The 288,358-nt window shown below is 32.9% G+C and overlaps 4 protein-coding genes across 8 annotated transcripts in view; 2 read left to right on the top strand and 2 right to left on the bottom strand.

Annotated features, from left to right (window-relative positions):
- LOC143255759 (uncharacterized) overlaps window positions 1-14,425 on the top strand; it is a 29,146-nt gene extending 14,721 nt beyond the window's left edge. The window contains exon 2 of the mRNA XM_076511937.1: window positions 1,455-14,425. Coding sequence (XP_076368052.1) covers window positions 2,317-2,874 — 558 coding nt within the window. The 5' untranslated portion in view covers window positions 1,455-2,316 and the 3' untranslated portion in view covers window positions 2,875-14,425. The remainder of the gene's footprint in view (window positions 1-1,454) is intronic.
- Window positions 14,426-16,920: 2,495 nt separating this feature from the next.
- LOC143255758 (choline transporter-like protein 1) lies at window positions 16,921-92,513 on the bottom strand. Its single transcript, XM_076511936.1, has 19 exons — window positions 92,506-92,513; window positions 64,871-64,958; window positions 48,141-48,254; window positions 46,897-47,039; window positions 45,341-45,412; window positions 44,452-44,539; window positions 43,930-43,993; window positions 42,844-42,952; window positions 41,961-42,084; window positions 38,890-38,937; window positions 37,615-37,686; window positions 35,014-35,142; window positions 34,315-34,421; window positions 32,988-33,128; window positions 27,958-28,070; window positions 24,922-25,088; window positions 23,525-23,617; window positions 21,547-21,639; window positions 16,921-19,472 (listed from the first exon to the last, which is right to left on the bottom strand). Exons 7-19 carry the CDS (start codon window positions 43,946-43,948, stop codon window positions 19,407-19,409), a joined length of 1,281 nt encoding a protein of 426 aa, XP_076368051.1. The 5' UTR covers window positions 43,949-43,993; window positions 44,452-44,539; window positions 45,341-45,412; window positions 46,897-47,039; window positions 48,141-48,254; window positions 64,871-64,958; window positions 92,506-92,513; the 3' UTR covers window positions 16,921-19,406.
- Window positions 92,514-101,135: 8,622 nt separating this feature from the next.
- On the bottom strand, window positions 101,136-162,334 carry l(2)34Fd (nucleolar protein 10 lethal (2) 34Fd). 2 transcript variants are annotated; one of them, XM_076511934.1, is made up of 20 exons: window positions 162,196-162,334; window positions 160,389-160,434; window positions 146,485-146,583; window positions 146,133-146,248; window positions 141,117-141,253; window positions 139,558-139,623; window positions 138,755-138,815; window positions 131,533-131,618; window positions 130,173-130,251; window positions 127,784-127,933; window positions 126,386-126,452; window positions 120,688-120,740; window positions 118,974-119,052; window positions 118,187-118,314; window positions 117,262-117,360; window positions 110,734-110,808; window positions 108,105-108,293; window positions 103,358-103,596; window positions 102,112-102,217; window positions 101,136-101,368 (listed from the first exon to the last, which is right to left on the bottom strand). In XM_076511934.1, exons 1-20 carry the CDS (start codon window positions 162,259-162,261, stop codon window positions 101,231-101,233), a joined length of 2,079 nt encoding a protein of 692 aa, XP_076368049.1. In that variant the 5' UTR covers window positions 162,262-162,334; the 3' UTR covers window positions 101,136-101,230. The 2 variants fall into 2 exon arrangements, with proteins under 2 accessions (XP_076368049.1, XP_076368050.1); XM_076511935.1 differs by having other exon boundaries at window positions 160,393-160,434; window positions 162,196-162,295.
- A 6,362-nt stretch (window positions 162,335-168,696) lies between these two features.
- Window positions 168,697-259,727, top strand: LOC143255756 (protein FAM135A-like). 4 transcript variants are annotated; one of them, XM_076511929.1, is made up of 22 exons: window positions 168,697-169,091; window positions 172,028-172,181; window positions 173,966-174,045; window positions 186,558-186,697; window positions 188,487-188,557; window positions 193,072-193,245; window positions 196,510-196,542; window positions 196,747-196,849; window positions 203,834-203,987; window positions 206,066-206,115; window positions 218,717-218,794; window positions 224,683-224,912; window positions 230,203-230,381; window positions 231,454-233,488; window positions 238,048-238,107; window positions 240,027-240,136; window positions 240,698-240,789; window positions 242,526-242,623; window positions 243,542-243,693; window positions 247,415-247,525; window positions 248,558-248,674; window positions 257,781-259,727. In XM_076511929.1, the coding sequence occupies exons 2-22, from the start codon at window positions 172,105-172,107 to the stop codon at window positions 257,984-257,986; spliced, it is 4,350 nt and encodes a 1,449-aa protein (XP_076368044.1). In that variant the 5' UTR covers window positions 168,697-169,091; window positions 172,028-172,104; the 3' UTR covers window positions 257,987-259,727. The 4 variants fall into 4 exon arrangements, with proteins under 4 accessions (XP_076368044.1, XP_076368048.1, XP_076368046.1 ...); XM_076511933.1 differs by lacking the exon at window positions 196,510-196,542 and having other exon boundaries at window positions 168,698-169,091; XM_076511931.1 differs by lacking the exon at window positions 196,510-196,542 and having other exon boundaries at window positions 168,698-169,091; window positions 206,066-206,121.
- The last annotated feature ends 28,631 nt before the right edge of the window (window positions 259,728-288,358 follow it).

Genomic DNA, 288,358 nt, shown 5'->3' with positions numbered 1-288,358 from the left:
TCATTAAATTAACTCATTTTCAGGGATCTTTGCTATTAATGGAGTTCTTCCCAAGTATATGTCTTTGACACAGGTCTCAATATGAAGTTGTCCCTCTTTTGGTTACCTGTTCCATATCCACAGGGTTTGACAGTCAACGTCTTCAGCTAGGATTGGTTACACAAATACCTTAATATGTACCTTCACATACAGTTGTTCCATAGGGTGATTTCTCTGATCCAATTCTTGTCATGCTTTTTTGGGTTGCACCCTATTGGCTATCTTGGTTTCCAAAGTTACAACATCTACTTCTATCACCAACTGTCCCTCTTCCTCTTTTTCATTTTCATCAGTCTCTATCCCTTGCACTACATTCCAGTCTCTCCATCATGCATCTCCATGTCTGAATTTTGTCCAGTCTTTAACAAAAAGATCCAGTTTTACAGGTAGAGTAGCTTTCTTGTTAGCTACTTCCATGAAAGTGTACCAACACAAATGGAAATCTAGTTGTACAGAGTTACTAATCTTACCTAATGATTCAGTCACCTGTTTATATATTGTTGAAATCAATATAAATTTTGACATTTTTATAATTTTAAACTTGATACTAAATTGTACTTGATTTTATGTTAGTGATCATGATTTGTACCCAAGTGTTAAAATATAATTTGTTTCAACACTTAAAACTTCCTCACAAGTAAGTGGGTAGCTTATTTTTTTAAAAGAATTTTGAAATAGATTTTTTTTTCACATGGACAAAAATTTATGGAAGTGCAGAGAAGGTAAAACTGTGTTTGTATAGTATTTTGATTCCACATGGCTTAGTAATAGTCCATAACTAAAAATGAGGTTTCTCTAAGGAGGTTTTAAACAGAATGATGGGTTAATCATAATTTTTCTCTCTCTTATACCAAATTACTGTATTGAATGTTTATAAAGATTGGCAAATTATTTTGTTCAGAATGAACATAGTGAAAATTATTGGTCTATTAATCCTACCTAATTATGTAAGACTACTTACTACATTAGCAAAGATTTTTATTTAGCAATAAATTGGCCATATTGTGATTTTTGTAATAACAGTGTACTAGTTTTATAGCTAATGAAGTTAGTGTTGGAATGTTTTTTGTTACATAATATGACCTGTGTATGTGTTTGTAGATTGCAGTACATAGTACACTCTAAAGTTGCAGCCTTCACAAAACATTTGAGACATTTTTCACGTTTGTTTTGATTCACTATTTGTTGCACATTATAAAAAAAAAAGCTACTTGTTTTTCATAAAAATTGAATGTATGTGCACAGGTATGTGATTATTCACTTTACATAAACCAACATTGATAATTTGAAAAAATATAATTAACATGAAACTGAATAGGAAAACCATAATTTGTTTTGTGAAACATGTGTACAAACAAAATGCTAAGTTCTGTTTGAGTAGTTGTTTTATTTTTGTATTTTGTTTTCCTTTTCAGATATTTGAAAAAACAGTCACGGATTGGATAGCAGTATGGTTGAAAACCCTACTATTGTATATTGTTAATTACTCAACAAATAAGATACACTGCATGACCAAGATCATTATATCAATTATATTAATAGCAAGAAATGTATAAGTAAAATAATACTTATTCTAAAATTGTTATAAACTGTTTTGTTAAAAGACAACATCACGATAAGTTGCTTATATTCTGGTGATATCAGACTCTGTTAGAGAGCAAGGTATGCTTTAGAACACTGAAATTGCTTTTACTAAGTATCAAGTATTTGAATATCAAGAGTTATTTGAGAAATATGGTGAGCAAGTATATCAGAAAACCTTTATTTGCACTGAACATGACTGTAGAAAGAGCTCATCTTCAAGTTTTAAGATGAAATGATGCATGGTTACACATTTAAGAGACTGCCAGTTTAACTGAACGGTTTGTGAACATTACTTTCATCATAAAAGACAAAAGAAAGTACCATCTTTAAAGTCCCAATCCTGGTAGTTTTATATAAGCTTGTAAAGATTACAATAAGTAGTACACATCAGCTGTATCAGCCTGTGAACATCAAACTTCCTATGCAATGTGAGACTTAAAAACTTGTTTTGTGAGTTTTATTACAAGGAAGAAATCATGAATCACCACCTGAAAGGTCACTCAGGAACACGGACATTAAAAGGCACTAATGAAAGAAAATTTAAGTGTGAACAGTGTGAAAGGTCCTTTTTCACACGAAAAGATGTTAAGCGCCACATGGTTGTTCATACAGGCATCAGAAATTTTGTCTGTCATTTGTGTCCACAAAGATTTGGACGAAAAGACCATCTTATTAGACACATAAAAAAGAGCCATGGGGGGAAAATGCTCTTCCACTGTTGATTCAATAAAAGATGTGACAGTAAAAGTTGAACAAGGCTCAAGTACATCACAAGGAGGTTCTATGTCTACATCAGGTATATTGTGTGGTTCAAGTTCCATAAACTCCTGTTCTGTTGGTCCCACTGGAGATACCAATCTTTCTTCAGGGATTCCATCTCAAGAGCAAATATCTGTTGCTCAGGTAAAACAAGAACCATTTTATTCTGCACCTGTAGAAGGTACTTTCCTTACTAGTGGAATTAACCCCATCCATATACGTCAAGAAGAAGGTAATTGCAGTATACTACCATCATGCATCTCCTCAGTATGCTTCTCTCTCCCTACCTCTTGTAACTCAGGGATGCCTCATTTCCTCCCAAATAGCTGCTTTCTTACTACAGTACCAGGAACTTCAAATTTTTTTCCTACACATTCTTCAGAATCTGTATTACCTTTAATGACATCAACTACTATTCCAACCTTCTCGCCACCTGTGTCACTAGACATGGGTAATGCAGCACTACCTCATTTTAATCAAGCATTTCATTGATTGGTAATAATGAGTTTTTTGAATATATATAATTTTTTGATACGATGGAATGTTAGTGATTTTTATGCTCAATTCAAAAGCTGATTGGAGAAAACTGAAAGAGGGGATAAAGTTCAGGTTGTGTGTATTTTGTTTTTAATCAGTTTGTTTATTAGAATTTTGTTAACTCAGGACAGTATGCTGAATGTGTGTGTATTGCTGAAAACCTCTTATGTCGCTAACAGTTTGCAAATACATGGCACAAATTATTATTTGAGAAGTGTAATTCACTTAGCAGCTTATCTAGATTGAAACAATTTAGTAGGTTATATATACCCATTATCCAGAACAGTGTTTCTCAAACTTTTCAGCACAGAATCTCCTTATGCACATACTAAAATAAAACACATTCCCATACGTACTAACTTTAGGGAGCACTAAAAATATATAGGTGTTACTTTTCATACCCAAAGAATGAAATAATTTTGGAGAAGAGCAAAAACAAAACATTAAGCTCCCCCACTACAATATAAGCTTACCATTAGAAACAGTGGATAAGTAAACAAAGAAAAGAAGAAAATTAGTTAGCTTTTATAGAAATTGAAATAAAGTAACATTTAGTAAGCATCAGATAAATGTTTTCTTTCTTTCTTTCTTCATCTGTCAACAGGTACTACAGTTTATTGAGCATGAAGTTTCAAACTGAAAATCTTAGCATGTTGCTGTACCTGTTCATATTTGCTCTGTTTTCTGGGTGATGGTTTATTTATTTGTAAGGAACTTTAGAAGAAAAAAAATAGAAAACTACAGTATAGTAGTGAAGGAGAAGGCATGGCAATATGCATAATTGTAATGGTTAAATATGTATTTTTGAAGTCAAAAGTTTTGGAGCTACTAGAGGTCAAGAACACTGATCTTTGATAATGAGATAAGAATGATAACTTTTACTAACACAGCTGCCTTGATTTTAACATGGCATTACAGATTCTTCATTCTATTCCATGAAACTCTGCAAGGTGTACCCCGGAATTAGAAATATTGTTCTGCAGAAATCATGTTGTAATAATTGTGCTATTAATTTTTTCATTTGACCTTTATTTCCATTAATGTAACTATATCCTATTAGTTTGATAGCACTTCCAAAAATATTAGAAATAATGTAAATTGTTAAATTGACGTTTGTCTTGCATTTCTATTGTCTTATAAAAATAGTGTTCAGTGTTACTTAGGTTTATTATTTTGTTGTTTCATTGGTTTGGTGTAGTTTTAGTTACACCATAAAAGACACCAAGGAGTGTTATAAAAGCATTTGGTTACTACCAATATTACATAGTTTATTATAACTAATATGACAAGAAAATGCTTTGTTAACTGTAGTGTTTCACTGATTGTGATCTAATACTCGCCAACACTGAAATAATGGCATTGCCATATACAGTTTTGTATATATACACACACATTTTTTGCAAATTTGTATATAATTTTCCTACATCACAGTTTTGTGTCGTATCTCAAAGTGTGAATCTCTTAATATTTAGCAACATGTTTTTGAAGTGCCTTTATTTGGCTAAGCAGCTAGTAGTGTGTAACTACCTCAACGTTGCATTAGTGTTTTTATATTTTTACTTTTATATGATGTGATTTAGTGTAGGATGTGTTCTTATACTGCTTGTGTGAGTGAATTGTAGAGAACATTATAGCCCTTTGACAGATTTCCAGTCTATACTTTTATGATGATTTTTTCTTTGTACTGCTGTATATTATAATTGAACATTATATAAAATGGCATTTGTTTGTTTTTTTTTCAGCTAGAGATAATGCAGTTTATTTCTCATGCATATACTTTCAAACACTTGTGAAAATCTAATAGCAGAGAGTTGATAAACCAGTGAAGTGTACAACACTCATTAACTTACGTTGGTGTAATCTGTATTCTATGAAGAAATTTATGTCTCATAACATATTTAATATTCTATTTCAATACAATGTTTACTGATTCTACCAATTTTGTATACATTTAAAACATTTTTCACTTTTATTCACAAATTAACTGTGTGAAAGTAATGGATGGATGGAATGAATGAAATTTTGGTAAATCTGAACTTTGAATCACATTCACTTTTGTGTCTTTTGCACACAATTGCTGAGATATTTTGTAGTTACAGACAGTTAATGATTATGCTTCCATATTTGATAAAGTTTGAATAAATATCAGTACACATGGATCAACTTTGAAATTGAAATTACACCGGTGAGAAGTGTTTATCATTTTATAAATCTATAAAATTAATAGTAGTAGTAAACATTTACAGCTTCTCAAAAATATGAATATAAACTGTACATCTTAAAGGGCTATACTGTTCTTGTTTTTCTGCTATTTTTTATACCTCTTGATAAAATATCTACCTCTCTTAATATGTATTCTTGATAAATTCTCTTCCCAACCAGTTTTGTCAGATTGGCATAGAATTACATTTGTGTATGTATAAAGTATACATACACTTAGATATGTTTACATGTTAACGGGTATGTTACAAGTTAATGTTTGTAGTGTGATTCAACTAGCTTGAAACTTGGAGAAGGAAATGTACAATATTTTTGTCTTTTTTAATTAGTTTATGTTTCACACTACAGTTGTGCATATACTTTAATGTGTGTTTTTTTTATATGACCAAATTTATAAATTTTTATAGCCATACATTATTTTAGTTATGATGTGGCCTTGTGTAAAGTCAGCCGAATATACGTAAATGTTAGGATTTCTTTTCTGCATATTTCATTCAGTTTAAGTCTTATTAACTGTTTATGATTTAAATATCTGAATTTTAAGGAAGGGAGATTTATTTCCTTAATCCGGTGAATGTTGTGTATGTGTAAAGGACTTATTTTAAAATCATCCACCCAGAAGTGTACTTGCATCTAGTTACTATAAAATGTTAAAAGTAATATAAATTATTGTTATCAATATAGGCTCTTTGACTTCGTTATATAGTGGTTGACAAGAACTTGTGGGTATATTTTTCTAATAGCAGCAGTATAAGGTTTAAAGCTATGAGGTGGTGAGAATCCTAACAGACCTGGAATTCTGTTGGTTGAAAGAAAGTCGTGAAATATTAGATTTTTTATACATACAGTAGTTTCAGGACAGTTAAATATATGAATTATTTTAAACAAGTTAGAGAAAACTTCAGAGAAATATTTAGAAAAATACAAGGTAACATGCATGTTTCTGAAATTTATATATGATTGTTTTTGTATTGAAATATGTATTGATATCTGTGTACAAGTGTAATGTTTCCTATATCCAACAATTTGGAAGATGGAAGCTCAGGTGTTTATTCATTTTATGCACTGTACTAATTATGAAGTGTAATTTCTAATTAGTCCAAACAACTGAAGTGTTGTAAATGTACCCTTCAGATATTTTTCTTTTATACCATTGATCTGTTTGATTAGTAAGCTGTTTAATAAGAATTTTCAGTACCTTAAAATTTCTCGTTAATTATTTAGATAAATAAGTTAGTGACATCAATACTATATTTTTCTGTTTGATATAAATATAGATTAACTGTGGTGAATTAAATTTAACTCCATACATATGGTATATTAAGTATGATGACACTTTACAGTTACATAATTAACTGTATGGTATATTAAGTATGATGACACTTTACAGTTACATAATTACTCATATTTGATGTTTGTTCCTTTCAGTGATTACTAGACCTTAATTCATTTTCAAGGTAGTAGATTCAGGTAAAAGAATTATTTTTTTAATGTACAAGGCTCGTTGTTAAGTATTAAATTACAAAGTTGGATATTTTTTAAGTTTTAAAATAATATGAATAATATGCATGTTGATCTCATATTTTTCATGATAGTTGTGAAATATTGCATCTTTCAAAAGGTTTAATGTGATTGGTTTATTCATATAATTTAAGTCATTCTCTTATAGAGCAAAATATACAGTGAAACTTTAAAACTGTTGTTTCTGTTGTGTAAATGTATGTATGTAAGTCAAAATAGTTGATTCAAATATGTCAAAATTTAAATATGCATAAACTATCCTAATGGCTTTCTATGTTTCTTTACATGGACCTGTGTGAATATTTCAATTTTGAATCACAATGCAAAGACCACAACCAAATCTTAGTATGGATATTTAAAATGTATTTTTTGTTTGTATTTTTAGTCTTCATTCTTTCTTACAGAATTCAATAACAAATTTCAGTTCTTGCTTTAACAGTCATTATTTGTTATACAAATGAATGGCTGTAAGCCAAAGAGTGTTATAAAACAAGAACTTGTATACTACCTTATAATTGCCTTTTAAAGTGACTTAGCTGTATTTAAACAATCTGATTTCTTCAACATTATTCAAAAAAAAAAAACTTTTGTTTTCAGTCTGTTATCCAGTAAGCAAAAAGTTAACCTACATTTTAAGTACATATTAGAGGATTTTTTAGAATTGTTCTAGCTTTCCTAAAGAAGAATTACAGTCCAAAATAAATCAGTTAATTCATTTAAATTTTATAATGCTCACTATTTCTACATCTCTTAAGTATGTACATACAGACAAATCCAAGAATGAACAAAAGTAGACATTTAATCATGCATTAAAAGTTATGACTTGGAGATTTTTACTTTTCAGTTCCAAAGTATTGGAGTTTGTTTTTTTCATTTATTGTAGACTTTTATTGTTGTTTAATTTTTATAACAAAGCAAAAATATCCCGACCACTACTTTGTCATATTCAAGTCAGCCTGAAGATCTATGGTATAGGCATTGTTAACACAGGGTATTTGCTGATACAAGGTGGTTTATTTATTACACACTACCTTCATTCCAAAATTATTAATGATAGTATAAAATGCTTGTTTTAAAAGAAATTACCTGTAGAGAAAAATTAAAGTATAATATTTTTTCTAATGTACAGATAGACTGTAACAAAAATATTTGCATGACTCCTATTCAAAACTTAAACACTCAATACTTGTACTGTTATTCTTGAAGTCGGACAGTGTATGTGCATTTAATATGATCCTCTTTTAAATTACTGTATATGAAATATATTTTAAACCAATACTAGTATACTTGTCATATTTTATAGCTATTATTATAGAAATCTCAGATCTACTTTTCATGGGATATATTAGTGAATTATTGAAACATGTAATATAAAAATATTGATTTTTATATACTGTAGAATGAAATTGAAAATTTAATCAACAGGTTTTTTACTTTTATACACTACATATTTGATTTTTATTGGGTAAATTCCAATCTTTTTTAGTAAAAATGGAATATGTCCATTTGTATAATATTCTCTGAAGAAATGTTATCTTGTAAGCGTATATAGTACATAAACAAGTAAAAGAATTTATTTTTATTTTTCACGTATATATGATGTTTTCAAACTTAAATTTATTCACTTTAATGGAAAAAAATAATTCCTTTTTCAAAGTAAGCAATGGAAACGAGGTATAAAATGTACAGATTGCATAAAAAATGTATGTATAGCACCTTTATTTTATAGCATATATAAACAATTTATAGTCAGAGAAAACAATCAATGTTTGCCCATTTATTTACTTCAAGTGATCCTTCATCAGTTTTCTGGATTTTGAGAGAATGTTTTTGGTTTCACACTGAGTCCTTGATTAGGTCTACTTTTGTCTTTTTAGATAAGTTTTAGGCAGCATTACTTTGATTGACATTTGTATACACAACATACCATCTTAAAGAGAAGTCCAGTATATATGGTTATCAGTAGGGGATTTGTAACTGATTGTGAGGTAATATTGAATTTAAATAGTGGTAGTGCCATAGCAAAGTAACTCTGAAGTATTAATTCGTTATTGAATACTTTGTATTTTATACTTTTGTAGTTTATAATAATGCTTTATGTATTATGAAATGTTTTGAAAAACCAGAGTTCAAATCTAGAGTTTAAGGATTAGATATTATTACTTCAAATATTAAAAAAAAAAGCCAAAAAGTGCTGTCAGGCTATGGACAAAGAACCTAGGGTTTGATGCATGTCACCACTAAACATGCTCTGCACTTTGTTCAGAGCTGGACAAAGCCTTTGTGGTATCAGATGCTACTGGTTGCTGGCTGCCTTCAGTTGTTCAGCTATTCCTGAATTTTAGGAGTCTCTGACCTGGCAGTTCAGGTTGGAAATTCCAAAGTTTTTTATCATTGTGTTTTCTTGATCAGTGATTTATGTGTATCCAATAGAAGTAATGTATACTTCCAATCGTGGTTTTCACTTATACGTTCTATCCGATTCCTTAGCCTCTATTTTTATATACGTAGAAATGATATTTTGTTATTGTTATTTTTTCATGTTAGTGGTGTAAATGTTTGAAATTTTAAGTGCCAAGATTATTGAAGCACATTAATGACTGTATTTTGAAAAAGAGAAAACAAACATAATATTATAAGTTGTAGTGATAGTTAACTAATCTACCTCAGTTGCTTCATGTTATAATATTTTTTCTTTTGTAGCCATGTTATGAGCCTGTCCTCATTAATTCTGAGAGGTCTGCATGTAGACAGGGTGTGTTATTTTAAAATTTCTGTAAAATTTCATAATTGTAATTTTGCAGATGTAACTGGAAGTAAAAGAGTGGTATGGTTTTAAAAAAAACTTCCAAGGAATTTCAGTAAAATGTCTTAATATCTTTTGGCAGATCTAAAGAATTTCCAATGAATTCTACCCTGAACCATCTAGGGTAATGAAAGATTAACATTGCCAAAGTTTACTTCTTTTTTTTTTTCCAAGGCTTGAAATAAATTTTCATGTAAGTTACGGACATGATAAAGTGGTACAAGGTACTTGTTATTAATTGTTGTAAGCCCATATTGTACAAACACTTGTTAATCAAACCTTTACCATAGAGGTACTTGTTAAACAAATGTTTTTACAAAAATAAATCATATTAACAAATTAAACTTACTTTTTTATAAGGTAGTTAATTATTTTGAATTCTATTTTGTAAATTCTGCCTGTCTCACCCTCATACACTACATTTTCATATTTTTAAAACGTCTTTTCTTTGGAAATCATTAAGAAAAGAAAATACCAACCCAAAACGCTACTTGATTTTTGTGTGAACTTTAGATGAATGATAGAGTATAACAACCTTATATTGTGATAATTATATGTGTGATAAAGTTTCTTGGCTTACAGCAAATTACATGTAAAGTTATTGAAGATAAAGGTTCAAATTAATAAGGTAAACAAAGTTTAATGAATGATAAAAATAATTACATAAAGCAAAACTTGTAATATATTACATACCAATTCTTTTTTCTAGTTTTAATCTCATTTAAAAAATTGCTTAAGGCATTTCATCAAGAGCATAACATACAAATTTTCTAAAACCTTTAAGTTAATAAATGTGTAACTTTAAACTGTTTAAAGTTAAGACTATGCAAGTAGACATTAATTTACAGATTAGGTATTCAAATAGGGTATTTCTTTGCACTTTGTATTTCCTTGGTTTATAAGTTGTGTATTGAAATGTTCAGAGAAAGTAGTAATTTAACACCAGAACTCAACAATACTTGTGAAATTAATTTGTGCAAATAATGAAATACATATTTTTACTTGAGAACAATGTTTTTATGTATGAGATCATGTATTAACACTACAGTATTTGTGTAATTTAACACAACCAAATGTTGTGTTTGATGGATCCAGATGTTCTCCTCCTTTAAGTGATATTTTATATATCACTTGACTGTAAAATCATTACTTCAAGTGATCATGACATTCAAAAGTAACTGGAATGTATGACAACAGGCAATATTTACATCTCTTTACAAATCTCTTTGAAAGTGCAGTGTAAATATAAATGAACGAGTTAATGGCTAATGCTCAATTATAGTTTTATAGAATTTAAATGTTAAAATATAATACTTTTATGTTGGTAAAGTAATATCTTTGTAATGGTTATATATATTTGGTAAGCATTTTACTGGCTGGTGGATCACTATAATAGGTGGTTGGTGGTTTATTATAATAATGACATAATTTGTATCAAGGCTTACCCTTATGTAAAAGTGAGCAAATTTAAGCTGTGAGCAATGATTTTAAGTAGATATACTTGTTTGATACTATTTTTCACACAAGTCTGTAGACTTTTTCTAAAAGTGTATACTCAATAAAATTTTATTAACACTTAGATTTCTGTCAAAGAGTATAATAGGTTTTTGTACACTAATATGTGTAGTTTGTTGATCTTGGGATAAAATGGATAACTCAAACTGGGAACATAAATACGTTAGAAATTTTTAAGTGTTGCAGGTTTTTTTTGTGTTTAGTATTTCTCAGAAAATACTTTGACAAAAGTACAAAGGTGTTTTTCATATTTTAACTTTAATGCATAGGAAATATGTAGATACACACATGCATATTATTATGTATTGTGGTATTTTTTTGTTTTTTGTTTGCACCATTAACAATTTTTAAAAAAGCAATAGTGTTTACTGTTAAAGCTTAGAGTTTTAGGGCAGTTGCTAGTTTGGTAATTATTGTACTCTTTTTTTTTTTTTTTTATTCTTTTGTATCATTTAACCTGCTTAATGGATTTAGTGTCTTATTGTGAAGTGTTTGATTCTCTAGTTAAAATTTTCTTTTCTAGTAATCAAAAAAATATAATTATTTTCAAATGAAAATACGTCATCCTATTTTTGAAACATTCCAGAGTAGCGTACAAATACACTCTCCATGTTTGCCAACTGGGAATATTAAGGCTCATCTGCTAATGCGTCTCTGTTAAAATCAAGGAAAATTTGAACATTAAGCTCAATTTTGCCTTCAATGATTTCAAAGATGTCTTAAAATTACAACCATTGTAAATGTAGGAAAATTAGAATTGTTTCCATAAACTTTATTTAACATCACTGGGTTGGTTGATCAGTGCTACCACTTCATACTTTTTAAAAGGTATGATAATTTTTTTGGATGTTCTGTTTTATAATACATTTTGATATGTTTTTCTTACATTTTATACTTTCCCAAAGTATCTCAAAAGTGATTTTGTTATATGTGTTGAACCTACCACAGAAGTTAGATGTGTGGTAGTTAGGTTGTTTAAAAGTGCTTAATAATAAGTGCTAGCAAGTTAACCCTTTACTTCAGTTGGTACAACACTTGCCTGGTGTGCAAAAGGTCTTGAGTTTGAATTCAAACTATGAAAAATAAAATTGAAATTACCACAAGAAAAATTAGTGGTCATCCTGTGACTCTGAAATAAGGCTTGATGATGGACTTTGTGCGAGAGGAAGAATGTGGTAGGTTGAGTTTTAAAAACTGTCTTACTTGAAAGCTCAGTTGGCAGGGCACTTGTCTGGAGTTGTGAGTGATATTTGAGATTAAATCAGAGCCAAGAAGATATTAAAAAAAAGTTATAATTAAAACATGTTTTTAGTAATGAGTGTGTTGTAATGCCCAGGTAGAAATAGTTCAAGAGTTGTCTGTAGTGAGGCATCTGCTTGTCTTGGCATTTCATTTAATCTTTCAGCTGTAGAAAGATATAAGCAAAGAATGAGCCATATGTACACACCAAATGACAGTAGTAAAGTTTTTAGTATTTTGGTGATAACACTTACAGTAATTGAAAGTGTGATAACTTTCTGTTGCTGTTTTTATACCTTGTTTTAAATTTAAAAAGTGCAAAGTGGCAACACCTGCATTAAAAGAACTTTAACTAGTTTAAAAAAACCTACTGATCATGAAATAAAGACCTGTTTTTAAATCCCACGCTTGTGCAAAATTGTTGCTTCAAAATGTGACTACATTTAGCATTTGTATAGTCATTTTTAATAATGTTAACCCATTCACTGTGTTTGGTATATATAAATATATATATATATATATATATATATATATATATGGCTTCTAAATCTTTTCTTCTGCATACTGCATCAACCCATCAGAATCAATGTTATCTGGTAAATTCATATAATCTGAATTCTCCCCAGTTTTGGTGATGCTTGCTGCTGTTGCTGTCTGACATTTTCAGGGAAACTGATGCATAGAAGGTAGAAATAATTTTTTACTGTATAGCAACAAATAACAGGATGTAGATCAGCAGCATTGGTACAAAAATGATTAATCAATAATCTTTGCTTCTGTTACAGGTGAAAGAACAAATTTAAGGCTGCAGTATTGGTACTGATACAATAAGGATTATGATACATTGAATAGCACACAAAGCCAGTTTTTAAATGATAAACCTTGTAGTTATCATTTAATATACATATTAAAAACAGTTTTAACGTATAAATATTGGAATAATTGAATTACTAATAACTACTATACATCTGTAAAAACATTTTTGCAGAAATATGTTGAAATGTACTGTTAATAGCTGCCTACTTATCTTTGGTAGTGCTAATTAGTGACTTTTAGAAAACGTTTTTGTTGTTAACAGTAACCTCTGACAAGAAGCTTTTTTATCTTTAGTAGACAGTTAACTGTTAATATTTCATCACATAGTTATCAAATTATACTCTACAACTTACAATGAGTTTTTATTTTGTTTACTCATTCTGTTGAAAAACTAACCCAGTGTACAGTTTGTAATAATCATTCTTCATCAAGTGGTCTTCACTGCAAAAATAAGCTTCTTGTTAATTTGTGCTTGTATCAAAAAGTATACTCTAAAAAATGCAGGATTAATCCATCATTTATAATCCACATCATAGATCTCATTGTTATGTGTTCTTTCTAAGGAAATCCAGCAAGTTATTAAATCTCTGGGAGTTGTTTGTTCATTTGCACTGTTATATTCACCCTAGACGCATTATTTTCAGAAATCTAACTTGTCCTTTGGTACTAGTAACCCATCTCACATATGTTTTAAGGCATAAATGTAATAGCTTAAAAATGCTCTCATAGACTAAACAATGCATGACTCATTCCAGAAGTAAGGATTTAGTTTTGGAATGAGGATCACTGGCAGGTCTAACTATATTAAAAACATTTAAGATGATACTTAAGAACCTGTTTGCAGCCTACATTCCCTGCATACATGTACGAAGTGACAGTTTACAAGAAAATTTCAAACATCACTGAAAAGTATGCTAGATTATAACTGAAACCTGTTACCTCTGACTTAATAAATTGCTAGTAAGAGTGTACTATCTTAATAGTACTTTAAAATTGATGTGATTGAATTGAATGTAATACAAGTTATGCACCATTTCTTTGACAGAAATTGTAAAGAATTAGTAACAGTCTTATACTGGTGATTTGACACACTTTTAACCCTAAAATCCATCCTACTTCATCACATTCTATTATACTTATTTTTGAAGTTGTAGTTTTGTTACTATACAAACCTATTATTCCCTTTGACAGATATATGTGTTTATATATATATGTCTGCTATTCTTAACTGTGTTATTAAAAATGTTTTGTATAACGTTTAATTATTTGTTAATATCTAGAATGTGACATGCTGTTTTGCATTACTCGAAGAATTCAGTTACTAGACATGTATTAATATATTATACTAACGGTATCATGTAATGTGATGAAATAAATTCATTCTGAAGTTATAAAGTGGCTTGAATATTTCTTGTTCAAATGTACAGAAGAGTAGGCCAAAGCATAAGACAAACTTTATCAACTAAAATATTACACACACAAAAAATCATACAACAAAATTGTATTTCTGTTTTTACTCTGAACATTAACCTTGCACATTTCATTGGTAGATGCATGTAACTGTTCGTCAGGTTTCGACGAACGTTAAATAGAAAATACTAAATTATGTTTTAGGCAATGATCAACACTTTTCCTGTCTGTTTTGAGATAATCAGAATTCCACAGATTCCACGTAGTACGTATTACATTTAAGCCTAAAATCCCTCCTGTTTCATAACATTTAATTATGCATATACTGTAACCTGTAATATTGTTAGTATATATACACTTGGGCCTGGCATGGCCTAGCGCGTTAAGGCGTGCGCTTCGTAATCTGAGGGTCGCGGGTTCGCGCCCGAGTCGTGCCAAACATGCTCGCCCTCCCAGCCGTGGGGGCGTTATAATGTTACGGTCAATCCCAATATTCGTTGGTAAAAAAGTAGCCCAAGAGTTGGCGGTGGGTGGTGATGACTAGCTGCCTTCCCTCTGGTCTTACACTGCTAAATTAGGGACGGCTAGCACAGATAGCCCTCGAGTAGCTTTGTGCGAAATTCCAAAAAAACAACAACAACAATATATACACTTGTATGTGTGTATATATAAATTTGTTCATTTTGTATAACTGTATTGTTAAAACTACTTTTATTTGTATAACGCTTAACTGTTATACTAGTTCTTCAAAGCTTGTTATATTTCACAAAATCTTACAATCTACAGGGTGACCCGTAAATCCCTACCCATCCATATGTTGTTATAAACAACATTCTAATACTAATAATGAGTTGAAGGCAGCTGTTACCGTGGCATTTGGAACAACCACCTCTGCTATGTTGAGGAAAATGTCTCACAGAACATGGCGTCGCATAATATTATGCAGCGAGAATGAGGGACAGCACACAGATACATATATGCAAACCATTTTTTGTGTGTTCTTTTGAAAGGGTAGGCGGCAAATATTTTTTAAAGAAATAAATCGATACAAGACAAGATTTATACTGTTTTTGTAAACTAAATAAGAACATGTAAATATGTTGAATTGCATACACTGTACATGTGTAAAAGTTAGGTTTCAACATAGCCAAATGAGGAAAATAGGTGATAGTGTAATAAATTTAGCCTTAAATATGTGGTAAGCCAGTATACCACGTGTTTACTACGTTAAATATGTGGTAAGCCAGTATACCATGTGTTTACTAAACTTTGAAATATAGAAATTTTCATTTAACACGAAACGTCTGACATGAAAATGGCTAACTTTATCTTCCAATACATGGCCAGGCGCTCGACTCACAATCTGAGGGTCGCGGGTTCGAATCTTCTTCACACCGAACATGTTCGTCTTTTCATCCGTGGGGGCATTTTAATGTGACGGTCAATTCCACTATTTGTTGGGAAAAGAGTAGCCCAAGAGTTGGCGGTGGGTGGTGATGACTAGCTGCCTTCCCTCTAGTGTTACACTGCTAAATTTGGGAAGGTTAGCGCAGATAAACCTTGTCTAGCTTTGCGCGAAATTCAAACAAACAACGCTGATGGCATGTTAAAGAAAATTTCGTTCCATTTGTTTTTATTATTTTATGAAATTAAAGCAGCTTCACATAAGTTAGTTAATTGGATGCACACGACCGTTGTAATAAGGTTTGTGCTCCCTATGTCCTCGGTGGACTCAGCAGATAGCCCGATGTGGCTATCAAAAATCACACGTTACCACAAGTTTTAAATCGTACATTTTGAAAATTAATTTTTGACAAATTATTTCAATTTCCTTATCATCTAGGACTTCAAAAAACAAAACACGAAAAATGTAGCAAATTCAGAGTTTCTTTGTTTTAAATTTATTGATTACACTTATATTTTTCAGAATATCATACACTAGTAATCGTTCTCTAGGAATTTTATTTTTTTTTCTCAAATTTAAATCGATGGCATTCCTGTTATTTTGATCTGATAGACGCTTTCAGAGATGATATAATACAAATAAACCCAAAATACGTTGTTTTTCATAATTTGTAATGCATACTAGAGGAATTTAGACATTTTAACAATAAAGTTAAAAAAATATATATTTATTCTCAAGATAATAAGTGGCAGAAATTAAAAGTTTTTTGTCGTTATTACCTGGAAAATACTTTTTTTTTTCTAACTCCATTTCCAAAACATACCACAAAGCGCTAGAAACTTCCGATTTATGGAGAAGATAAGTTTCTGATGTACTAAGATGGGCAACTCATAAATGTTTCGAATATATTTTACTGACTGCTTATAGATATGTTGTCTTCATGTTATTTGTAAGATAATATATATTTTGATGATGTTCTTTTAATTAAAAGTTGTTTTCAATTGTATTTACACAAAAAACTCTTTCACGCTAAAATCGAAATAAAAAAGAAACCACATGTCAAATTGCATGAATGAAAAACAATACTTTATAATGTGTCTTTTAATGATTCACTTCTATTTTACAATAAAATACAAACTGCGTACGAATATTACTTTAAATACATTCACGATGATGCGAACAAAATGAGGAATTCCATCACTTCTGGTGAGTTCATACAAACAGCAAAGATAAAAAAAATTCAGAATAACCTAGTGGCAAAGTAGTAAAACAAAACACCTTAAATGCACAAGAGAAAACCTCGCAAGTACATTTTTTACAGTTATATAACAGCTACTCCATTTGCGAGTTTATAAATTTTCACTAAAAAATTAAAATACCTAAAATGTTATTTTATCTCGCACTTGCTTTTAGATATTCCGTTATTTTGGTATTATTAATATTCAGATGAGAAATCATAATCCGTATGTTTTGTGTGTGTGTTTCCACACACACACACACATATATATATATACATTGAATATTTATTTAATTAGGTTAAGGGTTTGGAAATTTAAAAAATCTGAATCCACTTTCAAAGAATACCACATTAAAAAGTAACATATTTACAGATTTGTCTTTCGCTTTTTAGAAAGAAACAAATCAGTAATATTAAATGTCGCTAGATGACATTGTTCAATCGGAGCATAAGAAACACTTGTCCAAAACACTTAACGTTCATAATGAAATATTTACATAAAATCAGGATTTAGTGATACATCGTAAATAAACATGGAACATATCCAATCTGGAGAAGTATTTGTTTACCGCGATCTAGCGTTCTTTAAAAAAAATCACTAAGCCAAAAATGATTTTAATAAAAAATCAATATTTAGGAAAAAATTATAAATGGAATGAATTTTCCCCAGTCATGAAATACTTGTAAGTAAACAGAAATACTGCATGACTGTCATTCTATTTAAAATTTTCTCATGTACTGCGTTTCCTATAAAAGTGACCCAATAAAGAAATTCCAATAAGTGACACCTATTGAATGAAGTTACAGGAGAACAAAGAAACATTAAAACAAGAAAACATCTCCAAATATTGGTGCCACTACAAAAGCAGGTAGTTAAGTCCTTTTAATCAAAAATTTACTTATACATATAACATTCTCTATTATATAACTGACATATATTACAACTATACAGCTTTGTTTTAATAGTAATGTACAGTTTTTAAGCTAATACGAGCAAAATGTTTTGTATTTTAAGTTATTTTTTGTCAACTCCATATGTTGCATGACAAAACTTAGTGAATTTACTAACTGTTTTTCAACCTAAATTACTTTTTAGGATACAAATAATCCTATAGAATCCTCTTTTTATAACATGTAATAGGTTATATTAATTACGAAAAGTGTTACTTATTTCTTCGTTTGATCTAGTCAAATAAATACTTTAGTACGTATTTAGGGAGTGGAAAACCTGATTTGGTGGCCCTAAACGAAAACCATTAATTTTTTTTATAACAGCATTAAATCATTTGTAATAGTAGAAGTAAGAACGTAGAAAAACATATATGCTTTATCTAAACAACATAACGGTGGGTGCTAGAAGCCAGAATATTGTTTAATTCCTTATATAGACATTAATTGCAACAAAGGTTTGATTTGATTTCACACAAAGCTACACGAGGGTTATCTGCGTTAGACGTTCCTAATTTAGCAGGAAAGGCAACTAGTTATCAACGCTCACCTCCAACTCTTGAGCTACTCTTTTACCACCGAATAGTGGGATTGACCGTCACATTATAAGACCCCTACGGCTGAAAGCAGGAGCATATTTGGTGTGATAGGGATTCGAACCCACGTCCCTCAGATTACTAGTCAAGCGCTCTAACCAACTAGCCATACCACGTCTGTTGCAGAAAATAAAATAACCCGACATCTTATCTTTAATTAGATTTAATGTTTTTTAAACTGTTTTGTTAACCTTTTAACAATTCCAAAGTAATTTAATTGTAGGAGCGTATGAAGGCCAATAATACCTTCTTTCTTAAAGTTAATGTTACCAGTTGGAAGCTAGAACTCCAAGTCACTTAGCAATGGAAAGAGAAGTTTATAGACTTCAAACTTGTTATGGGAATCCTTGTATTTTACTAACTTTTTCACTATTTCAAGCTTCAGTCTGGATAGTATAAATAGGAAAATCCAAGATCATCTCTCTCTTTTGTCAGAATTACTGAAGAACGCGAGGATATCTGTCATAGTTAAACGTAGAACACGAATGTAAAAGTGTTTGTAATTTACGTTAAGAAACCAATTAGGAATCACCAATGTCTATGTACAAAAAAGCAGTGTTTATCACTCATGCTTGATATTATAATCTTATAAATATTAGTTGGCCTATAAAACAACTCTTAATAAAATATTCAAGTTATAAAAGTTTTCTACAAACTGTCTATTTCTCCAAACATCGCAATATATTTGTCATCTGTTATCGTAAAACACAATAAATAAACTCTCTAAACACAAAGTAAATAGTTCCAGATCCAGCTGAGAACACTGACAACAGTTCATCCTCCTTGACTTCTTCGATTTTTTTCAGCTTCTAAAGCCCTTTTGCTATCCTCAACAAAAACCTAAGGAACATAGAATAATAAAATACAGGTATATTCCATTGCTTTCACTTCTTATGGCAGGAAGGGACATATTTAAATATGTAACTATCCAGAATGTATATATTCTACGTTTCATAAATCGAGGAAAATATAACACCACTCTAAACAAACAAAGGACTAACGTGATTTATACAATGAATTAAACTTTTCAACGAAAACAGAAAGGATAAATGGAGTATTTGTGGTAGTTTTTATAACTTTCTATATTCTTCTATTAGTAGCATGGAAGGGAATATTCTGATAAAGGAATGGAAAACGTTTTGAGTTTGGAATAGTACGTATGCTTTATATGTATTTGTAATGTTAACCGTTTTATTTCATTTTTAATATTTTGGCTGATAACTTTTCATAATTATTTATACAATTTCTAGAAAACTTTACTACTGAGTTACCAGGGATATTGTTAACTTGAGGGCTTTTCACGTTAGGATTCGGATTATATTCCTAAGATGGGCAGAGCACAGACAGCATACTGTTCAATTTTGCATTTAATGAAATAAAAGATTTTAAACAAATGGTCTTACTACGTAAAATGGATGAAACAAATGACAAGAAACATCAATGAAGATAGAAAAAAAAGATAAATCTTACTTGAGTCTGTAAATAAAATATATTTTACGTGACAAAATATTTCCTGAACATTGTTATAAGTTCATGCTGTATTGTTATTTTTGCATTAATGGTGAGTCAAAAGTCCTACTGTAGAGAAATAGGTGTGTACTGTAAAAATTTTGTAAGCATAGAGTGATGAAACACATGGGAAGCCATTTGCTACTTGACGTGATACCACGATATAAAGGTCAAATTAAGATAAATCAAATAACATCTTTGAAAACATCAGCGTGAGGTAAAATATGTCGATACAAAAGCTGTAGAGTGCAACGATATTAGTCAAAATTACTTATTTATTCAAATTTGTTCCCCTAAGTTCATTGTGTAACATAAAAAGATACATTCGCACATCCACAAAGTCAATTTGACTTACAAAAGATATATATATATATATATATTCTAATGTATAGATCCTCTGCAGAAATGCATACTTGTATACGATTTCCCATGTTCTATTAAACCTTTGTAAAGAGTTTCATAGGAATGTCTGCATATGCCACACGAATATTTTGTTCATCTGACAGATTTGTTGTAAACGTGGCATACACTCGTACTTTGATTTAACTTCACAAGAAAAAATCCAGTGTTATTAGCTTTGACGATCATGTAGTCCAAGTAGTAGGTCCCTTGCAGTCTATTGTCCTGAAAAAAATTTCATTTGACTAGTTTATGACAGGGTCATCAAAATTAGGTGATGCACCATCCAGTTCAAAACATATCCTCTAGTAAGGTGCTGATGGTAAATTATCAAACAAATTCAATCACAACAACTTGCAAAAATGGTTCCCTATTAATGTCTTGTTATAAAACGCTGGTAAGTTGATAGATGTTGGTTTACATAAATTTGCATGATTTCTCAAATTGAAGATATTTTGTTAAAACATGGTGAGTTATAAAGCTGTGCAAATATATGCGAAACTTATAAGGAAAACCAAGCTTCTGGGTTCATATCGTTGTATACAACAAAAGCTTTTTATGTCACATATCAGGCCGATAGTTTCAAAAACAGCATTTTGATTATCTCTCCATCCTTCTCGGTTTTCCACCATCGTCTGGGAGTTGACGAACTCCAGACCTGTCCACTCCTTGATGTCATCATGTGGTGTGCCTAAGGCAGTTGCAACCTTGTGGCACCCATCTTCTCTCCTGGTTGATTGACTACAGCCAAAATCCACCAAACAGTGTGGATGCAGGTATCAAATGACCTCAAATGTGCCTAAACACCCTATGTCAAAGGATTTGCCATATTTCACACCTACTTCACGACAATAAGAAAAACATGACTTTTAACGCAAGCAGTATACATCTTCTCGCTTATGAGTAAAATTGTCTTTTATCATAGTTTCCAATGTATTGTGCATCCTATTTAACTGTATAATTCTGTAACTTATCTCCACTAGAACGTTCAGTAAGTACAACTTACCATCAAACTTCGACTCATATAATAAGGTTTGTTTATTCCATCGTTCCTCTCGCAGTCCTCACAGAAACACAAGAACAGGGTGTCGATAGCCATCTTTAACAAAGGAGGAGAACCACATGGATCATATTTTTTTATGACTTGAACATAGATTTTCTTTAAATCACAATTATGATACACTCCCATACATAAACTATTACCCAGCATGTATTGTACAGGGTCACGTTTTATTTATCCTGAACACAACAACAGCAATAATCTGTCAAACAAACACACCTGCTTTGAAACAACTTTGATAAAACGCCTAGTAAGAGTAAATTCTTTTAATTAAAACTTAGCTGTAAAGTTTGCTGAGAAAGCATATCATTAGAAACTGAGTGAAAATAATTAACCTGGTAAACGTGCAGTTGGCATCGAGCTCCATAAATGTTTTTTCTATAAATGATTTTAATCTGTTTGTTTGTTTCTGAATTTCGCACAAAGCTACTCGAGGGCTATCTGTGCTAGCCGGCCCTAATTTAGCAGTGTGAGACTAGAGGGTACTAGTCATCACCACCCACCGCCAACTCTTGAACTACTCTTTTACCAACGAATAGTGGAATTGAACGTCATCACATTATAACGCCCCCACGGCTGAAAAGGCGAGCATGTTTGGCGCGACGGGGCTGCGAACCCGCGACCCTCAGATCACGAGTCGCATGCCTTAACGCGCTTGGCCATGCCGGGCCAATGATATTAATATCACGATATCAAACCAAAGAGATAAGCTTTTCTTTTCCATACACTCTGAAATTGTTTAAGACGATTTGGTTTGTTTGTTTTCCAGTTTCGCGTAAAGCTGCATAAGGTCTATTTGCGCTAACCATCCCTAATTTAGCAGTGTAAAACTGGAGGGAAGGCAGCTAGTCATCATGACCCACCGCCAACTCTTGGCCGACTCTTTTACCAACGAATAGTGGGATTGAGCGTCACATTATAACGACTCATAGCTGAGAGGGCGAACATGTTTGATGTGAAGGGGATTCGAACCCACAACCTTCGGATCACGAGTCGAGTGCCTTAACTACCTGACCATGCCGGGCCTCTTTAAGACGAACGATAGTCTTTGTAGAAATACAGTCCAATGACAAAAGCATTCCTGGAGTACAACAGTTATCCTACCAGTTTCATCTCAGTATCCAATAAATAAAAAAGAAGTGTTCCCAGTATTACTAATCTATTATAAAATCAGGTAATACGTGGAATAATGAAAGAGGTTTTGCCACAAGTTTAGGCCCGGCATGGCTAGGTGGTTAAGGCACTCGACTCGTAATCCGAGGGCCGCGGGTTCGAATCCCCGTCACACCAAACATGCTCGCCCTTTCAGCCGTGGGGGCATTTTAAAATGACGGTCAATCCTACTATTCTTTGGGAGAAAGAGTTGGTGGTGGACGGTTATGGCTAGGTGCCTTCCCTCTAGTCTTACACTTTTAAATTAGGGACGGCTCCCTCATGCAGGAGATAGCCCTCCTGTAGCTTTGCGCGAAATTCAAAACAAACCAAAATACAAATTTAACGTTAACATATTTTTTCGCGCATATAAAAAAACAACAATACCCTAATGCTAGTGAAACACCCCAATAAGAATTAAAACAAGAATAATTAATCCATAAAATACTACGTTCATATGGAAATACATAAATTGAAGAAATAGGTCAAATTATCAAAGAAAGACTAAAATAATTTAATCACATAACTAGTTTAATACATCCAGAAGCATCAGCACTGGCAAAAAAAAATTAGAAAACAAATCATATCAAAATGGAGAAACTTTGAAAATTTAAACTACGATAAACCAATTATTCCTCCACTACACAGTTTTAAACCAATAAACATCGCAACTTATGTAAACTGACAGTTGACATTCTCAACATTGATCAAATGTAACTGTGCATAACGTTCTATATAATACCTACTTTCATAAAATAATAAATGACATTACCTCATAAACACCTAAGAAACAATGAGAAACAAGAAAGGCAAAGACACACGCAACTGTTACAGGAACCCATGTGTAGTTCACTCCAGGTTTATCCTGAAATGTAAATGTTGAGAAATACGTTAAGCACACTATCTAAATCTTATATTTCTGAACTTTTCCACTAATACATGTATTTGCTTAAATGATTAGTTCGTTTCTAAGTTGAGTTATGAATACCATTATGCTATTTCTACTTAGAACCAATAGGTAAAATAACATCAATACTGTATTTAATAGGGTAGGCTTAATGCACTGTTACATAATTTACCTAATGACATGACTTTTGACTTAGCCGAGATGGTGCGAGTTGATGGAATTTTAAACTGCCGTCTTGGTTCATATTTAGTATTTTAAGCTAAAAGATACATTATGCCAGCAATGGGTAAAATGACCAGGTCTGAAACCCCAAGGTTCAGGAATAATTAACTCTACATTTGAGCTGCTGAATGCAGGGAGGGGAATCATCCAGTCGCACATGCCGCCTATGTGGTTATCGTTAACTGAATTTAACTTTCACAATTTTAATGATCCTCTCTCTCACGGTTTAAATTGAAGAATTGTTAAGCGATGTATATCGGCGTCAAACTTTGAACCTTCCATCCGCAAAGCCAACATGTTAACTACTAAACCACGTTTAGTCTCGAGCTGGTCGTGTAGATTTCACCACCTTATGATAACCACTATATTTCATAATAAATGTATAGAAATTAAATGCTGAATACCAAATCTAGCGGCCCGGCATGGCCAGGTGGGTTAAGGTGTTCGACTCGTAATCTGAGGGTGGCGGGTTCGAATCTTCGTCGCACCAAATATACTCGCCCTTTCAACCGTGGGAGCGTTATAACGGTCGGTCAATCCCATTATTCGTTGGTAAAAGAGTAGCCCAAGAGTTGGTGGTGGGTGGTGATGAATAGCTGCCTTCTCTCTAGTCTTACACTGCTAAATTAAGGACGGCTAGCGCAGATAACCCTCGTGTAGCTTTGCGCGAAATTAAAAAAACAAACAAACTAAATCTAGCTGGTGGATAATAAATTATCATAAGACTAAACATAAATAAATAAATAAATAAAAAGAACTGAACAACATCACATATGTATATATATAAACAAAATAATATTGATACTGTATGTAAGAAAAAATGCTCCAGAACCATGATCTTTAGTTATTCTAATAAGTCTAATTGGTATTACTATCATGGCCGAAGTCACTGTAGTTTAGATTTCTTACTATTAATTCTAACAAATATTGGACTAAAAACATACAGTAAAATGTTCGGAAAATAATTAAATCATGTATGTTTCTACCATTTCTATAATTTTTTTAATTATTTGTGAGGCTACTACGACGAAGTAAGTTACTTTTATAAGTTCTAGTCCAATAAAGGCGGTTGCCACAGTAACACCAGCTTTGCCAAGAAGCAGGACAAAATCCCCAACAGAATTTATGGCTGCCACCCGTAGTATGTTGTTCGACAGAAGGTGGAAAGCTTTCTGTGCTGCTTTACAGAATGGGTAGCCATATATTGCTAGAAGAAGACAGGTTGAGAGAAATCAAATCAAATAAACTATAACACCATTTCCGTAAATATATGGACGGAATGGAGATTAAACATGAAACATTTTTAGACTTAAACTTCTTTCTATAAACACAATTCTCATAATAGAATGGTTTTCATATCCGATAATTTCGATTATAATTGGTTAAATGCTGTGAGACTAAAATCATTACAGTTCACCAACTTAATCTAGTTCATACCAAAACAATTGTTGGTATAAATAGTCTTGACCGCTAGTATATCTATCGTATACCAACTAGTTTTATGAGAGCTTGCATTGGGCAAAAGTCAACGTCAGTAATAGATACAGGAAATATAATTTGGTTGATATATTATTGCATTAATTTTTGTTTTCACTCACAAGGCGTTATTGTATATAAAAAAAGTGTTTAAAATATATAGTAATTAAACTAAGATGAATAATCTTAGATAATTTTTTCCTCATTACTATGATGTTTTGTGTCATGGTCCTATTTATAGAGTTTTGCTTCACAGCATAATTTGCAATGCAAAAAGCTTTTGCGTAATACAGTGGGTTATTCCAAGTCATTTTTATATGTTCCCCAAATTCTGTGAAGCGTGCAATGGATAACTAGCTTCAGGGCCCCATTTAGCAAGTCTAAGACACAAACGTTTATGGAAAATACCAATAAACGATACGTCATGAATTCCATGGAAGATGTCAGTAAATGGTACGTCATGAATTCCCGTTAGTGCTCGTATCGTTCTGAAAAGCTGGATTATTATTTTTGGCCTGTATCTGGATTGTTTGTCTTTATGTAAACTTACTTTATTATTATTATTATACATTCTGTAAAAAGATTGCATTTTCTCTTTGTATTAGTAAATTATCTTAATAATATGCAGCGTTCACCTAGGCGTTTTCTCTCAAATATTCTAATGTTTAATACACCACTGTCACCACAACCAAATCTTGAAGAAACCTTCATTAATGCTGTGCATCATTTTTGAAATTTTTATATCACTAGCGGAATGATAACAAATTATGTGGACTTTTACAGGCACGTAATACAAATATTCTTTGTTCAGTGTGACAACATATTTTTGCTTATCACATGTCAGCTGACATTAACATAACTTTACACAGATGGTCTTATCCTCCGCTATGTCCTCTGAGAAGAGTGTGTGAATACGACTTGCATCGTTCTTGTAGACCGATGTCCGTGTAAACTATCTTGCTAGAGAGGTGTCTACTTAAACGGCAGTGAACTTCAATATTTTTGGACTACTTCTAGAAACAAGCTCTTTAACTTCATTCTTTACTTTCGGTGTGTGACTGGTAACCGGTTTTGTTTTAACTTGTTTTACCTCTGATGGAATCAGCCTTTCTTTGCTTTACCGGTACAGTTTAAAACTACAGATATTCCTTTATTCGCGACGTTAAATATTCTTGTTTTGCAAGCTTTTAGAACAGCGAAATAAGAAATTTTTGCAATGAAAGTTCTGTAATTTAACCTTTCTATATGGGGTCAGTCTTAAGTGCCCTCTGTGCTCGCAATTTACATTTTTTTTAATGAATTCTAATAACAGAATCAATATTTAACTTGTTAAAGCAGGGGCGACAGCTACAAGACAAGGGTGACCGGGTATGTAAATCGTTAACATAGATTGTTTATTATGTTTTCAACCATAAAGGTACACATTTGGTTGTCTGTGATGGGTATGAAAACCAAAATTTTTGGCAATAGGCTCTCTCATTTTAACTGTTGAACCACTGGATAGGGAGAACATGTATGTCGAAGTTCCCGCGTTTAGAAACAGCGTTGCCAGGATGAGGCCTAAAACTTCGAAGGCAACATGTTTTAACGTCTGTATTATATGTATCTATAATGCAGACGATAGAACATTATTTGCTATATAATGATAGTATTATCATTAAGTTGCAGTACAGAAACGGTCAATTCGAAATTTATGATTCTTCTTAAGGTCAAGTCTCTACGCGTAAAGGCACTTAGCTAAAAAAATTCACATTTTTCTAAATAAGCTCTAAAAGTGTTTTACTCTAATTGCTAGATCTACAACTCATTTACCATACAGTTAAACTCTACTCAACAAAATTAGCAAGATTTTATAACTGTATGACTTATTTTAACTAATACACAAAAGTACGCGACAATTTTCTCATGTGTATCTAAATACTTTAATACTGTTTTTGTTAAGTGAAATGATACGAGTTATACTAACATCTATGATTCTTCTGAAAGTTTAATGTGATTTTGGAGACAATGTTGCGTCACTAAAATGATGAAATAACTAATGTACGTGTTTTAGGATGATAAACCTATTATCCTTTTATGCTAGGTCAATTAGAGTAGAAATGTTAAAATTCTGTTACCATAAACATTAGCTATAATTATACCATTTCTATTTAAAAGATCCAACTCATTAGTTTTTGGTTTTAATTTTTTAAAGGAAATAATTTTGTACATTTTTAAACTTTTGATAGTATTAACTTCAAGAAATTTTGAATTTAAAATTCTCAATTTCACAAAATATTTAAAAATGTGCATTACAGTTTACAACACGAAATATTAACCATTTACAAAATTCTCTTAGACATTAAAATAAAAACACAAAGACTGTTTGTTTCAAGTTGAGGACTAAGCTCCAGAATGGGCCATCTGTGCTCTGCCCACCGTGGGTATCTAAACCATGATCCTAGTACTGTGAGCCTGCAGATATACTGCTGTGTCACTGACGGGCATAAACAGAGAAAAATTAACTGAAAGGGCATTAAAAAGTAGCAATTCAGAATGCTTAAAACATTTTCGCTTTAATTCATCAGTAAGGAAAAAGTAGAATAGAATAGAAAGCTTACCAATTTCAATAAAGGCATTTCGGTTCAAATATACCAAGAACTTTTCAAAGCACCATAGACAGCAACTGCAGCATTTAATGGCCGTGTTACACCAGGTTGGATGGTTCTTCATGCTACGAAATGACCGCAGAAACATAGTTTGTACTAACTGATCAGACATAATAATTTACACAGTATGCACTGAGAGAAAAGCAACTTAAACTTATATCGTAATCAGAATACTTGAAATGTATATTAAGTATGTTGTTAAAGATACAGAATGACTTTAGGCACAACGTGAACTTCAACAAAACAACGAATTCATTTAACTGAATTGTAACAACTCACGCACATATCGCTTCTAGTTCAATATATGTCTGTATCTCTGGGAGGATAGGCCTACTCAACAGATATGTATATGTTTGAAATCAACTCAGTAATAGCTGTTTCTTATAATTTTAATTCATCAATCCTCCCTGATCTCTTGATAGACTCAGCAGATAGCTCGATGTGGCTTTGCTATAAGAAAACACACACATGCTCTCTGATCTAAAAGTAATATTATAAATTATTAATTATATTCTTCGTTACCACGTAACCATATCAAGGCAGTGGAGTAAAGTGTAGAAGATACAGAAACTAAGGCATTGGACTAAAGCGTAGATGATATGGAATCCAAGGAAATAGAGTAAAGAGTAGAAAATATGGAAACCACAACAGTGGATTGAAGTGTGGAAGATGTAGAAACCAAGGCACTGCACTAAAATCTAGAAGATACGAAAACCAAGGCACTGTACTAAAATGTAGAAGATACGAAGATCAAGGCACTGTACTAAAATGTAGAAGATACGAAGATCAATGCAAAGAACTAAAGTGTTGAAAATATGAAAATCGATGAAATGGGCTAAAGTGAAGACATGTGGAAACTGTGGCAGTGGACTAAAGTGCAAAAGGTCTGGATATCAAGGAAGTGAACTAAAGTGTAGAATATAAGGAAACGAAGGTAGTGGAATAAAGTGCAGAAGATATAGAGACCAAGGTAGTATACTATATAAATGCTGTCAAAAATAACGAATACTTGTTTTAAATGTTTTAACTAGCCAAGATCGATATAGCTAATGATCACTTGGTAGTAGTAAGTAGAAACTAGGAATAGACGTTAAGAATCACTACTACAGAATTAGCATATAAAATTACTTTTATCTACCAACTATAAAATTACCATTGGAATATGCTAGTAAATGAGTTTAAATATAGTTATGTGATTACTTAAAATTACATTTTTATATTCCAATGTCCAATCTGGATGGTAATATTGCAACCAGATGCCAATACTTAAAGTAATTAAAGACACCCATTTATGTATCGGTGAAAGAGAGATAACCAGGGCATTTAAATGCATAAACTTGCAGCATGGCAGCTTAATAATTTCACTTTTGATGGCGTTTTGTTTGTTTGTTTTTGAATTTTGTGCAAGACTATGCGAGAATTATTTAAGCTAGCTATCCCTGTTTTAGCAGTGAAAGACTAGCGGGAAGGCAGCTAGTCATCACCACCCATCGCCAGCTCTTGGACTACTTCTTTACCAACGAATAGTTAGATTGATCGTAACATAATAACGCCCCCAAGGTTGAACGAGCGAGCATGTTTGGTGTGACGGGAATTCGAACCCATGAAACTCCAGATTACGAATCAAGCCTAATCAACTGGCCATGTCGTGTCATTAATGGCGTTTTGGTACTTTTCTATTATCATAGATTTTATTCCTTTTTACTTAACTTAAAAGTATCGATTTCAAATTATTTTATATTACTATTTATTTGGTAACATACTTCAATATTTGGTTTCAATCTCCTCAGTAGTTTCGGTATTCTTTTTTTAACCATATATTTTCTCGGCTTCAGTATCGGAAAAAAAAAAAATCCCCATATTCTGCAACTTCTATAATTAGAACTTTCCGCTCGTCTTAAACGTTGTTCTATTCACAGAGAAACTTCACTGCACAACATAAGGTACTTCAACGTTGTTGATATTGTTATTATCTTTTGAGTGCAAAGCTACACAATACGTTACCTGCTCTGTGCTACAACGGGAAATTGAACCCAGACTTTAGCGTTGTAAGTTTATAAACTTACCACTGCTCCATCAGGGAGGGGGGGGGGCTATTTTAAATGTCATAAATAAATGAGAGATTTTTAGTTATAAAAGTTTCAAAGTGCTGACATGTTTTTCTCTGTTCTGCTTCTCTTGCGGATATAAATTTCAATTGTCTTTGTACGAAATTAAATTTTATGAAATATATTACAGAATATTTCTATTTTACTAAACATTTTTCCTTGTGAGATAAAGTTGCTTTTATATTAATTAAAGCTGCTTTAATATTTGTTTAATTTGGAGTTAATATATTTACATTTATTTTAAAGATGAAGGCTTAGTTCAGTTTTCAATGTTTTCGAGCCTATCTGACAGCTATGGTTGTGCTTTTCTCAATAGCTTTTACTGTTCAGTAAAAACTGAGTTATAATCACTTTGTATGAATTCACAGTTTTTATACTCTGTGTTATTTGATAATCTATAACTTAGGTATTTTTTTCTATGTTAACAATATTACACTGCTTTGTTATTTTATTCTGAAATTTAATTTCAAAACAAACTACACATTTTGCTTTTTCCTTAGCATGGTTTATTGTTCTTAACTCAAGTTTATAAAATAAAATAGATATACTTACAATCAGAGAATGAAAACCTGTACTCAAAAAAGAAACAGTTAACATATATCATTTATTGAATGCAAAGCTGCAACATTTAAGTGTTTGATTTTATTGTAAAGGATAGAGAAACTTAAACTTCTAACACCATATTTTAGAAGTTAAATAATAAAACCTTTTGAATTACTCGTGAAGCATTATCCACAAATTTCATTACATGCAAACTAGACCAAGAAAAAATGTACCACTTCATCTTTGACACTTGCTTGTCAAGAAAAGTTACTATTGACCATTCGTTAGTGAATAACTTTCACGTACCAGAACGAATGACTTACAACTCAAATTTGTGATTATTCACTTTTAAAGATTGCTGAACCACTGTCTTTTTAATAAGATCATACATAAAAGAATTATCTGAAATTATAATCCTAATCTAAGGAGAAGTTTGTTTGTTTGTTTTTGAATTTCGCACAAAGCTACTCGAGGGCTATCTGCGCTAGCCGTCCATAATTTAGCAGTGTAAGACTAGAGGGAAGGCAGCTAGTCATCACCACCCACCGCCAACTCTTGGGCTACTCTTTTACCAACGAATAGTGGGATTAACCGTCACATTATAACGCCCCCCACGGCTGAAAGGGCGAGCATGTTTGGCGTGACGAGGTTTCGAACCCGCGACCATCAGATTACGAGTCGCACGCCTTAACACACTTGGCTATGCCGGGCTCTAAGGAGAAGTAAAACTTTATTAAGATCTCATTTTTCTTGTTAATACTTTGCAGATACACTGTTTTCAAAATAAGCTAATCACAGTTTTCTGTAATCTAGCTGTGACAAAGTACAAATACTTTTATGTAAAACAAGTGTCAGATGACCAGTGATTTGACATGGTATTCAAATGTCTACTATTTGATTCTATACTCATAAACGTTCAACTGGTACTAAAGATTTTTTAGTTAAGGAACTCATCAGAAAACGTTTGTTAATGACTTGACTGACCACATTAAACACTAAAGAAGTCATCCATCGACGTGATAGTTGAGAATGACTGAATGAATGAGATGCTGGCGTAACATGACTTCCCTCCTTTATCAGAGTTGTTTCAAGTTAACCATCGCTGGATGAAGATGAATCATGTGCTGAAAAACATGATGTGATTTCTGGTGTTTTTCACTGTTTGTGAATTGCGGAGTCCAAAAATTTGACAGTTGTTTACCAGTTCTGTTTAATACTCCCATATGTTAACAGGTTCGTAGATGTAATTAGCGAATAGTTTTGTAAACATAAGTAATATTAAAGTCACCACATACGATCCTAGAACACACGAGGGTAGGTAATAGGTCTTTAAACCTGAATAGATTTTTAATCTTGAAAGGTGATTTAACTATCATTCGTAGTTGAACTTGTAGATGCGTTTTTTAATTATTCTTGAAATTTGTGACTTCGATATAAAATTTTGTTCACCTTAAAAAGAATGATCAATGTTAATGGATATTTGTCTACAGTATATAGTTTCTTTAGGGGTGAGTTTACATGTTAGGGGTAATAAGAGTAATAAGTAAGGAATAGCCATTGCTTATTAAAACATTATTTAAGGTGTTTATTTTGGTATGAAGAGAGAAGCAGTTAGAACAGAAATTATTGAAATCGAGAACACCCTAATATTGCTTTTACTTGTGAAACCTAAAATAAACGGGATAAACTGCTCTTTCATGATATCCAGACAAACAAATTATTTACCACATCTGTTTATCGTAAGAAAACATCTACAGGTTTACATAGTCGTTTCAATATCTTTATACGTACCAGTTTTAAACAAAGCCTTATACCCAGTTTTATAAATGGAATACATGTGGAACTCTGTGAGTGAACTCAAATCATTTATGTTTGAAAACTCTCAGTATCAAAATACTTCACTGTTCTAAGCTAAGAAAGAAAGGAAAATGGAACTTTTCCAAAACCACATCAGTTGGGTCCCTTCTGTGCTTACTATCAGTTTCATTCTAATTCTTTCTGTGTACACTAGTGTAGTTCAAACTGTTCAAAGCACACTATATTTATTTCTCTTCTTTACAAATAAAATACAGACCACCAGACTCTCGTTTTGCTTATAAATAAACTCAGAATGACGTAAGTGGTATAAAAGTTTATATTAGTGGGAGATTTACTCTGATTTCTCTCAAGTTAGTTTTGACAAACACTAGCAGATCAGCTTGAAATATTCTTAGCACATAAAGTTCTTACGAATTATATAAAATAGGAAGAAAACAATAAGATCTATATATATATGCATATGTGTGTGTCTCTGTGTTATAACCTATGTATATCTGATACGAATGTACTTACTGCCGTTCCAAATACTTGAAGATAGCTCGGATCAGTTTAACCAGTGCAACAAAAAAAGATCCCAAAGCAACAGAACCCAAATGGTAACGAATTAAGTTGTACAGACTTGTAGCGATGGGTGTACTTAGTTTCTTTTTATCCCTAAAAAAAGAAATACATTACAGGTAAACACCAATGATTTCTTTGCTGTAAATAAAAAAACAAAATGAATTTGCATAGCAACTTGAAATAAATAAATCTCCACATCATGTATTTTTGTTTCATGAAGACATAGATGACATCATTTGGTGGCTTAGCGATGAGCTTGAGAAGCTATATGAGGTTCAATCCCTTCTTTTGAGCACAACACTGTGTGGCATTGTGTTTAATAACAAGTAAATAATCAACATAAAGATAACAATATCCGTTATACAGAGTTTCATGTTCAAAAGGAAAAAAAAGCCATGAACTTCAAGCAATTAGTTTTAAATAAATGAATAGTGTTGAATGGTTTGCTTCTACAAACAACGTGCAATAATAGTAAATATTATGAGAAATGAAACTCAGCTACCTTACTCTTTTTTTCGTGAAAATTTCTTAGAAGATACAGATCTTGTTTCTTTTTCTCAAGGACATTCATATATTAGATTGAATTATGAAAACCTTTATTTATTTGTTGAATTTATTTGAGGACTAATTTTGAAATGATGGGCTAAAGGCAATGTAAATAGTCAATACACCCACTGTAAACTGTTGGACTGCTCTTTACCATCAATTAATAGAATTGATCATTACATTATAACACCCCTACGATTGAAAGCGTGTTTGGCATCGTGATTCGATCCCACGTCCTGCAGAATGTCCTAAAATGCCAATCATACGTATGAAAGTCGTTCATTATATAAAGTTTTCAATTAGAGTACTTTTTCATTTTCTTAAGTTTCACAAAATTCACTCGAAACATTTATCCTGGAAGTTAAGAGTATCTGAAAGGGTAAATCAAGATAAATTATATGTTTAAGATATTACAGGGTAGAGAGCTTGCATATCGAATATTATTATAGATTTGAAATCTACCGTTTGAGTAAATTTTGATATTTTAATATCTCTTTTTACTTTATTAAAGTTTTGAAAACAATAATTTATTGATTACTAAACCTAACGAAGAAAAATATAAACATCATATTGAATTTTCGGTGATTAAGGGAGATTATTGACATTGAATAACATCGTTTTGGTGGAGTATTGTGATAAATAACTCTTGATTAAAAAAGGAACAAGTTATACTGTTATTCACTCTTTAATCTCATGTTTTCTCAAATCGACAAGAAAAGCTATTGAAACTGACCTGGTGAAAAACCACGTGGCAACGGCACCTGCTATGACAACGTGTTGGCAAGATATGACAAACTGGGTGAACCAAAACAGGGCCAAGAGATGGTACCATTTCATCAGCTTTGAAAAGAAAACAAAATATTAGTATTTTACAAAACTATGCATAATTATTTTGAATGTAAAATAAAAATATTTGCAGAAACTGATCACGGGATACATTTTTACTAACTTGTAGCTTACTTGGAAAACAGAAAAATTAAGGAAACATTAGTAACATATTGTAGCCCAATGAAGTTCCTAGTTTATATAGAGTTAAATAGATTTTATGAGAACTATGTACAAAGCTGACACTGTGACATGTCGTCGCAGGTACGAGCCGCCATGACACCGTAAGCGTAAAGTACAGCATGCATACGTTTGGCCCATGACAAATTTCCCATTGTGAATATTTTTACTCGTGTTACTTATTGACTTGGATTTAAAATCCAGATCATTCATAAAAAATTCGAAAAATACGAATTAATTTTGTTTCATATCATTTTTTAACTTTTCGAGAGATGAGATATTTAAACTATTTGTAAAGAAAATAACTCACATGAATTCTTAGTAAGTATAAACCTTTCTTAATGAAGGGAAGTGTAGGTGTAGTCAGGATGGATTAACGTGAGATATTTGTACAAATACCAATCAAAACTAGAATATTCGTACCTACCCTGAAGAAAGTAGTAAGATGGAATGTGACGTAATCAGTTTCGGGGTCGACTGCGACATCCTTCGCTGTATGAATGTATAGATAGCCCACAAACCAGCCTACAACTATTGCGGCTAAAGTAACGAAAGTCTGTAAAAAAGTTTCACAAATAACTGTAAGAAAGGAAAACCAAATTAACTTTATTTTTACTTTAATAGCAAAACCTTCAAATTCCGTTTTCTTCACTTGAGAGTGAAAGTTAAATCTCCTGAATTAATTATTTTTACCTTAAATATGTTAAGTGTAAGTTCATGTAAATCCGAACATGAAGCTAAACCTAACTATCACTGGTTAGACTTATTTGTGTGTAATAAGAGTTATGTTATCGAGAGTACGAAAACAAAAATACAATGTTTGTGTGTTTGTTTTGTACTTCGCGCAAAGCTACACGAGGGCTATCTGCGCTAGCCGTCCCTACTTTAGCAGCGTAAGACTAGAGAGAAGGTAGCTAGTCATCAACACCCACCGTCAACTCTTGGGCTAATTTTTTACCCACGAAGAGTGGAATTGACCGTAACATAACGACTTCACGGCTGAAAGGGCAAGTATATTTGGTGTGACGGGGATTAGAACCCGCGACCCTCGGATTACGAGTCAAGTGCCTTAATCACTTGGCCATGCCGGGCCAAAACTCAATTAATGCGCAAGTAAAGCACCTAGAGAAGTTCCCCGCTGGTACAACAGTAAGTGTACGAATTTACAACGCTAGAATCAGGGGTTCGATTCCCCTTGCTGGACTCAGCAGATAGCCTGATGTGGCTTTGCTATAAGAAAACACACACGCATACACACCTAGAGAAAACCTGGGAGAAAAACACGTTAATGTTCGAGCTCTGCTTCTTATCTTCTTTATTATATCCTTGGACTTTTAGGCCAAAACAGTAACCTCCAAAACGAATCGCTTTGGATGTTGTGTTTTAATAGATGGATAAATGTATATATTGTTTTTAAAGTCAAGGAGCACAAAAATAAACATGTTTATGAGTAATTTGGTGGTTGAATGAACCAAGGTTATATTTTTTATATTATCACTGAAAATAGACTATATTTTTCCTTTCCATAGTGAATATGACAGTAAAATCTATAGGATTTCGCATCTAACTGGTATTTTATTTTAGGTACTCATATATTCATAAATGTGTAATATTAAGTAGCTTAGTGTTTTAGTCTTTGACAAGTAATCTTACGTTAAACTCCTAAACACAGTTTAAAACATTTGTTTTAGCTATTTTTCGTTCATTCCTTTTTGATATATAACTTCACGATAATTAATTTTAATTCTATAGAAAACGGTATACAGCATCAAATTTCCATTAATACTCATCTTCACCCTCCTTAGATATAACATTTTCATAATTAATTTTAACACTCCATGAATCGTATCCTCTCAACTTTTCAAAACCTTACATTTCAAGTGGGTTTCTCGTCATTAAGAATTTCTAATAATTAATTTTAGCCCTCTAAAAACCGTACACATTCTCATTTTATGGTAATTCTCCTTTTCGTAGGTAAATAAATCACTCTCATGAAACTCTAATTAAGAAATTAACTTTTTTCTATAAAACATTTAAATTATGTTTGTTTGTTTGTTTTGAATTTCGCGCAAAGCTTCTCGAGGGCTATCTGCGCTAGCCGTCCCTAATTTAGCAGTGTAAGACTAGAGGGAAGGCAGCTAGTTATCACCACCCACCGCCACCTCTTGAGCTACTCTTTTACCAACGAATAGTGGGATTGACCTCACATTATAACGCCCCCACGGCTGGGAGGGCGAGCATGTTTGGTGCGACCGGGATTCGAACCCGCGACCCTCGGACTACGAGTCGAACACCTTAACACACTTGGCTATGCCGGGCCGTTTTAAACTATGAATGGACATCAAATCATCCTTTGAAATTCAGAGTATGTTCCGATCTAAATACTTTAATGCCTACACCTTTATGGTTAGTCTTCCAATGGCTCAGCGACAATTTTCGAGAGTTTATAACACTAAAAAATCGGGTTCCGATACCCGCGGTGGCCAAAGCTCAAATAACCCAATGTCTAACTCCGCGTCTAATAACAAACAAATTCTTTACATTTATGGATCGCTACAATCTATTTGTGAAGGTCGTGTGACTACATATATTGGCAGAATACAATGCACCAATTGAAAATACGAGAATCTCAACCAGAACCAGTCAGAACTGTTAAATATTTGTGAACGCTTTTCCTATCTAAACACATAGCAAAAGAAAAGTAATCATTCCGTATCTAATGACAGTCTGAAAAAAACAAACCTATTATCATGTAACTATAAAGTTCACATCCAAGAAAATTACTGATGTTGACTGGAGCGTTCAACATTATTTTATTTTTTAAAAAGCTATTAAAATATTTAAAGTACAGTTATACTTAAACAAAATGTGATTTCAATATATAGACTTTTCCTTAAACAGTGAATGAAATACTACATATGACGACTTTATAGGTAATAAAAACTTATGCGTACCTTTTTAAAAATGCCGCAAAATGTTTATATTAATTAACCTTCACGCATGAATTTTAACTCCGAATTTTACATACCACAACTGGTTGAAATAGTAATAACGGCATAGTTGCCAAGGCCTTCCCTGCTTCCTTAAACAAAGCTGACACCTGTGGGGGTTAAAAAAAAAGTCGGTCCTTTCTGTTATTTTTTAAACTGAAGAGAATATATCTTTTGGTGTTTGTTACTGTCAAGTGAGCGAAATATTTTAAAGTGATATCTATATCCCTTGGTGTTATTTAAGAAACTAGGTTACAACATGTTTTTTTCTAATATTTTTAAGTGACAACAATAATGTAACATATAAGTTTATTAAACTGCTTGTTGAGATATTACTGCTTATGATATAATATTGTACAAGTATTGAACTATGTTTTGGTCTCAACCCATTGTTCTGGGTTGAATAGGACCAAAGAATCATCACCCCTAAAAGACATTAAAAACATCTTGTCTTTCCTTTGATCAATTCCCTCCGTTTATAAAAAACATTTGATCGACATTTATAAGTTTAGTCCAGTCTACAAAATGCTTGTAATTTTATTTTCTGTTCATTTATTTGCTTTGTTTCGGCTATTTATTGGTAAAAATTACTGTAAGCTAGGTTTTGTCAGTTCCGCACACTGTTAGTTTTAGACATTAGATCACTCATGGCACGTTAAAAATATGCTTTGGTGACTATGTATAAATTCGTAAAATAAGAAGGTTAAAAATCATTTTAAGATTTATTTGTTACTTCCTGCTATAAAAGATAATTAGTCAAGGTTCTTGTGAGAACCTGAAAATTTTATTATAAATAAATGGCAGCACATGATGGAATGATCTTTGTCATCTTATACTCAATGTATCTCCAGATGAAATATACATACACAGTGTTGCGTTTACTCAGTGAGAGTTCAGAACCTTGACTAATTTCAACGTATCTTACGTTGACATATCTACTCATCTGTTCTTACTGTTCACGTACATTTTAATTTTGCATGCGTAATTTAATCAAATAAAAACATTGAATAGCAGCCTCCAATGGCACGGTGCTTTTGGCATCTTTGTCACATTGGTAATAAAACATTTGATATAAACACTTTTACAAGTAATGCCTCAGTTGAATCCTGTGATTTTGAAAGCAAACCATATGTGTCTTGAGATAATCACGTATTACAGTACAAATAACAACAATCACAGACATATTGAGTTAATCCCACGTGATTGGTAGACTTTACACCAATTGCTGCTAGTCTTTGAAAAAAATTAAAAAGTGATTTAAGTATATTGGGTCTATTCTCTAACATAATTAAGCATATCTCTATCATACTTACTAATTCTATTCTTTTTCTCATGATAATGATGATAAGAAGGAAGATGACCTGTAAAAGAAAGCCATTTATGTGATAACTCAATAAAATGATTATCTTATCATTAGTCCATTGTTAATGGTTAAAAGTTTCACACATGTAAGTACAGAAAAGATCGTTTGCTTGTATCAGTAGTTTGTATTTTATTTTAAAACATACTAAACTGATGTACAATAATGACAGTTTGTTTTCACATCACTTCCAGTTAAACAGATGCATCTTTCAGATCCACATCTTAGCTTATTGTCTTGGTTTCGTGTAGCTAAAATCGTTAATTAAATATTACCTTAATAGTGTTGGTTAGTTATTTCACTGCATTAAATGCGCACACGTTCTCCTCTATAAGAAATGGCTTTAAAATTTCCAAAATTTCCCAGTTTTAAGTCTCAGATAACACTGTGTAACAAAATTTTTACTTTTTATTGTTCCTGGGCAGAAAGTGTTATTTTCCAATTGCTTATGCCTAAAGCAAATGGAAAAGGACTATTTTTCTTTTCAAACTTTGCTTTTGCGACCTGAGTTATGAAATTTTCAAATTTACCAATTTTCCAGAACATTCCAGGTAGATTCAGTGATGAGGCCTCAATGACTTGATCAGAGATCTTGATCTAACAAAATCGAATGCCGATCTTTTGACATCTAGGCTCAAGGAGTGAGATTTGTTAGATGAAAGTGTGCAAGTCGCAAGTCAGAGGAAGCGTCACCGACATTTTTCAAGTTTCTTCACTCGTCAAGATAGGCGCCGCTTCTGCCACAATGTATCCGGCCTGTGGGAGGCAATTGTAATTGTCTGTAACCCGAACGAGTGGCGCCTCTTGATTGATACCTCATCCAGAAGCCTCAAAGCTATACTGCTCCATAACGGGAATAAGTATCTGTCTCTTCCACTGGCTCATTCGGTGCACCTCAAAAAGAAATACAATAGCGTCAAGACCTTGCTAGAAACCTTGAAGTATGAAGAGTATGGCTAGAAGGTTATCGGAGATTTCAAAATGGTGACATTCCTGATGGGTCTCCAAGGAGACTTTACCAAGTTTTTCCTGTTATTTTTGCCTTTGGGACAGCAGGGAGACCGCAGCGCACTACAACAGGAAACACTGGCCACAACGGACCGAGTTCTCTGTGGGGAGGCACAGTGAGTTACTAGTGGGTCTTATGAAACAATTTGTTACCCTTCTTGATAAGGAGTCTGCAGTCTTCAAGTACCTTCGATACTTCTTTCCTAAGCTGTGTGAGGCAAAGGTCAAAGCTGATGTCTTCATTGGGCCACAAATAAAGAAGATTCTGGAGTGCACAGAATTCCCCAAGAACCTCAGTGGGAAGGAAAACAAAGTTGGGGTAGCTTTGTCGCAGTAGTTCGGGGCTTCTTGGGTAATCACAAGGCCCAAAATTGTGTGGAACTGGTTGAGGCTCTGGTGAAAAATTACGGCAAAATAAACTGCAGGATGTCCCTGAAAATCCATATCCTTGACGCTCATCTTGATAAATTCAAGGAAAACATGGGAGCATACTCAGAGGAGCAAGGCGAGCGCTTCCACCAAGATACACTGAACTTTGAACGCCGCTACCAAACAGCGTATAACGGAAACATGATGGGAGACTATATTTGGGGGCTGATACGTGAAAGTAATTTACATTGCTGTCGCAAATCTCGAAAAACTACTCACTTCTAAACATTTTTGTGTTACTTTAGTACAAATACACGTAAATCTTGATTCTTGTGTGGTTTTATTCAAATCTTATATAAATAAGAATGTGCAAATTTCCCCGTTTTTACATAGAAAATAGGTTAATTTCTAAATTCCATTATCCAAGTCAAAAAAAATCAAAGTTTGACGAAAATAATGGCCATTTTCTGCACTTTTACAACATAAGCAATTACGAAATAACACATACTATCCAGGAACAAAATTTGTGTTACATAGTAATATTAATAAAATATTAAAACAGGTGTTATTTCTGTTTTCTATGATTTTTACTGTGTACCTTAACCAAACCTGTTAATTGGAGATTTGTTTGTCTATAAATGTGGTAGTAACGAGAATTGAAAACTATAATTTTGTTTTCTATGTACTGATTGGCAAATCATTTCTATTCCCACTCTTACAATTATGTTAACATTGAAATGTACACGTGATTTCTTGTCCTTCGGCAACAAGCTACATTTTAATGAAATATGGCATCTCGCTTCTTTGATGACATGCTGTTGTAGGAAACGTATCATCACATCAATGTCTCAAGAAGCGCCCCCCAGTGGCACAACAGTACGTGTGCGCACTCACACCGCTAGAAACCGGATTTCGATACCCGTGGGGGCAGAGCATAGATAGCCCTTTGTGTAGTCTTGTGTTTAATTCTAAACAAACAAACTGAAGATGCGACTTTGAGTATTGCATTACGACCAAGATGTTGCTTATAATATAGGTAAATAATTAACATTCATCGTGAAGGTTTATTGTATATTGTGTAGGATGGTTAATACATGAAAACTGTTGTATATATTGTAGGAAGACAATTAATACTTACGGTGAACGTTTACATACATATTATAGGACGGGTTATACTTGAAAACTGATGTTATGTTACACGAAAAAAATTAATGTTCAAGGTGAAGTTGTTTATATGCATTCTGTGGAGCGGCTCAGGCTTGAAAACTGTTGTATGTGTTGCAGGAAGATAAATAAATTGTTTAGGTTTTTCATATTATGTGACGTTGTTAATACTTGAAGACTATTGTATATATATTGCAGGAAGACAATTAACAGGAATGATGAAAAATCTCACCAATAATGCTGAGCATTTATAATTATTTACTATGAACAACCTTGTTGCAGATTTTTATTAATTGTGGTAAAGGTTCTTGAAGGAGTTGCTGAAACGTTATAAATACTTACGACTAAAATATTGCAGAACTTAGATGAATATTTATCCTGAATATTTCTGCAAATATCATAAATATTCCGTTATTATTTACACTGAACGTTTGTATCAGCCATTATCATCGTAACACTCACAGAACTTTGATTACTACTTACGGTAAAGATTGTTCCAAATATTGCTCCCACTAACCAGTGCGTCACTTCGGTCTCTCTGTTTGATTTTCTAGGATCGTTAGGAGCTAAATTCTCTACTTGTGTCTTTCGAATTCGCCACATGTACCTTCACAAAAAAAAAAAAAGAGAAGAAATTATCACTTGTTAGATAAAAAGAATTGAATGTAAACAGTTCGAGAGACCGTGTATTTCGAAAGTTTTTCTGTAAGTGAATTTACTTCTGTAAGGTTTCAATGAACGATACCATTTTTGGCTGTATGTAGTTTCGTCTCATTTACACACACGTGCACGTGTGGCTTGTGCTTATCAGAGGTTCACTGAAAAGCTTACACAGACAAATACACTCTTTGCCCCCCATCCCCCAATGGCTCAGCTATGAACTTTAGGTTCCATAGGAGTTCAATATCCGTGGTGGGAAGTCCCCCCAGTGGCACAGCAGCACCTCTGCAGACTTACAACGGTATAATCCAGGTTTCGATACCCGTGATGGGCTGAGCACAGATAGTTCATTGTGTTGCATTGTGTTTAACTTCAAACAAACAAAATAAACCGTGGTGGGAAAATCACGTATAGTCAGTCCATTGCATGGATTTGCGTTAAAAAAAAAAAAAAACACTCACAAGAAATTTACCAAACCTAAAATAGTACTAACTGTACGTTACAATTAAACCAAAACTTGCAAATCATACAACAAACAAACTTATACTCAAATCAAACATATCTAAATCAATACTTAAACAATAAACAACTAGCTTATCTAACTCTAGTTAAAAAAAAACAAATACCAAATACAAACGTGTAGAAGAAATAGCCCAAAATATGTCATACATACACGAGTATTTACTAGGCATACAATAACACTCACCAGACATATGCCGTACCAACAACACTTGCCAAGCTGAGAGATATCAGAACCAACCAGATAAGAATTCCAACAATGAAACGAAGAAGGATAACAACTACGCCTGCTAGTCCTGAAAATAAAACACAAAGTGTAAATAAACAAACATAAAGTGGCTAATAATTCTTTTTAGAGGATAAGGTAAAAGTGTGCTTCTATCAGTACCAATAAACAGAATTAATGTCACGTGCGCCGAACTATCACACGAGTTAATAAACAAAACAGAACATTCACCATACAAAAAATCCTTTTTAGTTTTTATATGAAATTATGGAGTATTTATCATGGAAGGTAATTTATAACTTTCTATAAACTTATTTTCTTCATACGAAAACATCTAAAGATAAACAACGGGATATATCTTATGGCCGATCCTCACACGGATTTAAAACATAAATTGTATATTGAATAACACAATGAAAGCACGAAATAACTTTCGCTACAATAGACTGTAGTGAATTACTATCGATATTTGTAGTTCAGAACGCCTTTAACAAATTACGCTTTCAAATTATTGAAAAAAGCGTGCTAAAGTTTACTTTCAAATATACACACACATAAAACATTTTTTTAAGATAAAAATTCCATTAACATCAATGCATAAAAAGTTATTTCATCTCAAACGCTCTTCACTATAATAAACTAGTTTTTAAATATAAAGAAGAAAACAGGGATTTGTATTATAACACATTTTTTGTTTCTTAAGCCAAGAAATAAATTATACTTAAATCATTTAAATGGAAATACACTCTCACATCACTTTATCCAATATTTTTATCATGATCATGACAACCAGGTAAACCTTTATATATATATATGAGTTAGATAATTCACAATAGGTACATAATATATTCAAAATATAATTAACACCAACAGAATTGAATCATTTATTTGTTATTTTCTTCATAAAATAACATAATTAAATACTCTTGTTTTATAATCAAATTGGAAATGTATTTTTTCTTCGTTGATTTTTAAAGCAAAAACATTTTTATTTCTAATAAATATAAAACATCTAATTTTTCTTTCTTTAATTTCTGTATAAAATACCTAAGGCGATGAGGCACATATACAGAACTTCTCTCCAACAGAGGGCAACATCTGTGCTCAGCTCCTGTCAATGATTTTCACATTGCATTATTTACCAAAAATAACATTTATATTGTTTTTACATAAATCATTTTCTATAAAAAAAAATTAAAACTAGGTGAAATCTCACTTCCGTCGAGATGGAAAAATGGATAACAGTTTTTTACGTAGATATACAAATGAAAACAAATACCAACAAGTTCACATATTGTAAGTCGGTTGTTACACAGACAAATGACGTAATTTTTTTCAGAACGCTAGGTTTTTAGCTTAGTCAGTAAACAATAAATGAGAATGCAATCTTTATATAACTTCTTCGTCAAGTACTTATAACATCGAAAAATAAGTGCTACATATGAAATGTCCGTACTGTTTATAAAACCATGTCTATACACGTCTCATTACGAAACAAAAATCTACGGTTATTGTCATTGGACGCATGCACTGATTCACCCTTTAAAATTGTAATTAAAATTTACGTACCTCAAAAAAGGTTCTGGTAATGTTGAGTGCTTGTTGAATCAAGGTCACGTGGGGTTGAATGAAAACACAATGTCTCAGTATTGTAGACCTACAATATAAGAAATACTTTGTAGGTTACAAACTGTTTAGGCAGAAGATTAATGATGCCTATATTGGAACGGACGACAAATTTCTGTTATAAAAAAACAAATGTTTCGAATGTTTTCCGTCTTTTGTCTTTAAGTTTATCTATAACAGGCAGTTGCCGTCCATTTCTGTGCACTAATCTATAATTTGGCGAGTTTATTGTTCAAATGTTCTGTATTTTGTTAGACCATTTAAGAATTTAAAACCATCGCAGAGTTCTAATAATAATATTTGTAATTAAACATTTTCTGTTAAGAACTGCTGTAAGAAACCCAAGTAATTCCACAGGAGAAATGTATATACTACAGGTTGGTGAATGTATAATTCAACGACGTTACTTGTCAAAATGAACATAGTTCAAAAGTTAAGCACTCTACTACAAAAACATGGTTTTCTTACAACAAATCTTCATCGGGCTACCTACCGTGTCCATCGACAGGTATCAAGCACATCTGTTCTCAGGGTTATACATAAAAGAGACTACATAAGTGGCATATACATAAAATTCTCGTAAATAAAACCAGTACGAAATAGTCAATAAGTCACAACTTTGATAAAACGCTAGTAGGCACAACCAGTATGAAATAATCGATAAATTATAATTCTGATAAAACCCTAATAAATGCAACCCATATAAGGTAGTTGATAAGTCACAGCTCTGACTATTGTATAGTCTTGAAAGTGTAGCTGTTTCCTATATATACATATTGGGATCCTGATGTTACTATAACACTTTTTTAGATACATTTAATCTCGAACTTACGTGTAATTTTTACCAGGACAACTTTTCACACATTCTCTCGGAGGGATTCGGTTAGGATTATAATAAAGGTACCTGTTTAAAGAAACACTTCGTTAAATGATTCACATCTATGAGTACAGTTTATTTTTAATAATAAAACTGATTAAGAAAGTGACTAAACGTTGATCTGCATTACGACTAACCAACAAATGGCATGTTACGGTTTTTTCTATATTATATTTTATCAGAGTAGTTGTAGTTAATAGACTTTACACGATCACCTAAGCCTAATAGTTAATTGGTTATTAAATTTTCTTGTTAGTAAATGCTAATTATTAACTAGTTTATGTCACACGTTTCGGGCGAGTAGATATAATCTATAGGGCGTTCGGAAAGTCACTATGTAGTTTTGTAATCATATGTCTATTCAGTCTATTTCAAGCCAGCAACTGATAGCGGTGTTTAGAAACAAGTTAAGAAGGATCCAAGCCTTTATTGATGACAACGGGGGTCACTTTCAACATTGTTTATAATTGTTATTCATATTTACCTCCTGTATTCTTCCAAGCCTTTATTGATGACAACGGGGGTCACTTTCAACATTGTTTATAATTGTTATTCATATTTACCTCCTGTATTCTATATTGAAACATATCTGTTAATAAATATATAAGTGCATAGTGACTTTCCGAACACCCTGTATTTAGTGATTTGTATGTAGTGATAAAGAAATAGTAACTAATTATAAATTAACTTAGATTAATCGTATAGGCTGTTGCCCATGACAACGATTAACAAACGATGTTTAAGCTGTTTTTAATGTATTTATTTTAATTAACCGTATGTGATTTCTAAACATTTGCTGGGAACAAATACGTACAAACTGGAATAAGGTAGTAACTACCAGTGATAACAGCTTTCCTTATCTGTTATTATTTTAAAAAATAAATTTACGTTCTATTTTACCTAAATCCTGAAGCAGATAAAGTTTGTAACTTGTTATGCAACAGTCCTCTAAGGTGTCGTTACTTAACCGTTCTGATGCAAGGAACAGGCTCGCTGCCTACCTAAACTTTCGCATACTATTAAAATATGACAAGTATGATGAAAACTCATGACAGTTTAGGCCCGGCATGGTCAGGTGGATAAGGCACTCGTAATCTGAGGGTCGAGAGTTCGAATCCCCGTCACACCAAACATCCTCTCCCTTTCAGCCGTGGGAGCGTTATACTTTACGGTCAATCCCACTATTCTTTCGTAAAAAAGCAGCCCAAGACTTGGCGGTGGGTGGTGATGGCGAGCTGCTTTCTCTCTAGTCACTGCTAAATTAGGACGGCTAGCGCAAATAGCCCTCGAGTAGCTTTGCGGGAAATTCCAAAAAACAAACAAAACAAGCCTTCCCTCTAGTTTTACACTGCTAAATTAGGGACGGCTAGTGCAGATAGCCCTCGTGTAGCTTTACGTCAAATTCGAACAAATAATCACTTATTATTCAGTCTTTCTCTGTCCTTCCTAATCCTAGTCCTATTTTCCTATTACCAGTATACATTGTTCCGTCTTCCAGTGAGCTGACTTACGGTTTATCAACAGTATTTTGACCCGACTGACGAGCGTCAGTTATTGCTACATTTTTTTTCCCGCACACGTTGCCATAGCTGTCACAACCAAACAGCAGTCGGTCCGGGTCTCCCTTTCCCACAGCAAGAACAAGCACGTATCCCTGCAACAGAAAATATTTGTTTATAACACTTAAGTTTTTCACATCCATTTATTGCGGTGCCATATAACTGCTTTGTTATTTTAATTACACATTATTCTCGCTTGTAATGTACACAAATTCGTCTTGTATGCGTGGCCAGTTGTTTAGTGTGTCATTCTAGTTTACAACTTCACAAGTAGGCACGTTTAGCTACAGATATATCTAATGTGAAATTCTGCGCAAAATCAGATATAAAATCTGTGTTTATTATAAAGAAATTTCAGCAACAAGATTATAAGAGCATCGTTCATTTTAACTGTTAATGTAAGGTTTAATATTTTCATTAGTTTTAAATGAAATATTTCCAGAAAATAAACTACATACTGAGAATAACCACCAGGGTATTTATCCTTTAGAGTCTCATGGTAACATGGGCTTTGTTGTTTAAACAAAAATTAAGCCTCTAACTAATGTTACAAAAACTTATCACTGTGTTATATAAAATTATTACAGAAAGAAATGTATGGAATAATTTTTGTTCAATTTCAAATCATTTAGAACTTTGATTTGGGTTTTATATTTGCGCGCGCGCACGTGCGAGTGCATTGAACATTTTAGGCACATTGTGGAAGCAGCTTAAACCTCGTAAAAGAGATTCTTAAGATAGTTTTTTGAACGAATTTGAAATGAATTAAAGTATTTAGATAAGGCAATAGATGTGGATATTGTCTGTTTATTTGTGTTACAATGGGATGAGCTAATAGTAAAAATTATATGAGCTTATGGAAAGTGAAATAATGCTCTGTTTAAACTTATGGTAATGGCTTCAAGCAAGAGCTAATGTGTAAAACACATTGACGTGATTATAAGTATTCAAAATACACAGTAGCTATATACAGCTACATGAATGGAATAAAAACACAAAATTATTCATGAAATCAATCAAATAAAAAAGGATACTTACATTTTTTACAGGTATCTAAACAAAGTAAAAAATAATAGAGAAGTATTATAAAGATCCATATGTAGCAAATACAGAAATAAAGATTTTTTTAAGTCTTCAAAAGGAAGCATGTTATAAAATGTACAAAGAATAAATGAGAAACAAACAAAAGGACTCACCAGGAAGCCACAAAACGTCGCAAACAGCAAAAGAAATATTACATCCCTACATTGTCGGTCTCTTATTGGTCCTTCAAATTTGTCTAAATCCTGAGGGGCTGTCTTTCCATTTACCTGAGAGAAAATAATTTTGATTGACGAGAATGCTAGCACTAGCACTCTACTGTGTTATTAATTTATGATCAACCATAAGAAAAGGTGTTCCTTTATATTGGTTTAATTTTAGTTTGAGTTGTTCTATAAGTAGAGCTTCTTTGATTTTGTGTTTGTTTGTGTTGGTTTCCTACTTAGTATATGTGTTTTTTTCTATGCTTATGTTTTGTTTATTTGATTTGCAGTGTTCAAAAACATGTGAAGGTGTTTGTGTTCTTTCAATTTTTGCGCTTATTTCTCCAATATGGAAGTCGTGGTAGTTGTTGCATTGGATTTTATAAATAATGTTTGTGCTGTGTTTGTCAGTGTAGTTTTTACATAGCATGAACTTTAGTTTTGTACCTGGTTTTTGAATAAGTATGTAACATCAGCCAGCTCCTTTTTCAAAGACTCTTTTAACTTTAAATCTATTCTTGGCCAACAAAACTATAAAGCCTTAATATCCAGTTTTGAGGCAATTTCCCCTTCACAGAAGTCCCAACTACCGAAGCCTGCAAAATAGCTTTATAACTTTATATCCAAGACCCCAACCCATTGATACATATCTCCAGCAACCAATTAACAACCCTTATAGAATTCATTACCTACATATAAAAGGCTTAAGTATAGGCAATCCCGTATCACCAGTTCTAGCCACTACTTTTATGACACAGACTGAATTTCAAGCAATCAATTCAGCCTTACACCCACCACTGTACTAGTACAGATATGTTGACGATACAATTGCTGAAATTACATCTACAAAACACACAGTTAGTTTTTGAACTACATTAACTCTATACACCCCAAGTCCAGCATGGCCAGATAGATTAAGGCGTTCGACTCGTAATCTGAGGGTCACGGGTTCGAATCCCGTCGCACCAAACATGCTCGCCCTTTCAGCCGTGGGGACGTTATAATGAGACGGTCAGTCCCACCATTCTTTGCTGAAAGAGTAGCCCAACAGTTGGCGGTGGGTGGTGATGACTAGCTACCTTTCCTCTAGCCTTACAGTGCTAAATTAGGGACGGCTAGCACAGATAGCCCTTGAGTAGCTTTGCGCGAAATTCAAAACAAACAAACAAACTATACACCCCAACATTAAGATCACCTGTGAACACGATAAAAACTGACCAAATAGCATTTCGTAACCTCAAGATCACAAGAACTGATACACAATTCAAACCTGGGACTCAGCACATGAGAAAAAAACACAAAAAACTCGACATGTTAAGAAACCAAATAAACACAACCACAAAACTATGCTCACCCGCTAAAATTAACAATGAAATCAACAAAATAAAACAACACTTCATCAACATCAATAAATTTCCTTCATAAACCGCTGAAAAAATTATACGCACACACCTAGACCAACAACAAACAAATAATAATAAATCCGAAGAAACTACAAACATTTACACTGCTGCATGCCATATATTCCCGATGTCAGCGAAAATTAACAAACAACTTATAACTAAGCACAACATTCCAGTAAACACCACATTTATTCAAAAACCAGGTACAAAACTAAAGTCCACACTATGTAAAAACTACACTGCCAAACACAACACCAACATTATTATAAAATACAATGCAACAATTGCGACGACTTCTACACTGGAAAAACAAGCAGAAAAATGGAAACACGATTTAAAGAACACAAAAAACACCTTTACACATTTTTGAACACTGCAAGTCAAGTAAACACGACATAACCATAGAAAATACCCAGATACTAAGTAGAGAAACCTACTTATACAACAACTCGAACCAAAATAAAGAAACACCTTTATATCTGTCCTAATTAATAACCTAACATACACTGCAACGCCTCCTACATTCCCGTACCCGTTTACACTCTCGTTCCCATGACTCGTACCCGGAAACAGTCAGTTGCGAACTCTCTTTCTTAATTTGAAGATGGCCTTGGAAAGTCGAAACGCTGTTCTCCACTTTATTTTAATAAAAGTTTTAATACCTATACCAGCTGTCTTAAGATACAGTCCTGAGTAGCGGCAATACTAAACCTAACCTCTGTGACCCCAGTAATTATTTGACAAAATGCTTCAGTATCCTTTCAGTAGAAAAAAAACAAAAACTTTGTTTCCCATCAGTGAAATGCCACGTGAAATGACGAAGTTAAAACGTTTCTTTGATCGCGAGCTGTCGGTAAGTTAGAACAGAACACGTAAACAAACAAGCTATCGTTGTTATGTTTGTTTGAATTTCGCGCAAAGATACTCGAGGGCTATCTGCGCTAGCCGTCCCTAATTTTGCAGTGTAAGACAAGAGGGAAGGCAGCTAGTCATCACCACCCACCGCCAAATCTTGGACTACTTTTTTACCAACGAATAGTGGGATTGATCGAAACATTATAACGCCCTCACGGCTGAAAAGGCGAGCATGTTTGGTGCGACCGGGATTCGAACCCGCGACCCTCGGATTACGAGTCAAACACCTTAACACATTTGGCCATGCCGGACCTTGTAGGAATAAAAGAGTGGCGAAAAAAAAAATGGTTATAAAGTGTGGATTCTTGGCTATACGTGCAGATTTTACTATGGAAGATTAATATAATAATATAATTTACAATTGCTATTTCAGTCAAATATCTAAACTTGGGGTATCAACCCCAGCATCCCGGTTCCGATGCCTCTGTAAAAACATTTCAAAATATTAACAATCAAAAAGCAAAGTTCAGATTTTGCCTTAATGCAACCTATATAATAACAACAACAGAAAAATTTATACGGGGTTTGTGTATCAGCTTATACATGTAAGTTGTCACCGAAATGTAAACATTGCTTTTGAACTCAAAGGTTCAGTTCGAAAGGTCAGGAGAGTACATTTGTGAAAACCGATAGTTATAATATGAAACCTGCAATGTTCTATGCATTAATTTAAATGTTTTGAAACAAGAAGATACCAAGACCCAGTGTAGGAGTATTAAGTACTATAGCAAATTGGCTGTTTGTGATTAACTCTTATGGATAGAGAAATATCGGATAGACAGAAAGAAAACTGTCCATTTGAAATAATGCCAAGTTGATCTTATCTGACTTCTAAAATATTTACTTTGATCGGCTTTTATTATCATTATTGAAAATCGAAATATCAGGGCAATAGTTTGCCTCTACCAGTTGGTAATTATTTGTGTGGATACCAAACAAAAAAGGTTTGTTTGAATTTAAACACAAAGCTACACAATGAGCTATCTGTGCTCTGCCCAAAACCTGTATCGTGATGGCGAATTTTTCTATTGAAAATTAGTGTCATACAGAAATTAATAAAATATAGAAAAACGGAAATGAGTATTTGCCAACATTAGACCGTCAGTCAGCAACAGGAATGTTTTTATCGAGGTTTAAATGCAAGAATGAAGTGGTTTAACTTTAAACTCAACCAGTTAAAGTTTTATTAACCGTTAATGTTTCATAACAGTTTATTGTTTGTTTATGATTTTCGCGTAAAGCTACACGAGAGCTATCTACGCTAGTCTTCCCTAATTTAGCAGTGTAAGGCTACAGAGAAGGGAGCTAGTCATCAACATCCACCGCCAACTCTTGGGCTACACTTGTACCAACGAATAGTGGGATTGACCATCACATTAGAACGCCCCCACGGCTGAAAGGGTGAGTCTGTTTAGTCCGATGGGGGATTCGAACCCGCAAACTTCAAATTACTAGTCGAACGCCTTAACCCACCTGGCCATGCAGGGCCGACAATTTATTCAATATGTTTTAGTTACAAATATAAGAACAAAAATTAAGAAACCTGGTTTATAACGTTGTAAACTTGCAAACATACAACTGTGCCAATGGGGGTACAGAAAAGGATTAGAAAAGAGAGTTGTATGAATAAAATAAACATGGATGTGTCACACGTATCAGGTCACTGACGTCATTCATCATCGTGTCATACTAAAAAAGATAAATGTGGTTCAACAACTAAACCTTCGTCATTTGAACTGTCATATCGTTGAGAACAATTGTACATTAATTTCAAAACCAGTAAAATATAGGGTCACGATATTTTACAAATATAGTTTGTCACACGACTAATGAATGTATGCTTGTTATGTTTATAAGTCTGTTAACCACTCACGATAAAGTTGGTATTTTTTGTAGATCTTCTAAATTTTTGTCTGAAGAAACAGTGAGAAATAATATACAATTCACTGATAAGAACAATAAATGTGATATGAGCTCGTGACAATAAATTTCTGTTGTATTAAAAGAAAATCTACCAAAATAAAGGAATTCTTAATCACTGTTTTTATTTACGTTATTACAGTACAACATTGGCATAACAAAAGAACTAACCTCTAAGTCTGTTAGTGCTCGATTTGACACTGAAGTGTTTTGTTGTTGTAATAAAGCCATACTAGGCTATTTAAGTTCTGCCAATGACAGTTAACGAAACTTACGTTTAAGCGTTATGAGCTCTTAAACTTGCTGCTGAACCTCTGAAGTGCATTTTCAGACAAATGAATTGAATTCAGAGATAATAGTTTTTCCGGCGTTAAAACATAGGTTAAACCATGTTTTATTAAGTTACCTGAAAGATTCTAAACATGTTTAAGATTTGGTGGACACAAAACGTGGTCCATTACATAACTGCTATAACAGACTTTATTTATTAAAGGTAACATTTGGCAGTTGTGGGTATTATTTAGCACATTTAAAATTTAGGTTTATTGATTGCTTAGAAACATGGACTAACTAAACCCAGACAACGGAAATAAGGACTGCACTGAATGGAGCATATGCTCTCTACAGGTGATCACTTTCCAAAGCACGAGACATTGAACAGAATGGCCAATTGCACAAGACCTTCTTTCTGGCAATTCCACGAACTTATGGTTCACACAGAAACTAAAAATATGGCGATGTTAGTCGTTAAAAATTATGACTGCATCCTACTAGGTTTAGATGAAGACCAAAGATAGGTCTTCATTTGCAAATACATTAACCAACGTGACCATGGTGACAAGAAAGAGAAGTTTAAGTTACAACAGTGAAGAATCGAATCTCCGGAATTTGGCATTGTAAATCCATAAACATGTCGCTGATCCATGAGCAAGATCCAAGGGAAGGTTATAATTAGAAGGCTTGCGCATCAAGCTGATTGTTGAGGTGAAAGAGAAACCTGGATCAATCTGTTGAATTCAAAGCTGATACACAAGAAGGGTTTAAAGCTAGTCAGAACATCTTGGCAGAAGCTATAGGTCTGGAAAACACGTGCAGTAGTACCCATCTCCCCAGTCTTGTTGATAAAATACTCAGAATAGACCTTTAGTGTAACATGTGTGATACGGGTCTATGCTGAATTGACTACCATAAGATGCATCATAAACCATGAAAGCTGACAATCAGACTGGAGAACTACTAATGTTGGTCTTCCTCAAGACTACCCACTCTTGTCAGTCCTCTTCAATATCTATACCTTAATTCCAGCCCATCTTGAGAGTCTAACCAGATGCCGTGTTTTAACCTTTGATGACGACATTTTGGTACACAACAGAAGCCCTACAAAAGCCAAAATCGAAAGCAAGAGACAACAATCCCTTAGAATGATAAAAAAAATGGTGTAATGACATAGGAATGATAATCTGTCCTGCTAAAGCTACAGTCACGTTCTGCACACCAAACAACACATATGGTGATGAGGGAAAAGCATCACCAACCTTTGTAGAAACTGCCGTACCTCTGAAATAAACAACTTAACTCCACCAGCCAAATTACCAACGTGATAACAGAAGCTACTAATCATATCAGTGTACTGAAAGTTTCATCAGGAAATAGAACTGAAGAACTCCGCCTGCTTACGTTGTACTATTCTTATCCATTCTATCTTGAATTGTGCCCTACCAACAATCAGTATGGATAACACTGAAAAGACACAATTATCTGTTTAAGATTGTTTTTTGCTTTTTCTGAATTTCGAGCAAAGCTACTCGAGGGCTATCTGCGCAAGCCGTTCCTAATTTAGCAGTGTAAGAATAGAAGGAAGGCAGCTAGTCATCACCACCCACCGCCAACTCTTGGGCTATTCTTTTAGCAACGAATAGTGGGATTGACCGTAACATTATAACGCCCACACGGCTGAAAGGACGAGCATGTTTGGTGCGACCGGGATTCGAACCCGCGACCCTCGGATTACGAGTCGAACGCCTTAACACGCTTGGCCATGCCGGGCCATTTAAGATTGTTCACTGGATGTAAACAACTGCATCAAAGCCTTATTAGACTTCACAATTCTTAGCAGTATCACAGAGCACCAACAAAATTTCAAGCACAATTGTAAACTAGAACCAAGTAGCAAAGAAACTATATATTCCATTATCGAGACATTGCTTTCTTCAGTAAGAATATTCCACCTATACCACTCCAAACACCAATCAAACAGGGAATGATTTCCAAAAGGTATCTCATGAGAGAAAATTATGATGCGGGGTCAGGTTCTATAGAGCTACCACTGGGATAATCGGGCATCACCAGATCTCAAATGTCTCTATGAATAATAAACATCTGGCACTACTGGGGTCTATATAAATAAATCTAAACAGAAAATATGACATTAAGTAGAGAATGAAGCAGAAAAAGCTTGATATTACCTAGTTAAAACCGTGAAATACAATCATTTGAATGGATTTGGTTACAAATATCATTTGTAAAATGTAAGTTATTGCAAAGTTATAAGTACTATCTACTGCACATAAAATATGAGTTATGAATTATCACGATATATTAAATGTAGTTAAAAGTTCTCTCAAGTGCAGTCTGGTTTTTAATCGAACAACCAATCTTTAACAAACACAATTTATTTTTAGACACAATATAACTGATTTATCTTTAAGGTTCATTTCTCTCAATAATGATCTAAGTAAATGCAGCACCTGCTACTTAAACCACATTCCGCTTTAACAGATGTTTTAGTTCGTTTTGGTGATGTCTGAAGTTATCAATGTCAACTGAAAACTAAATCAAACATCTTGATATTAACACTGTTTCCTATGTTATAGAAGAATATCTCAAATACATCGGTTCTGTACACTACTTCAATCTTGTATTTGTGTTTTAAAATAAAATTTTCAGTGATTTTATAAACTTAAATGTCTATGCTTCACGTAATACACTTATTTTTCCTTTTCCGCTTTTATTTTTAAATGTTTTAAATTTTTATACATTTGTTCGTTTCAGCGCAAAGCTACACACGAATTTTCTTCGCTGTATTCACTGTGGGGAATTTAACACTGAGATAAATTGATATATATACATATATATATACATATAAATATACACAGGATGAATTCTTTGAAATTTTTGTTCAAGAATTATACAAATTTAAATAACTTCTCGTGTTTCGGTATATTGCGTGTGAGGTTTATTGATATATATATATATATATATATATTCAGTTTGAAATTGGTTTTTAGTAAATTATTTCTGTGTACAGTGTCTTTCATTCAAAATATTGTCATTAAAGCATCATTTTAAACTGAATGACAAAAGGACTGGGCTAGCAGAATCAACTGTAAAAAGTTCTCATATTTGTCACTAAAACTGGAGACAACTATAAAAAACAACAGATTCAAAACAGGCATAGTAATGTTTACACTTCTCTTTTTATCAAACAGATATCAATATTTTTGTGTTGAATTTCGCGCAAATCTATACGAACACTATCTTTCAGAGCTATACAGATTTGGAAATGATATACTAGATGGAAGACAGCTGGTCAGCACTATTCGCCATCAACCCTTATCAGATCTATTTATGAAAGTTGACCGTCACTCTTATATCGCACAGAGCGCAATTCTTTGTTTTTAGCAATAATGTGACGCGAATTTGGAACAATCAGATTTATATTAGGACAAGTTACTCACTAAGCCGTGTTCGACCCTTTAAGTCTATCTAAACTTATAGTTGTCTTCAAAAGCGCATATAAACCAGTTTTTAAATACCTGATCTAAACTAAATTTGATTTAAAAAGCATGCTAATATAGGTTACTCTCATCAGAAGGTGTTTATATCAGATACTAAACACATGTAGCTCTAACTCAGAACTCGAATAGATTCTTTTTACTTGCATTTATAAACATTTGTGAAAATGTAATTATTCTAGGAAGAACTTCGAAACTTCAATATCCGTAACTGCAGGAAGTGTCATCTTCTTGAATCGACAAGACAATAAACAAAGCAATAAGAGCCATGGGTTCGAATTCCCATCATACTAAACATGTTCGCCCTTTCAGCCGTGGGCGTTATAATGTGACGATCAATCCCACTATTTGTTGGCAAAAGAGTAGTCCAAGAGTTGGCGGTGGGTGGTGATGACTAGCTGCCTTCCCTCTAGTCTTACACTGCTAAATTAGGGACGGCTAGCGCAGATTGACCTCGTATAGCTTTGCAGGAAATTCAAAACAAACGAAACCAAACCAAATTTCGAAACACATCAACTTGAATAAAAACAACGAATTTTGGACTGTTCTTAAAAATGTAAGACCATTTGATATGTGATCAACTCTAATTGTACAAAATTAAAAATGCATCTATCCCTTATACGATATTAGATTAAGACAGAACTCGTTTAGCATTAATTTGTACAAATTGTCAATTGATGTCGCCATTCAGTGGCTCAGTAATAAGACTGTAGGCTTATAACGCTAAAACCTGGGTTTTGATAGTAGTGGTGAAACCAGTACAAAAATCCCATAGCACAGTCTTGTGCTTGTCCACGAACAAACAAACAGTAGTTTTCAAATCCTTAACTAGAGAGAAAATAACTAGTGGTAGTTTGATTTATTTTAAACTCTGCGCAAAGCTAGCCGAGCTTAAGTTACCAGTGGCACACTAGAAGGAAGGCAGCGAGGTAATGTTAACTAGCTAACTCTCGTCCTACTCTTACTACAGAATAGTGGGATTAATCGTAATATTATAACGAACATGACGGGAATTCAAACTCGCAACCCTCAAACGACGAGTCAAGTGTCTCCATCATCAGGCCATACCAGGTTTAAGTAACGCAGAAAAAAAACATTAACTAGAATTATATTATTATTTCCAATTAATGTCTCAAGGAATTTTGTTTCCATTAAAAACCGTTTATACTTATCAGTTGTGGGTTTCTAAGGTTTGAAACAACTAGAAATAAACCGGTGCCCTTGAATTCCAGAAACATTTACACAACAAAGACTTTAAATAATGAAACAGATATGTATGATTTTAAATGTTTTCTGGTTACCATAACAACGAATGATTATAAACAACCGCGCCCGTCTCTAACCCATTTTCAGCTTCAAATGCAACTAAATTTTCCGAGCGTTGGTTAAGCAATGTTACTATGGGAACTAAGAGAAACATGACGAAAATAAGTTTTTGTTTTACCTTTTGCTGCCTTAACATGCATGCAATACACAAAATAGTCTTGATATTAACAAATGCATATACTCCATGAAAGCATGTGCAAAGAGAATATAACAATAACAAAGTGTTTCTAACAGGTAGCAATAGTGCATATCTTATGAAGTAAGACACAGTAAACAATACCTGTAGACTATTGTAACACTTGTTTTTTGCTGCCTGACGAAGGGCGTCTGCTTAAAACGTCGCACAAAATAAATTAGAAAAAAGTTTTCATTCAGATGTGTCAATTTATTATTTATTATGATTTATCGAAATCCCTATATCAGATTGGTGAAAATCTTAGCAAGAGAGCAATATATATTATTTATAATACAAAAATAAGCAAGTGTTTATGCACCAAGAATAGTTACGTCCGAAGGGCAAGCGATTCAAGAAGGGGTCCTCCCCAGTTCATTGCCTTTCAATACATAATTCATCACGAAAGACTCTTCCATGACTGTTTGACGGTCACACCAAACACACTCGTCCTTTTAGCCGCCGTGGGGGTGTTATATAGTTACGGTTAATCCGACTATTCGTTGATAAAACAGTAGCCCAAGAGTTGGCAGCGAGTGGTGATGACTAGTTGCCTTCCATCTAGTTTTACACTGGTAAATTAGAGACGGCTAGCCCAAATAGCTCTCGTGTAGCTTTGTGTGAAATTCAAAAACAAACCAAACAAAGTCTGTACTTGACCCTCCCATGTCTTTCCAAAGGGCCTATACACCGACAATTAGAAACGGCGAACCGTCTAGCGGGTTTTTGTAAAAAGTCATTGCAACATAGTCACAGTCAAGACATGTCCTTTAGTATACCTGGTCGTTAAGTTTGTTTTATTTCATATCCATTCACGGACGAAGACACTTTTGGTATACAAAAGATCATTAATTTACGGAAAAATAAACTGACAGTAAGGAAGGATTTATGTGGCTGTTGGAAAAATAAACTGACAGTAAGGAAGGATTTATGTGGGGTGTTGTCGCCTACACCAGGTACCTCGTCCTAAAATTCACAAAGTTTTCGTCGTCGTCAAGAGCACTTACGTTTACATGCACTTAATCTCGAATTATTTATCAAGGCATCTATTATGAGTTATAATGCATGTTTCTTCTAAACAATGATTTTATATAAGTTACGCAAAATACACATATTTTTTATAAGTCATTCATATTATTTTATTTATTAATATAAGGGAGCGTCATATTAGACCGGTTTAGCAATCGAATTGTTTTTTTTGTTTGTTTGTTTGAAGTTAAGAACAAACCTACACAATAGATTATCTGTGCTCTGCCAAGTACATGTATCGACACCCGGTTTATAGCGTTGTAAGTCCGCAGACATACCACTAAAGACTCTTTTCATTATTTGTTTGCCTAACTAATGCTGTAATTGAAGTAAAAATATATACTATCAGGAAGCTTTAAACCAATGGTCTAGGGGCGTCCAATGGGGCCCGGCCTCCTCTTAGAAATCTATTGTCCTCATATAGTAATATATATAAGGGATCAAAATACCGCATGAGTCATAAAATAACATAAAAGCATGAACACCCAAAATGACAACCACAATACAGAAACAATATAAAACTAAATTACATAAGTGTGTATGATACATCGCTCATCAAATAGATAAATTAGAAATAATAATAAAAATTATAGATTTAAGATGTGTCTGTATCTAAGCATATTTAGTGCGTGCGAAGGCCTCATAAATTCCATATGAACAATTTTCTTTTCATATTGAGTTCGGTTATCATAGTATTTTCAAAGTACCTTTACCTTCGAACTGACACGAAACAAAACAATTGGGAGACAATACAATAATCAGGCTGAATCCTTGACTTTTCTAAACTATATGAAACTCTACATATTCTGATAAGATAATATCTTACATGCCAATCCTAGAATAAATCAATTCATTTCGCTTTTCGATAATATATCATCTTCAATTGGTTGGTTGACCAGCGTTTAATGGCGTAATGCAATGAGGCTATCTGCGCCAACATATTTTTGGCTACATAAGACATTGTTTTCTGATACAACAATACAACCACACATCAATCTGAGAATAATGTACACTGATTGCTGCTTCACATCATATTCTAACTGCTACTAAAAACATTTCATTTTCAGATCAAACAATATCTTTTGTTTAAACCAACCTGAGAAGAATGAACTCTAGTGGCTGCTCCACAACATCCCATCTTCAGGCTAAGTCATTACGCTGTACCAGTGACATATTAGAAGAAGAACACACATCGAACTTGATTACTGCAGATTAATCTATGAATATAATTAAACACAGGATATGGATCAAGGTTAGTACAAGAATTACAAGTATAGGAAGTTTAGCATAATAATTAGATATACAATAATTTTAGGGTCATAATACAGAAAATCTATAGTAAGTTTTGAATAAAAATTTAAAAAATATATAAATACACTCTATAGGAAACCCAAACATAATCTTTACAATTAATATTAGGCACGTTATATTATATAACAAAGTTTCGTGAAGGGGAAGCTATTATATTAGTGACTTTTCTTGATTAATTTTTCTTTCGTTTTATCATTTCCATACTTTCAAATTGTCTGAGAATTGGATAATGAATAAAAATATATTTTCAGTTTGCCTCGAAACTTAACAAGTGTGTATATTTAATAATGCAATACATTTACAAAACCGTGATACAGTTTTGAAATAGAAATGTTTGTAGCTTGAAAACTTTCACAAAGACAGGAATATCTTTTTTAATTTGTGAATTTTATCATCTTCTTGAGTTGTATTTTATAAGATGTTTAAAGGACTCATAATTACTTGATTCAAAACTATATGAAATCATGAATTATACATATACATATCCTTATTAACGTAAGTAGTGTTAAAAACTCGTAAGTGGAGTTCCTACAAGTATTTTATGAACTTTTCATCACTAGCTGTTCCTGAAGTTCGAATTCCCATCACACCAAACATGCTCGCCCTTTCAGTCGTGGGAGCGTTACAATGTTACGGTCAATCCCACTATTCGCTGGTGAAAGAGGAGCTCAAGAGTTGGCGGCGGGTAGTGATGACTAGCTGCCTTTCCTCTAGTCTTATACTGCTAAATTAAAGACGGCTAGCGCAGATAGCCCTCGTTTAGCTTAGTGCGAAATAAAAAAAAACAATAAAAGAGGCAGTAATTCAATTTTTACTTTTCATATGTTTGTTTTAGAAATTTTGCGCCAAAGTACGTTCACAAAGGACTGCATGCTCATAGCCGTTCCTAGATTTTAAATATTAGATTACAAGGAAGACAGATCGTCAATAACACTCACTTCAAATGCTTTGGTTACTCTTGTCTGAACAAATTGTGGGACGGGAATGTCTTTTTATACTGAAGACTGAATGTGTTATTTAAAAAAAAAATGTTGAATACGCAAATCGGTAACTCGCATGAGAATTTCAGACGACATAAATTTGCGGTGGAAAGGAATACATCAGAACTACATGTCGACATTGTGTAGCGTTTCGTAGGTATAGTGTGAAGTCATAAAAAATGGAACGCCTTTTGAAAGAGTTCGTAACAGCCCATTCAGATGCAAAATATTGATATATTCAGATCATAAAAAATGTGCTCATATTGTGCTAAATATTATTGGAAAACAAAACAATGTGGATCAGTTTGAGACGCCAGGACCACCTAGAAAGATAACTGCAACAAGCCGTATCCATCTTAGTCTTGGTTAGCAAATTGTAAGGCGTTTTGCTATAAATGGAGAACCTGCGAATACAAATATCAGAAACAAAGGAAAACTTCTAGTGCTTCAGGAAACATAATCAAGAAGGCAAATCTAATACGCACAAGTTGCTTCCATGAAATATATGTTCAACCGTTGCATATCTCAAGCAGCCAGGAAATGAAAGAGTAGTTTACTTTATTCCATAAAAAGAGATACCGGTCAAGCCTCCTGAAACAGTGCCTGGAGATTTTGGGGCGATTGGACTTTTGGTTAGAGACTGATAAATAAATCGTTGTAATTGAACAGTTGACAAAATACAGAAAGCAGTAGAGAGTAGAGGTATAGTTTGGATGACAGCTTTACTGCGTAGCCGTTTGCAATACAAACTACACTGCAGAGCTATTTTCTTGGTGCACCATCATCAGGTACAGCACAAAAGAACGTGGTAACATGAAATATAACGAAGTGATGAAGTTCCAAAATAGTTTTCACATAATGTATTCAATCTTTGTAGCACACCCACGACCTCAATGTTTTTATTGGAAAAGGACGTGAACTGTGAACCCCATTTTTTCACATTCGGAATGTGCTAATCGCTATAACCTACGTCCATGCACTCTACATTAGTAATTAACACTAAAAGAGATGTGTGTTTGTTCCAAGTTAGGAACAAAACTACACAATAGGCTATCTGTGTTCTGCCCGCTACTGGTATCGAAACAAAGTTCCGAGCGTTGTAAGTTCGCAGACATACCGCTGCACTACTGGGCATAATCTTTTTAGTATTTATCTAACTTGTACTCTAACTTAGTAAAAAGTGTAAAACTATCAGAAATCTTTACATCAGTCAGAGATGTAGCCAAGAGATGTCGAAGGGGGTCAGCCCCCCTCTGAAAAGGTCTGGGAATATTAATTATATATTATGTTTCAGCTTTTATATAATAATAAAGTCATTTTGTATCATTTAATTAAGAATAAATAAAATTTCTATAAACGCTAACATTTGTTTTAATGATCATTCTATTAGAAATGTAGATCAATTTCAGCTTTTCAATTTACTGCCACTCCTTAAAATTATCTGCCCCTCCTGAGTGGAAAACTTGACTGAAACCAGTCTAAACATAGTATTGTTCGTTAAACTGTAGAACATTCCTTTAAAAAGGCGCCAAATATCAAAGAAATATATATTCCTTGAGTTTTCTGGTCGTTTCGTAATCATTATTTATATATTTATTGTCGTCACCGTTTGAATAACTTTCGTCTTTATGTATTTACCAATATGTTTATATACTCTTCCGCTGTGTATTTCTATGATTATAGTCATATAGATTATAGAGTTGCAATAATATTCAGCAAAGGTCTACTCAATTATATGTTATTATGAAAGTATTCCTATATACATCTTTACACACTAGTTAATGTAAAAGTTCTTGACATACGCACAACAATGCTCAATAGGAGCTTTTTTGTATTACTTTAGCATGACGTATTGAATTTTTCGTTGTTGGTATTCTAATACGATATCACGTGATAAGTTGTAACAACAAAAATAACATTCATAGCAATGGAAAACCGCAAAGTATAAAACAAACTCGAACTCCGAACATATTTCAAAATAACAAAATGTAAGGTACAAAACGTATGTTTTTCTTATTCGATTTATTTTTACATTATTACCTGATAACTTAGGGTTCAGCTTATAGCTGTAGTTATCATAATTCTTCATAAATATGCCAAAAACACAAGCCCATTTTATTGGGTTTGTTTCTATTCAGTTTCAACATTTATTCTAATTGAATGTTATATTTAATTTGTGCTTTTTTTTTTTTTTAGATATTGGACTGAATAGAAGCAGTGAGATCATACGACAACCAACCATCCGTAAAGTTGAACTACTTAATAACATCCACAGTCTATTTGCTTTTTTAAATATTTATATATCCACTCAACAGTATTTCAGTCTTTTTACTTTGCAATGCGATAATAAGTAAGCTATATAAAACTGATTTTTTGTGATCCGAATAAAGTTTTAGAAACTGAAATTCAGTAATCACAAAAAATCCTATACTAGAATATTCGTACATTATGGTTAGAAATAAGGAACTTCGCTGACAATAAAGAGTGAAACTACAAATGAGATAAAATTAAAAAATAACGCTAATATATTACATGAGAGTAACATTAAATCTTATTTTCTTAACCCTGAAATTAGTTGCATAAGGTCTACCCTACTTTAATGCATCTTAACGTGGAGTAAGAATAAAGAATAACACATATATTACATGTAATGATATAGAGTAGATGAGTGGAACCTTGATTTATTACGCTGTATGACCTCTTACTCGGGAGTCTAAACACCCGAGTAATTATTCATAGTTTAAAATGAGGAAAGAATCGACAGCTTGATTAGTAGCGTTACGAGTAGTAGCGTTTATGTACACATAAACATACTTGTTCTAAAGAAACTTCACAAGAATTACTTATCCCAATATAGAATGTTTAAGTTCAGCTTTTCCAAAACACTTTATTGATCAATGCTTTACTTTACGAAGGGTAGACGTTAAAAAGAGAAGAGCAGACTTACACCTAGTATCTGAGTAGACACTCCTGTTGGTTAGTCCCAAGAAAATACACGATTCTTTCATCATGAATAACAGGAGATAAAACAAATATTTCACCTCTACTTTTTGCGGTTGAATTGGTCGTTTAACTTATCACAATGACCTTTTTTTCAAGATCTGCTGTTAACCTACACAAGTTTGTCTATTCTAGGATAAACAACCACCACCATTCTCCAGCAGCAACGTACTAAAAAATAGGTCTTTGCCACTGTACATGTGTTTGTCGTGACCTAGTTCAATTTAATGTTCATACACATATCACCTCTGACTGCATACAGCTGTAGGCTCAAGGAACACATTATGAAATTATTGTTACCAGTCTGCTAAAATAAAAAAAAATCAAGCTTTTAGCTTAAAAAAGTTCGTTTAGTAAAAATGTTCAGTGAAAACTCGAATTTATTCGTAACAAGTAAGACCTGGAAGGACATAATTACGTTATATTTAGTAGCAAAAGCTTAACTTGCTAAAGAAGAGCTCGGCAATGCTTTTCAACAAATCCGATTACTTTCAAATAATTTAGTGGTGATAATATCTAACTTTTAATCTGATTAGAGACAAGACACATTTTGATACAACTGAAACGAAATCGTCTGAGAAAACGTCTTTCCTTCGTCTTGGCAGTGCTCCAACACAATGTAGGATATGTTAACTCAAGAACATTAATTTATAATAAGGCATATGTTTACCTTCTTATTACGTCATCCTTGATTTTTACTCCGTTTTACCTTTTCCTGATGTTAATTAGACTGATATTAAATTATTCTGTTTTATTTGATAGTAAATATTTAGTCAATAGCCTATCTAGTTTATTGCGACTTATATTATGTACAACAAACACAATTACTAACCTCTCCAGAGCTCAAAGTGTGGAGCGTCTTCAGTCGACTCGAACCCTGGACCTTTCGATACGTCCGGCACACTAACCAGTCGGCTGCGCTAGGCCGAATGTTTTAATGTAAAAAAAATGAACTAATGATTGGTTTAAATGTTTGTATAGAATTGGCTAAAAAGTAGGTAAAATCAACATTTCGAAAATTAAGACAAACGAGCCAGTTTAACTTGCGAAAAGTAATGTCATGACATCTTATTCTACTTCTAAAAATGTACGTTAGCAATCGTATTTTATAATAACTGATAGAAAATACAGTCTGAGATCCAGAGTTTAAGCGAATTTCCCTTTAGCTTTCACCTGAAGGTTCAACTATTAAACAATTTGTCACGACCGATTGCATGTCATCATGATTAACATTGAACTGATTGTTGTCATAGTAACAAAGACAGAATACACGTGAACGAGTAATCCAAGCCAAAGCCCCTAAAACATGGTGCATTAATAATAAATAACATCCTTATAGCAGAATAGGTATACATACACGAACTCTTTACATAGAATACACACACATATGTACGTAGATGCGCTAATTCTCATATGTTTTCATATTCTGCTTGTGTATTTCCATTTCGATTCTGCTACATATAAACAACAGTTGAATACCAAGTGTAGATCATTTATACAGATATACGTTAATTGGTACAGCGGTGAGTTTACGGATTTACAAAGCTAAAATTAGGAGTTTGATTTCCCCTAGTGGACTCAGCAGACAACTCGATGTGCCTTTGCTATAAGGATAACACACATGTAAATGTTTACTGTTTCGTCTGTAAAAAATAACTTTGATTGACAGTAGAGGGATGAAATTTTCAACTCATAGTAACCAATGAAAAATGAGGAAATGATATTAAAATGTTAAGCTTCATCAGTTACCCTGAATCAGACTGGTTTCGAAATATACAACACACGTAACGTGGAAATAGACCAAGCTTAAAAAACAATAATAATAAAATATGACGTAAAGCTGTATAGTAGCTCAGAGAGGATAGGTATGACAACACCAATTCAGAATTTATGTTAGGACTTTGTAAAAGAAAGATCAAGTGAAAACAATGATGTTAAAATGTTTTATTTGTCGCGTTTCAGTCCATTCATTGAACTAAAATGGTTTCGAAGTAGACAGCTTTAGCAACGCGAAGTTGGTTTGAATTTCGCGCAAAACCTAAGAATTAAGAAAGAATTAAGGCCAGAATCATACTCATTAGTTTAATTTTTTCTTCAGTAGATTTTTACAGATGAAATTTATCATTATAAATTACGATTCTTGAATACTAATCAAGAAATTTAACATAACGTCATTGTGTTTTTTTAGATAGAAAAAAAATCACTCGTACAAGAATCGGCCTGGCATTGCAAGGTGGTTAAGGCACTCTATTTGTAATCTGAGGGTCGCGGGTTCGAATCCCCGTTACACCAACTATGCTCACCCTTTCAGCCGTGGGTACGTTATAACGTTACAGTTAATCCCACTATTTGTTGGTAAAAGAGCAACTCAAGAGTTGGCGGTGGGTGATGATGACTAGCTGCATTCCCTCTAGTCTTACACTGCTAAATTAGGAACGGTTAGCGCAAACAGCCCTCGTATAGCTTTGGACTTAATTCATAAACAAACATAAAAGAATCTGTTTTATTGCACTTTTCTCTGTTATTTTATCTGGTTAGCATCTACTGTGCCAGTGGTGAAATTATTATTTTATTTTTTTTTACCGATACGGTAGTATTGTTTGCCCTTTCCCTCTCCCACCAACGCACAAATGAACACTGCTAATTTCTGCAGAACGAAGCTACAACATTGGAATATACACATTTTAATACTTAGAAAAAAAAAAGTTAATTTGAAAACGTTTTCAAAAGTAGAACCTAAACCACGTGGGAGTAAAACCTAAAGAGCAGTATTTTATACAGCAGGGTAGCATTAGATCCAGGGCCGGATTAAGACCTTTATAATCCTTAAGCACTGAAAAGACTATGGTGCCCCATATATATGTAATTTAGAAGAAAAACAACTTCATGAATTTTATACTGACCAATACAGACCTAGTTTAGGTGAGGATAAGTAATAATAAAATGTTTGTTTGTTTGTATTTGAATTTCGCGCCAAATCACACGAGGAATATCTGCGCTAGCCATCCCTAATTTAGCAGTGTAAGACAAGAGGGAAGGCAGTTAATCACTACCACCCACCGCCAACTCTTGGGCTACTCTTTTACCAACGGATAGTGGGATTGACCTGACATTATAACAACCCCACGGCTGAAAGGATGAGCATGTTTGATGTGACTGGGAGGAGAGAATAAAATAGGAGAAGAGTATGTAGTGGAGTGTAAGGAAGTCCGACAAAGTTCTCATACTTCCCACAATGACTATTTCCGTTCCTTCTTTGAAATATCAATTCTTTCAAAACATTTTTTTTTTGGGTGTCCCAGCTTTACTGATGCCCTAAGCATGTGCTTAGTCTGCCGATTGGCTAATCCAGGACTGGGTTAGTCTGTTTTGAATTTTGAGGGCTGTCTGCGCTAGCCGTCCCTAATTTAGCAGTGTAAGATTAGAGGGAAAGCAGCTAGTCATCACCACCCACCTCAAACTCTTGTGTTACTCTTTTACCAATGAATAATGGGTTTGACCGTCAAATTATAACGCTCCCACAGCTGAAAGTGCGAGCATGTTTGGTGAATCGATAACTGATTTCACCCAATAGTATCGGTAAAAAACGTCATCGTAAGTCGAAACTTTATTTTGACAATATGATTTATCGGACCGTACCGTCTTACGTTCACCACTGACAAATGCAGACACTTCTATTGTGTAATAAAAAGGAAACAAAACCAATTGTCTACTGATTCAGAAACTATAAAAACTGTTTAGGGAGTAATATGATCCGTTAGAGTAAATAGTCACAAAAAACACACATTGAATTACGGTAATTCATAAATGGAACGGAAGTAAGAAAAGTTATTTTTATTTTTCTATTATAAAACTTTTGATAGAGAACATGTACACTAAAATATCTCCTGAGGCCCACTATATCTCATCTAGATCTATCGAATAATCCCAATTGAGTACACTCCTGTAAATTATATCTGGCACAAACATCAACCACCTGAATAACCACTGATCATAACAAATACCAGCTCATAGCAATCTTCCCCAACTACTACCTATAGTCTAGCCATGTGATCAGGGCGCTCGACTCGTAACCTGTGGGTCATGGGTTCTAATCCCTGTCACACCAAACATGCTCGTCTTTTCAGCCGTGGGGGCGTTATAAGGTACCGATCAACCTTACTAGTGGTTGATAAAAAAGAGACCCAAGAGTTGGCAATGGGTAAAGATGATTAGTAGTCTTACGTCTAGCCTTACACTAGTAAATTACGAACGGCTAAAGCAGATAGTTCTCGTGCAGCTTTGTGCGAAGTTCAAAATAAACAAACAAAGAACACGATCTCAGGCAAAGATTTTCAAGACACACCAGAGAACGTGCTGACTGAAGAGACATACACGTTTATAACAAGTGGTGTGATAAGACGGGATAAATTTAGAAATAAACGACAAGGAAACTTTCAATCTTTCTTTCCTCATTCACATCGCACTGCAGTAAAGCCTTTTAGCGAAATAAATGTTCGCAATTAAAACTTCGTTGTCACTACGTTAATTATTTGTGTTTCTTGTTAAACAAAATGCTACACAATAACCTATCTGTACGATTACCATCTTGCCCACTACAAGTATCGACACCCAATTTTTATTGGTGTAAACCCTCAGACCTACCACTGAACCACTAGGGTCTTAATATTTTTTCTTTTATTAGCCAATGCAATTACTACTTATTTTGTTCCCTAATCGCTTTTGCTTACTACCACAATGGGCCAGGCGTATGGTACTGGTTAGCATATCGGACTGTGGATTGAGGATTCCATATTTGCGTCCCGCTAACTTACAACTGGAAAAACAATTGCGATCCACACCTTTGGGCTGTGGGCACATTATAAAAATGGACGAAAAAATCCCAATATTCGTTTCAGAATCTTAGTCTCTCTTCATGTGATGATCCATCCATCCCAGGTCCATTTTAAAAAGCTATCTTAAGGATCCCAGTTTCTCTTCATGTGATGATCCATCCATCCCAGATCCATTTTAGAAAACTATCTTAAGGATCTCAGTTTTTCTTCATGTGATGATCCATCCATCCCAGACCCATTTTAGAAAACTATCTTAAGGATCTTAGTTTCTCTTCATGTGATGATCCATCCATCCCAGATCCATTTTAGAAAACTATCTTAAGGATCTTAATCTCTCTTCATGTGATGATCCATCCATCCCAGATCCATTTCAGAAAACTATCTTAAGGATCTTAGTCTCTCTTCATGTGATGATCCATCCATCCCAGACCCATTTTAGAAAACTATCTTAAGGATCTTAGTCTCTCTTCATGTGATGATCCATCCATCCCAGACCCATTTTAGAAAACTATCTTAAGGATCTTAGTCTCTCTTCATGTGATGATCCATACATCCCAGATCCATTTCAGAAAACTATCTTAAGGATCTTAGTCTCTCTTCATGTGATGATCCATCCATCCCAGACCCATTTTAGAAAACTATCTTAAGGATCTTAGTCTCTCTTCATGTGATGATCCATCCATCCCAGACCCATTTTAGAAAACTATCTTAAGGATCTTAGTCTCTCTTCATGTGATGATCCATCCATCCCAGATCCATTTTGGAAAATTACCTTAAGGATCTTAGTCTCTTTTCAAGCAGATGTACAGTTAATTAGTTCCCTTACCCTTCTAGTCTATCTGTTGAAAATTGTAGATGTCTTGCGCAGATAACCCTTGTGCATCTTTCGAAACAAACACAAAATAATTTAAACAACTTCCTTCGTAGCTTTAAATTTATTACACACATCAATCAATCTTTCTTTTGCCTATTAACTATTTTCGTCCAATAAGGCAAAGCTCAATTTTTTTCTGTACCATTACGTTTAAATATTATATATACACTTTTCTGAGATACGTTACTTTGTAACACAGCAAAACCTGTATCAATTTGCATCAACTAAAGTGCATGTTTAATCTGTTATAAAATAACAACATGTGAGGACAGACCAGTGGTCAGCATGCCGGACTATGGTTCCGTGGTTTGTGCCCCCTCATTACAAAAAAATTACTCCGCAGTTTTGGGTGGGTCATAGGTTTGTTATTTGTTTTGTTTTTGAATTTCGCGCAAAGCTGTGCTAGCTGTCCCTAATTTAGCAGTGTAAGACAAGAGGGAAGGAAGCAAATCATCACCACCCACCGCCAACTCTTGGGCTTCTCTTTTACCAACGAATAATGGGGATTGATCGTAACGTTATAACGCCCCCACGGCTGATAGGGCGAGCATGTATGGTTCGATGGGGATTCGAACCCGCGACCCTCGGATTACGAGTGCCTTAACCACCTGGCCATGCCGGGCCGTGTGTCATAGGAGTTGGGACAAAATTACACTTTTCGATTACAGTAGCCCACAATTTGGGTAGTGTTTACTAGCAGATTTCCCTCTAGTCTATCACTTCAAAAGTAGAGACTGCTAGGGCAAATACCTCTCGGATTATTTTGCACGACTTTCAACAAGCATTCAAACAATCCCTATTTGAGTTCGGCTTAATTCCAGTCTTTTGAAATGCATAACTGTACAGGGTGGCCCGTAAATCCTTACCCATCCATATATCCTATGTATCCAGTGTATCTGTGTGCTGTCCCTCATTCTCGCTGCATAATATCATGCGGCGCCATGTTCTGTGAGACATTTTCCTCACCATAGCAGGGGTTATTGTTCCAAATGCCGTGGTAACAGCTGCCTTCAACTCATCATTAGTATTATAACGTTGTTTATAATATATGGATGGGTAAGGACTTACGGGTTACCCTGTATTAGGCGACTCCATGTTCTGTGAGACATTTTCAAGTGTAAATGGGCTTACATCGGCCATATTTCTCTGAAAAAAAGAAACAAATTTATAATACATGCGTAATTGAATATAGCATAATAACATATGGATGGGTAGGGACTTACGGGCCACCCTGTATATTGGCATAACATTAACAAAAAAAATCAGTCCAAGGCATTTTCTCGTAGCATACAACAAACACTATGAGGTGTTTCTTTAAACAACTATATTCCTGCTAATACTAATTTTCATCACTTGGTTGTCCAAGGAGCAGATAAAAGGTATTATTTAATATCAACTTCGATTTCCAAAATTTATCATTAGTTTATTGGAAAGTCGCTTCTGTCTCCTGGTTGTTCTTAGCTTCAGACATGGCATATGCGCACGTCTCCAAGCAACAAACCGAAGCATAAATTGCTGTCGTACGTATTGTCAAGGTAATCACTTTACTCGAGGTGTATGCGTACTTATCAAGAATTCGTTGTCAACAGACAATTCCTTGCGTGTGAAACTAAGCTTCATGTTCGATCTTTGTTTTAGGAGAAACTTCTTTTTTTTTCATATGAACTATTTCCGACTACCTATATCTATTATATATATTAAATTAATTCTTGATGGTCCATCTCTACCTTTCTTCTAATAATCGATTTCAGAATCACAGCTGTATCTGAAACGTTTTATAATTTCGATCTTACTCGGGGTTCGCACCGAACCTGGTTTTTGAATTTGATCTTATCCTCTGGAAAAGAGATAATGTTATTATTTGAATGGATTAGTTTTAACATTTTTTTTTTTTGTTGTTGTTCTAGACGAGTATAACATATTTGTGCATATTACATTGGGTGTTGTACAGTGTAAAAACAGTTAACTGGTATGACTTCCACTCTTGAGCGCGAGACATGTAACACAAGACCAATCAAAAAATAAAGTGCAGTGTTCACTGCGCCCTTTTTAATATGTCTGTCACATATTAAGCTCTCAAGGAAAAGTGTGCAAAACCTTATGCATAAAACAATAGTCCTTGAAGTCATTCTCCAAGTCCAAAACGTTTACCTTATGAATTTTTTAGGCTGAATAAGGGATAATGCCAGATTTGACATTATTAATGCCTAACTCGCAAACATTTTTGTACTAATTACAAGTGGCCACAGACTAGTTTGTTCTGCTATAAACTGAGTGTGTATCTCAAACATCTAATATTAAAGTAATTAGCTATGGTGATTTTAGTTTTAATAGACGTAGTTGTGTATAACTAATACACGTCTTGATTAACTTATTATTATACGTTTGTCAACCTTTCGCAATCAGCCTGATATACCACGAAATATATGGTAACAAGTCCAGGTTGGACTAGCAATGTCGACTTTTACGTTTTCTTATTACTCTAAATACGTCGATTACTAGCCAATTTATGAAGGTCGTGGGTTCGAATTCCCGTCACATCAAACATGTTCGCTCTATCAGCCGTGGGAGCGTTACAATGTGGCGGTCAATCCCACTATTCGTTGGTAAAAGAGCAACCCTAGAGTTGGCGGTGGGTGATGATGACAAGCTGCCTTCCCTCTAGTCTTACACTGCAAAATTAGGGATGGCTAGCGCAGATAGCCCGCGTGTAGCTTTGCGCGAAATTCAAAACAAACAAAATTTCTGGTGTAAAAGCCCTTGATTATCCATATTTGAAAATAAAATGAGGCATATGATTGGTAATTACTTCCTTGAATGCTCTGAACTGAACGTAATATCTACGTGTGATATATAGTGTGATGTACACACACTGTAACACATATAGCATAGGACATTCTTGTCAATTTCATCCTCAACGACATTTAAATTTAATTCAGACTGTAACCATTTCAGAAGTCTTCACGATACTTTACTCACAACCTAAATGTGTTTAAAATCAGCCAACAGTATGTAAAAAATGAAACTGCTAATACACAATATTTTATATTTGTATTAACGTTAACCACAATGTCATAGATGAAAATTTAACTGGAAGTAAATATCAACTAAAAATACACATTAGAAACAACAATAATACGTAAATACTACTCTTTTCTGCTAATTAAAAATCGCAGGATCATAGCAGTATTTATTCTTCGATAAAAGTTTTAAGCGTAAGAGTCAAATTTTTATTAGAGGCCACGTTTTTCTTACAGGTTAAATCTCGAATTTCTTATTGTTTCTTAGTGTCTAATAAGCTGATGTTTAAAGAAGAGAAAATACGATAGTGGAGGTGCTAACCTTCAGCCAAATTATATGTGATAGCGAAATTAAATAAAATCATATCTTTTATCTGTACCTGTTTGTAAATGCGTGTTAGAAACCAACTCTTAAGCAACCTTAAACCAAACTTCTATGGTCACTACTCCTATATATCCAAGGGTCTTTGTAGTGTTTTAATTCAAGAAATGTGTGAGGTACTGAATAGCTCGCCAATGGACAGCCAGTAGTCAGCTTCCGAGAAACCACTAACGATACTCTCAAAGGTGTTTTGCACTAAATCCATGTTAGAAAACAAAGATTAAAGTATTGTTTCCAAACTTGAATCCCAGTTCCTTACTTTGTCCACACACAGTAGTTATCTCTGCCTTTTACCTTTATCAAAAATGTTCTTCTATAGGTCCTCGGTCCCGGCATGGCCAGGCGTTTAGGGCGTCGACTCAATCTGAGAGTCTTGAGTTCAAATTCCCGTCATACCAAATACGTTCAACCTTTCAGTCGTAAGGGAGTTATGACGTTACCGTCCATTTCACTATTCGTTGGTAAAAGAGTAACCCAAGAGTTGGCAGTGGATGGTGATGCCTTCCCTCTAGCCGTACACTGTTAAATCATGGATGGTTAGCGCAGATTCCTCTCATGTAACTTTGCGTGAAATTCGTAAAACAAATAAGCAATTACGGGTCCTCAAGCTTTGATTTAATGGCTAGGAAAATGTTTGAGCTCTACACAACAACACGAGCATTACCGTATACACAATATATATGTCTATAGTATGAATGTTTGTATATTCATCAACAAAGAACTCAATATACAAAGGAACCGACAAAATAAAATAAAAAATAAACTGAAAATCGAAATTTGTTAAAACTCGTATAATAGCGTTAACAGTAAATAACACGTTTGAAAAAAATATACATTATCAAATGATAACTTATATACTGCCTTAAGCACCTTTAGGCTTAAAACATTTAGATCGGCATTATTTTAATCGGTTATCGTATATTTTCGAAACCAGTTCGAATTCTATCCAATGTGATGCTTATGTTTATAAGCGCAGTGTTATGGGCCCAGCCTAGTAAGGTGGTTTAGGCGCTCAACTCGTAATCTAAGGGCCGCAGGATCGAATCCCTATTTCACCAAACATGCTCGCCCTTTCAGCCGTGGGAGCGACACAATGTAACAGTCAATCCCGCTATTCATTGGTAAAAGAGTAGCCCAAGAGTTGACGATGGGTAATAATGAGTAGCTGCCTTTTCTCTAGTCTTACACTCCTAAATTGGGGAGGGATAGTCAAAAGCCCTCGTGTAGCTTTGCGCGAAATTCAAAAACAAACAAACACAATGTTATTGCAATGTCACTCGGAAATAAATTACTAGTTTATTTTGAGTTTGGTAGATAATTCGACAGATCCAAATGTCATCAACAGACACGCGCGCTCTTTGAGCTACAGGGAAGCCATAACGTGACGGTCAATCCTACTAATCGATCAGAGCAGCCCAAGAGTTGGCGGTGGGTCTTGTTGACTAGTTACCTTCCGTGTAATTCTAAATTAGAGATGGTTAGCACAAATATCCATCAAGTAGTTTTTCGCTAAATTTATCAAACAAGCAATAAGTCTTCAAGAACTTTTAAAGTATTTTCTCTTAAGAATAAGACGGATAAAAATATTTGGGAGTTTGATACGAGAAAATTTTCTAATTTGTTGTGTTAAATGATTGAGATAAAACTTCAAGATTTTGAAAATAAAGGCCAGATCTCATGTGAAAGTTTTATTTTGCCAACAGGATGACCAACTTGAATAAGCTGCCCTCAGCTGTAATGGAGGTCAACATTTTTTGGAGGTTTAAACGTAGCATCAGTGATTTCCTACAGAATAAAGGGCGAATTTAAATTTTTATTTTTCTCGTTTTGAAAGACTTAACGATCCCTTGTTATTCGTAAGTAATCTTACTGGACAGAGAGAGGTTTTTTAAAATAATATTGTGATTCTCATAATTTAGAAATTCGAAATTTATGACAATGTGATAAAATAAATCCGAATAAACTCTCATATTCCTAAATCTAGTTATTTGTATCTTACTATTTGTTTTCATTTCACACATGTAGATTGTTCTTGACTCAGAATGTCGACACTGTATTGACGCTATATTTTTCATTGCAATATTTATCTTTAACCCTACTTGACCAAAATCTAACCAGACGACAGTAAATAAAACACACGAGATGAACGTCCAAAATGCAACTTAAATCTGTATAATGATAAGTTATTATACGTCTCTTAGAATTTACGGGCTATGAAAAGTTAAAGTATTAATTAGAATGTTGTTGGTTTTTTTCTTAGAATTTCTTCAGTGTTAGTTATAAGGTTTAATACACGCACATATTTTTACGCTTGTGAACATTAATTTACAACATTAACTCAGTGTACAGATACGGGACTAATCTAAACACTATAAATCAAAAGCTGAGTACAAAAACCTTCAATAGAACGTTACACATCGTAAGTAGACTGAATTTATATGTTATCTTCTATTTTTTTTCGTCATTTTCAGTTTAGCCTTTGTTCTAAAACACTATCGAAAACAAATAACTGGAAGACGTTCTTGAGGAGTTACGTGACATTTCATACTTTTTTGCCAATCGTGTTATTTAAAACTCTAGACATCTAAATATTTCATAATTTTTTTTCTGAAGTTACATCTTGATCAAAACTAATACTTATTAAACAACCAATTACATTATAACAATATGTAGCAAACTGCAGATGTAAACTAAACTTTTCGTGTATGTTTATATTCAAACACAAAGCTTAACGATAGGTTGCCTGTCCCTGTGTCAACAGTAGTGATCGAGCCCCTAATGTTAGCTGGACTAGATTTATAAAGAAACATTATCATAATGTGACCCTTATAACTTCAGCTTACAAAGCTGCCTTTGAATGTTATTTTTAGAAGAATGTACGTAAATTTAAAAAGTTCTACCAGTTCTTAAGCAATGGCGTCACATGATACGTATACACTGTAAATAAGGGGACTGAAGCGTAAACGGTCACTATTGATAAGAAGCGTGTTATGAAATGACCTTATTTCAAACTAAATAGAACGGAAAGAGAATGCATTTCTACAATCCTATATAATCAGTTGCAATGCAAAATTTTCTAAACATTTATATTTACCTTTTCAGGATCAAGATCATTTCGTAATAACAGGAAAAAACAAACAAACAAAAACTTAAGGATTGTATTTTACAACCATAATTATTCTGTCCTGACACTAAGTTTTCACATTTTTCATTACTTCTTATGTGAAAACAAGACTGTATTTAACGGGAATGAAGTATGTCAGTGGTACATTTCATTAGATATCATGAACAATCAAATGTATACTAAGTTAAAAATATAGTATTTGTCTCTCTTACCACATAACTTCCTTGTGGAGGTCGTAACCTAAATACGTCAGAATGATTGGAAATGATGTTAAACTAAATTAGAGATGGCTAACGCAATTATCCATCAAGTAACTTGGCGCAAAAATTTATCAAACCGACACACAATGACTTTTTTGACATCTCATAAATTATCTTCTCTTTAGAAAAGATGGGTAAGAAGAAATCTTACATCTAGAAGATTGATAGGGAATGAAAAACTGTTAAGGTTAGAGTTTTAGCTCTGTTTCATATTATTTTTAATTATTAATTAAAACGGTAGAGATTGGAAGTCTTGCTGAAATACAGGGTGGTCTGTTGTTAATATTAGAATATTTTTACTTTTCTGTACGTCTCATAAAAGGTGGAGGTTAGGAATTTTACATTGTAAAAACTTAGGGTGGTTAATTTCTACTTTAAGTCTGTATCTAAATATATATATTAAGAAAGTAACTGTCTTCCCCAAATGGCTACAAACAGCGAAAGGCAATAGAAGTTGAAAAGTTGTGGGTTCTAACTCTCAACTTCTAACTGATTTTCCTTAGTTGCTGGCTAGTTCGACATCTGCGTCTGGGTGTTGTCTGATAGGTGGAATATCGTCAACACGTTTAGGAGCTATAACCACATATATTATCCGTCATGAGTTTTAATTATGAAAAGGGCTGGTAGTGGAAAAGTTAATTTTGGTACTTGAGTCTCTTTGTAATATATTTTTTTTATTTATATTAGTTTCGTATTTGTTGTTTTATAGTCGTGACTGAAAGATCGCACATTTACAATAAATGTATTTGATAAGTTGTGGATCAAGCCCATACGCAGAATATTTGAAGAAGTGGTCCAATTTGTGAGATCAAAAGTCAACACATATTGTGCCATAAGAAGATACGCTCTAATTATATAAGCATATTTTTAACATCACAAAAATAGAGGATTGAACCAAACCTCCTTGTGTACGTGCACGTGTGAAAAAAATTGAACATATAAAAAATTTAATTTGCATAAGCATAACATGAAAATGAAAAAAACAGATAAAATCAAAACATTTTTATGTTATAATATATAATGATCTAGAAAATTTAAAACACTTATGTATTCATACTTATGAAAGATTAAAAGCGATGACACAGAACATAAGCAGATTGCTGAATTTCAGTGATTTGTGTAATAATAAAATTTACTGGTGAAAATAGTACAGTTTTGACCAATCAAAACGATGCATTTAAACAATGCTTGCACTACCACGGTGGCTAGAACCACATGTAATAGTTTTATATGAAATACTTTATTTTCTCAGTATTAATTCACAGTAAATTACAGACTTCTCAAAGTACGAATAATGAAAAACTGAACATTCTTGATCCCCAGAAGATAAAACAAAATATTTGTTTGTGAATTTTAGTTAAATATCTCATGAAACGTCTAAAGCATCGCCACAGCTATAAAAACAAATTGCCACACCAAGACCTTAAATTTAACAACGGCACATACACAGATGGACATACATTCACAAACTGTTGTCATGTATGTTTAATAAAGAACACGACAATTTTTGCCATGGAAAGATTGGGAATCAAACTTCTAGTATCCAAAATTTTATAAAAGTACATTAATATAGTTTACACTTATTGTTGAAACTTTACCATTTAAACGTAAAGTGATATCTATAATCATAAAGTGTAGTCTATGTATAGTACTTCAAGTCACTTGAATATTCATACAAAGTGCAATCTATTTCTGGTATATGGGCCCGGCATGGCCAGATGATTAAAGCACTATTCCTGTAATCTGAGGGTTGCGGGTTTGAATCCCCGTTACACCAAACATGCTCGCCCTTTCAGCCGTTATAATGTTAGTCAATCCCATTATTCGTTGGTAAAATAGTAGCCCAAGAGTTGACGGTGGGTGGTGACGACTAGCTGCCTTCCCTCTAGTCCTACACTGCTAAATTAAGGACGGCGAGCGCAGATAGCCCTCGAGAGGCTTTGCGCGAAATTCAAAACAAACAAAATTTCTGGTATATAAGCACTTTATTATCCATATTTGAAAATAAAATGAGACATAAGATTGGTAATTACTTCCTTGAATGCTCTGAACTGAACGTAATATCTACGTGTGATATATAGTTCTTTGAATATCTGTATCTAATATACAGTGTTGTATGTTTCTTGTATTTGCTCCCTTGGATATCTATAACTGAACATAATACGCTATTTACATTCAGTACTTACTTATTTAAACATTCATAACTAGAATACAATGTCTCCGCAGAAGCACGGTGGTATGTCTGCGAACTTGCAATGCTTGAAACCGGATTTCGATACCCATGGTGTGTGTAATGTTCAATCCCTTGAATACTTAAAATAGAAAATAATACACTATCTAGTTGTATTAGTGACGTTTGGAAGCTTTCTTTAACTACAACGAATTCAAATCTTCTAAGTATTTTTTTCACAACAAACAAAGTACAACATCCTTTCTGACAATTAGTAATACGAGATATTATTTAAAAAAAAATTAAAATACCATATGTATTATACGTTTCCATAACCACCACAAAGCATTACACCTTTCTGTCAGCGTGTCTTAGGAGTTTTCTTAATTGAGTATCCTCTGCGTATGGTATTTGAAACCAATCATAAGAAAGCTTGAAAAGAATGTTGAATATTGCAACAGATTTGCTGTTATACATTTATTTTAATATCTGCGTTTCTTTCAGTTTGATGCAAATGACGTATATATATTTGGATGTGTATTGCGCAAATCCTGCTGTTATCTAAATTTTTAGAAGGTTCTTGAGAGTAAGAATCAATATGTTTCACAAAAACACTAGTGTATCTTCAAATATTGTTGAACTTTCGAGAATCTCGCTTCATGAGTATATAAAATCAAGCCATCACAAGACGCCGAGAAACAAGCAACAGAATATTGTTTGGTCCTTACAATCAGTATACTATGAGCTTCGGAAGCTATAATTGTGATAAACGCTTTCTAGTCAGAAAACTGATATATTTGACCAGGAACGTTAATAGATTTCGAATATTACGAACCACTCAATTTCAGAGAACTAACTTCAGACGTTAGTATTTCCACGAAGATAGTTTTTTTGGGTTTTTTTCCTTCCACTGTAAAAGTAAGCTTGTAAATTGCATTGGGTCAAACAAGTATAGAGCTAGCTAGCATTCCCCTCAAGTGAAGTGTATTTGTGCATCAACATAAAGTTAATTTGTTTGTCGTGAACCTGAACCGTCGATATAATATCCAGTTCCGAAACAGACAGAAGACTGAATATTGTTTGCAAGTTTAAGTTTTTGTATATAAATAATTATTTGTAATAACCGTTATTATAAATTGTATTACTGTTTGTATATTAAAATATATTTGTGTTAACAAATAAAATTGCGTGTATCAGTCTTGTTGGTTAATGTCATAAATATGATACATATTAACATTCAGTTAACTTCCACATTAAAATCTCCGGCTATTTGAAATCTTAATACGAAGTGTACGCAACATGATGAATCGGAGACCCGTGCAAAATAAATAATAATACATAACAATATGCTTACACAGTATTTTATACAATAACAAAAAACATGGGTCTAATACAAATAGTATTTATAGATACTTAGCCTGAAACAAGGAAACTTAACTTATTCATTTCACTAAAAATAATACAACTATATAAGTGCCGATTTATTGCGTCCAACTAACTGCGTTACAGAAACTAATATCTGATCTCTTTAAGAGACTAGGGAAGTACTAAGCACAGAAGGAACATGTTCTGCCATAAAACACACTACATGACTACCTAAGGTAGAACTGAGATCGATGGGAAGAAATTGTACCATATAGCTAAAGAAAAACTTTTAAACAACGAAGTAAATGTAGAGATGGCTGATACTAATCCTTCAAAAAGAACGCAAATAATATAGTAAGGATGGCAGTTGGATGATATTAGCCATCCCTATATTTACTTCGTTTCTGAAAAGTTTTTCTTTACTTGCCTTTTTTTTTTTATATGGTGTTTCAATAGAAATAGGAAGGTTGTAATTATAACCAAGTTCTAAATATAGCGAGGTTACAACTGCAATATTTATCTATTATTGGCTCGTAATTCCTGTTTTTTTGGAACACCAAATTTTGTAACAAAGCTAACTTCAACAGATAATGATAACAACGATTATGCTAGAATTATGATTTTTTAAAATTACTACTACTTAATCAAGCTAATAAAATCGGATACCCTGTTTGAAACTACGTCATCTCAGTGTATTTCGTCGATACCATCATTTTGGTTTTTGAGCTATCATGAAATAAAAAGAAGTAGAAGAAAGAAGAACAAAAAATTCAAACTTGTGATATTTACAGATATTTTCAAAATTTGTGACTCACTCATTACGTAGATATTGTTATAAAAGGAAAACTGTATAGTATTGTGAAATTCTGATATTCCATGGAGGAGATATTTAAAATACAATTTCGATGAACAATCCTTATATAGGCAGTACTGCCACCTGCCTGATAAATACTTATACAGATTTTAGTAAAAACATTTTCCTGTATCAAAATTATGCAGCAGGCTGTTTATGTTCATCTTACAAAATACCTTTTATGTATTACTCATTCATAAACCGTCCCAATTCCGATAATTAATAAAAACTAGTTGAGGTACTCGTACCCTGGACGGAAGTTATGTAAATTCGCAATTAATGAAAGGCTATCTTAGGATAAGAAAAGTTGTTTCTTTTACGATAATTTATAAAAAAAAAACACCCATAAAAACAGCAAAACACAAAATAAGAAACCATAAATTTGAATATATCTCCTCATGGACCCAACAAACCTTCATGCCAAATATTTTGAAGATCCATCAACAGGGGAAAAGTAGTGGTAAAAAAAAAAAACACCCGCAAAATGCAAAATTGAAAATTTGTATTTCCTCATGGACCTAATGAACATCCATATCAATTTTGGTAAAGATCCAGCCACACACTGCGAAGTATTTACATAGACATACAACAGATGTACACTATGTCTGCGAGTGATGTACTCATTACGTCATATCTAAACCTTAAGAACGGAGAAAAATAAAGTTTTCCGTGACAGGAAACGGAGCCAAAACGAGAAAATCGTGACCCCTATTGCAAATGCAAAAAGGATAAAAATTTCTCTAAGTCCGGAGTTGCAAGTCGCGTAATTAAAACGTTTTTCCAATATCATTCAAGCAAGAGTTCCATTATAGAATGATGTGTATTTCTTTAATTTCGATAATTTATAAGAATATAAATATCGTTTCTTTAGTTGTTTTACTATATTACTTTTCCGCTCAAATTCTGCAATAAGGGTGCATCATTTACAAAAAGAAAATGCAGTTTTTCATTGTTTTCAAACCCCAAGTTTAACAAACAGGTATTCCTATATGGAAAATGTCTATATATAAATCATGATTTTCTTTTACGGATTCCAAATATAATTACACATGTATACAACATGCTAATGTCCCCAACTCCTTAATAGACTATAAAAAAACAATAAACAGAACATTTCGTAATAAAGGTTTTTAACCAATAATAAAACATGTTGCATATATGTATGTATACACATGTTTATTATAAGTATCATATACAAATTATGCATTGTCATATCTCTTGTTTATTTGTAGTAGCGAAAGAAAATTTAGTAAAAATTGATGTCAGATTCTATTCAGAAGTAACTATGAAACATTAACAACACAATTTTATTGTAATAAATATAATTGTAATTAATTTTCCATCTGATGGTTTTTATACGAAAAACTAGTGTAGCTCTTTTTCTGTGTCGTATTTTAACTTTTATATTATCATATGTACTCTTCCTACTCTCATGATTACGCAAACGGTTACAGTTACTTTGTGGGGAGGGTAGCTGCCACAATATCATACCTACAGTGTCACCTACTTTTCACTTTTATGCACAGTTAACTACATAAACCGCTACTGCACCATATACCTCATTTTGCTAATATTAAAAGTGGCCCTGTATGGCCAGGTGGGTTAAAGTTATCGATTCGTTATCTGAGGATCTTGGGTTCGAATCCCCGTCACACTAAACATGCTCGTCCTTTCAGCCGTGGGGGTTTTATAATGTTACAGTCAATCCCACTATTCGTTGGTGCAAGAGTTGGCGGTGGGTGATGATGACTAGCTGCCTTCTCTCTAATCTTACACTGCTAAATCAGGGACGGCTAGCGCAGATAGCCCTCGTGTAGCTTTGCGCGAAATTCAAAAAACAAAAACAAACAGTAAAGTACCCGTAACCGTATTCTGAATTAGTGTCAAAAAATTTAAATTCCAAAATAAAATAAAATATTTGTGTCAAAAACGTAAACAAACATTGAATATTTCTAATTTTTGAAGTTCCTCATGTAACCCAATTAAATATCTAATACTGAAAAAAAAACAATATTTGGTATAAATTAATACATATTTTTTGTATTTTTGTCGCTACCTTGTTCTGGACAATGTCATAATTTGTTTGTTTGTAGTTTAAACACAAAGCTACACAATGAGATATCTGTACTCTACTCACCATAGGCATCAAAACCCGCTTTTTAGCGTTTTAAGTCCGCAGACAAACAACTGCGACTTTGCGATTCGTTTTAATTTGTGAACCATTTATTCTACTTAATATCTGACGTTAGGGCTAAAGAAAAGTCATTAACAGAAATTTGTCAATTTGCATCAATTTTATGTAATTCGTAATCTCAACTCAGGTTACACGGAGATACAGGCTAAACATACAGTTTTAATACTGTATTAGAATCTCTTTTAAATTATTTCTGAGTAATATGTATTAAAAATGTATTTCGATTTTATTATGTAACAATAATAAAAACAGGTTTCATAAATATATATTTGTCCAATTGAAAACGCTTTAAGAAGAGCCATAAAGACTTAATTTATGATTTCTTGATATTTATATATTCGTACCTTCATATTTAACTGGTATTTTGAATTTGAATGACATAATATAACAATTTCACAATCTATTATCTAAAACCAACGTTAATATACTTTTATAAACATTGTTTTCTACTCTTTATGTTGGCCCGGCCTGTCCAAACATGATAAGGCGTTCGACTCGTAAGCCGAGGGTCGCGAGTTCGAATCCCGGTCGCGCCAAACATGCTCGCCCTCCCACCCGTGGGGGCGTTATAATGTGACGGTCAATTCCACTATTCGTTGGCAAAAGAGTAGCCCAAGAGTTGGCGGTGAGTGGTGATAACTAGCTGCCTTCCCTTACACTGCTACATTAGGGACGGCTAGCGCAGATAGCCCTGGAGTAGCTTTGCGAGAAATTCAAAAACAAACAAACTACTCTTTATATGTATGTGTGAAAAAGAAAGAACTTCTATGCATAGAAGTTATGTCATTGTTTGAACTCAAGGTCATTGGTAAGATTAGTTTAAATCAAAACAACGAAAGATTAAAACGCAATTAGTAGAGGTAAAAAAATTCGCTTGCATCTGCTTCAAGAGTACAAATCAATATAGTTGTAAGCTTCAATGAGACTTAATTGGAAAATATTTAAATAAAAATTTTGTTTTGACTACAATAAGTGTCCAAAGGTACCAGCTGTGTCAATTATATATGTTGTCGGCTGCCAAAGCAAACCATTCTTATATGTATATCTCTTAAAACTGTTGTTTGTTATGTGATAAACAGTAACATATGGTTTTATCGTTTTTAATAATTAATAGTTAATGTACTGTTTATCTAATAAAATGTAGATGGGTATAAAAAAATAATTAAAATTCATAGCTAACCAACAGACATTTTTTTTTTATAAGTAATACACATGATGTAATAAAATATTAAACAAAAATACAAGAATATAACTATAATTAAAGTTACTTTTTGTAGTATTAAGGGTCTGGCATTTTATAGCTATGAATGTGTCATGAGAGTGACAGTCAAATATCACTATTCGATTTGAAAAACGACAAAAGATGTCGGTACGTGCTGTTGACTAGCTAATTATCCTTCAGTCTATCAGTCCGAAAAATGAGAACAGCCCGGAAGGCCTATGTATATCTTTGGACGAATATCCGAAATAAACAGTATATTTACCGAAACCTATACACCACACAATACAGAGTGCAAAATAGGTTTCGATAACTATACTGTTTCTTTATGTAGGATATTCGCCCAAAGCTATACAAAGGCTTTCCGGCTGTTTCCATTTTTCGGACTGATAGATTAAAAGATAGTTAGCTAAGTCATCGATAAGTTTGCAAAAATAAATTTTAAAAAATCTAATATCGTGTAATTAAGATTAGTTGAAATAAACAATTAAAACGAAAAGAAACGTATACATTTATATAAAACGGATTCGCAAGGAATTAACTTTATTTTTCAAATATCTTTTAATAAATCAATTTGTTACACTTAAACTGGATAAAATAAATGCATTTTTTTTATCAACCTTACCTTTAACTGAAAACTACCGATCTCCGAAGGCGTTTTTGATTATGAATTCTACAAACTAGTATTTCCGGTAATAAGCAACACGTTATGATGAAACACCAAGTGTGACATGTTTTACATTAATCTGTTGTGAATAATTTTCGTTTAACAATGAAAATGCTTATACGTTTTACTGAATTACACTAGAAATTAGCCTAAAATTATAGGTTAGGCCCCACTGTACCAAATGACGTAATTATTTACTATTTTTAGAGAAGTTATTATTGGCTTTTTTAGGAAATAAATATTACACTGTAAATGTTTCTAAAAATGAAGTTTAAAAACGAAAACAAGTTTGAATATTTTAAGACACGGAAACAAGTTTTAAATTTCTCCACTGTCACTAAATATTGTAGAATTAAATCGAAAAATTGATATCAGCCTTAAAATGAGAGTATCACAAGTGTACCTCCGTAAATTTTGTTTTGTTTTTGGAATTTCGCACAAAGCTACTCGAGGGCGATCTGTGCTAGTCATCACCACCCACCGCCAACTCTTGGGTTACTCTTTTACCAACGAATAGTAGGATTGATCGCACTATTATAACGCACCCACGGCTGAAAGGGCGAGCATGTTTGGTGCGACCGGGATTCGAACCCGCGACCCTCGGATTATGAGTCCAACGCCTTAACACACCTTTATAAGTACTGCCTTCATTTTTGAAAAATAGATTTTGAATAAATATTCTCAAAATTTGTCAGAATTATTTATGTTTAATCTATCATCTATCTCAGCGCTTTTACTAAAAATTCTCAGTTATTAAACAAAATACCTTAAGGTATGTTTAAGTAGAAAAGATAAAGCATTTATTCGGATAAACAAATTCGCACACGTAAAACACCACTAAGAACTGTATTCAAAAACGAATTATTGTTCTATTTTTTAACGCTGCCAATTTATGATACTAGACAAATGAATAAATTTCAATGGTTAATTACAGGTAAAGTTTAAGCTAAATATTTCTTACAATAATTGAAAGACCATCTTAAATATATTTATACCTGTTTTTCTTATTACAGCTGGTTCTCCTTGGGCAAATGTATGAAACCCACTCAAGACTTCTATGTTACTGAAGAACTTAAAACGTTTAAACCCAATTCGAGTATTACTTACAAATTACAACTCAGATGACATCTAGTGACAGGAATTGAATCTTACGTGTTTCACAAGTACACGAAGATCGTGCGTAAAAGCAGTTAAACCGAGAATACCATACGATTGGTTGAAAGTCAGTTGTCCGAGATGATTCAGACGACACTATGACGAAGCGAAATTTTTCGAGGAACGTGCAGAAGTGCAGAAAATCCCCGTTTTCAGTGAGGTAGTGAGTAACACCTATATATTGGGTTGAGGAATAATTCGTGAGCGTTTTTTCAAGTTAAAAAAATATATTCATAAATGAAACGCTTTCGCAAAATATTTCATGTCATTTGGTAGATAATTTTTTGCTCTAATAGATGGTGTGTTTGATTTTCATATGTCTTTAATATTTGCTTTCATTTTCAGCTCATTAAATGGAATGTCAAGTGGACAAAATCGAGCATTTTCGACACCATCTGCTTTTCGCATTTAATTTCTTGCAATTTCGTTTAAAACAATGCATACTATATACCTAGGTATTACATGAAATAAAGTATCATAATAAATGTTTTGGGTGTAATGTGTTCATGCATTGAAGTATTGTATAGTCTTGCATGTAATGCTTGAATGAAATTATTTAAAAACGCTCACGAATTATTCCTCAACCTAATATATTAAAAAAACACATTTAGATGAAACGATGTGAAATTTCGAAATAGACATTGAGAGTAAAGAGATCACATCATCAAAAGCTAATTAAAGGTATTATTTTAAATTCAAATCGGGCACCATTTAACATATATTTTCAAACAATCAGGACTTTAATTAAAACAAGTAAATATGCATAAGTTACTAGCATTACATATTAACACTAAAATCATATACACAAAGAGATTTTGATATTGGAATATCGGTACAGTTTTCAATTAAATAAATGGCTTTTGCATAACATTTGATGACCTTATTTGTTTCTGGTTTTGAAAGTGCTTATGAATGACAAGAAAATATTCATTTGTCAAATAAAGTAATTTAATTATTACATGTTGATACAATGGTAAGAAAAAAAATGACTGTTACATTACAAATATTTATAAATTATTTGTTTCTAGTTGAACAATGAACTGTGTTCTGTCCACTACGGGCACCGAAATCCAGTTTCTTGTTTTTAAATCGCAAACATAGCGCTGTGCTTGTTTGTTTGTTTTTTGGAATTTCGCACAAAGCTATCTGTGCTAGCCGTCCCTAATTTAGCAGTGTAAGACTAGAGGGAAAGCAGCTAGTCATCACCACCCACTGCCAACTCTTGGGCTACTCTTTTACCAACGAATAGTGGGATTGACCGTCACATTATACGTCCCCACGGCTGGGAGGGCGAGCATGTTTAGCGCGACGCGGGCGCGAACCCGCGACCCTCGGATTACGAGTCGCACGCCTTACGCGCTTGGCCATGCCAGGCCGGCGCTGTGCTCCTGAGAGTATAATTATAAAAGAACTTTTGTCTTTGTGTCTTCAACAGGTTTAGTTAAATTACCTAAATAATTATCTAACCCTTTTTTATCAAAATGTGTAAATCCCTCCAATAAGTACAGCAAATTTTGAAAGACAGCTAAACATTTAATTATTACTATTGGCATAAAAAGATTTGTACAAGCCTGAAATGCTGTCTTCCTTGTATTCTTGTTGTTACGTACAAATACTCAACTCGGTCCTAAATATTACGCTTCTCAATAGCTCCGACCAATCTACTTTTTTACAAAACAAAAAACGTGAAAAATGTCTGCATTTAAAAACACAAGATATAATTTTATATTGAAATATTTTAGTTATAATTTCACAAATAAATTAATTTTTACTCGTAAATATGATTTATTATTATTAGTAAATAGGACATGTGATACGATTTTCAAGATCTTAATATTTCATTATTAATTTAAACGGCATTGGAAGGCAGTGCAGGATGTGCTGCGTGACGAATAGAACTGGTTAAAAAAAATAACTAACTTCATGCGTACAGGTAACCAGAAAATCAACACAGCTTTGGTACAGTAAACACGCCAGCAGCAACAAGTAACTGTAAACCGTCGCCAGCTGATTCAGTGGAAAACCTTGTCGAGTAATTTTCCTTTGAAATCGTTGCTTCACCTATGGGTCGATCAGTCGAGAAACGTACAATATGAAGGCATGACCATAATTTATTGACTTTTTTAAATGTGTTGTTAAGTTCAAACATTCATACGTGCACATGTACGGATAAAAATAAACATAAAGGATAATTATCTCTTATAGTTCGATGTAATATACGTACCTATACTATAAAACATATGCATCTTTCCATCGTGTATATGTTTAACTTTAATGTAATTTTCAAGATGAACAAAGATTTCACACACTTGAGCATACGTCATTATTTGCACAACTTCATAGCCTTGCATACAACACGAGCCAACGTTATAAGCAGCTGGGATGTAATTTTAAATCATTTATTAATGATATAGAACATAAGCATGTTGTCCTATTTTTACACTTTGATTTTAATAATTATAACTTTAGATCAAATAAAGATGAACCATCTGTAAGAGCATGGCCACAACATTTGGAACTTCATACTTATAGCTTGTGGTCACATTTAGCTATCCCTGAGCCTCCAGCAGAACAACCAAGACTGAGAAGAAACAAACTGAAAATCCTTGTGGTTTATGCTGTTGGTCAACATTATCTCAAATCTTTATGAACAGCGACCAACGGTAACTCTCAACACAGAAGAGAAAAAACTGAATGGGTTATTCTGAGGGTATTGACCACCTAAATAAAATGATGCACCTATATATTTCCACACCATAAATATATGCAACAAAGTTAAACTCAAATCACTTTCCGAAAAGATTTGAAAAAGTAACATTCTTTAAAGAACGTAGGACCCAGAAGCTGCTTTTGGGTCTGCTTACACCGACTTTGGACGATTGGTTTGGTTTGAATTTCGCGCAAAACTACATGAAAGCTATCTGCGCTAGCCGTCCCTATTTTAACAGTGTAAGACCAGAGGGAAGGAAATTAGTCATCATCATTCATCGCCAACCCTTTTACTAACAAATAGTGAGATTGACTGTCACGTTAGAACGCCTCCATGCTTGGTGGGACAGGGATTCGAACCCACGGCTCTCAGAGCTTTGGACGAAGTACAACCCCTGACGCTCCAGCATACAACTCGGATGATAAAATACAGAAATTGCACATATTAAACTAAAACAGAGAATACAACTACATATTGACTAGCATGTAAGGTGCAAATATTTTTACCACCTACAATACAGTCTGTATCTATACTAGTTAAGTTTGATTAGGAATCTCTTTCTAGCAGATAAATATAAAATATTCTTAATAAACCCTACATACCAAGCTTAAGTTTATGGAGTATGTAATTGCTCATAAGTGATAAACAGAAAACAACAACAAAGTTTATGGTTCAGTGACCACAAATTCAATTATTTGCTTCAACTGAATCAATTCTTACACTGAAAAAAGATAATGTAAGAAGTAGATAAGAAAACTGTGACAATGTCTGCCTATAGAGTCACTAGCAATTACAAACAGATAAAAGAAAACGTAGCAAATGGGACAACTGTCCATCAAACTACCACAACAATAGCTTCGAGTTCATCAAAAATTTAGAACAAGAAATAACTAATGTTGTGGGAAATTGGCCATTACATCTGAATATACTTAAATCAATCTACGGAAAACAAGTTCATGGCCACACTAACTGAACAATGGACGTTACTTTTATGTTGTTGTTCAGCGTAAAGCTACGCAATAGGCTAGTTGGCATCCTATTGATTTACCGCTGAAACACTACGACTTTGGTTTGGTTTGTTTTGAATTTCGCACAAAGCTACATGAGGATTATCTGCGCTAGCCGTCCCTAATTTAGCAATGTAAGACTAGAGGGAAGGCAGCTAGACATCACCACTAACTCTTGGGCTATTCTTTTACCAATGAATAGTGGGATTGGCCGTCTCATTATAACGTTACACAGCCGAAAAAGTAAGCATGTTTGGTGCGACGGGGATTTGAACCCGCGACCCTCAGATTACGAGTCGAGTGCCTTATCCACCTGGCCATGCCAAGCCCGAAACACTAGGAGAACTTAGTGGAAGATGGATGAGGCAATGGATTATCTTTCACATAAACACAATTTCATTTTTTTTTGGTTGTTTTCCAAAGAAGTCATTTAAGTTAAACAATCTAAAGAAGTGCTATTTTCAATCTCTTATTTAACTGAAGCCTATTAAATTCGTCGACAGGTAGCCTATAATACCGGCTCGAAAAGGCTGAATCATCGAGATAACTTGCTCGGCATGGCCAGGTGGTTAAGGCACTCGACTCGTAATCTGAGGGTCGCGGGTTCAAATCCCGGTCGCACCAAAGATACTCGTCCTTTCAACCGTGGGGGTGTTATAATGTAACGGTCAATCCTATCATTCGTTGGTAAAACAGCAGCCCAAGAGTTAGCAGTTGGTGGTGGTGATGAGCTGCCTTCTTTCTAGGCTTAAATTTCTAAATCAGGGACGGCTAGCGCAAATATCCCTTATGTAGCTTTGTGCGAAATTAAAAAACAAACAAATACACAACGAGATAGCCGATTTTGACTAAGCTCCATACTTCTAAAAAACATGTAAACAATCTAGAAGGAATGTAGAGGCAGATGCACCGTGCTTTTTTCTTCTTTTTTTTTCAAATAAAATCATTTAAAGTTAAGTTTTTGAATACTAAAACATTTTATATCTGGAAATATTGCGGCAAAAAGTATTTTAAAATCCTACGAATGGATTGTTTGTTTCTTTCTGAATTTCACGCAAAGCTACACGAGAGCTCTTTGTACTACTCGTCCCTCATTTAGCAGTGTACGACTAGAGGGAAGGTAGCTAGTCAACTCTCAGGCTACTCTTTTACCAATAAATATTGGGATTGACTGTCACATAATACCCCCACAGCTAAAAGAGCAAGCATGTTTGGTGTGACGGGGAGTCGCGCGCCCCAACCACCTAGCCATGCCGGACCTTTACGAATGGAATATGATAAATATAAAAGTTGTGCTGGTATTACACGGCAGATAAAGATAGATATGTCGAACTCCAAACGAGCTACGATTAGTAGAACTGATGTATTTAGTAATCCGTCATGTAATTAGATTTACCAGAACATCAGTGAGGCCATAAAAGTATTACTATGTTATTAGCTGGTTGGAAGTTTAGCTACCAGCCATTAACTTATCTAAATATTATCTTTACGAATGTAAAATTGACTGCACTAATACTTAAAAAAAAAAAGTAACTGATGCTGACAGAAAACAGCGGTACACTCATTTCAAATTAGAGAAATATGAAGGTCAAATTAACCGTTAGCTACCTCTGTTTATTATGATGTGGAACAAAATGCAGAAAATAATCTAATGAAAACGACTGTTTGTTTGTTTGGAATTAAGCACAAAGCTACACAGTGGCCTATCTGTCCTCTACCTACCACGGGTATCGAAACCCGGTTTATAGCTGTGCGAGTCCACAAACATATCGCTGTGCCACTGGGGATCTGTTGAAAATGTCGTTATAGCTATATTCGTAAGCTACTGTTATAGCACGCTCTCACGTTTCTTCTTCTTTAAGGACTCTTTTTGGTTCCAAAAAGTTTAAATTTTAAATAATAACTGTTTGTTCAAGCGCAAAACGCATAATGAGTAGTTGTGCCGGGATCGAACCCTGACATTTAGTGTTACAATTCCCTGCACTAAATGCTAAACCATCGTGAACTTTTAACATTTTTCTCTTAGTCATATACTTACATTGGTAAGTTTAAAAGACTGTAGAACGACAGAAGTCTAATACTTTCGGTGAATTATTAATTATTGATACTTGTATTGTAATTCTTTATTTTACTATGACATTAATTATTAATTATTGATACTTGTATTGTAATTCTTTATTTTACTATGACATTAAGGAAGAAAAAAACAAAAGCAGTGACTTGTGCAATTGTATCTAAATACTTGAAGATGAAATAAATAAGGCAGTTATTACAGAGGGAATGATGTTAGCAATTAGCAAGCACATACAGAATCAATTTTCAACACTGGTATAGATATAAAAATTAAAACAAATCACTTCAATGATGCCAAAATACTTGTTTCAAAAATTCCTGGGAAACAATAGATATGTATCAAGTAATATATAATGAAAAGCGCGCGCGCACACACAAACACACAGGTAACTTCAACTGAGGTAATGTTTCTGATTAGTTACTATCGCCGTTACTAAAAGTAGTCATTTAAAATTAAACATGCGGATTTAGAAAATAATCGTACACATGACTAAACAACAAATAAGTAAAATATTATTGTAAACGTTTTGTAAGAAGACATACTGTTGATACAACTTACTGATGTCCGTATTATTTTCTTAAAAATCCAGTGAAATTGTTTTACACTCATTTGTAGTCTTATCACCTGACTGTATCGTAATACTACGAACAATAATGAAGAAGGAAAAATTCTCCATCAAAATAGTTTACCTCGTTACTATTTTCCTTGTGCACTAGTTATAAAGACAGCCTAATTCGAAACAAGCAGTATATAACAGCTTTTCCCTTCGGTGGTGTTACGACACAAACCTGACTAGAAAAACTTGCAGAACGACATATCTTACGCTCTCTGTCTTAATGTTTTGACGCCATCTATTAATAATCAGCACTGCGAAAGCCGATTCTACTAAGTTAACAAGCGGAGAGGATCACGTGACACCGTGCATGTGTATATCTGTAAATCAATGTATCTCGTTTCTTCTTTCCTACCCACCTCTTTCACTTTGATTAGTTTCGTTCAGCTTCAATACACATGATCGTTCAACATGATAGCGTAAATCATGTCAAACATGAAACTTCAACACTGTAGGTTCCAACCCAAACAGTTTCTCGAGGAAAAAATACCTTCTCTTTTGATTTCTTTAACACTTTAAAAATATTCTAATTAAATCATTCTATTAACGAGAGCATCTTGTTCTTTGTTTTTTAACACAGTATATTCAAACACAATCATTATATTATGAAGAAACACATTATTCTTTGTTTCCTTTAACACTTACATTTTCTTAAGTTTTTTGGATGGGTTTTATCAGTCTTTTACAAAAGAAGTTTACACCATAATTCTGTTTAATATTTACTGAATGTTTTTGATTAACAAATCTAATGAACATGAATAAATGTTCGTGCTTACCTGTAATTAACTGTGAAATATATACTTGTAATAAATTAGATAATTAATCGAGAATAATTTAAAGAATACAACATAATTCATGACATTCCTTTCGTAAATGTCAAACACATCCTTTAATTTTATTTTCTACATACGAATCATGATTTATTTGGTGAATGTAAAGGGCATAGTTAGTATTCATGAAAAAAGTTACAGAAGATCAAAACTTTTGTCAAACAAGAAACAAGGGCATCAAAAACGATTTATGAAAAAACGGTTGGCTGACATTGTAAAAATTAACTGTAAAGGTTTCTTTAAATACATTAATGGTAAACATGTTTGGATGGGGATAGTACCCTTGAGGTTGTTGTTGTTGTTTTCAATTAAGCACAAAACTACACAATGGGCTATCTGTACTCTGCCACCACAGGTATCGAAACCCGGTTTTTAGCGTTGTAAGTCTGCAGACATACCGCTGAGCTACTGGGAGTCTACTATTGAGGTATAATAATATTAAAAAAAATTATACTGATGATTAATCATGTCTGGGTTGTTAAATTTTGTTTTTCTTCAGCTTTAATTAATGAAAATATAAGCAGTATTCCTCATCTTGAACAGTTAAAAGATGGAAACAAGGTCAAAATATGATAACTGCGTTAATTCTGAGCTCCTGGGTCACTTGACATTTCACCAATAGTTTTGAAGGAGGTTAAGAATGGATATATGAGTCACTATTATTTTTTGCACATCCTTTAAAAGTGGGCAGGTGCCAAAGGACTGAAAGTTAACTAAAGTTACTCCAATTGTCAAGGGAGGTAATAAACATTGTCCAGTAATTATAACTCTATTGGTCTTATATCAGTTCAGGAGACCTTTTGGTAACTCTTATAAGAGATGCTTTGTAAAGTCATTTAACAATGTTTAGAATTTTACTGGATAGCCAACATGGTTTCACTGAGGGAAAATCTTGCCTTACAAATTTTTTTTTGACATTCTTTGAAAAGGTTTCTGCTTATTATGATTAAAGTAAGAGCATAAATTTGGTGTATCTGGATTTTCAGAAAGCATTTGACTAGATGCCACATAAAGGTTTGTAAAATATATACACACATATCTATAGCTTGGCTTATTAGATAGAAGAGTGGCTGGATGGAAAAAACAAACAAAAGGCTACTACAATGGAGTTCAGTCAAACTGGATTAATGTCATACCCAAGTTGAATACTTTAGGGCTCAATCTTAAGACTTTTGCTTTTTTCTACATCAACAACACAGATGAAGGAATGGTCAACAAATTACTTAAATCTGTAGATGATATTATGGTCTTAGGTGTTGCTAGCTGTGAAGATGGTGCTGCTGATTTACAAAAGGATTCAAATCATTTAAGTTGGGCAAATAAATGGCAGATGCATTTTGATTATAATAAATGCAAGATACTACATGTGTGTTATCACAATTTGAATTATAAGTATAATCTGGATAGTAATAACTTTAACAATGTCATGAAAGAAAGATCTTTGTACAATGATTGATCAGTCTTTTAAGTCATCCAAGCAGGATGTTGTTGCCAGTTATAAAACAAAGAGAATTTTATGTTGTACCTACAGAAATACTGAATAAAAGTCCAAAGTGGTTATAATTTCATTGTACAGATCACTAGTTAGGCCACATGTGGAATGTTGCATTCAGTCTTGGGCTCTTTACCTTAGGAAAGGGTTCAGAGAAGGACTATTAGAATGGTGCCTAGGTGTTGTCATATGGGGAGAAACTGAGATCTCTAAAATTTTCTTTTGAAAAAATAATAGTTGAGGGAGGGAACTGATTGAGGTGTTTAAGATTGTAAAAGAAATTGACAGTGTCAATGCATGATCTTTTTTCACACTTAATGATGAAAATAGTATGACTAGGAGACACACACACAACCAAGGTAGGAGTCATCTTCAGCTAAAATAGTTTCATTTTTTTAACACAGTGGTTTGTCTCCAGAATGGGCTGCCTTTGGATGTTGTGGAGGCATAAATTTGAGTGAGTTTAACTGGAAGCCTGATAACTATATGAATGATAAAAGCTGGTTTTAATATTTTTACTTTTTTAATTCAAGTTTTAGTTTAGTTTAGAAGATGGGACACCTGTTGTCCCAAAACATTATATTATATTATACAGCTGTTTATATATTTTAAAGAAACTTCAATAATGAGCTAAGACACAATTTATAAATACACACACACAGTTGCCATAAACTTAAGTAACAAACATAAAAATACCATTAAGGCTAAAATTGAGCAATCTTTGATTGCCAAATTTGGACTACATATACGTGTAACAAAAATTTCTTAGATTAAGTTTTGGCAAAACACGTAAATGAGTGCCTGATGTTCATTCATTTTGATTTCTACTCTAGTAGAATAATCATGCAAAACGTATTTGCACTAAATATGAAATTGTCATCATCTGAAAGATTCCCCAAGTTGACAAGTAATTTGAAAGTTTATAGTTGTGTAGTATATTAAGAATCTAAATGACTGAATGGCTAAATGCAAACAGATGTGCTGTTTTTCATCTATAGATACAATTCCAACTGCATTGAGAAATTGCTCAAAAACTAGTAAACAATCAATAATGGGTTACAACCACAACAGAACCACTAACTGCCATATCAAACACAAACAGATCCCATATATCTACCCAACTGTCTTTGGGTTTCAGCATGGTTCCAAGAAAGTTGGTTTAGCTTCAATAATCTATTGAACGTTGCATGAAAGTGAGTTGTATTTAAGATAACCAATGATGTGGATCCAATTATCCTAAAGACAGAATTTTAAGCAGTGTCATAAATATTTCTCTTGGATACCATATCAATGGGGCTGTTACTTTTAAAGACAACAAGTTTCAGTCATGGGTTATGGAACATGCATCCAGCAGAAAAAATTAAAAAAAATTTCTATAGTGGTGGTTGTTTGAGGGCATGGATAGAAATTTCTGGGTCCTTGCCATTCAGACCCCCATTTTATTGAGACAGTTACCATGACTGGTCAGAGATATGGGATAAGATACTGGATCCCTATGTTAGATCATATGCAGGTGTAGTAGAAGATAATGAGATAATTTCTTATTATGGGCAATAACGCTCATCTGGACAGACCACAAGATATAAACAAATCTCTTCTAGAACATACTATAATCCATACAAACTTGTTGGCACTTCCTCTCAACCTCAATTCCGTAGAGCATGTTTGAAATGGTCTATGAAGACATGTTGTCTCCTCCAAGGTATGAAATCTTCTCCAATACATATACACAAACACATCAATTTGGCAATTTTCCTTCTGTTTTTGTAGATAATCTTACAAGCAGCATATAAATATGCCACATTCATAAAATGCTGTCAGAGGAAACCAACCAAACCCCACTACTGAGTATCTTTGTTTGTTTGTTTTGAATTTTGCACAAAGCTACTCAAGTGCTATCTGCACTAGCCGTCCCTAATTTAGCAGTGTAAGACTAGAGGGAAGGCATTTAGTCATCACCACCCACTGCCAACTCTTGAGCCACTCTTTTACCAACGAATGATGGGACTAACTGTCACATTATAATGCCTCCACAGCTAAAAAGGCGAGCATGTTTGGTGTGATGGGAATTCAAACCCGCAACCCTCAGATTACGGGTAGAGTGCCTTAGTCATCTGGCCATGCCGGGCTCCGAATATCTTTATTCATTGTTTTCTTCTTTGTCAGAAGGTCCTAGGTGTTCTGAGTAAGCTTTAAATCTAACTTGTATTTGTCTTGTTACAAATTGTATCATGTAACCACAGACAAACAGTAAAAATTTTGTGAATAAAACATGCACCATTTTACTAATACCTATATTTTAAGTATAATGTTTCATATCTTGAATGTAGTATATTACTATATATTGCAGTAGTTAAGAAAAGGTATATGCTTATTCTATTTTTAATAACTTAATTGGCAGGTTGATGTTTAATATATAAACAATCTTTTATCATGTATGATGTACCATAAACAATTATATGAATTTTTTTTTACTTCCATTTTATTTTTTAAATCTCCTTGATTTAATATCTGATGTTATTCATAAATTCCCATTAATATCACTATTTGACACACAACTACACATTACAAAAAGTCAAATTTTTCTAAAGTATTTCCCATTCAAAAAGTATATATTTCCCAACTCTCTAATATAAGCCCTATATGACTATTATGTAGTTCAAACTACTTATCTACTTAAAAAGAACCAACACTTTACCAAATTTCCACTTCACATAATGATAATTTGTATAAAATGTATCTCATAATGGATGTTATGGGTATTAACACTTTTATTGATAAGCAGAGAACAATGTTTCAACCTTCCTAGGTCATCTTCAGGTTAACAAAGATGACTTAGGAAGGTCAAAACGTTGTTGTCTGCTTATCAATAAAAGTGTTAATACCCATACTAGCCATCCTGAAATACCATTTATACAATTTCTTGATGGCAAACCCATTTGAAATAAAAATGTGTTTATTTTCACCACAAAGCTACCACTTCCACTAGCATTATTTAGCTATCTAAAATTATAAATTTCCCAAATAATGTTTTACGTATACCAAGATAGTTGACTTGAGAATAATTTAAGTATAAGTGATATTCTAGAATGATGTTTACTAGGCAATATTTTAAACTTGTCAGTTCTTTATCCTTTGAATTTAATTTATAATATATTTCTTTGGACTTACAACATATGAGGTGTCCAAGAATTTATAGCTACTGGCACTTCAACAAAATTTTAAAAAATGTTTACGCATGCTGTCCTTGTAATTCGAAACAAGGTCAGATTCACAGTAGGATTAACTCCACTCTCATGCTTTGACAGTGCCACAATCAGTCATGTATTTAAAATTAAGAAAAGCTGCAAGCCACCCATGTTTCTGGGCTTTTGGGGCATCTTTTAGTTAATTCCTTTCCCAAATTTCATGATGGAGTAAAAACATAGAGTTGAATGATAGTATAGAAAAATATTTAAAAGCTTAGTACATTTCTAAAATTAGTAAACATGTTGAGACTACAGAAATAGTTTATTGTATCTTACCTTTATAGGAAAATATGCTATAAAATTGAAGATAATTATAATAATTTTTATCTGCCAGTTAAGTTTAGAATTATTTACTAAATGGTGTTTTATATGTAATTATTTTAAATTTAAAGACAGGATTTTAAAAACATGTCAATATTATGTAGTGTATAAATTTATGTGTTCAAGGTGTAATTATGGTTATGTGGGTTTTATTACCATTTATTGTTTGAGCTGAAAATTTTAGACAGCATGCAAAATGCTCAACATAGATCTTTATCCTAATCTGAAAGACTAACATTAGCATTACTGCCAATAAATTCAGCATCTTTAAAAGTGCAACTCAATAAAAAAAAAAAAAAAAGAGTAAATAAAGAAAGTTTTTGGATACACAAGGTGTGTCCTACGTTGAACTTAAACCAAACATATTCATCTTCACATTATAGGTATGTTAAATATAACCTAACCTTTTTTAAACTAACCTTACATACTTCTAGTTACCTTTATACATCAATCATTGGAATTTCAAGGTTTCTGCTTCTTTGACATTCATAACCATAAAACATTTATGTACATTACAAATACTTCAAATTTATTTACGTATACACACCACACATCCTCAGTACAACATGTACACATTAACAAAGGATACTCAATTATGTAACACATTAATAAACTGCCTTGTTAATATTACAAATGTTTGAATCTCCCTCTCACAATCACTAATATCACCTACATTGCACATTCTCCAGTTATCTTCACAATAATCATTTTCATTAAAATATGAATCCTTCAGATCAATTTACACAGTGATCAATTCTAAATATGATTTCCCCATTCTTTCACTCAATAATGGATTTTTACTGATTTTACATTTTTTCATTTATCTTGACAAAACAGTGCTTATTTCCAGAGTTAATCATTTTTATATAAATAGTATTGTGAAGACACCCAGAGCCTCATTAAATGTAGCACAGTTGTAGCAGGGCCCCAACCAGTGAGGGGCCTCACAGATGATCCTGAACATCAGTTTAACTCTTTTTTTTTTAATAATTCTTCATATTTTATTTGTTCTATTCTTACTCAGTATAGACTAGATTAATTTGACTGACCTCATAACAACCATAACAAAAATACAAAATAACTCAAAATGACAATTTTTTCTTTCTAGAGTTACTTAAAATTGTAGCAAAAAAAACATTTCTTTACATTACAACTTCATAACCTTATATTTATAATTAAATTTTACTGTTTGATTGCTTTCTGGATGGACCACAATTTTTAAAATTTCTGCCATAAGTAGTATCAAAATACGTAGCAATATGAAGAAAATGTTACACTGATGAAGTCACATGAAGCTTGTGTTACTGTTGAGTTGTGAGTACCTTCAGGAAAAACTGTTATTATTATTATTATATTTATATTACCTAATTTAACCATATCTAGCCTAAATGTTTCTAAGTTTTACATTTTTAGTTACTTTTATAATAATAAACAAAAGAACAGATTAAAAAGAACAAAAAATATATAACTCACCTGTGTTGTCATTTTGCCATAGACTATTCTTCCACATTAGTCCAACTACTTTACATCAATATTACTAGTCCACAAATTTTTTTAAATAAATAATACATGGAATTAGTATAATTTCATGTGAACAGCTGGTCTTTCTGTGAGAAATTTTCTGACTCTCTAATCATGTGACTTGAGCAGTTAGAAATTGATCTTAGATCCTGCTATGTTCTCATGGAAAACATTTTTCTCTTCAGCTAAGTTATTAATTATCTGTAACATTACACCATATAAAACACATGCCAGAAAATCAATTGACATAAGCTATCTATTGGTTATAAATTTAATAAGAGTCATACTTAAAAAAATCCTATCAAAAGGGCCTCAAAAAAATAAGCACACCAGAGCTCCAAACTCTCCAAACTATCTTAATGTGGGCTTGCTTAGACATCTAAAAAAATATCACTTATAAAAATTCTGAAGCTGAAGTTATTGATTAACTTCTGTTTGGATCTCCACTGTCAAAATATAAAAGTACTAACAAAAATGATTTTAACCTATTTTTCAAAAGTTACTGGATTAATTTATAAAAAAAATTTTCACATTCAGTTATTTGTTAATAAAAATTACTTGCAAAATTACTTGTTAAACCAAAGATGTACATTTGTGAGTACAATTCAAAGCTGTTGTTTCTATTTTAATAAAAATTCAATATCAAATATTAGTTACTAGAAAATAAAGTATTTTTACACCTTAAGAAATTTCCGCTTGTTAAATTTATGTTATCTTTGTAGTAAAAGCAGCAAAATAGTAAAAAATAACACAACCTTATAAGAACAAAGAAATACCTTATTCTACAAGAGTGTCAAAAGTTAGCTGTAACAATTATACTGAGAAAACCTATACAAAAGAGTAGCTAAATAGCAAAAATTAATTCAAGAAAGTGTTAAATTAAAAGAAATAAATTAATGACATAGCTCAAAAAATAAAGAACATTTCCTCTTTAAAACAGAATGAAGAACAATTAACTAAAAATCTTTAAATAATTTTAAATTTTTAATTTAAATTTTCACAAAGTGATAGAGGTAACAGTAATTAAACTATTCTTAAAATAAATGTGTGCAATCCAAAATTAGAGTTATAACATTTAATTATTCATAATAAACTATGAAAAAAATTGTTAAATAACTGGCATGTAACCAATTTAACAAATTAAATGCAAGGGAAAATTCATGTGTTTTTGAAAATAACAGTTGGATGTTTATTGATTCTATGAAATTCTTTGTTTGTACACATTATATTTTTACATACTAATGTAATATGATCAAATTCATTTAAGTCTTCCACGTGAATGTTGCCAGAATTTTGACCTTGGCTTACTCATGATGCCTTTTGCTGATCTAGAAAGAGTTCTTCTTTCTTCTAAATGTCGTTTATTTTCTTCTTCTCTTTTCATTTGCTGCTTACTCTGTTAAAAGTGTCACACTATTAGTTCCATTAACTAATCAAAACAAACACTTCTGCACACTGTTAGAAGAAAAATAGGAAACTTTCACATTAATCATACTATTCAGCCCAGTATTCTATATAAACCAGAAACCTTTCAAAATAAATAGAAACAATTCTGCACAATCATGTATGTTTTATTCTATTTATAGCTAGTAACAGTCTACAATTACTTGTACAAATTCCTCACACTCTATTTTTTGCAGTTTAACTGACAAGTTGCTGTAGCAGGAACATGTCAGCTTTGAAGAAGTTTAACAATGCAAGATTAATGATCTACAATTTAGCTGTTGTTTGTTTAAGTACAAAGCTTGTCTTTCCTTTTTAAAGCACATGTCAAAATGAAGGTAATGAGAGTAAACTACTAGAGTTCCTTTTTCCATCTTCAAAATGTTGAGAGGATTCTTTAAATTTTCCTTCACTGTTTTAAAGGCTTTTCTTTTCTCTCTCTCTCTCTGCGTCTGTGTGTGTGTGTTTATAGTTTATAAATATTTTATCATACATGTTATGAGAATAGGTCATACCAAAACCCAAAATTAGAACTGGTTGGAAATTGGAAAAATTCTCGCACACATGTACACACACAAAAATAGCAAAACAGCACTTAACTTGTGGATATAAAACAAAAAGGTAAAAAAAAAAAAAAAAAAACAGGTTCATTTTGATTTACAGGTACAAAACAAGTTTGTCTGTTTTTTTATCTACCTTATTTAATGTAAATGTCATTGTACGGCTACCACTCGATAAATCTCTTTGACCAACAGCTTCATCTTCCTTGTCAACACTCTCAAGTCGTTCACCTAAGGAAGCCCTTAAAAGAAAATGGACAAAAGTACATTAGACAAAAAGAAACCAAAAAATCTGTATAAACCTTTCACTCATTTTGATATTTACTTACACTCGAAGTAAACTGCAAGCTAATTATATTTAGTACCATTTTGAATTTAGTACACTATTTTCTTTACCTTATTCATTGTTTCACATATTAATAGCAATGAAAATGAGAACAAATAATTCAACTTGATTTTCTCATAATGAGATCAACTGTTAATTTGTGTTTTACATGATTTCAATTAAATGAAGCTAAACTATGTATAAGCCAAACAAAAGTATGTGATACGTTTCCTCTGTTTAGTAAGCAATAACACAGTTGAAAATAAAACTCAACATTTCTTTTGAAATGTGCTTTTTCTCTTTATTATTTTCTGCAAAACACTACAAGACATCTACAACTGTTGATTAAACTGAGCTTTGTGTTTATAGTCAGTTTTCAATTTTTAGTATTTTTTTGTCAATAAAATGTAAAACATTTACTTTCATAGTAAACAATGCGACTTCAAATCCCTTAATCAGATCAGTTCCTCTACTTTCATAGTAAACAATGCGACTACAAATCCCTTAATCAGATCAGTTCCTCTACTTTCATAGTAAACAATGCGACTACAAATCCCTTAATCAGATCAGTTCCTCTACTTTCATAGTAAACAATGCGACTACAAATCCCTTAATCAGATCAGTTCCTCTACTTTCATAGTAAACAATGTGACTACAAATCCCTCAATCAGATCAGTTCCTCTACTTTCATAGTAAACAATGCGACTACAAATCCCTTAATCAGATCAGTTCCTCATTTACCAGCACACCTCTAAATTAAATGCAATTTCACACAACCTTCTATTTAACATACTACACTTTGATGTTGACCACCTGAATTGAAGATATAATTACACCAATGTTTTCAACATAGTAGAAATGAAAAGCTTAAAGTTGTAAATTACAATTTTTATGTTACTCCTCGTGGCTCTTAACTTAAAAACAAGAAATAAAAGAAAGAACCTACCAAAAGTTGTGTAATAAAAATGAAATCTTTACTGGTGGTTTTATACAAATTGAAAACTTAAAAGTATCTGCTTTTTAAAATTTGTTGCAAGATAAAAAGATATAAACATACATGCTGTTTCCAGACATCATTTTAATTCCAGGCTTTCTGTAGCTAAAAAACTGCTGGCCTTCTTTAAGTTCATAGAATCTTGGTTGGGAATGAACATCTACATCTGATTCATCTTTTTTGAGTCTTTCTTCTCGACGAATTGAACGATAAGTCTTCTTAAGTTCCTGAGTCCAAGCCCTGTCATCATCAGAACTACTTTCATCAGACTCAGAGGACTCTTGATTTTTTTCAGAACCTTCCTAGATTATAACAGAGATCACAATAAATGTAGTTATTCAGACATTTTTTTTTTTTATGCAGGGCTTGAGTTTGTAGTAAGGTGTGGTATTAAGAAAAGAAACAGTTCCAAAGAAATACACAAACAATTATGACTCATGTTGAAACTCTGTTTTGGGTTCTCTAATAAGATACACTATTTTGTTCATGTATTATTTCTTCTATTAATCATATTGGCTATACTAATTATGACATCTCGTATAATTACTTTTATTTTAATCTGTTTTTCATTATTACACTTTTATTGAGAAGATTGATTTGTATTGTTACCTTAGTATTTGAATTTAGGAGTAACCTAAATCCACTAAGCTAGTCCAACCTCTTGAGATATTATTAGGTTTACAGCTAAGGCTGAAAATAACATTAACAGCAAGAGTTCCTCCTAACTGATGAAACAACATATTATAATTTTTAATTTAAATATGTAAGAAAAGTATTTTCAATTACATATAGTGATGGTCAGGTTAATTATTATTTTTGTTTTAAGTACATACCTTATTCGGACTGGATCACTATTATCATAGATTTCATATTAAAGATTATCAAAGACCTTTAAAATTACCAGTGTCATATATATATATTACATATCAGAAACAATCAAAATATTTTAGAGCTTTAACCATGAGTAAGAATCTGAGATTAAAATAAAAACAACATTATTTAATGTTATATTTTATACTTCTTTGATGATTATAAGTAAACAATCAATTAATCAAACAGAAAAAAACTGCTAAAATACCAATAAATATTGCCCACAGAAACTTTAAGACACTTTGGAAAATCCCTTTGAACTCATGACTAATAAAAGCCTTAAAAGTAAAATTTATAAGCTGATGTAGAAAAAACAAAACAATAATCAAACTATCCATCGAAAAAAAATTAACATTTTATTTAAATATAAAGTGGATCATAACCCAACAGCATTGTAAGCACCAGAACTTGACTTGAAACTACCACACAAAAAAATAAAGCTTGAGATATTGAACCATTCACAATATTGATAAATAAACAAGATAAACAGTACAAAGGGGAGAAAGAGGTTATACACAAAATTATATATATATATATATATACTTGCAACATTTAGTGAAACTGTATTTTTGACAGATACTTACCCCCATTTATTGAAAGCTATCTCAGTCCTCAACTGTCATCTAAACATTGCTAAAATTATTCACTAACAACACACCAGTCACTTACACCTCATCAGTTATGCACCATTTCAGAATATGCAACTACTCTCCACCAATCATACTGCACCCTCTATACTAGTACAACTAGTTCCCTCTACTATTCTAGAGTAATCTCTTTTGAGTATTTAGAAGTGGCAGGTATAAACAACAAACAATGGGGAAAAAGGATGCAAAGTTGGTTAGAGGAGGTAAATACCTATCAGAAATACATAGTCAGTGTAAGAAAATGATAACATTTGAAACAGTCTTACTTTCTCTCATCCAAAGCTATAATCCCACATTGCAAAAAATGGAGAGGCTGGTGAAGTTGTATCAATATCCAATCAAGAGGAAAATGATCACACTGAAGAAAACAGGTGTGAAAGAATATGAAATGAAAGGAAAGCATGCCTGTGAGGTATGGTACTACTTATTGAACAAGTATGCACTTTGACTAGTAAAGAACCGAGGAACAAAAAGAGGGTGAAATGAATTGGCAGAAAAAAACATACATTCTCAAGTTAATGAAAAAGTGCTGTAGAACCATAACTTGAAACATTATTGTCTTAAAAAACATGGAAAGTCTAGTGTGAAACTGACAACAGACATGTATAAGCATGTGTTAAGGACAGTGCCTTGGATTACAATAGAGTATATCAAGTGCAGCCTTGTATAACACTTTGAAACCACAAGTGCAGTCCTCCTGGCCAAAGGAAGCACCTTAGATACACAAGATGAAGAAAAATAAATTACAGACACAGGTTTTCATAACCAGCTTATTCTCAGCAGACATGTTATATTTTGTTCACATATGTAACAGGATGTAGTACCAAACAAAATGACAACAAGTCATGGTCTGGAACTTAAGAAAACAATATAACTGAATGTGGCAAATGGGCTGATGGAGCATGAATTATATATGAATAGGTCAAAAACATCCAAAGTAAATGCCTTGATATACATAGTATGCCATGTGCAGTTGATCTGTGGGAAAAGATCCAATGGTAGAGAGCTCTGCATAAGCTTGCGAGATCAACAAGTGTGGTCCACCCAGGCAAAATACACTTGGAGAAATGCTTTGAATGAATAATATTCAACAAGTTTGCTAGATATTATCCATCAGGGCAAAAACATTCAGGGGAAGTGCTTAGAATACATCAGATTATCCAAAGTGTGGTCCACCTGAATTGTCTACATGAGACACTCATGGTAAAGCACCTTGAATATGTGACAAAATCTAGTACTCTCAACCCAGGCAAAAAAAATCAAAAGTAAGCACCTTGAAATACAACAGACTATGCCAAGAGCAGTCCATTCAGGCAGTAAATGTCTGGTGGAAATACTTTGCATCAACAATTTTTGATCAACAAGTGCAGTCTATCCAGGATAAAACATTAAGGAGGAGCACCTTCAATCTTTATTGTTATATTACTGTATAATCATTGTTCAGTAATGAGTATGATGACAATATTCCTCTTCTGGTCAAGTGGGTTTGTGATATATAGTCTGATTTTGTTTGTTATACAAAACCCACCTTGGACAAAACCTCCTCAATTCAACACTACCATGAAAAGCAGAAAGACCCTAATTAAAAGAATTACAGGTCAGTAGGGGTGGGCAAAAATCCACATCTGCTTTATATATATATATAAGAAACAGTGATAAAAAAAGAAAGAAAATTAAACAAAAACAAAGTAATAAACTTTAAATGCAAATTTAAACTAAAGTAACTTCAAAGGTAAAAGAATTACAAAAATAAAAACTCAAGAAATATTTAGCTGAGAAGATAAGAAAGAAAATTATCTTGTGCAGAAATTATGTCAATCACACAAAACCACAAAAACTTGCTAAACATGGTTATGCCCACAGGAAAGTGAAGAACACACCATAAAAAAAACTTACCACAGCTCTAGGAAGAAAAACAGTGTGAAAAGAAAAAATATTAAACCAAACAAAAGACAACTAACTCCCTACAAACTACAGCCTGTGATTTCCTGGCAAACACTTTTGACCCAAAGTATTAGGGGACTAGTGTCAGAGCCACTGTATACCATCACAAGAATTACATCACCCCCCATATTAAATATTGAATAATTACTCCTAAAACAAACAAGCTGATAGAATAGAAATCAAATGCAAAAAGTTGAAAGTGGTATAAATTTGTGATCAAGCATAATCAAAATTTTGTAGTCACATGGAGAGTGAGTTAAAACACATGTATACACTAGACTGCCAAGTGAGAATTATTCAAGAATAGTAGAGAGAGCTAGCTGTGATAGTACAGATGGTGCAGTACAACTGGAGGATGGTAGTTACATGATCAGCATGAGTTCTGAAATAGTGCAAAACTGATGAGGTATAAAAGACTGGTGTGCTGTTAAGGACAAACTTTAAAATTGCTCAGAGGAAAGTCCAGGATCGATGTAGCTTTTGAGGAGAGGAGATAAGACCACTTGGGAATTTGTTTTGCTTACTTACACTTAGTATTTTTGCAATATTAAAGTAAATGCCAAAATTAACAAGACTGGTTCTCTTAAAAAATATTTTTTATGCTACAGACAATATTCCCACCAACTTTTGTGAAACATTGAAAATCATTAACTTTTTAAGAACCACATTTTTAAATAAACAATTCCCAGTGTCACATGTACCTGTGATACACAATAAAAGTAAAACAATATTTGTTTTAACTTATTCACTTATATGAAACTTAAAAGTGATAAACTAAGAAGTTTCAAAGGAAATACCCATTCTTCATGATGGTATGTAACTTCAAGCTTGCATAGCAGAGCTTGAGAAGGGAACACATATGGCCCAAAGCAATAAAATAGTTAATATTATAAATATTTGTCAATATATGCATAGAAGATTTTGTTACATAACCAGTTCTCAAATCTGGGAATAGCAGCATACTACAGAAATATTAAATTCTGTCAAACTCAGACAGGGTAATAGTGTTAAAATATGAGAGTTGTGCACTTTAGCGATATGCATATATTCAAATCTTCAACAGTATTATTTCATTCTTCATAAATGTTAAGATTAAAACAATAAAAAAATATACTAAATAAACTTATGATTCAGACATTTGCTGAACATGAGACACTTTCTACATGCATGACTATTATATCCATGTATTTACTCTTCTAATGCCTGCAAAGTGATTAATTTAAGGAAATGTTACAGGCAGTTTAAAGCTGTACATGATGCTTTCTACTTCATAACTTCCTTTAAAACAAGCTAATCTTATTTGCTGGAAAGCTTTGATAATAAACATCTAAAAGTTAAACTATCCTTACTTCAAGTAGTTCAAACTGGCCTGTTAATGTATTTGATGTCTTTTCTTGTTTCTTCTTTTTCTTGGACTTGTCCAATTTGGTGATGTGAGGGTTTAACATTCGATATTCTTCACTTGCTTCATTAACTTCAAAATCTGGATTTTCAAATATGGCCTTAAATCTATCATCTTCAAGCAAGTTTGGTCCCTTCTACAAATGGAAGATATGAATCAAAATTACTAACATCATACCTCCTGTATTTGACGTGTATGCATATTTCTTTAAAAGATTAATTTATGATATACAAAGTCGTCAATTTAAAACAGATACACAGACACACATGAACCTACATTTATTGATAGACAGTGTTTTAAAAATTAAAATAATGTTTAGATTATTCTTCAAATCTGAAACAGAATTTTTAAAAATAATTTAGTTTGTTTAATACTTGCTAACAGTGTGAAAAATTTTAATTTTATAGAGAGAATAAATGAATCTAGTGTTTGCATAAAGCTTTTACTTAACTTACCTACAGAGAAAAATAATATGACAAAGTATTCCACACATTAAACGAATATTTCAAAAAGCTAAAACTGAAATTATACAGCTTGCATCATCACACTTCACTTGTTTTAGCAGCAAAATCAAATAACCAGGTAATGTCACATTAAAAAAGATAGAACAATGTAGATATCTTTCAATCCTGTTACAAATATGAACAAAGATGAAGCAAGTAGCCTAGAAAAACAAACTGAAAATACTAAACAAGAAAGAATGAATAAACAAGAAGAGTATAAACTTACAAAACACAAGACATACAATGATTTTTCAACAGTCTAATGAGGCTTTCTTCATAAACATTTTAACCTATAAACATACTTGCTTAAAAAAAATAACCAAAATACATGCAAGGTGCAGCTAAAATAACAAGTGTAAAAGATATAAAAGTAGTATATGGAAAAGTTAAAACTTGAGACATTTACCAATTAAGTAAAATACATAATTAAGCATCTACAAAAGTTCATATGACAAATACAAAAAATAACATGGAATAATGAATTAAACAAATAAAATAAAATAAAAAAGGTAGTAAAAATTCCTATCTATAAATAAAACATGCTTAAAGAAAGGATATTGAAATACACTCAAGATGCACATATGGTAGACATACTATCAGAAACAGCATTAATACCATGAACTAATACTTTTCTTAAAACATAAAATCGGTTCTATTTCACTACTCTCATGTGTGTTACCTAATTATCTTATTAAGACAGAAACAATCTGAGCCATGAGCTTACAAATAAATACAGATCTTAGTCTTCTATGGTTAACATACACTAAGTGCCTTCTGATTCTGTTCTCCATTATATAGGCTTTTTTCAAATAAATCTAAAACCAAAAAGGTGGGGGGAAGAGAAAATGATTAATAGTGAAATCGAGACAGTCAACTGGTTGTTTAGCAGCAATTATAGGACTGGCTATTAAAAATTAAGATTTGACACAGATACTATAAAGTGATTGACCTTTCTTCTTTTACTGTTTAATACTAGATGATAAAGAATCTGTCACTCAGTTGTGGCATAATAAAATATGATGAATGGATATCAAATGTGCTATACAAAAATAAGTAAATTGTAAGAAACACTACTATTATAACAGTAAGCCTAGAAATGTTAAGGATATATCACATAAATCCCTACTGAACTCTTCATTTCCTTATTTGCCAAATGAGAAGTTTTTTTATTTTGGTGAAAATTGGAGTATAAATAAAAAAATAATAATAAATCAGAGCTTCTCAGCTAGAAAATAACCAGGGGAGGTGTCAAATCACCACCACTATAATTAATCCCATTTACAACACAGCATTTTCTTACTGTGAAGTATGCTGAGCTACTTTTTTTCTTTTTGCTCACTTAAATTTTGAATACTTTCAATAAGGCTGAAATAAATCACTATTCTTTGTCTAGAAAAGGTCTACTTTTTTTTTACAGACCCATCCCCCCAAGTTATATAATGATAGCTTTGCCCCTATCTGTCATTTAACCAGCCATAAACTCAAGTGTTGAATTTTATTTTTTTCTTATGATGATTTGCCCAATCAAATATAACAATACATTTTAAAATATATATATTTATACAGCTTTCAATGGATATTTCTAACTTCTTAAGATATGCTCTTTCCCTTCTTTCTTCTACAGGCACAAAACTAGTTGTTGCACATTCATATAACAAATACACATCCAAAAGACAAGTGTAGATAATTAATAATGATTATTACCTGTATATTACACATTTCTCTGAATATGGCCAACTGCCAAAACTTAAGTTAATAGTTAATTATCCTACCTTTCTGTTCATTATCCTATATTATTATATTTTTATGTAGTTTGTTTTATTATTATTACTTGACCAGATTCCTTAGGTTTTGAAGCTCCAAATATCAATTGGCAGTGAAAGAACTGTTTCTTATAAACTTTTAAAATGCTGAAGTTATATATGATTGTGTAAACTAAGAACAAGTTCCCCTAAAATTTTAGTAATATTTTTCAATATTTAAAGTTTATTACCATTTATTACACAGCCATACAAAACAAACGTATAAATATTTGGAAATTAAATAAAAAAATTTCAATTTACAAACACTTACCTTTGTTTTATGTTTCTCATCTTGCTCTTTATCAATAAGTTTCTTAGCCAACTCTTTATTAACAGCTGGAAGTTTCTACAGTAACGATACTGAGGATCAATAAAAATCTTGAACACTTGAAGCTAAACATCAGTTGAAAAGATTGGTTAATTATAGATGTACCCAAAATATTAACTTTTCATTTAACATTTAAGTCAGACTTTATTTCACTCTCAAAACAAGTAGTATTAATGAAAATGTAAAAAAATGTTAGCCATTGGATGGCAACATCTCTCAAAGCATTCCAATTCACAAGTTCTAATTTCAAAATTCTTTGTTTCAATGTTCACTGAATCTTTAACTTTTAAGCATTGGCTTCTATAATTTGTGTTATAATTTATAATTTCAGTTAAAATACAACAATGTAATAACTTTAAACATAGCTTCCCATTATTGTTTTGTACATGCACTATCTCAAAGACAGAATATAAATCATGATATAAAGAAAACACGTCCATCTACTTATCTTTAATAACTTGACTTTAACAGAATTCAATAAGAACTGAATCACAGTTAACTTACACGAAACCTTAATAAAAAATGTAAAGAACATTATTATTGCTTATTTTAAAAAAAAAAACAAATTTAGCTCTTAAAAAAAGGTGTGAAAGGGGCATGACAAATTAATTTTAGACAACAAAGTTTTTAAGCTAATTTCTTAATAATACTGTTATCCACTGTTTAAAAAAATCTAGATTATATACAATAAATAACTTAGGGAAAATTTTATGTCGACAGCTCTTACCCCTTCTTCATTACTGACATTTCAGCCCCCAACAAATATGAGAAGTTACTCACAAAATTCCTGCTGCTAACATTCATCATATTGCTTAAATCTACATACATTTCTGGAAAACAATCCATTATATTAAGAAATTGTACAATTCTGCTGAGAGAATTTATGGTAAAACTTGAAAATTGTAAAAGTTTAACAAAATAAATCAAATTTTATGTGAGAAAAATATCAACAGTATTCAGCCAGCATATCAGAACTACTAAAAGGTCCAATCTTTTTAAATGTGAATCTCCCTAATGCAGTGTTGTGAATGGTTTATAAAGTTTAGCAGATGACACAAGCAACCAGAAGAGCTTAAGATATCACAAAGAAAGTAGCTCATAGACATTCAAAATGGAATGTTTACATAATGTAGTGTAGGTGAGTTAAATGTGAAAACATTTCACGTACTTACTCATAACCAACTCGACTCTGAACAACATATGATAGAAGTTAAATATCGCTGGATGTGCTAATATTAACCCTTTAGCAATAGGTAATGGGTCAAAGACCATATCAATATGTTTGTTGACTTGCATTCAAAATTTTATTGAACCTCTATTTTATGAATTTATGTAACAGGTTTGGAATCAAATTGTAGATTATAATTCAAACTTTAAATGTCAAAAGACCACATCTAAGTATAGATTTAAATGAGTCACGTGGTACGGTGAATGCAGCACTGTTTAAAATTAAATGCTTGTGTTGTCAAAATTCTAAGTCTATAGTTTTGTACAAATTAGGAACTCAAATTACTAATATTAACAAACTAGAATATAAAATACAAAACACATCTTTTTACTTTGTTGAAGTATGGCTTATGTTCTCAATCAAACACAATGGCCCCATTCACCTCTTTTCATTTTCTGGAAACAATCCCTTACATACACTTACTTTAATATCAGGCATATATAAATAACCAATCAATGACTTAGAATGTCCCCTAGTGGTTTCCTCAGCCAATTTAGTCTGTGAAAAGGCTATCACATTCTTCAAAACAAAGATTTCAATAAGGTAGGTTATGTCTTTAATCTGTTCAAAGTTTCATATTTTTTCAAATCTAAATACATCTTAATTATCAAGCTCAATAAATTATAGTGTAATTCTATGGTATCAGTGTAGTTATTTATAATTTTTTGGTTATTCAATTGTATATATAAAACCTAAAGAAAATTTTGTTTGATATCCTTCGGGTGTGAAATTTGAAAAGGCTTAGCAACCTATATCCAGTAGCAACCAAATACAAATGTTGTAACATGAGGGGATAATTGTTTAATTCTCAGTTTATTGTTCTATATTTTAAAAAAAATAAATTTATTTCTAAAAAGTAATAATCTATATACATGTATATGATGTATAATGGTTGAAACATAACTGTATATTACAATATACTAGTCCACTAAAAAACAACCAAAAGATCAGTTTTATATTACTGGGTATATAACAAATGCATGTGCACAATGTCAATATAACTTATGTAAGCTAAACATGACTGGAAAGTCAATATAATAACAAATATATATGTAAATATATAGCATTATGAGACTTGAGCTACTTAGGCTAAACATTTCTATTTTCATTTATATTATGTAGTCATTCTTGCATGAAAAAAGCACAATTTATATTTATTTCCTTTTTTTTTTCTATAATGTTTAAGAGATTGGTCACACATAGCTATAATACAAAAAATAACAAAACTGAAAACAAACATTTGAAATGTATAAATGTATTTAGGAGGTTTTAGACATTAAGCAAATAATATTTGAGATTTTTGGGACAAAGAATAGTTTTTAATCATAACATAAAATCACTTTGTATTCTGACCAATAATGAAACAGACTATTTTCACAAACAAGTCTTCAGTAAAAACATATCACTAAAAAATCTGATTTTTTTGTATTCAAAATACCTATACTTTTTACTAAACATCTATAAAATTTTGTGAAGATACACATTGTATCATAAGTTATAGTGCAAATACTTAATGTGTATAGATGCATAGACAAACTTGTGTATGTTACACTGTGTCCGTGGCAAAAGAGTAAATACATCCGTAATGTTTTTACCCTGAGTATCGTTTTCTACACGTAACAGCAAGTTTTAACGTCTTACATTCAAAGGTTTATTAAACTACTTTTAGTAATGTTATACCAATTAGTATATCATAAAATTATAGTTAATAATTCATATTTTAATGGTATACAAATTTCAAAGTTCCTAATTCTATAAAGAAATTTTTTTAATCTTGAATTTCCCTTGTGTGACACAAGTGACACATTTTCTCTATGTACCTTGTCTTCTCTGTTTTTTCCCACCACCCCATGAAAGAGTAAGAAATTAAACATAAGCTACTCATTAAAAATATTAGACCCTTTATGTCACATCCTTTCTTTCAGGATATCTTAACAGTTCTCTTCTTAATTGTACATTACACATAACTACCAAAAAGTCAAGATTTTCATTTGTCAAATGATGTATTGCATAATGTTGTGTTCTGAACAGATAGTAATTAATTTCACTCGGAGTACAAGCAACGTTACAGTGAGTAACTTAATGACTAGTTTGGACAAATTTGAAACAGTTAGAAAACTAGAAAAATTATGAGATAGGAGTAGTTGTCTACTTTTTGCATACTATCACTATATTGTTTGGTGCTTTATTTAATTAAATAAAAATTATTTTGTGCATTACTATTATTAGTATAAAAATACAAGAAAAAAAGAAGATTAGGTAAACACCTAAATGTTGTTCACTCCTTTATGTAAAAAATTTTCTCAACCCAAATGAGCTGTTTCTACATATATATGGGTAAACACCATTTTTCATCTTCAGCATAACTTAAGCTGCACTTGCCCCTAGTGATTTATGACATATAATGGCAAGGATAGTAGCTAGACACAGTCCAAAGAGCAATCAAAAGGGCAATTAAAACAATAAAATATTATAAAAAAGATGTACACTGTTACAAACTTAAAACTACTTAAGATAAACAAATGTAGTTTCATGTTACAACTTTAAGTCATTCTAGAAAAAAAAAAAGGGGAATTTAGATTTATTTCAATTTTTTTTTTGTGGTTAACAGGTCATCCAAATTATCAATCCCATTTTAAGTTAGAATAGAGAAAATAACAGATAACATAAAATTTTACTGAAAATAAATGTTCAAAATGCATTTAAAAGGTCTTAGGGATTACACAGAGAAATTCTGATACTTTTGACATGATAAAAGTAATTTTAACCTCAACATGAAAATTAATTTGCACACAGACTATTCAAAACAAACACTCAATATATACATTTATTTTAGTTTATTTACAAATACTTCACTAAAAAATATGATCTTTTGTATGTGAACAATTATTACATTAACTGAAAGGCTGCCAAATTTTTTGAAGACATACCTATTATATTGAAATTTAGAAGTATTAAATCTATCAAGACTTTAAACAAGTACAAAGAGGTATTGTGGTTGGTCAAACTGACTGAACCCACATTGATATATTTAATGCATGTTAACTTTGAAACATGTTTTAAAATAAAAACTGTATATTACTACATTAACTAACAAGAACTTAATGTCCTTGGATTTCACAGACAGGCTGCAAATCCATAAATCATTCATCAAAACCCAAATACAATTAATAAACCTCATGGTGCCCAAACCATTGAAATGAGAGTAAAGAGCACTGGAAAAAACCTAATATGCAGATGTGAATTCTACTGCTCATTGTTGCTTCGGTTGAATAGGTCTAGGTGTCGTGAACATGTGAAGAATACTTTAGATATGGATGACCCTAACCATAAGGAATAACAAAGTGGTATGGTAATTTCAGTCTATTTAAGACAGAATGACTTTGATCCACTAATAATGTCTAAAGAAATAATAGATACATCACCGTACACTAACATTTTAAATGACAACACCTTCTGCAATGATAGAACTTTATGGGGAAAGACAATCATTTACCATAATAATGCAGTAGATTAAACTGCATCCCATATAAAGCAGTTTGAAGTAAATACTGAGTTTCCTGATTCATTTCAATGGAATCCCTCTGGAAAGTTTAAGAAATCCTTTTATACTTAGACCTACTCTGCAAGAGAAGTGGCAGTTTATTCCATTAGACATGTACACTGATGGCTGATGGTGATAAGTGTAAGTGACAAAGTTGAGGTTGTGATTAATGCCATAGGTGAACTCACTTCCTATTAAATTGGGGCTCTAATAGCAAAATACAATTCATTATCTTCTTATATCATGCTGGTTAATTGAAAAACAAATTAAATTTAGTAACGAATATTCAAGTTCATTTAGAATGCTCTCATATAATAGTTTATATTCAGAGGTTGAAAAATTATGACAAAATAAGGACCACCTTCACTGATTTACACACACACACAATAAACAGCCAAGATAAAAAGCAATAACCACAGTCACTGGTATGTATTCATGCACACTGAGATACTTTTCTGGTTATTTACAGCATGTCTTCAAAATTACAACCTCAACACCATTCTTTAAAGGTATTGTCTAGTGTCAAAATATTGTTTAATTTTTTTCCAACCTGGTTTCTTTGGTTTTTATATATCTAAAACATCACGTCATATAAATCTTCATGACCTTTAAAGAAATTATTCTTTGAGTGTAATAAATTTAACATTGTGTTTTTAATCCTGCACTTCATACATAATATAGTGGTTGGTTCCCTAAAGACACTGATTGTACAGTGTCCAAATCATTGAGTATCTACATGTTAATGTTACCTAATGTTCATCTATTACCATCTAGTAATTCTTATCTTACTCTATACTTAAGATTCTTAAAGGAACACTAAATATTTGTAAGAAAACTAATTTCAAAGGATGATGATAACATTGTTTAACACTAATATTATGATGGTTCTTTAGCTTATGAAAAGTACTGAAATAACATTTATGGACAACTCTTATTATGAACCACTATTGTGGTTCACAAAGATATTTGTTTAAGGCAAAGTAATTTAAAACAAGTCAAAATTCTTTGGCACAATTTTAAATTTTTGACTCATGTTGTAATTATTGTTGAAATGGTGGAAATCCTTAAACTCATCACCTGTTTAAAAAACACAGCAAGAAATTTGTAATGCACAAAACTGTTGCTTATTGTTTACTCAACTAGTTTGACAACTGTGAATTTCTTAAGCTACTGATATCAAAATCCAACTTTATGCACTTTGCTTTTTAAAGTTTTCAAGTTCAATAACCAATAAAATTGTAAATATATTGTTTGGAGCCTTGAATTTCTTCTTTACCACAAGGTGTTTGTTGTAGTATATACTCCAACTCCTTTGTAGATACAATAAATTGCAAAGTTGCAAAATATCTTCCCATTCTTCAAGGTGCCTCAATGCCCCACCAGACTTCTGTTTTGTAAGTTACTTATGTTTTTCTATCATTTAAATGCCATACAAAGGCAATAAATTAACTTTATGAATTTTTCTTCTGTGTTTATTTATTTTATTGAAGTAATTTCTTTTACAGTCAAACCACAAGAACTCCAGCTATTACAGTATGAGAGACAACAGATTCGTTACTTCGTGTGATTTCCATTGAAAAATGTAACAAGCATAACAAAGTGTCTTTTTGGAATATGTGTAATATAATCAGTAAAAGGACATACGTAACTTATGTACGAGACAGAGCAAGTCAAAATATTATGATATTTCAATACGTACTTTAACTTTCACCCTATTTGCTCTTTCTGCTTCAATCTTTTCTCTAATTTTCTTTCGTCTGTACTCTTCATAGGCAAATGGATTAGCTATAGCCTTTGCCTAGAGAAAAAGAAATATCCTTATTTTGCAACAATCACAAAAGTATCACCATTTTTAAACAGACAACAAATATGAGTTTTCTTGAAGTAATATTTAAAAAATCAAGACAAAGACCATAACTCTTGAATTAAATTACTGTGATTGAAGACTAAAAATATAAAACAAAGTTCGTAAGATGTGTTAAGACAACAAATCTTTTTGCATCAATTTTCTCACAGAAACAAAAAATTAACTTTTAATACATAGATTTTTATATGTTATTTCTGTTCTGAAATAATCTATAAATTAAAATTGGTGCTTTCTCTAGACAAGAAATATTGCATAATATTAGCTTGTTCAATAATAGTTGGAAGTTTAAACTTCTTTATTTGATGTTAATAAAAATCTTAAATTTAAAACAAGGCAACAAAACACCTAAGAAATTTACTAACAACCATTATTATCCATAACACACAAATAGATGGTGTTCAAAATTCATCATCTTCACAGCCTTAATTGCTACACTGGTTCACTGATACTGTTTCAAATTAGAAAATTACTGATAAATTAATTGAGATTAACATACCAGACTACAGCCTACTTCCACTCAAGAAATCATAATGGATTTGAAATGCTTATTGAATAGGTAAAGAATATTTGACAGTGATTCTTTACACTAAAGCATTTCTCATATTTAGCATTACAGTGTACCATATGGTAAGTGACATAGAAACTAATTTCATGTCTGTGTGCTCTTCTTATAATCTCTACTTATTAATCAACTGCACTGTTTGTGAAAAAGTTAAAAAGAAGAAAAAAAAGCATACTATACAGACAAAGATTTTACCATGTGATAAAGTCTTATATCCATGAAAAAACCATGCATGTATGCCCTCAAGAGATTGGAACCAATAAGATGCAATAGTCCCAGATCTTCTAGTTCTCTCCTTGTAACAAACTTGTAGTCATCATACACTAGAAAGTGAATAAAAGTATATAACCATATTTTTCATCTTAAATTGTGATTTTTGCATTTACTACGAGTATAACTTTAATTTAACAATATATTTCAACAGATATCTAAACTTGAAAAACCTCAAATAACAATAAAATTTATTAATTGTAAGAATACCATTTTGACATATTATAATGGTTTCTAAGAAAAAAAAACACCTGCAAAGTAACAATGTTTTAATGTTTTTTGAATTTCTCACAAAGCAACTCGAGGGCTATCTGCACTAGCCGTCCATAATTTAGCAGTGTAAAACTAGAGGGAAAGCAGCTAGTCATCGCCACCCACTGCCAACTCTTGGGCTACTCTTTTACCAACGAATAGTGGGACTGACCATCATGTTATAATGCCCACATGGCTGGAAGAGCGAGCATGTTTAGTGAGATGGGGATTGGAACCCGCAACCCTCGGATTATGAGTCGAACGCTTTAACCCACCTGGTCATGCGAAGCCTTGCAGAAAAACAGAAACATACTTTATAGAAACTTAGAAGTTACTGTTAAATGGCAAGGATGTCATTACAACTTTTGCAAGCTATCAACTAATTTATATAATTATGTTATTTCAATCTACCAGAAATCATAAATATTAAAATAAATAAATAAATACAAAAAAAAAAAACCTGTGTTATGGCTTGACTCTTCCAATTCTTCTGTCAAACTGTCTAAAAATGAGCACCATCTTGGTGCAGGTCCTAAACTCTTAGAAGTAAAATAATTTGCATTTAGATAGATGCACAAACACAGAAGAATCATGTCAATAAAAACTTTTGATTTTAAAATATGAAAGGATAAAACAAAGTTTTATACTAAAAATAATACAAAAAGTTGTAGCGATCTGACTCAAGCCCCATGTTCATTCAACACCACTGACAAAATACAATATTACACTGAAAAAAAATTACAAGATGCAAAATAATATATCTAAATCTTCCAAGCAGCAACTGATTCTTCAACTCGTGCTGAAAAGTCAGTAAAGAAAAAAAATCAATCATAGTGAAGAAAATGAATTTAATACATTTATATATTAAAACCTTTTCTCTACATATCTTAATTAATTTGTTTTCAATTATGCTGAACTCTTGTGATTTAGAAGTTATTCAAAAGTAAATATTTTATTTACTATTGTTTTGCATTTAAAACACAAACTAATTTCACTTTTCTGATCTTATTACTGTAACCAGATAAAAGACAAACATATCAGGACTTACATACATGTCAAAATACCATATTAACATCATTTTTTTAACTAAACTGTAAACTTGTTTACAATGTAAGTGTTCCTGATGTTTTTCCTCAATGCTGTCTTCCGAAATAACTAACATGCAATAGTGACAACCAGAAAAGTTACAAAATTTATGTTGAGAATATTTCTCCAGAACACTTTGAAAGGAACTTAAAGTATTAAAAATGAGTATCAAATTAATACTCAAAAGTAAAAACGAATTAGACCAAAGGAAGTCACATGGGCCTACTCCATTAATTTAGTACTGCTTGTCATATAATTTATTCCAGTAATATCAACATATAATGTTTCAAAACTAAATAAGCTGTGTACAAGGTTTATTGTCCTGTATCTTTGTATCCAAAAAGCTATTGTAACCAGAAATTTCAATACTTCCAAATGCAAATGCTCAATGTAGCTTAGTGGCACTGTGTTATGACCTTGTTCAACTTCTTTGCAAACAACAAGCTTCAGTTATCAATCACCTTCAATGTGATTCACATTTAAAACACTGTACTTATGTTTTCATATACTTTTTATTATTGTTTAAAATTGTTGTAACAGATGATGCACAAGTATTGTATCTTGGAACAAAATTTTTCCTGCAATGTACGCAAAACACTTTTGTAACCAGAATTTTCATCTATCTGGCGTTGCCCATATCAGCAGATACTAAATGATAAAACTTTTACAACTTTTTTTGGCCAGACTGTCAATGTGATGTGTGGGAAAAAAATAAAATGAAATAAACCTTCAAAACTCATGTAGTCTTGTTAAATGTTATACATGATTTCAAATATATGTTTGTGTATTTGTATATTAAACACTCACAAATAAAAAGGGCCATAAACTGTGTATATATAATAGTCACTATGCTTGATAAACGTGTAGTAAGAAAAAACATAATTTTAACAAAGTAATATTCTGCGACATTCAAATTTTTTATAATCAAAATACTTAATTTTAACAGATTTCTACTTTAAATATGCTACATAAACATACACATAAGCCAGGTAAAGTTCTTGGCATAGCTTCATTTATACAAGCTACACGTGTTACATATCTATTAGGTTGACAAGCAGAATGTGTGAGATACCAAATGGAATACTTACAGGAATGTAATACGTTAAAATCTTTCTGTCTTCATTTGTTAAGAACATCATTCCTGTAACAAATATTTACCAAATATGTTAAACAAGTGCTCAACATTTTTATTCAAAATATCAAAAATTCTCATTCTACACAACCTTCAAAAAACACATTTATGTTTTTTAAGTGATAGCAGATACTTTATGCTGAGGGTTAGTTGGTTGACATTTATTGGTGCAAAGTTACTAGGCTAACTGTATCAAACAACCAGTAAAAAAGTAAAAGTAAAATTATCAAAATACATAAAAAAGAATCATGTTAATATGAAAAAGTGAAATTTTCTAATTAAAAACTTAAGAGTTAAAAGGCCAATGGCTCTTAAAAATTTAAAAACACATATAAGGTGGATAGTGTCACCATCAGCAATGGCACTGTATAATGTCAAGGGTGAGCCCATGGTAAAAATATGTCAAAAATGGTGCCATAGTTATGACCATGAGTGACAGAATGATAATAAAATGTGAGCTATTGTGACTTGAGCATCACATAGATCATACATTGGAGCTCAGTCCCAGATAAAAGGAAACAATGAGTTAAAAAACTGTGACCAATGATGACCTAGCCAGGACAACTTCCTCCTTCCACTTCTTATGGAAGCAAGATTGCCAAAAGCAATAGAAGGCATGATCTGGAACAGCTTGTTATCACATTGCTCACTCCAAGTCAACTGCCAACTGGCGTGGCACCAAGCCTTGAATACAGGGTTGTAGTCCATGTATGTGCCTGGATAAAAAGGACAAAAGGAACAATGGCAGACCATCTATTCTGAAAAAGCATGGCCCACTAAGAAAGGAAAACACAACACCAGGTGGGATGCTGTGGTAAGGATAGAAGTTTTGAAGCATACAGCAAACACAGCTGCATATGGCAGAGGTGTAGAGGAGGTTCATGAGACTCAGTGTACAAACTCTGAACTGGAGAGGTGCGGAATACTCCTGTGCAGAGCTGAAGCCCCCAATGGTGAATAGGGTCCAACATCTTCAAGGCTGAGGTCTAGGCAGAGCCATAGATCAGAGATCATAGTTCAGTTTCGATTGAATGAGGGCACAATAGATTTTTAGCACAGAACACTGATCCACTCCCCAAGAGGTAGAAGAGAGGATCCAGAGGATGTTCAGTGCCCTTGGACACTTGACACACAGCTACTTGATGTGTGGCATAAAGGTCAGCTTACAGTCAAAGATAAGCCCCAAAAACTTTGCCTCAGGGACCAAGGGAAATGCAACTATTCCAAGATAGAGCTTGGAATCAGGGTGAATATCCTCTTGGCAGCAAAAGTGCATGCAAACAGTTTTAAAGTGAGAAAAAGTAAAACCATCTGCTGAGGTTCACTTCAGTAAATGACAGAAGGCAGTTAGCAGCTGCTGTTCAATCAACCTCATGCACGACTATTGATACAAAATGTAGAAATCGTCAATAGAGGGACCATTTGCAACTGTAGAAAGAGAGATGTCCACTCATGGCACTAATCTTTATAATGAAAAGTGTGATACTCAAGACACAGCCATAAGGAACTCCACGTTCCTGTGGGAAAGAACAAAAAAGTGTTGAGCCCACACAAACTTTGAATCACCAGTCCATTAAAAAATGTTTAATAGAAATAGGCATATGATCACACAACCCATATGAGTGGAGGTCTCACAGGATGCCCTACCTCCACGTAGTATCATAAGCATTCTCAAGGTAAAAAAAATATAGAAACAAGATGTAGCCTAAGAAAGGCTTCTCAGGTGGTCTACAGTAGAGCACTGTCATTGAAACCCACACTGGGTAGGTGAGAGGAGGTCATTTGTGTTGAGGAACCAAAGAAGACGATCATCTCTAAAATCTTAGAGACAGTTCGTTAAAGCAATTGGATGGTAGTTTGAAGAAATCTTAGTATCCTTCCCAGGCTTAGAAAAAAGGAGGAAAGTAGCATAACGCCAAGCATCAGGAAAAACATTCTCCATCCAGATCTGGTTAAAAACAACCAGAAAAATAGCAAGAGAGGTAGAAGAGAAATGATGCAGCATATCATAGTGAATATGAATATCATCAGGTCTGACAGATGTACTGTCAGATCGATGAAGAGCAAGTCTGAGTTCCACCAGCATAAAAAGACAATTGGAGTCATAGAGATGATCAGTCTGAAGGAAAAGAGGTGACAGATTTGCCTGTGTCTTGATAACTAAGGTGGGGGATGCAACAGAAGTGCTAGTTGCACGAGAAAAGCTTTCGCTGAGAGTATCAGCAACTCCATGGCCATTAGAGAGCAAGATCGAAAGGGAGGCAGAAGTATACTTACTCTTGACTGACCTTTCAAATCTTGTCCCATATGACCTTTGAACTGGTGGTGGAAGGGATGCTAGATGTTTATTTAATCCAAGATTTCTTCTGGAAAAGCATTGCGAGTTAAAAAGCATTGGATATCTATGAAAAATATTTGAGCTTTCTGTGCCATGTGGCAGGCAGGATTCCACCACAAATGAGGATACTGTGTAAAACGTGTCGAGGTTTTAGAAATACACTAAGCAGCTGCCTAGACAATATAGTAAGTCACTGCTGCCACACAATCATATATCAATAGGTTATAGACAATGGCAGGATCAAGACTCAAGAGAGCAGTGTAAGAGGGCCAGTTCACCTGGTCCAACTTCCACCAAGACTTACAGGTTGGGTGGCATTGACAATGGCCAGTCTCTCATAAAATGACAGGAGAATGATTAATGCTCATTGAGCTACTGTCAACCCTCTAAGAAAAGTAAGAGAGAAATGAAGGGGAGCAGATAAAGAGATCAATAGCAGTAAAAGATTGACTGGGAACATGAAAATAAGTGTAAGAACCAGTATTGAAGAGAGAAAGGCTGTGATCCAAGAGAATATGCTCTATGGGATGACCCCTTCCACCAATATCTGCACCACCCCAGAGAGGATTATGCCCATTAAACCCCCCCAGGATTAAAAAGAGAGATGGTAACTGCTCAGTGAAGGCATCAGGGCCCAACTTCAGGGACCAGGTAGAGAGAACAAATTGTAATGGCACAACCCAAGGAAACATAGATGGCTACAGCTTCCAAGGATGTATCAAGTGGCAAAGACAGGATGGGTACACTCATCCATCACACAACCTGTCATTTCTGTACAAAGAAAACTGCTGAAGCAGGTTTCAGAAACATTTCCTGCAAGTAGAAACAAACAGGATGGTAAGAATCAATCAAATCCTTAATGTCATCTGTATTCAATCAAAAACCCTGACAGTTTCATTGTATCAAAGAAGCCATTTTTATTTATGTAAAGGAGAATGGGGCAGGGAGCACTTCTGTTTTTGGCCACAATTTTCTCTTTACTGGACAGAGGTCTATCAATCTCCATGAATTTTGTCCTGGATCAAGTAGGAAGGTCTTTTTCTGTGAACAAAGATTCCAGAAACTGAGGATGTGAGTTAATGATTGTTTTGCATCTCAGGTTGCAGAAGAGAATTGACCCAAGGAAACTCCTGAATCTAAAGCTAAAGGAAGTGGACCTGGGCAGTCGTTGATAGGACTGGCAGGGATATAGATGGAAGTTGATGTAGATTTGTCAACTTCTGTAACATTAGAGGGCAAAAGACTCTTCAGATGTTTTGAAAATGACTTTGCTGGAGGCACTGAGAGATCTGTCTGTACTCCGACTGTGGTAGAGGAACAGAGTGCAGCAGCATATGTCTGAGATGGAGTGAGGGGACAATAACTTCCAAGACTCTGGTTAGGAAATATTATTTATAGTCTTCAATCATTGCATCTCTTTTTCCTCCATCCACTTAAAAAAGAAATAGAGTAATAGAGGTGTAAACCCCTACAGTTTACACAGTGTGATTCCAATATGCACTCATAGATATCATAATATTTGCCACCACAATAAACACATGTTAAAGAACACGATATGATGTCTTCAAGTGGCAAGCCACTAACACCAGAAACATATAAGGGGATTGGGAGTGTATGGCCATACTTTATAGTTCAGATAACCTGCTTTGACTATGGCAGGAGTATGTAATAATGTAAACATCAATATCAGAACATTAGTAGGCACCATAATTCCATCTTTGCAAAAAGAGATTTTGGACAAACCAGTGAGAATCTCCGACTTGGGAATGTTCTTTAAATCTCTCTCAACTATAACTCCTCTTGAAGAATTCAAAGTTGCATAGAGAGTAACCTCGATGGGTATATCCCCAATGGTCTTCAATTTCAAGAGGAGTTTGGTATTTTGTGGTGAAGATGTTTCCACAAAAATTTCTCTAAAGCATAACTTCCTTACTGACTAGAGAGAGCCAGCAAGTCCCTCTAATCCATTTTGAATAAAACAGGGACATCTGCCCTTAGGATTTCTCAAATAAGGAATGCATAATTAAAAATAGAGATACAGAATCTAATTGTGATGGTGACTGAACAACAGAATCATCCATGCATGGTCATTTTCCCATAATGTTTTTATTTCAATTTGCTCACTTATTTACTTTTTCTTGAATTGGGATATCCATAATAAAAGGCAATACATTTTAGTTCTCACTGACCTCACTCACCACCATGAATTCCTATGAGGGGATGCATTACAATGCCAAATAAGGACATTTCAGCAGTGCCAGGGTTTTGTAAGCACTATTTCTGAACAGCATCAGACACAATGTTTGCAATGCCTGTTAAGAACATCCAACACTGGTACTCAGTTGACCCTAGCCTAGGTAGACTGGTCAATTGACCCTGGGGAGGGCCCAACCCAAGGTTGCTTGCCTACAGTTGTGTGTCAGAGTTCAATTCCTCATTACCAAGAACTTCTCCTCCCCTACATGGGTCACCACATACAAGAAACACAAGTGGATGTTTAGATACCATAGGACGTAAACTGAAAGTACAGAACCTTCTCTGAGAGGTCCCCTCACCACATTCAGAAATTCACCTTGAGGAGTAATACTTAGGGATCAGATTCTTTTTTACCATATTTCACACTTTATCATAAGCCCTTCTTTTTAACTATATAGTGTAAGATGAAGTTATGATTTCTCAAACAACATCTTTGGCTTTACTTCTAATGCAATATATATTTGCACAAAAACCACTAACTACTGCAAATATTTTTAGTAGACTGCCAAATAAAGTTAAGTGCATCACTAATTTGAATCTTGAATAACAAATATTAATGTTATATTAAAGTATAAAATATGAAAATATATATTAATATGGCTGAAAGGATACCTACCTTTCAGCTTCATGATATTCCAAAGCATAATGAATAGAAAAAAAAGTGAGCACATGAAAAGAAACTCAATAACCTAAATGCTTTAGCAGTGGTAAATGGCACCAAATTCTGTTGTAACCCCAAGAAAAGTATTAAAGTCTGATTTTTAGCACTTATAAGCCCTCAGACTTACCATTTAGGGGAGCATTCAGTAAATCAGTATTACACATTAAAAACAACTTTTATACATCAAACCTTGACATGACAAGAACATCAAATATTGCAAAATCTTTATGGTAAAGAGCTACAAGCCACAACAATATATCTGAGCTCAGACAAACAAATCCAAATTACAGGCTATTGTTTCAGACATTTAAGACTCAGGTTATAGACTTGTTTGTACTTAAATGCAACCCATCTCTGAAGATTATGTAAGATAATTACAAACATACTATACTGTTATACCTGAGTTAGGATACAAACATAGGTCATTCAGGTCTGTCTGTGGCTGAATAGACGTAAAAGGTTTTCCCTGAAAAAGAAAAACAATACATCATAAGTGTTGCTAATTCCTGTGAACATTTCAATGTACTTTTTGCCATATTAAACAGGTACTATAAAGTAGCATTTCTCAAACATTTAGGTTATATCCAGTTTTTTCTTCTAATATATTTCTTCTCCAAAAACGAAATATAACTATTTGTGCCCCCCACACATTGTTGTTGCACACACACACACACACACACAATATATATATTAGTGTTGCATAATTTTATTAGGATTTTTCTCAAGTGGGCCAAATCCCTCACTGAGTTCCAGAAAGTGGGCCAACCATGAAATGAAGTAGGTACCAACTTCACAAGTCACAAAAGCACACAAAGTAATTTTTATTTGAAGAAACAGTAAATTGAACCATTACAATTTGATTCATTTGTGTACATACTGAAAGTATGGTAAAATGTGCATGTACATAGTGGTTTACAAAATAAATATCTTGAAACTTTTCAATCATTCTTCAGATTATAATCCAATGCAGGCAGTCACATTCCTCTGTATACCAAATCAGTTAATTACTAATTGGAAAATTTCCAATTACAATCACGATCTATCTTTATAAGGTAATTCATTATACATTTCAAATGGTGGGCACACATGAAAAATAAAAATGCATATTTCAATATTTTTTTTCATGAACTAGTATACATGCAAATGAATATTTTGTAGCAGTGATAATCAAGATATTATAAATATGAAAAGTACACATCCTAAAAGAAACATGGTATTTATCTTTAACACACAACATATATATTACACTGCAAATTAACAGCACAAATTAATTCAACTATTTTTCAATAAATATTCATAATTATGACAAGGACAGAACTTCTCAAACAATATGTTTTCATTTCTACCTGAAATTTCTTGAGCTATTTATATTAATAAAACAATCCAAATCTTTTAAAGCAACACAATGAAATAAACACCATCTTTCAGAAAAATAGATAAAAGAATGAATGTCCAAAAACTTTAAAGACAGAGTTGAGAGTGAAAAATTATGTCCTAAGAAATTAAACAATTCTTTGATAAAAATGTCATTTTTAAAAGCATTACTAACATTTCAAACTTCTTAATATTTCTTTAAAAAAACATGCATATCACATATATTAATCATACAAAATGCAAATATTAACCATAAACAAACTTGTACATCAGAATATCTGATATCTTATTTTACTTTTCTAAACCTTTATTTCAGTGTTTCAGCAAAAATAGAATCAAAATAGCACAAGTTTACAGTATCTTGGTTATAATTATGTAAATCATTAAGATTAGACAATACTTGTTTAATAGCGACTAACTTACTGTTGTTCTATCCCACAATTTAACAATCTTTCTATCAATAGACACCACAAGGTCCATACTAGGGTAAAATTCAATATCTTTAATTGGAAGTCCATACATATGGTCCTTAACCAGCAGAGGTGAAGATGCTCTGATATCATACAATAATATCTGTATAAATAGTTAAAAACCAAAGTATTACAGAACAAAAATTGTTAAATAGCAAATGAACAACTTGTTTTTTATACGCATATAAAAATCTTAGCACAATATCTGATACTGCTTAAAACAACAAAGTTTTCTCTAAGTGGAAAGTACTCTAGCACTTTTTATGAAAGGATAGAACAGACTTGTATTAAACCAGTACAAAACACATGGATTTTTTTTGCCCACAGGTCAACAGAAGCTAGAAACAAAGAGCTGCCTTTCATAATCCATTCATTTCTAGTGAGTGGGTCACATTTAATTTATCCATAGCATCTGAAAGTCAAAACTAACAAATAGCCAAAAACCAAAATTTATCATTTTTGTTCATTATCTTTCTTCAACAGGACTAACATCTACACAGTTATAGTACTAACTTCAGTTTTACATCATTTGGTAGATCAAAACTTTTGACAATCTATCTTATTATTATTTTATACTATATTTATAAAACTTTAGAGTAGAATATACTTTGTAACCCAGTAAATACACATATGCCATCTTATAAAAAGAAGTACACAAACTAGTATTAAGAAATGAAAAAAAAATCACTAAATAAAAAAATGTTGGGCTAGCTATTGAAAAGAAAAAAAAAATGAACCAAAAATGACAGGGTCAGGAGTGGGCATATCGCTTGACCTGACTAATGATCATATAGCACACTAAGCAATCTCACCTGTCTATGGAGAATAAAATCCCTATATTATTGGCTTCCTCACTAGCAAAACAAATAAAACAATAATTTGCAACTGTGAAATATTACTTTATTGTAAAATAGTCATAAAAGTAGTATTCTAAAGTTAACTACAGAAAGGTATAATGATGAAAGCTAAGATTCTATTTAAACACCAACCTTTTGATAGATAAAGTGGGGGAAACAGTAATTTAGAGCTTTTACTCTCTGTGTAAAGTTAAGACAGCTTAGTCAGCTATTAGTCAATAAAGTGATATGTCCACTTCTAACCCTGTCTTCTTTTCAAGTTCAATAGCTTGACCTTCATAGTTTTTATTTGTTGATTTTTTTTCCACCATTATACTTGTAAAGAAATACCACTTGACAGGATGTAATTATGGTTTGTTCTTACTGAAATAAGTGGTTTACAAGACTTGTTCAAATACTTTATTTTCTAATTCCCCTAACTAGAGCAAGAACTGATTTTATATTATTTGTGAGACAGTAAATCTGTTTTGTTGCTCCATTTGAAAATTTAAAAATTAGAGCTGGGCAGTGAGCTAGATTAATCAATATAATTTATTACCTATGAGTATGAATTACATTGATAACAATTGTGTTAAATAAATGATTCATTAAAATTAAAATAATTCACGTGATAAAAAATAATTGTGTTTCTGATTATTACTATTTGCAATTATTCCAACTATATGGTAATGGGGTGTTACACATTATTTTCTTTGCTTTTTAGTTGTAGCAAAACTACCAAGGCTGTCACGAGTTTTGGTAACGTTTACTGCCAGCTTTTGTACTACTTTCAAGGTGATAAATAAAGTGCAGGTTTACTTGTTTTTTTAAATATTGCATTATGTTTCTAATTCATGTAACTGTATTCTTTAGTGTTAAATAAATTATAAATTTACTTTGTGTTTTTTTTTCAAATGTGCAGTAATCCTCCATTGATCTGTGTAAATCAAACAAATGTACATGTCAAATGTACACAAACTGACTTTAGAGTCATCTTAACATTAGCAATTCAAGAAACTGTAAATTTTCAGATTATGCTGAATGAAAAAAATAATTGTTTTAAGCTACAAACAAACATACATAGTTCTCATGAGAGAATGATTTATTAGTTGAATATAATCAGTTAATGAGCCTAATTATAAATTCATTATTGAATTCTACTAATTGTCCACCTCTATTCAGAACACAACATTTGAAACCTTTGTACCAATGTATTAAATTTCTGACACTGTTAGTCAAAACAGCAAACAGAAGAAAAAATTACAAAACAATTCTCCTTGAGAAAACAGATGTCTCTTGGCAAATTTTAGTACTTATCTTAAAGATACTAAACATGTCAAAACAGAGAGAGAAAATATTTAGGAATATTTATAAATTATTTGCACAAGAGAAAATATTACAAATGTCAATTCATTAACTAGGAAACAATTTATGTAACAACTTTACCTAAAATATTTTTCCCATCTGTTTGAATACTTTAGTAACATTTAAAAATGAAACATATACCTGTCCTGTAGCTGTACCAACTGCCATTTGCAGACCATCTTTAAAAGACAAGGCAGTCACAGATGGTATCCCATTTACTCTGTAACACAAAAGTTCAGACACATTGATGAGTTTAAGATATTATGAAAGCAAATTTTCACTATAATTTAAAATTAAAACTATCAATTACTCGTCTTTTTAAACAACTATTTATTGTCTCAAAAACATTCTTTGACTATTACAAAAATAACAAAGAATGTTTAAAAACAAAAATATGGTAATTTAAAATACGCATATCTTTTTTTTTACTAAATAATCAGTTACAATAAACAAACTGAGATAAACATTACTTCTCTCAAGCAATGCTACATTTAACACTGAACATACAAACATTATATAACAATATGATTAAGCAAATTCATAAAACAAATTTAAGACCAAAACATTTGAAATATAGTTACTATTACAACTTCCATCCAAATTTTAATCTACAATTTACAAAAATATCTAAAGAAACAGATTTTAGCACTACCAATTGTTAAACAAACATATATATAGTTTATTAACTAGTTACCTTATTTAACATATTATATTCATCAATTTTGAATAAAGATCACCTTAAGGTTTAAAAAGAAATTCACACAATGACAAGTCAAAAATCGTGTCCACAGGCTGCTAATTCAAGAGACTTAATCACATTTTAACTAGCCTATAGCTGATTTCTTCATTAATCAGCTGACTGTATAGATATAATATTGTCAACAGTGGTTAAACTGAAATTTTGAAAGAGTTGAACTCCCTTTTGAGATCCAGTTTAGCATTCCAATCACAAGACTAGAAACACTAATTGCCTGAATCTTTAATATGCAGAACTCTGTTCTGGATCATTACCTTCTAATTGTTGGGTACACAAGAAAGAAAACCCATCAAGGAAAGCAAAAAATTTCAACCAAAATTAATTATATCATGTGATGTGCAAGAATTCCAGCCATTATGCCAAGCCAAGGCATGGATGTCAAAAAAATATAAAAGAAACACATATGGTACACAAGGTGTGGCATTTTTCACATAGAGACAATTTATTGTGCAATACATGCATCATGCCAAACAGAATTTATATTATATATGAACTCCCAAATAAAATTTTAATATCCAACAGAGTAGATAAATCTTGAATAATAGTTTCTTTCTCTTTATTTTTAAACTTTAACTTAAAATGTTTCATCTAGCAAAATAAGAGAATCAGTTATATAAAACCAAAACTTCAAAATTAAATGTAAAACACTTGAAAGACTAAAATCTGCAACAAATTTAGTCCTAACAGACATCTCTTGCAATCACTCTTGATGCTGTACTTAAATATTTTTCAATAATTACTTACTCTGTTTCCCCAGTTACACTACTGAGTGCACAATCTAAAATTCCAACACGATGTCGTGAACGTGGATCCCATGCTTCTACTCTACCCTGAGTAAATTCAGATAACAAGTCTTTAAATGTTTTAATTTAATTTCAGTTCAAATAATTTTTATCAAATCTATTTTAATAAAATCTCTTTAAAACTAATTCTTAATGTATGTTTGAATCTTTAAATGTTGAGAAAAGCAGGCAACTATCAGGTTGCTTTCCTTTCAAAGTTAGTTTTAGTTTTTTATTTTGTTACAATCTTTACATATTTACTAATAGTCTACATAAACATAGATAAAAAAATCACGTATAATGTCTTGCTGTTAAATAAAATTTTAAATATTTGAGTTGTAGCTTTTCATGCTTCAGCTATGAAAATATTTATTTTCATTACAAAAGGAACTGCATAATACAGCTATGAACATCAATCTAATAAAGAAATCTTGAAACACTAATTATAGGTTAATAAATGTGGATGAAAATCTTTACCCTAAATGTTAACTTCTTTCTAATGCTAGTACAAGCAATCCATAAAAATAAGACACCTGGATAAATACTAACTAACTTTGTAAGGCAATATTTAAAAAATCCAAATATGGGAATTGTGATATATGCATTCTGAGTATCCTCTCTAATTTATTTTTAACCCCTCCAATATATATGAAATGTAATTAAAAGTATTCATTAAAATTTTGTCATCACTCAAGCAAAGTTAATATTTTTCTACATTGAAAATAAACTTTGACAAACACTTCTCACAATTACAGCTATTCTCAATTTGACTGCTCTCTAGTGTGCAAATTTTGCTTGCCACTAACCTTCAACTTCTATCTAATTCTATGTGGTTCAGCTGCATTTAAACATGCAACAACTCTTCATCAGTAGGGGTGCAACACATCCTTCTATTGCAGCTAACTTCCTCTGTCTAATTATCACTTCTCAATTAGACATAAAAAAACACCACTAGAAGTGGAGAGAACAGGTGGGATATGTGAGGGGATATATATGTAATGGAAATATATTTTTTGTATAAGAAAATATTAACTTCTGAAATGATTGCTTACCACTACTCTCAATTACAAAGATAATTATACACTGGTGTAAAATTACCAAGATGAACATATTGCAAAATCATCTGAAGAGTATTTATGGAGTGTGCCACCTTTACATAGAATAAATACATTCACGGGAACAGCACCATATCTGAGCCAGGCTTACTTTTTATCCAAGTGGAGCCAACTGGTGTTGTTTTGCAATCAAAGGACAGAACAAATGATCCATCCTAAACCAAAACTGAATGGGAATATGTTTCACAGTCAATAAGGTATGTTTAACCATAATAAGGAGGTCAGTTACAGTACAGACCAATAGCAAAAGGAGGATCCTCAACCATTCACCTCAAATGCAGAAACCAAAAGTGAAGTAGAGTCTCCTTTCCAACCAACATCTGCAGAAATCTAACAAAATCTGGAACAATAAACCCCTGGAATGTACATCTGAAAAAACATTAGTAAGGTGGAAATGTAATGCAGAGAGTCAAATCCAGTCCAAAACCAACTAGCAATTGAAATGTAATATCCAGTCCTTGATAGCAGAAAGTTCTCAGCCCACCAAAATATGACAATTTATGTTGGCTGGTCTAGCTCCAACCAAATCCAGTCACCCAAGAACAGACATCCAAGTAGTGGTAGGGTGAAAGGTTCCCAGCTGTTAAGAAGAATTTCAAAATAGACAGAAAAATCCAGTCTAGAACAGTAATATCTGGAATTAAACATCAGAGCTACAACAGTAGGATAGTCTTGCTTATAAAGTGAGAGTTCCACTACCCTACTTTTGACTGAGTGGAAATGTACACTCAGGAGAATTCCTCCATAACCCACCACTCCAGTGGCTAGGAGCTGGGAAGTGGTAAGGACTTTTTTACTCACTAGAAGAAAGGGGAAGAAATGCATTGGAAATTCTGGAGGAACTCATTTGCAGAGAAAGTGCACTGGGTGATCATGAAACTGTATTTTGACCATTCCAAGTTACAGCAGTCTAAGAAACATTAGAGACAAGCAGCAACCTCTTTCTGTTAGTCCATGAGTGTACAGTCCAGTGTAAGCATACCAGTCACTTGCAAATGGTCTTGTGGAACACACCATCACAATAGTGAGTGTGCAAGGCTTTGAATACCAGTAAACCTACACAGACACCACTCACAACAGAGCAAAATCCATAAATACTAAAGAAAACTGCTAAAAAAACAGAGGAGATTACCCATCCAGAGTTGTACAAACATATGGAAAATGGCTAAAGATAAGGAAACTGTCAAACCATCAGATCGGGCAAGCAGCATGACACCAAATCATGGGAGTAATTCTACATGCCAGTCTGAATAATCTCCACAAGTCAAGGACATTGAGAGGTAATGGTTCAGATGTGATGATAAACAGTAAAAAGGGAGGAATATACAATACAGATAATCACATGAACCAAACTGGTCAGGGTAACAGAAGAATTTAATCAGATGTGGATAGATTTCAATGGATAAACAAATGGGAGCAAGAGCTATGGAAGGGTGCCACGTACAACACATAGCACCTTGAAGCATGAACTGAATACAAGAAACAATATGAATCATAACATGAGTAAATATGGAAGGAAAGGAAATAAAAGGAGAGGAAAACACACAGTAAAAAGGAAAAAAAATTAAAGGAAGATGACAGAGCCACCCTACAGCTGGCAAAGGTTAAAATAGGACAGACCCCTGTTAAACAATCATGTAAAAACATATCTGAAGATGGGCTGAATCCATGCCAAATAAACTAACAATGCAATATTCTCACTTACATTGTTACACAGACATAAATGATAAAAAGACAGCATAAGACAACAGGAATGTTACATATGGGGATAGTCCCAAACCCTTTGCAAAGGATAGGACACACACTATGCATGAAGCCAGAATGAGGGAACAGAAGGACAAAGTACCACTGAGTGAAGTTGCAATAGAAGGGATTAGGGGAGAGAGACAATAGAGGCTGTTTCTGGAGAAGGGACAAAAACCAAGGTTAGGCCAGCCAGAAAGGAGCCATAAGAAAGACCCAACACATAGTGGATTGGATGAGAGAAATTACTTAAAATAAAAAACTGAGGCTCGGGTATGCATGAAGGAAAGGTCCTTCCAGTCCTGGTTGATGGTATCCATGGCCAAAGCCAAAAGATGTGGAAGTGGAGACCAAAAGAAATGAAGCTAGTTAGGGAGTATACAACTGAAAAATAGCCATCAGAATAGCTGGGGTCGAGACATCATTCCACAGGAAGAATCTTATCAGGATGGAACTGACATTCCACAAAAAGAATGTGGACATTAGGTATGTGACAAGGTAGCAAATGAATTTGATGGCTGTGAGCCTAGAAGTAGAAATCTAGAGTGCAGGAACTTAAGGACCAGGATCATGTGACAATCCAACAAAAAAATTGATGGCTTTAAGCCCATATGCAGAGATAACCACCTAGTTGATGGAATGATTCATAACTGTCTTGCCTCACAGAGTTGACAAAAAATAAACCAAAGAATAGCAAGGAGTACAAAAAGTTTGATGTGAAGACCTAACTCCTCCTAAAACCAATGGCCTGAGACCTCCTATATAATGCAGCACACATCCCATCCTGACAACAAGGTATCTATGAAGAAATGACTATTCACATGTGTTGAAGGAATAGACACTCCTACTGTCATGTAGTCCCTGTTTAACCACTAAAGGAAGCCAGACTGAAGAAAATCAGGAAGGGATATCTATAAATCTAGGGACTTCATCAGAAATCAGTACCCACTTCAAGAAACACATGTGAAATGGTTCAGCAGGTTAAGTGCCTCCAGTGATACCCAAGTTCCTAAAAGATACAGAGCCTCTTGCACAGGGAGAGAAGGTGCTGATAGTGCCCTTTTAACTAAAAACTCAATGTCTCACAGGTGAAGAGAAGGAGACTAGGCTTCACTGAGATGCAAGTTGAAAAACAACCCCAGCTGAACATGACAGTGAGAGGGGTGGATGACAAACTTCTCATCATTGAGGAAGACTCTACAGAGGATGGAGCCATAAAGAGCTAGTCAACCATAAAATTGATCAAGATTTTCCTCGTGGACAAAAGACAGAAAATGATATGAAGCTTGAGCAATAGGATATGAAGAAAAGCATCACACACATTTAAACCTGTCAAAAAAGTCCTGGAAGAAAGGCTCATCTGAGAAGCAGTTAGAATTCCATGGTGACCCAAGGCATGTTGATGAAGCAATTCAGACAGAAGAGATCAATCACAGAATGCTAATCCACCATCTCCTTTAAGATGACAAAAAAGGTGGGAAAAGAACTTCAGAAGCACAAGAAAGAACCTGTCTGATAGCACTCTTGATGAGAAGGACTTGAACTGCTTATGTAAAATACTGGTGGGAAACAGAATCTTAAGGAAAGAAAAAGGAACTTGGACAGGGGAAGAAGCAGGAGGTGTGAGGAAAAAAAGTCTTTCTAACAAAACTCAAATGACCCAGAAATGAGTGAGCCTAGATTTCACATGTGAATCATTAACAATGCCGACATCATAAAAGCCATAGGTATATAACAGTACAGCATGTAGATGTGGTACAGGAAAAGAAGAGGAAGGATGAGGATGAGAAATGGGAACTAGAGAACAAAGAGGAGGTTGTGACAATGGGAAGCAAGGAAAGCTAAGAAAGTATATAATTTGACAGATTTAACAGAACTCTAAAGTGTCTGAAAGCCCACCAAAGATAACAGATTGGAAGAAAAGGGCTGATCAAAGATCTTGCACGAAACTTGGGAGGGTGATGCACATGACAACAAAGCATTCCAACCCAAGAAATCCCAGCAACACAGGAGATAAATGTGAAGAGAAAAACATTGATGAAATCAGTCTAGATAAGTTGTTGAGTAGGAAGTTATGAGTTTCTGCCAAAAAAAACCCTCAGTAGTACAATGGCAAGCCTCAGACAATAGGTGAATGGACAACAAATAACAAAGGAGTGTAGTGAAGGAGAAGTGGAGACATCAAATTATGCTTGAGAAAAACATCCTGAAGTGTTGGGATTTTGAACCACAGGGGGAAAAAGTGAATCCAGTGTTATCCATTAAAAAAGGATTTGCTAAATAATGATATGAAAAGCACATTAGTTATTGCAGTACATGGGGGTGCAGCATACTAATTCCCACACACAATTCTCCTGGAAGACAACTGACATGGATCTCAATATCAGGTGAAGGAGGAAATAAAAAATTTAGAAATAAGTGCCACAGTTAATAAGGAAGATCAAATGAAATAGGTGAAAGATAAAACACAGCATATCTGTGATATCAAGTCTAAAATTAGTGATTGAAGTCTTTATACTTCAACAGACTGAAAATGTGCCTGAACAGCAAAGAAATGGGAGTGAGGAACTTGTCCAATTCTACATCATCATGATCAAAATCAGTAGGCAATAGCAAATTTGCTTGTACTTCGAGAGATTCTTTAGTCTGTATGAAGCCATCTCCTAACAAAGTACAGTCGATACTTCCTACACTGATAACACCTCATCTGCAACTGTTGCCATGAGCTGTTGAATACCAGCACTGTCAGTAGCCATTCTAGCCATAATAGTTAATTGTGAATTGAAAACATGTCGAATGACTATTGGTAATTGAGTGAGAAATAGAACTCACAATCAAATAAAGAAATCCAACTTAAAAGTTGTTTACAAACAATACTTTGAAATGTAAATATCAATAACTGAATATTTTCAAAGCATACTAAAGGAAAAAAAGCAGTCAGAAGTTAAGCAGTAGATCTTAACCCTGTCATGCTAGATGAAAAATGGATAACTGAGTTCAACTGCATAGAGAAAGTCAGCTGGAATAAGAGGAGGTGTCACACTCATATTGATGGAAGATTGTTGCTTGCTCACCTGCATGCTTAAACACAGCTGAAGCACCAAGTATACATGTGGAATTAAGTGGTAATTTAGAACTAGTGGCAAGTCAGAATTTGCACAATAGAGGGCAGTCAAATCAAGAGTATCTGTAAGTATTATAAGAGATAAGTAATTGTATCAGAAGCTTTCAATCTTATTTGGTAACAGAGCCATAAACTAAAAAAAAAAATCAGTCACCTCTTGCCACACTCACGTCCTATCTTTCATTAATTGTCAGTAGTTCTTTTTTTTAATACTATATTATTAGAAGGCCAAAGTTTTAATCTATTAAATAACATATTATATTACGTCCAAACAATATTCCCACTGGAAACACATTAACAGCTCTTACTGTATAATTAACCTATGCTTTATATAATTCAATAGGGTAAAGTAAGCTACACATTCCCTAAGTGATTTTCAATTTGTGTGGAAGGAATACTAGTTAAACACAGTTCAAAAGGCAATAAAATAATAACATTTTAAGTAGAAACAAATGTAGAAAGAAAAATGTACATATTTTCTTTTTGTTTTTTTATAGTAGTTACAGGGTTGGTGAAATTGACCAATCTCATATAGCATTAGGTTAGAGAAAATAAATCAAATACAAAATGTTACTTCAAAAAAGTTTGAAATTCATTCAAGTATTTTAGAGAATACAAATTAAATATGAGAATTTTCAGATGAAGTATTTTTAATCTCAATATGAAAATCATTTTGAACTCAAAGCACTCAACACATTGATTTTGTATATTCACAGAAAATTTTTTTTTTTTTTTTTATTAAAATTATGGTTCTTTGTCTAGAAATGACTCAATGCTTTCTGAGAGCTTGTGAAATTTTGTGGAAATATGTGAAACTTGTCAGAAGTCAGTGTGTAAAATCTGAAAGACAATTTGGTGATAATTTTTAGGTCAAATTGACTGAACCCACAACAAAAAGAGGTAAAATAAAATTAACTGGTCAAATGGAAAGCAAACACTTTAAAAATGCAGGATGATACAGCTACTAACCAATAAATGAAAAAATAACTGGATCACAATACCTCAATTTCAAAAACTGGAACTAAGGAGCTATGCCTGAGATCATTATTTGATAATGTATTCACAAAGATTTGCATATATGTAGTATATATCTATTTCTACTACTCAATGTCATAATCTTTAAATAAAATAAAAAATAAAAATCAGTACCAATTCAATAACTGAATAATTACAGAACTGATTTAAATGCCTCCATTTCTCACCTCATTAGTGCCACAGACAAACAGATGATGAACAGGATTTATTTTACAAACACTAAGAGAGCTGCAAGAAAATGTCAAGTGAAACATTAAATAATTTTGAAAATGCACAAACTGTGATTAAGCTCAAGTTCTTAAGCAACAAACTAAACTATACTCAAATGCATAACCCTTAATCTTATATTTATTTTACAATAACTTTTAAAACATTAAACTTTCAAAACTAACATAGATTAAAACAAGAAATCTAAACTTATTTGGGAAGAATAGGAGATTTATCTGTCTGAACTCTTATTTACAGTATACAAGGAAAACAGCTTTTTTTAGAAAATGCAGATAAGTGTATGTTAAACATCTTTATTTCTGGATTAAATTCTTAAACATTTTGGAAAACACACATTATGTATATGTGACTGTAACTGCCTCAACTTGTCTTAACAATTTGGAAAAATGATCAATGCTGAATAATTACATTCTTACACAAACACAGATTTATACCAGTTTACTTGATTCAGTCTCACCTAAAATGTAATAAAAAACTTCAACTCAAAATCATTTCTAATATCGTTTGACAACTCTTCACACTGTTTACTTAAATGTAAAAACATTTAAATTGTGTGGAAACTATACATTAGAAAATTTTTAACTTTAACACTATTAAAACCTTTAAAACATTCAAATTGTGTAAACACAGCACACATTTCAATAAGAATGTTAATGTTAATAACATCAAAACCTTTACTTGCTGTTCTCCCTATTAAATACAGACGATGTACATTCATTCTTATCCAATAATTACCACTTACTTTGCATCAGTCTGAAGCGAGTTTAAAAACCTTCCTTGTTCCAAATTGATTCGATAAACTTCAGAACTAAAGTAAAATGATATAGAGCCCACAATTCAAATACATTTTTATATACAACTTTATAATCTAAAAACAAGGTTTCTTAATAACAGCACCAAGTTGTCACAGATTTTAGTAACCAAACATCATTTTTTATAAAACTAGGATGATGAACTTCTTGTAAGATGCTGCCTTCAACACTGCTAAACAAGTTAACCCTATTGTATTTAATCTTCCTGACTCTCATTAATACTAGTCTTCAAAATGAAAAAATTACAAAGACAATGCAGTTATGTTATAAATTAATTTCATAAAACTGTCCCTATATAGTAGTAATTTTAATAGTTATGTCAAAATAACTAGTTGAATTGACAAGTCATGCATTTTATAAGATGTTTGATTTTTCAACTGAAAGCCATGTCTTTTCTGCATTTAGAGATATAATAAATGAAAAAAAAAAACACCAACAAATATGATGTACAATCAACCTAAGCTTATTGGTGTAAAGTGATATCATAATATATACCTTTTTGTTGTACACAAAAATAAATTATGTAGAACATCACACAGGGAAAACACAAAATAATGTGATGGTTTCATAATTACTTGACAGTATTCTAAACAATTATTTCTAAAATGTTATATTTATGACAATTTTAATATTAAAATCAATATTATGCTCTCACTGACAACTGGATCTTGAAGATCAACTCAGTAATTTTGAGGTAAAATATTTATAAATGTATCAAACAAACACAAAACTGAAAATACAAAGAGTAACTGTATTAATTTCTTTATTTTTAATAAAGTATTTTCCCCAAGCAAACATCCTATGAACCTTCATTTTCCACTCACACGTTTGGCATCAAATCAGTACCACAACTGACCAACAAATAAACTCTCAAATGATACATATAAATAATTAAAAGCCAATACAAATTCGAGGGCTTTCAAAAGTTGAGATGGATTGAAAATTGGCAAAACAAAAATATTGTTCAACAACATTAAAAATGTAATCTAGTAGATTTTTTAACTGTTTTTTTTCAATCGAAAAAATTATTCAAACGAATTAGATTTTAGTAATTTAAAATTGTAGGAAATTTAGAACTTCTTTATTTATAGATCAACAAATACAATACATATCAACAGATCCACACCTGAATGACATGTGGTCAAAACAACTTACTAGAGCAGGAAACACAGGTTCTGTAATATGGCATACTTAGTAACATGTCTTTAGTCATACCCAAAATTTACTTATCTAATAACCATTTAAGTCACAAAGAAAACTTAATTTCTCTTTAATATGTAACTTATCAAATATGCAATTCAAAGATTTGCTTTGATATAAATGATAAAATCATATCATCAGAAATGTGGGTATATATTCTTGTTTGAAATTTCCAGGCTCAAATCCAACCAATATGTACAGCTTCATTATCCTGTATTATAATGTAAGCTCTAGTACCTCTATTTGTGATTTAATGGTGCAATCAAAGTTAAAATACATCATATTGTACCTGGCTCCAACACAATACAGGTCACAGGATGCATAATGATAAGCCATATCTCTCCCAAACTTTGGTATCCTTATTCTATGATAGCGTCCATATGCTGCATGAAACTCAAGGTACCGATCACACTGAAGAAATACAAGCTGTGGAAAACACATGGCATCAGTTCAAATTTAACGTGCTTACTGAGGCTTATATTGACATAACTAAAAGATTATTGAAGAGGATATTCCAAAAACAAAGACTTTAGTTCAAATGTGCATAGATATATATATATGTACACTTTGATACACAAAGGCTTGAGCTTCTTTACTAAACTACAATCTAAAAACAGGTAAAGAAAAATTATTATTGTTTACAGCAGCATATTACACAGTTAAAAATTGTAACAGATTTATATTTACTGTACTGAATCTGTAATTTAAAAAAAAGAAAGACCTTTAAAATCAGTAATTTTAGTATACAGCTTATTAACATGCAGCTGTAACTGTATCCTTTTCACTTTGCCAACTAAATTAAAATGCATACACATGTAGACACTATGATTGTGTATCAAAAAATGTCTATTATACAAAGCTTGAAGTGTGAACTGATAACAAAAACTTCAATTAAAAGTAGACCAACATGCTAAAAATAGGCATAAAACTTGAAGCATGACTTCTAAAGTTGTCTTTTAGTCAATATGAAAATTTGGCAAAATTAAATCTGTACAAACTAATATTAAGTGTGTCACAAGTAACTGCCTGAAGGAAACTCTTAATTACTGTACACAGATGTAAGTAAAGAAAGAAAAGTTAACATTTTCCTAAACTGAAGATGTATTTCAAATAGATACTAACATCCACTAACCAAATAGTTTTTCTTGATCAGTACTAGCATCTGTTGGTGAAAATTTTCAATGCTTACTGCCAGCCATCCACCTCCCATTTCTGCATATCCTCACGTAAATAATTATGCAGCAGCTATTGCAATCAGTACCCTTTCCCCATTTGGACTTGTTTATCACTTTCAAAATTAGTCATAGAACTTATACTGCATATCACTGGAAAATGGGAAGCTGGGTGGGAAATGTAAGAGGAGGTACATTTCCAGTTTAGGCAAATGTTAAATTTTGTGCAACATTTTGCTTATGATCAAAAAACAGCTAGAATCCCACACTGAACTGGTTGAGGGCTGATAAAAAAAGAATCTCCATTTAGGAAGAACCCAAAGAGAGACAATGAGGTGTGGAACAAAAACAAAGAAATATCACATTTATGTGAAATACCACACCACATCTCTTCCAAGTATGCTCTTCATCCTTTCATGACTGCATGACAAACATAAAGTGAAAAAACATGAATGAACCCCACAATATATATCACCTACTAAAGGGACCCCTGAGTGATAAGTGGCTAGAGCAAGACAGATCATAGTGGTAGTATGGCCTCAAACACCTGAAAGCACCTGGAATTGTACATCAGTTCCCAAAAAAACAGAGGATCAACTACATTTGCACTTCAAAACAGAAATTGGTAAAGAAGACAAGCTTCTGTACCAAAACCAAAATTTTCATCTCTCAATCTTGGGCAGGTGAAAAGCCCAAACAGGATTACATCTCTGGTTCAAAACCTGGTAGTATTGGGTATGTTTCTTCCAGTTCACAGTAAGAAGAGAATATCAGAGTGTACACAAGTGGGAATACATACTGTATCCCACTACAACCAACACCAGATGTACCAGAAAGTGACATCAAGCAGATGGTAGGAAAAGGAACTCCAAATTTGGAGTGCATCTAAAGTCCAAACCTGGAAACATTGGGCATGTTTCATCCAGAACATGACAGGATGAAGAACACCATCTAGAACACATTGAGGACTTATCAATTAGACAATCTCCACCACCTACTGACCCCCCCTTGAAACCACATTAGGAATATGGTAGGTAGAAGAAACAATTCACCCTGAGGGACAAACTGCAATATACATATATATAGTTCTGACATAAAACAGTGCTTCAATTAAAACTTGGCAGAATCTGGAAATGTACATCAGGCCCATAGATACACCAGCATATGGTGAGAGAAAAAAATCTGCCATATGTTCATATATGGCATAGTGCAACAACCAACTTCTTGTGGCATTTGGAATTGTACATCAGGTCTGCAGTAGGAAGTGATAATTGCCATCAACACCCACTGTCCTACTATCAACTGAGCAGTATGATGCATCACACACGAGGACAGGCCTCCATGGCCCACCACTCCAGTGGCTAGGAATTGATAAGTGAAAAATACCATACTCTACTATAAGAAAGAAGGAAAAAACATGCTGGAGAGTCTAGAGGACTGAACTACCAGAGACAGTGTAAAGAGTTACCAAGAAACCCAGCTATCACATCAATGGAATCAACCAATCACCATTCAGTAGCATCTGGAATTCTACATCAGGTATGCAGTAGGATGATTCTTAATGCCACAGAGCAAAGAAATGTAGCAATCTCTGTCTGCTTTACTCATAAGTGTACTATCTAGAATGAACATATTTATGAAACAAAAGACTTCTAGAGAAAACTACCAGTGGTCACTACTTGTCACAAAGTGGGATCCACAATACATTATCAAAAAAAGGTCCCCTATAAATAAATAAATAAATAAATAACAAAACACATTATACACCAGTCATGATGACTTTTCAGTGGGTAAAATGGTAACTGGAGATAAACAAAAACCCATTATGCAGGAAATGGTCCACATACTGATCCCAATGATGACTTCCAAAGGAAGACAAAAATGGGCAACCAGGGACATGGTGGGATAATAAATTTGACAAGATGATACCTGTAAAAAGGTGACAAACCACAGGCAAAAGAGAAGAATACACCAGCCTAATTAACTGGTGAGTCCAATTTGTAAGGGTTATAGAACAGAGATCCCAGAACACAGAAGGATTCTATGGAATAAACAAACAGTTAAGTGAACCATGGAAGGGAACAGTGGGATTCAGATACCATCATAGAGCATGGGCCAGACACAGGAGGTGGTCCAGACCATAACAGACATAAAAGTGAGAAATGAAAAAGAATAAAATGAGAGAAAAAATGAATTATCCTCCCTAGTACTGGAAGTCTTGGGTAAAAATGAACAGTCAGAGAAGAGAAGAACAAAGGAACTATAGAACAGCAAGCATCAATTGCAAAGATCTCTGATTACCACTGGCCTCAAGCCAATAATATGAGGAATAGAGATTTAAATGAAAGGTGATACAAGGAACATGAAGACAAAGGCACAAACTGAGGATGAGTGAGAGCTTGGAGGACAACACTGAGTTTCCAATTCAGGAGACATACAGGGTGAGGAAGACAGGAAAGAGAATATAAATGAAATAAAAATACCACCAAAGAGTGGAAAATGGAGGCAAATGTAGTAAATCTGAAAACACAAGATAATGTGGCTTGATAACCTGCAATCAAAGAAACTGACAGTTCCCTATTGAAGAACCAAGTAAATAATGCAATCTAGTATCAGAGTGAAAGCAGTGAAGAATGATATCCTAGGTCATGTGATCAGCAATAAAGCATACCATTTACATGCATAAACTGCCAAGCAGGAAGGATGTACAGGATAAGAAATCATTGAGTCAACATGTCTGAAAATTCCAGACTATCTTGCAAAGGACCAGACAAAATCGCACATGAAGCCAAAGGGTTGGAATGGAAGAATGATGCACATTTGACTGAGGCTGGTAAAGAAGTGTGGGAGATGAAGAAAATGGAAGAGAAGGAGACACTGAAAACCTACACAGAAGTTGAAACCATATCTGTGCAGGCCAAAACTAAGCCACTAGGAACACAGAATGGTTTGAAACAGTGAAAGGACCTTGGGAAGAAGAAGAATAGGAGGATATGCATATAAGTAATATCACTTCCAGTTTTAACAGAAAGCATCTACAGCTAAAGCATGAGGCATTGAAATGTGGGTCAACAGCATCTATGTTCAGTAAACATCAATGAGCACACAATGCCCATTCTGTCAGAAGAATCTTGCCAAGTCTAAATAATCAATCCATAACTAGATGCAGAACATCCAAACAATCTGATGTGATGATTGTGGGCCCAGCAGAGAGATTGAACATATGGAAACAAAGATATTGTGACAGCATATCTCTTGATTGGCAATATAATATACTACCACAGAGTTATCAGAATGGATCCCCACCAACTGCCTCTGAACACCTGACAAGAAGTGAAGCAAACCATGTCTATCTGTACAAGACTACTGCTAATCAAGGAGTGGTTAATGAGTGCAAATATGGAGAAGGCACTGGTTAGAGGTTGTGTCATATTCCTAGTGGTGGAAAGTTGCTGCATAATCATTTACATGTGAATATAAGTGGAAGGTGGAAGGCAAGCACTTAAAAATTTGTACCAATAAAGGGCAATACTGATTGAGGAAAGCTATTTTGTGAGATGAGGTAAGACATTGTATCAGAAATATACAAGATGCTTTTGCAAATTATTTTTAAAGTCAAGCAAAGAAACATACATTTTTTAAAACATTTCTTTAAACGTTTTCTGACAGTTCCAACATTTTTTCTCAGACCTAACATCATAGCTTTAATAAACTACTTTTGGGATTTTTTACAAAATATTTGAGGCTGTTTAAAGCAATAAATTTAATGTGACCAAATAATTAATAAAAATTCTATATGTTCAAAATTTACATTTTGTTAAAAATAAAACCACTACATCTTTATACACATTTATAATGATAACAAAATTGGTCTAGTTAAGTCACGGAAAACAGTTAGAAAATGTAAATTAATAATTTCCGCAAAAAAAAAAAAAAAATTATACACTTTATTTGTAAGTCAGTAGCAAAAATAAAATTTAAGTTTATTTCCAAATTTGGCAATAAATGATTTTATCAACTTTTATACTCTGAAACTTTCTAAAGCACACAAATTCCAATATGTACTATAAATTAAATTCAGAAGTACAACAAATACAGAAATGCATGCAAGTTTAAGTTATCAAACACACAACCTTTGAATAGTCATCTGAAAGGATTTCAAATGATACAACTTCTGAGTCAAAACATCTCTCAAATTTCATGGACAGTTGATTGATATCATAACACCTCACCCTTGGTTTATAAACCCCTACAAAGTAAGAAAGCAAAGTTACAATCTTTAAAACACAATCATTATAAGCATTGAAGATGGTTTCAAGTATTTCATTCAGATGATGTTAGATTTAGAGGGTAATATTAAACGTTTTACATTTATTATCTACAGTTTACTAAAATTTCACTAGAAACTACAGGAATATGTAAGAATGAGATACAGGTACTTATAAAAATAATTACACATGATCCTGGTAGGTTGCAATTTCTTACCTGTAGCAAGTACATATTGTCCATCACCTGATACTCTGACAGAAGTGCTAACACCTGGCATTTCAAAGTCTTGGATGAGTTCAATTCTACGGCGAATGTCTAATAAATATAGAGTGATTTTCATTTAAGGTGCATAATATATGCATACATGTGTTTATCTTAAAGCAAGGCCATGTCCATTCTGCCGCATCCACCGAGGGGAATTGAACCCCTGATTTTAGCATTGTAAATCCGAAGAGTTACTGCTGTCACAGCGGAGGACACATACATATAAATATATATTTAAGCACACTCATTCACATTTCATTCATAAGATGGCCTAAATCAGTGGGGTCATGTAAGTATCTAGAAATTCATAAAAAGCTACAAAACACAATGTTAAACAACAATTTCAACCAAAAACAATTACTATATCATAATGATTTAACACTTTCTCAAATTTTGGTTCTTACATCATGTACTATATTGCTAAATTTAACTATGTTGAACAAAAATGCACAGGTAAATCCAACTGAGTGATTTCATCAATTAATCAATATAATCAATCACCTGTAAGCAGTAATTATATCAATGAGTGTTGTAAACTAATTAATTTATCTATCAATGTCACAAAAATAACCAACTAACTGAAATTAAGATTTCTAATTTAGCCAAGAGATACTCAGTTAATCAAAATTATGGTTTCTGATTATTGCCATTTTGGATTATTCCACCTATCAAGATATTTAAAATGTCATCATTACGAAGCTACATAATAAAGGGTGCCTTGTGATTTGAGGGTCTATGGTTTAATTACCATTGTCACAAAATTTGCTCACTCACCCTGTTTTTGTTATTGAAAAGCAACCAAGGCTATCAGCTGCTGTTACTAATATTTAATTGTTAACCAGAGGAAACACAACTGGCTAACATTGCCCACAACCAAATTTTTGGCTATTTAAGTATTAAAAATAATGGTTACATTTACTGTTGTTGTTTTTTTTTACATTGTGTTTTATTTCTAACTTATAACTGCATAACTATGTTCTTTAACATTGTATAAACAGGCATGACATAGACCTAGGATAAAGGTCCAAGGGTTTTGAGCCCTCACCATCTTTTTTCTCCAGCAATTAATAATTGTTATTTAATACTGTATAAGCATGTACAAACCAAGAGGAGTTGTCAAAGGGTACTAGCCACCTCTGCTAATTTTTTTTTCCAAATAAATAAATATTTTTAATGCTTCATTGGCAGGCACAAATCCAGGTAAAACTAGAGATCTGGACCCTCTAAATTTCTGAGAATAATTAATATCTGTATTCTTTAAGCACAGATCTAGGGAAAAGGAGGCCCAAACCCTCTCACTTTTTTTTTTTTTCAGAAATGAATAACTATTTTTAATGCTGTATGAGCAAGTTCACATCTGAACCTCAAATTTTCTTTTCAGTAATGAATAAAATCAGCTAGATGTCCTTAAATTGCCATAAAGTATCAGAAAAAGAAAAAAATTTACATGATCAACTGATTACCATAAAAGCTTTTTGAGGTGTTTTTTTTGAAATCAAGAAAACCAAAATCTACAACCATCCAGTTAAAGCCTCAGCCAATTACCAATTATTTTGATGCTAATACAATAATATGAACATCAGTTGAACATTGACAAGTTTCCTTTTCCAGACAACCTGATAATGAGTATTGAGAAGTATATTCAGAACTCTAATAACACAGGTTTGCTATAAGAATTTATTTTTCTTCATTTGTAATTTAAAACTTTTTTGAACAAGATGTTCTTCATATCACGGAAGTCAGACACAAGTGAATACACAAGTAATAACTGTATCACAACATTTAAAAAAAAATTGAAAAGAATCATCCTGTTTAGTAATTCTTTAATATTATTTTTAAAGATAATTATAACTATAGTTATTTAATTTTATTTTAAAAAAAAATTGAAATGTTTGATATTAATGGTTTTTAATTTCATATCAACCACATTGGTATAAATATACACAAGCTTTTAAATAACTGGATTATAGCCTAACACAATATACTGATATTTTAACTTTGACTTTTTGTAGGTTATTTTATAATATATATATGATCAATATTGATTAATCTATAATACTACAGTGAAAGTATCTTCCTTCATGTAAAAAATACTAAAAATTTGACTACGTTGTTCATAACTAACTTTTAAACAAATAACTGAAATACCTTTGTAAAAGTGAAATATTACTACAAGTGTGAAGTTGAAACATTATTATTACTTGCTAATTTAAAAACACTATTATCTGAGTAGACCATTTTCATTCATATTCATTCTCTGAAAAATTCAAAATTTGTAAAATAAAATCACAATTATCAAAGTTATATTTTACAAAATAAATTGATGTTATTCTAATTTTCATTTCCTTTGACATAAAATTTAGGCTACTTGGTTTTCACCTTGGCTAAATATTCATTTATCCAATAAATAAAGTGAGTTGCAATTACTCATTTCTCTTGATTGATTGTAAAACATTTGAGTAACTAAGTAGTTACAGATACAACACTTCAAGTCCCAACATTGTTGTGAATGAGGTTGGCCACATTTTCTTTAATGTATTTAACATTTAAATTTTCTATAAATATTTTTTTAATTTTAAATATTATATATATATTTTAAATTACAAAAGAAATATCCTATTGCTTTCCTCAACAAATGTTGACATTTGTTCACCCAGTAAATGTATTTCTGATAGATGCTTACCTCTTTTCACATAAGCTTTTACTGCCCTCAGTGTGGGCAAATTTTCACTCACCATTAGCCTTGCACTCCCACATACTTTCACAGTTGCATTATAACATGCAAATTAGCATGAGACAACTCTCCATCAATAAGAGTGCAAAACACCCTAGTGTACTGTATATATACTGTAGATCCCCTCCTTATTAATCACTTTGAGATGAGGCAAAAACATATGCATCATAAGTAGGAAGAACAGGTGAGAAGTGTAAGCAGGATAAACTAGAAAGATCTATGGCCAAATGCCTGTCTCTTTGGGGATACTGAATAACCAAGAATAGAACCCTGAAATAGGGTAACCAATGAGTTCAATAGCATTCTTGAAAAGAAGATATGGAACTGCCACAAAGATGCTGGCTGGAAAAGGGATCCCAAGGAAGAGAAAAGGGAACAGAAGAGGAACTAATGAATGAGGGTCAAGAAAATGAAGTGAATCATTCTAACAATCCTTTAAAAACCTAAGGATCTGAGGTGAAGGTGCACCAAAGAGAGGCAAACCTAAACAATCTTGAATCAATAGGTCCTGTACCCAATGGACAGTCACCAAAACTGCTGGCAGTGTGAGAGTCAGTAGTGGGCAATATGTCAACTCATCAACAAAATCTATGATGAAGGCACAGAAAAGGGAGAGGAAGAAGAAGAATGGAAGACAGGAGCTGGATGATACAAAGGAGTGGTGAAGTAGGAATGGTAAGTCTGCAGCCTCTACACAATACTCCAATGAATCTAGGAGATCACTAAAATAAAATTGACATAGAAATAAGGCCAACTTAAATCATGGAAATTTGTGTGGGGTAAATAAAGAGGAGTTAAAAAGTGTCTAAACTTAAAATATTCCAATAACAATGGAGCCAGGTATGGAAGAAAAAGGTAGAGAAGTACAAGTGCATTAACATGGAGAAAAGAAAGGAAGGAGTTTCCATCAAAATCCCTTTAGGAGAACAATGGAGAGCATCAGAGAGGAAGCAAATGATTGATTGATTTAGTGTTTTATGGCACAAAGCAGCGAGGCTATCTGCGCGCCAGACATTCGGTAAAAATGTAAAAAAAAATAAAAATATATAAATAAATGTAGTAATAGACATAAATGGAAATGGAGGTAAAACAAAAAAGTATAAAACCAATGTTGACACCTAGTCTACAATGTTAAGATAGAAGGCAGAGTATAAGAAGTTGTAAGGTATTTACTCTAGCAAAAAGGTAATGATCATAACCCGCCAGGAAAACTAACAGATAAGTTCAAGAACCACCGTCAGTCACCTGAAGTTGGTCTTTCCAGTCCTGGTTCCGGGTTATGTGTCATAGCAACCAGTATCAAAATGTAAAAGAATAGAAGTTTTAAAAGACACTCTGCAAAATCATAATAATGAGTAGCCAAATGTCCAGTAAAAAGATAAAAGTCAAGTAAATGGAGTAAAATTTGTAAAAGTAATTGAAGATGAAAGCAAAATGGCAATTAAAACAGAAAATGGCGTAAAAACCAATGTTGACATCCAGTCAACAAAGTTGTAAAGAACTACCTGTAGCAGAATGGTAATGATCATAACCTGCCAGGAAGACTAACAGGTAAGTATAAAAAACCACCGTCAGTCACCTGAAGTTGGTCTTTCCAGTCCTGGTTCTGGGTTATGAGTCAATATGGCCAGTACTAAAAAATTAAGTAGTAAAAGTGTGAAATGATATGCAGCAAAAGTATAATAACAACTCGCCAGGACGACTAACGAGTAGTTCAAACGGATAGCTCAAACAGTAGCGTTAGTCACCTGAAGTTGGCCTTTCCAGTCCTGGTGTCGAGTTATTTAATGTTCTGGCCATTGTCCAATGTCAAATTGAAGGAGAGAGATTAAAACTATAAAAAAGAAACCACAATTAAAAAGGTTTAATGAATAAATATGCAACACTTAAATGAGATTAAAAAGATTAATGGCCATTAAAAAATTAAAAACATTATCAAGGTGGACAGAGTCACCATCACCAATAACTCTGTCCAATGTTACAGACTGACCCTGGGAAAAAATATGTTTAAAATATTGCAGTCGTTGAGAATTGTAACGATGGGAAGAAAGTAAAACGTGGCTGATAGTGATTTGAGTGTTACACAAACTACACATTGGTGCATCAGTTCCAGATAAAAGAAAATGATGAGTTAAAAAACTATGACCAATGCGTAGCCTAGTGAGAACAACTTCCTCCTTTCAAACTTTACGGAAGCTAGATGGCCAAAGTCCAATTTTGGGTTTGATTTGAAAAAGTTTGTTGTCACGTTGCTCACTCCAAGTGGACTGCCAGCTGGCACGGAGCCGAGCCTTGAAGACAACACCATAGTCCATGTACAGAATAGGCACAGGAGTGATGGTGCTGAAGCAGACATGTTTAGCTGCCATGTCTGCAAGCTCGTTCCCGCGAATACCAACATGGCCTGGTATCCAGAAAAACTGGATTAAAGTAGCTGCTAATGAGAAATGGGCCAGTCGGTTTCGAATATAAGCGAGAATAGGATGTGAGCTAACGTGTAGCGATTCCAAGGCAAGTATAGAACTAAGCGAATCAATATAAATAGTGCAGTTGGAGTACTGCTCAGCTGCAATATGATCCAGGGCAAGAGATATGGCATACAGTTCAGCAGTGAACACAGAAGCTGCAGAAGGGATTCTGCGTGCAACTACTGATCCATAGCAAACCATAGCAGAGCCCACTGAATTACCTGATTTGGAACCATCTGTATAAATGGGAACTGAATGATTGTTTGAAAGATATTCATTGAATAAAAGACGGTACTTCCAATCTGGAGTATCTGCCTTTTTTAGGTGACTGAGAGAAAGGTCACATTTGAGGGCTGTAATAAGTCATGGTGGGATGGGCCAACCTGTGGAATCTGCAATGTTATCCAAGGACAGACCCAATTCATCTAATTGCGCCCGGATGCGAAGGCCAAACGGAGCAATGACAGATCGTCTGTTCTGAAAAAGTACTGCCCACCGAGGAAGGAAAACACATTTCCAGGTGGGATGCTTTGGTAAGGAAAGAAGTTTCGAAGTATATTGTAAAGATAGTTGCAAACGGCAAAGGTGTAGAGAAGGTTCATGAGATTCAATGTATATACTTTGAACTGGAGAGGTACGGAAAGCCCCAGTGCAGAGTCGAAGTCCTTGGTGATGAATGGGGTCCAGCATCTTTAAGGCCGAGGGTCTGGCAGAGCCATAGACCACTGATCCATAATTGAGTTTCGATCTAATAAGAGCACGATATACCTTTAACATTGAACAGCGATCTGTAGAAGAGAGAACACGGAGGATGTTCAGTGCTCTTGTGCATTTGACCCGAAGCTGCTTTAAGTGTGGTATAAAGGTCAGTTTACGATCAAAGATAAGCCCCAAGAACTTGGTCTCCGGGACCACTGGCAGCAAAACTTCACCGATATGAAGTTCAGGATCAGGGTGAATACCCCGTCGACGGCAAAAGTGCATGCATACAGTTTTGGAGAGAGAGAAATTAAAGCCGTTCTCCAGAGTCCACTTCCGTACACAATTGAGGGCGGTTTGTAGTTGCCGCTCAATATATCTCATGTTTGACGACTGACATGAGATATGAAAGTCGTCGACATACAGCCCATTCCCAACAGTGAGAGGGATTTGTTCAGTGATGGCATTTATCTTTATACTGAAGAGTGTAACATTCAATACACAGCCTTGAGGGACTCCAAGTTCCTGTACAAAAGAACGGGAAAGTGTCGAACCCACACGAACTTGGAATCTCCTGTCCATTAAAAAAGTTTTAATAAACATGGGTAGATGGCCACGTAACCCATATGTATGGAGGTCTCGCAAAACGCCATACCTCCATCTTGTGTCGTAAGCCTTCTCGATGTCAAAGAATATTGATACAAGATGTTGGCGGTTGAGAAAGGCTTCTCTGATAGATATTTCAAGACGAATTAGGTGGTCTGTGGTGGAGTGCTGTCGACAGAACCCACACTGGGTGGGCAAGAGAAGGTTGTTTGATTCAAGGAACCAAACAAAACGAGCATTAACCATCCTTTCTAATGTCTTACAGAGACAGCTCGTCAAAGCAATTGGACGGTAGTTTGAAGGAATCTTGGGATCTTTCCCTGGCTTAGAGAAAGGTAAAATAATAGCCTGGTGCCAGGCATCAGGAAAAACATTCTCCTGCCAGATCCGATTGAAAACAATCAGGACATCAAGAGAAACAGGAGATAGATGGTGCAGCATGTCATAACGAATATCATCAGGTCCAACAGACGTACTGGCAGACCGATGAAGGGCCATTTTTAGTTCCACCAGGGTAAAGAAACAATTATAGTCAAAGAAACAGTCAGTTCGAAAGGATAGAGGTGATCGCTCTGCCCGAGTCTTGATGGCCAGGAAGGTGGAGGAACAAGCAGAAGTGCTAGATACCCGGCAAAAGCTTTCACCTAGAGTGTTAGCGATGTTCCGAACATCAGTCACCTCCTGACCATCAGAGAGTAAGATCAAGAGGGGGGACAGAATTGTAGTGCCCATTAACCTTTCGAATCCTGTCCCATATGATCTTGGAACTGGTGGTAGAAGATATGCTGGTTGTGAACTTAATCCAAGATTCCTTCTGGCTTTGACGTCTTACCCACCTAGCATGTGCACGGGCCCGTTGGAAAGCAACCCGGTTTGAAAGTGTGAGATATCTACGAAAAGTATCCCAGGCCCGCTTTTAAGCCTTCCGTGCTAAGTGGCAAGCAGGATTCCACCACGGACGAGGCTATCGTGGAAAACGTGTCGAGGTTTTAGGAATACACTGAGCAGCTGCATGTGTAATACAGTCAGTTACCGCTGCTACACAGTCGTCTATTGATGGCTGATTTACGATGGCAGGATCAAGTTCTGCGAGAGCAATGAAAGTGGACCAGTCTGCCTGATCCAGCTTCCACCGGGGCACGCTGGTAGGGTGGCATCGACCACGGCCAGTCTCTCTCAAAAGGATCGGAAAATGATCACTGCCTAGTGGATTACTGTCAACCCTCCATGAAAAATGGGAGAATAGTGAAGGAGAGCAAACTGAGAGATCAATAGCAGTAAAGGACTGACTAGGTGCATGAAAGTAAGTAGAAGAACCAGTATTGAAAAGAGAAAGATTGTGATCAGAGAGCATCCGCTCTACAGATCGCCCCTCCCTCAATAATAGCACTTCCCAGAGGGGATGATGTCCATTAAAATCCCCTAGGATTAGAAATGGAGATGGCAATTGTTCAACGAGAGCATCAAGATCTGATTGATCATATGTCTCTCCAGGGGACAGGTACAGAGAACAAACAGTGATGGTATGACCCAAGGAAACACGGATGGCTACAGCCTCCAAGGATGTGTTGAGTGACAAAGACAGGGTGGGCACGTGTTGATCAACCAACAGTGCCACCCCTCCATGTACTCGACCATCACACAACCTGTCATTTCTGTACAGAGAAAACTGCCAAATGGAGACAGTATCAGCAGTTTTGAGAAATGTTTCTTGTAAAGAAAGACAAACAGGATGGTAGGAAGCAATCAGCGTTTTGATATCATCCAGATTAGAACGTAAACCTCGACAGTTCCATTGTATCAAGGTGGCCATTTTTAAGAACGGGTAGGTGAAGTGGCTGGAGAACCCTTCGGTTTACGACCACGCCTTTTTTTCTTTACTGTCTTTAGTCGGAGGAGGTCTATCAACCTCCATGGATCCTGCTCTGGGTCGGGTGGGCAGGTTTTTGTTATTGGAAGGGGAATCCAGTGACTGAGGATGCGAACGAATAATTTTTTTGTCTCTTGTGGTGGGAGAAAAAGATGTATCAGAAGAAATGCCTGTATTTGAAACTGAAGGATGTGGATCTTGAGGTTTGTTGGAAGGTATGGGAGGAACAGAGATGGGTGTGGAAGTCGATTCATCAACCTTTTTAACCACGGAGGTCAAAAGGCTTTTCATTTGTTTTGAAACTGATTCTCTTGGAGGCACACAGAGATCTGTCTGCACTCCCACTGTAGTTGTGGAATGAAGTGCAGCAGCATATGTCCGAGATGGAGTTGTTGACAGCAATTTCCGAGCCTCAGGATAACTAATGTTATGTGTCGTTTTCAAACGTTGCACCTCTTTTTCCTCCAACCATTTTGGGCAAGAATGAAAGTAAGAGGGGTGAGAACCATTGCAGTTTACGCAATGTGGGTTCATGTCACAGTCATAGGCATCGTGGTCCTTGCCTCCACAACGAGCACATGTCAGGGAACCACAACAAGATGTCTTTGAGTGGCCGAATCTCTGACATTGGAAACATCGAAGAGGGTTTGGTATGTATGGCCGAACCCTGCAAATGAGATAACCTGCCTTGATGGTGGCAGGTGCACGTGGTGAAGTAAATGTTAAAACAAGGGTATTTGTTGGCAGTGTAACTCCATCTTTGCGAGTGGAGATGCGCCTCGCTGCAGAAACTCCTTGAGTGGAGAGACCAGCGAGAATCTCTGACTCGAACGCTCTTCAAATCCCTTTCAACAATAACTCCTCGTGAAGAATTCAAGGTAGCATGGGGTGTAACCTCAATAGGTATATCCCTAATTGCCTTTGAATTCAAGAGGAGTTCACTGTGTTGGGATGTGGATGTTTCAACCAATATGTCACCAGATCGAAGTTTCTTTACTGACTTTGGAGAGCCAGCAAGTCCCTCTAGTCCCTTTTGAATAAAAAAAGGAGACATTTGCCCTAAAGGTTTTTCTGAAAGAGAATGTAATATAAGAAAATGAGGTACGTGTGTTACTGATGTTGAAGATTGCTGTTCTGAGTATTCAAGACGTGGTCGCTTACCCATTAACTGTTTTTTTACAATTTTATTTAAATTTTTTAGAGGATCCATAGGACAAAGAAAAAATTTCGGTACCCACTGACCCCACCCACCATGGAGCCCTACAAGAGGACGCACTACAAAGTCACGCAAGGACAATGCAGCAACGCCAGGGTTTCGTGAGCACTATACCCAAACACCAGCATCAGGCACAATGTCCACAACACCCGTTGAGAACTTCCAACACTGGTACTTGGTTGACTCTAGCCCAAGTGGACCAGCCGATTGACCCAAGGGGGGCCACCCAAAGGCCGCCCATCTACAGGAATTCGAGGCCAAAGTGGTGTGTTAGGGTTGGACCCCTCTCCTCCCCTTCACGGGTCACCACGCACGGCAAACACGTGGGTGGATGTTTAGATCCCAGAGAAGGTAACCAGATAGAACAGAACCTTCCCTGGGAGGTCCCCTCACCACGTACAGGAATCCACACCGAGGGGGGAAGCAAATGAAGGCAGAAAAACAAAGTTTTGGAAAAGTGAATGGATATATCAGGGTTTGAACTGCAAACCTGAATTAACAATGCCAAAACATGAGAATCAGAGGTATGAGAAGGATGAGGCATGTTGGCTCCTGAATACAGTTGTTCCACAAAACAGCATGAATCCCAGAAGAAGGAGAGAGAACTAAATAATCAAAGGGAGTAGTATCATACAAAATGAAAACAGTTTGGTCATAAGATATAGGGTATAATGGCAAAATGCAACAAACCTATTTCACCAGTTACAAAAATGAATACAAAAGCTTAGGTGCATCAAAAGGCATAGATTACACAACAAAGAAAGGAGTTGGGAAAGGACTGTCAGAATCCTCATCTTCGTGAATGGAAACAGGAAAACTAGTTGAGATTCAGGAGAACTCTCAAGCTGGATGAAAATTCCAAATTCATAGAGAACAAGAGCCAAATCCTCTTCTACAAATAAGATCCTCCCTAAAGTTACAGTAACAGAAGGTTGTTCAAGTGTCGTATCTATAACACGAGGTTTTGATAACAGTAAATCAAAAATTTACGTCAAAAAAACAGTTAGTTAAATGACCATTGGTTAAACCTTCTTGGAAAATAAATTAGAAATGCAAGAAAAGGAAAAACAAAATTGAAGGAAGATGTAGGAAAACCTGTGATAAATGTGATGCAAAGTATTGGTGAGCTGCAGTGCCAAGCTAGGAAATGATAATTGGGTTCTACAGTATAGAAAGCATCAGCTGCACCAGAAGGGTGAATTGAACGATTTGTGGAGAGTTGTCATTGTCTCATTCTGATTTGTATGCTATGATGCAGCTGTGTCACATGCAATTATGTGGAGGTAGGAAAATTGCAAGATATGTGGCAAGTGAAAAGTTGTTTATGTAGATGCCAGTATTTGTTTATTTTTAAATTTCACACAAAGCTACATGAGGTCTATCCATGCTAGCCATCCCTAATTAAGTAGTGTAAGACTAGAGGAAAGGCAGTTAGTCGTTACTACCCACCACCAACTCTTTGGCTACCATTTCACCAACGAAAAGTGGAATTGCCCATCACACTATAACTCCCCCCACGACTGAAAGGGCAAGCATGTTTGGTATGACAGGGATTCAAACCCACAACCCTCAGATTACAAGTTGAGTGCCTTAACCACTTGGCCATGCTGAGCAGTAGATGACAGTAATAATTGAGAAAAGGTTATTAAGTGAGAAGAGGTAAGGTAGTGAGTTTATTATGTATATATATAAAACCACATATTTCTTTAAATTCTGTAAATGTACAAAACTTGTACGGCAACACAAAAACAACTGCACCTGGGGGATGTTAATGGCCCGTTTCATTTAGACAAGAGGCGTTAATCACATTATTACAGAAAGAATACATTTATGCTACCAACATATATTTGTACATTGTTTGTTGAGGTTTCCCTCTCCTTTGCACTAGGTCTGTTAGAATACTTCATTTTGATATATTTTAACATTATTTCTTTTCTAACCCCCACAGAGAACAGCCTACATATTACATGAAGACAGTGAAAGCCAACATTGCTGTAATAGACAGATTGGTTTCACATCAATTTGTTATATTTGTATAAAGCAGAAGATTATTCTGATATTGTGTTAAAATATTATTCCAGTTAAAAGTGATTAAACAATAACTTAGGACAATAATTGTTACATTTGGAAAACCCAACAAAATAAACCTAAAAAAGACTCATTTATTTCAAGCTCCCCAAAATGGCATTTTTGCTATACTCAAGTCATTTTCTTATTGATGTGTTGATTTCTTTGCAGCAGGAGTTATGCTAGCAATGTGTCAAAAATATTTGTCACACTTTAAAATTATTACTATATTTTTAAAACCTGTAAATTATCTCTTGATGTTTTTTGTTTATTTAATTCTAGTGTATATATATACATGCACACACACACACACACACACACACACATAATGGAGGTTGCAATGTAGATGTCCAAAACACATTCCTTGGAAACTATCATATTGATCATCACCAATCATAATTGGGTATTATTTTCATAACTACACAGTATTTTTATAGTTAAGTGAATAAAAGACTTGAAATGTTCACAAAAAAGTTCATATTCAACCAATAAAAATTACAAAAAAGAAGCAAATTTCAAATACAAAACACTCAAAAAACAAACAAAAATTATTTGTTTTTGTTTAGAGTAACTCACAAGTGTTGCAATGGAAAAGCAAAGGCCTTTCATTAAAGTTGTAACTACAAAGAAATATTTCAATAAAATCTACTCTGTGATATAATGCAATAATAATAATTTATTTTCAGACTAAAGTTCAACAAGAACCCTCTTTCTCATAGATAATAAACATTGTTGAACAACTGTCACACAATTCCCGAAAAGGCAGCAGGCCCAATAGCCTTCTGCAGGAATCAGTAGCAATAACTGCCCAGAGGGTAGATACTTCTGCTAGTATTTATAATCATAATTCCATGTCAGCAAGACTTTTCTGCCAGAACAAAATTATGAATCAAGAGGAACTTGCTGTAAATTTCTAGTTATAAAAAATGAGTGTGTTTGTCTAAATTCATACTATAGGTTGCATTAAATTACAACATATGACAGAATGCAGTGGTTATGGAATGTTTCAGGTATGTCAAAGTAGAATTAAAATTGTACAGGAAGTGATGATTTCAAAATAGGTTGCTTCTCATGAGGAAGACCACTTGCAGAATATGCATATGGGTGAAAGTGTTCACTGATTATTTCAACAGAAAAATCCTATTTGCTGAGAATTTGGGGCCAACATAGGCTCCCAAATGCTCTGGAGTTTATACTTTCTATGTGTTCCGAGTCATTTTGAGCAATTTTGTTTATCAAAACTTTATAGAAAAAATAAATTCAGAACTCACTTAAAATTTGTCATGTTACTGAATGGGCATAATAGATAATAACACAAGGATAGTTAAATATTTTACATTTATGCCCAATTATTTTTGACTCATCAAAAATAAAGACACACCTGGATAAGCCTATTATTTAACAGTATACTAGTCCTGTTATTTCTAAGAGTTAACATTGGTTGGGTATTGAACACAACAAGCAAAGTTTAGCCATTCAATTTCAGTAAGGATCAGATGTTATTCTTATCAATATATCATACTTGATCATATTGTTGGCAGTTACCAATTATATGATGCAAGACAATTTATCTAAATAAGAAACCCAATTCTGACCTATCACAAAATTAGAAGTGCAGTTTAAATATGACAATACCAATTATTTTGCTGGAAATGGGAAATAAGTGCAAAAAAATGCAACTAGTATGAACAAGTGTTATCCAGCCATCTTTCAATACCTGTTGGATGCTAATTCCAGAGTATAAATTATGCAAAACTAAAGTGATGACTGGAGCTTTTTTGTTCTAATGTGTGAACAAACATGACTATATAAATGTTTCTGGGCAAGATTTCTCAGCAAAACTTATTGATTCTCTTGTAAGCATTTCTGTACTTTTTAAAACATAACAATAAGCATATCGTATTATTTACATAAATTTATTAGATCTTTTGTTTTTTTAATAAAACCTCTGTTCTATTTTCAAGGCCTAGCATTCCAAATAAATAAAATAGGTCTCACTATTTTGTTGTAGGAAACAAAATATTTGTTCCAGATTTTGATGACACTTCTATAAAAAGTAAACAGTAATTGTGAAGGTGATTTACCCACAGAAACAAGAAAATTTTAAAACACAAACAACAAGAATTAAATATGTTAACTATTCTAACAACTCTAGAGCATTAATATAAAATGAATTTCAGAGAAGTTTTCTTTTACCAACATCTTTGTTCTGCAAGAGCCTCTTCTTTCTGTCTGATAACCACTATAAAAAACAACATTAAAACATAAGTTTCAGTAAACATTTATTCAGTTGCTCAACATAACTGATGCAATTATTCTTGCTCAGTGTATTTGTATATGAGAGAGGGTTCAATGGAACAATCAGAAAGAAATTAACAATAGCTTAAGAGAATTGAAAATTTTATGTTTTATCGTCACATATAGAATTCTGGTTTTTCTACCTCAGCAACTTATATTACTAACAAAAAAAACTTTCTACACACCCTCTTCAGAGTCTTGTATATAGCTTTTACTGAAACATGGAGTACTGGATAGAGCATACTTAACTTGCCAAAAGTTTCATTTCTACACATTACCATGTAGCATTTCATTCTTGAAAGCCCTGCTAATGGGTATTGTACGATATCTATATTTCTTACAAGTTTTATACTATTATGACACTTTCTGATCAATTGAATGACAACTCATAACAATAAATGTAAACTATATATCCAAGACTGTGCACTAATACATTTCATTTCTACACAGTAAAGGAGTGGCATTCCCATAGTATATGCCTTCTATAAATCTTTTTCTTCACTCTTATCTTCCAATACTATAATTCTTCTAAAAATCAAAATTTAAAATACTAGTTCTCACTTTGTTCACTGTTACAGATCATATATCACTAATCTAATGGCACCATTAATTCAATGCCAAAAATTCATCACATGCACTTATTTTAAATGGTATTTTAGAAATACTTTGAGAAAATATTTAAAAATTAATTTCATAAAGTAAAATATTCATTAAAATTATCTGAAGTCTTGTGTTAAATATAGCATGGATTTTTGTCCTTTATGAACACAAGTGTAAAACATTTACAAACTTGGGACTCTTAGAATACAAACATATTGTCAACTGTCAACATGAGTGGCTAATCAAAATGCAAATGATACTGAAAGCAATTTTAACTAAATTTGTATTACGCTGGCTAAATCACAAGATTTTTCATCCTAACTAGTATCATAATGTTTACTATTTGGAAAATATAATATTATGCACCAATAAAAACATCAGTGTAACATCAAATGTTACAATATAAAATATCCAATACAATTATTCCCATTTTTAAATTATTTTGAAGAGTGTGAATAGATATACTTTGGTTCTCCAGGCTTCCATTACAAATTATAGTTAATTAATCTCTAAATGTATTTCTTATTTTTACTTAACTCAATGGTTTCCAAACTTTGTATCGAGACAAACTAGTATGTCAAAGCCAATTTTAAAGCTCAAGAGAGTTCTTTAAACAAAAAAAAATTAAGAACATAAAAACTTTACAAAAAAATTCATAAAGGAGGTGTTGTCAAAAGCAAGGTAAGAGAATTTTGATATTATCATTGAAAAAAAAGTTTGGAAACCACTGACATAATTAAACTGTTGGTAACAGTAGGTTCAGACAAAATATCAAACATACTGCAGTAACATTAACCAAATCATGTTCTTTAACTACTACTACAATTTTTCATCTTCATTTAACATGAAACATTTTGTAGGATATAACATATTTCAAATTCTGGAGAAGATGAATGGAAAACTAAAAACGTCACACAAGTTAAATATGGCACTTACAAACTAGTTTATAAAATGTATCATATATACACAAGTACGAATCTAACTAGTATAAGTATGACATAATGTGATGGTGAGTTGTGATGCCACTTGAGTTTTCAATGACTTTATATAATTACTAGTTAACACTTCAATATAGTTTTTAAAAAAGCAATGCATCATGTCTAACCTCTGGTAAAGATTTTCCTGCACTTAAATTGTAAATCTTTACATCGTTGGGATTAGAAACTTGCATTTTCTAAAAATTTAATATATATATACTGTTATTCACTTCACACGTTTTTACATTTAACAAAAATTGATAACAGAGTCATCTAGCGTTCTTAAAATTTGTCTCCATTTTTTTGAAATAAGTTCTTAAATATTTATATTTCCCAATAAACTCAGACTCGAACTGCTATATATAAGAATTAAATTTACTGAAAATAACTGTCGTATTAAATAACAGAAAATATAATTTTTGGTTTATTTATGCTTTGCAACATTTCTAGAAGCAGTATAGCAACTCACAGAAATTATGCAACTTTAATAACGTCAGTGTTTTACACAATCAAAACGAATAACCTCATGATCATAACATTTCATAGCACTTTAAAGTGCATCAATATAAATGTTATCTTTTTTGTTAAAACCCAACACAATCAACAATCTGACGACGAAGGGATAAGCTTCAAACATTTGATTTGGTTTGAATTTCGCGCAAAGCTACACGAGGGTTATCTGCACTGGCCATCCCTAATTTAGCAGTGTAAGACTAGAGGAAAAGAAACTAGTCATCACTAGCCATCGCCAAAACCCTTGGGTTGCTTTTTACCAACGAATAGAGGGATTGACCATCACATTATAAAGCCCCACGGCTGAAAGAGCGAGCATATTTAATGTAACGAAGATTCGAACCCGCGACCCTCAACTTACGAGTCGAGTGTCTTAATCACCTGGTCACGCTGAACCAGCTCCAAAGGAGCAACAAAAATTTTCTGTATTCTATGATAGATTGTTTATGCAGAATATTCGTGATGAAACTTTGTAGAATGGACGGAAAATGCCTGTCGTGGAGACGCAAGTGTAAAGGACGACGTTTCGAATGTCTTCGCCTTTCATCTTCAAGAATTGTTTGGTTAGTTTCTGACCAGTTACAGGTATGATAAGTTTTACGAAACTAAAAACATCTTGCCTAATTTTGGGATCAAAGAAATATCTCATTATTCGGTCACATACCTTGACACCCATGACCTCCCACGGGGAGTGTATAGGCAATTTTTAATATTTCAGAACGATAAGCTTTGGGAACAAGGATTTGGTAAACTAAAGTCCATTCCTCTGAAGATGACACATCTGGTGGTCTCCATTTATTCATAAGCTCACCATTTATGAAACAAAAAATCATTTGAAACTTTTTCTAGTTCTTCCTTGCAGAGTGCATATGTAAATAATGAATAGATCTGTGGATCATTTTCTTATTCAATGATCAGTTTACTTTTAGCAAACGAAAATTCACTGGATGAACCAGATACATCACGTCCACCATTGTCACTCACTAAGGAATTGTCAGAAGAACAATTATTCACAAGATCTGTATTCACAAAACAGCTGGTCGAAACGTTGTTTTGTACTTTATTTTAATTAAAGTGCTAATCCCCATACCAGCAGTCTTGAGAATACATTTTTACTTCAAATGGGTTTCTCGTCATCACGTATTCACAAGATCGCCGTCGGATCCAAATAAGATGCCTGAGAAAAATGTATAATATAACCCTTTGAAGATGTGCCCATCATTTGTTCTTGGCTAATTTTTTAGCCTGAGTTCGAGTCACAGCATACGAAAGAAACACATTGGGATTCTCCTTAAGAACAACATCGTCCTTAGATGAAACAATGATCGGCTCGCTAACCATTTTCGGTTCAATAACAACTCTTCCACAAACCCAAATATTTTCCCAAGAATAATGAAACACAATTAATTGACAGAGTTTGTATTACTCCAACCACAACTGGTCCCGAAACTACCTTTGATGTAAAATAAAAGTTGCGAGGAAAAACTTTAACAAAGCCACTCTAAATACCCTGAGCGACCAGTCACAGAAATTGAACTTAAAGGCACTAAATCTTCTAAACAACAATGATGATTGAATCACCCAAGTATCACGTAGAATACATATGAATATGGGTTCAATAGTGTAATTTGTCAAACACAGAGAACCAATAGATACAAAAATGTCTAAGTTCCTCCCAAGCTAATTCAGACTTTTTATCAGTGGCCAAATCAACAACATCGAGTGTTCTGATGAAATTACGTCCATACGTAGACACAAATGCACTACATGTTGCGTCTTCTTTTTTTTTTTTCCAAACACCAACAGTCGGACATAAAATCACCAGGCTTTTTTTACAAAAATGGCAAATAGGCTTTGATGATTTTGATAAAGTTTCATCCCGATCATCTGAAAACTTCGACCTAGATAAGTTAGATTCTGTAAAAGAATCCTATAGTGGATTTAATAGATACAGGTTTTATCTCAGATGTCAGGAATTTCTTGTTATGAAAAGTGGTTTTATTTGTTAAAGTGGAATTATCAACAGGAAGCAGCAACTTCGTTCAAGTAAGTTTTCAGGTCGTTTAAATTCCTCAATTAAACATCTTTTATTTGTCGAAACTTGCCAAAATGTATATAATTACACTATCGATGAAAATAAACCTCTTTTTTTTGGGCGAATTCTATATAAATTTGTCAATCTTGCTTGGATTACCTTGAAACTTTTGACGATAAACCTCCGTTACTAACTCCTATGCTTTAAGAATAGCTGCTTTAACCTTGTCATAATCGGTACAGTCTTCTAGAGCAGGGGTCGGCAATGTATTTCCGCACAGAGTTTAAAGGCCACGTCTGTGAGCGGATAGAGGGCCACATTAAGTTACAAACTTCAATTCTTTTTTAAGACACCATAGGCCTGGTGAATGCAATATTTCGTTTGGGGACTGAGAGCCGGATGATTTTGGCTGGCGGGCTGTAGGTTGCCAACCCATATTCTAAAAGAGAGAGCTGCAAAAACGTCTTGTACTTTACCAGTTGAAACACTTGGTAATAATAATGGCTCTTTTTTTCGGTGAACCATTCCATGGTTTAGGCTACCTTTTCAAAACGCTAGAAGTATTTGTCAACTTCATTTTCATTGAATAGTAGTACTTTAACATATCTATTGAGTTTAAAGTTACCATTTTGGATTGGTCAGTTGGAGTTCAGTCTAATTTCTGTGTCTTTCAGCATAATTTCTTTCTAGAATTTGACAAAGGCTTGTTCAATTTCGATTTGTTAGAGTTTTAGCTGAATCGCTAACTTATCTTTGTCACTCAACCCTTATTTAACTAGTGGGGACAGTAGAGCATTTCCCTAATGCTTCCTAAGACAACAAATTGTCAACGACTAGTATTTCAAAATACGTTTTTCAGTTCATTTATCTCATTGCTTTATTAACCTCTAGTTCTTAAACTTTGGCAATTTTGAGTAATTCATTTTTGTTTGTTACATATTTCTACTTGTTTGAAGAAGGGTGATTCAAGAAAACCAGGATCACGAAGAAACCTTTGATTACTCTGTCGTTCTGAATCAAGGACCAACTAACAATATGAGCATCGAACTCCCTGAGTTATAAATCCAAATTCTCATGACGTCAAAACCAAGAATTGACCAAGAACTCACAAGAGAAACCAAAGATTCATGTGAATGAAATAAAGCATATTTGGCACCTGATGCTCAAAGATTCGATAAAGGAGGATCTAGATTATTTACTGAAGAACTTCAAACAGGTATCTGTTTGAAACAGCTGAAATGATGAGCAGACAGTCCAATTCCTGATCCTGAGCTTAGACAGATCATCCATGGATTTTATCAAACTTTACAATGAAGCACAATAAGAAGACTGACACCAAGCCATAACAGACAATTTAACCAGTTGGAGAATCTAGCAATTCATGGCGTGAAGTTTAAGGCCAATGAGATCCCGACCACTTATAATGATGACCTGTATTGTATGCATGGTAAATAGAGTAACATAGCACAGATAGATGCACAAGACCTGTGACATTTGTGTGGTTATTTAAAAGTAAAGGAAGGTGTACTGTATCTTTCCTATGAACTACCAAACCATAACTCTCAGATGGTGCTTCACGCAAGAAGCACCCTTGTTAAATCTGGGTTCCTCAGTTACTAATGTTCATTGGTAGTTGTTCTGGTTGAAGTTGAGCCAAGTTGTTAAGCAATGAAGGGAATACTGTATGGTGTGTGCCATCGAGAGAAAGACCCATTAGCGTCCTGGTAAACCTTAGAAGAGGGATGTTAGGTCTCCTCTATATAGGATACCTTTGGACGTTACTGGTCCACTCTTGGATACTGAGAGGAGGTCATCAGTACATATTTGACACTACTGATTATTTCATGAAGGTGGAAAAGGTTTGGAGCCTGGCATGGCCAAGCGCGTAAGGCGTGCGACTCGTAATCCGAGGGTCGCGGGTTCGCGCCCGCGTCGCGCTAAATATGCTCGCCCTCCCAGCCGTGGGGTCGTATAATGTTACGATCAATCCCACTATTCGTTGGTAAAAGAGTAGCCCAAGAGCTGGCGGTGGGTGGTGATGACTAGCTGCCTTCCCTCTAGTCTTACACTGCTAAATTAGGGACGGCTAGCACAGATAGCCCTCGAGTAGCTTTGTGCGAATTTCCAAAAAACAAACAAGACAAAACAATGGAAAAGGTTTATATACTGGTTAATATATCAGCACAGTTCATGGTTAATGTGTTGATTGGGCACAAGTAAGCACAATTTAGAGCACATTGAAAGAGATATATATGAATCAAGGTGCTAATTTCTAAAGACAGTTATTTTCTGAATTGTGTAAAGTGTTAGATATGATGAAGAGGTGTACTCCACCTTATGATCTCAAGTCTGTTTGTTCAGCAGAATGTGTCATAACATAAAAGAGTGTTTAGTGTAAATATTATTAATTGATTCATTTTGTGAGTGAATATTTTATCATTATTGTTTTATTTTTCATAATAGAACAGTTAAAAGCAATTATTTAAAGTAAATATTATGACAAGTTCAGCTACGTAAATCGGTAAAAGTCTTGCATTATGTTGTAACTCATCAATGTAGAAATTCTCGAACATCGCGTGAAATTTTTTAATGTCTAGTGATTGTATAGTGAGCATGCGATTAAGTAATAAACATATAAATAGTGTGTGATGAGCGGAAAAATAAAGACATACAAGGACAGTGTAGACGAAAAATGAAGTCACTTAAAAGAGACGTTCGGATAGATATGGAATGGTTAACAATTAATAGGCCTAACGACTGGTAGATAGTAGTAAGACTGGCGGTGTTAAAAAGATAATATGAATAGTTTATTTTGTCAAATAGAGTTGTAAAGTAATTGACCCCGCCTCTATGAACTTTGACAAAAGGTAGACGTTTATTGGAACTAGGTCTAAATACAACAAGTTATGGACAATTTAAAAAGCATGGAGTACAACCGTGGTAATTTGACGAAACATAAGTAAACTGTGCTTTAAAATTATAAAACACTTAAACAGGCTTAAGTTGATTTTTGAGAAGATGATGAGAACTTTATAGTGTTTATGATATGCATAGGATTATCCATAGCTTAAATAATTTGTTGTATGTATATACGTTTAACTACTTCCGAATATATACAAATATATTATTTTTAAAATAAGTGAAGTAAGTGCTGTTCGTGATTTTTTTAACTTACCGCCAACAAATCATATACACCTACTGCAGAAGAATCCTTAGCTCAACATCAGTACAACATATATATAAATATATATATATATTCACTACTCAAAAAGTAAGTTTCTGACAAAGTATAATACAAACAATCAAAACACGATTACTACGTTTTCAAATCTTAGTCAAACCCAATTGGATGAGCAATTTCTGCTACTTATGGTAGTACACAGGACAACTGAAGAAAGGCTGTTTATCAAGCATTCTAATGTTCAGCTAAAAATATTACTCGATCCCTGTTGACGTGCTGTATGGTCCTCTCCATGAATGTGAATGAATTACTCCATTAAGACCTAATAAAGCATATTTGATGATAGAAATGTTATTACAAGACGGTAAAAGAAAAAGATGAAATAGTAAGTAGTTTGGGTCTGGTTCTGGCATGTGTTAGTAGTATGAAAGCAGCTTAGATCTGGACAGGCTTATATCTCTCACGTTGTCAGGTTGATCCTTTGACGTATACAATAGAGTGAAGTGCATAAATCATGTCAGTTAGCTGTTTTAATGCATGTACAAATGTATACTGGGATTAACCACGACATAAACAAAACTAGTTCCAATAGCAATAATTTCAATCGAACACGCAATTTTGCACAAAAACTGGGATTGAGGTAAACTGTGTACAATTTCACTTCAAAAAAAGAAAATCCACACTTTTTCGTAATTGTAACTTTTAAAACGAAATGATAGTTACATGAAATACGTTACTGTAATATTTTCTCGATTCTTATTAACTAATGCAATGAAATAAATAAATTTTATTGGCACATTTCTATTGCACAATGAAGGGTAGACTTGGGGAAAAACATTGTAATACTCTCTTAAACTAAAAGCCGCAAGTTCAGGGTGTAGATACTCTCATTAGCACAGATAACATGAAGTTTGTTCTTGTGTATTTCCTTATAGCAAAGCCACATCAGGTTATCTGCAGTGTACATCGAGGGTAATTGAATCCCTGACTTTAGCTTTGTAAACCCGAAGACTTACCCCTGTCCTACCGGGAAAACATAACATGGAGTAATTATGAGGAAAGCTATTCAATGAACCAAGTTTCATATTGTTTATTTGGGAAAATAATCGTATATATATATTTTTTTAAATTAAATTTATACATATGCATATAATTATCGATAACAGCAGATGGCGTATGGATTTAACTTTAGACATGTAATTAGTATTGCAACGAGTATTTTGTGCATCACATGTGTTTTGATGGTGATTTTCACATTATTAGATTTGTTTAGATTTATAACGTTGGAAATGGCGGTACGTATAGTACAAGCAGCTATGTTTTAAAAGTATTGTGAACGATATTAAGTTTTTAGCGTAGCATACGGTATGAAAGGATGCTATTGACATGTTTATTGAATATTGTAATTTAAATTTCTACATTCTAGTTTCTTCTTTTTCTAATATATAAAACTAAAAAGTAAAATTGATTAGTGTATTGCGTATAACTTGCAGTTACACGTTAATTTTTAACACTGCAAATTCTGTTAATGTTATTTGTACACGTTGAATATGGGTTGGGTGGTATAATTTGTTTGTGATCTCATATGTAGTGTTAAATTCAGAAGTTGGAAAACAAGTATAAACTGTATAATAATATTTAGCATTAAAATACAGAAGAAACATACATGAACTTTAATGTATGTTTAAACGATGTATTTTCTTGATCATTTAAGTTTAACGCGTTTCAGGACTTGAATGTTATCACCAGACTGAATTAATTATAATATTAAACAAGTTGGATAAAGTTATGCTGGTGTTAATGTGATACAGTTTGGCATAAAATAACTTGTCAAATGAGACAATATTGGAAAAATGATTTTATTTTCTTAAAGTAAAATAGATGTTTTGAATAACTACATTTGGACAGCTTAAGCCAAAATTTTAGTTTTGTGTAGTTCTCATTAGTTTTAGCCTGATGAAAGCCATATTTATGTTTCTGTACATTTTTGTTTTCAAAAAAAATAAAGGGAAACCTGAGAAATTATAGAACTATTATTTTGATCTCTTTTGTTAAGCAAGGTAATGTTGCAAGCCATGCAAAACATTTTTTCATAGGTTATTATCAGTGTTGATTTAGGAAATGTTTTTGCTTCTTTACTAACATGCTTGAATTTTTATTGAAGTTCTTTATCTTGGTTGCAAGTATCCCATTTTATATTCTTTAACTAAAGAAGGTAAGGATCTTGGTATAGTGGAGGATAAGTCAGTTAAGCCATTGAGCCATTATTCTGTTTCTAGTAGTAGTGGTAAAGCTAAGTAGAATTCTGTGGAGTATTTATAGACATACTGATTACAAGTGAAAATAGGTGATTATAATAATTAACAGATAGGACTGATTTGTTAGTTGTGTGTCCTTAACTGAAAGAGAATATTGATTTTTGGAAATAGTGCTGAAGAAAGCTACCAAGATGGTTATGTGGATGGAATTATCTTACAGGGATAGGTTAAGATTCCTTACTTTGAAAAAAGGTTAAGATATGATTTTAATGAAGTTTACAAGATTATTTATGATATCAATAGGATGAAGCCATCTGATTTATTTGTGATGTTTTCAGAATACAGCATTATGAGAGGGTATAAGTTTTGGAAAAGACTGGTTAGGCTCCATTTCAGAAGAATGTTTTATTTTTACAATGATTGGATAGTTTGTGGAATGAGCTGTCATCAGCAGTTGTGGAGACTGGCATATCATGGAAGTTTAAGAGTACAATTTGAAGAATCTCATCAGGATGGGTGCTTTATTTCTGGGCTTTTCCAAACAGCTTTTCTTCAGTAAAGTTTTTCCAAACCTTTTAAAAATAATTGGGTATTTCTTTGTCCTCTTTATAAACTAAAACATATTTGAGGTCCTCTTTTGTGTTCTTTTCATTCACCATATGGTTCCCACTGAAATATGATTAAATTAAAAAATTTATCCTAACTTTGTTTTCCCTTTTGTTTCTTTTATGTAAGTAGCATGAGGTCAAAATAGGGCCATATTTTGTTTTTTTCTAGAAAACTGTAATCACTTTTTTAAAACAAAATCTTTCTTTTTCACAACAAACTTCCAAGCTATGAATAAATTTTATCTTCTAGTAAACGTTTGTTTTTCATTCTTCAATAATTTAATTCTCTTATTCATTATATACAAAAGAGCTTGTGATTGGAATGTAAGATTTTATCTATGCTATTACTTGATCTAAATAATAAATATATCCCAAGCTTTTAACATTCCTTCCATTTAAAATAAACTAGTTATTTTCTCAATTTACTGCAGCTGCTGCAAAATAACTTTCATATAACTAGAATCAGTCCTCTTGCTAACTCAGAGTGCTTGGCATAATATGATGATTAGGACATTTGGTTCTCAATCTGTGGGCCACAGAATTGAAACCCAGTGCTAAACTTGTTTATCCTTTCAACTGTTTGGAATTATGATGTGAGTAACCCAAGAGTTGGTGATGGGTACTGTTGGCCAGTTGCTTTCTGTGTGTTTGGAAGCTTGAATTTAGGGATGGTGGCAGATAGTTTTAATAGTTTTACTATAAACAACAAAACCAAAGAAACTAACAAGATTTAGTGTGTTTTAATATAAACATAATGTTTAAGGATGAATGATAAGTGATCTATTGGTCTACCTGGGCTGTTCTCAAAACCTGTTTTTATTCATATTTGCTGCTTTTACCTCATCTGAAGATAACCTACTCCAAATGCCAGTTATCTTGCTAAAAAAAAATGAATTTGTCTTAGCTGAAGATTAATTTTACACTGCCAAATTTTGTATGTGCCCTCTAGTCTTACTATTCTTACCAAGGTAATAATGTTATGTGATCATTTTAAGTGTTCATATAAAACAAACTTTTTGGAAGAATATAATATTTAAAGAACCACTGAATTTATACACACAGTGCAAAACAAATTTTATCACTTTGTTGATCCTCATTTGATCATTAGATTAACCATTATAGTTTTATTATTATTATTTGTAACATTGGTTATACACAATTCCCTGTGATAAAACCCAGATGCAAGATTAAAAATTTGGTCAATTTGTTTGTTTAAGTTTTGGTTTGAAGATATGTTAAGTGGGAGACCTGTTGGGAACTGACATGATGGTTTTAGTTTAGATGAGTTATGAGTTGGTATAAATATTTAGATTTTTCTAATACTGTAAAGAAAATAACTTTTTTGTTTTATATCACTGTGTATAGGTTGGACCTGAAAATGATTGTGAAGATAATGAAGTTTCCTCATGAGAAATGAATAATTTCTAACATTTGTCATCATTATGGGTGAGCTGCAAGCTACTGTAGAAGTATCTGTTGAACTTGGAAAATTTATCAATGTGGACCTTTTTCAACGAGGGTAAAGTTTTTATTGTTCATAATCTTTCAAGGTATATTTCTTTCTGTGATCAATAAGAAGGCATATTTTCATGGGAAATTGTTTACTGTGTGATGATTTGATATACTAATATAAAGTTTGTTAAATTTTTAACTAAACTTTCCCTCCTTTTAAAGTTCTCTTTCCTGTGTAAGAAAGCATAAGTTATTTTTGTATTATTTTCTTACCAACTATTTGGAAGAGTCTCAGATTCAGTTTTACTTTGCTATCCAGTATCCAACTTTTCTTGGATTTATAACCAGTGACCAACTTCTAACAATGTAGTATTTGATTATCATTAAGACCTTATGTTTAGACAAGTTTTTAGGTTTGTCAGCACTTTACACTTAAGACCTGACATGGTTGTAGTAGTTAGGGTGTTTAACTTCCAATCTACGTGTCATGTTTGAATTCTATTACCAAATATGCTTGTCCTTTCAGCTGTGGGGATGTTACAGTGTCAGTCAACCCTACTTTTTGTTGGTAAGAGTAACCCAAGAGTTGGTAGTAGATGATGGTAACTATCTGCTGTCTCTGAAGTCTGTCATTTATAAATTACAGATGGCTAGCACAAATAGCCCTCAAGTAGCTTTGTGTGAAATTCAACAAGAAATCGAATGACCTTTTCCCTAAACTATATCAACCCTTGACAGTACACTCAAATAAGTTTATGCATGTTGATCCTCATCTGAGGAAGATACTGCAGTGGCATAGTCAGCAGTATAGTGTGTGGTAGTGTTGGGAGGTGTTTTTCCAAAATAATATGGATTTTCTACATAAATAGTTTAAGTGATTTACATGAAAGTAAAGTATTTACTTAAGAAAGAAATTTAGAGATGGTAAACTTTTTACTGTTTTTAAAATATTGGTGGTCATTTGATCCCCCCTTGTTATACCCTTTGACACTACTGAATGTTCAATGATAAATGTGTATATATATATTTCTTCTATCACTACTTCCTCATATAGTTTTGTATGATGTTTAGCAGTATTACCATCTTTAATCATTTCCACCTATGGATTTTAATCTGGCTCTGTTACACATATAATATCATTTTTACAGGGTTACACTCAGAATTTAACTAAATTTTATTATCAAAATATTGTAATTAATGTGACATCAAAATGTAGTTTATGATTCAAGTTTTTTATAATATTTAAGTTTTAATTTTTAATTTCAAAATGAAATGTAAATAAGTTTTCAGTCTTCATTTCTTTGTGCTCATGATATGCTATTTGCACTGAATTTCCTTGTATATCAAACTTAAGTCTAGATGTAACATAAATCTCAAAGATACTGTGTACAAAGAGTTATGTGATGATAATTACTTTAAAAACAAGTGATAAACTTCACAGTTACATATAATTCCTGTTCAATTTGCAACTTAAAACAACTTTTTATATTCATTTTTTATTTTGCTATTTTATTATGGTTCTTATTTGTAATTCATGTTGGAATCATTATATTTTATAAAGAAATTTGTTTTTGAAAATTTGAAAGAAAAATATTGAGTAGTTAGTTACACTAATTCTTGACACAAGATTACAAATAGTGAATGAAGATTTTTGTTTGTATGTTCTTGATGTGATATACAGACAAAACTTTTAATGAGATGGTATTTTATTTTATGTTTTTTGAATGTGTTTGTGGTCAACCCATACTATACACATGCACTCTAAATGTTACTTTAGTTCATTTTATTCATGAGTTTAGTATTGCATCTTGTGTTTTTTATTTACTCATTTTCTTTTATATGTTGGCACAGCTTTTATCAAGTGCGAACATACCTCAGGGTCTCACCAAAACTACCAGCTAAGGTTGAAGTTAGTCTGCCCAAAAATTCTTGTAAGTTTTGGATTGATCTTTAATTTAAAATAAAGTGTTGAGTTTTAAATTGAAATGTACTGTTCTTATTAATATCACATTTAGAAATGTACTTTCAGATTAAACTTGTACAACTGGAAGCATATTTTGATGAAAGAATTTGAAGTAATATAATTTAACAGAATTTAATCAGAAATACAAACTTGAGATACTTTAAAGTATAGAGTAAATGACTGTGGAAAAATTATTTTCTCTGAAATATCTAGTTGATGTAATAATTTACATTTTTTTGTGTCAAAGCTATTGAACAATTAAATGTTTTTTGTACAAATGTATAAGTTATGTGGACTTCTGCAACTATTCTCTGGGATTAAAATACTTTTCATTTTTACTACTTTATAAATCTAGATTTATGGCAATATCAGAGTAAGAAATAATACCTTGTTTCAAAGTTATGTTATTGAATTAGAAGCTTGAACTTTAGGTATGTAAAAGATCAAACTTGGCATTTTGGAATTTGAATAATTATGTTTAACTTTTTGAGTTTTAATAAATTTGCTGTTTATGTGTGTGTATCTATAAATTCTGATATTAATATTTAGATAATTCTTGATTTAGACTAAAATATTTGTTAAAGTGGAGTTAACTTTGACAAATTTAATATTACCAACAAATTCAAAGTATCTTTAAGCATGCATTGCCTAAAGATGGTCTACCCCTATTTGCTAAAACTTTGCTGTTGTGATGCAGTCTTACCCCTCTCACACAAAGCTATCTCAACTATCTTCTGCCCTCTAAAAGTTTTGCAATCAGGACATCAGTCTATTTACTCCATCAGTATCATATGAATACCCTCTATCAGTTGTATTTCTCCACCTATATTGATGCAGCTAGCTTTCTATGCCATTCCCAATCAGTACGTTTTCTCAGTTCACACACATTTGTTTGGATGTGTGTTTCGTCACTTGTCCCTACCACTTATGAACATGCTTCTTTGCTATTTCAAAACTATTTTTCATCAGTTTTATTTTACTGTATTTGCGTTCACTTGCTTAAACAGTTTTTTTGCATTTATTTCTTGTTATTGAATTATAAGAGAAAAATGTATTGCTAATGGAAATTCCTGTTATAGTCGAAAATGTTGTTGGTATGACTTTCCAGGAATCAGGGTAGATTTTATCTGTAGAGGAGGTGCAAACCACAATTTGCAGGAATCTAGATTTGTACATTCAGTTGGTGATTTCTTCTTGTCAAGGTAACAATATTTCTGAGCAAGAATGCTATCACTTAGAAGACATTTTGGAGTCTTTTCTTCTGGCACCTTTTCATTTTAGTCTGTTTTACTGTAAACCTCTTCACCTGTTTTGCTTTCCACCAGTTGCTATGGTACCAAGTCATTCATTTTGGTGCAAAATTGTTATTTACCTTTGTTCCTGTTGCTTCCAGTTTCTCGGAGGATTTTTAGTATTTCAGAATGCATACTTCACGTCAGGTTGATATGCCCATGGTCGGTGTGGCTCAGATGCCCTTTGTGCTGCTTTGGTCTTGTATACACATCGTAGAATTTAGTATTTCATGCTATCAGTGCTTGAACTTTGTTAATTTATATATTTGTGTCATTTGTTAACTAAGTTACTTTAGATAAATTATAAGTTGGATATTGATTATTACTTTGTTTTTTGGGTAAATTTAATTGCTTTTCATGTTCGTTAATATTATGTACCTTGTAAATTTGGCAAATTTATTTTGTTTATTATTAACGAGTACTTTAGGTGTGTTTAGATTGTAAGTTACATATCTTTACTACTAGTAACATCTAATTTGTTTTTCTGTTTGAGTAATTTCTTTTTTTCCATTATTAACTATGTGCTTTATCATCCTAAATTTCTTCAATGTAGGACTTAATTATGTGTCTTTTGTCTAGGTTAATTTAGAAGAATTGTAAGTTAGGTATTGTTCATTAATGTGTTTTATAGGTAGTTCTTGTCAGTTTGTGCATTTGCTATTATTACATTCTTTGTTAATTACACGTGTTTAGGGTGTTTGTATATTACTTATTATTTCTGTTATCTGTAATTCATTGTTCTGTCTGAATAAGTTTTTATTTCATTAGAGTTAACTAGGTGCTTTATCATTCTAATTTTCATCAGTGTAGGACTTAAATTTTGTTTAGTTTTGTTACATCACTAACATGTTTGTTTCTTTCCTCTTCATAGGACTGAACTTTACTTTGGTTCCTTTTCTTATGTTCATGATACTAGAAATCTCATTTTCTACTCATAATTTGCAATTCAAAGTTCTTCTTTACAGTTCCCTCTTGACTCCTTAAGTATTTTGTTGGGGGATACAAATTTTTGCCCAATATATTCATTTTGTGAGTCTACACATTTCATTCTATGGATGACTGGTTCCTGCTTTCTTCTTCCTCTTCATAGTCTAGAAGCCACACAGGAAACATTGTAGTTGGGATTCCCGATGAAAATGGGGAAGTGCATTCGTACCACCTTCTTAATGTTCAATTGGGGTGGGTCTTCTTTCCAACCAGAATTAGACCCAATCTCCTCTTTGTTTTTAGGTTTGGAGCAAATAATTTACACGTGCCTCTTTTTACATTTCTAACAACGCAAGGTGTTTTATATCTTTGGGGACTTGAGCTTTCTTGGAAACTCATTTTCATGGGTTGGGCTTGTACATGATCCTCCTAAATCAGTGGAACTTCCCTTTCAAATCCTGGCTTGGTGGTTAGGCAGAGACCAGACAACAGCAGGGGTACCACTTACTCCATCTTGTATGGATTTACATCTGTAGAAGGTTGGGGCTCTTACTTTGACTTCTGGAAGATTTCCAGTCTGCAGTCAATCAAGGAGTCTTCTTTCAGTACCACTTTTCTCGAGTCTTTGGCAGTTTGTCAAGCTTTGCTCCACTTCCTTTCTCTCCTATGGAAGATGGGGAGGTGGATCTGGTACATCTAGACATTTCCTCTTTGGTCACTTATATCACAATACCAGGGAGTGCCAGTTCTAGGTCCTTGTGTTTTCATATCCTGCATCTCCTTTCTGGGCCCACATTTACCATAACATAGTCTTCGCTTGCCATTTTCTGACTCCATGATTTGAGTGGTAAATCAGTTATCTTCTCCCAACAAGATTCTCTTGCAGAGTAGTCTGTAAATCCACAGGTCTTCAGATGAGTGTGTTCTTAGCTGGGGACACCTAATGTATCTCTTTGCCACCCACTGAAATACCAAATTTCATTCTTCACCTGTTAGCTCTTGGGGTTGTCATGTTCTTTCATTTTTGAGTGGGTCTACATCTTGTTTATCTTTTCTCCAAAATTCTATTCTTATTCTACAATACTCCATGTCAGTTCTACTGATGACTTCTTCATGGCTGGCACAACCATTGCTCCTGTTGCTCCAACCTTTATTTGTACAACCTTTCCTGCTCTTACCTCTGTTTTTGTCCCTGTTTTGTTGACCTTGGTTAGCGATTGTTTATCTGGATGCCACTACATTGTCTTTAAACATGGCTTTTTTAGGTTCATTGATTCAGCTAAGAGACTGACTTTGTGTTTTGCATATATTCTTTCTCTGTTTTCTAGACTTTCTTCCATGTCTGTTTAACGTAGTTAATGGTATGACTTCTGACTTTGGTCATTTCAACATGGTTTTCATTCTTCCCATCCTTCCATTTCTCATCTTTCCCTATTCTTCACCTGGTTGTTTAACAAAGGCTTTTCCACTCTATCTGTGTCTAACTATTAGGCAACCTTGTTGAATACCTTCCATTTCTTCACATTTTGTCTTTTCATTTTTTCTGTTATTTTGGAGTCAGAAGTTCTCCACATTCTTTGGATTTGCATGATTGGGATCTCAATGTGGTCAATTCAGCCTTTCCTCTCCTTCATTTAAACTTTTGTTTTATGTTCCACCTACCATTTTTCCCTCAAGACCTATTTCCTACTTCTCCTTTTAGCAGATGTCATCAATTAAATATTTCTGCCTTTGTCAGATATAAAAAAAAACTGTTTAGTCTAAGTAGTATTATTAAATTTGTGTGTGCAATCTGTTGCTGTAGAGGCTAAAAATTTCTAGAAGGTTTAAGTGATAGAGGTGTACATAATGGGGGACCAGAGGAGCAGAAAGAAAGAGTAAAAAGTAAAGCCATGGGAAAGAAAAGTTTGCTGACAGAAAAGCCAGAATATGCAAAGTTAACTGTCACAAGAGTGAAAGGCCTAACTTTGACATGTTATAGTAAGATCAATAGTTTGAAAGAGATGAGAATAATTTGTCTTGTTGAAGAATGTTCTAAGCTAATTGAACCCATCTGTGTGGACTTTGATAAAAAAAAAAAAAATCAGAAGAATAAAAATGCAGTAACTCACATGACAGTATAAGTGAATTATATGCAGATACTATTGCTATACATATAAAATAGAAAAATAATTTGGATTGTCAGAAGAATTCTAAATCGATTGAATAAGCCTAAGTGGATGTTTGACAAGAAGAAAAGTGTATAGTGTTTAAGATACAATTATGATATCCATAGTGTATGTACATTCAACTTGTTTCTAATATATTATTTTAGAAACAAGAGGAGTGCATGCTGTTCTTTTTCCTGAGCCTAACATGCCCATGTACTTTAATATATGCTACTTAAAAAGTAAGTTTCTGACAGCCTTTAATGTTTTACCTGCTTCATCTGTCATTCCTCTGATGTCATGTATCCTAAACTGTCCTTCCTCCCTCAGACCAATACTACCTCTGAAGACTGGCTTTTACATCAATTCCCATATCTTCTACCAGCATTCCCATTCTGATCCTGATTTGCTTTTTTATCTGGTTTGCTCCTTATGGTGCTATATGATTTGTTCTTCATTCTTTCAGGATTTATTTTCACAAGTTTTATTTCCTGGAACACTCCTGTTTTCCTCTTGGTGTGGTTTCCTGTACGTGGTGAAGGGACCTCCCAGGGAAGGTTCTGTTCTTTCAATTTACCTCCTCTGGGATCTAAACATCTACTCGTGTTTGCTGTGCATGGTGACCCGTGAAGGGGAGGAGAGGATTCTGGTGGTTGATGGGCCCACCCCTAACACACCACTTTGGCCTTTAATTCCTGTACATGGGTGGCCTTGGGGTGGTCCCACTAGGGTCATTCGGCTGCTCCACTTGGGCTAGGGTCAACCAAGTACTAGTGTTGTATGTTCTCAACATGTGTTGTGGACATTATATCTGATGCTGACGTTTGAGTATAGTGCTCATGAAACCCTGGCATTGCTGCAGTGTCCTTGTTTGTCATTGTAGTGCATTTCCTTGCAGGGCTCCATGGTCAGTGGGTGCTGAAACATTTAATTTTTTTTTATTCTGGATCCCCCAAATAAAAACTTAAATAAAATAGTGAAAAAAACAGTCCATTTGTAAATGACCATGTTTTGAAGATTCTGAGCAGTAATCTTCAACATCTGTAACACTTGTACTTCATTTTCTTATATTACATTCTCTTTCAGACAAATATTTAGGGTAAATATCTCCCTTTTTTATTTAGAAGGGACTAGAGGGACTTGCTGGCTCTCCATAATCAGTCAAAAAGCTTCTCTGGTGACATGTTAGTTGAAACATCCACATCTAAACACAGTGAACTTTTTCTACATCCAAAGACGATTGGGGATATACCCATTGAGGTTATGCCTCATGCTATTTTGAATTTGTCACTAGGAGTTATTGTTGAGAGGGTTTTGAAGAACATTCCTGAGTCTGAGATTCTTGCTGGTTTCTCCACCCAAGGAGTTCTTGCAGTGAGGCGTATCTCCACCTGCAAATATGGAATTATGATACCGACTAATGTCCTTATTTTAACATTTACATCACAGCATCCATCTGCAACCATCAAGGCAGGTTATCTTAATTGCAAGGTTTGACCATACATTCTAAACTCTAAGATGTTTCCAGTATCAGCAGCTCAGTTACTTGAAGATATTATGTCGTGGTTCCTTGACATGTGCTCATTTCAGTGGCAAGGACCACAATGCCTGTGAGTATGAAATGGATCTTCATTGTGTTAATTGCAATGGCTGTCACCCATCGTACTTTTGTTCTTGCCCTAAATGGTTGGAAGAAAAAGAGGTGCAATGTTTGAAGACGATTCAAAACATTACTTACTCTAAGGCTTGAAAGTTGCTCTTCATCACTTCATCTTGGATGTATGTTGCTGCACTTCATTCCATTAATATAGTGGGAGTGAAGATGGATCTCTCTGTGCCTCCAAAAGAATCATTCTCAAACAAACAATATGAAAATTCTTTTGACCTCCATGGTTTTAAAAAGTTGATGAGTCAATGTCAACACCCATCTTTGTCCCTAACATTCATTCCAGCAAACCTCAAGATCCACTTCCTTTGGTTCTGGGTACAGGCATTTCCTCGGGTACATCTTCTCCCACCCCAAGATACAAAATGATCATTCATTCATGTCCTCAGTTGCTGAAATCCTCTTCCAATAACAGAGACCTGCCCAACTGTCCCAGGGCAGGATCCGTGAAGGTTGATAGACCTCCCTTGAATAAGGACAGTAAGGAAAAAGACATGGTCGTAAACAGAAGGGCTCTCCACCCAATTTGCCTACATGTAAATAAAAATGGCCACCTTGATACAATGGAACTGTCAAGGTTTATGTTCTAATCTGGATGACATAAAAACACTGATTGCTTCCTACCATCCTGTATGTCTTTCCTTACAGGAAACATGTCTGAAACCTGCCAATACAGTTACATTTTCGGTAGTTTTCTTTACACAGAAATGACAGATTGTGTGATAGATGAGTGCATGGAGGGGTGGCACTATTAGTTGATCAGCATGATACACCCTTGGAAGCTGTAGCCATCTGTGTTTCCTTGGGTTTTACCATCACTGTTTGTTCTCTCTTCCTGTTGCCTGGAGAGACTTTAGATCAATCAGCCCTTGATGCTCTCACTAAACAGTTGCTGTCTCCCTTTTTAATCTTGGGGGACTTTAATGACATCATTCCCTCTGGGGAAGTGTTGATATTGATGGGAGGAGTTGTTCCATAGAGCATATGTTCTCAGATCACAACCTTTTTCTTTTCAGTACTGGTTCTTCTACTTATTTTCATGCACCTGGTCAGTCCTTTACTGCAATTGATCTCTTTATCTGCCACCCTTCTCTGCTCTCTCATTTTTCATGGAGGGTTGATAATAACCCATGAGACAGTGATAATTTTCCTGTAATTTTGAGAGAAACTGGCCGTGGTTGATCCCACCTGACCCACATGCCCCAATGGAAGTTAGATCAAGCCAATTGGCCCTCTTTCACTGCTCTTGCAGAACTTGATTTTGCCATATTCTGTAAGCCATCAATAAACAACTGCATAGCAACAGTGATTGACTGTCTTGTATAGGAAGCTGCTCAGTGTATTCCAAAAACTCACCATGTTTTCAATGATATTTTCATCCATGGTGGAATCCTGCCTGCCATGTGGCATGGAAAGTTCAAAAACGGGTCTGGGGTACTTTTCATAGGTATCCCACACTCTCGAACTGCATCACTTTTTAGCAGGCCTGTGCACATGCTCAGCAGGTAAGGTGTCAAAGCCAGAAAGAATCTTGGATTGAGTTCACTTTTGGCATATCTTCTTCCACCAGTTCCAAAGTCTTATGGGACAAGATTCAAAAGGTCAGTGGGTAATATAATTCTGTCCCCCACTCAATCTCGCTGTCTAGTGGCCAGGAAGTAGCTGATATCAGAAGCATTGTTGATACTATAGGTGAAAGCTGACCTGGTGATGCACACTATGAAATGCTGCATCATCTATCTACAGGTCTGGCAGGTGAATGTTTTTCCTGAAGCTTGGTGCTATTATCGAACTTTCTCTAAGCAAACTACTGTTCAATTGCTTTGATGAGCTGTCTCTGTAAGACCTCAGTGAGGATGGTTAATGCTCTTTTTGTTTAGTTCCTCAAATCAAACAACCTCCTCTTGCCCACCAAGTGGATATTCTGACGATATAGCTTCACTATGGACCACCTTATTTGACTTGAAACGCTAGTCAGAAAAGCTTTTCTCAAACAACATCTTGTATCAATATTCGTTGACATTGAGAAGGCTCATGATACAACATGGAGGTATGGCATTTTGTGAGACCTCCACGTATATGGGTTACATGGCCATTTGCCCATTTTTGTTAAAATTTTTGATGGACAAGCAATTCCAAGTTTGTATAGGTTGGACCCTTCCCGTTCTTTTCTACAGGAACTTAGAATCCCTTAGGGCTGTGTTTTGAGTGTCACACTTTTTAGTATAAAGGTTAATGCCATCACTGAACAAATTCATCGTACTGTTGCGAACAACCTTCATGTTGACGACTTTCACATCTTGTGCCAGTCATTGAACATGAGGTATACTGAGCAGCAGCTACAGGCTTTCTGCATTTCCCCAGTTCAGAGCTTATGCACAGAGTTTCATGTGCCTCCTCTACCCCTCTGCCATTTACAACTGTCTTTGCAGTATACTTTGAAACTTTAATTCTTACCACAGCATCCCACTTGGGGTTGTGTTTTCCTTCCTCTGTGGGCCATGCTTTTTCAGAACAGATGATCTGCCATTGTTCCTTTTGGCCTTTGTATCTGGGCCCAGTTGGATGAATTGGTTCTGTCCTTGGATAACACTACTGTATTCACTGGACAGCCCATCCCACCTTGGCTTATTACAATCCCCAAATGTAACGTTTTTTTAAGTAATATGAGAGAAGAAGATATTCTAAATTGGAAATATCATCTGTTATTTGCTGAAAATTTTTGAACCATCCTTCCATTCCTATTCAGACAGCTGGTTTGGAATCAAGTGACTCTGTGGCTCTGCCATGGTTTATTGTGGTTCAATAGTTGCGCACAGAATCCCTCAACAGTTTCTGTGTTCACTGCTGAACTGTATGCCATTTCTCTTGCCCTGGATCACATAGAAGCTAGGCAGTACTCAAATTGCACTATTTATACTGACTCACTTAGTTCTCTAGTGGCCTTGGAATTGCTTTTAGTTCTCACCATGTTCTTGTCAATATTCAAAATTGACTGGCCCATTTCTCTTTAACATCTACTTCTATCCAATTTTTCTGGATATAGAGCCATGTTGGTATTAACAGGAATGAGCTCCCCGACACTGCAGCTGCATCTGTCTGCTCTGGCACTATCACTGCTGTACCTGTTCCATACATGGACTATGGTCCTGTATTCAAGGCTTGGCTCCATGCCAGTTGGCAGTTGACTTGGAGTGAACAACGTGAAAACAAGATTTTCCAAATAAAACTCTCTATTGGACTTTGGCTGTCTTGCTTCCTTAATGATCAGAAAGAGGAAGTTGTTCTATCTAGTTATGTATTGGTTGTAGTTTTTTAACTCGTCATTTTATTTTATCTGGAACTGATGCACAAGTATGTTGTCTGTGTGACACTCAGGTCACAATAAGTCACATTTTATTGTCTTGCCATTGTTATGACTTTCAAGGACAGCACCATTTTAACCATGTTTTGTCCAGAGGTTTATTTGTAACGGTCACAGTGCCATTGGCAATGGTGACACTGTTCACCTTACAAATGTTTTTAATTTTTTAAAGGTCATTAATCTTTTTAATACTATTTAAATTTTTAATTTATAAATTAGACTTTTTTTAAAACTTGATTCCTTTTTAAGAATTAAAGTACAGCTAGTTCAATTTGAAATTAATAAGTGGCCGTAATGTTAAATAACTCAAACAGGACTGCAAAAGCCAACTTCAGGTGACTAACCCTGATGTTTGAATTTACCCGTCAGTCATCCTGACGAGTTATGATAATTAAAATTATGCTACAGAAAGTTCTTTACAACTTGAATTACTGCTAGTTTCTCTCTTACTGCTGTAAACTAGATATAAAAATTGGATTTAATGCAATTCAAGTTTTTAATTAAAAAAATAAACATTGTTTTGTTTTACCTTAATTCCTTTTTATGAATTTTAATTTTAACTTTTTTCTGGATGTTTGGTGCAGATAGCGTTGTTGCTTTGCTCCATAAAATGCCAAACCAACCAACCAACTCTTCTGTTTTCTATGTTTCATCCCCTTGTTAAGCTGGAATATTTGGACTTATCAATGGAAGATTGCTATCTCCACAATGTTTTTTTTCATCGCATTTGTTGTATCATCATATCTTGGTTTCTTGTCTTCATCATCAATGGAGGAGATTGTTCAGGTTTGAACGTGGACTATCCCCAATACCCTTGTTACTAATTATCTGGCTGTATTTTTCTTTGGTGGATTCTAAATGCATTCTTTCACCTTTGACTGGGGTAAGTCTTATCACTTTATTTCATTTATGTTTTTGCTTTCAGTACCCACTGATAATTTGATCCTACCTTGCAGTTGATATCGCCTGATCAGTTGTATCTTGCATAAAATTTGCACAATAATGCTCACTGTAGAAATGAAATGTTTCTGCCAGATCACTGGTGGCATACCTGTAGCAGATATGTTTCTCAATATCATTAAGTTTCAACTCAGTAGTGGACTATTACTTATAAACTTCACAAGTAAAGCAGAAGGGGACTTCTGCCCTTCCCTGCTGACCCTTTGATTGAATAAACTGGGGTTGTCTGCTTTTCAAAATAGGGAATCATAGACACTCATTGCACTTTCTCTGGAGTTGCATACCTCTGGACTCCCAACAGTGTTTACTTCTCATTTTTCTTCCAGTGAAGCATGGAGTTCTTACCAAGTCTCAGTTTCCAGTTGCCAGAGTGGTGGGCTTTGGGTTTGGTGTGGTGATACTATGTTCCTATAGTTATGTGCAGTGTAGGCTTTTCTTGTTAATTTCAGTTACAGGAGGTTTTTCTGTTCCTGCAATTGAGATTGGTACTTTGTCTCATAATGCTGGCTAAAAAATACAAATACATTGTTCCTATGGTTAAATGATTATTCCATGTCATCCTCTTTATTATGGATGCAGAATGTCTGTTCCTGGACTTATGGTTAAGTAATTTATGATCTTTGTTCAAAATTCTGGTGACAGATATTTCCCCATTCTGATGGTTGATTTGAGGCAATGCCACAAATCTCTTTTGCTTGATTTGGTTTGTTGCACTTCTTGTTCCTATGGTGGTTTTGGGAGCTTGTTCAATTTTGGCTGAAAACTAGCTTTCTTCTGAAAATACCAGTTGATTGACATACAATATACTGTTTACTTCTGATCGAGAAGATATAATCCACATGCCATAGCCAATGTATTTATGTTATATCTTTTTTTATCTTCATCCTCCTAATGCCAAGGACAAGTTATAGAACCTTGTCTTTCTGGTTGAAGTCATGTATATACATTGCTAATTCTGTTTATATTTTATTATGGAATACATCTCTCAAAACAAATTGCCTTTTTGCATATCCTCTTTTTTTTTTTTTTTTGCATGTATAAGATTCATTTCATACTTCAAGGATGAAGAGTATACTTATTCCAGAAATAGTGCAGTACCCCACAAGTGTGCTTCATTTTTATCTCGGAGTACACCTATTCTTTCTGAATGGTCACTTTCTACTTAGTTTCTATGTTGTGCACTTAACCTGGCTTCTCCACTTTTGCATTTTGTAATTCTAGCTTTTTGTGAGGAGAGGTAAGACTGTGTTGGAAGTTGACATTTTCCTTCCACTGAAGATATATTTCTAATGGGTACTTCCCACTTTTCTTCTTCATGGCTGGTGGTGTTCTTTTAGAATGTGCCAATTGAGCAGGAACACCATAGGAAGCTAGCTTTGCCAATATAGTGCAGAAATACTATTGATGTAGAGTAATCATGATGTGTACCATTTTTATAAATGGTGCAAAATTGATGGGTTATATACTGGTGCACTGATTGCAAATTTTTTTAGTAATGCTTAGTGAGCTGAAGATTGAGATAACTTTGTGTGATAGGAGGTAAGTACAAGAAATACATTTTCAGCTTAAGAAAAATGTTAACTTCTAATTGATTAAAAAAATACTTCCTGTGTAAAGCTTTTGAAAGGTGGACTTTTATCCTTCAGGGGCAAACTGAATGTCAAAATGCATTATAATTTGCAGTTCAAATCTGTGAAAAATATTAAATTGAAACAGGTTCAGGTATGTTCTCTTCATCAATGTAAAAAAATCTTTATTTTTAATAAAATATACAAAAGATGCATCATCCTGAATATGTTGCCATGGAAACTGTCTTAATACTTTTAAGTATAAGTGGGAGTTTTATTTGTTATCTTCTTATGCAATTTTAAAAGTAATTGTGTGTAATTTCAATTTTAAGTTATGTTTTACTGTGAACAAAAAATTATACATGTAACATAAATGTAGGTTCAGCTTCACTTTAGTATATTCCACACAAACATTGTCGACCAAGAAATTTCTACTCCATATAATGAACTGTATTTTTAGGTTTGGTCTTTATTAGATCTATGGTAGTTTTAGAGTGAAATTACATTGTGTTCTTTTTTCAAGAACTTGTTTAATTTTATAATGTTTTGTCATCAGCTTGTGATCTGGTGTTTCCTGCTTGTGTGGTAAATGGAACAGCTGTTGGTAAAACCTTTCAAATTCTTTACAAAGATGAGGAAGTTTTACTCAATGACCTAATTGTTTTCAAGGTTCACCTACTAGTGGATGGATATAAGGTATGTGACAATATTATAAGTGAACCATTAAATTTTCAGATGAAAGGAAGGTTATTATCATTTGATAATAGTGGTTTTCAAACGTTTTTTTTGGTTTAGGATTCATGGGTGAATAATGACCACCAGGCATGACCCAATAAATGACATTAGAACATAAAGCACTTGGCATAATAAATAGCCAAATAAAGTTATCTGTTTTCAGTGTTTTTGCACCTCTTGAATACACTTAAGACCCACTCAATTATGGGTTCCAACCCATAGTTTAAGAAATGCTGCTAGAAAACAGTGTACTGGCTATGATATTATTGAAATTTTAAATATCACCTATATAGCTGATTGTTTTCCTTTTAAAGTTTTTTTCTTGGGAAATGGAATCTGTTGTTCTTTAACCAGCAAATAAATAAATGACTGAAACAGATGCTACACCCATGTGCAAAGTAATTGAAACAAATGGTCATTTCACAATATTTTCAGCATGGCAGCCAGTGTAGGCTCGCTGGACTTTATGATTTCCTTTAATAGACATTTTTTCACACAGATGGCATCATTAGCTGTGTTTCGTAGTATGGTCGATCTGTTTTTGGGATATATGATGAAATTTTGAGGAATATTATGTCATTTGAAATTGCGTTAGAAGGGCAAGGATACCAGTCAAAAAACAACTTCTTACCAACTCAATGAAGAAAAAACGGTATCAATGGGGTCTGAAATACAAGAACTGGATGCAAGAACAATGGAGGAAGGTGTTATTCAGTGACAAGACTCATTTCTTCATACAGGGTCAAAGAAGTTTGCATGTTTGCAGATCTCCAGGTGAGAGACTTCAAGAATCTCGCATCAATCAGTTCATAAAACATCCCTTGAAGAAGATATTTTGGGGCTTTTTCAGCTACTATAGCATCGGAGGCTTACATATCGTAGAAGGTATGATGCAAGGATCATAGTACATCGAAGTTTTGCACAGAAGAGTCATTTCAGAATTGAAAAAGAGATTTACAGATTGATCTGGCATTTTTCAGCAAGCTCTGGCTCCGTGTCACACATCGAAACTTGTGAAGAGTTTTATTACTAGAATGTGAATAAAGGTGCTGGACTGGCCTGGAAACTCTCCGGACTTAAATCTTATTGAAAATCTGTGGGCGATTTGTAAAGAAAGACTTTGGGGAAGGGACTGTACTATGTAAGATAAGCTAATTGAGGCCATAATTGAGGTGTGGTACCGCGATCGAAAAATTAGTAAAGATTGCAAAGCGGATTAATGATCTTTTGAAAAATAAAGGCAGTCATATCATATTAATTTGTGAGTAATTTTTGGATTTGGAAATAAAACTCAAGAAATTGAAAAAAATCGTAATTTTCAGTCTTGTTTCAATTAATTTTCACAAGGGTGTAAATAAGCAAAATGCACAAAGGTTTATGACAGTTTCCTTGTAGCAAAGGTAAATGCTGAGATGTTTTTATGATTTTTTAAGTTGTTCCATCATAATTATTTTTTAAATATCATATAAATGCAAACAAATCTAAAAAGGAAAATATTTAGATATTTCAATCATGTTAGAATATTCTCTCTGTGATATATTTACTATTTTATGATGTTTGAAAGGTGTAAGGTTATAATGCTATAATACTTAAGTGTTACACCACAAGCCTAAAATTCATTTTGTAAAACAAAGCATTACTAGCTTGTGCATTATGTGGAAATGGAGCTATCATGTAGTTCTAGGGAAATAATGATTATGTATTAAATTGAATGTGTTAAAATGTACTTTTGGTTATTACATTGTTTTAGGTTCATGATACTTTCATGAAAGGAGAATTCAAATTGATTGTTGAATTGTGGTTTACCGATCAAAATTTTGGGTGAGTAAAACCTTGTTGTTAGTAAAATTTAACATATGTATGCAAATTCCTTTGAAGTAATACATAGAAGTGATAAATTAGTAAAACTCTCTCACTTGATATAATAATATGCTTTGTGAATTGTCTTTTTCTCTTATCCGTAAATCATGAGCATTACTGAAAATACTGTTTTGCAACTAATTTACTAGGTTTATTTATGAGCATTAATATATATATAGAATTTATATAAACCTTGAAATATGCCATTTGAAGTGTTTTTGAAACATGTATATTAACTCTCTTGTTACAGGCTTTATTGAATCAGCTGAGTTCATTAACTCAAATTGACCTTTACGACTTCTGACATGTTTTGTGAACCTTCACAAAATTTTCCAAGCTTTCAGTAAAAATTTCAAATCATTTGTAGGGAAAAGATAAAAATGTTTAATGAAGTGTTTTCACTTAGTTTTTCTATGAGTATGTAGAATCAGTGTTAACTGTTACAAGTGCAATGGTACTATTGCACTAAATCATTTTTTTAAAAATTAAATAATGCAATAAAAAAGAGAATAATAATATGTAAAAAGCAGACATTGTCCTGCAATTATCATAATTTTGGTGGCTTTCTCAATATTCAATAAAAGCTGTTAAAAATTCAGCTTAGCTTGTAGATGTGTTTCCTGTGGGACTAAAGTTTGAACTGAAAGTGAAATAGGAAATTTTCTTTACAAAAAGCAACACAGTGTATTGTGTCATTTTGTATGTTAAAACTTTGGCTTTTTACTGGTTATAAATAATATAGTATAAGATTTAGAAAAAAACTATTGGCAAATTTTGAAAGAGGTGATGTAAAAGGTGGGTGTGGCAAAAGGGGTCTGGTTTACTAGCATATAGCTCTTTGCACATGGACTATTCAAAACAAAGTGTTGAAATACTTGATGCATTCATGGACATATTTATTTTTTTTAGTTTATTAAAATACTTCACTAAAAATGTGATGTTGAACATTTGTAGAAATTAATCTTTGTTGTTACACATTTCAAGTTAATGATGTAATGTATTATATTCATAAAGTCAATCCATCATTCTTAAAGTTTTTTAAAGAAGGTTATCTTACTCGATTTTTACAAGAAAGGCACTTTTTTGCCCTGTGGTGAGCTCTGGATTTGGGGTTGGTGAGCTAGTTTTGGATAAGTATGATGCCACAAATATTTTGAACACTTTGAGCTGCATCATGAGATTAATAATCAGTTCCTTAGTCTGGATTGTAGCATGCTACTGATTAGCTTCCTTTCCATTAGTCAGTAATTAAGAATTTGGAATGGTGGTAGATAGCCTTGGTTACATTGCCATACATACAAATTCAGTGCTTTTCACAAAACACTTTTGGGTTTAGCTTCACTGTAAAGTTATTATGAACAGGGATTATTGAACTACACTTAATGATCAACTTCCTGAGCTACCAAAAAAAACATTGAAATTAAAAGCAATAAATATATTGTTTTGAGTGTCTGTTAAAATTTATTTTTAGGAGTCATTATCTTAGTTGTGTTTTTTTACTTTTATATATTTGTTTCTCAGTGAGATGAGGTAAATATTATAGCTGTATGTGTTGAGAAATAGCTCTCTGTATGATATACCACATGTATATATATATAATCTAGATTTTCTTAACATTTTGAAGTTTACTGAAAAAGTATTGACATAAATCTTGCATTAAATATAATTTTATTTGCAAAAAATATTTCTTCCCAACACAGCTGCAACAAATAAAATTTCTATAAATGTTTGTTGTGTATTATTCCACTTTATTCACTTGTATTGATGCTTACAAGTTACAAAATATGGGGTGTGGTATTTGCTTTGTGGCTAGATATTCTCTTATCAGTTGTGTGCTGTGTGGGAAAGTTGCTGATATTATAGTTAAGCATTTTCATTTAAACCACGTGTTATGTAAGTTTATCACATCCAACTTTTTCAATTGCTTTATTCAATTGTGAAAAGAAAAGAAATGTGATATTTGTATGAATTCCTAGTTATAAAAGTTTCAAAGATTTTGCTGTTTTTATTTTATGAAACTCCAAATTTAAAAAAACATCAAACTAACTTTTTTACCATACCAAAATTGTAAAAAAAAACTTTTTTTGAAATGGTTAATCAGGAAGGTTTATTGCATGTATGTAATAAATTTTAAACTTTTTTTTTCATTTATGGGTTTTTTACATTTCTTTTGGTCAATTTTCTTTGCTCATTCTGTCTGAGGTTGACAAAGCTTAATGTAAACAATACCCAAGGGTAGTTTGTAGACTAAACAAAACCTAATATGGTCAAGTGCAAAATGACTTAACTAAACTTGTCTCATCATGTTCCATGAAAGATATTTCTTTTCCCATCATATTGCAACATTATTGTTTTATATTCACTTTAAAAAGCTAGGAAAGCTATTGCAACTGAAACTTTCACAATCATTTCTTCTTTTAGAAGTATATCATCAAGGTAAGCTTTTATCACCTTGCTTTTATTTCTCTACTAATTTCCACTAATCTACTGCTGCATTGGCTTACACAGTTTAAAACAACAGAAAAAAAAGATTTCATTCATTAGCCTGTAATTTTGAAAGCTGAGATGTAGGCAATTGCTGCAAGTTCTCATTATTCACTGTAGATGCATTTCTGAGGGTCAAGATGAACAACAGGGCCTACTAATTCATTGACTGACACGTAATAAATGGAAATTTTGTTCTTATGAGGAAAATCTTTTTATAATAAACTATATGAATAATTTTACACATATTTTACAATAATATTTTGCAATATGCATTAATGTATTGCATTTTCTGAAAAAAAACAACTTGTAAATAAATTCAAGTATCTTAAAGATAATTTATATGTAACACTCACCAATGATGGTCTTGAAGTTAACTCTGTATGGAAGGGTGGAGAGTTACTGAAGAGAGGAGCAGGATCATCTGTCTCCTCATCTTCAGGTGCAAGTGTAGCTATTTGTTTCCTAAGGAAAGCAGTTAGGGTAAATAGTCTTTCTTTCTTTCTTTTATATTTATAAATTCTTAGTCACAAGAAATCACATTCAGAAGTGAGTTCCATTGCTTCATTGACCCTATTAAGGATGTCTGAGAGCACTTTGTGTGGAGGAATTCTCACTGGTGGAACCTCTTTAGCAGCATCATTTGCACCCACGTTTGTTGGACCAGATCTATAAGGTTTTCATTTGTTAAACTCTCCCCATGAAAATTTAGTAACTCCATTAAATCATTGTTGTGAATTTTAGGCTTATCAGATTCAAAACTTTTAGTCATTTGTACAGTCAGGCCACAGCTTTTTCAACACTTTCTTCATGCACTTGACATTCATTTTTCTTTGTGACTTACCAACGTTTTCACTAATTTCATGATATTATAATTCCATAAAAATTCCCTGATGGATGTTTCACCTTCCCCATCAGTCTTCTTGATGAGCTATGAAAATGTGTCACATTTGGTATACCTCGAAGACACAGTAGTGAATGCAAGATGGTTATGAAGTCAGTCAAATTGACTGATCATGTCGCTGTCTTGTTAATTTTATTTCAAATGACAAATTAACAAAAAGGAAAAAAGTGGTGGGGAAGAAAAATGGCTGACTGTACATCACATCATGACATCTAGATTTGAGAAACATTAATTGACCAAAAAAATCAGTAAACTCACATTGTGCTTAAATTACAAGATCAAATTAGTAATATTTTTCAAAACTATTATGCTTTTTTTTTCCCTTTGGGATAATGCTTGGTTTGTTATACTCGAAAGAAATTTGCAATTTCACAAACACTAAGTATTTAGCTCAAAGTGTGCTAAAATTGACCCAAAATCAAGATTTGTTTTATATACTGTTATATGTAAAATTAAATCAATGAAAAATTTTTATTGAAGAAATTCAACCTATGAAACTTATTTGGTAAAATCAATATTGTAGAAGGACAAAATAAATTTTTGTATTAATCCAGTGTTTCTTCTATCTGGATGTGATAGAAGTAAATAGAGAAAACTACCAATAAAGTATTTAAAGAACAGTCCTCTACAGTAATGTAGAGCCAAAATACAAGTGCAACATTTATAGGCCTTTGTATGTATAATAGTTTAAGCATGATGATAGGTAGGAAATTGCTAATGTTTTTCTTGGAAGAAAGGTTGTAAGAAAATATCCAAATAAAAGAAATTTTAAGGAATTGAAAAAATTATACATCTTTTCACTGATAAATAGGTATTTGTTAGGTAACTACTGTAGAGAAAGTTGTTACATTACATACTAAAATATTAAACCTTTATTCTAAATTTAAAGCTAGTGAATGAAGTATATTTCTTTTCTTTTTATATTTCATTAGTGTTCAAATTTTAAATATAACATTTTGTCTGGTGTGTTTCATAGCTTTCACTGAAAGTTGTCATATTTGAAATTGTGTATGTCTTCATGTACACAATGTATATATATCTATATCTACATATATATCATTTTCTTTTGTCTTATTCTTCTGTTTAGTCCTGACCAGCACAATTCCATTGAATGTGTTAGCACTCGAACTCTAGAACTTCATTTGGATCCAGCCAAGGGATTACACCACCATTTACCTGTTCTTTTTGAGTATTTTCATCTATCTGCCATCACTGTTACCATCCATGCTTCACTCCTAGCCCTATGCCAGCCTTATCTGAGGTAAACATGAAACCAGCAGTATGATTGTTTTTTACTCAAGTCACATTTTGAAATCTTCACATGTGTTTTTTGAAAAAGCTTTAACTTTGTTGTTCTATAGATGTTATGAAGAAATAAAATTATTGCATCAGAATGTTTTTTATGCTTAAAATGTTTCCTTTATAAAACAAGAACTGTAACAGTTTAGAATAGTTTTTCTAAACCAACTGTTTCAATAATTGTTTATTATATACATAGGTAACAATATTAAAATACTTTTGAGTAACGGATAATATGATACATTAATTAGTATGTTCACGTGGGCTAAAAAATTGATTAAATGGAACATACTTGTTATTAGGGAGTTTATAGGAATGGAAACTTCTGATTTATAGATTTAACTATTTCATTACCATGGTTATAGATAAACAATTCACCAAATGCCATCTTTATATTTAGATATCAATTAAAAAGAATAAAATTCAATGACATATTTCAGTGTTTAATATCATGAAGTAGCAAAATTTGGGAAGTTTGAAAGAGAATAACCTTTCTTAATGGTTGTATGAACTTCCTGGATTACATGTGGGTAATATCTCAATTTTCAAAACTAAAACTAAAACAGTGTACTCATTATATGTGCCCACAGCATTGTTCTGAAATTGGAGCATTTATGTGCCCATGCAATGGCATATTTAGGTAGGGGCTCAGCTCCAGGGGCCATGGTCTTGATGGTGAGGGACCATTGATAATTTTATTCCATGTAAAATTACATTGGACTTAGGGCCCACAAAAATTATTGGCTCCTGGGTCCTCTAAATCTTAAATCTGACACTGTACCCATGGCAGTATTATAAAGTGGACATATATGTGCCTATACCAGAGAAAGAGTTGATATAATCAGTGAATGTCATCCTTCAAAAGGTGAGAAGGAACAACAGCGTGATGCATGAAACAAGTGTATGATATATTTTTACCAAACACTTGACATGATAACCATATTTAAGAATCTGGCAATTAATAAATCAAATTGTGCAGTAAATGAACAAAATAACTTTGAATAAAGCTAATAAATTAAAGAGTGGTTGCATGGCACTAAAAGATATGCTGTGTTTGACAGAATTTGTGCTTTAACTCAAACAGCTAAAAATAATGAAAAAATACTCAGAAGAAATATAAATCAATGAATGAAAAATTTATTAAATATGTTCATTGCTGAAAGTAGTATCAACTAGGGGATATCTATTTGTCTTTAATCATTCTGTTTTGTAATTTTAGATCAATAAGCAAGTGCACAGCCTATTAAAAAAGAAAGAGTAAGATCAGATGTTTATTTATAAGACAAATCAATGTGCACTTAATATAATTTTACTTTATGAGCCAGTCCTACATTACAGGTCCTTAGCTGTTAACCCTAAATTTATTGATGGGGTCCTTATTAATCCCATTGGATATTAATATACATTTTACTGAACTATTTATGCACAAATTTGGTTGTGAGTTACTTTGTTGGGTACAGGATTTCTAATAACTTATGAATCATACAAACAAATTTAAACAAAAATATTATTAGTATTGTAATTAACCCTATTAATTACTGCTTCAGTTTTATACATATTTTATACAGATAATGAGAAATTTCTCTTAGTTTGTTTTTACGTAATACTTTCAATGAACATGTGACATGCAAAAACAAAATTATTCAGTGTGGTGTAGTATGTGAGCTACATAAGTAAAGAATCAGTAATGTGAGGATTAAATAAACTAATGCACAGCCTTTGTATTAAACTTCATATTAAATTAGGTTTCTCAATACTGTCTAATTTTGTACATAAATAGTTAAAAAACAATTGTGTTAATATCCACTGGGATTCAAAGCAAGACAGATAAGAACCTGTACTGTAACTTTTAAGTCAGAAGTAGGTTGGAAAGAACCTTAAGGTGTCACCCTAGAAAGTAGAATAACTTGTGCTCTTGTGCATCTCTACTTTTCCTTGTTAAAAGTTAACCTACAATCCTCAGGTCTGTCAATTTTATTGAGCCATGTCGTTATAAGATAAAACCTAGTTATTAACTTCAAGAAACCATTAAATTCTCATAACTACAGAATGGCTTGTTTTATACATGGTTATTCATCATGTTTTTTCTAATTAGTAAAACTTAATCATGAATTGTCTTATAAATTTTGATAAGCAGAGTGAGGAAGCATTTTTAAGCACTCTCTAAATGTAGCACTTTCACATGATTTTTGCAATTATACATAATGTGCGAGTAAGACTATACTTTAAATGGACATTAAACCTTTCACTGACTGATTGGATTAAGTTCGAATAATGAAAAAACTTGGTTCAAACCATCAACATAGAAGTAAAACGTTGATTAATAAATTGATACATTAATTCAACATATAAAATAAACTCTTTGAACATTTAAAACCTATTAGATAACATCCAATATTAAATGTTGAAATACTGACTTCAAAGTTGCTAATTACACAGTAATTTTGTACAGACTCTTCTTAATTGCCAGTTAAACACAACTTCTATGATAATACAAGTTTCTTATTTAACAACTACGAAAACTCCTAAATTTACTCTAGACCTACTGCTCTGAATTGTGAACAGCCCAATTATCTGGTGCCCCTTTATGTTTTAACTGTACCCTGCTGGAACAGCAGTAAATCTTTGGATTTATAGCACTAAAATCAGGGGTTTAATTGCTCTTGGTAGACACAGCAGATAGCCTGTTCTGGCTTTGTTATAAGAAAAATACTTGTTTTAACTGTTTATTTACATATAAATACAACAGTTGTTTTGATTCAAATTAATGATTTGTTATAATAAAGATATTAATTTTGAAGTATAACCACTATCAAAAGGCAATATATCAGTTTTTTTTTAATGTGTTAAAACTCCTTCAATAAGGTGTTTTTGACCATATTCATGGAACCTTAAAACAATATTAATGTGGTGCAAGCTTATTTCATGTGTCTTGATTTAGCTTTAATAACTTTGTTTTAAAAGTGACAGACATGTTTTGTATATGCATCTTTGAAATGTTTTTTATGTTGCAAAGATTGATTAATCTAAAGAATATAAATGTTTTTCAAACACTTAGCATGTAAAAGCACATCAGTGAAGTCAGTTTAAGAAGTTGACAGATTAATGCAAATCCCTTGACTTAGTTATTTGAATAAATATATGAAATAAAGTTATAAGAATAATTAACAATTCATTTCTCTATCCATAATTGGAGTGATGTTTTTCTTAACGCTGTCATTGCTAGGAAAGGAGCTTTTATAGCCTCTCAGTCGTCCAGGTATGTTTTAAAATATTTTAGCAAGCTTGTTTCATTTTATGTTTGTGCTCTATTTATAATTAATATTGATCTTATTTTGTCATAATTTTTAAACTAATTTTTGAAATGTTTTTAAGGTTAACTTTGACAAACTTTAAAATTATGCTCCAAAATAACTGTACTTTAATAACTCAAGAATAAACTAAACAAAGGTCTTTTTACCAGTCTTCAGCGCCCATCTAAAACACAGTGGTTAGGAAGTCCCCGTCCAACTACAAAGAGATTTGTCAGTCCTTCTAGTTTGGAATCTGTTCTATTTGGTTACAGTGTAAGTAGCTGCACCACTGAAATTTCTTAATCAGTTAACAGTGATAACTAAATCACAGAGATAATAGTAATTCAAGTGTATTTGCTCATTTTAAGAAAATGTTGTTTTTCTTTAAAACAATTGGCCTTCAGGGACATCCAACAATTAATTTCACTATTGCTCTTATAGTTATAATTTTGTCTCTCTCTCTCTCTCTTTTCCATGACACGAAGTTTTCTCATTTGATTTACATCACTGACATAAAATTTGAGAGTTCAAAACCCTAATTCTTCTCCAATTCATCAAACACAGCCTTAATTATTATGGTTTATTTTTAATAACTTCATAATCATCCCTATATTTAGATTTATCATAAGATCTAACCAGAATGACAAAAGTCAGTCAGCATTGTTAAGTATGTGCATAAATATTTTAAGTTTAAAATACTAAATTTTAAATTTTTATGAGACCAAAGTCGCAACAATGACTCAAAAACTCGACAATTAACTGAATGAGTGAGGCTTATTAACCATTGGTAACAGGAAACTTAAGTATTCATTTACATGTATTTTAAGGAAATGTATCATATAACAATAAGCCGTCTTTACTTCAAATATGTGTAATATAGAAAAAATATACAACCCTATGGTTTTGGCTTGTTTGAATTATACATGTGATGAAGTTTCAAAAATTACATTTAAAACTTGGTGTATAATTGAATTTTATCATTAATTTTATGTTTGTAAGCTTGTCATCAAAATGTTTCTTCTCTAAATTTTACTATGTAGGTTTCTTTCTTTTCTGTTATCTGTTTTAGAGTATTCAGCTAATTACAAACACAAATTATAGATATTGAAAATCAAGAATATTAAATTTGAATTTCTTGCTTTCATAAGTTTCTGAGATAACAATAATGTTGTCAAACCCACCAGTGAAGTCCTCCCTATCCTATTTTAGCTTTTGAGGGAGTCATGTGTTGTTATATGATGAACATGTTTACAAACAATATAAAGATCATTTTTACCTATAAAGAACCCCTCGTTGTGAATTCTTGTAGATGGTGAGGGAACCTCCAAGGAAAAGTTCTGTTCTTTCAGTTTACCTCCTCTGGGATCTAAACACCTACCCATGTGTTTGCAGTGCATAGCAACCTATGAAGGGGAGGAGAGGATTCTGGTGGTTGGGGGTCCAACCCCAATACACCAATTTGACCTTGAATTCCTGTAGATGGTCAGCCTTGGGGTGACCCCCCTAGAATCACTCGGCTGGTCTACTTGGGCTAGGGTCAACCAAATACCATGTCTTGAAGATTCTGAGCAGCAATCTTAACATCTGTAACACCTGTACCTCATTTCCTTATACTATATTATCTTTGAGATAAACCTTTAGGGTAAATATCTTTCTTTTTTTTATTCAGAAGGGACTAGAGGGCCTTGCTGGCTTTCCAAAGTCAATCAAAAAGCTTCTCTGGTGACATATTAGTAGAAACATTCACATCTAAACACAGTGAATTCCTTCTACATCCAAGGGCAATTGGGGATATACTTATTGAGGTTATGCCCCATGCTACTTTGAATTCGTCAGGAGGAGTTATTGTTGAGAGGGATTTGAAGAACATCCCTGAGTTCAAGATTCTCGCTGGTTTCTCCATCCAAGGAGTTTCTGCAGTGAGGCATATCTTCACTTGCAAAGATGGAATTATGGTGCTGACCATTGTTTTCATTTTAACATTTACATCACCACATTCATCTGCCACCACCAAGGCAGGTTATCTCAATTGCAGGGTATGGCCATACATTCCAAACCATCTGAGATGTTTCCAGCATCAGAGGTTTGGTCACTCAAGGACATCATATCATGATTCCTTGACGTGTACTCATTGCAGTGGCAAAGATCACAATGTCCATGAGTGTAAAATGGACCCTGATTGCATCAGTTGCAATGGCTTTCAGCCATTGTACTTTTGTTCTTGCCCTAAGTGTTTGGAGAAAAAAGAAGTGCAATGTTTGAAGATGATTCAAAACATTACTTACCCTGAGGCTCAAAAGTTGCTGTCCACCACTTCATCTTGGATGTATGTTTCTGCACTTCATACTACTACTACAGTGGGAGTGAAGGTGGATCTCTCTGTGCCACCAAAAGAATCATTCTTAATTGCACTATTTATACTGACTTGCTTAGTTCTGTACTGGCCCTGGAATCGCTTCACGTTAGTTCTCACCAATATTCAAAACTGACTGGCCCATTTCTCTTTAACATCTTGTATCTAGTTTTTCTGGATACCAGGCCATATTGGTATTCATAGGAATGGTTTTGCTGACACAACAGCTAAATCTGTTTGCTCTGGTGCTATCACTGCTGTTCCTGTTCCCATACATGGACTATGGTCCTGTATTCAAGACTGCCAGTTGGCAGTTGACTTGGAGTGAGCAACGTGAAAACAAGCTTTTATAAATAAAATGTACTATTAGACTTTGACCGTCTTACTTCCGTAAGGATCAGAAATAGGAAGTTGTTCTAACTAGACTACTCACTGGTCAGAGTTATTTAACTCATTGTTTTCTTTTATTTCGGACTGATGCATCAATGTGTTGTCTGTATGACACTCAGGTCATAATAAGCCACATATTACTGTCTTGCTGTTGTTACATCTCTCAATGACGGCACCATTTTAAACATGTTTTGTCCCAAGGTTTATCCATGATGTTAGACAGTGTCATTGGTGATGGTAACACTGTCCACCTTACAAATGTTTTTTTTTTTAAAGGTCATTAATCTTTTTAATGTTATTAAAGTTTTTAATTTATAAATTAATCTGTTTGTAATGTGATTCCTTTTTAAGAATTAAAAGTACAACTTGTTCTATTTGAAATTAGAAAATGGCTGTAACATCAAATAACTAGAAACCAGGATTGGAAAGGCAAACTCAAGCTGATATTTGAACTTACTTGTTAGTCATCTTTGCAAGTTATAATAATTAAAATTATACTATAAAAAGTGTTTTAAAACTTGTATTTACTTTCTGAAAATGGTCATGATGCCAACTAACTTGAAACCAGGACTAGAAAGGCCAACTGCAGGTGACTAACACTGTTGTTTGAATTTACCTGTTAGTCATCCTGGCAAGTTATGATAATTAAAATTATGCTACAAAAAGTCCTTTACAACTTTTATTACTGTAGTTTCTCTTTTACTGCTCTAAACTAGATAGAAAAATTAGATTTAATGTTATTTAAGTTTTTAATTCAGAAATTAAACTTTGTTTTGCTTTACCTTAATTCCTCTTTTGAATTTTAATAATTTTGCTTTAATTTTAACTTTTTACCAGATGTTTGGCACAGATAGCCTAGTTGCTTTGTGCCATAAAATGCCAAACCAACCAACCAACCTATAAAGAAATCTTATTACAGTTGTTTCTCTTTGGCCTAAAATTCTTTGTCTTTGATCTATGCTGTTCAACTCTGAGCAGCTAACAAAAGATTTTTAACATATTTATTGCTTAGATAGGAAACTGGTTAATTTGTAGTAGTTTTGGGACCACATACCCATTTTTATTCTAAAAGTGCCTATTTTAAAGTTCAGAAAATTTTTATTTGAACAACAAATTTAGAAAGAAAAGTTGGGCTAGTGTGCAGTAGTATTGAGGGCAAAAAGCCTTAACTGAGACATGATAGATAATTGTGTTTTTTCTGTATATTTGTTGTTATTATAATTTTTTAAAACAGAAGTAACTGAAATGTAAAAATAGGAAACTTTTTGGGAAACAAAACTTGATCTGTTACTTAGTCCTGTGGTATGCACTTGACTGTAATCTGTTTGTTTGCCCTAAGCTGCACTGTCACCATCCCATTGTGATTTATTATTCTTCATGCAGAGAGGACCCAAAAGTAAAGTAACAAAACAGTAACATTAGAAGAAAGTGTATGTGGAAAGGTTATAAGCTGATGCTGTTAGGATAAATAATTTTAATCTTCTGTTAGTCTTCTGTCATTCTAGAAAAAAAATGTTATTCATTTTATATGTTGTTTTTCAGTCATTCATTTTCATTTTACTTTATGATGATGATTTTACTACAGTTGGGATATGGATAGAGAAGGTAACAGATAAAATATAAAGTTTCACCTAAAAAGCTCATGATATTCTCACAATGGGTTTTTGTAAGTGAAACATGAAAAGTATTTTTGGCATGAAAATTACCATGTACTCAAATTAACTCAATAAAAACTTTGGAATTCATAAATGTTTTGTAGAAATACTTTTTAAAAACTACAATCTTTGAATACAACATACTTGTGATATTTACTAAAAACTTGTCAAATTTTGTGACAATATATTATGTAAATTAAGAATTATAGTAAAGATTACTATATATGGCTTCACAGATATCACTTTCTAACCTCCTTTTGCTATATCCTTACAGAAATGTATTTGTTTTGGCTTGGATGTATGATGCATTCCATAGAAATATCTAAGTTTAATAACTGTTTAATGTTGTGTAGATCATATGTAACTCGTGTAACTATTGCATATCTTCAGTAGAGTAACATGCTTTCACAGAAATTTTGGAATGAATTCTGTGATTTCTCTAATATTTACTTCTTAAACAGTTTAGAGATGTTTATTTTGTGATAAAAAAAAAGATAAACTATCATTTGAAAAGTTTCTCTTTCTGTGATTCTAAAAAAATAAAAGTAGTGAATGTCAAGGAAGCCCAAAGAATTACTGAAGTTATGTAACTGAAAGTAGTAGGCTTTTAGGTGTTGTGTTTTTGAAAAGTGCCACAGTATAAATGATTCTAACATTAAATCATAAACAGCTTGTTGTAGTGTCTTTGAAATTGTATAGCAGAACTTGCAAGATTATAATATTGCCATAAAAAAAAACAAGACTTCAGAAAGTAAACAATGCTGCTGCAGCAAAAGGTTTAAGATCATAGCTTTAGAATAAATAATGATATGTAAGTTAGTTTGTTTGTTGTGCTTTTAGAAACATAATTAACTTCAGCTGAGCTTTGTTGTGATATATTTAAAGGGACTGTGTTTCAGCATACTTGTAGAAACACCTGGATTATAAAAATGAGTGAGAACTTGTTATAATTTATAAACTCTTTTTCAAATAAGGTAAATTTCTCTTTCAGATCTCCAAGTGCAATTCAGCTATTGTGTAATTATAAGAGTGAAAGGGAATTGATGATTGAAGTTGAAAGATGAAAAATCAGTTTAAGTGGCAAATATTCATTCTGGCTACCTTGTTATAAATTACATTAGTACAATGTTTGGAAAGCAGTGGTCTATTAGTATCTTACAGTAATAAATAAAAAATTTAGTTATTAGTAATTAGAGAAGTGATCACATAGATTACTAACCATGATGTTGCTTTTATTTGTTAATTTAATCTTACAATAAATACTTAATGACCCAGTACACACACACACTTAGGTACTAAAAACTGAAATCCTACTGCAAAATAAGCACATAAACATACATTAATACATTTAAATACATTATTCCTATAAGAACTGGATGAAACTACACGATGTACAGGAGTAAACTTTGCTCTAACACAATGGAACATCCATACCAGATGTTGTGACAACCACACAACATACATGAAGACAAACACAAGCACAGGAATAAAATTGAAGGTTTGTCAAAATACACAAAGAGTACGCAAGTAGCATATAAACATCATGTTCATAGTTAGTGCACATCGTATCTTCTAAGAACGAGGTGGAATGGAGAAATTTAACTTAGAACATACAATAATCAGAATTCAGATGTTCAAGACTGATGCTAAATTCTCTACAATGGTTCACCTTCTCACAATGAAATGTGGTATGTAATAAAGTCAAATAACACCAAGATAATGAGAGGTGAACCACACACAAGAAATGGAAAGACAAACGAATCCATCGTCATCCAAGAACTTGAACATACATTTTATCAGCTTAACATAGAAATCAATAAAACTTGGATACCCTTCTTGATAACATTAAATAATTGAACCATGTATCAGTAGGGTGAGATACCAGACTAGTGGACAAAGGATTGAGTTCTCTCTCTGGCCACCACATAAAGTTCTTCTTGGGATTGTCACATTAGCAACAGAAATGTAGGATGTAAAATAATTATAATTATACATAAGTAATTTTGTAAGTATGACAATAATTATCAAATTTCCACAAGTTTACTATGAATATTAAGCAAAAATTGTATTTGAATGGATTGGTGGAGTGCATTCTCAGTGTGCTTTAGATATGTAGTGCCTGTAATCATATAGTAAAATATTATAAATTTAATAAATGAAAGCTTATAATTAGATGTTTGATTCCTGAAAGTAACAGAGTATGTTAAGGGTGTATTACAAAGTAAACGTTAGTATCATTTGGATGGAGCTTTAGTCTTTAACTTTCTTTCCTCTTTTTTTCATGTATTAAATTGCTGAATCACTTGTTTTTATAAGGTAATATGTCATCTACAATGCATTAAAATTTTTGGTGTTAAAGTAGAATTATTTAATTCAGTTATAACTGAGAAGAACGTAAGTTTCTGCTGAATGTTGAGTGAGTTTCAACAATATTTTTCACACTTTGTGTGATCAGTTTGTCAGTTTACTGTATTTACAACATTTGTCATGAATTTTACTACATTGTATCTCTTCCTTTTTACTAAACATGCATTTAATTGTTGAAGCTTTTAGGAAAAGGTTTATGCCAACTTGTCAAAAATAGGTGTTGCAACACATTCTGATTTGTCATTGTCCTGTTTTTGTTTCAATGTATCAATGATGGTTTTGCACTTAATATTTCATGTAGAAATGGTATTTTTTAACTTTTTATAATCTTGGACAAGTATAACGTTTTCTATGCTTAAGTACGTGGGAAAATATGTTTTTATTGTTAACAGATGAAATAAGTAAACACTAGTGGTAAGTGATGTGTTGTTGGATTTTATCTGTATTCAGTTATAACTACTTTAAGATGCTTTCAACTGTTCTGATTTCTAGTCTTCTCGAGCTCTTTCTTCTGCTGCAAGAATCCAGCGTGGAAAAATAGTACATTGGGAACTTTGTCGATTGCTTCTTTCTGCCTACAATGGTCTGCAAAGAAAATTCATTGAATATTTGAAGTTACTACCTGTGTGGGAACAGCAACAAGTTGGTGGGTACAAAATTTTATGCTGATAAAGAACTTTGAAATTATTTTTTATGGTTGTTCATCAAATTCTGTTACAAAGATTTATAAAACAAAAAATATATTAATCAGGAACCATTTACATTCAGTCCATTGGTTTGGTGACATCTGGGTGACAGGACAATTCGGCAACAGTAGATTACAAGAAAAGACAGGTTGTCAACTGGAAAAGTTGTCGAAATAGAACTAGTTGAAAAATCAACTTGTTGACAGCAGATTGTCAAAAGTTGTGTCATGAGATGGATTTGTTATTATATTTACATTTACTAAGGATAATGCATGCATGTTTACATGTACATGAATCAGGTTTACAATGTATATGAGTAATTTGTTGCATATTGAATAGATAAATACAAAATACAATGACTTGACAGAGACAAAACAAGTTTATGAAGCACTGAAGTTACACTCCGAAAATGAATAAGAAAAAAAAAAGAAATCTGATGTATTATAGACAACTTATAGCAAAAACTAAAAATGATATAATAATGATTTATACACTAAAAAATCTACAGTGTTGCCAAACAGTTGAACTAATTATTATACTTTGAAAGCCATAAGCACTCACCTAGCCTGCTCTCAGCAATACTACCAGTGTATTTGAAATATTAGATGTCAACAAGCCTGTCAGCAAGTGATAATATTGTTGGTAACTGGGTTGTTGCCGAGTTGTCTCTTGACTAGTAATATTGTTTACGAATTGACTGTCATGGAGTTGGCTGTTGCCCAGCTGGCCATAAACAATCCATTGAAACAGTAGTATCCAACAACTCTTTCTTACGAAAGAAAATATGGTCTACAAATCTACAGACTTGAAGATCCATGAAATTGTATCAAAATATCTTCATCAAAGGAAACCTTTCAACTTATTGTTGATTATAAATCCATTTTAGCAATTGATCTACTTGCTTTGAAGCCATATGTGGCTTTGAAGAAGGAAAAAAACACTAATTTATTGTGCTGTTTTGTGACTTGATTGTTATTCACCTTTTTTTACAAATTTTCTATTGTTTGTTTGTTAATAGTTGAAAAAAGCAACTAAATCTGTCTTATAATAAACATAATGTTATTTACATGATTTAAATTTTTCTTCTTGTTTTTTCTTTTTGCCAATTTTAATGAGTAGTGATGTTCATTTAAGATGTGTGTGTGTGTATTTATGCAGTAAAAAAGCTACAATGTTGTCAAACGGTTGAGCAAATTATTTTACTTCAATGTAACTGAAACTTTGTTTAATTAATTTTCTACTTGTGAAAGGTCATAATGTAAAGTTTTCTCTTTTGGTATGAAACAGCATGAATCAATAAAAAACAAACACTTCAGTCGTAAGTTCTGGTTCCAGATGGCCCAGCATGGCTAGGTGGCTAAAGCACTCGACTCGTAATCTGAAGGTTGTGGTTTGAATCCCTGTCACACCAAACATACTCGCCCTTTCAGTCTTGGGGGCATTATAATGTGATAGTCAGCTCTACTATTTGTTGGTAAAAGAGTAGTCCAAAAGTTGGTGGTGGATGGTGATGACTTGTTGCCTCCACTCTAGTCTTTCACTGCTGAATTAGGGACAGCTAGTGCAGATAGCCTTCATGATGTAGCTTTGCACGAAAAAAACAAACAAATGAACAAATTCTAGAAAATTGTGTTAAAATATTTGAAAATTCTATTTCATATACATTGTGTCACAAAAAATCTAAACATTTATGCTAAATATTATTTCAAGTAAATAATATATGCATCCTGATAAATAGAAAATGTTTGTATTTTATATAAACACACACACACACACACACACACACACACACACACACACACAAATTATTATTAAAAATGAATTTTATTATAGATTATATATTTATTATGGAGTTATTTAATCCTTCTATATTCAGTTATCACTGAGAATTTAATTCTTTTTATTTTATCATCATAAATATTTTATTTTCAATATCAATGTTTTGTTTTAGCCATAATATTTCTTAATTACATTAAAAGAAAAACTATAAAACTCTGGCACTTCACTGGTGGGTCTGTCTTTGTTTATTCTCTTTCAGAATCAGTGGATTCTGCTGTCCATTTAGAAAATCTTAGTGATTTTGCCAAGGTAAGGGTAAGCATTTAACTTCAGATTTATTAATACTGTTTAGTATGAGGATAAAATCATTCTAACAAAACTTACAAAAGTCAAATTATTACTAATGAAACAAAATTGTTTAATTATCTTATCTCTGTTTCTGGAAGTATCGTGTAACAATGTTCTTTTACTATTCAGAAAGTAAACACATGACTCTTGATATGATTTAGATTGTGTGTGTGTGTTTATCTGGCTTTTTGAAATCACAAGCTGTGAGGAACTGGCTGTACCAATTTTGTTGAAGTTTGCTATAGGAACTTTTGTGAATACCCCAAAGATGAAATATCAAATAAGCCAGGAAATGATCAGTTTACATTTCATACCAATTTAAATTTTTTTGTTTTACTGCCTTAATACTAAGAATAATGTGATTAGACTTTGGCAAATGATCTGGGTACAACTGGCAATTATTTAAACTAATTTTTTCCAGCTCTTTCTGTTATTTCATCAGCATTAACAGAGGATCATTTTGATCAGTTCTTCAGTTGGTGAGGTTTAGGGGGTCAGTTATTACATTTAACTCTATTTCTTCCTTGTCAGCAGAAATGATGGCCAGTGATTACTTGGTTTTCCTCCTCCTGATGTTGCTCTTCATGCTCGGAGATTTGTCTGTCAATTATGTAATGAGATAGCTATACCTGGTCCCCCACATTTATTGGATCAGCACACTTTGGCTTGTCAGCACCAGGAGGAGGTCTATTTAATTTCTTAATGGATGAATCCCCTTTTGGACTTGTGGGGATCTAGATTGAAAACTGTAATCATTTTATACAGATCACAGTTTTCTCAAATTTGTTTTAATTTCACAACTATCCTGAAGTATTTATCTTTAATTCAACTTTTGTCCAAAGCATATCAATGTTTCTCTCAGCAGTTTGAGGTTAGTTAGGGACTTTGCTGACATCTACCTTGGTCAGATTGTCTTCTTCCATTTTTCTTTCTTTGGTTTCCTATCTAGTATGTTGTTGGGATTTATTAGGTAAAGACAATTTGTTAGAAAAGGTTCATTTACCATTTTCTGCCCTCAGGGAGTTATGGGAAGCTCCTTATCTACATTCCATGTTATTTACTGGAGTTCCAGAGATATTAAAATCCAAAATTTATACTGCCTGTTTACATTTATCTTCTTGGCTTTCTGACTCTAATGTGGGGTATTTGATCATAGCATTTCTTTTGTTTGGTTTCCACATCTGATGGTTTCCATGATAGGGTTTATTCATATTCTTTAGAATCTTTGGTTCATGCAGATTAATGCCAATGGCAGTAGTGTCTATCCTGGGGGTGGGGGAGCATGATTACATGACTTTCTGGACATCTGGAATTCTTTAACCAAAGACCCATGGATACTCCATGTTCTGGCTTCAGGGTTGGCCATTTAATTTACATCACTTCCATGATTATCTGTGCAACCTGTTGCATTTTCTCTTCAACAACTGCATTGTGAGTGGAACTCAGCAAAGAGGACCAATTCCATTCTTCTAGTATTTTATTTATGTTTATTCGTAGTACCCAAGAAGACAGGAGATTGACATTCAATCATCAATCTGTCTTAACTCAAGCAATTTCTAGATTGATCTTGCTTCATAGTGGACTCTTCTCTTATCTTCCAACGGCATTTTGCACCAGAACTCTGATCACCAGATTTGATGTTACCAACACTTATCACTCTATCTCCATTGCAGAATCTTCCTGGATGTTTTTTAGGTTTGTACACAAGGATCAGGTGCTACAATTCAAAGCTATTCCTTATGTCTTCTGCAGAGTTGTTAGAGCTTTTTCTCATCACCTGCATTCCTTGGGCCTGGGCACACATCATGATATGGATGACTGGCTTCTTTTGGCTCTGTACCATCAATTAGCAGAACAATGCTCTCAGATTATGTTTTCAGAAGCCACAAAAGTGGTCTTTCGTATGAGATTGGAGAAATCTGTTTTGTTACCAACACATTATATCTAAAAAAAACAACTTGTTGACTGTCACAATACTGTCATCAGAAAAAAGACTGCAATGAATGCTATCAGAAGAAACAGCCTTACAACCTGGCACAGTGCATATGGACATCATCACTTCCAACAGTTTGTTGCCTGGCATGCTGCATATGAGCATTGCAACAACAAAGTGCTTATTTACCTACCTACTAACATGTAGATCATTATAACAGACTCCCTACCTTTGAAACTGCCTTCAACACTATCAAAGGAAACTGTTGATTGCTTACTGTGGCACACTCTCATGGTCATTATACAAAGAAATGCTTATTTTTCTGGCACACCACCATGTAAGTTCCCAGAGCAAACAGTTTATTAACGTGACACTCTTCCATATAGATCATCACAATAAAGACTTACTATCTTCCACACTGCCACTGGGTGTGTTTTTCAAACTTGCTTAAGTTTTGCTCAACCAGTTCCCCTCATGCTTCAAGAAAAGAGCCATCAGGCTTTTACCTTTGTCTCCTTTTACTGCACAGATGGTTCTCTCTCTCTTGGGGAAGTGTGCATCTATCAAGCCTCTCATTCCTTTGGAGCAAGCACATATGAGGTCCCTTTAGTGGTTACTATGCAACCAGTGGATGATGCATTCTGAGCCTTTGGATCATACTGTCTCACTATTCAGGAGGAACATCATCAATTATGAATTGTGGTTAGATTGGAGTAACCACTACTGTTGGGGTACCCATTCTGCTATCTTTTTCTGAGATTGATCTGTTCACAGATGCATCTCTGTATGGATGAAGAGTTTATTTTCAAGGTTACAAGTTGCAGGGTACTTGGACAGAAAATGAGTCTATCCTCCATATGAATGTCTTCTGAATTTCTTGCAGTATATCAGGCAATGGTTCAAGATCTGTGTCTCTTGAGGGGAAAATTGTTATTATTCATTCCAGCAATTCCATGGTTGCATCTCAGATTTCTTGTAAAGGAGGTTCTCATTTTTGAGATCTTTGTTTTAATACCATGGAACTTTTTTAATAGTCTCATTCTCATTGTATCAGTCTTTTAGTTTTTTGATGATCCAGGAGTGATAAATTTAATTGCAGGTGACTTTTCTTAGCACAACTGAATTCCTTTGACAGAATGAATGCTGTATCACAAGGTTTTTTGGTGGATACGCTCTCATTGTCATTGGGATCTTACATTGGGAGTTTGAGAATATAGGATTCTTCTTCAAGGTCATTTTTGACATGAAAAAAACCCAGCTCAGCAAACACTGAAGATTACATATTTTTCTCATCATTATGGGATAGCTCCTTCTCCCTTATCACTGTCTATTTTTCCATAGCAAATCTTGAAGTTTCTGACATAGTTATTGTGATACTTAGATTAGATTGTTAACAAGTTACCTCCTGCAATTAATGCTAACAAGTGTCATAATCTTCTAATTTTGTAATCATTCCTCTCAAACCTTATCTAGTTCTAAATTAAAAGAACTATGCAATGTGTTACAAAATTTTCTACAAAAATGCAATCTCTGTTAAATCCTTCTTGAGATTATTATTTAGACTTTCTCTCATCCTCTTTGTAACTAGCTTTTTTTTTGTTTGATTCCATGTCACTTTCTCTTTGTAACAGACTAAAATACTAAAAACAAACAGCTGCTACAACCAAGGTTAAAACACCAGAACGAATTTGTTGAACAATGACAACCACAAAATCAAAAATAAATGTTTAAACAATTGAAATACAAAATGTATAATGTACAAAATACAGTTAATAAGTATGTGCTTGGCTAGGACTTACTATTGCCATTAAAGAAAAGGAGAATATAAATTTTAGGGTTAATAATTATTTTCATAAATAAACAGGTTAAGAAAAAGAGTAATTTCAAAAGAAACATATTCCATATTTAAACAACTACAAAATTACTTAAAACATTGAGTAATAATCAGCAATAATACTCTTCAACTATTCATGATGATGAGAAACCCACTTGGAGTGAAAATGTATTCTAAAGATGGCTGGTGTGGGTTATATCTCTATCAGTCCTCTTTAGAATATTCTTCAGCCATATCTTGTGAAATAACTTAAAGCTTATGGCAGGATTTTTGTTCAGTTGTTAAACCATGAGATTACATCTTATGCAACAATAATCTTTTGCAGCATTAATAATATTTGTACATTATCACAAGGGGACACTGTCATCAATCTCATAATATTAATTGAAAATTAATGTGATCATTTGTAAGGTGAGTTAGTGTTTTTTTGAAATTAAACATTCGTGGCTAAACTAAATCATAGAAGGAATAGCAAAGGAACAGTAAACAAAACCATAATGAAATTAAAATAGAATTTTCTACCTTTTTTTCTTTCCAAACTGGAGTTGGCAAAGTTGAATTGGTATAGTCTGTGCCATTTTACACAGTATTGCAGTTGTGTATTTGCATGTCTAGTTCAGAACAAACTAGCTCAGCAGGAAGTGATTGAAGTTCTCAGAATTCCTACATGTTCTGCAGAAAGTCATCATAGGAATCAAGTCCTTTGCCATCTACTCTGTCTGCTGGGCATGTTAAATCACTATTACCTCCACAGAGAATGCACTTTTCCTATTCCATTCTACCTGTATTAGGAACTGCATTCATCAAACTGAAAATGGAAGAAATTTGTTTGTTTTCATAGTATTTAGAATCAAAATGTCTTTCTGCTAGCCATATTGGATTTTATGCAGATATTTAAATTATTGAAAAGTATGTACACCTGCTAATATCAGTATTCCTGCTGGTATCAGGTTGATTGAAATGAAATGTTTGATTGTAAATAACAATCACTATACAATTTCATAATTTTACACTATGATATTTGACCTTGACCTAGGCTACCCAACCTGGGCACACTTTGACAGAATGTTTGCTAAGGACTTTAAAAGCACGTGGCAAAATTTTATCAAAATTTGGCCCTAAACTGTGCTATGTCTGTTATTATATTATTTATTGGCCAAGATAGAACAGTCCAAAGTCCTATCATCAGAAGGTGGGTTACTGTAAGTGGTAAAGGAAATCTTCCATGGAAGGCCCTTTATCTTCATTTTACCTTTTCTGGTATTTGACCATCCACCCACATCTTTGCTGTGTGATGATCTGTGAAGTGGAGGAGAGGATCCTGGTAGTTGAGGGATGTCAATGAAGGGTCCTTTATGTTTGTGGCACTTTAACATATCACTTTGGCCTTGAATTTCTGGAGATGGGTGGCTTTGGGTGGACTCCTTCAGGGTCTTGTTGGGTTAAAGGTCAACTAAGTACCAGTGTTGGACATTCTTAATGGGTGTTATGGACATTGTTTATGATGCTGGTGTTTGAGTAAATCTTCCAGAATACTCTGGTAACTCTCTACTCTATAGTGCCCTACTTTATCACTGTCATGCATTCCCTTGTTGGACTCTGAAGTTTCTCTATTTTGTATTGATTATGCCTCCAGTGATCCCCACAGAAAAAAACAGGTTGACAGGAAAGTAACCACGTTTGTAAAACTGAACAGTAGTCTCCACCCCATTCTGCATTTGTACCTTGTTTTTTCATCATGCATTCTTTATCAGACAAACTTTTAGGGCAAATGGCTTCTTTTTTTATTTTTATTTTTTTTTATTCAGAAGGGATTAGAGTAGATTACTTGATCTCCAAAATCAGTGAAGAAGCTATGTTGTGGGGACATCTTGATGGAAACATCTACCCCAAAACACAGTGAACTCCTCCTGATTTTCATAAGCCATTGGGGGTATACCTATAGAAGTTACTCACCATGGTACTTTTAAATTCCTCCAGAGGAGTGAATGTTGAAAAATATTTAAGGCACATTCCTGAGTTGGAGATATTTGCTGGTTTCTCCAGTGTGACATACCTCCACTTGGAAAAATGGAATTATGCTACCTTCATATGTTTTCTTGTACTGACATATAGTTCACCACATACTCCCATGACTGTCAAGGCAATTATCTAAACTTTAAGGTAATGGCCCTATATTCCTAACCATCTTAGGTGTTTCCAGTGGTTTGGACATGCTAATGTATCTTGTTATGGTTCTCTGATATGTGATTGCTATGGTAGCTATGACTATGAAGCCTTTTAATGTCAACTGGACCCTCACTGCATCAATTATGGTGGTTTCTATTCTCTTGCTTTCAATCTTGCCCTAAGTGGGTGGAGGAAAAAAAGAGGTACAATGTTTATTTACTGTAAACAACATTTCTTACTTGAGGCTCATAACGTTTTGTTTCCTGCTCCATTTTGGAAATTTTGCTGCTACAGTGGGAATGCAAACAGATCACTCCATGTCTCCATCAGAATTTTTCTTGTGCCCTGTGAAGAGTCTTTTGTTCTCTATGGTTGCATGAGTTGAGAAGTCTGTTCCTGTCTCTGTATCCACCATTCCTTTCAGTGACTGCTTGGGTCCATCTCCTACATTCCAAGGTGTAAAACCATTATTAAGTTAATCCCTCAGTCACTGGAGTTTCCTTTTTTGACAGAGATGTGCCCAATTGACTCAAGGCAGGTTCCATCGAGATCAATAGATCTCTTGTTACTGAAGAAAAATGTCATGGTCACAAAAAGAATGGTTCTATGTCCAGTTCTCCTCCACTTAAATATAAGTAGTCACTTTGACACAGTGCAACTATTGAGGTTGTTATTTTAATTGGGATGACATTATGTCCTTGTTATATTCCTGTCATCCTCTGTCTCTTCTTACATGAAACATTCCTGAAACCTGCTGATACTGTCACCTTTCTCGGCAGTTTTCTTTATACTATCATGACAGGTTTTGTGATGGATGAGTCCATGTAAGTGTGGCACTGCTGGTTGATCAATATGGACCTACCTTGGAAATTATAACCATCCATATCTCCATAAGTTGCATCATTACTCTTTTTTTTTCCTTTGTTCCTTTTACCTGTTTCCAGGAGAGTCTTTCAATCAATCAAATTTTGATGATCTTGTAGACCAGTATTTCTATCCATTTTTTATCTTGAGAGACTTAAATAGACATGATCCTCTCTGGGTTGTGCTGATATTGATGGGAGGGGTCATCTGTGGAGCGTATGCTTTCAGATCACAACCTCTCTTTCTTCATTACTGGCTCTTTTACCTATTTCATGCACCTAGTCAGTTATTTACTACTATCGATTAGTCTTTCTGTTCCCTATTCATTTTTTCCCAATTTTTTGGAGGGTTGACAGTGACCCATGGGGCAGGGATCATTTTCCCATCATTTTAGAGATTGGCCACAGTCTAGGCCACTCAACCCAAGTGCCATGGTGTAGGTTAGAGCTAGCTGTTTGGCTTTGCTTCACCACTCTCTTGGAACTAGATTCTACTGTTGTTAATCTTCCCCATAATAAAGACTTCATGGAGGCAATAACTGATTGTATAATTCAAGCAATGTTCATTTTATCCTTAATACTTTAAGATGTTTTCCATGGATTCTTGTCTGTGGTAATTTTCTGCATGTCAGCAGGCACAGAGGGTTCAGAAATGGGCTTGGGATGTCTTTTGCAGGTGTCTCACTCTTTCAAACTGCATTGCTTTCCAGTGGACCAATGCCCATACTTGGCACGTGATGATGTGGACCACTTTGATTCTTCTTGAAACCTCAACCAGAGAAGCCTTTCTCAAAAGGGTGAATTTTGTTTGTCTTCTTTGATCTTGAGAAGACTTGTGACACTACTTAGAGGTTTGGGATTTTGCAGGGCCTCCATTCATATAGGTTGTATGGCCATTTACCCATTTGTATTTGCATTTTTTTATAACTGGGGTTTCCGAGTTCATACAAGTTCAACAATTACCAGTTCTTTCATTCAGGAATTTGGAGTCCCTCAGGGCTGTGTTCTAAGTATCATACTTTTCTGACCAAGATTAATTCTGTGTCTAAACTTCACCCAGTTGTTGCAAATGGACTCTATGTTGATGACTTCCACATTTCTTGTTGGTTGTAAAATGTGAAGCTTATTTAGAGGCAACTTCAGACTGCTCTCACTTACTTGTTGAGGTGGACCAAAACAAATGGTTTCTCCTTTTCTTTGAATAAAATTGTTTGTATTAATTTTTACCACCAACAAGGTTTGCACTCGCATCCTGAGCTCCTTGTCAGTAGTGGTGTTCTTTCTGCAGGTCTTTGGGCTTATGTTTGACTGCAAGCTGACTTGTATTCCTGACATTAACTCTTTCACAAGAGGCTCAGTGTAATATGCACAAGTTTGTTTACACATTTGCACATGTTAAATATTTACACTGTAACTTTTCATACAGCACGTGTAGCTTCATAAAATTTGGTAGACTTTTAGTAAAGATTACAAGTATTTGTACACAGAAAGTCAGATTTTTAATGAAATATTTTTACCAAAGATTTGTTTGTGATTTCATGTTATCATTAAAAAACTATTCTTCATCCCTAAAATATTGAATATTATTTGCGTAAACTCTAAAACCTCCTAGATATGTTTCCAAAGCTTGTTTTTAACAAAACTTTATATTTTATTATTTTCTAAACTCTTATGTAGGGTCTGTCACGTGACCAACCTCCTATCCATCATAGAAAATAAATTATGAATTTTTCATGCTAGAATGACTACATATAACACGAAAATACAAATGTTTGGTCTAAATGGCTTAAGTCTCATAACACTATATATGAACATGTATGTTTATTAGTTTTAATTATATTGCCTACCTAACATAACATACATTGATGTGGTGAACATGCACTCATGTTACATATTCCATAATATAAAACTGACCTTTGGTCTTTCCTGTCATGGCTATGTTATGGTAGACCAGTATTTTGTAATATAGTCATATTTTGATTATTACACATTACATATGTGTATAGATTGTTACTCTTTAGAAATAAATTCACTCTTATTTTTCTTAAATTAGAACAATAAATCAAGAAGTAAAGTAAACCGGTATATTTTCCCAGTATGACCTTTGAACTCTGTTGCTGTTGGACATAGGTTGCTCAGCCTTTTAAAATTTCACATGTGGAGGATATCAAACGAAACATTTTTTAAGTTTTATATATACAGTTGAATAACCAAAAAATCATAAAAACCATAGAATTCCACTACAATTTATTAAGCTTAGTAACTAAGATGTACTTAGATTTAAAAGAATATGTAACTTTGAGCAGACTAAAGACACAACCTACTTACCTTGAAATTTTTGTTTGAAGGAATGTGGTAGCCTTTTCACAAATTAAAATGGCTGAGAAAACCCCTAGGGGACATTTTAAGCTGTTGATGATTATATGTATGTCATATATTGAAGTAAGTATATATGAGACTGTTTCCAAAAATTAAGAGATGAATGGGGCCACTGTGTTTGATGCAGTACATAACCCGTATGTCAGCAAAATATAAAGATATGAGGTTCTTATTTTATATTATATCTTGTTAATATTAGTAATTTAAGTTCCTAATTTGTATGAAATTATAGACTTATTATTTGGACATCACAAATATCTAACCTTAAGCAGTGTAGCATTCAACATACCATGCGACTCACTAAAATCTGCATTTAGATGTATTCTTTTGATATTTACTTTTAAATTAAGAAATTAATTCATTTAAAATATTAAATTTCGAATTATAATTTACAATTTGATTCCAAATTTATTGATGTAAATTCATGAAAAGGTTCAATAAAATTTTGAATGCAAGCTGACAAATGTGATGACCTATGACCCATCACAGAATGGTTAAGTAGCTTTTTATTAAGTGTTTTCATGCACTCTGTCCTCTCTTCCATCACTTGGGGGAGTGAATTGATGTGCAATGCTCAAGTTCTATTATGCCCTCAAAATTCAAGCTACACTATGGGTCTGTGGTTTATGGTTCTGCCAGGCCTTCTGCATTGAAGATGTTGGATCTTGTACACAATCCTGGAGTTTAGCTTTTTGAATTTCTTCAGTCCTTGGTTTTTATACTGAGTCTTCATTTGCAACCTTCCTTGCTTTATTGTTATCAAGCTTTGATCTTTACCACACATTCCCACCAGGGGCTGCATCTTCTTTACTGGACGAGCTTTAGTTTTTCAGAATTGGTTATCAGCTATTTCTTCATTTGGTCTTCATATTTAGGCACACTTATCTGATTTATGTCTGTTGGATGATGTTGCTGAATCTGAGGGCCAACCCATTTTTCTGTGCGTTGCTACCTTTCTTTGAGTCATCTGATGAAGACAGATACACCCAATTTGAAGTACTGTCTTCTGTTTGCTGAACATCTTTTGAACCATTCTTCTGTTCCTATTTTTATGGATGATTCAAAATTAGGTAACTCTGTGGGATTTGATATGGTTTGTTATGGTGGTTCACAGGATATCCTTTATAATTTGTATTCACTACCAAGTTATTTGCCATTTCTCTGGCCTTGAATCGCTTAGAAGTTAAGTATACTAACAGTACTATTAACACTGACTCAGGAATTGCTTCATGAAAGTTTTCACCATGTTATCATTGCTATTCAGAAACAACTTGCTCACTTTTCACTGCCTCTTTCTGTCTTGTTTCTCTGGATTCCTGGTTGTGTCTATTTGTGGGAATAAGCTTTTTAACCTTGCAGCTATGTCTGTTCTGACACTATAATAGCCTAACCTATGTTACTTATGAATTATGTTTCTGTGATAAAGGCATGGCTTTGTACCAATTGGTAGTTGACTTGGGGTAAGCAACTTTGTAACAAGCTTTTCCAGATAAAACTTGCTGTCTTCTTTTGGATGGGCCCAGCATGGCCAGGTGGTTAAGGCACTCGACTCATAATCTGAGGGTCATGGGTTTGAATCCCTGTCACTCTAAACATGCTCATCCTTTCAGCCATGGGGGCATTATGACGTGATGGTCAATCCCACTATTCGTTGGTAAAAGAGTAGCCCAAGAGTTGGCAGTGGATGGTGATGACTAGCTGCTTTACCTCTAGTCTTACACTGCAAAATTAAGGACAGCGTGCACAAATAGCCCTTGTGTAGCTTTGTGCAAAATTCAAAACCAAACCAACCTTTTGGAAGTTTAGTAGTTGTATGAATCGATAGGAGGAAGTTTTTGTGTGTAGGCTTCAAATTGGTCAGTGTTTACACATTGGTTTCTTTTCCATAAGACTGATTTACCAGTGTGTGACATTTGTGCAACTCAGATCACAAGTGCCTCCATTTTACTTTCATGCTGCTATTACAAACATCAGTGGAAGCATGACTTTAAATGCATTTTTCTGTGTTGGACTGGATTGTTGGTGATGGTGACACTCTACAGTTTCATTGTGTCTTTAGTTTTTATGTACCATTGGCCTTTTAATTCTTACTTCTGTTTAAATTTTTTACCTAATTTTTGGGTGTTGTTTCATTTTTAACTTTTTTTCATATTTTATTGTATTTTACTTGCAATGTTTTTACCAGTTGTTTGGCACAAATATCCTAGTTTCTTTGCATCAGTAAACACCAACCAACCAAACCGAAGTTGTATCCATGCCACACATTCTGACGTTTTACTCGTTGTTAACGTGAAACCACTATTACTGGATTTTCTTGATACCCTTTACTCTATTATCACTGTAAATAAACACTAGAAACCTACTTGACAAAGAGTATTCTCTGATTGAGAAGAATGTAGTCTCTCCTTCTACTCAGTGTTCTTCCAATAAATGACCCTTGGTCACTTGGAACTCCCACTCCATGAGATTTCTGCTTCTGTTGCTATTTCAGAAAAAGATCATCATTATAGGTGGGTAGTACTGGACCCTCTCCCATGTTCTCTTTGGGATTGTACAATGTGGTACAGAGTTATAAGTAATATTTCTAAAATTTTCCTTAATTGAAGTTTGATTTCAGAATTTATTTGAGGTAGATAATTACCTCTCTTCACCACCTCCTGTCTTTTTTTCTCCACGTTCAGTGTGTTTTATGTGTCTCATCTGGAATGAACCTATGACTATGCATGGGGATTACTGTGTGTGGAAGCTGTATTGCACTCCTGTTGTTAATGTTCTACAACATTATGATGATTATGTATTACACTGGCACAATACACATAATCTGTGTTTGGGTGGTGGCTTATTGAAGACTTGTGGCATCTGTTGGAAAATCTATTGTGCTTTTTTGTGAGGTAATAACTTTTTGTGGTGCAAAGAGAGATATATCTGTATTACATTTTCAGGTAAGGAAAATCTTAACAATAGCATGTCTAATAATTGGATATAATTCAGACATCAACATTTATTGAAGAAGGAAAATGTTAAGTTTTGTGACTGATTAATTGTATGAACAAGTTAGAATATATTATTGATTCTGGTATGTAGAGTGAAATGTTACCACAAAGATAGGCTTAACTAGTGGCTTGGTCAAAGATTTGAACTTTGATATGCTATTGCACTTTCATCTGTTCAAACATCACTATGAGAGTTAATCCCACAACTTAGTTAAGTCTGGATGCTGTTGACTGTTTGCTCTGCTAATTCATGTGTAACAAAGTGTTTCTCAGGTTGAAAATACTAAATTACTACAATATTTAAGAGTGTTTAAACTTCAATGGTGAATCTTAGAGAAGCAGATAACTTACTTATAAAAGGTTTTTATTTTAAAATTACTATCTCTTTCAGAAATGCTACAAGTTTGTTAAAAGCAGGTCAAATCATACATGGACTTCATCACGTGAACAGCTTGCAGCTTGTAAAGCAGTAAGTAGTTTCTTTGTGATGTACAGTTAATTTTGATTAACATTATAGTATGTATGGCCATGTTTGAATTAAATATAAAAATTCAAATGTTTGCTCTTCCTCTAGAGGAACATTAAGTTAATATTTTAGTTTTGTCACTATTTCTTTCACATTTTCTGAGGAACTAATCAGGGCAAATGTTTTCACAGTAGACTGATCTTTACATTTTAACTTTTAATTAAAAGGCCATCTGTGAACTTAACTTTCCTGGACATTCTGTTTAAATGTGAATTGGTGTTTCTGTTGTTGACTTGAGCAAATTTTAAATATATATACTGCTTAATATGATGCTTAAATTCCAATGACCTTTTATTTATTTTACAGAAGTTTGCTGTTTACTGATAGCTTGAATATTTTATTTTTTGGAGGATATGCAACTGTTTTTGGGTAAAGATTTGCCTTTTTCTCTACAGAAGTTTTTAGTTGTAGACTTTGTGTTTCTAGTTGTTTTTTTGCTTTTGTTATGCTTTCACTGAATTATATTCTTTGAATAAACTCTTACAAGTGGTAATTAACCTTGTCTCCAGCCATTATACCATCTTAACACATTGGTATCTAGTTCTTAGGAGCATACAGCTACTTACTTACTTGGAATTGAATATCTTTAATTCAGATTCTGTTGTTGTTTTTCAGTAAATGTCTTGTGAAATTTAGGATAATTCTATTTTGCTCATTTTCAAACATGTTAAGTAGCTCAAGAAATTGTATTTACCAATCCTATTTTCTTTTTCCTCAGATATTTTTGTGCATCTGTTTGGTGCTAATTTATGTGTACTGATTGGTTGTGTTATGCATCTTGTATATTATTGTAACATTGTAACCCCAATCATGCAAATAACCTGCAACTCTTTTTACTACATGGTTTTAAGATCTTTATTCATAGATTTTACTCTAGGTTCTGTTTTAAAATGTCTTTCTTTTTTTTTTTTTTTGGTCCTCTTGTATTATTCTAGCTACTGTTCAATTTCCTTTGAAAAATGTGATCCATGTAGGCATAAGTAATGTTAATTTCATTTAAGTCTGTTTGAATTTCATTCTATACTTGCTACATTTTGCTCTTCTTTGTGTTTTTGGGTTTCAGCTAATAACTAAGATTGTCTTTTAAACTCTGGAGGATATAATGTGCAATTTTTGTATACATGCAGAACCCTATCTGGTTTACCCCTTTGACTTGAATTTTCTTGTAAAGTCTGATTTAGTGGAATAATATTTATTTGAATGTACATCATCTTCAAGAGGTATTTTCACCCCATTAAGTGTCTGGTTGTTTATTTGTTTTGAAAATTCAGTCTCCCCACTTATATGTGGTGTTCATAAGTTTAATTTATGTTGGTAAATCTCTAAGCCTTCTGCAGCAGTATTTTGGCATGGATTCCTGTGGTCTTAGTTTGGCATCTGTGAAACAGTCCATTATTTTGTTACTTTTTTTTTAAATAGGTTTTAAAGGAGTTATAACTCAAATTTGTAACTGCTTATTGAGCTTGCATTGGTCATGAATCAGTTAGTACTGTCTTTGCTTTTAGTTCCAATCAAATTCCATTTGCATTAATTTGTAATCAGGCATTTGTTTAGAAATGACTATATTTTTAAATCAAATATGACTTGCATTTTCTTCATGTCATATATTTTTACCAGTTAATCCTCTCACTGTTGGTTTGTTAAAGTTTGCGTGTCATGACATTTTAAAGAGTTTCGTTCAAAATTTTATTACACTACTTTATTTTCAATATATATGATAAACTTGGCATCAAAATTTTGTTAACAAATCAAATCTTAATATTATACAAGTTTTAAGTTCCTAGTTTTATAAGGACAATAAAAATCCTCAACTTTTTATAGTATAAAAATTGTGAAATTTGTTATGTCGGTTTCCCTTTCTCTCAGTTATTTATCACCCTTCTTTGAAGTATGGAATTTAATGTAAGCTACTCTTTTTGATGTAGAATTTCCTAAGGCAAAGCATAATTTTATTGTTATCTATCTTATTTGTTTATACAGCCATAAACTAGAAAATTAGACCCACTTGCCATTTCCTTTCTTTTACAAACTTCCTGTAGTTCTCTCTAACACTTTATATATACTACATTACTAATAACCAATAGGAAGGTGAAGTTTCACTCTGTCAAGTGATGCTATTATTTTATGTTGTTTTTAGTAGTGAGTACTGTTTATTTTGTTTTCATTATGAAGGTTTCTCTTGTGGTGTTCAAACTGCAGAAATTATGCAATTATTCTAAGGTTCTTTTATGAAGGTTAGAAAACTAGTTAAATTATATTCATTATAGAACACTGTTTGCATTGTGTATGTTATTAATCTGTGTTATTTAGTGCATGATTTAAGTAAAAATTATTTAGTGTATAAGTATCAGTATATATATTTATAAAAAAAAAAAAAAGGTTAAATTTCATTGATAACCAACAGCAAAAGAAAACAGGGTCATTGATAAGTACTATATTTTTTGCTCATAGGTCAATAAAGTGTGAAAATTAGAAACATGTTAGGTTAGATTAGGTAAGATAATGAAAAATATTTTATGTATTAACTAGAAGTTTTTAATTACATCATGCAATATGAAAATTTGTGCTTATGCACTTGACAAGTGATTTTGAACTTGTATGGTAGGATTCTTTAGTGATATATGGATCAAAGGGCAATAATACAATAAAGTTAAGTATAAATGGATGTTGTGGGCCTTAAGCTACTTAGGATAAACAAATGTAGTTCTGTTACAATTTGCAATCATTCTAGAAGGGAAAAAGAGTAGCTTAGATTTATTTAAGGTGGTTATATGTTTGGTCAAATTGACCAAGTCCATATAGAGTTGGGATAGGGAAAGTAACAGCTAAAATTTCAGTTAACCACAAAAAAACATTCAATGTTTATTTCAGAGATTTTAGAGGTTGCATTAATTGAATTTGAAAATTTTTAGAATTTTTATTTTTAACATGAAAATCACTAATCACCTTACACTTAGAGCAACTTTAACTTTATATGTTCATGAACAAATAATCTTTAGCAAAAATAGTTAATTAAGAATTTGTGCACAAATTACTTGTAATGTGCAAGGGAAGCTAGTCAAATATCATAACGATACACGAAGCTATAGTATGGAAACTGGTTATTTTATGGATATGAGGTTGCCACAATGCACTGACCCCATATGGAAAAAGTTAATATAGATTCTACCTCATACTTACTTCTAGACCCTTTTTTCATTCCTGTGTTAGACAGTAATCTAACAAGTGGCTCGACAACACATGAAACCTTGAATTTAAAAATTGAAATGAAATTGAAATAGATGCTTACCTTTATGTAAATGCATTATTTCTCATAATTCTGAAAGTTTTTCTGTACATAATAAAAAGCCTAATTCAAAGATGGTTTAATAAATATCCTTCTCTACATGTGTGTTTTTTGTTAGCAGTTATCAGTAGTAGAAAGTGATTTTTGAAACTCTCATGAATTCATAAAATTATTTAGTAAAAGGTAGGATGAAAAAGCCTGGAGTGACTGAATTCCCAAGTTTAAACTTGCTATTTGTATTGAGTTTATTACTTGATTGAATTCATATACAGTTTTCAAATTTGTTTAATCCTCTTTTTTACTGGTGGCATAACACAGTTGCATTTCACTGGTCTATAGTTAGACATTCTAAGATGTCTTTGAATAACATATGCAACATTGTTAGCATTTGATTGATAAAAACTGGATATTTTGTTTAAAAATGTACAACCACTTGTTTTTGCTATTCTGTAAATGTTAAGGCATTTTCCAAGGTTTATTGGCTTTCTATTCAATCCTGGAGATATAAATGAAGGTATGCATGTATGACTGAAGATTGGCTGGAAATGAATTATTTAAAAAAACAAAAAGATTAATTTTGAATAAAATTAGTATAGACATGAGTAGACTGTAACTAATAAGGTCACATAAGTGATGTAACTAGTATTTTAGTCTCTGTACTAATATTTTGTCCCAAATGTTTTTCTTTTTAGTTAATTTAGCTAACCGAAATGGTAATGTGTATTTTATTTTACAAGCTAGCTTGTTTTCTGAATGCTGATTAATGGTCAGTTTTAATTAATTAATTATCTAGTAAACAAGTATCTTGTATTCAATTTACTTAGTGTGCACTTTTTGTAAAAGTTGTAAGATAGTGCAAGCTCTGTTTTAAATATTTCTCTTGTTAAATTGTTTTTAATTTCTTAGTAGTAATTTTAGTATACTTGTTTCCATGTATTGCTTTTGCTCTCATGTATTATATCTAATTTTTCAAACAGTTCAAATATATACTCTTCAAAAAAAGAAACGCAAAAGGCAAAATATGAGACAAATTGTTAACAAGTTTATTCCGGGTAGTTCTGTATGACGTGTGAAACTTTGCACATTCACTGCTGAACATCCAAAGTCTGCAAAGGCGAAGTCCACGCTCACTAGTTGAAGTTTAACGTCACTCAACGTCAATAACGAGTATGCCCCCCATGAGCATCAATAACTGCTTGGCATCTCCTGCCCATGGAAGCGATGAGATGACGAATCACATCCTGTGGAATGGCTGTCCACTCAGCCTGCAAAGCTGCTGCAAGCTGAAGTAGAGTCTGCGGTTGAGGTTGTCACCGTCGCAGAAATCGGTCCAACTCGTCCCAAAGATGTTCGATGGGGTTTAAATCTGGTGATCTGGAGGGCCAGGGAAGAACGTTGATGTTGTGGTGTCTCAAGAAGACAGTGGTGAGTCGGGCTGTGTAAGGACGGGCGTTGTCATGTTGAAAAACGTCGTTGACATTCACCATGATGGGTTGCACATGGGGCCTAAGAATCTTGTTGACGGTTGCGTACAGTCTGATCAGAAATCCTACGCAGCCCTGGTATGGTTGAGGCAGTAGACGTTACAGTGGTGGTCCTATTCCGAAGGTGACGTAACCGGATGTTGCGATCTTGTGCGGGCGTGGTCACATGAGGTCTGCCAGATCATGGACGGTCACCAGTTGATCCATGTTGTTGGTGACGATTCCATAGCCTTGTGATGGTACTTGGGTGGACATTCACAGCTCTGGCAACATCTGATCGAGATTCGCCTGCTTCCAAGCGACCAATGGCGTTGTTGCGTTGTGCGTCAGTCAGTCTTGGCGTAACTGTATTGTGTGTCGGTGGCTTAACACTGAGCTATGGAAACTGAGAACCCATCACTTTTATAGGGATTTTGCACATGTTGCACTTGCAGAACATGCAGATCTCTCAAACAAATTTATTGGACACGCATGCGTTTTGGCAAAAAATCCGATGTTTTCCTCCGTTTTCAAAGTGCACAACTTTTATTGTCATTTTGGTCTCACAATCAGTGCCTTAACACGTGTAACATCACATAATCTGAGCTTGTAACGTTATTACATATATTTCTCTTTAAAATAACAAAAATATCCCTTTTGCATTTCTTGTTTTGAAGAGTATATTTTTAATACTTTAAGCTTGGAGGAAAATATTAGATAATATATGCTACAAGTTAAACTGGGTGAGTGATAGATTTTTTGTACATTATTTTTTTCTTGAAGGCTCCCCAGTGGCACAGTGATATGACTGCAGTCTTACAACAATAGAAACGAGATTTTGATACCAATGTGGGCAGAGCACTGAAAGCCAGTTTTGTAGCTTTGTGCTTAATTTCAGACAAATCAACATTTTTTTGTTTAAGAGTAAAAAACTATTTAAATGTATGTTAACTTGACTTATATTACCGTTTTAATTTACTATTCACGTATAAAGCTAATGCTGGAGGAAGTGATATAGAAGTACTTTTTAGGTTAATTTGTATTTTATCATAAATTTAATGTTTGCAATATGCTACTTGCAGAACATTGAGACAGAGGAAGATTTACTTGTCTTGGCAAATAGTGATGTAGCTCAGCTATGTGGAGCTCTCATTGTGTTGTGGCAGCAGTTTCTAGAGGTCGTTGTGAATCAGGAAAGGATTCGACAACACCTAGCCCAAGAACACCATCAGCAACGTGTGAAGCATTTTTCAGAAGCTTTTTTTCTAATTAAAAAACCACTTATGTCAGCCCTGAGCTGTGATGATTTCAGGTACTCTTGCGTATATGCTGCTTAGAATTTTTACATAATGCTTGAAATATCACAATAATCTGATATTTGAACAAATAAGGTATACTTTAGCATTATGAAGAAAATTTCCCAAAATATTTATCAGTTGTAAAAGTAAAGTATGGATAAAATATTATTTTGCAATATATAGTTAGAAATGTTAGTTTTGTGATCATAAATAAAAATAAGTACCTAAATCTTTTTTTTTTTAACAGGCAGAAAAATAAAAGTCCATGACAATATTACTTAACTCTGTTTACATAGGCTCTGTCAATTTGATCAATATTGCAACCATCATGTAACCATGAAAGTAAATGTACTATAACTGTTAGTATAGTATGTATATCATAATGAAATCTGGCAAACTTAGTAAACATTACAAGTCTTTGGAAACAAAAAAATCAGATTGTTTTTTTTAAATTAAGTGATATTAACATTTCAGTGAAACTGAGAGTTATTACTTTGTAGTTCTAGCAACAGTATTTTATCACACATAACATGTCTTGAATGAAACTCCTACATGTTGTAACACAGAGTTTTCCCTCAAATAGAGGCAAATTAGTGATTTTAGCTGATAGAATAAGGAACAAGCAATTCTGGTGATTGTTTTACAGAGGCATTACATATACTACACTGTTGAAAAATCTAGAATATGGTGTGTCCAAAAATGCAATTTATATGATGGTAACATATTTTGTTTTGGAGATATGGGCAATCAGAGCCAGGTAGTTTTTGAGAGTTCACGTCAGTTTTCTAGCAGTGGTCACACATAGCTAATTGATTTTTATTTTTTTTTACTTTGTCAAATCAAATAATGTAACCTTTCTTCTTTCTTTGTTTGTGGTTGGAGATCATATTCTTGATTTCCTTATCTGGCAGAAGGCTACAAATACTGCTACAATATTTAGTATGTTTTTTTTTTTAATTTAAGCTATTTTTGAGTGTCAAGTCAATGCAGCATTTACAGGCTTGACAGATGTATTTAACACAGGTTGTCAAAACATGTGATCATATTTATGACAGCTGCACAAGTTGAACATTTGGGAGCCTTACACTTTGCAGGTAATTGAGGGTAGTTGATGAGGACATGCCAAAGAATAGCAAAGTTCATTCACAGTCAGTTAAATTTGGAGCTATCTGCTGAGCATGTTTTGGGCTATGGGTTGAAAAACATGTAATGACAGATGAAGAAGAGAAGGGGTTGTGTAGCAGACTCTTTAATTATAGAAGAAGTGTTCCAATTAACTATGGATTTTGTTGATGTGGTTAGTTGTAACTGGCAATTTATGTTTAACGTGGAAACTTTACATTCTAATAATTATATCATGTACATTACATCTTAATATATTTCAATAAAATTTAATAAACATTTTGTCTAACCCCAGCTAACAAGACTCTTTTGGTTGAGAGAGAGATTCTGTGTTAATGTGTACTGCAGTCAATATTAAACTATAGCCCTCCACCATTAAGAAGGTGACACATCTTCCACGCTCAGTACTCCTCTTAAACACATTAGTAAACTGAAGGCTCATTCTCTTCTTAGCATAGCTCAAGTTCAGTTTTTTTTTTTGCAACTCCTTACAAAGTTTTTGCCATTAGTTTTAAGTTTGTTATCTTAAGAATTGACAGTTTTCTTCATTTTATTTACTCAATTTAGTGAAAGATAAATTTTTGTAAACATTTCAGTTAAAATTTTTGATTAGAATTATTATTTCTTCCATTAAATGGATTTCTTCTCTTAATCAAATTGATATATTTTCCAAAGTTTGTGATATGGATCCTTTGACAGCAGTATTTGTCATCATTATTCAATCCAGTGATTCAATTTTGTTAGTTAATTTAAATGTAGATCATTATCCTAATAATTATACTGCACCACAGTAACTAACTTGGTCTCTGCAAGTTGAACAATACATTGAGCCTTTTTTTTTTTGTGTAATTATCATTTTATGGGGTAATACTATTCACCAGAATAGATGAAAACTGTGACAATGAAAACTGCTTGAATTGGGCATGATTATATTTTTTTTAGATATTTAGCTATTAAATATTAAAACAGAAAAGATAAGTATGGACCATTCTGTATTAGAAAATTTAAATTCATCCATGGTTGAGTGCAAGTCCTTGGACATGAATTAGGTTTATCACTTTGAACTGGAAGAGTTTATAGTGATTTTATTTCCTTTTGTATTTAATCAGTAGAAGTAAAAAAAATAATTTAAATTAATTTTTATGTATTTAATTCATATTTAAAATTTAATTCACAATTTGGAAAGATGGGCTTGTAACAACTGTATGTACTGTTACTACTATGATTGTTAGGCTACTTGTAATATTACCATCTGTCTACTAGTTTTTTCTTTCTCCTTTTTACTATCTTTACTCTCTGTAGTCAGAAGCCCTCACTTCTTTTTCTGTATAGATTAAAATAAGACTGATATTCAAAATAATTTTGATATTTTGCAAAAAATGTTATAAAAGCAGAAATTGGAATTACCCAAAACTGTATATGAAAGTAACAAATCAAGATATATAAACAAGATAGGGGTCTCAGTGATGACCACAAGTAATAAGTGTTTGTGAGTAAAAGTATGTAAAGTGTAAGTAGGATAAATAAATAAATATGCTTTAGTTTAGTACAGGTGATGAGTATAATGCAAAATAAATTTAAAATTGCACTTCAACACAGATTACCAAATCAGAATTCTCCCAGCTGTGTGGAAATGAAAAACAATCAAAACCAAATTATTAAACAATAAAAACTATATTTATATAGGCTTATACAGATCATAAATAGAATAATAAAATAAATGAAAACTAGTTTAACATTGTTACAGAACAGCTGTTTAGAGATGAATAACTAAGAACAGTGGAGTATTTACTTGTAAACTGTACCTTTAAACACTTAAAATAGATGTGCACTGAACACTAAATACAGTAATGTATAGTGAATAAAAATTATTTTCAAGGTACACAAAAAATTAAATTTGGCATTTTTATTAACAACGTGTACAGTCGATTTTTTTCTGTGTCAAAACAGTAGTTGTAGAAAAAAAGTGAAAGAAATGTTTTGAAATTAATGCAGTGTACAAGTACTGAATAATTCAAAAATATAATTGTATTTGAAGCAAAAGAAAGACCTTAAATATGGATGCCTAGTCATGGTGTAAAGAAACAGATATTAAAAACAAGATATTTTAAAATTTCTACTGAAGAAACTTCAGTTTTTAAAGAAAGAGAATAAGAAGAAAGGAAAAGTAGCTGGCATGAGTTTTAATGTTTTTCTGACTAGAAATGTTGTGCCTGAATTTATTTTTAAAAAAATGTTTATATTGTGAACCGAAAAAACTGTTAGTAAATGATCAAACACAGGCCTGAATTTGAATAGTCTGTCATCTTTAGCATTAGTTTTTGGTAGGTTTTCAACAATATTGCTGAAATCCATAAAGTGAATGATAGGAATTACTTATTTAGAAAATATTGAAGGAAACGGAAGTAGATAATATGAAGGAATGGTAGACCAGTTATCTCTAACAATTGGGAAGCAAGCTATGCCCATATCAATAAAAATACTAAGGAAGCTATACTTTGTTTCGAAGTAACATCACTGTATTTCAGCATTTTTATTTTATTTTAATGTTTAGATAGTATTCATCTTGTTGGTTTGCAAATCTATTTATTTCTTCAGCAATTTTGATAATGTAAAGAGTAAACAATTAGTTGAAAAAATAGTCAAATGGTATATGACACTTGCTATTTTGTTGAGAAATAGGATCTTCTTGGCTCAAATTCTTCATCAATTTGGGTTGCTTCTTGCTGGGTTAGCATATCTGTTATAAACTACAGGTCAGAGGCTTTTTTGTGCGTCTTATTGACTCTGGCTATTTTAGAAGTGGATGTTGTGCTGGTCATAGTACAACCATTAATAGTATTCTCAGATTGTTATGGGTCATGAGGAGAGTCTTCTTCCACTGAAGGTAGATTAGGTTCCTACAACAGTGATGAATTTATGAAGTCTTATTCATGTGGTTAGGGTGCTCAACTTGCAGTCTGAGAGTTATGGTTTCAAATCCTCATCACATCAAACATGTTTGCTCTTTTAGCCATGGAGACATTATAATGTTATGGTCAATCCCATTATTCACTGGCAAAAGCATAGTTCAAGAATTTGATGGTGGGTGTTGATGGCTAGCTTCCTTCCCTTTAGTCTTATGCTGTTAAATTAGGGACACATAATGTAGATTGCCTTCGTGTACCTTTGTGTGAAATTCAAAACAAACAAATCATTCATTCTTGTGTCTGTTGTGATAATTATTTCATGAAGCTGTTTTTTATGTACTATATGGCTTATTACTTTTGCTTTGTTACACTTTCTGTCAACACCCTGAAATGTATGGGCTAGTTGTGCAGTCTTTATATTTCACACGCTGTGTGACGCTTTAGTACCATACAGGTATTTCTTTTGACTGTACCTTTTGCTTCACTATCTCTGTTGAGCAAAAAGTACTCTCTGCATGAGATGAATGCAGTATTTCACAAAGAATGTCCCCTAGTCCCTGTATACTGAAACACCCTTCTTGCACTTTTTCCTTTCTGTTTCTATATGCTACAAAAAAGTTCATTTTTTAATTTCTTTATCTATACCAGTCTTTTCATTATTTTATCAATATGGGATTCTAGCTGCATTCTGTGAATATGTGATTAGTGTTTCTGAAGTTAATACCTTTCTTACCTGAAAATGTATTTCAGATAAATACCCATATCTCCACAGAACTATCTGCCATTTCACTCTATTTCAAATATATCATTTTTGTCTCATCAAGAATTGAACTTCAATATATACAATTTTTTTAAAGGAAGTGCTGCACACAAGAAATGTCACTTTGCTGAGGGCTATAGTTTAATGCTGATTGCATCATAAACTGATGATAAACATTATAGTACAAGTAAGGGTGGGAGTTTTCAAGGCTTAGTGTGTGCCCCAAATCCTTTTTGTAGTAGTTGAAGGTAATAGTTTTCATTTCTATGGTATCATTTTGAAATATATATTCAGGTGATGAAAATGTTAACTTTATTCTTATACGATTGGTAATCTCAGAATTGAAAATTAAATTCAGATTCTTTTGCAGGTAAAATTTTGTATTAGGATAATTTCGAAGTGGATTCTGCTATTTACGTGTTTATTTCTAGTGGTACTCATGAAGAAAAGTAAATCTGACTTTCTATGTCTTACTTAGAGTTTTTTACAGTATGTATATGATTTTGATTTCAGTTACCAAAGTTATCTAGATGTCACAGAAATGTTAAAACGGTCACAGTATCTCAGTCTTCTCCCTCCTGTTGAGGTAGAATGTGTCGACTTGGATGGTGATTCCAATTCCTTACCAGTGATATTTGAAGAACATTACATGGAATTAACCAGAAGGTTTTCTCACAGCTCCTGCAGTTCTCGTGAGTTTTAAATCAGTAGTTGTATTTTTCTATCAATGAAAACTTTATTTTAACCCTATCATGATAAACATGCATTTCTAAAATATTTAGTACACATCTGTATGTCATGTTTCAAAGTTTAAGTAAGATTAACGATTCTATTCTATTCTAACAATTTATTTCTATTACATAAGATATCAAGTATTGTTATTTTGTCATTATATAACATGTATGTGTAATTTGCAAAGACAAATTTCATTTTGTACAACACTGATTCTTGCTTGTGAACAGCTTATTTATTGAATTAAGAATTTTTCCATCCTTCCTAACGTAGATCATAACACTGTGTAATACAAATTTTGTTCTTGGACAGTATGCTATTTCGTAATTACTTGTGTTGTAAAAGTACAGAAAATGGCCATTATTTCCTTCAAACTTTGCTGTTGTGACCTGGATAATGAAATTTAGAAATTAACTTTTTCTATGTAAAAACGGGCAAATTTGCACATTTTCATTTACATAAGATCTGAATAAAACAACGTACGAATCAAGATTTGCATGTATTTATAATAAAGTTATACAAAAATGTCTAGAAGTGAGTAGTTTTTCGAAATTTGCAACTGTAATGTAAATCACTCGCATATTTTGCCACACATTTTATGATTTATAACCAGAAGTGACTTTTCTTCAACAAAAAAGTATCAAAAGGAATATGTTATAGAAAATAAATAGTTGTATAAAATGTAACTTTGTGATTAACAATAAACAAAGTTGAAATTCTTGGACAATGGTGTTTGTAATTTTCAAAAGCAGCATCTCATAACAAACACTTGGATATTTCACAGTCTAAAAAAATGATAAAAATACTAAATCAAATTTAAGGAGTTTTTAAATCAGAAACTGTATACTGTTTTGTACATTTGTACAGTGTTTCATGCTATTAGATTAAGCATATCCCAAAGTGAGAAGGAAAAACTGAATATCGTTAATATATCTCTTGTCTGCAAAGTAGTAAATGATACCATTGAACATCAAATAGTATCCATATATCTTAAGTACAGAATTCATGTTTTATGTGCTTTTTTTTCTCCAGAATCAACTATCAGTTTATCTGATTTGAACTTTCTTGTGGAAGATATGGAAAAAAGTCCCAATCCATGCCCATCTTCAGAACCATCAAATTCTCCAAATGTTCTTAACTCCCCAGATTTCTTCAGTTTGTCATCAAGTCCATCTGTTTTGTCTTGGAACTCTGAGCCTACCCCATCCCCTGTCAGTAAAACACAAATGTATTTTCCTGCAAGGAAAGTCTCATGTGGAGAGAAATCACTAACAAACATAAAATCAGACTTTGAATCTTCACATGATGAGTACATTGTTTCTGATGAGAGTTTGTCCAAGAAAGGGAGCAAACTGAATCTCCGCTCAAAGATGAAATTGAAAGCTAGGACTTCAAATCTTTTGAAACAGCTCAAAAAACCACATTCGAACAATGGTAATAAATCTCAGGTTTTCCCAGGTTTCAAGAAATTAGACTTAAATAAAAATGGTAATGCTAACAATCTCCAAACTCTAAGAGCATTCTTTCCTTTATGTGGTTTAATTCGCCATGCTCAGAGCACTTTGTCAGTGACTGCATATAATGAACCAATGTCCTCTCTTACAGTAAGTGAGTCTATGCCAGATTTGTCTTTGACACCCTTTCCTCCTCCTCCGCAGTTCAAATCTCGATATACTCCATCTGACTCTAATTCAGCAAATTTACTAGTAAATCAGTTTTCATCAGCTCCTGCAGCAGCCTTTTATAAACCTCTTTCACGAGAAAGGTCACAGCTGGGACCAAAAACTTCCTTTCTTCCACCTATAAATTGTTATGATAAAAGGTCTTCTCAGCTAGAGAAAAACAATTCTAGACATTCTTCACCCAAAAGGATCAGGCCAAAACCAACATTTGATAATTTAAGAACACAGACTTTAAGTTCTGAAAACAGAAAACATCAAGTAAGTAGAACAAGACTAAATAATCAGGACAAAAAATTAAAAGGAAGACCTATCAATCTGTCTGAGACAAGGGAAGTGACCTCAGAAGAGCAAATAAAAGAGGAAAAGAATACCAGCCAGACATATATGGAAAAGTTAGTTAACACTGAATTTGCTGAACATCAAGAAAACAATTTAGAACCACATCAATATCAGAATGGTATTTTAGATGGAGAAATTATAAACCAAACTGATCCCCCTTCACCTCCAGTTGAATTCAGGGATCCCCCTGGGATTTTGGATAAAAGTAAAAGTGAAAATGATCTTCTTGATGATAAAGACAATAATTTATTTATAAGCTGTGCTACAACTGATACACTTAACATCACCAAACATTTTAAAAACAATATTTTCATACCATCAAGAGGAGAAAGTTATTTGTCTAATTTAGATACTCAAGGAACAGTGTTCTTTCCTAAACCTCCTGCTCTGTTTTCTGAAGGCCACTGCTGTCAGAAAACAAATACATCTGCAGCAGAAAAAGAGACTAAAGTGCTATCTAAGGATTTTGTCAGAAGTTCTAGTGTCCCAGAACCAGCAACTTATGTTTCTCGTGATTTAGTTAAATATCGTATGAAAAACAACAACAACAGAAAAATGTTGACACCACCTACAAAGCATGCTACTGCCCATTCCTGTGAACTAGACATAATTAAAAATCAACCACCAGCATTGCCACCAAAATCCAGAATGTCCTCTTCATTTTGCTCTGAAGTTGATAAAAAGAATGCTGAATATAAAACTTTAGAATTGTCAGAAAAGAATAAAACACAAAAAAATGAAGAACCTCAAAACAGAACTATAAAAAATTTAGACCTGAAGTCAAAAAATAACAAACAACTTTCTGATGCACTTTCTTACCCTGAATCAAAATCAAAAATACTAGATATGCTCATTGATCTACCACAGACTCATAAAAAGCCCCTAACCAGTCTGTCTAATGGTGTTACAAGAAGATCAGATGTGAGCTTATGTGAAATACAAGTGGGAGAACACTGTCAAAGCCAAAATGTTTTGCCTTCTACTGGTTTAAAAGAAGATTTGCCAAAAGCTAGCACAGGTTCAGCTGTAGGGTTGGAGATGATTAGGTGTGTAAAACATTTCTTATTCTTCAGTATACTTTGATATATTTGAATTATAAATGTGTTGCAACAGAGAAACTGATTTTAAACATTATGTTCATTAGTAGAAATACTTTTGTTTTGAATTTGCCATTAAAGCATAAAGGTGTGTGTGTGTGTGTATATTATTCAAAACCATGTGGAAGGGTGTTTTAAAGATATAGCAGTGTAATTATCAAGGTTGATTGGTTTTACTTGTTTATTAGGAAAGTCTGGGCTTTTATGAACATCCAAGATAGGCCATTTCTCACAAAAATGTTGTCCTAGCTATAAAACATGATTAAACTCTTTCAAAGAAGTTTAATGTCATAACAATGATCTGCCTGACAAACTCAGTTTCTATGACATCATCAGATGAAGATGGAGGCTTATGAAAGTTGGCTAAAACTATCATTTGCCATTTATTTTTTTTTTTTTAAATAAGACTGAGGTGCTAACATAACAAGAAAATTTTAAATGAAGTGTTTCTTCTTAATATATTTTTTCTTAGATAGCCAAACTTATGTGAGAGATTATATGCAATTTTTATTTCAGAATTTAATTTATTAAACAGATCATCCCAGTAGGCATTTCAGGAATGAAAGAAAACAAGATGAACATGTTATGGTTTATGTTACTTGTAAAGGAAAGGTTAGAATTAGTGTAGAATTGTTTGCAATTTTTAATTTTATTCCACACATTTCATTTTTTGTGTTCTTGTATAGTTTTTGCCTCCCATATTTTATCACTCTTGCTATGTTCCTTCTGGATTGATTACCTTCCATAGCATGTGACCCTTCTGGTTTGGATGTCAATATGGTGCTTCTTTTGCCTTACCTTAGCCAGATTAGTACATTTTTCTTCTTCTTCCGTGTTTTATTTATCCCTTAGAGAAATTTTCTTCCTCCTTTTGGCCTGTGGCTGTCGTACATTGGATTGGTTTGCCATTGATGTTTCGTATACTGTGCACCATTCTTCTTCTTTACCTGGATGGATCTTTTTTTCCCAAGACTTTGGTGACTCATTTTCCTTCTTATTTCTTGGCTATGTTTCATAACTATTCTCACCAATTCATCTCTTGGATACCATCCTTTCTTTGTAAAATCTCTACTTCAATCATTACCAGTTGGGTCAGCTGTTAATTCAATTGGTTTATTCTTCCTTGTCTCTTTTATCCTATCATTTATTCCAGTTATCTTCCCATAAGATTAGATAATTTCAGTTTTTTTCCCTGTCATCTCATCTGCATTGTTATTTGAAGGAAATTCTCCAACTGAGCATGTGAACCATTCTGCAAACTTTCATCTCTCATTATTTGCATCTTGTTGCTATTTCTTCCTTTATTCTGTGGACTACAGTTTGACTGTCACTGGTGTTTTTTTCTTTCTGTCATTATATATACTTTTCAGAGGCCTGTTCAGATATACTTCACTCACTCAGATTTGTATTCAAATACACACTGTATGGTCATGTTGATTTCACTTTTGTAGTTTCCATGGCTACTCAATGTACATTGTTCCTTACTATTACATATACTAGATATGGGGTATTCTGGAAAATTGCTCTTAGATTATTCCTTGCAATATATTTGCTTCATAGATATACTCAATCCAGACCTACTGACCCATGGGCTTCATGGATAAAACAGAATGGGACTGCTGCTCATCCTTGCTATTCCTTAGATTGAATACAAGAATTGGGTTTTGTGATCACAAGTTACACTGTCTCTGGTTGAATGATTCTCTGGACTCTTCACCCCATTCCTAATTTCATTTTTCTTCCATTGGAGTAAGACAGTTCCATGCTGTTGGGGATGTGGATTATGGAAGCATCCTCATGAATGAAAAACATACAATGGTTCCTCCATTCATTTGGGAGTAGAGTGGTGGTGTTATGCTGGTGTAGTTGATGAAGATCCTTGACAAAGATGCTACATTTCTGCACAGGCTTCTCAGAAGGGATGTAGCTTTGGAGTGAGCTGTCAAGATGGCTAGAATCCCTCATCCTTCCCCTGTGTGAAAGCTGATTCCAAGTGGTTGAGTTTGAAATTCAGAGCTAAACCAACCACCATCATGTCCTCACACGTTGTGTGATTGGGATCCCTCATCCTACACTTTGCAGGTGTATCAGTTTTCAGCTATTGTGATTTGTGTGTTAAGCTGAACCAACTGACTTGATGCACTCACACATGTAGTGTGTTGACATATATGCAGTTCACACCTTCAAGTGGGATTCCTCATTTTTACCACACAGGGAAGTAATGTTTCAGCAGTTGAGTTTTGAACTTGTATCTGAACCAATTACTACAAGTTCTCACATGTTTAGGGGGTGGCTGATACCATTCATTTCAGTTCAGGTTTACTTCTCTAGTGCTATTGGTCATAGTACTTACCTTTATTGGTTCCACTTCTTCCTCTTGCACTAACCCTTAGTGTCATTCTTTTGAGGATGTTACTGGATTTGAGTTGGTCTAATGTATTTGGTTTAAGTTAGAATTCTATGTACTTTACTTACCTCACATGTGCTTTGTTCCTTGTACAATGTAGAAATTGCTTCCTCTGGTTGGTTGAACATGAGGTGAAGATGGTATGATTCTCTTTCCTACTTCCACATAGATGCTGGTTCACAGCAGTTGAGTTTTGAATCATAATTGGTGAACTGATGGTATAAACCTCGTTCTAACCCCTGCATGGATGTCAGTTCCTAGTAGTTGAGTTTCAGATGAGTTGACTTGTCATATACAGTTTGTTGGACCATAGTTACTCTACATGTTGGAGTACATTCCTTCTTTATTTTTTCTACTCACCATTTGTTCATCAGGAAGATTGAAATTATTGTATATTATGGTTAGGATCACTGTCCAACCATTTTTTTCTCCTATTGGGATGTGCTACTTGAAATTATCTGCTCAGATCTGTCTCCCCTTTTCTACCTCTGGGTGAAGAGTATACTTGTTACAGAAGTGGGGTTGATCTCCCACCTATAATCCTGTTTTTAGAGGGTTCCTACATCAGGATGCTTTTGAAGGCAACATTTAGTTTCTCTCTTGCCATATGACAATTTGGATGCAAGTAAATAAAAAGCATTTGAACTGAGGAGTATGCTTGACCAAAAGGCTTGTGACACATGAAAAACTTTTGCAGATAGAAAGCATTACTTAACAAGTATGTGTCAGAAATAAATTTTCAGAGGAGGAAAATTTTAACTTCATGGAAGGAAAGTGTTATCTTTCATACTTTTCACATTGCTACATAATTCTTTTAAATACAGAAAAAATACAAAAAGTGAAAACTAAGAAATAGGATTTTTGCTTAAGTCCTGTTAAATTAACCTATTTTAGTTCAGGTGATTTCAATGATGTGCTCAAATCATTGCAGGCCTGGACATCACTGAGTGACCATTTTTTTAAAAGAGATTTGGCATGCCCTAGTAATTTCTTTTTATTATTTCTGTTATGAATTATTAGCTAATTAGAAAACTATATAATTTTGTAGCATTATGTAAATGAAATAAATATGAGAAGATTGAAGAAACAAGCTAAGTACTATTTGTCAAGTATATATAGTAAGCTAAATATATTCGTGTGTTGGGCTGAGGATTCTTCTACAGTATGTATCTGTGACTTGTTTGTGATACATATGATGGTAAATGAACAGCATGCACTTCACATATTTTAAAATAATGTTTTCAAAACAAGTTAAATGTGAACAAAAATTATTTGCATTATGTGTATCATAGCTGTATCTTAAATACTATACTCATTTTCTTTTTATTACAGCAGTATGGGTGCATGATTCATTTACTTAGCCTTCTGAGTTACTGCAGTTGTATCCTGAATTCCTAATACTCATTTGCTTTTTGCATGTCGGGCTACTTTTGTCAAAGTCCACACAGGCAGGTTCAATTGCTTTAGAACACCCTTTGATGGACAGATTATTCTTCTAAAATGTGACAAAACTGTTAATCTCACTTTAACATATCAGTCATTAAGCTATTCACTCCTGTGACCTTACATTTTCTAACCTTTCTCTGACCAAAATTCTCCTTCACTCAGCTTTACTTTTGGCTCTCTTCTCACTCTATTTTCTTGCTACTATTTATATGTCTGTAACTTAGGCATTTTAGAATTCTCTGTATCCTCAACATTAGTGAATTGCACACAACATTCAATACCCTTGACACCAATAACTGAGAAATACAACTTCCAATAGTTGTCTGCTTTAAACTCTAATTATGAAAAAATAATGATGAAATATTAACTCACAAAATTAATTAATACTACCTACACTAAACAGTCTTTTATATCTGACACTATTCTGTACATTTCACTTTCAAAAAGTGTTTACATAAAATTTATGAAACATAGTTGCAAACCTTCTGATTTTGAAACTTCTTGTCACAGGCATTGTTTTTATTTACAATTACATCATTATATGCAACTGTGTACATAAATATGGTGTTGGATGAAGTATATGTTTATGCAACTTGTTTAAGGCTTTTCTTTAAAACTGTGCTGAAATACTTTTAAATCTGCTTTCTCCTTTTAGTTTTGTTAAAGCTAAAGAAGAATTTAGGAAACATTTGAACCAGCCTTGGTTATGGTATAGGTGAGTCTCATTTTAGTGTTTTTTATATTAAGAAGTACTAGACATATGGTATATAATTAAAGAATTTTATCTTTAATAACAGCACATTTTCTAGATTTCTTTATTTGAAAATAACACAATGGAATCTATAAAATTAAAATTACAGCCAGTTTATTATATATTAACTGTTACACTATCCAAATACATTTTCCAGTATGTTGGACAGATGAAAATTTTGACGGATTGTTCCAACTATTACAGATTCATCTCTTTCAGTACTTAAACAATTGTGTTGAACATGTTTACTTGCCTTAACTTTGCATTTATAACTTATCACTGTTAACTAATTACAGAGATTTTAAGTAAAAAAAAAAACAGAACAAAAATAAATGATGCAAAGCAGTATAGAGGTTGATTACATGATATTAAAATTATTTTGAACATGTGAATCAAGAAGTCACTTTACAACTACAGCTGATAGTCATAGTGAAATGACGTATAAAGAGGTCATTATAATGCTACTTAGCACATTGTAAATAGGGTGATGGCATTGAAATGCTCAAATCAGGGATTTAGAAATTTCAAGATGAGGATAGCCCTTGTGTTTAGTAATACTGAAGAACAAATAAACGTGCATCAACTTTGGTTACCAGGACTATCCATTAAGACAGTTGTTTCAAGTTGTACTTCAGCTTTGAAAAGCAAAGTAGTAACAAAGGAATAATTCATGAACAAAAAGAGCAATGATGAAGAGCCATCAAGTGTTCCTAATAACAATATACAACACAATAAAGAAGCTTCTGATCTCTAGAAAAGTGATACAAGTCATGTGTACATAAACAACTTTCATAACATATCCATTCACTTATCACATACCTGTAGGATGAAGTACATATTCATGCTATTCTGTACAAAGATGTAACATATCAAGTTGTTTGATGAAGTGCTTATGGATTTCTGTGTGATTGGACTGTTTAAATTAGCACTATAGAAAATTTGAATTTGAGAAATGATATGTTTTAGACATGGCAGAGTCTTTTGAAGTGGAAACAATGCTGCAGGAATATTCTTAAAATGCAAGGTCATCAGGCAGAACATGATTGGAATGGTGACATGGACAGCAATGGTGTGATGAGGCTCAAAAATCTTTTTAATATAAAGTACTCAACCTGTGTAGAAACTTAACACTCCTACGAAAAGACGTTTCTAGTCCTGATTTCTCCAAGCCCGTTCCCCTGGCTGTGGTTTTGCTAGATAGTAGATAGGGACAGTGGGAATCTTGTTAATCCATTCATTAATGGATTTAAATGGCAATTTCATTTAAATACAAAATCATTAGCCTAATATTAATAACCTTTAAAGTTGCTCTGGGGCCTATTAGGCCCCACTTTTCGTAGGAGTGTTAAGTTAGTAGAACAAACTTTATTGTACCTTAACTATTCTCTGTGGGCTAATATACAGCTAAACTACCTTAAAACAGTCTGTTCAACTGTACCCTTAAGTTTTGTCAGTTTATCATTGCTTCTTAATCAAGATGTTTTTTGAGTAAACTTGAAATTTAATTTATTGATTTATACATACGATTACAGAACAGTTAAAATACAATCTAGATCACTTCCTTGTAATCTAACTTTATAATTTTGTATCTTGCTTTTATGTTGTGAAGTGATGTAAAAGTTCTTATTGTTAATGGAGTATCTGGACTTACAGAAATTTTTGTTATTTTCACAACCAACATCTTTTGTTTTTTTGACACGAGAGTTAAAGGTACAGAAGAACCAGAAGCATAAATATTTCAAACCTAATCGTTATTGTGGTAGCATTTTGAAACTTATCTTGCATGATAAGAAGAAAATTATAATAATGCATATACATGTTGCTTATTATTTTTTATGATTGGTTTTATTTGTAGTTAAAAAGTTTTTTTGTTTTATTTACAGTGACTTTTCTACATATGCATCCAGTGTTCCATACTTTCAGTGTGATAATGATTTGAGAGCATTTAGCTCTGAGGGGATCCATCTGGTTGTTTGTGTTCATGGATTAGATGGTAAATTCTTTCAAGACTTATTTTCTCTGATGTGTACGTTATTTTAATGATACATAACTCTTGACTTATCCTGGAAGTCATATTTTGACTTGTATTATCTTCACCAAGTTTGTAAATTATCTAAAATTATATGCTGACATATGTTTACCTAAATTTACAGGAGGATTCCCGAAACAACTTTAGTACATTTTAAAATACTATAAAATAACTTTTTTCCTTTATTATTATCATCATGAAGTGTCTTATGACTAATAATAAATCCATATTGTCATGTTTCAGTCACTCATATTTGGCAGTATCTTTAATTTATTTGTAACGTAAATTACAGGTTTTAAACCTGTAAAGTAACATTTAGATAAGATGGAAGTAATTTTTTATTACTTTTAATCAACAAAGTTTATATTCAAAAATTTGTATTTTTAGTTTTTTTGTGTGTGTGCAATAGATTTTCCAATCAATGAATTAAAGAAATTATTTGAGCAGAAACTCAAAACGTTTCTGAGACTGATTTTTAAAACATACTTGCATTCAAATATATCATCAGATTGTGTACTTTTTCAGGGAATAATGCTGATTTGAGGCTGGTCAAGACTTACATGGAACTTGGACTACCCACTGTGAACTTTGAGTTTATAATGTCTGAAAGAAATCAGGTACATTGGTGACTTTCAATAAGTGTAAATTGGTTCTCATTTTACACTTATCTTTCTTTACCCTCTAACTCCTTACAACTGAGTTATTTCGATGTACATGTCATGATATATATATATATATATATATATGTATATATTTATAGATTTCAAACTACCTTGTAAAACAACTAAAGTTGTTGTGTAGACAAGTAAAACTGATACAGTTTGCAGAGTGAGGATATTTAGATGCACATGTAAAGTTTTTGTTATTTTTTACTTTTTGTGCAATACTTTTTATGCATGCTGTTTGATTAAAATTGAAATTTATTAAATAGTTGCTGCCATGTTAAGTCATATATTGTGTAAGAGCAGTTATTATTTCACACATTATCATAGAAACTGCATGCTTGTACATTATTCATCCAATGTGTTTATTTGCTTGTTTTTAAGTCAGCTATCAGGATTTATGGCTTAGAATGTTGTGAAATTATTAGGGAGTGCAATTGGAAAATATAAGTTAGTATATTCACAAGTTTTACTATAGCTGTGTTAATACTGCAGCCAGTGTTCATCTTTCTTAATCACAGTGATCAGCAATAAAATAGTATTAAAATGTCTTGTTTTTTGGCACTTCGTGTGTTTGCCACATTTATAACAAAAAAAACTAACAAGGTTTTCTTTACTGCAGAAGTGACAGTTTACAACAGTAACAAAATTCTTCTGCAAAATGTAACTTCTCCAATTCAATCGACAAAGTTTATGATGATTTGTCCTTTGTTAACCTGAAGATGACATAAGAAAGTCAAAATGTTGTTCTGTACATTATTTTAATTAAAGTTTTAATACCAATACCAGCTGTCTTGAGAATACATGAACTGACAGAGGCTTTACAACAAATGTCTTATTCTGCCCCAAACTATTGTCACAGTCTATAAAGTGGAGTGACCTGCTCAATTTCTTGATATAGAAATAATTTTTTTTTTTAGTGAAAATTGTACTGCCTTGTAAAATTTTTCATCTCATCAGTTTTCAGTCTGTGGTCCAGTGGTCTATGGACTCCTTTCAGATGGACCATGAAAAGGTTGCATAATTATGGAAAGAAAGTGGCAGTATATCATGTAAATTCAATTGTGGTCCACCAAGATAAAAATAGAATCTGTGGTTCATGAACAAAAAATCTGGTTTATGTGAAGTGTCACTTTGCTTAACTGTTTTAATGAATTTGGCTCAAGGCAAATTTATGAACCTTAATTTTACTAATATTTTCAGTTCTTATTTACTTTAAAATTTCTTGTTATATTTAGATCTTAATGTAGTTATGCAATTAAGAAATGCAGAGATGTTAAAGATAAAGATTTTTTTCTAGAATTTTTACAGTATATGTCTTAATTTTGCAAAAATTGCATAATTTTGTATTGTTTATTGATTTTTGTAGTACATAAAATTACAGTTTATAATTTTACCAGATTTTATTTGTATGAACTACCTGTTATTTTTTTAAAATTGTATGTTTTGAATGAAGTTTTCTATTATGCTCTGATCCTTTTCTTGTCTAGTTAGTGTTGTACAATGTTTCTTATTAAATTGTGTGACATAATCCATTACACTTATTCAACATTCTTTTGTAGCATTATCTAGAAAGAGGTTAAATTTAATAACCTATTCCTCTCAAAGAAAAACAAACTTAAAAGCCATAAGTAATCACCTTTTGACTAAACTATGTTTAGCTTTTTTATTGGTTTTATTTTTATTTATAGGGAGAAACATTTGGAGACTTTGAAGTGATGACAGACAGACTAGTGTCAGAAATAACATACCACATAGAAGTTTCTGGTTTAATTCCTGCCAAGATAAGGTGAGACATTAAAACTAGTTATTAGTCATTTGGACTTGAGTTTCTTTTGTTTATCGGATTAATTATCCTTGACTAAAAAACAAATATCTAATTTAACTTTAAATAGGAATGATTGAAACTGCTTAATAATACTGCTTCTGTTGTCAGTTATGTAGTATATTATCTTTGTTGGACAGAGGATTTTTTAATGCTCTGAAATATGTTATTAAAATTTATTGTTAAAAGTGGTTTTTAACAAAAGTATATGAATATAATTTCCTCAATGTTATACTTGTTTTGTCTATAGTTAAGTTATTGACACAGCAGTTACATATCTTGTTAATGAACATTTTCAGCCTGTAGGAATTTTTTGCATTGGTTTAGAAAAATGTTAAAGTACTTTACTTCCTTGTGAAATTTTAGTTTTATAGTCATCTTGTGTGTGATTTTTTAAATGACATTTCTAACATTTTTTGGTGATTCAACTAAGCAGTGGACTATTAGTAAATATCATGGTTAGTATTTAATTACAAGATTAATTAGTAGCTGTGTGTAATTGTATGCAAAAATAGAATTTTATACATATAAAAACTATTACATGTACTTTCATTTTCTGAGGCAAAGTAAACCATTTGATTAAGTTGGAGCTCATTTAGTTGATCTGCATGTGAAAAACATCTACCAAACTTAGGTTGGTTTATATATTCATAATTCAGTTTTTGAGCTATGATTCAGCTGTTAATATGCGAAGTTAAATTTTTTTCTTGCTGGTTATATTTACTTCAAATGGCTGTAGTTTATCTATTTTCATAATAACTGCCTATATAATATACACATTTCAGCTGATAAACTGTAAAACTGAATTGGTAATTGCAATTACAGTGTGAAGATTTTACAGTGTTTTACCAGATCCTTAAAACTGCATCTTTTTCTTTACAGTTTTATTGGTCATTCTTTGGGGAACATAATAATTCGGTCAGCGCTAACAAGGCCAGAAATGAAGCCCTACCTCAACAGTCTTCATACTTTCCTATCTCTTTCTGGACCACATCTGGGAACACTGTATAACAGTAGTGGTCTAGTGAACATGGGTAGGTTAAATGTTCTCATTTATTTTCTGTAAAGCATACTAAGACATTTTAATACTGGAAATAATGACGTTGTAATGCCAGGTTTATCATTTTTCTTTAATTGGACACTCAGTGTTTAGCTTTTCAGCTGTTTCATGAGCATTCTGCAAAAACAGAACTGAAGTTTTGTATTGTCATCTAGTTTAATTTTTTTAGTGGAATGCTCCTGAAAAATATGCTGCAAACTGTAAAATTAAATGCTGAGCATAACATTAAAGAAAAATAATAAATTTGGTGTTATATGGTCATGTATTTCTAATATTAAATTATACTACTGTGTTAGTCTGATAAGAAAGTTATTAGTAATTAAAGGGTTTTTGACAACCTAACTATCTACTGCAAGAAATTGTAGTGTAACATTTTGGACTTTAACATTAGAGACATTTTTTTATTGCAAGCAGTGCACTTGAGTTTAAAATATACACGTTTGTTCCTTTTTCCAGTATATAGAAGAGTATTTTGATGCTTAAGAAGATGATCTAATCTAGCATGATAGTTTCACTGTAATGCAAAAAATATTTTGTATCATTGTGCTGTTGAGAAACATCATTTTTCATCAGTAATTACAATGAAATACTTTATTTTGTTATTGAAGAGACTGAATTATTCCTTTAATATCATGAAGCAGGGGTAGTGCAAAGGTATTTATCATTAAAACATTGCAACATTATCTCAAGTGCCAAATATATAGTCTTGTATAAAATAAGCACTCCAGGGTTTTGGTTGTGTAATTGTTACCATGGGGTGAATTCTTCAGCACCATGATTCTTTCTTGTGTTTTGAAACTAAAAGTACTAGAATAAAAATTCCCTCCATTTTCAAATGTTTACTGTAGCATTTTGCCATTCAGAATTTTACAGTAGCAGTCTGCTTAAGGCTTCCATTACTTATATAGTGTTCTGATGTTTCATGTGATTGTGATCAGATTACAAAACCATTTAGACAACAGAAAGAATGTTTTAAGTTCAAGGTATTATAGCTCCAGATTTGAACTATGTTTTTCTACTTATTGTTACTTTTTTCTTTGATTCTCAAATTTAACTTAAAGCATGATATCAATTCATGTAAAAGCATTTTCTGATTGATCAAACCCAAATTGTTCTTCATGAAATTCAAGGAAATGTATCTTTTTGAACAAACAACTTTAGTCTTTGATTTTGCCTAATTTTTACTTTTATTTCATTTTTTTTCTCTAAAAATTAAGATTATGTATGTTGTGAAGTAGCAAGCTGAGATTAATCAACATGCACTCCCAACTTAGAGGGGGTTTTAACAACCATGGAAAATGCAAGTATCTCAATAAGATTAAAATCTGATCCAAATTAACAATACATATAAACATTATTCTCTTGTTTATGTTTTACAGTGCCTATAATGCTTTCTCATTCTGCCTATTACTCCAACAAGGGTACAATAATTTTGAAATTATGGTATTTCACGTTTGACTATTAGAGTAAGTACATGAAGCACTTACATTGTCTATGGTGCTTGCTCAGAAAGATTTAATTATTTTAATACAATTTAGAATGATGCTCTGATATTTATAGGTTGTTTATCATATTGTTAGTTTAGTTTTATTTAGTCCAATGTTACATAGGGCCCCCAAAATGATTTAATTTGGCACAGAAGTAACCACTTTTTCAATACTGTTAATATAAAGCTATATACATTTGTTGACATCTTTGTTATTTTTTAAAACTAATCTAATGATAATTTTGAATTGTACTGCTTTTTTTTTCCTTTTAAACCACGATGACTATTATTAGTTGATCTTTATTTTTAGTTACAGCTATAATTATGCTTCATCTTGAAGGCTTATATTTTTTATCTTAGTATTTTGTATCTTATCAATGACTTTTGATTTTAAAAGAAAAATATGGAAAATATGTTCAAGTTTTTTGTTTTATATACATGTATTAATGAGTAGGTTTTGTTTTGATCTTCTGCATGTGATTTCAGTTTAAATTAGAAGTCAGTTGACAGAATTATTTCAACTTTGTTTGAGCTGGAAAGTTAAATGTTCTGATTATATCTGGTATTAATTTGTAGTAAAATGTTAATGTGAATATATGATTTTGATAAAAAGAACTACCTTGTTGGGCTGACCATGGTCTATTGATTAACATGATGAACTGCGAATCTGAAAGTCCATGGATTTTGCTCCATTGGCACAAAATTGTCCTCTGCACTTTGAATATGTATATTATAGAAGTAATGTCAAATTCCACTATTTGACTAAGAATAGCATCAGAGTTTGCAGTGGGTGCAATTGATTAGTTGCCTTCCTTGTAGTCTTTTTTTCAAATTTAAGAATGACTAATCCATATAGTTATAGACAAAGAACCAAAGCTTTCTTGTGCTTTTTAATGTGTTTTATTTTTATGTAAACATAAAAAGGTTTACTAAACAGTCTGTGAAGAACAAATTACTGCTTGGTACAAATGTGGGTAAAACATCAGTAAGCCTTGCATATAGGATCTTATCTGTCATTTTATGTTGATTTTGAAATAATTCAAGCTGATTTAACAAGAATATTATGTCTCATGGATCACAATCTGATTTAGCACTGTATGTTTGACATTGTAATTTAAAATTGAATTTATCATAGAAGTAATACACCACTGACCTTTTCAACAAAAGACATACTGTGTTTTGTAGTTAAACTTTGCAAAAAGAAATAGTATTTCATTGTACACTGCTAAGAATTTAGTAGAGGCTGACATGCCATATTGCATACAGGGGGTGTATCTTGATATTTGCATGTATGTCTGTACATAATATTGAGATTTCAATATACAACTTTTCTTTGATATAAAAGCTTAATCTTTTTTTTTCTCCCAACAATATTTAAAAACGTTAGAAATAAAAACATAAATTAGTAATAGATTGTCACCTTTGTGGTTAATTTTTGATAGTTGTCTGAGTGCATTACTTAAAGTTTATATTTCAAAACTTTTCAGGGGAGGTCCTCCCAGATTTCCACTAGTAGTGGGAGAGAGCTTCCTCCTATGCTCTTTGTTTTTGCATAAATCGAAACTACACCTCAGATAGGTGCTGGTGAAATATTTTTGCATAAATCAAATTTATGATACCTTATCCTAAAGCAAAGTCCTCTCTGTGTAAAATATATTTCTAAAACTATTGTCATATAGCTGTTTTTCCAAATTAAATAGTCAAAAAAAAAGATTCGAGATCAAGAAATTGCACCAATTTATTTTGAACATCACATATATTATTGATCATTACCTAAATAAAATTGTAGCATGCAGAAATAAATTAAATTACACATAGAGGAATTATTATTCAGATTTTAAGAATTTTATCAAAACATATCAAGCTGTAAAGGTTTCAATTATGAAAAAATATGATTTTGCATCCATTAATTTTCACAGAAGAATTTGCAATGTAAAACTTATAGTGAGTAAAAATTTCTTAAAATTTATCATAACAAATAAACTTATGACTAAATTTTCTAGCTTTGTTGGAACAATAGCAGTGTATGTTTCTCAAGAAGTGAAATATTTTTAAACTTTGCTATTTGGTATTATTCATTTGTTGTAGTCGTGTTTTGGAGGAACCTATTTCAAATTACCTTGTTCATTAGAATATTTTCACATGCTTTCCAGTATTTATAGTTGTTTTATAATAATTCTATGACCATGTACTGTTTCATGTTTTTCAGGAATGTGGTTCATGCAGAAGTGGAAAAAATCTGGTTCACTTCTTCAGTTGGGTATGAGGGATGCTGCTGATTTGCAGGAGACATTTTTGTACAAACTTAGCAAGAAACCAGGTGAAGGGAAAGATTTAATTTTTTTTCTAGTTATTAGTTTTCTCTTTCTAATTTCATACTAGGGTCTGAAAAACATATCTTACATTTGTTCTGAATAAAAAATAATTATTAATATGATAATTTCTATGTTAAAAATCATCCTTGCTTTGAAATGGCTAGTTAATTAAAGATGGACATTTATTCTAATAAATGAATAAACATATAACTTACATAATTTACATATTTCAAATCTGAATGCTTTGTTAACCAAATGATTTGAAAGATTGTAATATTACTGTCTTATGACACTATACAGAAAATCTTTGGACATTTGGTTTGCTTTGTATGTAAACTAGAAAATTTGACTACCTATTGAACTTATGACAAATGAAAAGTGTCTTTGTATTAAGGAGTTTTTGCACGCTTCCCACACACAACTTAGTTTGAATGTAAAACAGTGAGCTTTGCTTTAATTGTTGAGCATATAAGTTAAAATTTTGCACAAAACATTCTATTGCAGTAGTGCTGTTTCAAGTACTTAAGTGTAGTACCTATCTATGGTCAAGTTAATTTTTTGAAGCTCTTTCTTAGAAAATACAAGTTTATTGTCAAAATTGAAAGGTATTGCAATAATTGAAATGAATTATCAATATTTTGTTGCTGCAGTACCTAAGCCATAAATAATAAAGGTTGGTTTTGTTGTTTTATTTCTGGAAGGTTTTGTACCTTAACCTCAGTACTGTTACATTAGCAGTATCTTTCATATATTTCTCTTTAATTTTCAAAACTACTATTTTATAATTTAAAGTAATTTTTATGCAACCTTCAGAAAGCTGACTTGAATGTATCATTTATTAGTTCATGTCTGGGAATAAATGTTATGTAAACAGAACACAATGATCAGTGTCTTGTAGCTAGTTTTTGTGTTTTATCATGATCTTAGTGGTACATTGTTTATTTAAAAGTAGATCTTATAATAGAAATCTCTAGATCATATTTGTAAATTTCCAGCATGTTTAGAAATGCTGAAACAAAGTTGTTTTTTTTTCTAAGGCTTAGAATATTTCAAAAATGTGTTGCTCTTTGGTTCATCTCAAGACCGGTATGTTCCTTCTCATTCTGCTAGAATTGAGCTTTGTAAAACTGCAGTTAAGGACACTTCAGTACAAGGTTTGTGTTTTGTTTAACATGAATTTAATTTATGTTCTTCAGATAATTTTCTGTTTAGTAGGTAAGTACACAATACCGTGTAATCTAAAATTAAGCTTAGGCCTACTGTCTTGGAGCAACACCACCTTTATGTGGAGAAATGTTATGACTCTTTAATGTATTCTATTCAGTCCAAGGTTTGTTTGTGAGAGAAAGGCATGCACTGTTTACTTTACAAGAGAAGTTCCAATTCATATGATGTCAGAAAAAAGGGTTCAATTTCAATGACCTTTGGAGACACTGAGATTTAGAAAACTTTGATTTAACAATCTTTCCACATAAGTTTTAGTTTTATTTATTACTCTTTTCTGATTTTCTAGCTGATTTATGATCAAGATTTTTTTTTGTGTAGAAAAATAAATTTGATAAACTATTCAAAAGAAGTATGTTGTATAAAGCTTCCCAGCTGGATAAGAATAATTCTGTAGTATTACCATCATATAGATGTAGAAAAAATAACATCAGGTTATGGTCTCATTTTCTTTCAAAAACACTGATTTTGACTTGATATTGAATGCTAAATTGCTCAAAGACTGTGATGAAGCTTTTTAACTGGTATATCTACTGCACTTTTTTACAGTGGAAATGAAGAGTTATCAGTTCCTCATTGTTTTACAGAAGTCTTAAGAAAAATAAAAAAATAAGGATATTGTACTAACAAAATTTGACAAAACAAAAACAAATGTGATTCTGAAGGATTTACTGCTGGATAAAAGTACTCAAGGCAAAATTACTTATCAAGAAAGTATCTGATTTTAATAACTCTCTCCAAAAATTTCCAGGTAACTAGCAGGAATCTGTTTTTTCTGGTCAGTTTTGATTTTGATTCATTGTTTACAAATACACAGGCCAATTAAAAAATAACTTCCTAAAAAGAAATTTATTTAAAATTAACATTTATCTTCCTGTTCCAGTCTGTTGTATTATCTCTGTAGGGGGAAGATATGTTGAAGTTAACACATTCACATCCATTGATGATATTAGACAATAATATAGAATGACTATGTGCAACCCTTTATTCTCAGTTCTGTGTGAAGTATTTTGGAAATAGACTCCCTGGTTCCAATATATTGATAAGATATTTTCTATTTGGCTAAACGATTGAAAGAATTTTGAAGCCTTTTTCCAGAAGATTAACCAGATCTGTAGTCTTACTAAGTTTCAAGTGGAAACCATGATTTTGCTCCCATTTTTAGGGTCTATTTTTTTCTATCTATAGAAAAGAAATCTTGTAAGCTATGCCCACATTTTCTCTCCAATATAGAAGAGTTAAAACACCAGTTATAACTTCACTATTTTGAAGAGGTTGTAGAAGAAGAAATCCAAATTGTATATATAGTTTTTAATGGTTGCAATATCTTATAGGCTTCATTAAAAATGCTCATTAAAAGGAAGACACTTTTAGGAATATTAATATAACATTAAAGAACAACAAGGGACTTTTTGGTCTATCTTGGCCATGGTGTCCACCAAATTAAAATAAACACTGAAAAACTTAAAGCCATCAATTACTGTTCAAATATTTGAGTTTTATTTTAAACTCTCTTAAATTAATCACATCTACTTCATCTGAAGACAAAGTGTTCCAAAGTCTAACCACTCAGAAATTAACTCTATCATAGCTAAAGATGATTCCTACCATGCCAAAATGTATAATTGGTTTCCCTTAGTCTTACCATTCTCACCATTAAAAAAAAAAAAACATCAATTCTTTGAACAATCTTAAACATCTGTCAAATTTATTTTAATTCTTAATTTTCAAGATAAAACAAATTTGGAGACCTTAAACTGTCCATGTGTGACAATCTTTCCATTCCAGGTATCATCCTAGTAGCCCTCTTCCTAATCCTTTTCAACAGTTCAATGTTTTTTCTAAGGTAAAGAACCTAAGACTGAATGCAGTACTTCAGATGTGGCCTAACCAGTAGCATATGCAATGACATTATAACCTCTTTAGACTGTATTCATTATTTATGTAGATAAAAACTAAAATCCTATTTCCCATGTCACTGGAAGCAGAACACTGCTTGGTTGGCTAAAGAGACTGATGAACCAAAAAACCAATATTCTTTTTTTCCATAACATGGTTAAGGCTATTCCCATCAAAATTATACCCATAATTTGAATTGTAATATTCCACATGCATTAACTTGCATTTATCTTAAATAAGTCATTTGCCATTTATTTGTCTAACTTACCGAAAAATTGAAATCCATTTGTAAAAGCAACATGTCAAAACTTTAGTGTCATCAGCAAAATTAAATAATCTATTGAAAATTTTGTGTTGATTTAAATAAATCAAAAAGTGCAAGGTCCTAAAAATTAGCTCTGAGGTACCTCACTTGTGTTATAGCTTTGTGTTTAACTACAAACAAACATGTTTATCTTCCTTGAAAAGAAGAGTAACATTAACCAACTTGCAATCTTTTAACATCCTTCTTACTATTTAAGGAATTACAAAATATATAAATTGGTCCATATATTAAATCATTAACTTCTTTCAAAACCTTTGGGCAAATATCTGCCTCAGAAGTATTATCATTCATGAAGCTTTTCAATGTGTTATAACAAGCTCATAATTAATGATTATAATTCGTCAATGTTTTTTCCATCTAGTAACTGTTCAGATGTGGGATATTATTTAAATATTTTTAAAAACTGAAGAAAAAAAGCAAAATTTTATAATCCAGCTATTCCATAATCATCAGATATTAGCTTTCTCTCTCATCTCTCAAATATCATTCTCCCCTTCTAATATTTTACTTACCCTTTATATATTTGAAAAAGTATAAATAGGTACTTGTTATTAATTTATACATTTTCAGTCAATCTTTTTTATTTCCTATTTTATCAACTCTTTTCGATATTTTATAATCACTACCAAATTTCTTATCATTGCAGTGAATTTAAAATTTTTATATTTGTAAAACGTTTTAAAATTTACAGATAAGTAAAAAATTTAAGTTGTCTCAGAAAGGGTATAAAGGATAAAATTTTATATTTGTAAAACGTTTTAAAATTTTATCCTTTATACCCTTTCTGAGACAACTTAAATTTTTTACTTATCTGTAAAGAAGATGCTTATCTTTTTTTCCACTGAAACATTTTCTACATTTCATCAGTACCTACAACTGATTCAGTTGCCAAATTCACATTAGATAATTTTTTGTCTCACATCTTTAAAAAATTTGCTCTTTTAAAAAGTAGAACCAAAATTATATTGTTCCTTATCTCCATATGCAGCAAAATTGTCAAATCTAAGTGCAGCAAGATATTTCCCAATTTCTACCCTTTCAGTCATTTCTTTGTTAGAGGTTAACAATAAATTTAAAATGGCATTGTTCCTAGAAGATATACCTACAAATTGTTGAAGAAAACCAAAGTGAACACTTTCTAAAACCTGTCTCAATTGTGATTTGACTCTAATGTTTTCCAATCTATATGTCAAAAATTAAAATCTTCCATTAATGGTTAAACTCTATTTTACTGTAGAGTTTTTCGTTAACTTTATTAGTTACTTCTAATAATCTAACAAATTCACATATAAAAACCTTCTTTCATATAACCACTAATAGAAACCCAAATAGGTTCAACCTTATTGGTGTCAACTTTTATATATTCATCTTGAAGAGGCTGTAGCTCATATTTTATACATAAAGCCACTCTTCTTCCCTTGTTTATACGACTGTCCTTATTAAACATTTTGTAGTCCTGTATTTCAAATAAATTCCTATCATCAGAATTGTTTGTTTAGCTTGGTTTCAGTAATTTCGTTTATATCAGAATCCTTTGTTCAGAGTAGTGGTCTAGTCATCTGTGTTATTTCTTCTACCATTACAATAGTATCAGTCTAACATACCATTAAAACTACTTCTAAATCTTGCTACCATCCTATATCTCATTTTGCATCTTATTTTCCCTTTTCTATTGTGAACGTAACAGTTAATAGCTGTTGCAAATAATCCAGCTTGTATCATACAGGTTGTTCAGAAAGTCATTGTGCACTTGTATATTTATTAACAGACATGTTTCAATATAGAATACAGGAGGTAAATATGAATGACAATTATAAACAATGTTGAAAGTGACCCCTATTGCCATCAATACAGGCCTGGATCCTTCTTATTTTGTTTCTAAACACTGCCATCAGTTGCTGGCTTGAAATAGACTGAATAAAATATGATTACAAAACTGTACAGTTACTTTCCGAACACCCTGTATTTAAATGTAACCTATCCCTGCCAAAACCTCTTTGTTCCCATTGAACTGATCATATAAATTTAACCAGCTCTTCCTTGCACATTAACCTAAACTAGTATTCAGCCTCAGTGCCTACTTATAATTTTATCCTTACAATTAAATGTGGACAGTATTCTTGAAAGAATTAAGTTACCATGGCTCTTCTGTGAATGCTTTATTAATAATTTGTACTTAACAATACATTCTCTTGAACTACCCTTCCCACCATCATTAACCCTTGTGTGCGTTATAAAGATGGAATCACTGCTAGCACTCTTTACATTATTACTTGTTCTATTGGTTATATACTCTATCCCTGCCCCTAGATAGTGTAATGTCTTTGTCTCTAATTGCCCTACAGACTATCCTATCCTTGTACCACACTATAGGTTCTTATTTTTTCATTTCCATCCCAGTTATCCTTTTGCTACCTGTACTTCCTCGAGTTCATTATGTACATAAACTAAAGGCTTAAATCTGTTACTTAATAAGAGTCTGATCATCATAATTAAATTCACTACTACTGGCTATATTAATAATGTTTTTAACTATTTAGAAGTCATTATTAGAGATTGGATTCTTTGTATGCAAAAACTTGATTTCCTCTAAATTCTGCTGTAATTTCCTGCTGTTTGCTCTTCCCTTCATCCATAACCTTTATTATTTTGAACAGCTTCCAGTTTCTTTTTAAACCTACAAATGCTACATACAAATTATAAAACTCCACAACTGGGTTAGTTATGAATTCCCAAATAAATAACTGCTTTTCAGTTAAACTGCTAGTGCTTAACACTTGTGCTATTCTTAATCATTGTAACCTGGGAATAAATCAACTTTAAATACGAGTTGCCTATTGATAACATTGTTAAACTTGACATTAGAGTTAAATGTATTATGTTATTTTATCAGTACCTTGTCTTCACACTACACTAATTATGTTTATCTTTAAAATAAGAAGTGACAAATAACAAAATGTAGGTTATTTTCATGTAATAATACAATTTATTTAGCTGCTTTATAACTTTAACAGTAACTCAGTAAGCAAATACTATCACTACATTTGAAAATGAAAATATATTGCATAAGCAACAAATCTAATATTGTGGTTTTAGAGAAATGTCTGAAAAGTAATAGTTTCAAGTTTGTTTTTTTATAAAATATCCCAACACTTAAAAATTTGTCTGTGTAGTCTCCTGCCAATCTTATTGAAATTTAAGTACAAAACTTGCAGAATATAAAAATGTATTAGAAATGGTCAAACAAATAATTCTATTTTTCAACGTATGAGTAAATCAAGTTAAAACCAGGTAAAAAACAAACAAACAACAACATAAAACTAGAAATTATGTCAAAAAAAGAACTGGTGAAAAAATTAATAGTTCACAAATTTCCAAACTTCAACACTGCTAAAGGTCACTAAGTTTATTCTCTTTCTGACATCATATGCTGTTAAAGGATGTAGAACTTTTGTAAAAAATAAACAGCTCATGTATTTTTCACACAAACAAATGTAGGACTGAAGAGAATGTTTGTGTCAAAGTATCTATGGAGATTTTATTTTCCATAATACTGGATTTAAATTTTATTCTAGGTTTTCTCTTTAGTTTATTATCATTATTTTCATTTTTTACAATCTCTTTATTAATTGTTTGTTTATTACTGTTTTAATTATTTCCTTATACAATCTCTTCAGCATGCATGCTTATTTCTGTTTATTTTTCCTTTCATCATTTTCCAAATCCCTTCATTTCCTTCCTGATTTTGTTCTTTTTCAATCCATTCATTTCCTTTCTTTCTGACTGTTTGCATCTCTTCACACTTCCATCTATATTCCACTGTGTCTTCATTTTTCTTACATCCCCTTTGTTTCCTTTTTTCCAGACTCCTTCTATAAATGTTTCTAGGTTGTAACCAAGATCATAATTTAATAAATTTTCTCTTTTCTCATTCCCTCATTCATTCCATCTCTCCAATTTTTGATCTTTTTTATGTCTGTAATAAGTAAATTGTTGTGCCACACTTAAATTCACATGAATATTTTGTTCTGTTTTTATGTATGTTATTTCTATCTTTTTCAGTACAGATCTTATATCAACTTGCTCTTTAGTTTAAAATTAAAGTATTCAAACAATCAATGTTGTGTAATATACAGTTAAACATTTAGTGACTACTAGTTTACATATTTAAAAAAACCATAACCATTTACTCATTTTTTGATTTTATCACCATTCAACCTGGTTTACATTTTCAGCTAGTGTTGCAGAGTTTTCACTTTTGTTTTTAACATTTCTCATTATGGTAAATTATACTAGTCATGCCATCCAGTAGTTAAAAACCTGCTATTTTAGCTTAACTGGATAATTTGATAGCTAGAAATATTTGAAAAGCCACAGAAATAATGAAACACAGTAAAAATAATTTTAAATAAAGACTACAGGTTAGAAAATAAAGCAAGTAAATGGTGTGATCATTTTTAAATATGTAAATATTTTGTATTTATGTATTACATTGTATTTGATTTTCACACTCTTGAAGATGATGTAAATAATGTCAAAACATGTGTCTTCCTGACTGTTGATTGGTTTTAAGTAAATTTTAATTGTATAGTGTACAGCATAGTACTCTTTTTTGTCCATCATTTATTCTTTCTATTGTTTTTAATTCATCTTATTGTCCCCATTAAACATTTTTTGGGTCATTTGTTTTTCTTTCATTTTTATTATTTCTGTGACATATCTTCAAACTATCTTTATGCCTTATAATTCCTTATTAAATCTTTGTTTGTAGCAGTCCTGTATAAATTGGTGTATTATTACCTATTCTAGTTTCTGTTTCTTTTCTTCAGGTTTACTACCTTCTCATCTTTATTCCATCTCAATACGTTATTAATGATCCAACTAACAATGTCATTCATAATACTTTCTCTTGTTATGTTCTATGCTTGAATGAAAGCTCTCTGCATCTTTGTACACAGATTTCTTTTCATGTACTTCTGTTTGTAATTTGGTATCCATATTAAATAATTTATTTATTATTTCTTGATTTTTCATTCCATACTTTTCACCTACTTCTTCCATTTTGAAATACTCTAATCTTTGATTTATTATTAACCTATTTCTGTCTTTGCTTCTACCTAATTTTTTATTAATTTCTGTCAGTCTTTCTTAATCATCTGTTACAATAACTATATCTTCTGCAAACTTTTAACCTTTCATTGTGCAATTAGATTTTAAGGTCATTTTCAAGTCAGTGTCATTTCTCCATCATAAAAATCTTAAATTAGCACTAGATTTTGCTATATTATGCATTGTGATATATAGAACACATTTGCACTGTATATCTTGATGTTAGTGTCAATAACTTGCTTAAATTATGTTAAAAACACAGAGAAAATATAACAATTAATATTTATATGCATGGATGATGTGGGTGCTCACTGGTGCCCCCATTGATAGATTGTTCATACTTGTGTTTCTAATTGGTGAAAGATTAAACAATAAATTTTTTCTAGCAGTTCATCAAATTTTCTTTTTCTCCTATTTCTCTTATAGATCATTTGTATATATACTAAGTAATATTAAGTGCAATAGATGTCAATATCTAACTTGTGCTCAATAGTTTCTGCTTGTCTTCTATTTATTCTTGCTATATTTTTGTTTCAATTTAAATATCTTGTGTTATCATCAACATTTGGCCTATAATTTCATCTATTTTTATCTGTAATATCAAATGCTGACTTTAAATCCACACAAAAAGAGCAAACAACTTTTTTCTTTTTATTTGCATTTTACTTTCTGTTAAGCCTTTGAATATAAATATATTGTTTGTCTTTTTCTTAAACCTGCTTTCTTGTCTGTAATCTTCTCATTTTCTTCCAGTTATCTTTTTACCCTTTCTGCCATTGTATTTGTTAGAATGTTATGTCATCTTCTATGACTTGATAAATTTCTCTTCATTAATTGGAAACATTTTATTTTTTTACTCTGTTTATTATTTATAAGATTCTTACCATTTACTTACATATTCCCATTTTCTTTTATTTCTTATTTCTTACCAACCCTTTTTATCATTTCCATAAATAAATTTTCCAATTCCCTAAGTTTATTGTTTGTCTTGTCATTTTTTCACTCTATTTCCATTTAGATCTTTGCAAAAAATCCTTTTTTCTGTTCTTTTTTTCTATTTTTTCTAGATTTGATCTTTCATTACACAACTAACACAAGTTTTTTCTTACATCTATATAATTCAACTTATCTTCATTTTCTAATCTCTGTCTAATTTTATTTAATTTCTTCTTGTGTCTTTTTTTTCCTCCTTACACTATATCAAATCAACCTTTACTTTTCCATTTTTATTCCATCTTTGTTTCCTCCATATTGTATTCAGATCTTCCTCATATTTTGTTTGTTTTGTTACTCCATTTGTTTCTTGTCTTCTATCCACTCCATTATATCCCTTTTTCTTTTAACATTTTTATTACTGGGTTTGTTTGTTTTTTTTCCTATTCTTCATTGTATCTTGGTGTTTTTCTTTATCAGTTTGTTAATGATACCAGATACTTGATGTCATATGTTTACAATGGAAATATAAATGTTCTTTTCACATTTTCTTTTAATTTTAAATGTGAACTAAACTTGTTATGCTTTAAAAATTACTTCAGTTAGATGTTTGGTTTGTTGTAGTTAGATGTTTTACTCTTGCTTATTGAGCAACAGATCCATTAGTGTCTGAAAATACAGCTTTGTTCATTCTACTGTGTTTTAGTTATATTTTAGGATAATAAAACAAATATATGTAAACAAACCAAAATTGATTTTTCTATCATCAGGAGCAGTATACAGAGAAATGGTTAAAAATATCCTTCAACCCATCTTGGATAAGCCACATGTCAATTTTATACGCTATGAAGTTCACCATGCTCTGCCCAGCAATCCTAATTCTCTGATAGGTCGAACAGCTCATATTGCTGTTCTGGACTCAGAGTTGTTCATTGAAAAGTTTCTAGTTGTGTGTGGACTAAAGTATTTTAGCTGAAAAGCAAAGAATGCAATTTGAATGAAAGCAAAACAGTAGTGCTATACAGTGATTTGGGTCTTGTTTTCCACATAATAGTGTGATGTAGTTTTTTCTGTTCATGAATGTAATTTAATCCCTGTCAAATCATTACATCTTGTTTGATAAGAAGCAAAGCAAGTATATGATTTATATTTTATGAAAAATGTTGTTGAATGAAATAGAATTTACATTCTGTAGTTAAAAGTAGGTATCATAATAAGTTATTAATGTTTGTTGTTTGAAATTTGTGTAAATTATTCAATATTTTTGTGAAATTATTTTGAATGTTTTTTTTATAATCTGTTTGAAACATGTGCCCAACTTTGTTCTTTCAACTAAAAATATTGGAAACTTAATGTTTGTAAATTATAAATACCTTTGCCATTTTTATTGCTGGGAGAACATTTTCATGATATGTTAAAATTTGTGTTATCAAGAAAAAACAGTTGTATGGTGGTTTTGGTATCATTACCAGATAAGTTTTGAAGTATAACTCTAAAATGAAATAGCATAAAAAATAATCTAATCATTAAGCTTTTTATTTTCACTAAATAGCTTATGTCCATCTGATTAATTTAATGAATATTGAGAAAACTTGTATCAAATTTGAAATAGTAAGGTCTACAAGTTTTTCATTTTTTTAGCTATCTCACAGAATGTTTTATGATACACAGATTTCTGGAAACTTTAATTTTAGAAGGTTTAAGTGTTTTTATTTTTAAATGTTGTTGATTTAAACTTTAAAAATTATTTAAGAGAAATTTATCAAAATAATTATTTATTGAAAAAGGCATTTTAAAAATGTGTTTATTTAAATTTTCAAGTGATCTCATTTGGTGTGTTATTGGTTGATGTCTAATTTTTTTCATGCAATATTTTTTCAGAGTTCCTGCATTTGGTTTTATATTGTGTCAGTTAAGATTAATTTGTGAATTTGAAAGTGAGACTTTTCTTGCATTTCAATCATCAATTTCGATGATGAATTTGAAAGCACATCTATTTTGCACATAATTGGATTTTGTTTTCAAGGAGAATTTATAATATCTGTATATGCATATATTTCAAACCTACTATTTCAATCTTTTATATGAAACATTTATGCTCTTTGAATGTAAGAGTTTTGTTTTTGAGAACTGCTGAAAATGTTATGTCATTAAACGTTTTCTGTGCTGTGCATTTAAAGTTTCAGATATTTTTTATGAAATTTGGTAGAAAAACTATAACACAAGGAAGGGGTGTTTTCACTGTTTGCCTCATTGAAGAAGTCATTTTGCACTTGCATGTCTTAAATGAGCTATGGAGTGGTGCATAGATTGAAATCTACATTGCTCTTTCAGAATATGTATCTGTATATAATAAGGTAAGAGAGATCTTGCATATAGTCTGGTTTTGTTATCTGTATATAATTAAACTTGGTTTTACACAAGATTTCTCTTAACATATTAGTAAAATAACACTAAATCAGATCTGAGTGCTCAATTTTGTTTTATGTATTCTAGTTTTATACTTGTTGCATTTCATTTTTATATGTGTCAATTTTGTTCCATTGATGAGAGTTACCTGATCAATAGTGTTTATATATTTCTAGGAATACAATTAATTCTGCTGTTGTTTGACCATTTCAAAGCAGACTTAAACTGCATTCTGATAGATTTAACAGTAGTTTTCATAGTATACTTTACTTCCATGCATTTGATATTAAAGTACAATATTGTTTAAACATGTTTCTTCAGAATAAAGAAGATTATATTCCATTATTTTATACAGATAAAATTACAAATAACTTGTATTACTTATCCAGTTTTGCCAAGTTCCATGTTAAGGTGCACACAGTGTTGGAAAAGTAATTTAAAGATTCTAAAAGTTTGTTTAAAATTTTAGAAGTTATATTGATGTCCATCCACATGCTATTTGCCTACAATTATATATATACATATATTGTTTATAAGCCTGTAGTGATCTATTCTTAAAAATGATTCAGGTAAAGCTTTACATTCTGTTTATTTTTTTCCTATGGTGCATTTCTTCTAAATATATTTTGCTATTAATTTTTGGTCACTTTGTATATCTCATACTGTGCTTATAAATAGTTTCTAGATAAAAACATTAATGAATTAAAAAAAAAGTTGAAACCTATTGCTACTCAACACCACAAACAACTGTTACCTTTTGCCACAGTGCTGTGTATATTCTTGTACATGCTACAATCATTGAAAAAAAGGTCCCATCATCATTAAACTGTAGCCCTCTACCAATAGCAGGGTGACAGTTTTCATGACCACTAGCACATGCTTATTCTTTTTTTAGAACTACTTGTCTTTGTTTGGTTTTTTTTTCCATAAAATCATTCAGACATTTTTACACTTATTGCCATAATCCTTTGTACTATTTGTCTTGTTGTTTTTATTTTCTTAATTTTTTATTATGTAAAAGAATGATACTAACCTTTAAAATTAACAGTGAGCATTTTTATTCAAATTTTCTTCAAATTATTTTTCTTCTAATTGACTTTGTACTTCTAGAGACATGTGCTATTGTCTGTTCATTGTTTTGTCCAATACTCTTTATAGTTGTTATCAGGCCTATGTACCATAGCAATATCTGACGTATTTTCCTTCTCACTGATAATTCTCCATTTTCTTCAGATTTTTCAATATGCTAGTGGTTTCATGGATTAACTGGATTATGCATTCATGCTCTTACATCTCTTGAGATTTTTAACAATCCTTCTTTAGACTCATTCATTACTATAATGGCGACTAGCTACACTTATGGCTAGTGATATTAATGCCATTGTGCACAAGATGGGCTTTCCATTCTTCATTTTTGTTAACCTGAAGATGACCTAAGAAGGTTGAAATGTTGTCTTATATTTTAATAAAAGTTTTAATACCCATACCCAACTGTCTTTATGTGTTTTCCATTCTGATTTCAGATCCAGGATTATTGATCTCCTGCTAATGTTATTTTAGCTGTGCTTGGCCTATCTTATGTTTCACTGCTGTTGTTTCCTATGCTTTTGGTTTTAATTTCTCCTTTCTGATGTAGATCACATAGTCCTACTATTGCTTTTCACTGCTCAGATTCCACAGATTCCTTATGTTGTATTTTTTCCTCAGGTGATTTTGTGTCTATTGTTTGACCTCTCTTATTGTTAAATAGGCCACCTTCATCTGATTATTTTCTTTCATTTTAGGGATTCCCTGTTTTTCTTTCCTTTTTCTGTTCATATTCATGTGTTACTTGACCTCCTTCATTCTTGTGCTTCATCTTCATTTCAAGGCTTTCTATTCTATTCCTATTGGTTTTAATGGGGCATCTTGTACATACATGTTTTTCACCTTGCTCTATATTGTTATTTTCTTCCAATTTTCTCATAGTCATCTTATTTCTTCTTTGTTTCTGCAGTGTTTTTTTTTGTCAGCTTGCCTCATTTACTGATTTTAGTTCCTTTCAGTCACCTATCCATGATTTCTTTCTTGCACCTTTTCTCTGTGGTGTGTTTTTTAGGTATTTTTTATCCACCAGCATCTTGAAATGGTGTAGTTGTCTTGTCTCAATGTGGTGTTTTGCTTTTGGGATGAGGGACCTCATAAGATTTATCGTTGCTTTGAAGAGTTGATGCTTTTCTGTATCTTTTTTTTTTTTGGTACTATTCATGATTATTCTCCTTTCAGAGTTGTCTAATTGGTCTTGTAGGCAATTTTTGTCTGAAGCCACCTCTTGACTCCAGTCCCATGAGAGAAATTATTTTCTTAGTCCACTGTGGTATTCTTTTGTTACAAGTTATTGGGTTCCTCATACTTTTTCTCTGGGGGTTTACTTCTACTTTCATCTGTTTCAAATGCCATGGGACAAACCCACTCATTATTTACTCCTGTTTTTTTTACATTTTCAAATCAGTTTGTCCAATTTGACTCACCTTTGGTCTTTACTTGGTTCACATTAGGTAGTTTTTGTCATACTCTTGTGGATAATCTCTTGGTTGTGATGACTAATTTGAGGTCTTAGATATTTTTACACACCAAACTTTGTTTGCCCTTATTTAGCTTCTTTAGTTTTTCTGCATTGGTCAAACATTTGGTTCTCAGTCCTTCTCTTCAAAATAGTTACAACCCCATCTTTTTTTCTTTGGTAGATATGGTAGTTTTTCATTTGGAGATTACATTTTTGAGACCTGTTATTCCACTATTATCTGTTATTCTAGCGACCTTTATTGTGGTTACCTCTGTTACATCCTTTCTTCTCCTCCAGGGTGGCTAGTTTGGCTCTCATGTCTCTTTCATTTCCTACAAGAATCCTTTTGGGGAGCTCGTTCTTCTCTTGAGTCACTTGTTCTTCTGTACCTTCTTGTCCCCTTGAGTGTTTTATGGTTTGGCAATCTAGATATTTCCAGATATAAACTTATTTTTCCAACAAGTTATAGTTGTGGTGTCTCACTCAGTTCCACATAATCCTGGGAGTCTCTTTTCCCTCATTTTACCCAAACTTCATTTCTTTAGAGCTTTCAACTTAATGAGCCCCTTTCACTCACATTTTGGATTTCTGTTTTTGACATCTAATTTCCAAGGGTGAGGCTTCTCTGTCTGTATATCTTTGATGTGGTCAGTACTCATGTGTCTGATCTTTGTACCATGATCCATTGAAACATCTATCCTTGTTGCTTCTTCCTTCTACTTATATGGAGGCACTCACTACTGGGAATTTTATTTTTTTTGTCTCTAAACTTTCTCTTATGGAGCCACAACCATCACATTTGATTGCCAATCTATTATCTTTCAAAAACTCAGGTTCTGGTTGTGGATTGACTCTTGCTTTGGTGTGGATTATCCAAAAAAGAGTGGTTTCTTCACTCTCTGGTATTTTCAGAGGATTTGCTTCCACCAGAAGCATCATATTAGCATTGCCTTTCTACCTCCTCTTTGGTTCCACTCATTTGATATCCAGTTAGTTTGTTTTATGAATGCTAATACTTATAGGAATTACTGCACATGGAGGATTTGTTGCCCTCCCACTTGTAAAGGACCAAATCAAATTGCAATTATGTTAATGATGTAATATGCATTGACATGTGTTGGGACTGTTCAAGGCTTGTGGCATTCATAAATATTTATACATTATTTGCTCTTTGTGGTATAGAAAAGTATCTTTCTACCTGAAAAACATTTTCTGATAAGAAGTGTTAACATTTTGATCTTGAAGTTCTTTTATGAAAACTCTTGCAGATTGTTTGTTTAAAGCTTTTACTCAGTAATACCAGAAAGACAAGTTATAGAATTAAAAACAAAGTTTGAATGTTTTTATTCTTTTCAGAAACTGATTACTGAAAAGAAAGGGTATTCATGTGTTTGTTCCTACTGTACATGATTGACATTGAAACAAAAACATTGTAAAAATAGAAATATTTTATAAGGAAGAATATTCATTTTCAGGATTTTTAAATTTTTCTCCAGTATTCTGTTTATCTTTACTTTGTTTTAGAGTGTTATGGTGTCTTCACTTAGTAAAGTACGACATGTGTTTAAGTGTGTAGGATAAACATGTAGAATGTGCCCATGAGTGTGTTGTTAGCCTATTGAAGCTTGCAATGTGTCAGTTATACTTAAAGGACGTTTTTCTATATGAAGATAAACAATTGGTAATTATTGTTTATCATGTCCTAGTGATAGGTGTTATTGTAGCACTATCCATTTGTAATTCTTTTTGTGTGTTATATTTTTTCTCCTCAAGAGCTCTGGGTTAACTTATGTTCTTACCTTTTGTTTTTTATACTTTTATATAGCTTGTCAGTTATCATATTAACCTTGGAAGAAATTAATTAGTCCACATAAAAGTCACATTTTTCTGCTATATCATGACTCGGATCTGTTTCTTTAACATGATTTTCATAACTTTTTTAGGGCTTGACTGTAGATGAAAAGATCCAAATCTTGATCTATTTCTTTTTAACTTCATGTGTTTCATAAAAGTAACAGATCTTTCATTTGGTACAAAGCCAGATGAATTTCTTGTGATGGGATTTGTTGGTTTTTAGGCAGTAGGAATTTCTGAATGGTTGCCCTCCTTATGGGCAGTAGATCAAAATTAAGGATGGCTGTAAGTGAACCCTAGAGATTAATTAGCTCACAAATTTTTAAAACACATACCAATATTCAGTTCTTCAAATGATGCTTCTACACTATTTTGTCTTCCATTGCACAGTGTGTTTTTGGTATGGTTTATTAAATGTGTGGTGTGATACATTTAGTAATGTTGTGAATTTGGATAAACACAAGCCAGTGTTCATGAGTATTGTAAAACACATAAATTGGGATTACATCACATGCTTATATGTTTATCTGAAATTTTGCTTTGTATATTGCATTATATTCCTTTTAGCACTTGAACTCCAAGTCTTCTGAGTAGTGACTTTGCACTATTATAAACATTTGAAATGCTAACTTTTTCACTGTTAAGATTAATGCTAATTCAGGTTCAGTCATGAGTAATATTTCAATACATGCAAAAAACAAACAAAAAACAAACCTTTAAAAACTTTAGTTGTAGGATATTTCACCCTTTTGGATTAATTATATATCATATAATTACCATTTCATGTTATTGTTTGTAAATTTTTGTTTTAAATGAACAAATGCCCACCTGTTGTTAAATTCAAAATGTGCTATGTAGAAAGACTTCCCAAAGTAAATGTATTAAAAAGTTATATTTTAAGTATTTCTCATGAATATGGGAAACAGATGATGAAACTGTCATATTTCTCTTGTCAGATGTGACTTACTGCTGTAAAACTGTGTTAATCTGAAGAGAGAACTGTATATTAAAAATCATTGTGGGTACAGAAGCCATGTCTATCTAAGGTAACTGTTTAAGAAATGGGACACAGTTAATAACCAAACTGATTGTGAAATAAAATAGCATGGTCATCTGAATAATGAAATTCTGAGGGTGGTATGGCATTTATTGAATAAAACAGCCTTAAAGGTACAGTGTATATTCAGTAGAATAACAATCCCAATTTGCAGCCAAGAGATTGAGGGATTCATCATGGTGGAATAACACGTTACCTTTCGTCCTTCTGCTATTGACAAATATTTCATATGACTAGAGAGAAATACCTCAGACAAAACAAAAGAGCTAATTTTACAATTTTTTAATTGAAGGATCATATTTTATCTATATCAAAGTAGTTATGATTTTAGTACGACTTAAAGAGCATTGTTATATTAATGAAATAAATGTTCAGAAATAGTTCTACTTATTATTTCATAGGTAATTCCTATTTTTTAAAACACTTCTTTCAAAGGTAGGGTTGATTGAATAAAGTAACTTGTGCAGAGAAAAATTACTGTACAGATAGTTTGTGTACATAAATATAGTTTAATTTAGAAATATGTAGATGGAACAGAAAATTATTGTGAAGATACTATATACAAATCCTATTTAATTTTGTGCATTGGTCATTAAGCAGTTTCAGAATATTATTTTTTAGGCAGCTTATGTATGATAAACAATATTTCTGTTTTGATTAATGTTGTGTAAGTGTGAATACGTTTACATTTAAAAGGATGAAACGTATCTCTAATCATATTGAAAATCAGTTGTTGTTTTTTAAGTGTGTACAATATAGTTCACTAAAATTTGAAACCAGAACAGAAAAGTGCAATGGGTTAAATCTTTTTTATTGCTAGTTTAATATCAGTATCATTTTTTTCCCTGGTTCAATACAACTCTTTGTTGAACTTTTTAGTATTATTTTGTTTTAAAACTAAACTTGTACTGGCCATTTGTGAAAGTGAAGAGGCTGCTTCTTTTTCCAGCAATGTTTAAGTTACACTTACAAAAATATGTAATTAGTTTGCTTGTTTTACAGCTGGAGGAATTGTCTGAAAGAGTCTGTAAGTATGATGTCAGTATTCACTATAAGAATACTAATGACAGTAGTACATACTTTCATTCCTATGTTGACATGGCCTGGTGGCTAGGATGCTGAATTTGCAAGCTGACGATCATGGGTTTGAATCCACATCCCACCAAACATGCTTGCACATTCAGCCACGGGGGCATTATAAAGTTAACTCCACTATTTATTAGTAAAAGAGTAGCCCAAAATTTAGCAGTGGGTGGTGATGACTAGCTAGCTCCCTTTCCTCTTGTCTTACGCTGCTGTATTACGTACGGCTAGCGCAGATAGCCCTCCTGTAGCTTGGTGCGAAATTCAAACCAAATTTATGTTGGGGACTGTAAATAATTTTAATCGTAGAAATTCGTAAGACAAACAATTTTGTTTGAACATGGCATGACCTCATGGTTAGGGTGCACAACTCTCAATTTTTGAGCCTCAGGATCAAAACACTTGGGTGTTGCGATGTTTGGCCACTTACACTATTAGTTAGGAAAGATTAACCCAAGGCAATGGGATGGTGGTGGCTAGCTGCTTTCATTCTAGTCTTATCATTTCAATATCAGAGCCGGTAGCACAGATAATCATGGAGTAACATTTCGCGAAATTTAACAAAGCAGTTTTATCTATTTTATAGATTGTTTAGACAGTGTACTCTTCAGTTTCGTTATCTGTTTCATGTTTTTTATGGTAAACGTTTAGTAGATTAAAATAGTTATGTCTCAATTATTACTTTTTATGAATGAATATTTTCTAACGGTTTTTTTAAGTTTTGACGATACGAAAAAGTGTAGGTTTGAAAATTTCCCATACTACATATTAGTTATGGTCCTAACCCGTTTTATCTTCTGTGTTAAAAAAGAAATTTCTCAATGGTAAAAACATATTTTGACATAACATGCTGACAGTTTCAACAAGTTTATATTGGTCAACTTAATTAAAAAAAATAACTTCCTGGGTATCGTCCGTTGTCTGTGATAAGTTTTGTTTTTTTATAGTTATTATTATTATTTACAGGCATTAAAACTACACACCTTTTACGTATTTTGTGAATGATTTTACTAAATATTTTACTGGGTGTATTAGTTTTCTTTCGTTTTCGTATTGTTACTTTACTCGGTGTTGCTTATTTATCTATGTAATTTCCTTCTCAAAGTCCAGGAGTAAATTAGTGATCAGCTTGCTGGGCTGCGTATCTTAAGGTCCAAGGCTCAAGTCGTTGACGCAATTAAAACGGTTCCCGCTTTCATAAATAAGCATATGTTATGAAAGAGACAGTCCACTTCGTTATTTGTTCAGTAAGCCGAATGAAGTTCTTGTGGTAGGTGGCACTACTGACTTGCTGCCATCCCTGTTGTCAGTATTTCAAAATTAGGGACAATTATACCTAAATCCAAGGGATTTCTAAAGTGACCTTTTAGCCCATTTGTTGTGCATTTTGTAAACAGTAGTGCAGCTTTTGAAGTGGTGATAATTTTCAATATACACCACAATAAGAGATGCTCTCACAAGTTGTTTTAATTGTAACACCTTTTATATAACATTCCTGTTTTATTGTTCTGCTTACATATTTAGTTCGAGTCACAGCTTACATATTTAGTTAAGTGTCATGCACTTGCATGTATTTAACATCGTCATTTTCTGTGGTGGTTGGTATCAGGAAAACATTAAAATGTGTGGGAATTAGAGATAGGTTAGTAACAGCAAAAGTAATTTTTGTTAAACTTCGTATTAACTAAAGTTAGTTTAATATGTCGTTAGAGGTGAAAAGTGTAGATTCTTTGCTTTCGTCTAATGTTCTTGTAGGTTTCTTATCCTTTTTTATAGCCGTATTCAAAACAGATATAAACACATTCAACATTCAAGTATTTTGGTCTTTTTTTATTTATTAGCGCGTTAAAAACACTTTTGAAAACGGAAATGTTTAATTAGTACCCCTATAATTTACTAAAAGTCCCAAAGCACGCTTTAGTAACAATCATTTGTATACTTGTGAAGGGAAATGAAAGTGTACACTATTATTCAGAAAACGAAACGTTGTTTTGCCCAACAGTTTTTGTTACTAGTATTTATGTAAACACTTTGTTTAATTAAAGAATACCAAAAAATATTGAGCTTTGTGATATATGTTTTGAACTTTAGTAATGAGTGTGTTATTTTAGAGAAATATGTATATATATCTTCTACAAATCGTGATCTCGAGTTTTTTAGGAGCAATGTTTTTTGGTGTCATTCACTACACGAGGAGTTGTACATTTCAGATCATAGTCTCATGTTGATTGGCTCGAGATGGATTTTTTGTTTAACTTTTAAGAATTTTGTGATAATGTGACTTAAAGAATAAGAATTGTCTATAAGAAAATAGTGAATCACGTCCTTTGTAGATTCATATATTACGTGTAAATAGATCGAGTTGCAGAATTTGCTAATCATGTATTCAAGTACTTTTTCACATTGTGTAGCAACATTTTAATTTTGCTGCTATTATTACCTATTACACATTTTTGCCAATAAAATAGATATATTATTGTACAATCACACTGAAGTGTTTGTGTTGCAAGAGAATTTCGATCTGGAGCACAGAACTATTGTCTTAAGTATTTTTCTACTTGTTTTATAGTCTTCTGTACACTTTGCTTTCTGTGTGGTTTTTGTTAAAATTTTTGGACTCTGCTGTGTTCTAAGAAGACGAACGACTCAGCATAAGTCTGAAACATCTCCAAAACCAGAATGCTGAAGTCCATGGTACACCGTGTAATGTGCCAACACAGTGCCGAAAACTTACTACTATCTCTATTTTCTCAGTTTTAATCAATAATTACTAATTGGCAATGTTGCAATCATTTAAATCTAATCGCGTATTTATAATAAATTTAGACTCTTAAAAAGGAACAAAAGATGTTACTTTATATGATTAGTTACACATAAGATTGTATTTGCCTAAATTAATATAATTTTTTGTATTTGTATGACGTTTATGAGTTTATCTGTTCTTAACTACAAGGGCATGAGTTGGTCATGGGGATAGAGCTCTGGATGTCAGAGCAGGAGAACTGGGTTTGAAACTGTTTAATACCAGAAACATTTCACCTAAAGTTGGACCCAGTATGTCCAGGTGGTTAAGGCACTCAACTCGTAATCAGAGGGTCGCGGGATCGATTCCCTGTCACATCAGACATGCTCGCCCTATAAGCTGTGGTGACATTATAATGATACTATCAATCCCACTATTCGTTGATAAAAGAGTTGGCGGTGAGTGGTAATGACTAGCTGCCTTCCCTCTAGTCTTACGCTGCTAAATTAGGGACGGCTAGCACAGATAGCCCTCGTGAAACTTTGCGCGAAATTAAAAAACAAACCACTTAGAGTGATAGTTTCGTTTAACGAAGGACTGTGGGCAAGGGGGAAATGAAGTTCGTAAACAATTCATTTGGGAAGAGCTGGCAGACTCGTCTGAGCATGACATCCCACCTTAGTGACATTATCAAATAAAATACACTCATACTTCAGTTGTGTATAATTGAATAACGGCATTAGCATACCTTCAATGTTTAGAAAACAAGTAAGTAGAAAATGTTTCAGAAGGGTAAACATAGGAATTATGTGTACGGTAATTCTTAGTAATTAGTATTTACCTTTAAATTCGTTCAAGAGAGCGAAACTGTTCCACACTAAGTCAAACCGTTATCTTCACAATACTAGAATTAACCTGATTAATTATTGGGTTTACGCACAGTTAGGGAAGAGGAGAGGAAAAAATGTTGTTTTTTTAATATTTCGAGCAATTAATTTTATAGCCTCCCATAGGCGTCAGTAATAATTGAAAACTTCTTGACGTGTTATTTCTATTATTGGTCTCTGTTTTTAACGTAGAAATTGGCTTCAAGAGGCAGTGATGACTCAGTGGTCACCTAGTTTTTATAGCCACTCGTGTTAGGTAGTAAATAGAACGACAACCTTCAATTACAATCAATCTTCTTTCTTGGGTCTATTTTTTTCTTTCAACAACGCCCTTTGGATTCAGCAAGAAGAAAATAACGTAATAAAAAAACTAAATTTTATCAGCCACAACACTTTTGAAACTTGCAGAAAAATATGATTAACAATCAAATATTCGACATGTATAAGGTAATATAATGTACTAATTATGGATACGAAGAAAGACCACTTTTATTGACTGACTTATAAAATGAACAACAAAAGTTAGTTCTTCTAATAGAAAAAATAGACAAACTAACATGGTGTTTGTTTTTAAAATTACCATGTTTTTCATCCTCCCATTCTAAAATTTAAATCATAAATATCTTAACATGCATAGTCGTTTTGAACTTTTGGAGGAAAATGGCATGTATTTTATTGTAGAATGGAGAATTACAGAATGTAAATTCCGACTGGGTCACAGCCTGTCATGACCAGCTTTCTTAAAATGTTAGCCTGGCATGGCCAGGTGGTTAGGGCGCTCGACTCTCAATCTGTGTGTTGCAGTTACTAATACCTGCCCCACTAGATATGTTCGCCCTTCTAATTGTGGGTATGTTATAAAGATACAGTCAATCTTTTTATCAACGAGTAGTCCAAAAGTTGGACGTGGGTGGTGGTGATTATCTGCTTTCTCCTTAGTTTGGCCCGGCATACTAAACATGCTCGTCATTTCAGCCGTGGGGGCGTTATAATGTACGGTCAATCCCACTATTCGTTGGTAAAAGAGTAGCCCAAGAGTTAGCGGTGGATGGTAAGGACTAGCTGCCATTCCTCTAGTTTTACACTGCAAAATTAGGGACGGCTAATGCAGATAGCCCTCGAGTAACTTTGTGCGAAAATCGAAACAAACCAAACCAAACTAAAACACTTTAGTCTTTCACTGCTATCTGTTCTTGTCCTCGTGTAGCTTTGAGTGAAATTTTAAACAAATCAAATCTACTGGGCCAAGGAAAAGAAAAGATTCACGCTCCGCACTTTCGGTTCATGGTTGTGTTGTAAGAGCGCGAATAAAATCCTAGTATTCAGTTTTACAACAGTAGCCTAAGTGTAGGTGATGGGCGCTTCAAAATTAGGAATAACTAATACAGATAACTTTCATATAGTCTTGAGCGAAAATCCACCAAACAAAAAATGAATTCTCACTACTAAAAAAGGAAAAGATAGATGTAATTTTTATTTTGTTAGTTTCGTTTGTTTCTAATTTTCTTGTGAATACACAAGCGGTAAAATTTGCTTATTAACGTCACTTGAACCATATCTTATTGAAAATACACTTTAAGGGCAACAAACACCACTCTTTAAAACATCACAGTTGAATTTCACTGTTTTTGTTTTTTTTAGTGATTGAATAGTCGTTGTTGTTTGTCATTAATCACAAAGGGTTATCTGTGCTTTGCCTACGAGGGGCATCAAAACCCAATTTCCAGCAGTATAAGTCCGCAGACACATTATTGTGATACCAAGGGTGGGCGTTTTGAATAGTCAGTGCGCCATTAGTACAATGGAAAACTGTTATTTGTACTAAAAAACTTCATAGCAGAAAAAAAATATAGAATCAAATAGATAGCTCAGGAAATAGGAAAAAAGTTTTATTTGTCGTACAAGTACAATGTCAATTCATTATCATCGAAGTGACGCCTGGTTTATTTAGAGATAGGAAGATTTCGCAAAAGGAAGTAACAGCGTTCGCTAGACTGACTGCACAACAGGACTAAAAAACTAATTTATCTAGTATAAGGTTTATCTTTTCATTTATTTTCTGAAAACACTGTAACAAAACTCTCAGATAACTGATTTTTTTGTTTACTGTGTGGAAGTTTTTATCGTATAGAATATAAACCACAAATGTTCCTTTATCTTGACTTATTAGAAAATTAAGACCCCAAAATTTTGTCCGATAGGAGTCAACGTGGCTAGATGTCGAACAAAAGCAAGCCGTCGGATGTGACCTATGTTACAAAGTGATCTACTCATTTTTGTTTTGTTTTTTTCTTTTTGCTCCATAACGTTTTCTGAATATTGTCTTCCTTAATACTTTCCAGCTCAGCTGATTAATTACAAGTTTTTGATATTGTTATTTCTATAATAAGTGAACGTTTTTAAATGTATTAAAACAATTTTGGAAACCACATATGCCTATAGTTTAAATTAAAATATTTCTCTTTATCGCAGATGGTACTTTTGATTTTATAAATTTTGAAAGCTAGAATGGCTATTTTATGACGGAGACAAAAGTAGTTTTTATGACAGGTTTTATTACACCCAATAAGGCGGATTTTCTGTGTTTATATTTTATTCTGATGACAGAGGAAAATGATGAATGTGTTTTCTAAATTTCGCCAAAATGTACACGAGGGCTATCTGCGCTAGCAATTTAAGACTAGAGGGCGGGCAACTTGTCATCACCACCCACCACCAACTCTTCGGCTACTCTTTTACCAACGAATGGTGGGATTGATCGTCACATTATAACGTTCTCACGGATGAAAGGACGAGCATGTTTGGTGTAACGGGGATTCAAACTCCTCGACCCTCAGATTACGAGCCGAGTACCTTAACCATCTGGCCATGCTGGGCCTCGTCGAAGTATGACAGTGTAATGGAAAACAAATATTTATTTAAAAATAAATAAATTTTGAAGAAAGATTAAACAAAAGTGACAATATAATAATCCACAAAATTTTCATATCTTTGTGCCAGTCTGTAAATGTTATAAATCTGGTTTTCTTAAGGTAGGTATTTATGAAGAATAATCAGTGACCAGAAAGTAAAATAGTCCACTATTGGTAAGCCTATTCTTCGAAATCTTGAGTGGATCCTACAACATCTCCTCGTAATTGCCTTCTTTACGATAGCTCTCGTGCAGTTTTAAACGAAATTCAAAACAACAATTATCTTTAAAATGTAAATGTATTGGGCGCAGGAAAATGTGTGTTTATGCCAATTTTCTTCTTTATCACTGTAGCTATGGTCGAAAGGAAGCTCAAAATATATACTTTTGGGCATGTTTGGCCGTTCACTCCCAAAATTGTTAAAAATGCGCAAATGAGAAAATCGTTTCTGGGCGTATTGAAGGCAGGTACAATTCTATCAAGTATGAAGTCAATCCGCCAAGAAATGAAAGAACGATATTCGATTGAAAAGTGTTTGAAAAAGGAAAAAGAAACAATAGAAAAGACAGTATATCTCTCTGGGGAGACATAAATATAATGTTGTAGAATAAATATAGAACAGATATTTTATGATTTCCCTGGGCGTGGTTTGTTCATCTCAGAACAAGAACTAAACGACGTCTATGAATTAATGGCTATAACATAACTTGGGCGTATAAATATTGTAATAAGAATATACGACTTTATAATTGAAATGAGATTAGTTATCACAGTAAAACTTCCACTGTTAGAAAAAATATTCCAACCAATCGATTTCAAACGTAGGTCAAATTTTCCAGTTCTTTAATTCCAGTGAACAACACAGTGAATGTTGAATTCGGTTTCTTGTTTAAGTACAAGATAATAGAAAAGAATATAAAGTTTGTCAAAGTCAAACTTATAAAAACACAGAAGAATCACTTCAGGCTTATATAACCTGTGTTCAGGAGGCAAAAGTGTGTGTGTTTTCTTATAGCAAAGTCACATCAGGCTATCTGCAGTGTCCACCGAGTGCAGGCAAAAAAAAAGAAATTACATAAAAAATTAAATTTTTCACATGAGTAGAAGTAACAAAAATGGTAAATTATGTTAAACGAATTGGAAACTTAGAAAATACCTAAGTTACTCCCTTGTTTTGTATCCCCACTTCCCTTGTAAAACAAAAACCATTAAAATCAAGTTCTCTGGATTTTCTTTAACATCAGAGCAAATAGTTGTTGGTTTGTAATAATAAAAAAAATAAAAAAATAATGATGTGTCTTTGGAATGACTAACTTCAAGTAATTTTTAACCCTTTGCGACCATTTGTCATCCAAATAGGATTCTAGAACATATTTTACACACCTAGATCATTATATCTTAAGTTACGAATTATGGTGTAGCTGTTCTCTTTCCAAATGGTCTTTCTACTTGCATTTAATACATTTGATGATATCTTCAGTATTAGTGTAATGAATTTTAATATCCTAAAGATTATATTTACTACAATTAATTTTGCTTGTACTTCTAGCACTCTTAGGAGTGTTTGAGACTTCTGACTACTGAAATACCCATACCCATCTTGAATAAATGGTTTAATTGAACTTATAAGATTATTTACAGGGCTAGCTCTAGAATAATTAATTCATAATTCTTGAATAATTAACCTTTCTCAAAGCTGCAAGACGAGTTCAGAAAGTAAATGTTTCATAAATCATGAACAATTAAGACTATTGAACATTGAGAATGTGGTAAATTGTTTGAAATATATATTCACAAGCATTAAGTGCTCACTACATAATTAGCACTACAGTTTTTCACATACCACTTTGGTTATATACTATTCGCTTGATTTTGATTCGCGTTAGAGCAGAAACATGAAATAAGGTCACAAAGTAGGCTAAGTAATAACACCCTGTAATATCAACGACCTCTACTTCACAAGACAACTGAGAAAGTGTTAAAGTGATTTACTGGTTCTTTGATCCACCGGTCACAGTCTGGCATTTTTGACACTTTGATCTACAACAACAGCAAACAATTCTTCACCAAGGCGTAGTTTTACCATAAATTAAAATGAAAATTGTTTGGTGTGTTATTATTATTTTTTCTTTTCTTCATTCTGAGTCCGGTAGCCAAAGTGACCAGACGTGTGAACTGATTCCTGCTAAGATGTTTCTCAGTACAACGAGTTCTTCACCGAATTACTCGCGATTTCCACTGATAATCCTTAATGGATTACCGCTGGATTTCACACTTCGTCTCCTTTGCTGACCAGTTTAAACCTGGAGTTTTTATTGACCCGAAAAAGACTAGAATCCTTCGTCGTGGTGAAGTTTTCTCCAGTCCTCTACCCTAACCGATTCTACTTACTTATGTCATCCTTGGACATTAATATCAGGAGCTCCACCACTAAAAGCTTAACTAATTTTTTTCTGTCTTCCTTAAGAACACCCATCCTTCTGTCTCCCCAGCAGATGTCCAGTATTCACTCGAAGTAGCCACCAAAATCTAAACTTCACGCTGTTCACTTTATTCGATCCCAGGTTACAGTTCTCCCCCACCCAGTTCATGAAGGTGGTAACTACATCCAAACAAGTAGCCGACCACGCCTTAACTAATGGTTTTTCTTCCACTTTACAGCCGAACGTTCCCGTCATCGATCAACACTCAACACTACAGTTCAATAAGATCAACAAATCTGACGCACCACTACCTTCAACTTTAAGAACGATTACGTTGAGTATGACTCCACCAAACACTAACGTTCCTTTATCCATTTCACAAGTCAGGGTTAACACCATCCAGAGCGAAACAACAACAATGTGGAACAAATGCACTCTGATACCTCAAAGCAAAATAATCTTCTCCACTACCTAGGCAGTACAGACTCAGATTCCTACGAATCAAACCTCATCAACTACCGAGCCCACGCTAGCAACTAATCAGGAATCCAAGACCTGTGCTTCCAAGAAGGGCAAGAAAACCCAAACCGTAGAAGAACCTGAAGAACAACGTTTCGACAGTTTTTGAAAATTTTTTCTCTTGCAGAACGTATGAAAAACACCGAGCCTAACCAACCGCAGGCTCCAGTATCCTACAACTACACCTACAAGGACGATAACTCACTCTTCTAGGAAGATTTCAGTCAGGCATTTTGACCTCTTTCATAAAACTATTTTCTGTGTAGTTGTTTATAGTCTTGTATATATTTACCATGTTTTTTTTCTTCCTTTCACCAGACACGGTCAGAGTTATTCGGCACTCAGGGTTTTCTCAAGGTATTCCCGTTTACCCCACCTTAGAGGTAAATTATTAACCTTGAATAGTTGGATCCTTTGATCTCTGCCCAGAAAAGGTACCGCTCACGTGAAAGTAAAACCCAAGAATTAAAGCGTAAATTTAAACTAATTTTGAAGCTAACAAGTTAATCTAAATTCATGTTCTAGCTATTCATTTCTCACTACTGTTCAAAACCTCCAAACTCCTTATCCTTGAATTCGCTAGCTCATTCCTTGGCTCAGCACCCATACAGGAACCATCTAGTCAGTCTCCAAGTCGAAATCGTTGCGAAGCCAAGTAATCTCTTTCTGTTGTACCCAAGTGGCACAGCGGTATGTCTGCGGACAAACAACGTTAAAAACCGGTTTTCGATTCCCGTGATGGGCATAGCACAGACAGCTCATTGTGTAGCTTTGTCTTTAACTTCAAACAACAACTCTTCCTATTGTCTCGTTTCACAGTTTTTTCCCGAACGCCGCCTAATATCAACCTAATTTAATTTAGCACAGTTTGTAATGCGCACTAAATCAACTAAGAATCAGACATATTCATGACAAATCATGTCAGCCAGGTGTTGTCTTCATTCATTCCCATTAGAAACAAACTTCTATTCTGCGAGTGTGGTTGAAGAGAAATAAAAGTTTCTAAGTACCCGTGGCTGTCTCTCAAGCCCCGAAGAGGCTTATGAGATATATAACCTAAACTACTGAAGTGATAAACCAAACTCTGATGTGTTGGTTTCTGTCATCACTGCTGATGAGTGTGTGTGTTTTTCTTATAGCAAAGCCACACTTGGCTTCTGCTGAGTACACCGAGGGGCTGATGAGTGTTGGATAATCTGAAATGTTCAGAGAAGTGTGTTTGAAAGTGCTATTGAAAGACCATTAGTTACTGTATACGAACGGATCTGTAAATTGAGTGTATACTATATCCAGAAGTGTATTATAATTTTATCGTAAATAAATAATTCAAAATTGAACATAATGTTAATTTTTTTTTAATTAAAAAAGGTAGACATAAGTTAGAGTTGAATGGATATATATTTCTTAAAAAGCAAACAAGTGAAAAACAAATTTTATTAGAAATGAGAAATTTGAAAAATAAACATATGGCATGTGATAACAATTGGTGGTAACGTTAGTCGAGGGTATCGTAAACACAACCACTCGGGCGATGCCACTGGTATTAAAGCTATAAAGTAATGTATGGTGTACGAAATGATTCAGGGAATACAGTCTCACACGCACCCGCAGAAAGCATAAAAAAAACTATTTGGAATTTACGTGGGAAATAAAATCTAGTCTTAATTACTGCACGTTACTGAACACATATGGTTTGTTTTTCACTAAAACTAGAAATGGAGAACAGTTGTTAATGACATATGATCGTGTATTGATTATTTGTTCAAAAAGAAACCTGCGGTTACTGGCACGTTGTGATCATTTGTGTGACGATGGAACAGTTAAGACCGTTCGGAACACTTTTGAACAATCAAATACAATTCAAAAGATGCAGGGAAACGTTGCAGTCCCTTTAATGTATGCATTTTTGCCGAATAAAAATGGACATACATGTGTTAGACTTCTTAGAGAGATATGGGATTTAGTACCTGTCTTAAATCTCGTGTCTATACTATTTTAAGCTCGTAATGATAAATCCTATTAACATTTAATTTCTATGTGCAGTTAGGCCAGGTGGTTAAGGCGCTTCCCTTGTAATCCGAGAGTCGCGGGCTCGAATCCCCGTCACATCAAACATGCACATCCTTTTACCCGTGGGGGCGTTATAATGTGACGGTCAATCATACTATTCGTTGGTAAAAGAGTAGCCCAAGAATGGGTGGTGATAACTAGCTGACTTCCCTCCAGTCTTACATTACTAAATTAGGGACGGCTAGCGCAGATAGCCCTCGTGTATCTTTGCGCGAAATTCAAAAACAAACGTGCAGTTAATCGCCGTTGCTTTTTCCATTTTTTTTGTCAACGTAGTCATCCTAAAATGAGTGAAAATGATCTCAAACAAAAGTACAGTACAGACGCAGACTTCGCTTTAAAGATACGCATGCTCTCTACACTAGTGTTTATTACACCAAACTTTAAACTTTCGTATTGCTGAAAACATTTTTCCATCCGAAGCTCAACCTGTGGTTGATTATTTTGAGGATGCTTGGAGTGAATGTCCTGATCGAGGACAACGACGCCGATTTCTTGTATTAAAGATGTGGAACTGTTACGATGGCGTGCAGCAGCTCGGACTTACCATAAACTAAAAACTCTACAGAAGGATGGCATCTTGGTTTTTTGCAACAAGTATCTATAAATCATTCAAATATATGGAAGTTAATTTCTGTGATAAAGAGGGAACAAAACCTGAAGAACTACGAACTGAAAAACTTTTAAACAAGCAGTCAGAAAACTTCTATTGGCAAGAAAAAGTATTGTGAATATGCAGAGAGATTAAAATGATTTGTCAATGTGTTTCAACCAACAAATAGTATGAATGATTACTTGCGTGATATTGTACGTATAAATTGTTAATTATTACAAGATTAAAATAAATAGATAACACTGATGTTTTTAATAGATTTTAAAGGTCTGATAAAATTAACTACTTTAATATCATGATGTAATAATCTTCTCCATTCTGAATAAATATATTTACATTTTTACGTATTTTACCTTGTGTATTAAATTTATGATGTTAAAAAACACATAAGTTCAAGAAATATGAATAAAAACCCTTGTTCAGTTTGCCCTCAAAAATTGTTTGTTTGGTTTTTGAATTTCGCGAAAACGACACGAGGGCTATCTGTGCTAGCCGTCCCCAATTTAGCAGTGAATAGTAGAGGAAAGACAGGTAGTCAACGAATAGTGTGAGTGACCGTCACATTATAACACCTCCACAGCTGAAAGGGCGAGTATCTTTGGTGCGACGGGGATTAGAAACTGCGATCCTCAGATTACGAGTCGAGTGCCCTAACCGCCTGGCCATGCCGAGCCCCTGAAGAATAAAAGCTCACCTTTCGAAAACACTCGATTTTTAATTTTTATTTTTAGCTTTGGGTTAAAGTTTACCTATTTGCATTTATAGTCGTAATGTTTTTGTTGCACAACGATGATAAATTCCGTTCTTTTATCTAGGTATTCCATCCTATAATGATTCTGTCTTCTCCCTTCAGTAAAATATCCTGTGTTTCTAATATTAACTTGTTTTTCATGATCTTGAATGATTTCCTTTAGAAAAGACACATTACATCCGCCAGATTAATCGGTTTTGATTATTCAGGTTGCAGTAAACATCACTTATAATGAAGGTTCTAAGATTTTGGTCAAGTTTTCTAAACAGAGTGTCAGTGATATTTATAATTTTCAAATCTGTAGCAAGTTAGGCATCCCTGGTGGAAGATTCTTTTACTCTATTTCGTTCTGAATGTAATCGTTGAACTGACAAGTTAGAAACCTAGTTAGAAAGCTGAAGGTGGGTTTTCTTTTTGATTTAATATTTTAATATGAAATTACTTTGCGATATCATTTACTGAGAAGTCATTTTAAAATATTCTTGAAAGAGAAGACACTTAATTATTAGTCTGACATTTACTTGGTAATTATTAATTGTTGGAAGGCTGCATCACTCACACATTGAGGTGAATATCTTGCTATTCGCCATTTAATTTGCTCACTGACCTTCATATATATCTGAAGGTATTTTTTTCTACCTTATAGGTCGTATTTTCTATGAGTTAGGAGCACAGAATAGTTTAATCTTATATTTACAGTCAGAAATGGCATGAAAGTGCTATACTATGAGACATGATCATGGTTAAAGGACTCGTTCATGTTAACGCCATTGCTTCGAGTAAAATGAGCTCAATGAATGAAGTCATGTTTGATCCAAAATTTTAGGCATGGCTCATTGAGTTGCTAATTCTGGAACTATTTCGTTCTACATGTCAGAGGTAATCCTTTAACCTTACACAGGGGAGTTTGATTTGTTATTTAACTATTTTTATACTCCAACAATTCTGATATTCACATATATCCGTATTTCGTAATCTACAGTTTTAACTCTTAAATTCTTACCCCTACAGATGTAGTGTCTTATATAGATGTTAGCTTGAAATCAATAATTTTAGCAAGACTATCACATTGCATGATTGTTATTAGATCCTACGATGCCTTCCTTGTACAAGCTTTCATTGAATACCATTGTTAATTTTTTTCTTTCTGATGGTCATCATGATACATTAGATTTTCTCCAAAATTACGGCCTTGCTCAGTTTTTATGACCTTAAAACGTCTCTAAAATTATTTTTATTTTTTTTCTTTCATTTTTCATATCTATGATCACACTACTTAGAGACTTCATTAAATTTTGTAATCTTTGGTATTTTGTAACAAATATTTACATAATTTTTGCTTTCATGCAGCTTATTCTAAGTTTTTATTATTCCGTATTTATACCTTATTTTTTAAAGTTTGAAAATTCACAGAAGGCTTATGGAGTTATCGAGAAATGAAATAATATTACTTTACTAGAAATGATAAGTAATTAAACCGTATCAGGTAAGCTGATCATAATTTCTACAGTTTAACATAAAACAACGTGAAAAAATTCTAATTTATCCGGGTGGTAGAATTAATAATCAATGTAAAAGCATTTTGGAATAGAAGTATTCTTTCCCACTTTTTCAACTTAACTTTGTATGAGTGTGATTTCACATTCGTAAAATTAAACATAATAATATCTTGAAAACAAAATAATAAATCACCACATTAAAAAATACAAAAGGTGACTGATTTCCAGTTCATAAAGATCGCACAGACTCACTAAACATTTTTTAGTATTTATGAATCTCTCTCTCTATTTACTTAAATTTAGCAAGTGTTTACACTGCAGAAACCACTACAGTAGTGGCACCTATTGGACAATCTGGAGAAACAGATTTCCAAAAAGAAAGAAAAAATCAATATATCATATAGTTTTTATTAGACAAATTATACTTCAAAACTCATTACTAGTCAGCATTTAATATATATAAATTAAGTGGCTCTGAGCTACAGTATATAATATAAGTTTACGGAATGTACGTATATTTTGCTGGTTCAGAATCTGCATTTTCAAAACTAGTATATTCCAAAGATATTTTCTTGTAATTATAAAAAAAATACTTACTTAAATTACCAATGGCTTAAATACTCCATATTACTTTGCTATTCAAATTAATCATTGTCAATAGGAATACGCACAACGTATGTGAAATGCTGTCAAATTGAGAGATGCTAAATGTGTTTTTTTATTTGCACTTCTACGTGTGCAACTATTGTATTAAAATGGTTCCTTTAGGTCTTCTAGTGGCACAGCGATATCTCTGGAGACACAACGCTACAGACCGGGTTTCGATACCCGTGGTGGGCAGAACATAGATAGCCCATTATGTAGCTTTGTGCTTAACTTCAAAACGACAAACAACACTAGTCTTTAAGGCTTTCCAAGAAGAAATTCACACCATAGCAACAATTGTTGTAATAAATGACTTATACAGTGTTCCAACCAGTAATGTGTTTGTTGTTTCTCAGTCGATCTGATGAGCTTTGTATTGAGCGAACGGCGTCGCCGGAAATGGGTATTACAGACATAATGTTGTTAGAAATACAATATTCACGTATTAAAATTTTGAGAAAACATAATAGACTGAAAAAACAATATTGTGTTAGAAAATATAATAGGCGTAATACTAACGCCTTATGACAAGCATAATTAATTAAATTTTGAATATACGTAAATAGACTTATAAAATGAATAAGACTGAAGAAAAATCTAAGTTATTTGAACTTTTATAACTTAGGTGATGATAGAGGTTTAAGTCTCAGCTTTCTACAGTCAGATACAATTTAAACCCTATTATATATATACACACTTAAGATTGTGACTAACAAGTACCTAATTTCGAAAAGGTTGAACAACACATTTTACACTGCATTTTGACCCAGCGTAAATATCGCACACTAAAGTCGTCACATGTTAAAAATTGCGTATACGACATTTTTACGTAATTAAATATTTATTGGAGTTTCTTATAAAAATCGATATTTATGTAGAATTAAAAGTTCTAGAGTGTTAAATGAAGAAAATCTGATATTTACTATTACTATGTTCACATACAAAATTAGAACAATTATATCATTCTGAGAGTCGATGAAATCAGATGTGGAAGTGTTTAATTTAGACTGGCAAAGAGCGTCCTCTATATCGAAATATTATAAATGCTTTTCGAAAACTATAAGGAATAAATATTTAGTGGAATATTTAGAGGTCGTAAGTTTGATTTACAAGGACAAAAGATGGGAAAGAACACATAAAATCCAACTGAGCTACTGGGAAGACTTAGTTCTCTTAACTGTTCACATCAATTTCCACGAGTTTGTTCGTTTATTACGTTTAGAACGTTCTGAATTAGAAATAACAAGCGAGTGTTAAGACAAATAAATATAACGCAACGACAAGAGCTCGTTATGAAAATAGGTCATCTTTCACGATCCCTGGAAAGTAAGATCAATTACTTACATTGAGCTGCTCCAATTAACTGTGGCCATCATTTGTTGACTGTTCATTCTCGATACTGTGATAAAGTTTTCCCGAGAGTAGCTTTAATCCAAGCGACCAAGAATGCTTAACAGTAAAACCAGAGGTTTTTTACTTCTGTATAGCTGAATCTTCCAGAAGCAAGCTAAAACATGTGCATTCTGACGTACATGTTGTCATGAGGAGCCAAGCGCCACGGTTTTATCTAACTGTGTAAAATGTATGAACAATAGTCAAAATATCAGCGATAATCTTATTCGTCAGTTTCTTCAAGTTAAACTGCTAGCTTTACAATGTTATTAATTCGATGTAGTAATAAGTTCTTTACTCTAACTTTGTCTTGTATTTACGTAAATAAATTTCCCAAGCCAAATGTACACGTAATTTCATTTGTCCTTAAGAACTGTTTACTTCAAAATATAATGGCATTTCTTCCTCTTTTGCCTACGCTTTATGTCAGATTAATGAACATTTGTTCTTAATTTCCTTCCAATTAATTTATTTCTACTTTCAAAGCTTACCTACAGGAGTTAAATTTATTAATCTAGCGATTGTAGTTCGTATATTTATGTCAGGAACACGAATGTCTTTGACAAATGGAAAACGAGATTTGAACAAGCTTCTGATACTTGTTTCAACAGACGCATCGAATAGTGTGAGTTAGTTAGTACATTGAATTTCTCTATAATTTGAATAACTTTTAATTCCTGAAAAGAAAGATATATTTTCTTTAAATTAACATTATACAGTCTATGAAAAAGAAAAGAACAACTTGACGTGGAAAGGCCAAAGCTGTTTACTCTGATTAATGAATAATCATTTATTCTGCAGGCTTAATGTTAATTAAGTGAGACATTGGAAGACTAGAATTTAATTACTTACTAGAAGAATAGATGGCATATTACTTTTGTATCAGCTAACAAATGAAAATCGATTTTCTAAATACCATAAGTTGTTTTTCTTAAAACTGAGCTTGTATCAATCTATAATATTATTTGGTTCTATGTTATACGGGAAAATTATTAAGCAAGAGTAGAACTTGAAACACCACCATATTGTAATTTTCTTTCTTTATAAAGTAAGAAAATCGTTTTTGAGAATCGATTACTCATGCTGTTTACTCTCATTGTTCTTTTAAACACGTGAGTTTAGCAAAATACAGCGTGCAACGAACACAGCAAACAAGAAAAATTCAAAAAGGTAAGTCATACAGGCCAGACAAATTGTCTACTTGAAGTATACGTATTTGAAAATTTTTGATTTAATAGATATTGTTGCATGGAAATAATCCTAATATTTCTTATGTACTCTGGATAAAATGAATATGATCGCCTATCTAGTTGACAATGTTTTAGCCTCCCAGTAGCATAGCGATATGTCTTCGGACTTACAATGCTAGAAATCAAGCTTTGATACCTTTGGTGGCCAGACAACAAATAGCTCAAACTCCAGACAAATATATATTTTTGTAAACCATGTAGCACCGATTCCTGTATAGTTTTGAACATTGACTTTTATGTGTGACAAAAACACATTAACTTATATTAAATAAAATCTATATCTGATCAGTTGGAAACTGTAGTTTCGAGTTATATCAGCCCCGAGTTAACAAGACGTTATATTACCTTCAAAACTGAATACTAATCTGGTATGGCTTGTAATTCCTATGCTAACCTTTTTATTCTTTTTAACTTTGGATAGGCTATTCAGATTTTCTTTTTACATCTAGCATATATGTTCACATTGTAATATTTGTTTTTATTATTATATCTCGTGTTATAAATAATAAAATAAATCAGCTCGCGAAAGGAAAGGCACACTACTTCAATTATTTTCATTTTCCAGTTAAATTTATTGTTTTTTATATATATGTATGTATATATTCCAATAACAGATGTTGAAAAAATCTGATTACATTGATTTCTCGAGTAATTCATTGATTTTAAAGCTATATAACTAAACAAGATATATTATCTAGAGATATGTTACTGAGCAAGAGATATTACCTAAAACCCATTTTCCACGTATTTTCAGAATCCAAGTATATCAGAGTTCCGGGAATGTTTAATCAGGAAGTTAATTAAGTTATTCGCATATAAGTGTTTCTATACACTTTCATGTGCTGGATATCCAGTATAAAAGCGATCATTAAACACACGTTAAAGGTGTCAATATCATCTGTGGTTGAACAATTTCGACTTAGGAAAAATCTGAACTAATCAAGAGTTTTCCATACGTTAATATCAGGAAAGACACGGAGAATGTTTTATATTAAAATAGCTAGAAGTATAGCGAAGACCACATTATAATTAAAATAAATGTTTTCGACTCGTAGCAAAACATAATAAGCAAAATTGAATTATGCGTTTATTAAGGAAACTTGATCCGCCACAAATTATTATTCACACGTAGTCCTTTTTTAAGTACACATTAAATTTATTTTTTATCGCATTTGCTTCAAGAAATTATGACGATCTGATGGCTGAGCGGTAAGATTTCAATAAGATATTATTAAGGTAAAGTTGATATGTTCTCTGCTCAATTGTTGTCGGAGCACCATGAGATTAAACTGGAATAAGTTTATTTCTTAACTGGTATTCACCACGTGTTCTGTTAGTTCTTATGAACGATTGTTTTTCTCAAACAGCTTAGCGAGATTAATGATAAATTTTACCAATCTCTAATTTTAAAACGTATGGTGATTCTGGATGTGCCGTGAACATTACTTTTTTAATTTTCTATCATTTTAACTTCTTCAAGGTGGCCATCCTCTCTTTTTCAACTATAATTTTTTTAACTTTTATGATTTGTTTCTTTACTGTAATCTACATATTGTGATTTATTTCGTTTATGCAATCTGCAGATTTGAGACAAAAATTCTCTGCACTCGCAAAATATAATGACAAGTTTTGATTTAATACTATAGCTTTAAGCACAAAATAATTTAAAATTAATTATGTACTATACACTGGTCTCAACCAGTGTTTTTGCTACGTTTAGGACGAACGCTCTTAAAACAGTGACGAAGTTCCAAAGACAGGTGTCGCTCAATTTCCGTGCGTTTTCGTGATTGCGCTAACGCCAATAAACGTAAATTTAACTATTTGTTTTAAGTCTGTAAAATAAAGAGTATCCTAGTAAAACGTTAGATTAAAACACGTAACCAGCAGAAGCACCGCCCTTTCTACGTTCAACTAGTGACATCCACCTGCCATCTTTCTTTATTTTTTTTCACACGGTAATTTAAATGTAACTTACGACAGTGAGTCAGTACGTCACTAAAGTGATATACACGACAAACATTTTGCTGCAACTCACCGTATATAACTTACTCGCAGATAAACTTGTTCTTTTAATTAATACTGTTATAATAAGAAGTTCCCAGTGCTCTTAGACTTTGTATGGATCGTTCACTGCTATCCTAAAGCCAATAGTAAGAAACAGGAAAAACGCTTGACTTTCTAGCAACGGGTACCAATAGAAACTAAATAGAAATACGAATCAATGCACGAAACTCTATTGCTACCTTTACCAGTTGGATCTGATCATGATGTACATAATCTAATTCTGAAGTATGGCGAGACACCAAGAAAATCGAAGGAGTACTGTAGATGGTAATTGAATATCGGTAATAAGTCCACGAACTACATTTGATATTTAACACTGAAACAAAAGGGCGTTTACTTCATACAGGGTTACAACGCTCTCCGCGTAATGTGTTCTAAGACATTCTGGAGTTAATCCATCATGTGTAATATGTGTTGTGTATTAATTGTTTCCCATTTATATCATTCCTGCAGTCTTGTCTCCTGTACATTTGTTTAACTTACAGAATTTCGACACAGTGAAATAACTGTAGAAATAAAATTCATGATGTTAGGAAAACACGTAGGTTCAAGATACCAAGTTAACAGGATGTAATGAAGCCCTACAACTCGAGCGCTTTCGAAAGGTCAGCCTTTCTTCTTCGCAGTTGCTCCTGATGAAGAAAGGTCACCTTTCGAAAACGCTTGGGTTACAATGTTTCTTATCTTTTTGATAGAAGTAATGAATTTTCTATGTTTATTACACAAAATATTTTGAAGAGAATTGTGTCACAATGTTTATATTTTGTATTATTGCTGGATTTCGTATAAATCTATGTGAGAAATATTTGAGCTAGTCGCCCCTAATTTTGAAGGGAAAGACTGAAGAAGTCACCAGCATCCACTATCAACTAGCGGGATACTCTAATAGTAGAGTAAGATTTGATCATTACTCTCATAACGGAACTACAGTACCAGAGTTCGAATACTGGTTTGTTTCGGTAATAACCAGGCTCGAACCAGAGAACCTATGATCCACAGACCAGTACGTTAACCGCTAAGACGATCTTTTTTCGCGTTTCTGTGAATAAATATCTTATTTAATAATGCCATTTCTTCAGAACATTTAGAATTAGATATGAGACTTCTTATTATGGAATTGTCTTACGTAAATGATTCTTTATTATACATGTCTCTTAACCATTTTCACTGACGTACGTTAGACCAATTGTTTTTAATGCGTCATTGTTTAAGGGCTGATTAGCGTGTCCGATTGTGAACTGGAAGATTTACAGTACACGTCCCCTTACCATAAAATCACGCTCCGCGAGACCATAGATTTATTACAAGAGTGACCGTAAAATCTTAATCTTCAATTAGAATAGTGCAAGGGTTGACGGTGGGTGTTATCAAATGCGTTCTTTCCCTCTAGTCTATCAGTTTAAAATTAAGAATGTATAACGCAGATATACCTTGTGTAGCTTCGCGCCTATATCAGAAATAAGCAAAATAAATTATCAGATAATCTTACTCACCCAAAGGAACTCATCAAAGTACGGAGTATTTTTTTATGCAATGAGACACGAACCATCAATCCTTGGATTTACAGTCTGGGCAATTTAACCAGTAGGTCACGCACAGCGTATTAAAGTTACCAGAAATAAAACGATTAACGTGTTTCCTACCCTCGGTAAGCAAAATCAGCTGGTTTGTTTTGATTTTTGCGCAAAGATACACGAGGGCTATTTGTGTGGCCGTCTCTACTTTAGCAGCGAAAGACTGGGAAGGCGCCTAATTATCACCTGATTTAGCGATCAGCCAATAGAGCCCTCTATTAATCCGATCTGAATTCAAGGTACACAGTAAAGCAGATGACTATTATAGTATTATTGTCTAGTTGCTTGCATATAATATTTTTTAAACGAGGTTTCGATGTATGTTAGTAACATTGTTTTTTTGATTAACTAGAACTGAAATAAAGTTTGTGTTATTAAAGCATATTGTTAATTTCAGAGGTTTCAAATACACATAGATGAATTTTTTAAAGATAATTACTTTAGTTTGAATTATCTCTCTGCAAGAAACGAGTTTTCAAACCGACCTTTTCTTATGAAGTGTAACCTTTTTTACAGTATATTTTCATTCACAGTGTATTTGTGTCACCATCATCCATTAAATATGGTTAGAAAGCGAAACTAGCGATCATGTGACATAAAAAGTTTAAAGTAATCTTGTCTAAGACACTTAAGTTTAAAGTGCTAGTTTTAAAACGATAAATTACACAAATATTTCAAACACAAGTAGAAAACAAAAGCCGTTGACCAAGTCTACCTTTCTTGCCACTGACTTCAGCAAAAATTGTTCCAAACTGAAAATAAAATTCTGCTTTTTAATTTGATATAGCGGGGCAGAGGGAATAAAAGTAGGGTAGAAGACAAGGAATGACTAATGACTACTTACATGAGAACCCCATTAATGAAAGTTGTTACAAAACTAGTTACTCCACTTAACTCTAACGAGTCGTAGTGAATAGAGTGTGAAAGCATGAAAAAAAAAATATATACTGAATGGGCTCATTAAAACCCTTTCGCTTGACCTGCTTTTTATGTTTTGTAAAGAGTAGTTCCACGTGAGAAAATTTGAAAGTTTGCAAATTTTACTTTCAGAAGGC

This window comes from Tachypleus tridentatus, chromosome 7, assembly GCF_004210375.1.
Source record: "Tachypleus tridentatus isolate NWPU-2018 chromosome 7, ASM421037v1, whole genome shotgun sequence".
NCBI lineage: Eukaryota > Metazoa > Arthropoda > Merostomata > Xiphosura > Limulidae > Tachypleus > Tachypleus tridentatus.
The sequence above is the reverse complement of the archived record's forward strand: the minus strand, read 5'-3'. Positions and strand labels throughout refer to the sequence as shown.

Coding starts and splice junctions, on each gene's coding strand:
- LOC143255758 (XM_076511936.1), bottom strand. Junction 38,938..41,960: donor TATTTGGAACAATCTTTACC/GTAAGTAGTAAT, acceptor TTTCTTTTACAG/GTCATCTTCCTTCTTATCAT. Junction 33,129..34,314: donor GCCACGTGGTTTTTCACCAG/GTCAGTTTCAAT, acceptor TTCTTTTTTTAG/GGATAAAAAGAAACTAAGTA.
- LOC143255756 (XM_076511929.1), top strand. CDS start 172,105: ATGGGTGAGCTGCAAGCTACTGTAGAAGTATCTGTTGAACTTGGAAAA. Junction 218,795..224,682: donor AGCTTGCAGCTTGTAAAGCA/GTAAGTAGTTTC, acceptor TGCTACTTGCAG/AACATTGAGACAGAGGAAGA. Junction 248,675..257,780: donor TAAGGACACTTCAGTACAAG/GTTTGTGTTTTG, acceptor TTCTATCATCAG/GAGCAGTATACAGAGAAATG.